General features: G+C 37.0%; 2 protein-coding genes and 1 pseudogene across 4 annotated transcripts; 1 reads left to right on the plus strand and 2 right to left on the minus strand.

Annotated features, from left to right (window-relative positions):
• Positions 1–5,415: 5,415 nt before the first annotated feature.
• Positions 5,416–42,493, plus strand: GTF2B (general transcription factor IIB). The gene is made up of 7 exons (XM_074221748.1): positions 5,416–5,498; positions 8,609–8,715; positions 32,908–33,041; positions 38,464–38,610; positions 38,747–38,876; positions 39,543–39,824; positions 41,961–42,493. Exons 1-7 carry the CDS (start codon positions 5,482–5,484, stop codon positions 42,092–42,094), a joined length of 951 nt encoding a protein of 316 aa, XP_074077849.1. The 5' UTR covers positions 5,416–5,481; the 3' UTR covers positions 42,095–42,493.
• Positions 42,494–61,355: 18,862 nt separating this feature from the next.
• On the minus strand, positions 61,356–221,892 carry PKN2 (protein kinase N2). Of its 3 annotated transcripts, none has more exons than XM_074221750.1 (22): positions 221,741–221,892; positions 145,478–145,778; positions 135,401–135,555; positions 130,744–130,861; positions 130,052–130,197; positions 129,748–129,961; positions 115,930–116,115; positions 112,198–112,307; positions 100,434–100,577; positions 99,890–99,965; positions 99,417–99,591; positions 99,049–99,175; positions 98,193–98,323; positions 98,021–98,096; positions 97,820–97,911; positions 82,249–82,425; positions 80,472–80,534; positions 79,433–79,509; positions 74,616–74,758; positions 65,942–66,049; positions 65,533–65,613; positions 61,356–65,438 (listed from the first exon to the last, which is right to left on the minus strand). In XM_074221750.1, the coding sequence occupies exons 1-22, from the start codon at positions 221,786–221,788 to the stop codon at positions 65,235–65,237; spliced, it is 2,952 nt and encodes a 983-aa protein (XP_074077851.1). In that variant the 5' UTR covers positions 221,789–221,892; the 3' UTR covers positions 61,356–65,234. The 3 variants fall into 3 exon arrangements, with proteins under 3 accessions (XP_074077851.1, XP_074077850.1, XP_074077852.1); XM_074221749.1 differs by lacking the exon at positions 221,741–221,892 and adding an exon at positions 219,289–221,364; XM_074221751.1 differs by lacking the exon at positions 221,741–221,892 and adding an exon at positions 147,445–147,535.
• On the minus strand, positions 150,146–153,701 carry LOC141512650 (E3 ubiquitin-protein ligase RNF115 pseudogene; annotated as a pseudogene).
• Positions 221,893–288,358: the final 66,466 nt, after the last annotated feature.

Genomic DNA, 288,358 nt, shown 5'->3' on the forward strand with positions numbered 1-288,358 from the left:
ACCATCCTAGTTCCCACCATAAATGAATCTGACTAGGGATCTAGTGGCATTATTCCCATGACCAAAGTGTTTAGATTTAAGGGGAGGATGACTGTAGAGATGAGAGGAAAAAATGAACTAATGATTAGGCTATTACAAGACAGCTTTGGGTATATTGTACTGTCACCAATTTGTGGCCAGAAAATCACCTACTGGTGTTTTACCCAGCATTGCTGGAGCACGGTGGTGCCTCATTGACATGGAAGAGAACCATATCCAAAGGGTCAAGGACTCTCACAGCATCCCAGACCATCACTAGAACAAATCAGGGTGAAAACAGTTCTAGAAAAGGCAGAGAGAAGGATGCCTATGCACAACACCTCCCTATTTAAAAAAATTCCTGTTTTAGTCATTCTATCATTCATTTGATGCCATCGTCTTCTTTGATTATGACAAGATAGCTAGATGGATAGATAGATACTTAGATACATAGATAGATAGATAGATACATGGATACATAGCTACATAAATAGAGATCTCTTGATCTATTTATATATATATGTGTAATATGCATTTTGATGAGACTATATATGTCTATAGCTATATCTAGCTATATATATATGTATGTATATATATATATATATATGCATATTATATAGTTTGATATGCCCAAGGTCATAGAACAAGTAAGTGTCAAGTGTCTGAGTTCACATTTGAATTCGAGTCCTCCTGCCTCCAGGGCAGGGCTCTATCACTACACCCACCTATTTTCTCTTATCAGTTATATTGTGGGAAGATTATCATCATAAAAATTTTGTAACAATGAGAAACTAACTACACTGGTTAATAATTATGACATCTTTTTTGGCTTCCCTTTTTCCACCTATAATTTTTCTCCCCAAGAGTTTAGAACTGATCTCTTGCATCCTGAAAATTGTGTCAGCTACAAAAATAACCTCTGTTCAGATTTTAGGTCTAGTTCAGTTATACTTTCTGTCTTAGGATTTTGTGGTTTGTTTTTTTGTTTTGTTTTGTTTTGGGGGGTATTTTTGCTGCTGTTTTTATTTCTTATATAGAAGAGAAGACTGTGATGTAAGAATCTGTATGCCATTATTAGAGAAAATATTGTTCAAGAAATTCTTAAGGATCTTTCTTATTTTTCTTCTGTTCTCTATCCTTCCAGTTTTTTTCTTCTAGTTTTTTTAATGCTTTTGGGTCTCTTGTGTGTTTTCTGCAAAATAGTTTTTCATTCCATTGTTTCTCAGGATTCTAGAAAATGATAACTACTTACAATCTGACACCAAGATACCATGACTTAACAAAAATGTTATTCAAATTCATGAGTTTCAATATACATTAAACTATATTTTTATACATGTGTTTTATGTCATATGTTTCTAACGGATATGAAACCAAACATTTTCTGTTTGAGGTACTTTTTAAATCTTTTGATCATTTTTTATGGGATCAATTTACTTTGGTTAAATTTCCTTACTAATAGGGATATCATATGTCTATGTCTGAGTTTAATCCATCTCCTATTATTGGCATCAATAGTTGGCTGAAATAAGTCAGGTTGGAGTTATCTCAGTTGTGTCCATTGTATTTCTAATTTTAATTTTATGTTAATTTGTGTATTTTAAGAACTTTGTGTTCTAGTTGCATAAAGATAATGGATTCAGAAATGGTTCCCACATTGGTAGCCAATCATTTTCTTTCTATTAAAATATAATCCCTTTCATTGTTGGTGATATCATTTGAAATATCCTTTCTTTTTTTGAAGAATATATCCATAATATAGAGACCTGAGCATTCTAGATATCCTGGAAGCCTTTGGGTTTTCTCATTTTTTACCACTGATTCTTTGTTTCTCTCTCTCTCTCTCTCTCTCTCTCTCTCTCTCTCTCTCTCTTTGTGTGTATGCTTCTGTCCTCTGTATGTGTATGTGTGTGTGCTTCTATCCTCTCTCTCTGAAACAATACTTAAATATAAGAAATATTTTTAAAAACTATATATATGTATGTATATGTGTGTGTGTGTGTAAGGAGAGATCTATATTTGTACAGATTTATTATATATAACTCTAAATCACCAAGTATTAATATATATATATGCTGATTTAATTGAGGGATGGCTTTTCAAGGTCTTCATAGAATTTTTCTTCCTTTCACTCTCTGCATTGGTATTGATGTAAAGTTGACATGATTTTCAAGGTGAACCTTTTGGAAGTTGCATAATATAAGTATTGTATTACATGATGACCGCATTTACCATGAATTACTAGGGCACTTAGGTGACTGTGAATAGAGTGCTGAGCATGGAGTCAGAAATACTTACTATCTGTGTGACCTTGGATAAGTCACTTAACCCTGATTATCATCTTCATCTAATACCCCCAACTGATAGTACCTTCCTCAAACTACCTTATTTTTAATTACTTTGTATATATTTGCATTTATTCAGTGTGTGTGTGTGTGTGTGTGTGTGTGTGTGTGTGTGTGAATGTTTAGTTGTAAATGTGTATATGTGTGTGTATATATACATAGAATACTGGGCCTGGAGTAAGGAAGACTCCTTAAATTTAAATCTGCCCACTTACTAGCTGGGCAAATCACTTAACACTGTTTGCTTCAGTTTCCTCATCTATGAAATGAGCTGGAGAAGAAATGACAAACCATCCCAATATCTTTGCTAAGCAAATCCCAAACAGGTTCATGAAGAGTTAGGCAAGATTAAAATGACTGAACAGTAACAGCATCCACAAAAATCAAGTAGAACTTTGCCAGTTCATTATGCAAACTGTTGCATTGGTATTTTCTATTTTTCCACCAGTACCAAAATAGTTTTGCCTGGGTTTTTTGTTTTGGTTTGGTTTGTTTTGCTTGTTTTGGAACCAATAGATTAAATGATTTGTCCAGGATCGCCCAACTAGTAAATGTTTGAGATCAAATTTGAACTCAGGTCCTCATGACTCTAGGGCCAATGCCAAAACAATTTTGATGATTATTGATTTGTCTTATAATCTGAGGTCTGGACATGTCATTCTCCATGCATTCCTACCATTTAAAAAAAATTTCCCATGAAATATCAGATCTATTCTAGACCTTTTGTTTCTCCAAATGAATTATTTTATTTTGTCTTGGTATATAAAGTACAACCTTGGCAATCTGACTGGTAGCTTCACTGTTTTTTTACCAACACACAATTGACTAAAAGAGATGGAAAATCCTAAAGACCTTTCAGGGCTCATTGTTTTCTGACTATTTTTTTTTTTTAAATTTGATTTGAAGAAGTAAACTCCTGCCTAAAGGTTATCTTTTTCTTGGAAAAGGCAGGACTCTAAGCCTTCTAGTTTTTCATCTAAGGTTATTTCCACTACTTCATTCATATTTTTATCTAATTCAGAAGACAATTGCTATTAAGGGCAAACAAAATTTTAATAAATTTAATAATGTTTATTATTGAATAACAAAAATAACCATATTGTATTGACACTAATGAACAGAATTAACTGACGGGCAATAAACTCTGTATAAGCTAAACCTGTTTGTTCATTAGGCAGTTTCTACAGAATCTGTATTAAATGTTGCATTGAGATTAGATTGTTTCATGTTGTCCTCCATTGCAACTGGGGACATGGAGACATGACCTAGAGAAAAGGCTGCTGTATTTGGAGTCAAAGATCCTAAATTTGGATCCCAGTTCTTTACTGCCTGTGTGAACTCTGACAAATCTCTACATCTCCCAGGGTCTTAGTTCCTTCATTTGTAACTTGTTGAGTTTTGACAAGCTGGCTTCCAGTGCTAAGTATAAGCTACAACACCGGACATGTTAAGAGGGCTTCTGGACATATCTTTTTTGAGCTGCCATATTTTTCAGAAACACTGGACCTAGAGTGTGAAGGAGGCTCTGACTGTGTTAAGGATGACTATACCTTCACCCTTCCAGTCCCCAAGTCTCCCATGTTACCCTCCTTTCCCCCTGATATAAGTTATTGTTTACATCCCAAGCTGGTCTCCTGATGTTAAGAGTCATGGGCAAGAGCTGGTCAATGGGCATTAGACTGGGCAATGGTTTTTGTAGCTGGGATCTTTGTAGATGAGCAAACCATCCTATTATGTAGTCTTGATGTTCTCAAGGAAAAAGAAGGCTTTTGCCATCACCTTGCTCCTCTCCTTCAAGAAGGATTTTGCCCTTTTCCACCTTTACAATACTTGCCTTTAGTTGATGATTTGTAGTTTCTCTTCTTATGTCCCACTGTTATAAATGAGCAAACTTCTAAAATGTAAAAATTTTTATGAATGCAAGCAAGGTACAAACTTTCATCTTAAGGCTTCCAAAGTGCTCACAGGTTGCAGAAGCAGAAATGAGAACGCAGTTGTCTTATTAAATCAGACATTATGGAGATTCGCCAACATACCCTAAACTGCCGTTTGTCTCTCTACATTTTTTTTGTTTTGGAAAATAGTTGTTTTTTGTAAAATTATGCTTTCACAGGAAGCCTTTTCCAATTTGTCTTAATGCTAGCACCTTCCCTCTATTCTCTTTATAGTTTGCTTTTCAGATAACTGTTGGCGTGTTGTTTCCCCCCTTAGATTGCACCTCCTAGAGGACAGGGACCATCCTTTGCCTCTTGATATTCAGTTTTTAGCACAGGACATAGCTGATGCTTATTGATTATATACTAATATTATACATCACAGTATTGGATGAGATTTTCTTGGTCAAAATTCTGGAGTTGTCATTCATTTCTCTCTCCCCATTTTGCAGTTGAGAAACTGAGGCAGATAGGAGTTGGAGTGAATTGGCCAGGGTCACCTAGCTAGTTTGAGCCCAGATCTTCCTGAATCTGGGCATGGGTTCTGTCCCCTGGACACACACACACACACACACACACACACAGAGTAAATTAATATATGATGATTATATTAACATATAATTATAGAGCGATTGATGCTAGCATGGAATGGGTTTGTTTATATTTTATATAATTTCATTTTTCACTTATTTTGTTTTATTTTCAGAATTAATTTAAGCACATTTCAAGTGTATTACCAGTTTAAATTTCTAGAGGAGCGACTACGGATAGGCCAAACCCACAAGAACCCAGGCGCCTTGGGGGTACTGGATAATAAAGGGGTGCAGAGTCCAAAGCCAGGCGCTGGCGCCTGCGCGGGGCGACGGAAGAGAATGCCGGAAGCCGCGGCCGAAGCTCTTCCGGCGCGTCACTTCCGGCCTCCAATCATTACCGGCTTTTCCTCCAGTCGAGTCATCCGATTCCCGGGGGCGGGGGAGGGGGCGGTGTTAATTACCCCGGAAGCGCGCGGGCGGAAGGCGAACGAGGTGCCCGGAGCCCCTTGGCCCCTCCCCCGACCCGTACTCCCGCGACCTACCGCGGCTGCGCGCCGCCCGCCTATAAAAGCCGCGGCGCCGCCGGCGGCGCCCCCGAGTCGGGTTTCGCTGGTGCCGGAGCCGCCCGTCGCGTCCGCGGCCGCCGCCAAGATGGCGTCCACCAGCCGGTAAGTCAGTCCGGACGGGAGCGATCGCGGAGGGGCGGGGGCGAGGCCGAGGAGGCGGCTCCGGGCGCCCCCGGGGCTTGCTCCGCGGGGAGGTTCCGCCTCGGCGTCCCGGGGCAAGTCTCAGCCCAGGCCCGTTGAGGCCGTTCGGCCCGATCGCCCCCGGCCCCGGCGGCCCCCGGAGCTGCGATGGGGCCTCCGGCCTGAGCCCGTGACAGCCGGCCTCTCCTCTCCGCCTTTAGTAGCGCCCCCGGGGCGGGCCCGGGCCCTGGCCGCGACCCCCGGGGGACCACAAAGCAGGAAACACACTTCGTGGTCTTGGGTCGTGGGGGAAAATTGTGTTGAAAACACCGGCATACGCCTGGGATTTCCCTGCTAGTTCACCCTTTGGGGTCGGGTGTGCGCGGTGTGTGTGTACGTGCATGTATGAGAGTGTGTGTGTGTGTGTGTGTGTGTGTGTGTGTGGATGAGGACTTGCTCTTTTCTTCCAGCAGAGCCTTTGCACAGAGAGGAGCCACGGGGAAAGACTGGGCACCTTGCTTCTCTTGAGATCACTTCTCTAAGCTGTTTATTTTTTAAGAGTTCCGCTCCGGGAAGGAGCTGTGGAGCCCCGGCCTCCCCTTGGGGCCTTCGGACCCGAGCCGGGCAGACCGTGGCTTTGGTCAGTCTCAGATGCCTCCCTTCCATCTTTGCATGATGGTGTATTCGCTGGGCTTTTTGTTTTATTTTTATGCTTTCAGGTTGTGATGGTGAGAGAAAAGAATGGAATAGAACACTTAATAGTACAGTCTGCATCACCTTTTTATGTTAATATTGAGGCCACGTTGGAATGTTGTGCAGAGAGCTGTGATCTGGGAGTCTTAGCCTTAGTTTCCTCCTCTGTAAGCGAAGCTGCCTGACTCCACGATTTCTGGTGCTCCTAGAAAATTGGAAATTGAACTGCTTCTCTGTTAAGCTTCAGCCTAAGTACGTTCTTTGACAATGTAAATCCTAAAACTGGCCCTGTAACAATCAAGATACTGTTGCCTAGTAAAAGTTTCTAGTTACCTCAAGTAACATACTTGGAGGAACCAGAATACTTAGATTAAGAGGGTTTGTAAATTCAGTGGAATACTCACAGTTGAGAAAACTTTTTTTATTTCTGTCCTAAAGTGCATTTATGAATGGAATAGAAATAATAACCAAGACAAGATTATTTGGATCTTGAGGGGGTGGAGAAGGCAGCCTTTAAAATATGATGAATGCTTAAACTTTTCTGATTTAACCGATTCCTGTAGTCTTTAACAGTCTTAAATTGACATAGTTGGATTTTTCCAGTTTTGGTTTTGCTTTTTGACAAGAGTATCAACCAGTTGGCAGAAAATAAAACCAGATTACTTGGAAAACTCATATGCTGGGTAACAGCGCCTGAATTAATTCAGCTTGGTTGTTTAAATATAATTGCACAATTTGCAATTTCTTTTTGTAGTTATGATTAAGAAATATCACAACCTTTAGGAACTTCTAAATATAGTGATATTTGCACTCTGGACCACTGGTCTCCAATCTTTTTTGATCACTTCTATCAGCAAAAATAATTTGAGCATGTTCCCTCAATATTTGTTTATGGATTATGTTTACTACTGTATTAGTATGCTATGTATATTATAAGTCACTCAGAATACACATTATAATGAAATAAACTGTATTTTACATTTTAATGATATAAAACTTTCTGTTAGTAGTCAGTATTTTTTAATGAAAGCAATGTAAATTTTTGTATATGTTCTAACAGTGAATTTAACAACATTCAGTGGGCAGAATGTTGTTCCATTGATATTTTATTAGGTTCAATGCAGAAACTAGTAAAAGGTCTGATTTCAACTCAACAGAATGTTATTTACATCTGTTCTTTGATTGATGGATGGTATCACATCATAGCTTCCTCTTTGTTCATGTTCATATAGTTTAGTTAGATTTGTATATCAATGTGAGGATCAGGGAAAAGGCCTGTTAAACCAAATTGTAGAATGTAGGGAGGGGAGAGTAAAGGGTAATAGGACTGGAAAGAGGAGTTGGTAGAGAGGTGAGAACTTTTAACTGTCAAAATAGATGGGCTTGTACTTGATCTTAGCCAACCAGTCAGTAGAGGAAGGAAGGGAAAAAAATATCCTGTTACTAAGTGCCTAGTCTAAGCTACATATTATGCTGAGTGCTTTGCCTTACCTGGTTTGATTTTCCCAGTTCTGCTGTTCTTAGCCCCTTTTTTACAGATGAGACTCCAGACTTAGCTCAGTAGCTGTTGTATGATGGAGCTGCCTGCCTTTGGGGAGGGGGGGTGGGAGCCCAGTTGTGTTGATGTGGTCAGACCTGAATTTCAGGAAAGCACTTAGGCAGATGCTTGGAAGATGAATTAGAAGGAGGTGATAGATTTGAGGCTGGGATGCCCAATTAATAGGCCTTTGCTAGGGAAGGGCTGAGTATGCTGGGGGAAAGGAGAAAAGAGGAAATGAATTGGAGGAGTATGATGTACAGAGGGTAGGCATGTGATTAACTTATCAAGGAGGTTATGGATATGACACTTCACCACCATACCATTGGTTGTTGATTTTATCCACATTAGAGTTTGTTCTGACTTTTATGATCCTACTGGGGAGACCACTGATCCAGACCAGGGGTACCAGTCAAGTCGAAATAGGGGCCATTAAACCATACATATGCATCCTTGATGATTGCATGTATTGTAATATCAATTTTTTATTGTATTTTTATATTCCTGAATTGTATTTTACATTGGGTGCCTTGTGCCTTTGAGACTTTTGATCTAAGCAGTAACCTACATTATAAAATTGATGTGATTTTTTTAAAACTATTTTAAGAATTTGGGATTATTGTTGGCTCTAGGAGAAAATACAATTTGAATTCTACTTGTAAGTTTAAAAGAACATAAAAAAATGTGATATGGTTAGTGTTTTTGGAATAATAAATTAGAAGGTAAATTTAAGTTATAAAGTAAACTGTTTATGGTAGTGGATGGGTATTTAAAGGCCTCCCATTTAAATACTTTATTCTTTCTTGAAAAAAGTACCATTGATTGGTTGAAAATAAAAATGACATTTTTCTTTTCAATTTAGATTGGATGTACTTCCAAGAGTTACATGTCCAAACCATCCAGATGCTATTTTGGTGGAGGACTACAGAGCTGGGGACATGATCTGTCCTGAATGTGGACTGGTTGTTGGTGAGTGTTTCCTGGGGTTCTCCTTAAGACTGAGAGTGCTTAAAAAATAACCATTCCTGTATTGTACAGGAGAGGTGACCAAGAGAAGCTCAGACTAGATTACAATGTAATTGAGAAATATTTAACTAAATAAAAATATAATGCAATCTAGATTGGTAGTTTTCCAGCTCACTGCAACCAGCAGGATCCTTTTCTATCTGAGTTGGCACCACTAAGATAAAAGAAAAAGAATGAACATTTTCTTCATGTCAGCATTTCATTGTGTTCAGTAGGGATACTTGAAACAGAATGGAGCAAATGTATTTTATTGATCATAAGGAGTACTGGGTAACCATCTCAGCCTTGGAATTCACATTAAAAGATACAAGTAAAGAGACTTAGCAGCCAAGTACAGGTTCTGTAGTTTACTGGAATTAAGAGTCAAGTAATGTGTTTAAAAAAAACCCAAAGCAAATATGAAATGGAATGATTCTTGAACTCTTATCTCATTGGGACCCAGGAGGAGTCTTATGGAGTAAAATCAGTGCTGCCTGGAGAAACTTGACATGTTCCAAATTTGCTTTGTTGGTGTTTTGACACCAACTGCTTTTATGGCCACTGGGCTCCCTGGTGGAGACAGCTGTAAGCTGGACAACAGGTTGCTTCTTTCAAATTTTAAAGTTTTAACCCTAGTTTTTCTTGCATTTTACTTTCTTCATCAACTCCAAGGGGAATTTTCATTTAATTTTCAATTCTGACTTTTAGTAAGGTTAAAAGTGTTTTTAAAAAAAAAAAACCCTCATTTGATTCAGCCATCATTGCTCCTTGGGCCCCATGGCCATTTCTTTGCCCTTTCTCATCTCAGTTATTGAGAAAGCCTCCCACACCGCATTCCCTCCACTTCCTCTTCTTCCAGTTCTAAACCCTCTGCTAGATCCTCTAGGGCTATCACCTCTCTTCACGCCACCTTTTCTCTCTCTCTCTCTCTTTTTTAGGTTTTTGCAAGGCAAATGGGGTTAAGTGGCTTGCCCAAGGCCACACAGCTGGGTAATTATTAAGTGTCTGAGGCCCGATTTGAACCCAGGTACTCCTGACTCCAGGGCCGGTGCTTTATCCACTGAGCCACTTAGCCGCCCCATGCCTTCTTCTCTTTAGGGCTTTTGTGGCATGAGTCTTTTCTGCTCTTCCTCAGTGATACTTTATTTTTATCCAAGTCCTTTATCTTGAGCCTGGGTGTCCCCAGACCCTCTCCTGGATCTTCTTTACTGAGTGGGTTGCTGGGGCTCCATTTTCATCTCTCTGCAGGTGACTCCCAGATCTATAAATCTAGCCCTCTTCTGTCTCCTCACATCTTGGATTTCATCTGCAGATTCAGGACATCTAAAGCAGACCTCCTCCTCTCTAGTTCCCCCAGCTCCCTGCTATTGTTGGGCTCCTTTTTATTCCTCTGATATGTCTAATCTGATGTTGGATCTTTTTGGTTTTGATCTTCTGCAGCTTCCCACATTCATCCACACAGCCCCATCCATAGCACACCCCTCTCCTCTTGCCTGTCCTCCAGACTCTTACCACAGGAATCTCCAGGGGTGTCCTCGCATCTCCAGAGCAAAGATAAAAGTCCTCTCCATCCCACACAGCCTGGGATTCCCTTAGAGTCACTTCCCGCCAAGCTTACCTTCTGTGTACACTCACTTTAATCACATGGGCAGCATGTGTGTATGCATGTGTCCTGTGTAGGACGGGACAGGGCTCTGTATATATGACGTTATTCTACTGTATCTTGCAAGACAGATCTATCTAGTAAGTATATGCTTATGTTCATGTTACCTTCCTTAACATATAGTAGGTCCTAATCAGTGCTTTATGTAAGAGGTCCAAGAGTCCAAAGGGGCTCTTTCATTGTTCCACTTGAAAGCATTTTTTCCCAATTCATAGTTGTCTTTATATGATGCTTCTTATGATAAAAATATAAAATGTAACTTTAATTTTAAAATGTTATGAAAGTATTCAGCAGATGTTGTAAATTCACTTGCACAGCAAAATCCCTGTTCAAACAGGGATGGGCAGGAAAATCTGGCTGTGTTTGAATTGTACCTTGCTAATTAAGAAAATCCTAAGAATTCTTTGAGAGACTCTTAACATTCCAAGTCTAAAATTTAGACTCTTCTGGAAGTCTAAACAATACAAATTTTGTTTTTAGATTTCTTTTAAGAAGCAACAAAACAAACCCAGGTAGCAGCCTTTGTCAGTAAAAAAGGGTTTCACTAATACCACTTGTCAAATTTGACTTTTTGTTACTTGGTTCTTGCCATGTGCTTTCTGTAACCAGTTTGATTCATGTTCTGCCTGTGAGAATAAATTCAAACTGGACAAATACTCTAAACCTCTGAGTATTTACCATTTACAGTCTTTTTTTTTTAAGGTTTTTTTTTTGTAAGGCAAACGGGGTTAAGTGGCTTGCCCAAGGCCACACAGCTAGGTAATTAATTATTAAGTGTCTGAGACCGGATTGGAACCCAGGTACTCCTGAGTCCAGGGCCGGGGCTTTACCCACTATGCCATCTAGCCGCCCCACATTTATAGTCTTAAATTGGAATTGTTTATGTTTATTCTGATATCTGGATTCAATATCTCTGAACTTTTTTTTTCCCTGATGAACAGTTTGAAGAAAAATCCCCGACACCATTTTTTAAAAATTATTTGTGGGGCGGCTAGGTGGCATAGTGGATAAAGCACCGGCCCTGGAGTCAGGAGTACCTGGGTTCCAATCCGGTCTCAGACACTTAATAATTACCTAGCTGTGTGGCCTTGGGCAAGCCACTTAACCCCGTTTGCCTTGCAAAAACCTAAAAAAAAAAATTATTGGTGAGGGGCAGCTAGCTGGCACAGTGGATAGAGCACTGGCCCTGGAGTCAGGAGTACCTGAGTTCAAATCAAGCCTCAGGCACTTAATAATCACCTAACTGTGTGGCCTTGGGCAAGCCACTTAACCCCATTTGCCTTTCAAAAAGAAACCTAAAAAAGTTATTTGTGAAATTAGAATTTCTGATTTTAAATTGAATGTGAGTGCTGAATCAATTCAGAAAATGTGGTTTGGACATTTTATGGGGTATCAAAATTTTGAATAACTGCAGATCTTTACTACTCTTTAATAGTGTGCTTGTTTACATGAATAATCTTACCCTAGGTCATCAATTTAATTTGTTCACTATTAATATTCAGTTTTTGTTGAAATCATCTGAAATTTGGGGTTAAGTCTAGGGCCTGAAGTTTGAGTTTCAAGTTGATCTCCAGCTTTCCTAGATTTCAATCCTTCAGTCTAAAGCCTTGAAATCAGTGGCAATTACTTTGGAGTTGTGCCCTAAGTGAGTGACTATGAGCAAGTCACTAACCCTCCTCTTCATGGGAATTGGTGAGACTCAATTGAGATCATCTTTTCGAATTTTAATGTGATCTGTAAGGACTAGTCATTGTGATTATTTCCTCTTTATTTCAATATTTATCACTTATCTTGGTACTCGTTGGTTTGGTGGAAATCTGCTAGATCAAAGAGACCCAAGGTTCCCGTAGCTTAGGGAAAAAAAACAAATCTTGCCTGCCCTTCTAAGGTAGTTTGTATATTTTGAAATATGGACCCATTTTTCTCCCCTTCCTCCAGTTACTTTGAATAACCTCTAGGATAACAATCATACACAGATAACTACATTTTCAAAAATGGTTAGGATGACCTGCTGATAATAAATCCACTTACTGCTTGGACTACAGGCATTCCACGTTGCTGGCATTAGGTGGGGACAGCACTCCTGCAATCTAGAAAAGCCATGTAAAATTTATGGCTCCTCTTTTTGTACCAAGGAAGAAGTCTTCTGGCTGTGTAGATTGCTTTCTCTTTTTTCTTGATATTATGCAATACTCTACACATATTTTATACATTTGGTGTGTCCTCTGGTTTCCATAAAATTCCCCCAAAATTGTCATTTAATTTCTTATGCTTGGGCAAGCCACTTAACCCTATTTGCCTTGCAAAAGCAAAAAAAAAAATTCTTATGCTAACCTACAATATATCAAAACCTTCCACAAAGTGGAGGGGATAACTATTAATTATTCAAGACCAGAATGTCACTTATTTATTTTATATGACAGTGGGATTAAGTGACTTGTCCAAGGTCACACAACTAAGTTTTAAGTGTCTGAGTTCAGATTTGAACTCAGGTACTCCTGACTGTAAAATTAGTGCTTTCTCCACTGCAACACCTAGCTGCCCCCAAGAATGTGGCGTTTTTAAACTGGGGATTGAGAACTAACACATACAGGTTTTTTATATCTCATTTTATAGCAAATTCTAGTAGAGAGGAGAGAGAGACAGAGACAGAGAACTTCCTCCTGGATGGAACAAGGGTGGTGCTTGAATAGTTCTACACTCTTTGAACTCCTGTGAACTCAGTTAACCCTATACAAATGATTTCTTGATCTCAATATCTAGTCCTAGAGTCCTCCATCACCAAAATCTTTTAGATATCTTGACCTTGGTGTTCTGTAGACATCTGAAACACAGTATTTAAAAATAAAACATCATATTTCTCCACTTCTCCCCAGCTTCCTTATTAAACCTCTATCCTCCCAGTTACCAAAGCTGACAACTTGTGTCATCCTGAGCTCTTTGCTATCAGCCCACATGTCCAGTTTTTGGCTATATTGTGTCCTTTTTACCTTCCCAATTTTTCTCTTATCTAGACCCTTCCTCTTCTTTCCCTTCATACAGCCCCATTACCATAACCATGACCAGCATGGCCTCTTAATTTATCTCCTTGCCACAGATCTCTTCCCATTCCACTCCATCCTCCCTCAGGTGCTAGGATGATACTAGGATGATAAAGGTACTGCTTGGCAGTACCTGGGGTGGACCTGTCCCTCACTCCCACCTAGAATGTTCTGCCCCTCACATCCTACTCTGGGTTTTCTGGATTTCTCAGCACAGATTCTTTCTGATGTTGGGTCTTTCCCAGATGGCCTCCCATTTGCATCCTCTCTCATAAATCTAGGGTAGACAGATTTACCTTTGAGATATATATATATATATATATAGATAGATATAGATATAGATATAGATATAGATATATAGATATATAGATATATCTGTGCCTTTTGGCAAGTCACTTAACATTTGTAACCTTATCCTTAGTTTCCTCTTTTGTAAAATAAAGGATTTGAACTAGATGGTCTCTTAAGTTCTCATCTGTGATGCTTTATTTGGGTGGAAAGATGGTGATGCTGTCAACAGGAGCAGAGTTGCTTTTGCAACTGGATTCAGTTTTTATTTATTTTCCCATTTACATGCAAAGATAGTTGTCAACCATTTTTTTGTAAGGTTTTGAGTTTCATTTTTTTCTCCTTCCCTCTCCCCTTCCCATGACAGAAAGCAATCTAATGTAGGTTATCCATTTATAACTGTTGAAACATACTGGGTTTAGGGTGGCTAGGTGGCGCAGTGGATAGTGCACCGGCCCTGGAGTCAGGAGTACCTGAGTTCAAATTCGGCCTCAGACATTTAATAATTACCTAGCTGTGTGGCCTTGGGCAAACCACTTAACCCCATTGCCTTGTAATAAAAAAAAACTTTAAAAAAATTATTAAAAAAATATTGGGTTTAGTTTTGCCTATATTTAAAGTGTCAAATGGACACTGGGGGGAAATAACTGGTCTCCAGTTAAAATTCTTAATCTTTAAGTCTTTCATGATTCCCCAATAACACTGAAAATTCTTACCTACTTTACCTGTAAAACTCCCCTGGGCTCACCTGGTCCTGGCCTTTCTTTAAAAACCTTCTCTTTCTCCCCTCAGGTCTCCCACCCTTCAGTCTTGGCACTGGGTTTGCCTTTGGTCAGGCCTGTCTGTTGTTGACAGCCTTGTTGTCCCAGCCCAAAATGCTTTCCCTGAAGACTCAGCCTGAAGACTGGCTCTTCTGACTTCTCCCTTGCCAGACAGGATTCCTTGTGAAACTCTGTGCTCATTGATTCTTACATGGTTTTATCATCCATTCCCTCCTTCAAGCAGTTGAAAGTACATTAAGACAAAAGCTTTTATTCATATTTGTATGGTACCTTGAATAGTTGCCTAATATAGGTATTTTGGGATGCATAAAATTAAGATTTTTGCATCTTTATTTGTATAAGTTGTATCCTTCTGACTGTGCAATAGGAGTTTAGCAATCATAATAGGTGGTACATAGGAAAAAACTCAATAAAAAGTTGGGATTTGATATTTATTGAAAAAATAGTAAGCCAAATATAGAAAATTATATTGTGGAGCTAGCTAGGTGGCACAGTGGATAGAGCACTGGCCCTGGACTCAGGAGGACCTGATTTCAAATCCAGCCTCAGACACTTAATACTTAACTGTGTGACCCTGGACAAGTCACTTAACCCCATTACTTTGCAAAAACAACAAAAACTCAAACTATTTAATGGAAGTGGACATCTTAAGGACAATAGCTTAAACAAAAATAGAATTTCAAAAGCAATGTGTATATGAGGAGCAGAGAAAGGCACATGTGTAGAATTCCATTTTGTGTGGAAAGAAGATTTGCTCCTGAAGCCAGTGGAAGGAGGTCTCAAAAGCTGGACCGGGAAGGATGGTTGTGGACAGGCCATTAAAGAGATCCATCTTTGTGGACTTTTGAGTTGGCTAAAATCCCAAGACTTTATGTATGGCAAAGACATTTTTCCCTGAGCTGAGAGCTTTGCATTTACTGTCCTCTGAACTTGGAGAATTCCCTGAGTGTCCATGAACTTCAGTTCCTTAGATGTAAAGTGACAGTTTGGGGTTAGGTGGCTTCTGATGTTTCTTTCTTTGCTAGTCTAGCTCTGTGATCCTGACTGAATGAGAGAGGAAGAAATGAGAAATAGGAAGATGAGCCAGACACTAATCATTGGACCAAACTAAATCACTTTGTATTCCATCTCATTCATTTATTATGTTAAAGCTATTTGGACACAGCTCTGGTCAGGATGAGATTTTAAACTCCTGAAGAGTATTTTGTCTTATATCTCTGATGATTCACACCTAGCCCTATGTCTTGTATCTTGGAGCTAAATGAGTGGGTAAATGTCCAGTGAGGTTGAATGGCTTAGATGAATCAAATTTGATGACCTTTTTAGGTCAGCTTACAAGCAAAGGGACAAAGCTGAATGTGCAGGAGGAAAGAGCAGAATTCAGGGACTGATTGGTTAGGAGGGAGGAAAGTGAAGGACGCTAATTGTGAAAGCCAAGGCAGAGGGACCTAGTGGACATCTAGTCCAGCGCCCTGTTCAATCTAGGACTCTCTTGTTTTATCTGTCAGGTGGTCTGCTTGAAGACTTCCATTGATGGGGCATTCAGAGCATATCCAGAGTGCTTGGGTCACCGCTGAGCAGTTCTCACTGTGAGGAGGCTTTTTTACTGAGCAGAAATCTACCTTTTTGAATTGAGTTCCACTTTTTGATACTAGCTCCACCCAATACAGTCCCATCCCCATTTTAGGGATAGAACTTACTGATATGAGAATTGTCTCTTCCCTGTTTACTTACTCTTTGTTTATATTTACTCATCCTTCTCTTTTGTAGATTGTGTTTTGTTTAAGTTAATAATTTTTACAATCTATGCTACTGACCAAAGTCTAATTCTCAATCTGTGTAACTAAGGAATATGAGTTTGAAATTTCTCTCATATTTGTTAATTGTCCTAACAGTCACAGGAAGACAGGTAATTAGAAATTAGGAAACCTGGCTAATTATCTTTGTGAGAACCACATAGATTTCTGGTATTTGTTAAATATTAAATCAAGTAAGATTTTCTTCTCTTTGCAATGTAAAGATGACGTATTTGTGTGAACAAATGCATTCACTAACCACCAGAAAGTTTTAAAGATCTACTTGTCCTCCAAAGTTCCTCTTTTTGGGTGGTTATTTCCACAATGGCCTCCACCTTTTTCTAGAGTATAGACTACATGTCTAACTTATGTTTTCTGTCATTTTAATCCCAAATTTTGAGATTTATTTTCTTAAATTTGAGGTGGCAAAACAACCAAGTGAAGATATCATGGGCACCTGTAGAAAACAAGGTTAGACTGAAGGTACAATTTTTGAATCATTAGCAGAAAGGCACCTCATGGAAGCCCTGGGAGCTTTATCTTTCACTGAAACTGTTGCCATTTACTTTCTGCATGGCTCCAGCTCCTCCCCTCACTGCCTTCACGCAGAAGCCTAAAGTCGAACCTTGTCTGCCGGGATTTCTGTGACTCCTTTTAAGCTTATATATGTATCTGTCATAGCTTTGGCATCTAAAGTCTTCTACAGTCACCTGGCTCCACCTGCCTCTTCAAACTGATGACACATCACTCCCTTAGGCTCTTGACTTTTTTATAACCACATGGGCCAGGCTAACCCCAGCACTTGGAATGTTCTCCTTTCTTAACTCTCTTCTCTTGTTTTTATTTTGTAACTATTTCTCTGCTACATCTTGACTCTATTATACACCCACCCCAGTCCTCTGTACCCCCTGTGCAAGTTCCTTTGAAGTAAGAGGTCATGTGTGGGTTTTGAAGATTGTCTTTACATCATCCCCAGTGCTTGGCATAAATAGGCATTTAATTAGGCATCTGGAGTCAGGAAGACCCAAATTCAAATCCAGCTTCAGATACTTTCAAGTGTCTGGGTAGTCACTTCACCTCAGTCTGCTTCAGTTTTTCACTTGTAAGAAGCTAAAAATAAGAGAATGTTTGGCACATGGAAGGCACTTCATAAATTTGCTTCTTTCCCTTCCTTTCCCTTATTAATTCTGATTAAAGAGCAATGATGAACATTGATGAATTATGGGTCAGAAAAATCCATTCTTCCTTGGGTACAACCCACACTAACTTCAATGCTGAGAAATGGGAAGCTGTAGAAAGGAGATACTTTTATCATTTCTCCTCCTTTATTTTAATATAGGTCAACAAGGTAAATGCCTTAGTTCAGAGCTTTGCTGGGAACAGAGATCAAAATGTCACTTCTTAAGTCTAGTTCAAACCACAAGCAGGCTCATCAAAGCAGATGCAGATTTAAAACACTTAAGGGTTGCAGGGAAGGATTTTGCTCAATTCTCTTTGACAACTCTCATCAATATATAAACTTCTCATTGTCAGGAACTTTTTCATTTTCTTGTATTTCTTATTCTGACCTCAGTAGAGATATTTTCTCAATCTATAAAATAGCTTTTAAAGACTTACTATTGAAGTTTTCCCCCCTTGCTTTCTCTAAGTGTTCCTAAAGAAATTAATCTGTTCCTCTTGTCCTTTTCATATGGGTCATGTACTCTGAGCCTTGTTCACTTTTATTTGTATTCAGAACTTGGCATTAATGCTTGTTTTAATTATACAGTATCTGGCAGTTTTTAGAATTGGATATATTGAGGTTTTTAATTGTGTAGTTTGTCAATAATTGGTTGACAGTTCTGTGTGTTTGTGTGTGTGATTTTTAAAGAACTTAGCTTTATAATCCAGTGGCTATATACATTGTTAGAATTGAGATTTGATTTTTGTTTTAAATGTTGAGCACATTAAAATTGATCACTAGATGGCAGCATATTCATGCTTTAACTTGGCATATTTTGAAATATGTGTTTTATAGATTTTATAAACTTGTGATCAAATGACTTCTGAAATTGTAACATTTTTTTCCCCACTATTCATCTGTAGGCTTATGGCATTGCTTTCATTATTTGTTCTTTTCCTGTAATTGCCTTGCCCTACTAAGGACAGTCACAGTCGTCTTATGTTTTGTTCCCCAAAGCACATTAGCCTGTGATATCCTACACATAGGGAAATACACAATCATTTGTTAGTTTAGATGTTCAATAAATATTGAAAATGAAAACAGCAACATTTCTTTGCATTGGCTACTGCTTTTTATTTGATCTTTTATTACTACTCTTAGTAATAATTTGCATGTAACAGTGCTTTGAGATGATAGAGAGTTCATGCTTAGACCGTTTTGAGGCTTATAAAATATTTTTCCTCCCAACATCCTTGTTAACATTTGAGGAAATGCTGATTTAGATGTTTTGATTTGCCCAAGGTCACTTTTAAATATCAGAGCAGGCCTTTAAACCAGGTTTCCTTGCTTCAAATTCAGTATTTTTTTCCTTTATACTTCATTATATTTTTGATAAAAAGAAAAAATAAAACTTTTTTCTGCATCTAATTAAAAGTTATAAATCTGTATGTTTTCTGTGTGCAAAAATGTCCATTTGTCATGTCAAGGCCTACTCTTCTCCATAATCTGTTGACATAACCAGTATCAGTACGATTTGGTCAGCTTTATAATAACATCAATAAATTTCTTCACAGGGGTCAAGAAATCACAAGATAATCATTTTGGATGAGGAGAGAGAAACTTTTTGTCTATTTGTAAACATTTCTTCTCCATCCTAAGTGCAATTCTTATCAACAAGAATTTGAAGCAAATATAACTTAAGAGGATCATAATGTATAACTATATCTTTCATATGAAACCTCATTGGTTACGTAGCTTAGTTTTATAATTGTCGTTTCTCTATGACTGTGCCCCCAAAACTTTGTATCAGGCTTGATATCTTTAATGTTATCTTCCACTTAAAGGTTTCTAGGTCAAATCTCAAAAGAATAAAACTTCCAAGAATAAAAACTATCTTCATTTTTAGCCTAAAATAATTAAGATTGACAGTAATTGTACCTCATTTCTGGAAGGAGGTTTGAAAAGGGTCAGACTCTCCTCTCCCCTCCCAGTCATGCCATGGAAAATGGGGAATCAGGTAAATTATTGCCTGAAGAATGAACTTTTAAATTTTTTTGAAGTTGAAATATTCTCCAGGATTTTATCTCTGGTTACTAAAATTTTTGCCCTCCATGAGAATTTCGTCTGGTTTAAGGCCTCTTAAAAAACTCACAACTAAGTGCACACCAGAGCTTTTTCTGGAAGTCAATTTTTGAAAGAAGAAAGTCTAACTTCTCTTTAAACTTTACTCTGGTGGGCCTGTGATGCTACTTTCATTGTGATATATCTCTCTGTGTTTTGATTGGCTGTTTCCAGCCTGTTATATTTTTTCCTGTGTCCTGATTTGTTGATTTAGCTTTCTGGTTTTCCGAGTGCCTCCCCATATGCACTCCTAGTTGGAGCTGTGTGAGTGTGAGAAAAACAGAAAGAAAAAGTGTTTTTTTTTTTTTAAGGTAAGTATGCTGTGGTAATTTGCTAGTATATTTTCTATTTCTGTATTTTAAATCTTGGGAAATGTTTTGTTTGCTAGGTTTGTGAATAGTTTAAAGAGTTAAAAACACATTTAAGAGAATTTGGTTCATATTTTCATCTTTTAAGGGATATCTAAGTTGTAACAAAGTTTTTAAAAATTACATATGAGAACTATAAATCAAAAGTTATGTATTCTATTATAATAAAATCCAGATTTGAATTGAATTAGTTTATGCTCAGATATGAGATGTTCCTAAGTGTTCCAACATTAGAAATATCAAGATGGTGGAGAGAAGATAGGCACTGTGCTAAAGTCTCCTGATCTTCCCTCATAAATAATATGAAACAAACCTCTTAATAGAAATTCAATTGACAAAACCCAGAAAAAGAACCTAAGAGAGGAACATCTATCTCAAGGTCTGTCTTCAGAGATCATGGGTGAGCTGGGCACAGAGATCAGAGAGCTGCCAGGTGGGGTACGACCTGGACTAACCTAAGATCAGCTGCAGAGGCCTTTGACTGTGGGAGCCAAGATCCAATTGGGGTCTGGAAGGCCTGGAGGCTTTGGCTGTGGGACTCTTGATCTGGGGTGCTCTGACAGGGCTGGGTTGCAGACATCTGCAAGGACCTCAAGACTCCATACATTCATTTCAGTTGAACCCTCTTCCCAGAACAAACACAGTAATGGCCCACTCTCCCAAGGGTTCAGGCAGGAGCAACAGAGCTCCCCCAACTGTGAATAGGGAGAGTAATTACTTTGCCCCAGGGCATAGCCCACAATGATCAAAGATAAAAGTATCCAACAGCACCACCCACACCCTCCAGGCCAAGAGAATGGACCTTAAATCAAGGTCATAGACACCAGAGAAAGGAACCAGCCCCCTCTACTGGCCGGTCCACTTGGAGCTACTAAGCCAAGTGAGCAAAGCCTTTAGGGATCCCAATACCAAATCTCTGGGAACCAGCCCCTCCCCCAACACAAGACCTTAGGAAAATGAACAAAGGTCAGCTGAAAGGGGGATCCATAGAAAAAGTATCTAGAACCTCTGAGAAGATGATTTGGTTTCCAGCCCAGAAAGACTTCCTTGAAGAAGTAAGGAAGGAGTTTAAAAATCAATAAGAAAATTTGGGAGAGAGAGGAAATTAATGCAAATCCTTAGAAAATATAATTAGACAAATGCAAAAAGAAAATAATTCTCTCAAAACCTCATTTGGTCAGATGGAAATTGATCCATTGGAAAAGGAATTGCAAAAGGTAAATGAAGAAAATTCTTCTCTAAAAAAAAAGAATGGAGTCTGTGGAAACTAATGTCTTCATGAGACAACAAGAATCTGATAAACAAAACCAAAAATTTGAAAAAATCCAAGAAAATGTGTAATACCTCATCAGCAAAACTACTGACCTAGAGAATAGAACTAGGAGAGACAACTTAAGAATCATTGGTCTCCCTGAAAATATTGAAGAGAAAAATGTCTGGACTTAATATTATAGGATTTAGTGATGGAAAATTGCCCTGACATCATGGAACCAGAGGGCAAAACAGTTATTTATTTATTTGGGCAAGGCAGTGGTGTTAAGTGAGTTGCCCAAGGTTACACAGTTAACTAATTATTGTCTGAGATTGGATTCAAGCTCAGGTCCTCCTTACTCCAGAGCCAGCACTCTATGCACTGCACCACCTGGCTGCTTCCAAAATAGTTATTGAAAGAATAAATCAATCCCTTCCATAAAGGGATCCCAAAATGAAAACACCAAGGAATATTGTGACCAAATTCCAGAACTATGAGATGAAAGAGAAAATCTTGCAAGCAACCAGAAAGAAAGAATTTAGATACCAAGGAACCACAGTAAGGACTACACAGGACATGGCTGCATCAACATTAAGGGATCGAAGGGCCTGGAATGTGATATTCCAAAAAGCAAGGGAGCATGAAATGTAGCCAAGGATTCACTATCCGGCAAAACTGAGCTTTCTCTTTCATAGCAAGAGATGGACATTTAATGAAATAGGAGACTTCCAAGTTTTCCTGATGAAAAGATCACAGCTAAATAGAAAATTTGGACTTCAAACAGGAGACTCAAGACACGTGAGAAGGTTTAAAAAAAAAGACTGCTACCCAATAATATGAAACTGGCTATATCCCTATCTGGGAGAAAGACTTTAATAAATCTAGAGAACTATAACTGTTACAGACAATGTACTTAGCCAGAAGTGATGGACTTTTCTGTGAGATAGAATGATTTAAAAACAATACTTCATTAAAAGGGGGGACAGTAAAGAGAAGGGAGTATAGAAGAGATTGAATGGGGTAAATCTCATTACATTAAGAGGTACCAAGTTCCTTTTGCAATAGAGGGGAAGAAGGGAGGAAGTGAGAACCACCTGAATCTTAGTCTCATCAGATTTGGCTTAAAGTTAACATATATATACACTCAGTTAAGAAACTTATCTTACCTTTCAAGTATTAAAATGGGAGAGGGGAGGAAAAGGGGAACTAACAAAAGGAAGGGAAGGAAGAAAGGGTAAAAGGAAAGAAACAGGAGGTTGTTGGATATAGGGGAGCAAACATTGCTGAAAAATACTGGGGAATATAAAGTGAAAAAGGGGGATCAAATACAGAGGGAAGATAGTATGGAGGGCAAATGGTTAGTAATTATAACTTTGAATGTTAATGAGATGAACTAACTAACTCTCCCTTAAAATGTAAGCAAATAGCAGAGTGGATTAAAAACCGGAATCCTACAATATGCTGCTTACAAGAAACTCATTTGAAGCAGAGTGATACATATAAAGGTAAAAGGTTGGAGCAAAATATACTTCAGCTGTATTGAAAAAAAGCAGGGATAGCAATCCTTATCAAAGGATTAACTTAATTAATCCTTAACAAAGGAGCTGCAAAAATAGATTTCATTGGGGCAGCTAGGTGGTGCAGTGGATAAAGCACTGGCCCTGGAGTCAGGAGTACCTGGGTTCAAATCTGGTCTCAGACACTTAATAATTACCTAGCTGTGTGGCCTTGGGCAAGCCACTTAACCCTGTTTGCCTTGCAAAAACCTAAAAAAATAGATCTCATTAAAAGAGATGAGCAAGGAAATTATATCCTTCTAAAAGGTACCATAGACAAAGTAATTTCAATACTGAATATATATGCACCAAATGGTATAGCATCCAAATTCTTAGAAGACAAATTGAAGGAGTTACAGGAAGACATAAACAGCAAAACTCTGCTGGGGGGGACTTCAACCTCCTGCTCTCAGATTTAAGTAAATCTAACCAGAAAATAAACAAGAAGGAAGTTAAGGAGGTAAATAGATTGTTAGAAAACCTAGACATGATAGACCTATGGAGGAAATTGAATGGGGATAGAAAGGAATAGCCACTTTTTTCTGCAGTACATGGCACTTACACAAAAATTGACCACATATTAGGGCATAAAAACCTAAAGATGAACTGCAGAAAAGCATATGAAACAGTGAATACATCTTTCTCAGTTCATAATGCAATAAAAATCACATGCAGTATTGAAGCAGGGAGATATAGACCCAAAACTAATTGGAAATTAAATAACCTCATTTTAAAGAATGAATGGATCAAACGACAAATTACAGAAAGATTATTTCATCCTAGACAATGACAATAATGAAACAACATACCAAAACTTATGGAATACAACCAAGGCAGCTGTCAGGAAATATATCTTTAAATCCTTACATGAATAAATTAGAGGAAGAAGAAGGAAATCAATGAACTAAACATGCAACTAAAAAATTAGAGAAAGAACAAATTAAAAACCCCCAATTAAATACCAAATTAGAAATTCTAAAAACTAAAGGAGAAATTAATAAAATGGAAAGCAAGAAAACTAATAAATACCAAGAGCTGGTCTTATGAAAAAAACAATAAAATTGATAAACTTCTGCTTAATTTGATTTAAAAAAAGAAAAAAATTGCTGTATCTTAAATGAAAAGGGTGAACTCACCACCAGTGAGGAGGAAATCAAAGTAATAATTCAGAATGATTTTACCCAACTCCATGCCAAAAAATTTGATAATCTAAGTGTGAGTGAATGAATATTTATAAAAATATACATTGCCCAGGTTAAATGAAGAGGAAATTAAATACCTAATTAATTCAACAAGTCATTATAGAACTCCCTAAGAAAAAATCTCCAGGGCCAGGTGGATTTACAAGTAAATTATATCAAACATTTAAGGAACAAGTTGGTTCCAATTCTACATAAACTCTTTGGGAAAATAGGTGAATATAGAACTCTGCCTAACTCTTTCTATGACAACAATATGGTACTGATACCTAAACTAGGAAGACTTAAAACAGAAAAAGAAAATTATAGACCTATCTCCCTGACGAATATAGATGCAAAAATCTTTTTGTAATTTATTTTTATTAAAGATATTATTTGAGTTTTACAATTTTCCCCCCAATCTTACTTCCCCCATTCCCCCACGGAAATCAATCTGCCAGTCTTTACTTTGTTTCCATGTTGTACCTTGATCCAAATTGGGTGTGATGAGAGAGAAATCATATCCTTAAAGAAGAGGCAAGAAGTCTAAGAGGTAACAAGATCAGACAATAAGATATCTGTTTTTTTCTAAATTAAAGAGAATAGGGGCAGCTAGGTGGTGCAATGGATAAAGCCCCGGCCCTGGAGTCAGGAGTACCTGAGTTCATATCCGGTCTCAGACACTTAATATTATTACCTAGCTGTGTGGCCTTGGGCAAGCTACTTAACCCCATTTGCCTTGCAAAAAAACCCTAAAAATAAAAAATAAATTAAAGGGAATAGTCCTTGAATTTTGTTCAAACTCCACAGCTCCCTATCTGGATACAGATGGCACTCTACTTTGCAGACAGCCCAAAATTGTTCCCGATTGTTGCACTGATGGAATGAGTGAGTCCTCCAAGGTTGATCATCACCCCCATGTTGCTGTTAGGGTGTACAGTGTGTTTCTAGTTCTGCTCATCTCACTCAGCATCAGTTCATGAAAATCCTTCCAGGCTTCCCTGAAATCCTGTCCCTCCTGGTTTCTAATAGAACAATAGTGTTCCATGACATGCACAGTTTGCTAAGCCATTCCCCAATTGAAGGACATTTACTTGATTTCCAATTCTTTGCCACCACAAACAGGGCTGCTTTAAATATTTTTGTACAAGTAATGTTTTTAACCCTTTTTCATCATCTCTTCAGGATATAGACCCAGTAGTGGTATTGCTGGGTCAAAGGGTATGCACATTTTTGTTGCCCTTTGGGCATAGTTCCGAATAGCTCTCCAGAAGGGTTGGATGAGTTCAAAGCTCCACCAACAGTGTAATAGTGTCCCAGATTTCCCACAACCCTTCCAATAATGATCATTATCCTTTCTGGTCATATCGGCCAATCTGAGAGGTGTGAGGTGGTACCTCGGAGAAGCTTTAATTTGGATTTCTCTAATAATTAATGATTTAGAGCATTTTTTTCATATGGCTATGGATTGCTTTGATCTCCTCATCTGTAAATTGCCTTTGCATATCCTTTGACCATTTGTCAATTGGGGAATGGCTTTTTGTTTTAAAAATATGACTCAGTTCTCTGTATATTTTAGAAATGAGTCCTTTGTCAGAATCATTAGTTGTAAAGATTGTTTCCCAATTTACTACATTTCTTTTGATCTTGGTTACAGTGGTTTTATCTGTGCAAAAGCTTTTTAATTTAATGTAATCAAAATCATCTAATTGGTTTTTGGTGGTGTTCTCCAACTCTTCCTTAGTCATAAACTGCTCCTCTTTCCATAGATCTGACAGGTAAACTAGTCCTTGATCTTATAATTTGCTTATATTGCTTTTTTATATCTAAGTCCTGTAACCATTTTGATCTTATCTTGGTAAAAGGTGTGAGGTGTTGGTCTAATCAAAGTTTCCTCCATACAAACTTCCAATTATCCCAGCAGTTTTTATCAAAGAGGGAGTTTTTATCCCAATGTCTGGACTCTTTGGGTTTATCAAACAGCAGATTACTATAATCATCTCTTGCTTTTACACCTAGTCTATTCCATTGGTCCACCACTTTATTTCTTAGCCAATACCAAACAGTTTTGATGACTGATGCTTTATAATTTTAGATCAGGTAGGGCTAGGCCACCTTCTTTTGCCCTTTTTTTTCATCAAGCTCCTGGCAGTTCTTGACTTTTTATTTCTCCATATGAATTTACTTATAATTTTTTCTAACTCATTAAAGTAATTTTTTGGAATTTTAATTGGTAGGGCACTAAACAGATAGTTTAGTTTTGGTAGAATTGTCATTTTTATTATATTAGCTCTGCCTATCCATGAGCAGTTGATATTTGCCCAGTTATTTAAGTCTGACTTAATTTGTGTGAGAAGTGTTTTATATTTGTTTTCAAAAAGATTCTGAGTGTCTTGGCAAATAGACTCCCAAGTATTTTATATTGTCTGAGGTGATGCAAAAATCTTAAATAAAATCTTAGCAAAATGATTCCAACAAGTTATCAGTAGGATAATATATTATGATCAAGTAGGATTTATCCCAGGAATGCAGTTGGTTCAGTATTAGGAAAAATGATTGTATCAATAGATGCTGAAAAAGCTTTTAACAAAATATTGCACCCATTCCTACTAAAAACACTGGAGAATGTAGGAATAAATGTATTGTTCCTCAGACTAACAAGCAGATCAATGTTGGAAGTAGTGTGAGAAATCTGGGATACTAATACATTGTTGGTAGAGCTGTGAACTCATCCAACCTTTCTGGGGAGAAATTTAATATTGTGCCCACCAGGGGGCAACAAAAATGTGCATACCCTTTGATCCAGCAATACCACTACTGTGTGTTTACCCTCAAGAGATGATGAAAAAGGGTAAAAACTTCACTTGTACAAAAATACTCATAGCAGCCTTGTTTGTCATGGTCAAGAATTGGAAATTGAATGAATGTCCATCAATCGAGGAATGGCTTAATAAACTGTGGTGTATATGTGTGTTGAAACATTTTTCTATTAGAAACTAGGAGGGATGGGAATTCAGGGAAGCCTGGAAGGATTTGCATGGCTGAGGTCAGTTTTGATTACACAAGAAAAAACTTGCTGCCAATGAGAGCCATGCAGAAGAGGAATGAACTGGTGCTACTGGGGGTTTCCAGGTGGGGGTTAGAAGAGCTCTCTTCAGGCAGTGCAGATGTCCTCTTGATGAGGACACTATTGTACCACAGGCTTCCTTTTCTGCCAAGTTGAAGTAGGTGGTCACTAAGATTCTGATTTGTGACAGGCTTCCCTTCTAAATGAATGGAAAAGCACTTATTAAGCTCTTGCTGTATGCACAGTCGAGAAGAAAAGTAATCCCAAGTCTCTGGGCTAGCACATCTAGGAGATTTCAGCTGGGTCAGTGAGTTACCCCCAAGGCAAATGGCCACGAATCTCATTTATCACCACAAACAGCTATGTCACTTTTTGATCTTGAACAAGTCTTTGATAGTGTTAGGGATACTGGTATTGAGAGCCTCAGATTTTAGTTCTCCACCTGTGGGGGATGAAAGAGAACTGACCCACCTTCATTGACAGTTGCCAGGTCACTGCTTGGAATGACAACGACTATGATTGTCCTCCCTATCCATCCTTGGCAATGGGTACAGTTGGCACCCCTCTATAGGAGCCTCTGCGTGGTAGCTCTGGTGGAGAGGAGGAGAAGCAAAGTTTGAGACTGAGACTCTTGAGTTTAAGCATTGGGGGTAGGAGGGGGGGACCTTTTCAAGGTTGCTGCAACTTGCTGCAGAAGTGATATTGGATCATGTCGTATATCCTACCCCCCCCCCCCCAGTAGCCTTTATTAGGTCTCCTTTATATGCAGTATTATCCTTTCTTTACAGATGGAGGAGCTAATATAGTTTAGTAGAATTCAGAAATTTGTCCATAACTAGTAAGAGGCAGAGCCAGATTCAGACCCAAGTAACCGGTATCCAGGTTGTTTTCCCACTACCCCATAGAAAGATATCTGTCTGCACTGTTTAAGCTCTATTACCTGAGTAGATGAAAGCTTTGCTGCTTTTTAAAATGAGTACCTTTCTAGATGGAAAACTCTTTAAAGATATTAGTGTCCAAAGATCATAGTGGGGTTGAGAAGGTAAACTGATAAAACTTGACATTTAGTTTTCTGTTTTTAGAATTTTAAAGCATACAGAATGTACTTGTTGGTAGCTTGACAGATCTGTTCTTCATCAAAGAGTATCATGCCAAGGATAAATAGCAGTTTATTATAGTAAGTAAAACTTTGAGAAAATTCTGGTTTGTGTGTGTGTGTGTGTGTGTGTGTGTGTGTGTGTGTGTGTGTGTGTGTGTGTCTCCCATATGATTTTCTGTTCCCATTACTGATAAATTTACCTTCTTGGAGTGATGGTTTTAAAGAATGCATTTTTTATCTAGATATTTGAGATTTGATTGAGTTCTTATAAATGGCAATGTCCTGAACAATTATACATACATACATACATACATGTACACATGTAATATACACATGCACACACTAAAAATCGTTAATGAGGGACTGGTTTGTAATACAAGCCACAGAAACTGGAATGAGTCATTTTGGTTATTTCTTGCATGTGGAAAAATTACATCATCACCCAGGACTGAGTGTTCTATTTATGTCATGCCAGATTTTCTTTCAGAGTTCATTTTGCTTTCTGTTAGGTAGGGCAAGCAGTAAAAGGGCTTGTCCTATATCAGAAGAGGGAATAAACTCTGTATCCAGACCTAAGCATCCACATAGTGAAGATGCCTGTAGAAAGATGTCACGTTTGGAAGGCAAAACTATAAAAATACATGCATAGATAGAGGTCTATGTCCACATGAAAATGGGGGGGGGGACTTCTCCCATATCTTTTCTGTTCCCTGTTGTTCACCCAATTTAAATTCCCTTAGGTCTGTACTCTTCAGTTCACTTCCCCATCACAGGGGTCTTTTGCAAATGTTGTTGACTCCTCCAGTCCTGGTTAGAACTGTGCTATAGCAGCATTTGCTTTGATAGTCAGTGAATGCCTTTCCAGTGAGTAGTTAACCGTTCCTACCTTTCCAGTTTTTATATATTTTTCCCTTTACATGCACTGGGGTGCAGCCAAGCTTACTGCCACCGACATGTAATGTGATGTCTTAGCCTCTCCAAATCCCTAGTCTCCTGCAAATCTCAACTAAGGCATCTCTGCCTCAATGGGGCTTTTCCTTTTCCCCCATTAACTTGTACTTTTGTACACGTGTGTTTTCCTGTGTATCTTTGTGGTTTTTGTCTCTGCTGATGAAGTGAGAGTAGGGACTGTTTCATTTTTGCAATCAAGGAAGGAGAAGAACTGAGAGACAGAGGGGGAGGTTGGGGGCACGCCTCATACCCGGACCAAGCCTGCCTGAGAGCTTGAGCCAGAAGCTAAACAGAAGGGTCCATAAGTTATCCTACAGGCATGGGGAGCCCCCAGAGTTGGCTAAGGAAGGTCAGACTTGAGAGGTGACCAGGGGCAGGCTGATTTATGCAGTCATATTTTTGAATGTTTGAGTACTTAGACCATGAGGACAAGGGACTGATATTCCACAGTTTCTGAATCGTGATTTGTGTTTGCCTCTTCCTGTAAAAGTTCGTGTCTTTGGGGTCTTCCTCCATCCCGTTTTCTCTGTTTTCTGGACGACAGGTTTTATATCATTTTATGAATGTTGTCATTAGTTAATGTTTCAGTCTCCTTGCCCCCCCCCCCCCCAAATCTTTGGATTTGATTCCTTGAGGATTGTTGGAATTTGATTTTTAGGGGTTTAGATCATGGCTATTGGTTTCTTCAAGTTTAACAAATATTGAGACCCCACAAATCCAAGATACTGGGCTCCAGCCTGAGTGGAAGAGAAGCTTATTTCCTAAGAGGTGATAAAGCTGCACATGAGTGCATGCAGCAGGAGGTCTCATCCAGGGCAGTCTTTACCAAGATGGCATTACTAGAATCATTATAGTTAATCTCCCACTATAATATTCAATCAGTTACTTTTGCAGAGTTCTCACATGTATCCTCTCTATCCCTCATGCAGGCTCAGACTGTCTCCTCAAGTCTATCTACTATCTGTTAGTCTACCTCTCACTGTCTCCAGGCTCCTTCTCTTCCTAAAGGCCTTTCCATATCCTAAAAACTTTTCCTTTAAGTCTTTTCTCATTTACTGCTAAATTTGTAGGGAAAGTACTTTAAATGACTGCTTCCCTTTGCTCCCCACTTAACAAATGCTTCCTGAACTTCTGGTAGTTTGGGTCCAACCTTGCTGCCATCATTGAAAGTCCTTACCAAGGTCACCAGAGACTCCTACCACCATCTCCTCCTTCAAGTCTGTCTTAGATGAAGAGACAGACAACCCTTCTCCTGACCGAGGTCAACCCTCTGCATGGGCATGGGATCCAATTCCTTCCCATTTCTTCCAGCAGACTGTCTCTCTGTCCTTCCCATTCTCTCACTGATCTTCAGTCTCTTCCTGTCGGCTGTTGGTTGCTTCTCCACCACCTGTCACTGCCTGGAGCTTCCCTTCCACACTTCTCTCCTTTCTCCCTTGCTAGTATCAACAGTTGGTACATTCTCCTTAACTATGTAATATGACTTTTGGCCTCATCATTCAACTCAAAAAACCTGTAGTTATTCAAATTGCTCAATTTCAGGCTTTTTTCTCAATGCTTAAATTTGTTGACCTTTGTGCAACCTTTGCCACCATCAGTCACCCTCTGCTCCCAGAGGCTCTGTATATTTGTGGCACTCTCCTCAACCTCCTCTTCAGCCTCCTTTGTGGAATCTTCTTCCAGCTCCCCTCTTGGGGACCCCCTCAAGGCCCTGTCTGGGACCCTCTTCTCTCTCTGAGCCCTTTCATGGGAGAGCTTGTCACCTTCCATGGACTCCATGTTACCTGTGCTGATGATTCATTCTCCTGCTTACTTCCGTATCTGACCTTCAGCATTGGATCTCCATGTCCCGTGGACATATTCAAAACCAGACTTTTTAGGGCAGCTAGGTGGCTCAGTGGATAAAGCACCGGCCCTGGAGTCAGGAGTGCCTGGGTTCAAATCTGAGACATTTAATAATTACCTAGCTGTGTGGCCTTGGGCAAGTCACTTAACCCTATTCCCTTGCAAAAACCTAAAATTTCTTTTTTTAACAACAGACTTTTTAGATTTAACTCCAGACCCTTTCCACTTGTAGCCCTTGGTGACTGCCAAGGACCCCCACTACCTTCCCCTCCCTGGGCTTGCAGCCTGCCCATCATTCCTGATTCCTCCCTGCTGTAGCCAGGCTGCTGCCCAGGCCTGTGGATCTTACCTATGAACTAGGCCCTCTACAAAAGCTCTTTCTTTGCAATTATTCTCATTATTGTTCCTCTTTTATAGATTAAGGAAACTGAGGCAAACAGATAAAGTGACCTGCCTCAGGTTCACACAGCTAGTAAGTATCTAGCAGGATTTGAACTCAGATCTTCCTGACTCCAGGGCCAGAGCTCTAGCTGCCTGTATCTTCATCACCTTATATCAGGGCTCTTGCAGCAGGCTGGTGGTGGGTTCCAGGATCAGAGAATCCTCTCTTTAGCATTCTACTCTTCTTATACCTCCTATTCCCCCACATTCTCTTGTGATCCAGTGGCCCTGGTCCTTTTGCTCTTGTACACGCAAGCACATGCAAGTCACTTATCTCTCCTGACCCATCTCATTCCTCAGCTGGGTCTGGAACCACTTCCAGCCCTTCTTCATTCTAGGGCCTTCCCTTTGGCAGTGTCTCTCCATTGGACTGAGCTTAAAGTATATAGGAAGCACTTGATCAATGTTTATCAGCTATCAATAGCTCAGCTGAGCTCCTGGTTGCACCCCAGCCTGATACAGGACTCTGCTGCCCCCAAGGAGAGCCCCCAGAGCCTATCCTCTCATCCACCTCCATCTGGGCAAATACTCCCCCTTGAAAACTCCAGCTTCACTTGGAGCTTTCTCTGATGCTCCCAAAGCCATCTCTCCCCCATCCATGTTAGGTTGCTCTGTGATTTGCATGTTTGTTATTGGCATGTCCTTTCTCCCTTTAGATGATAAAGTTCTTGGAGTCAGGCTGTGATTTTTCATCTTTGTATCCCCCACTCTATTGTACAGATCAGTGACTTAATAAATGGTTCTATTGAATTGTTCTTAGGACAAGAATTCCCCATTAAGCTGTATATAGGGTCCCATTTTTTTTTTGTAGAACCATTTAATAACATTAGGCAGATGTAAATAAGAATTATCATAAACAATATAAGGTGGAGTGAAAGTTAGCCTGAGGTTTAGAAAGAGGATGTCGTCAGAACAAATGACAGTTGTGGGTGTTGGGGTGTAAATCATTTAGCTCAGCTCCTTGCTTAACAGAGGATCTTGAGGTCCAGACAAGTAATCAAGATCTCACCACTAATCTTTCACAGCCTTCATTTTTTTTTTTGCCCCACCTTTAATTTTTACTTTTTTAAAAAGGACACTAAAGGTAATTATAATTTTGAATAGTGCTACATGCTAAACATTTCAGGGGAATATGTTGTTCATACTTATTTTAAGAGTGTGTGTGTGTGTGTGTGTGTGTGTGTGTATACAAGTACAAGTACACACACACACATGCATCTATATGGAGTGTGGCATAATATCTTTAAAACAAGCCCCTAGAGAAGAAAGCTTGACATGTAAGCTGCATCCATAAAGAAAAGTATAGACTTATAACCTTAACTATTTATATGGTGTTTAGATCACAGATTTTGAGAGGTGGGGTGGGACAAGGTAAGCAGGTTTCAGTGACATACCTAGAGTCACATATAGCTAATAAGTGTCTAATGTCTGAGGCTGAACTTAAACTCATGTCCTCCTGACTCCAAGGCTGATGCTCTGTCTGCTGTGCCACCAAACTCCCCCAGAAAACAAATTAAATTGAGAATTGTGCATATTGCTTTCCCAGGTGATCGTGTTATAGATGTGGGATCTGAATGGAGAACGTTCAGCAATGACAAAGCAACCAAAGACCCATCTCGGGTTGGAGACTCTCAGAATCCTCTCTTGAGTGATGGAGACTTGACTACAATGATTGGCAAGGTAGGTTTTGGAACCCTGTTCCCTTTTGTGCTTCATTTCCCATTGGCAGAAGGATTTTTTCAGCCATTTTTCAAGCATAAGAAGAAAAGTGAACTAAATCAGACACTCTTAACATCACAGGGTTCGTTTTTCCAAGAGATCTGGTTCTCTTAAAAATGGAAGTGTGATAGAAAAGAGAAGAAATGGAGTCTAAAGTTGGAGGATCAAGGTAACCTTTGGGAAGGGCTTAATGAGTTTTTTTTTCTTTACCCCTTCAAAGTTGTGCACTTTGTATGTGTGAAAATTAATTTTGTAAACTTCATTTATGCTTAATAAATGTATTGTCATCGAAGCAAGGTAAGGGAATATTGTTCAAAAAATAGTCTATATGTCTTGTGCTGGTCAGGCATAGGGACCTTGGAATGTGTTCCCTTTAAGTCAGGACTAGGGGTGGGGGAAGAATGGTTTTGGCAGTTGCCCTGTTGTTTCTGTTTTTGTTTTTTTTTTTAACTAACCCTTCATTCCTTAAATATAGTTTCTGTATGTTTCAAAAATTGTTAGAAACTTATAATATCAATAAAGACAGCTAAACTTGCTTTAAATTATTTAATTTAATTATTTAAATTAATTTCAGGATTGAAAGTAACACATTGTGGGGCGGCTAGGTGGTGCAGTGGATAGAGCACCGGCCCTGGAGTCAGGAGGACCTGAATTCATTTCTGGCCTCAGACACTTAATAATTGCATAGCTGTGTAGCCTTGGGCAAGTCATTTAACCCCATTGCCTTGCAAAAATCTAAAAAAAGAAAGTAACACATTACTTTGTATTCCTCACAGTTGTCCATTTTAATTTTTATTTTACATCCCCTTATTGTTGGACTTTGCTTCTAGGTTTGAAGGAGAGTTTTTGTTGCTAGTTTTTTGTTTTCAGTTATATATAATGCTGTCCTAAAAATCTCTGGATAGTTAGTTTTTTTTGCTAACACTTTCAGGGTATATCACCAGTGTTGGAATGATGTGTCCAAGGGATATGATACCAAGGGACATACTACGGTGTTAGTGTGCAAATAGAAGATTGATTTTTATATTTGTTACTCTCCAACCTGTCTACAGGTTAAATTTTTTGTCAGTTTTAAGTGGGAGACATTAGCTAAGAGTTAATTTTATTTGTAGATTTTTGATTTTAATGAGAAAATTTTCTCGTTTGAAAATTCTATTCATATCCTTCAGCCAAATTTCCTTCATGATTTTTTAAATCAGTTTTATCATTTATTTTTTGTTTTGTTTGTTTGATTTTAGGATTTTTCAAGGCAAATGGGGTTAAGTGGCTTGCCCAAGGCAAGTACTCAGGTATTCCTGACTCTAGGGCAGGTGATCCATCCACTGCGCCACCTAGCCGCCCCATCATTTATTTTTGCTGTAAATATTTTTCCAAGTCTATTTCTTTTTTGTTGGACAGCAATTATTTTTATATAGGCAAAAATATCTATTTTGTCTAAACCTCCCTCAATAGCCATGGAAAAATACTCGGTTACTCTGTTTTTCTTCAATCTTTTTATAGATTTTTTAATGTATCATAAGCAGAAATTATTGATATATAATATGATTCCAAATCCCTTTTTTTGCCAAATTGCAAATGATTTTTCCCAGGAACAATTACAAAGTGAATGCTTTCTCTAGTTTTTATTTTCTAAAAGTCTGTTAAAAACGAATCTTTTATATATATATATATAAAAATAATTGGATGATTGGTATATTTATTCTGTTCCTTTGGAGTTTTTTTTGTTTATGTAGTATAAGATTAATTTATATGGTAATTACTTTGCAATGCATTTTAAAGTGCAAGATCCCCTTCAAAAGTTTTTATTTTTTAATATATCCCTTAACTTTCATCCTCATTTGTTCTTTGTGTATATAATTTCATTAAGATTTTTGTCTGATTCAGTAAAGAAGGCATTCAGTAGTTAACCATTTTTCACTAAATACATTATTTTGGGAATACTGCAGCTTTTACTATAAGTTGAAGCCAATGATCATTGATGTTTCTCTTGATTATTTTTGCTTTTCTTTATTTTGTTTACAATTTTTATGTAAATTAAGTTTATTCATCTTTATTACAAGTAAAAGGACCACGGGTGATTTTTGTGGGTTAGTCTTGTATCCTATTATTTGAACTCAGTTTCTCCATTAGTTTTTGTAGTTTAAAGTAGTGGACTTTTTCTTGCTAAAGCCCCCTCCCCCCATCTGATCTTCAAATGAGATTTTTAACCCTTTTCCAGTGTTAATTGCTCTGTTATCTACTTGTTGTATTAAAATAGTTAGCATTTGCAATAACCCAAAAGAGGCTTCCTGCCTTTTTAGTGGAAAATTTTCTAATGCTTCTCCATTGAATATGAGTTTGCCTTTAATTGTGTTGAAGATCTCTAACCATTTCTTTTAGCATTTGTATCATAAATTAATACTGGATTTTATCAGACTTTTTCTACTTTGGTTGATAGAATTGTACCTTTTAAGATTTGTATTTTTTACATTATTTATTATACTTTCAGATACTGAATTAGCCTAGCACGAACTGGGCTTGGTCATGATGAATAATTTTCCTAATGTATTGCAATATTTTGGTTGACTGCTATTTTTTTAGCTTTTTTGTATCTATTCATTAGCAAAATCGGTCTGTACTTTTTCTTTTTAGCATTTAACTGGTTTTAAAGTCAACACCATATTTCCCTCAAAAAGTACTTATTATTATTCATATTGCTCTGTTTTATGAGTAATCTACAGATTTATGAGTAATAACGGATTCTTTGATCTTGGAGAGTTTGAAAGAATTCTACTATGAAATTGGATCAGGTGCTTGATTTTTTTTGTTTTCGATGGGGATTGATAGTTTGTTTTGTATATTGAGATGGATTGAAATTACATACTTATATTCTTTGGTTTTTGGATTTGGATTTAGATTTAGATTTTCTATTCATTCGCTTTTTACATTTAAGTGACACAGTAATCTGCAAATAACTCACTCAGCTATTTAAACTGAAAATGTTAGTGGCGAGTGAATACTATGTCAAAGCACATATGTTGTTCTATATTAGTAGGTATGTAGAATAATTTACTCTATTTTTGGATTCTGATTAGCAAATCAAGAAAAGAATTGAATTTGAAACTGAATTTCTCTGTACATGTAACTTTCAAAGTGGTCCTGCTTATCTTTGATTCTTTCTGACTTTTTTTCCTTTTGACTATTCTATCTCTATCTTCTCTTTCCCTTTTACTCTCCTACACTTGGGACCTGAGGGGGAGGGGAGGAGGGGAGGGATTTGAAAGGAAAAAAGGGAAACAATTCTTAGAATAAATTCTCCTAGGCAAGAAAACTAAACCTACACATTGTCCTATTACTCAAACAGTCCTCTTCCTCTCTAATCCATAAATTCTCTGGGAAGAATAGAATAGCATGCTTCCTCTTTTGTTCTTCTGGATTCATTGGTCAGATTGATCAGAGTTCTAAAATAAGTTTTTTTGTTACCATGTTATTTTTCTCTAGATTGTTCTGATTCTTCTCATTTCACATAATCATTTCATACAGGTCTTTCCAAGTTTCACTTTTTCCCTTTCATTATTACAAATACAAGAGTATTCCATTGTATTTATATACTATAATTTGTTCAGTCATTTCCCAATTGATGACCCACTCTATGATTTTATGGGTCTTTTCTATGAATGATTTTGTATTTATGAGTTCTTTTTATTAAAATCCCTTGAGGGTTTACACATAACACCCATATAAATACACATATATACATATACATACACACACATATACAGAAAGAGGCTGATTTATATTGCTGGGTAAAAGGACATGTGCAATTTAAAAGGCTTAAGGGACATAGTCCCAAATTGCCTTCTGGAATGACTAGACCAGCTCACCTGGTGGCATTGCATTAGTATGCCTGGTTTCTCAACTTTTAACTGTCTTTTATACTTTTTTGTCAACTTTGCCATTCTGATAGATGTGAGATAAAACCTAAGAGATACTTAAGTTGTATCTCTAATTGCTAGTGATGTGGGACATTTTTTAATATGGCTGTTAATAGTTTGCATTTTGTCCTTTTAAAAACTATGTTTTTGCATCAACTTATTTGAAGAATGGTTCTTGATCTTATAAATTTATCTGTTATTTTTCTATCCAGAGAAGGTTATTGAAAAGATTTTTTTTTCTTTTCCCATTTTAACTATATTGGGTTTGAGTAAAATGTGTATTTGTGTGTGTGTGTGTGTGTGTGTGTGTGTGTGTGTGTACATATATATATATGTGTGTGTGTGTGTATATATATATATAATAAATTATGTATGAATATATAATTATAACAGATTTTCTAATTTACATAATTATAAAATATATATGATAAATTTAAATTTTTTCTATGGTAAAAATCTTCTGTTTTATCTTTCATAACCCTCTCTGTCCCTTGTTTAGGTTGAATTCTTTCCCTATTCACAGTTGCAGTTCCCTTCTTTACTCTTCTCATATATGATCTTTTATATCTAGGTCATATATCTATCTATTTGGAGCTTATCTCAGTATTAGTCAATTCCTCATTTCTGCCAAATTACTTCTTACTTTCCCAGCAGTTTTTATTGAATGATGTACCCTTAACCAAGTAGTTGGGATTTGGGGTTTTTTGAGTACTATATTACTAGCGTTCATTTGCTTATTTTTGTTGTATGCCTGATCTATTGTACTTATCAACTTCTCAATTTTTTAGTCATCCCCAAATTTTTTTGATATGTTTTGTAGCATTTTTTGAGATAGAGTACTATCTAAGATTGTCCTGTCCCTCTCTTTTACCCCCTTTCCCCTCTTTATTTCCCCTTGAGATTTCTTCCCACTGAATTTTGTTAATATTTTTTGTAATTCTATAAAGTGATATTTTGATAGTTTAGTATGGCATTGCATATATAAGTTAAATAAATTAACTGTTTTTATAAATTATGTCTAAAGGAATTCTGTAAATTATTTTGCTATTCATAACATTTAGTTAAAAATCACTACTCTCATTGAAAAGAACCTTATTTTCTATATATACAATTTTAATTAGTCATATACCTGGATATCTCTAGTGATCTTCAAATGGTCTTTTTTTTTTGTTTTAATTTGTCACAAAACTGATTGGAGAAATTTTATGGGTTTTTTTCTTTAGTATTAGATTCTTTTATTTAAATCTTAATAGTATTTTATTTTTTCCCCAAGGTGCATTTAAAGATAGTTTTAAGCATTCAATTTTATAAGTTTTTGATTTCCAAATTTTTCTCCTTCCCTACCTTTCCCTCTCCCCAAGACAGCAAGCAATCTGATATAGGTACAATCATGTTAAACATATTTTGGAGAATCGTGAGACCATAGTTATAAATTTAAATATCTAAACATACAAACTCTTATTTTTTAGGGTACAGGAGCAGCAAGCTTTGACGAATTTGGAAATTCAAAGTATCAGAATCGCAGAACTATGAGCAGTTCTGATCGTGCAATGATGAATGCTTTCAAAGAAATTACTACCATGGCAGACAGAATCAATCTTCCTCGAAATATAGTTGTAAGTTCTTGTCTACTTCTCTTAAACTGTGCTGGCATTGACTTAGTTAGCATAATATAATGAGCATATGAATTTTTGATATTGTGGCTAATTAAATGGCCTAGAGTTAATTAAACTTAGTTTCTTTGCTTTGAAGGATCGAACAAATAATTTATTCAAGCAAGTATATGAACAAAAGAGCCTGAAGGGAAGAGCTAATGATGCCATAGCTTCTGCTTGTCTCTATATTGCCTGTAGACAAGAGGGTGTTCCTAGAACATTTAAAGGTATGTTACCTACATTAAATTTATTATCCAAAAAAATCCTGATTTCATAGATGCTGATTAAAAATAGGTCACAGGTGAATTATCTCTTTTCAGCCGTATCTTAAATAATTTCTTTACAAATTTCTTATTTTGGGGTAGTCTTTTTCACAATGCCATTTGACCTACTTGAGTTTTCTTTTGTTACCTTGATTATAGAAAATTTCCTACCTTCTTCTTGATTTCTTTTAACCATTTTATTTAGTCCTTTACTTAGATATTTTGTTAGCTTAATTTTTTTTCACAGTAAGCATGCTAATCAAAACAATATTTTGATGTATTAGTTGGTGGCATTATTTTTTGATTGAAGCCTGGTGACACAGGAGAGGCTTTTTTGGAGTGAGAGCTCAAGCACCTTAAGTTTTTATCATTTAGTCAGAGAATCACATAAATCAATCCATGGAGATATAATAGTAATTATTGTTTTAATAATGTTTAAGATTTGCCAAATATTTGTAAAAAATAACACTGAGTTAGATAGTTTGACTATGATTATCTCCGTTTTATAGATGAGGAAACAGGAAATACTGATTAATGTTAAATGATCAAAGTGTTAAAATTTGCATATATAGTAGGATGTAAATTATGCTGTAGCTGAAGCTTCTTTGTATGTCTTGTTTCTGTCTTCAGAAATATGTGCTGTGTCACGGATTTCCAAGAAAGAAATAGGGCGGTGTTTTAAGCTAATTTTGAAGGCTCTAGAAACCAGTGTGGATTTGATCACAACAGGGGATTTCATGTCAAGATTTTGTTCAAACCTTGGTCTTCCTAAGCAAGTACAGATGGCAGCTACACACATTGCCCGCAAGGCTGTGGAGCTGGATCTGGTGCCAGGCAGGAGCCCCATTTCTGTGGCTGCCGCTGCGATTTACATGGCTTCCCAGGCCTCAGCAGAGAAAAGGACCCAGAAAGGTGAGTGCTGCATTTCGGCCAGCCCCAGCCAGAGGATTTGGGGTGGATTCGGGGGGGGGGGGTTGATGGGCTCAGCCCGTGTGTGTGTGTGTGTGTGTGTGTGTGTGTGTCCAGGCCAAGCTTCCAGACAGGAGTTCTTCAGATGCTGCTTTTTGTCTACTGGAGAATTATAAACCACTATAAATGTTTGGAATCTTTTCTTTCTTTAAACTTGTAACTTTTTTAATTGCTGAATTCTTTGTTGCCATTTTTTTCCTTTTTTAAAGACTAGCAGGGCATCTAGGTGGCACAGTGGATAAAGCACTGGCCCCGGAGTCAAGAGGACCTGAGTTCAAATGTGGCCTCGGACACTTAATAATTACCTAGCTGTGTGATCTGAGGCAAGTCATTTAATCCCATTGCCTTACAGAAAAAAAAAAATAAAACAAAAAAGCTAGCACTACAGATTTTACAATCTGAGCTGGTGCTGTCAGAGTAAATTTGGTTAAAATGGCATGAAATGTTTATGGCTTAACCTGACAGCGCTGATGATTATCCACTCATATTATTTATTAAAAAAAAATCATTACTTGGTCTTCTCTGTATATACCTCAAAAGAGAGCAGCAAAGAGTTAGGGTGACCTGAGAAGAAGACTTGAGCCAGTATCACTGCACTTGTACCAGCAGTTGCAGATTAGGTGCCTGACTGCACAGGGAAATTACAGATCTCCTGCCATGCTTCTAACTTCTTCTCAAGGGCTCAAAAGGAAAGGAATGCTTATGGAAGTTCTCTTTTCATGCTACCCTCAATTATACTTCCACATATTAATATGGGCTGAAGTTTAGAATCATATTCTATAATATTATTTAGGTATAAGTAATTTGGCACTCAGAAGTTCAGCTTGTTGTACTTTGAAGGATAGAAAGTTATTTAAGAGAATGAATGTTTGTGGCTAAGGTTTTCTATCTTGGTACATTGCTCAAAATTGCTGTCATGAGATCAGGATCTCCCTGTATGTCTTAGATTTAGTTTTATCAGCTTAAAAGGTCCCTTTATACCCACCTATGCTGATAACAGTTTTGTAAAGAAGTGATCAGAAAGCACAGGGAATAGTTTCCAAAAATCGAAGTACTGGTCTCTGTCCCCTTTTTCCTCCCCTGCTTCATACCCCGCCATCTTGTGGACTTAGTGGTGAAACTGATAATGTTCTATTAGCTATTTACTTTACTTAGCACATTTTAATAACTAACATGAAAATCTCATCTATATCTTTACTAAGTTCAGAATTTTTAGTATCTTGATATTTTTGTTGTAATATAAAAGAGTAGAATATAAATATAATGTAATATAAATGTAATATAAAAAATAGAATTTTTTAAAATGGGAACTTAATTTTTTTATTGGTTTAAAAAGGCACTTTATTAAAGTTAGAGCTAATTTGAACACATTTGTAGGTAACAAGGAAGGAGGAACAACTGTTTATGAGATGTTGAGTATAAGAAAAAGGAGAGGATGACTGACCAAAGTCATGTAGACTGGCAGGAAAGGGAATAAGGGCAATAGTAGAAGGTCTACCCTGGGAAAGGAGGAATAAGAGGATGGGAGGTGATGATGAAGTATAGAATGAAGAGGAGAGAGCTCAGTGGCAGAGAATTGGAGATAACTGTGTTGAGATATAGATACTGAGGAGGGTGATGGTGAGTCCACAAAAGAAGAGTAAAAGATGGTGTGCAGCAGCAAGAGCCTACTGAATAGTGTAGAACACATCTGATGTATGGTCCTGTCAGAACAGCAGAGGGACTGCCCAGAGGCAAAGGGGCCATCTAGTCTGGGCATGTGGGAAGGGGTCAGACTCTAGTGTGTGGAGACCAGCTTAAAGCTAAACTGGTTAACTTATAGTAAATCATTATTTTTAAAAGGTAGATGAAAAGGAGACTGGAGCGTATAGGTGATAGACTGGCAACACTGAGTGATTGGTGAAGTGCTTACCAGATTTGGTTTATAAAAATGTGATTCCTCCAGACACTGCTCTGTAGAGACTTGTTGTGCCATCCAGGGGGCCTAGACATCTTGTGGACCCTGCCATTTTAACATCAGTGTGAGAAGAAAAATTATTGAGTCTGTGATTTGTTTTTTATTTTGTTTTGGACTCTTAGAAATTGGAGACATTGCTGGAGTGGCAGATGTGACAATCCGTCAGTCCTACAGACTCATCTACCCTCGAGCCCCAGATCTGTTTCCTGCAGACTTCAAATTTGACACCCCGGTGGACAAACTGCCCCAACTGTAAACTGCTTTATGTATGTTAAACTTTCATGAACATTGAACTTGCCTCTTGTAAGAACTGTATAACGTGCTGAGATTGAGCCTTATAAAATGAGGTTGGAAAAACAGATGGGAAGATGCAGCAGTATGGAACACAATGCACATTCCAAGGCTAAGCAAAATAACTGTGGCATTTTGTATGTATATATTAGTTAAAGTAAATATTTAATGATGACAGTTAAGATTAATTTCTTATTGTATTTCATTTCTTTTGTAGCATTCTAGTAAATTGTATTTTGGAAGATATTTGAAATTATGTAATTCCTGAATAAATTGTTTTCCAAAAATAACTTGTTCCACAAATTATGTATTTCATTGTGAATAATAAAGCGAGTCTGAAACAGGATCATTTCATAATCTTGACAATGTTTTCCTATCTAGCATGGCAGACAGATAAAGCCAAAGGCTTTACTTATGACCAGTTAATGAAGATACACAATAGGAGGGAGATCCTCAGTATACCAGATAATATGTTCCTGAAATGTGAACAAAGCCAAAATTGTCCTGAACATTTTGTCTTGATACTCAGAAGATAACTTGATAATGCTCTATTATTCAGGGCTTTTTCTCATTTTTATGATTTTTTTTTTTTGTTCTTAAGTGACCTTGATTTTTAAATATCTCTCCCTTCTCCCCTCCCTAAACAAAGAATGAAAGAGAGGAACAGTTCGGCAAATCTTGCCAGCCAGAGCATCCCTGATGGTCTACTTTATCACACCTCCTCCCTCACTTTTGTGTAAATGTTTTGTTTTGTTTTTCCAACTCTTATCTGGAACTAAGTTTGGACAATTAGAATTATGCATGAAGTTTTAACCATGACTTTTGACACCCCTTTCTTGTTTCTCATAGATTTGCAAAGAAAAATGCATGAAGTGGTCAGAGATGTACTCAGATGTCAGGGAAACAATATACTTAATGGTGTTAAGGTTTTAAGATTCTCAATGTTGTATTAATTACTACCACAACACTACAGCAATAAGAATGAAAAAGGAAACCAGCTATCTGTCCTTAAATTGAGTTGGAAATTTTTGAGTGTTTGTCTTGTGGGATTACCAAAATGTATGAGACTGTACCCTCTCTTGGAATTTACAGCCTAGTGGGATAGGTCCTAGTTAGTACATGAATGTGTGTCTGAAGAAGGGTTGTGAGTGATATAATATCACTGGAATATAGGAGTGGAATGAATTCTAATGAATGTTCCAAAAATGCTCCGTGGAGCATTGATAGCATGGTCAAAGTCTTTAGAAAGGCTTAGGATTTTGAGTGATAAAGCAGGTAATCCTGGTTGGAAGTATAGGAGAAAAGGGTATATTTAGATAATAAACCCAATTTGTATGGCATTTTTAGGATGCTTGTTAAGGGAATGGAACAGTAATTTTAGAGCAGCAAAGGACTTTTGAGGATATTTCATCCAACAGTGGTTTTAGAAAAAAAAAAGACAGATTTTTATCTGGGACATATTAGAGTTAATGATGAGAAAAGCAGTTTAGAAGAGACATAGCTAGAAGTAAAGAGTCGTATTATGGAGTCTTCAGAAGAGGTGGATGTTGATGCCATAAAGTCACTGAAAGAGGAGAAGTAAGATATAGAACTATTTTTAGGGGGAGAGAAAATGAAAAGGAGATGGGAGAACATGTAATGACACAAACAAAGCAGATTGGTTTTTAAAAGGGGTTAGCTTGAAGGAGAGTTGGCAATTCAGTTTCTCAGTGAGGTCAGGGTTGATGGGGGAAGATTACTGAGAAAGATGGGGCAGTTTAGTCATTTGATATCAGGTGAGGAATTTCAGTTCAATGTAGAACCAAAATCTAGATTGCAAAGAGAAGGAGTGAATTAAACAGATAGTTCAAGGAAGGAGACTGGTAAGGTAATAATGATAAGCTTTAGAGTAGAAAGACCTAAGCAAGTTTATAAACAGAGAAGGAAGGTTCCAGATGACAAATTCAGAAATTAGGGCATGGACTCAAGAGCACTTAGTCACATACAAGCAGGAGGGTAGACAGATACCTTCCTTCCTCAAAAGAATCTGAGATGAGGCAGAGCCAAAAGGGTGAAGAAAAAGCAGTTACTCAATTGAGCTTTCCCCAAAACCTTTTCAACACCATTAAATAATTTCTGGAGCAGCAAAAACCACAAAAGGATAGGGTGAAATAATTTTTCCAGCCAAAGACAACTTCGAAATTCAACAGGAAAGGTATTTTACACTTGGTTGAGAGTGGAGCATGGACTGTACCAGCTTAGACCCAGCCCAAGAACCCAGGAGCTGGCCTTGGGAGCCATTGAACCAGCAGTGGCCAGCAGCTGCTTCTGGAGCTCTCAGCCCAAAGATGGTAAGAGGGTGGAATGACTGGTCAGAAGAATACCTTCATTGTCACTGAGGCAGGACCCAGTTACTTTGCCCCATACTCTGATCCAGATGGCAGTCCTGAGTAGCAAGTGAGGAGAAGCACTAGCAGAGCTTGTGGCCTTGGGGGAAAACGGACCCTCCTCACAGTTCCAGGGCAAAAAAAGATTGCTGGTGGTTGATCTGACAGAGCACATTTCTCCTTACTCCTTGGAAGAACTGAAAATTTTATAGCTCCTTAGAAGTATCTCTGTTAAGAGCTGCACAAAATGCCTAAAGCTTGGGACAGTGTGTGCCCCCCACCCTGAAAGCAGAAACAAGACTGGAAAATTAAGCAAACAATAGAAAAAATTGAGAAGAAAAAATGAATTGGTTTTGAAAATCAAATAAGATAGGTAGAGGAAGAATTGGAAGAGAAATGAGTGTGATGCAAGAAAATCATGAAAAAGGAGTCAGGAGCTTAATAAAGGAGACACCAAAAAAATACAGGAGAGAATAATACCTTAAAAACAGATTAGGAGGGGGCAGCTAGGTGGTGCAGTGGATAGAGCAACGGCCCTGGAGTCAGGGGTACCTGGGTTCAAATCTGGTCCCAGACACTTAATAATTACCTAGTTGTCTGGCCTTGGGCAAGCCACTTAACCCCATTGCCTTGTAAAAAAAAAAAAAAAAACAAACTTAAAAACAGATTAGGCCAAATGGTTAAAAAAAAAAAGTACCCCCCCCAAAAAAATCCCATTGAGAATGCATTGAGAAACCGAAATGACCAGATGGGGGAAAAATGACACAAAAACTTACTTTAGGAAAAAAGTCCTTAAAAAATAGAATTGGCCAAATGGAAAAGGAGATACCAAGTCTCACTGGAAAATATAATTTCTTAAAAATTAGAACTGAGCAAATATGAGTTAATGACTGAGCAATAATAAAACAAAAACCAAAAGATTGGAAAAAATAGAAGATAATGTGAAATGTTGGAAAAACAACTGGCCCAAAAATTATAGACCCAGGAGAAATAATTTTAAAATTATTTAAAATTACCTGAAAGACCTGATCAAAAAAAGAACCTAGACATTATCTTTCAAGAAATTATCCAGGAAAACTACACTAATACTCTAGAACCAGAGAACAAAGCAGAAATTGAAAGAATCTACTGATTACCTCTTCAAAGAGATTCCAAAATAAAAGGTTTAGCAGCCTCTCCATTAAAGAATTGGAGGACTGATATTTTCAGAAGGCAAAAGAGCTTGGATTACAAGCAAGAATCAAGTACCCAGCAAAATTGAGCATAATCTTTTTCGGGAAAAAGATGGACATTCAATGAAACTGGGGACTTACAAACTTTCCTGATGAAAAGACCAGACCTGAACAGAAAATTTGATCTTCAAATGCAAGACAAAAGAGAACCATTAAAAAAGGAAACTGTTTACATTTCTTCATGGAAAGATAATACTGGTAACTCATAAGAATTTTCTCATTATTGTGACAGTTAAGATGTGTGTGAGTTAAATATGAAGGGATGATATCTACCAAAAATAAAGGTGTGAGAGGAATATATTAGGAGAAAAGACAGAATGGGGTAAATTATCTCAAAAAGAGACAAGGAAAAGCTTGGAGAGAAAAGGAGGAGGAAAGGGAGAATGAATGAACCTTACTCATCAGAACTGACTTGAGAGTCAAGCATGCACACTCAATTGGGTATAGAAATCTGTCTTACCCCACATGAAAATGGGGTGGGGGGAGTGATAAAAAGAAGGGCAGATTAGGGGAGGAAATCAAGGAAAACACTTGAGGGAGGGTTAGAGTGAAAGAATAAACTTGGGGGGGTAGAAATAGGATGGAGGGAGATAATTAGCAAAAGTAATTGAAAATTTTTTGAAATATGTTTCTCTTCTAAAGGCCTCATTTTTCAAAGACATAGAATACTGAATCAGATTTATAAGAATAAGCCATTCCCCAATTGATAAATGGTCAAAGGATATGAGCAGACATTTTTCAGAAATAATCAGTTATCTATAGCCACATTAAAAAAAATACTCTGTTGATTGTAGAAAGGCAAATAAACAATTCTGAGGTCCTACCACACACCTGTTAGATTGACTAATAGGAGAGAAATGGAAAACAAAAAATGGGACATTAATGCAGTGTTGATGGAGTTGTGAACCATTCTATAGAACAATTTGAAACAATGTCCAAAGGTCTAAAAAATCCTTTGACCTGGCAATACCAGAACTAGGTTTGTATCAGAAGGGAAAAGACCTATATGTACAAAAATATGGCAAACTCTTTTCTTTTGACAAAGAATTGGAAATTAACCAGATGGTCATCAATTGGAGAATGGCGAAACAAATTGTGGTATGTGATTATGATAGGATAATATTTTGCTATATGAAACGAGCAGGATGCTCTCGGAAAAACTTGGAAAGATTTATATGAGGGTGAAGTTAAATGAAAGGTACTGTGTACAAAGTAATAGCAGTATTTCAAGATGATCCGCTTTGAATGACTTAGCTATTCCCAGCAATACATGGTCCAAGACAACTCTGAAGGACTCAGATGAAAAATGCTATCCATCCCCAAAGAACTCATGGTTTCTGAATATAGATTGAAGCATATTTTTTTTTACTTTATATTTCTTGAGGTCACTGGGTTTTGTATTATTTTGTTTTTTGGTCTCTATTTTTCAACTTATCTAAGATGGAAATGTTTTGCATGTCTACACATGTATATAACCTATAATCAGATTGTTTCCTTAATGAGGGGTTTAGGAAGGGAGGAAAAGAGAGAATTTGGAACTCACAATTTTAAAAACGGAAGTGGAAAACTTTTTGCATGCAACTGGGGAAAATAAAATGCTAAATAAATTCAGAAAAGTTTGAGGAGTTTTGCAAATACTGTGATTTGGCATAGAGATATGAGAGGACAGGGTTGAGTCAAGTGATGGAGTGCGTTAAATTTCAGACAAAGAAATTGAAGCTACAAAAACTACAGGGGATGGTTTAAAAGTTAGAGGTGGGGGTGTCTAGGTGGCGCAGTGGATAAAGCACCAGCCCTAGAGTCAGGAGTACCTGGGTTCAAATCTGGTCTCAGACACTTCATAATGACCTAGCTGTGTGGCCTTGGGAAAGCCACTTAACCCCATTGCCTTGCAAAAAAAAAAAAAAAAACCCTAAAAAAAATAAAATAAAAAGTTAGAGGTGATAAACAGGGAGGGGTACCTAGGTCAGGTCCTGTGTTTGCTTTCAAAGATCTTATGTCATAATGGAAGTTGGGTAGAGAATGGGTAACAACTTATGTAGAAATAGCTATAAAATAATTACAAGGTAATACTGGGTAGAGAAAGGCCCTAGGGAGCACCAGGAAAAGCTTCATACCATCTTCATGCAGGTGGTGCTTAAGGGGGAAGTTGGAAATAATACCCCCAATCCGGGAATAGGGAAAAGCCAGGGCACCAAGACAGGAGATGGAATATTATGTGTCAGAAAAAGTAAGAAGGCCTCGGGGTACCTGAACTACAGAATCCATAGAGAGGTGAAGGGAGGGAGAAAAAAAGAAAATGGGAATGATAGGAACATTTAGAGGTTACTAGAGGGCACAGTGGCTGCCAGAATCAGGAAAACTAGTTCAAATGGTCTGTGACCCAAGGCAAGTCATTTTAATTAATGGAGATAATAATAATAGTAATAATAATAGCACTTAAACCCAGTGGTGGTTGATAAAATGATACATTTGTAAAACATTTTGTAACCCTTAAAAGCGCTATATAAATATAAGCTATCATTTTGAACACATCAAAGGAAAACCAGTTTCTGGGTAATTATTGATTAGGCTAGTTAATGATAGTTTCTCTTGATAATGATAATAGTGATTTCTCTTGATAAAAGATAAAAGGCATGGAGAACTTGAAAGCTTTAAATCCTTGAAAAAGAAGAGATTCTCTTGCAACTGAAAATCAACTTTAATTGATGGATTTTTAAGCATACACACACTAGTAACTAGGGCTAGAAGTCTTCGGCTCCTGCTGAGAATTTGGTTCGATCATGAGACTCCGCCACCACCAGCAATCTGGGCAGAGGAATCTTATCATCCAGATCACTTTGGTTGGTTTTCTCCAATAGTTGTCACCCTAAACTCTGATGAAGAGGTACAAAGATAGGATCTCTTTTCCATGGAGCAAGAATTAATCCAGACAGAACTCTGTTTACCCTCTTAACAGAAGTAAGGTCTCCTAGTTGGGTAGAGTCTGGTTCAAGATGGGACGAGCAGGTTCCCCAAGGGTTAGGGGGTAAATTGTCAGCCATGTCCTTCAGAGCTGACCTTCCACAGAAGCTTGGCCACAATGAAGAAATAAAGGAGACAAAATTTGGCTCTTAATAATTGGTTATTCATAGAATAAAAATAATGGTTATTCATAGAATAAAAAAATTTCAAACATGAACTGAGGTGGTCCCACCGGAAAGGGAAAATGGTATGTGGAAGGAAGTAAAGGTTGAGGGTAAAAGGTAGATTTGACTTTGCACATGTTTTGCTTGAATTTCTGTTAAGACATTCAAGTAGAAATGTCCTATGGGTCCAGAGCTCTAAAAGGAGAGAAGAGTCAAGACTAAAGGGATTTGGGAGTCATCTGCAGAGTTATGGTAGTTGGAGCCCATGGAGAAATTGCCTTGAAAGAGAAGAACCTTGGGAAATAGCCACTTTTAAAGAGCAGGATAAAGATAGGAGTCAGTGAGGTAAACCAATTATATCTCAGAGTAAAGCTCATGTGCCCAGAAGAGGAAGAAGAGTTAGAACCATATACTACAGGGGGGTTGCAAACCAGACCAACAAGCTTGGTTTTGACTCCTGGGAAAATGGTAGACTATTTTATTAAAGAGATAGTTAATGAGCAATCCAGAAAGGAAAATAGTGATTACAAAGAGTCAGTATGGCTTCCACAAGAATAAACCATATCATGAGCAAGCCATTTCCTTTTTGACAGGGTTATTAGACTAATATAGATCAGGGAAATTGTCGTTTACTGAAATATAGGCAGTTTTCTCATGCTCTTTTGTGGACAACACATGGAAAAGCATAAGCTAGATACAAGTGCAATTAGATGACTCAGAGCTGCTTGATCTTTATAGACTCAAGGAATGATGTCGATCTTGGCAATATCAACCTGGCATTAGTCCCCAGTGAAATGTCTCAGGGATCTATGCTTAGCCCTGGGTTATTTAATATTTTTAGCCATTCAGTTCAACAGATGTCTTAGATTTTTAGAATGCGGTTATCTAGTTCAATCCATACTGCAGAGAAAGACTCTCTTTAGTGACAGGCAGGATTATTTCAGAAAAACCTGGAAGACTTACATGAACTGATACAACGTGAAATGAGCAGATCCAAGAGAACATTGTACACAATGACAGCAATGTACTTTTCAACAGCTACTCTGAGCAGTGCAGTGATCTGTGACAGTGCCAAAGGATTCAGGATGAATAATGCTATCTACCACCAGAGAACTGTTGAATTCTAAGTACAGATTAGGGCATATTTTTTTCACTTTCTTTTTTATTTTTTAGCAACATAACTAATATGGAAATGTGTTTACATGAATTTACATGTATAATTGATATATTTCATACCTTTTCAATGGGTGGAGAAAGGACAGGAGAGAAAATTTGTAAATAAAAACAATTGTAACTAATGTCAAAAAAAGATTAAAAAAAGAAAAAGACTCCCTATAAAATACTCTGTGTAGTACTATCTTTTATAGCATCACCAACAAGAGATGATCCATTTTTTTCCTTCAAGACTTCCAATGAAGGAGAAACATTTCTTGGGAGCTCTTTCCACTTTGAGATCACTCTAATTTTTAGGAAATCCTTCCTTTCTTAAGGCCTAAATTTACATTTTTTTTGCAATTTTTACCCATTGTTCCTAATTTTTCCTTTTGGGGGCCTAGAGGAATAAGTAGTTCTTTCGCATGCCTGGGGTTCTAGTATTTGAAAACAGTCAAATTGTCTCTTCTTGTACTACCTCCCCCCTCCCCCCATCCTTCCCCTCAGACTTCTCTTCTTCAGACTGAATATCTCTAGTGCTTTCAAGCCTCCTCATGATATGGACTCATATCTTTGTTCTCCTTCTCCAGAGGAAGATGAACTTCTTAGCTATGTCTTCCTATCTTATAATTATGACATTGATTCTGTGAAATCAAGTGTAAGATTTTATACCTTTTAATATTTCATTTCCATCCCAATTACATGTAAAAATATTTTCAAGATTTTTTAATTGTTGTGTTCCAAATTCTCTTTTTCCTTCCCTTGCCCACTCATTGAAATGGCAAGCAATTTTATATGGGTTATATGTATGTAGTCATGTAAAACATTTCCATATTAATCATGTTAAAAAAATCTGAGATCAAAAACCCAATAACAATAGTTTTTAAAAGTATCTTCCAATCTGTATTAAGATGTCATCAGTTCTTTGTCCGGAGGTGGATAGCATTGTTTTCAACCATTAGTCTTTTGGATTTGCCTTGTGATAGTAGCTAAGCTATTCACAGTTGATCATCATACAATATTGTTACTATATATAATATTCTGATTCTGCTCATTTCACTTTGCTTCAATTCATGTTAAGTCTTCCTAGGTTTTTTTCCTGAGTGTCCTATTCATCATTTCTTTTCATTTTCCCCCATTTCTTAATTTTTTTTCACAATCAACATTTATTTCAACATTCATTTTTGTAAAATTTTCTCCCCATGACAACAAGCAATTTCATAAGCTACACATGCACGATCATTGCTAAACATATTTCCATATTAAGTCAAGTTGTTAAAGGAGAATCAGAACGAAAGGGACTATGAGAAAGAAAAAACAAAAAACTTTAAAAAGTGAAAATAGCATGCTTTGGTCCACATTCAGAATCCATAGTTCTTTAGATATGAATGACATTTCCATGAGAAGTCCTTTAGAATTGTCTTTGATCACTGTATCACTGGGAAGGGCTAAGTCTATCACTGTTGATCACCATACAATATTGCTGTTATTGGGTACAATATTTTGCTGATTCTGCTCACTTCACTAAGCCTCAGTTCATTTAAGTCTTTCTAGATTTTTCTGAAATTACCTGTGCTCATCATTTCTTCTAGAACAATTGCATTCCATTACATTCTAATACCAAAACTTTTTCAGCCATTGATGGGTATCCCCACAATTTACAATTTTTGGCCACCACAAAAAGCTGCTTATGAATATTTTTGTACATATAGATATTTTTCCTTTTTGTTTTTTTATCTATTTATAGTACAAACATAAGTACTGGCATTTGCTGGGTCAAAGAGTATGCAGAGTTTTGTGGTTCTTTTGGCATGGTTCCAGATTGTTCTCCATCATGTTTGGATTACTGTTTGAATTACCTCCTATTTTTTTCACATTCCCTCTAACATTTATCATTTTTCTTTTTGGTCAAATTAACCAATCTGATAGTTATAGAAGTATTTCAGAGTTAATTTTCCTTTCACCAATCAATAGTGATTTAGAGCATTTTTTCATATGACTATAGTTTTGATTACTTCATCTGAAAACTGCCTTTTATATCCTTCGATCATTTATCAATTAGGGAATGCCTTTATTCTTATAAATTTTATTCCATTTTCTATATTTTAGAGAAATAGGATCTTTAGCATGAGAAACATGCTCTAAAATTTTTTCCTACCTGAGAAGCTACACATTTCCCTCTACCCTATTTCCCCCATCTCCATTTATCCTGCTCTCCTTTCACTCTGCCCATCCACAAGCATGTTTTGCTTCTGACCACTGCCTCCACCAATCTGCCCCATTTATCTATTAGCTCCACCCCTGCCTTTATTCCCTTCCCCTCCTGCTTTCCTGTAGGGTAAGATAGATTGCTATGCCCAACTGAGTGTGTATATTATTCTCTCTGAGCTAATTCTGATGAGAGTAAGATTCATGTACCTCCCTTGCTTTCTCATCTTCCGTTTTATTGTAAAAGCTGTAATGAACCATTTAATTTGCCATATTCTACCTTTCCAATCTCCCTTCTCCCAGAGCATTCCTCTTTCTTGCCCCTTAGTTTTAGTTTATTAGATATAATTCCATCATACTCAAAGTCTTCTGCAAAGTCCTCCTCTTGAATCTTGTATTTGAAAGTCAGATTTTCTATTCCTATTTAGGTTTTTCATTTGATGCTTGAGAGGCCTCTTATTTCATAAAACATTCATGTTTTACCCTCTGGAGAATCATATTCCAAGTTATTCAATCCTTTAATTACAAAGTTGCTAAATCTTGTTTTATCTTGAATTTGACTCCAACATATTTGAATTGGTTATTTCTAACTGCTGGCAGTATTTTCTCCTTGACCTGGGGTGCTCTGGTACTTGGCTGTAATATTCCTTGGGAGTTTTCCTTTCAGGATCTATCAGGATTCTTTTAGTAGATTCTTTCAATTTGTATTTTATCCTCTGGTTCTAGAATATCAAAACAGTTTTCCTTGATAATAGCTTAAAAATAATGTCTTAAGCTTTTTTGATTAGGATTTTCAGGTGATTCAGTAATCTTAAATTATCTTGATTTGTTTTCTAGATCAGTTGTTTTTCCAATAAGCTATTTTCACACTTCTATTTTTTTTTTGTTCTTTTGACTTCGTTTCATTGTTTCTTGATGCCCCATGGAATCATTAGCTTTTATTTGCCCATTCTAATTTTTAAGAAACATCTTCTACAGAGCTTTTCTGCCTCCTTTTCTTTCCATTTGACTAATTCTACTTTTTAGGACTTTTAAACTAAGTCCACTTTTTGTGCCTCTTTTATCATTTGGCCTATTCTGTCTTTTAAATCATTATTTTCTTTAGTATTTTTTTGTGCCTCCTTTGCCTAATTATAACTATTTTTTCACGCTTTTCTTGCATCACTCTCATTTCTCTTCCCCCATCACCACTTTATTTCCCCTCTGCCTAACTTATTTGATTTTTATTCTTTGTAATGTAGTGTAATATTAAAATTCTTTGTAAGGTAATGTAATAAATTCTTTCAGGAATTTGTTTTTGAGGCCTGAGATTGTTCACATTTTCCTTTCAGGCTTTGGATATAGTGGTTTTGATTTTGTTATTTTCTTCCAAGTTTGTATTTTGATTTCCCATACTACTCTAGAATTTACTATGGTCAGGTTCTTTTTTGGTTACTTTTTCAGTTTATTTCTTGACTGTTAACTTTATGTTAAAATTGATCTCTGCTCCAGGGGTGGAGGGAGCACTGGCTCAAACATCACTTTTTTTGTGCAGCTGTTTTCAATGTTAGTTCTGGGGGTCTGTAAGTTTTCAGTTTTTCCTGGCCTGTGCTGTGGTCGCCACTATTTCTAGCCCTGAATTGTGAGTTGTTCCCCTTGAGCCACTTCTCTGTGTGCTGGTGCTCCTCCTCATCCTGGGATTGTGACCTCAGATGGCAACTGGGATCCATATATGATCAGTGCCTGCAAAGGGACTCCTCTCCTCTCCTGACCATTTGTCTGACCTTATTTTTTGTGAATTGAGAGATCTGGAAGCCACTGACACCAGTTTAGTTGTCCTCGGATCTGCTGACTTTCTAAGTTATATTGGACTGAAAAATTGTTTCTCCCCATTCTTTTAATGAGTTCTACCATCCAGAATTAATTTTGAGGTGTTATTTTGAGAGAGATTTGGGAGACAGTTCAGTTTTGTCTTGTTCTCTGCTCTCTTGGCTCTTACTCCCCACTCCCCACCAACTCTTTAATCTCATCGGATTCAGTCCAATTTTATTGCCTATTGATATTTATTTTTTGGTTCCTGACTTTATCTGATGTACTAATTACATCTCACAGTTTTGGATCATCTTTAAATTTGATAAGAATATTATTGCTTAAGGGAAAAAAAAACAGATTCAAGCCCAGATTCCCTGGGGTACTTAAGGTTTATTCAGCTGCTCTCCTTTTATCTAATTTATATGCCAATTTTCAGCATGATAGTTCTTACTGTGTACTTTACCTTAAATTTAGGCAAACTAAATCCAAAACATTCCCCTAATCCATCAGTTTAGGAACTGGAAAGTGGGGAAAATGATTAAAGTGATGTTACCTTTTCTTGTTGACTCATTTCTACATGTTCATGGAAGCATCACTTATATAGATTCCAGAATCTTCCCAGGAATCAAAATAAGTCTCACTGCTATACAGTTTGTGGATTCATTGACATTTCCCCTTCTCTGATTCTATAGGATAGAATCATTGAACCCTTAAGAATTCTAGGGACCTGGGATCTTTACAGGTTGATTCATTAGGCTAAATCTAGTAAGATGAAATTTAGCAAATATAAATTTATATTTAATATAACAAATGAAAACCTTCTCTCCCCAAACCCACATCACAAAGACAAAATAGGAGTGGTATAGTTAGAAAGTAGTTTGACTGCATATGATTTGGAAGTCTTTAATGGACTGCAAGCTCAATATGATGTCAACAGTGTGCTAGAGCTGCCAAAAAAAAGAAATGTGAGCTTGGGTTGCCTTAAGAAGGACAGCTTCCAGGAATAAGGAGGTGACTCTATTCTGGCTCTGCAGCCTGTGTCTGGAGTATTGAGCTCAGTTGTGGGTGCCAAAGCTTAAGAAAGACTTCTATAAATGAGAGAGTAGCCAAAACTGAGCAAATAGTCTGTTTGACAATCCCTAACTCATGCCATATAAGGAATTTGGGAATGTGTACCTTGGCATCATCTATAGAGGGGAAATATGAAGCTTTCAGAGTGTAGGTGATCACCAAGAGAAAGAATATAGAGATAGGGAGGAGAAAAGGTACAGAATAGAGCCTAAGAAAATCCTCATTGAAGAGACAGGAGATGGATTATTGGACAAAGACGACTGAAGGTCGGTGGAGAATCGGGACACAGCAAAATGACATGGAAACCAAGGTAGGAGACTCCCAAAAGGAGAGGAAAAAGAGAATAGTCAAAAGTCAAAGTTTTTTATCTTAGGAGATGATTCCCAAGTCTTCCCCTAGTACTGATTCCTCTTGAATTCCAGACCTAGAGGACATCTCTACTCGAATGACTTGGGAAGGCATTGAGAGCTTAAAGAGACAAAGTTATTTCAAACTTCCACTGAGAGGAGTGAGATAGTTAAAAAATTAAAGTTTGGCCCTGTAGTCATGGTCAAGATTAAATTGGATGATTGTGTGGCCTGCCTGGTTGGCAGGGAGGTGACTTCCTCCCATGGCCTTTAGCAGCTTGTGAGTACAAGACAAGAGGTGATATCAAGGGGGTTCTAGGGTTGAGGGGATAGGTTCTAGAATAAGGATGACAGTATGGGGAGAAATAGAATTGGAGGAAGATTTTCTTCCCAGGAGGGAGCAGTACTGAACCTCTGTAACAAGGGGAATAGGAAGGAAGACTTAGTCAACCATAGTCCTGGGGAAGTAGTGGCTTTCTGGGGATTCTATTTAAGGCCACAGGATGAGGGAGACATTGTCATGGTCAACTAGCAGATAGGAATTTCCCACTCTGTGCCAACCACCATGCTAAAGTGATGACATTGAAAGAAAAACAAAAGATGTCTCTCAAGGGACTCCTAGTCTAATGTGGGAGGTTTCCCCTCTCTGAGCAGCCAGGAAGAGGAGATGGAAGACCCATGATGGTGGTGGGGTGGCTGAGGAACCCCCAGAAGATAAACCCCCTATGGAGGATACCCTCAGCTCTGGGTGAGGTCTGATGTCTCAGGTCCTGATTGGGGCAGCCCTAGTCCTTTGTCTTTGCTTCCAGCCCTGACTAAGGTTTCATTACCACCAGAAACTTGTATAAATAGAGCACTTATCAGCTTTGCACATGACACAAAGCTGGAAGGGATGGCTAACATTGGATCATAAGATCATAGATGTTGGGCTAGAAGGGACCTTTAGAGGTCAAATGCTTTACTTTTCCAGATGAAGATACTGAGAACTCAGAGAAATTCAGTCACTAGCTGGGAGATAGCAGAGCTCTTCCCATGACCTTCATTTGCCTCCTTTATTGGATGACATGATCCAAAGAAAATTTTTACATATGTGAACATTAGGTTAAGTCTAAAAAAATATAATTTGTGAGTTATTTTTTAAAAATCTATTTTCATTTAAGAATTTAGTTCTGAATCACATTTACATGTTTTGGAGGATTTTATACTAAATGAGTTCACAGAGTAATATGGCAGCCAAAAAGCCATGTGATTGATTCTAGACTTCACTGATGGGAGCGCTGTGTGGACACTTGCTCTATTCTGGGAACCCCATTTTAGGAAGGATATTAATAGGAGAATATCCAAAGTAGGGCAATATAGTAAAATAAGAAAACAAAATGGTCCCTGATCTCAAAAAGCTTACATTTTAATAGGGGAAGAAAAATCATGGGAGCCTTCAAGGGTAGGGTAGCTGGTGTAGAAATAGAATAGACTCAAGAGAGGGTTGAAAGTGAAGCAACCAGTAGATGAAGGGAAGGGCAGGAAGAGGGTTGGCACCTCTGTCGTAAGGAGGGTTTGATCTGTTTCCCCCCTGAAGAAACCAAGCTGCTGTGGGTAAAAATTTCAAAGCAAATTTAGGGCAGTTATAGAAGAAAAAACTTGCTAACAACTGGAGTTGTCCTAAAATGGAATGATCTTGGGGGCAGCTAGATGAATAGTGGATAGTCACAGTGGATAGAGCACCAGCCCTGGAGTCAGGAGGACCTGAGTTCCAATCTGGCCTCAGACACTTAATAATTACCTAGCTGTGTGGCCTTGGGCAAGTCACTTAACTCCATTGCCTTGCCAAAAAAAAAAATGGAATGATCTGTCTTGGGAGGCAGTTGGGGACTCTTATTGGAAGTATTCAAACAAAGGCTGAATAGTTCCATGGTTGTAATGAAGGTGAAATTCTTTGGGTATGAATCAGACTGAATGGCTTCTGACATCTGGTCATCGGGCCCACCCCAGTATTTTTGGTTAATGATAAGTGGCAGAGAGTTTGTTGCAAAGCACTTACTATTGTTGGCTCATTTGATCCCTCCAACAGTCCTCAGAGAGTCATCCCATATAGCAAAGAATATAATTTTTTTTAAAAAAAGGAAAAGCAGGGAAGGGGGAAGAAATTTTTTAAAAATTGTTACATCAAAATATCTGTCCACACTTGTGACCCTCCCACCTTTACACAGGGGCAGGGGAAAGGGGAGTGTCTCCTCGAAACCTTACCTCTGACCGTCTGTGCTGTTGGCAGCACCATTAAAATGGGCTTCTTACCCTTCTTGGCCAGACATGGCGGTTCCAATCACAACTTCTTTCTGATTATTAAAATAACCCATCTGTTCACTGTACCCGATGAGCCTTGTTAAGTCCTTTTCATGGGTTCCTTAAGTCAGTCTTATTTTCAGTCTGCCAGGGTGACAGTGAGTTAAAAGCCAAAAGTCAATCTCTTGCCCTTCCATCAAACTAATTGCTTTGTGTTCGACCCAGCCAGTGCTCTTTGCCTGCACTCTCCTCAGTTCCTGAGCGCATCTTGTATCACAGGTGCAAGAGTTACTTTAATTATCCCAACCAACAGCTCAGGGGGGCTAGCCTGCTACCCATCTGGTCCTAATCCAGCTCGAAATGTCAGTGGTCCTGGCTTTTACTGCGACTGGAGTTTTAATCTGCCGAGTGTGGGACCATTGTAATGCCATACCCCTAGACTCCTTGTCCAGGCCAGCCAGATGGACAGACAGCTGACCATCTCATGTGTGCGCATGTGCACACACATACAGACCACACACACACACACACACACACACACACCCACCACCTCTCTCTCATCAGGATTATTGCTCTGCCCTGGTTTGATGGTCTTCAGATGTTTTAGGTCTGCAGAAGCCAAGGTAACATGTTGGTACTTGTCATCCTTAAAACTACAGATCTATGGGCAATCAATTGTCTGGCCCCAAGCTCTTTGGGATCTTCAAGTTTGCTGGGGGTGAGGGGTGGGGGGTGGGCTGGGGAGGGCAGGACTCCAACAGTAGCATTACTGTAGTTTCAGAGCCTTCTCTCAGTCTCTTTCCCATTTTAAGCTGTTACTTTGGAAATAAGAATGGACATTACTATATTTTAAAGTTTGCACACTACTTCACATACCTTCTCTTTGAAGCATCTTGTGAAGTAGATGGCACTGGTGTTATCGTCCACATAGTAAGAAAAGGATTCAAAACCAGCTGACCCCTAGTCTAATATGGTACAAAGACCCTGGAACACAAAGCCTGGACTTGGAGCTGGCAGATGGCAGTCCAAATCCCAGCTTCAAGGCTGAATGACCCCAGGCAATGCACTTTAGTAGCTCTGGCCATTTTGCTGACCTCTCTGGGTAGTTATGAAGCAATATCAATTAGGGTGTAGAGTGTAGGAAAGCACTGGGTTCCCAACTCTCCTATTTAGTAATTGTCTGACTGAACCTCTCTGAGCCTCAGTTTCCTTCTCTGTAAAATAGAGATAATACCTTCCCATTGGGCAATTGTTGTGAAGATCTTAAAATTAACTTAGCAAATTATAGTGTTAGGCAAATATGAGGTGGTATTGTCAGAGGACCTAGGCTTTCCAGCTAATAATGATGGTTGGCATTGCTTAGCACTTAGCACAAAGTATTTTATAGATACCAACTGACCTGATGCAACAACCCTGAGTCCTTCATGTCTTTGTCAGAAGCTGGACAGTACATTTCATCTCATGCACCTTCTGGAATAATGGTTGGCCATTATGCTGATCAGAGTCGCTCGTTTTTTAAAAATTGTTTTTACAATATTGTTATCATTGAATAAATTGTTCTCCTGGTTCTATTTCCTTTACTCTGCATCAATTCATAAAAGTCTTCCCTGGTTTCTCTGAAGTCATTTCCTGAATAATTTTTTACAGCATAACTATTCCCTCACATTCATATTAACATATTTTAGATATTTCCCTATTGATGGGAACCACTCCTTCAGTTGCCATTTTTGCCATCACAGAGAGCTACTATGAATATGCTTCTGATTGTTTAGAATTTGTTAAAACCATATACAATCAACCCCCCTGCCCCGTATTTTTCCTTTTCTCCTTTCCCTTCCACTTCTCAATTTAGTGAGATGTATTTCTATACTAACTAAATGTGAGTATACTCCCCTCCTTTGACCAGTGTAGAGTATGGTCCACGTGTCACCCACTCCGCCCATCCCTTTTTATTATGTGCTATACACAGGGATAACCATACCCTTGGTCTTGCTATCACTCATAAATTCTCTTCTATGTTTATGAACTCTGAAATTCCTTTTGTGGTTGTCATTTTTCAGTTGTGCCCAACTCTATGGGACCCCCATTTCTTGATATTTTAGTTTGCATTCTCCAGCTCATTTTACATGAGGAAACTGAGGCAAATAAGAGACTTGCCCAGGGTCATCCAGTTAGTAATATGAAGTCAAATTTGAAGAGAAGTCTTCCTGACTCCAGGCCTGGCACTCTCCATGAGTTCCCTCATCTGATCACCGCATCTTCTCCCTTTGCCTTTGCACTTCACCTCTGTCCTTCAGAACTCCCCATAACTTTCAATCACTGACCTAATTCTTTCTTGGGCAATCACCCCAGCACCCTCTACTCTTCTCCCTTCCCCATCTTGACCACTCCACAGCACCCTCTCCTTTGAATCTCTTACCCCTTATCCTATCATTGATCCTGGCCTACCACACCCAGGCTGTAGGTGACTTCCACCATCTTTGCCCACACTCCTATAAATTATACTGCCAAATAAAACTGCAGATATATACAAAACTATGCTGTTTAGATCTACTACAAATTTATTTTACAAAACTTCGACTGGGCCCTCTCTGCAACAATATTTTTAAACTGATTTCCAAACTTAGTGATGAACAAAGCAGTATATTTGTAAAACTGAATAATTTTTAAAATTGGAAGCCAATCCACTGGAATGTCCCTAAATCAGAGGATTTATCCCGTTGATGTATGTTTATTTTTATTTCAGCAAAGTTAGCTCTTGAGGAAAGGGAGTCTTCCTCACTTGGCAGGCAAGGGCTTTTATGCAGTCACAGCAAAATCCACTTTTTCTAGCACCTTTTCTGAGTTCAGCTTGAGAAGATGCAATGGAAACATAAATCATTTTTTTTTTTAGGTTTTTGCAAGGCAATGGGGTTAAGTGACTTGCCCAAGGCCACACAGCTAGGTAATTATTAAGTGTCTGAGTCCAGATTTGAACCCAGGTACTCCTGACTCCAAGGCCGGTGCTCTATCCACTATGCCACCTAGCCACCCAACATAAATCACTCTTAAAAGAAGCGACCAAGGATTATAAGATCATGAAAACACCTCTAGGGCCAATAAAGCCAAGAGTCATTTTAATATTCAACACTCGGACCATATCTCTTGCTTTTGTCACTGAAAGTGGGATTCTTGGTGCAGCTTAGGGCAAAACAGTTTAGATCTAGTTTTCTTTCATGAAAAATCTTTCAATTATTTTAATTCTTCAATTACCCTCTGCTCTATTACTCTAAGCAGCCAATTTTTCCTTTAGCAGAAAACCATAAATGGTAATATACTTTGAATATTGTTTTAAATCTGAGAGGATTAATACAAAAATCAATAAATCTCTTACATCCCTGAATAAGGTAAGTATTGTGGCTTTATCTTTATTTGTGTGAGACTTCATCCATTTTTCAAGGACCCACACAGAGCTAGAACAGAAGAAAACATATAGTCCTATGTCTTAATTTTACAGATAATATAACTCAGACCAAGAGATCTCAATGAACCTTACCCTGAAGGGTGTATCTGGGGCAGCTAGGTGGCATAGTGGATAGAGCACCGGCCCTGGAGTCAGGAGTATCTGAGTTCAAATCCAGCTTCAGACACTTAATAATTACTTAGCTGTGTGGCCTTGGGCAAGTCACCTAACCCCACTGCCTTGCAAAAAAAAAAGGGGGGGGCCCATATCTAATACTAGAGCCCAGGTCTCTTGAATCCTAGTCAAGTGGGTTATGCATTCATAGGTGAATGGGTTCCAATAGAGTTGGCAGGTGGGAAGGAGTTGATATAGTGGATAATTAAAAATACAGATAATCCAAAAATCTCATTTTCAGTCAACATATCTATTCTTTTTCATAAAACGTTCTTTGGTATCCTAATCACCTTTAGTTAAAATTTCAGAATCATTAAAGTGCCATCAGCAAACTGGAGAGGCAAGGGGCCTGAAAAATTCTTAAATTGGACAACCGGTTGCTTTTCAAAGTTTATTACCATACAAAAAACTCTAAAATCACTTTTCAAATAATCACTGCAGCTTTGAAGCAAGAACTATGAATTAGTTGAAATTAAAACTGCCCCAGATGTTCTCCGGGAGACCCTTAGCAATCACAAATACCAGCACTGACCTCCCAGAGGTGCTGTGAGGCTACAATGAGATATTTGCAAAGTGCTTTGCAAACCCTAAAGAGCTATCTATATAAAGGCTACCAATATCATCTGTATTCAGCTGTTAATAAAGGAAACAAAACAATCTGCCCCCAAAAGTGTAATGAATGTAACTGAGAGGGAAGGGGAGATATTTTTATAAACCAGAATCCATTTGTTCCTGTTAATATGGCATCCAGAGTCTGCAAGTCTAGAAAGAGAACAAAAACATCCCCCTGGTCACCTTCTGTCCCCTGACTTAATCTTTTTTTTACTTGAAATAGAGGACCACATTATATATTCTGCCTGCTTTGAATAGTATTCCCTGGTTTTAAAATTAATTCTTTCTTTGAGAAGATACAAGATTTTCCTTTATCAGATTCCATATGAGGGATTTTAATTTCATTTTTGTCTCAAGAAAAGGCTCATTAGCAGCACATTCAGTCCAGGGTCTTCCAGGGACTAGCTTAGGAATCACTATGAATTCTCATTATTTCATCCCCAGTACTAATGATCATATAAGGATTTGGTTTACATTTTTGGAGATTATGGAAACCTCAAGGAACCTTTTGTACTTACCAACCTATCACTGAGGTTCAAATTTAGCTCTTATGATGAAGCACAGCAAGGGAAAGGATCATCTATAATAACTGTGGTGGATCGTGATACTGCTCTGTCCATTACTAGTCAAAGGGTCACTGCTTTATCATCGGAGTGACATCAACTTTGTTGTGGTGGCGTTACTTTTTATTCTCCAATATTGGGAGTGGTCTGCACCACCCAAGATGCCCTCCCACCTCCCCTGTGACCAAGAGTGTGTGCTTGCAATATGGCTGCATGGGGTCAAGGGAAGTAGTTCATTCATAGTCTTGAGTCAGAAAGTGATCCCCAAATAAACTAAATCTGCCACATGGCCTCAGTGTCATTTTCTAAAAGCCATAGGAAATCTCTTTAAAAGAATCATACTTAATACCAAAGTTACAAAGTACAATCTATTTAAACTTTAATTTGTGCATTTGTGATAATTAATGACTGCAAAACACTCAAGTTTTTTAGAATGACATTGTTAAAAGGCACGTCTCATTTTAATGAATGCATAGTGTACCATTCTAAAATATCCTAATTTCCTTACAAAGTGCTCTGAGCAGCCACTTACAGATACAGTATAGCAAAATATATTTACAATCTAGAGTTTAAAATTTTAAATCTGACTAAAAATAAACTTTTAAAAAAACTACAGAGAAAATTAGTGCTTTCTTTAGCTTAATTGTGTGAACATACCCTGCCCTCTAATTTTTTTAGTGATTTACTTCAATTAAAAAAAGATTCTGTACAATATGTAGTTACAAAAGGCTACTTCAGTGTTTAATGCTAAAAGCCTTTTCAGACGTGGCTCTCCAGGTGTAGCTGAGAACCAGAAAGGGTAAGCAGACTGTACCTCAAAAACATTTTGTGTCTCATATTGCAGAACACAGTTTTGCTAAAACCCAGAGCCCTGAGCTAAACTCCTCCTCCATCCCCTGCCAAAGATGATGGCTGGCATTGTACAATGATGTCAGAAAGTGAGACTGCGCTTGGCATTCTGAGGCTCTATCCCCACTTGCTGGGCCACCCTGCCCCCAGACCTGGCCAGCCTCCTCTTCCTAGGGCATCCTGTGCCTCAGGCATGACTACAAGTGTCAGTGGTCTTGGGGGGAGCAGCACCACTCTGAAGAGGACAGACCCATGGGTAGGGAGAGCTGGAAGGTCCCATTCCCACAGATAGCTTGGGCTCACTACTCCCTACTTCAGATGCTTTCATTTATCCCCCACAGGATTTAATATGAATTCTATGTTGGAGGGGAGGCTCACTTAGTGAGATTTTTGTGGTTAAATCAACAGGGATCAGCCTGGCTGCTGATGAGGTATGAAGATCCCCCATGACTAAGCCAGGATCATGAGATATCTGTATGGACATATAGACAAATCTATGTTCTTATCCTAATTGAGGGAAAAAATGTCAAGAGTCACAGACAAGGATAAAGGCTTTGGGCTAGTAGAAACTCTTAGTTGGCAAAGTGACTTTCTTGCAGCAATACTAAGATGACCCAAACCAAGCCCTCTCAAGTGTTATAAAAATATTTGGTCAAATTACTTTATGAGACTTTTGAGGTACAGTTTTTTAGTGTTATAATAGGTTTATAAAATATACATACACTGTTTTATCAAAAATATTTATACATTCTGTTACAACATATTGCTTTTTACCCTCAGTAACTGCCAATATAAAATCTGGACTCAGTGGCCTAAAAGGAATACAAATGTTCTGCCCATCCTCGCCAGGGTTGCAGGTGTGTCTGCCAGTCCCCAGGCCAAAGTAACAAAGTGGTACAATTAAATTAACAAGCCTAGCATGTCAACTAGCTTACAGCTGCACAGGTACACATATGAACTGGCAATCCCCCAGGTGTGAGAATGATTCGTTCACCTTCATACAGCAGACAGGAGAGAGCTAGGATGCTACATGAGGGGGGTCACTTGCTAAGATAACTCATCTGTTCATTGATTCTGGAGCATCATCTAGGCTTTGGGAATGTGTACAGTGAATACAGTATCTCAATCCAGACTGACCAGAAGCACTCCTTTTTCCCCTTTCTTAATAAATGCTGATGTTCTATTTGCTTCAGCAATGCTTAACAAACCCAAAATTGTTTGGCAAGTAGCTTTGAGAACTTGTCCATATTTTATGGAAGCACTTACATGGTTGGTAAAGATAAGGCATTAAAAACATTTTCTCCTAATAAATATAGAAACTTTACAAAAGAAGGCATCAATTCATTCCGTTATTTTCAAACTCAACACCAAAATGTGCACAAGTTGCAAACGACACTTTGGATAATATTACAGTAATTCCTTTAAACAATAACAGCGTCTGCCTTATTCAGATAGACTCTTGTTAAGATTGACTATCACTAGCATCCCAATCTTGTATTCTTAAAACACAGTGGAATGAAGTCATCTGGTTATCCTTTCTCGATCCCAAGCTGTCTTCATTCCATTTAAGGTAAGCATATGACAAAGGGACTGCTCCACTGTAGAAGAGAAGGAAAAAAGACCACACTGATTCATGTGTGTCCACCTGGGAAGGATGTTTAGATGGCCTCTGCTCAGCTGAACCCCCACAGAACTGACTCCAGTGCACAGATTAAAAATGGAAATACATTGCAAGAGGCCACCCTTCACGAGAGATAGTAGACTGGTCCTTGAACAAATTTTCCTGTGATTTCCAAAGCTCTGTGGGGGCAGAGAGCCAGGGGGCTGCCGGGCGCCAAAGCAGGCTGGCTTCTAGCAAGTCTTTCCGCAGGTTTCACAGTGTCTGGGGACTTAACACCAATCGGCAATGTAGTCAAAATCTCGAAACATTTCTTGCTCCTCTTCTGAAAGTATCCTGGGTTCCCGAGGTGGGGTCAGAATAGGTGCTTCTGAGGTAAATTCATCATCAAAATTACTCACATCCTCCCGTCCTCTGATGGTGGGAACAAAAGGAGGCTTCACCTTCTTGGCCAGCAAAGCATTCCAATCAATTAACTGTTTCATAGACAAAGAACAATAGACACATTGAGTTTCCTATTGTGATTTGATAAATGGGATCAATGGTCCCCTTAAAAGATGTCCTACTTACCCGGAAAAATGGGTGTTTCTTGACGTCCTCTGCATCCTTCTCCCCAGCTCCCAGCCGCCGCTCTGGATTTCTTCTCAGTAGCTAACACCACAAACATGAGAATGTAATATTAAAGTCAGTGAACCTTACTGTAAAGATTCCCAGAGATTGGTTTAATCTGGACACAAGTCCCAGTCTGGTAACTTTTTCTTCACTACTGGAATTCAGTTAATCATAAGAACTGGTAGAAGTAGCTATAAAATAGACATATGCTGAATTTGGTCCAATATTGATGTATTCATTAATTGTAAGGATGTGTGGATGTGTGTGGGTTAAGGATAGAAAAAAAAAAAAGAGATCAAATGCTGCCATAGTATTCTTCAGAACAAATTCATTTTAATAGAATTACTAAATACTGTTTGGCTCTTACCCTTCTCATTATGGAAATGGCTTCTGTAGACAAGAATCGTGGATACCTTACTTCATCATTTACAATACTGTCGAAAACCTCTTCTTCATCATCACCAGGAAAGGGAGACTGGAAAAAAAAAAGAACCTTTCCTAAGTCAAAATGACTTCAAGTACTAGAAATTCTGCCATTACCTGGAGCATAAGATTAAAGGCTTCCTATGCAGCCAACAGAAATGTCAAAGATCTACCAATGTTTTCAGATCCAAAGCCTATTTCATCTTATTTTATAAAGAATTCTAATTAACTTGGTCATTTTGTTCCTAAGTTCATGTAGTTTAGAAATAACAAATTAGACAATATATAAATGACAGGAAAAACTGAAAAGCAGTCCTGGAAACCCAAGTCTCACAAGTGGCTGGTGATCTACTATGTTGGGGAGAAGAAACATGACAGATATTCTGTTGCAAGTTCATTTTAATCAATAAGTGCAACCTTCATTTCAATCCAAACTACCAAAACACATTCATGATTTTTTCCAATGACTGCTATGAAATAATAAAATAGGACAATTTAATTTTCCTCTTCAAATATTTTCCCTTAACTACCTTCTGCTTAGAGCTGTTAATAAGTAACAAAATGGAAAAAAAATCATTTCTTAAGCAATTAAGAGCTAGATATATACAACGACTTAAGAGGCATTTGTTTGGAGGAGTGACTTTTCAGGCTGGTGACTGGCAGATTAGACCCTGGGTCATTCTGGACTGGATGTTCGTCCTTCACTTTCAGGAGGACCAATGACACAACAGGGTGATGTCTTAACCTGCCTGTGAACTGGATTTAAGGTAAGGAGACAGTGTTGCCCTAGAGTTGGGCATCCTCACTCTCTCTTTCAGAGGCATGGAGTCAAGTGGCAACAAGAATCAGGATGAACTGGCCAGAGCGTCTGATGTCTGGCCCTCAAGCTCTGGGTGCTCCACAGGCTGACTGGGCTGCCTTGATGGCCACTGGAACAAACACTTCTCTTCCAACTGTTCTACCTGGAGAAGTCTTCCCATGCTTGGACTGGGTTGGACAAACCTTCTCCCATCAATAAATTTGAGGCCTGTTGGGTCACTCTTGTCCGGACCTAACTCCACTGCTGAGATGGCATTCTTAGGATGTGGTAACACTTATGCATGCCATAGGTGAAAGCTGGGTGGTGGATGCGCAGCCTGGAAGGGGGCTTGGCAAACCCAACCCTGCAGGTGCTAATCCTCCTTAAATATTCTACAGCTTCACCCACAGCATCTCAGAGGAAAGCACTTCTGTTGAAAGGTGGAATGAAAATGGAGCAAAATATATAATTCTTAAAAATGGTTGGAAGTTAGAGGCAGCTAGGTGGCACAGTGGACAGAGCACTGGCCCTTGAATCAGGAAGCTCTGAATTCAAATCCAGCCCCAGACACTTAATAATGGGCTAGCTGTGTGACCTTGGGCAAGTCATTTAACCCCATCACCCTGCAAAAACTAAAAAAAAAATTGTTGAAAGTTACTCTAAATGATTTAGAATACAAAACTTGTTTCTAAAATTGTGCAGGGACTAACTGAAGGTGTGAGTGTAATGAGAAATATCTCATAAACCAGCTAGAAGTAGTGGGAAAGATGTTTAAGTTTGTAAAAAGCTTGCTGAGAGACCCAAACATCATCTCAATGGGATCAAAAACAGGAGAGAGAGGGCAAGAAAGGGGCAAAACATTTATTAAGTGCGGCAGACAACAAATATTTTTTACAAATATTCCCTGGTGAGGCAACTGGGTGATACAGTGGATAGAGCATCTGCTACAAGTGGATAGCAGGGAGCCCGCACCTCTGACCCTGAGAACAGGAGAGATGGCTCCCTACAGGCTGCAGACCCCACAGGTGTGCTTGCTCAGACTCAAATCCAGGTCAAGAATTTATAAATGAGGGGCGGCTAGGTGGTGCAGTGGATAGAGCACTGGCCCTGGAGTCAGGAGTACCTGGGTTCAAATCTGACCTCTGACACTTAATAATTACCTAGCTGTGTGGCCTTGGGCAAGCCACTTAACCCCATTTGCCTTGCAAAAAAAACAAACAAACCCCAAAAAACCAAAAACAAACAAAAAAAAGAATTTATAAATGACACCAGAAGGACAGACATCAGATTTTGTCTTGAATCAGACCACTTTGGGAAGAAAATTGAAAACTTGCAGATCCCCAGCCTGAGCTGTCCCTGAGATCTTAGAATACCATAATAGTCAATATATAAGAAAGCAATATTAGGACAAGTCCACACATTCACTCAAGAGTGCAGAGGCTGGCCCTAACTTAAAACTGAACATTTGTTAGTGGGCTAGAAGAATGAATAAGAACAAAAGAAGCCCACCATAAAAAGTTATTAAGGTGACAGAGACTCTCAAGAAACAAATCTAGGGGGATTTAAAATAATTTAGAAAGAAAGCCTTGGGGTGGCTAGGTGGCAGTGGATAAAGCACCAGCCTTGGAGTCAGGAGTACCTGGGCTCAAATCCGGTCTCAGACACTTAATAATTACCTAGCTGTGTGGCCTTGGGCAAGCCACTTAACCCCATTTGCCTTGCAAAAAAAAAAAACAAAACAAAACAAAACCCTAAAAAAAAATAAAGAAAGCCTTAAAGGAAAGCACAGCATGGACACAAGCTGGACTAGAATTTCTAGAAAAGATGAAGAGTTAAAAAAAATATTATAAGGAAAAAATAAATAATTAGGAAGAGAAATAGCTTGGCAAAAGAAGTATAATGCCTGTGACCCAAGAAGCAAACTTTCTGAAAACTAGAATGTACCAAATAAAAATTATGATTCTTTGAAATAACAAAAAGTAGGAAAAAAGGTATTTTCACAAAAAAAATAACTGATCAAGGGGGGAAAAAAGAATCATTGAATTATCGGAACACCATAACCAAAAAAACCCTCAGACATCCTATTTCAAGAAATCTTAAAAGAGAACTGTCTAAGGGGCAGCTAGGTGGTGCAGTGGACAAAGTACCAGCCCTGGAGTCAGGAGGACCTGAGTTCAAATCCAACTTCAGACACATAATAATTAATTAGCTGTGTGGCCTTGGGCAAGCCACTTAATAATCCTATTGCCTAGCCCCTCCCCCCAAAAAAACCCAAAAGAAAACTGTCTAGATCTTAGAACTAAAGGACAAAGTAGAAACAGAAAGAATCCATCTGAAACTTGCTGAGACTCCAAAATGAAAACTCCTAGGAACATTATGATACAAATCCAGAGTTTCTAAGTTGGAGAAACAATAATGAAAACAACTAGAAAGGAAGAATTCATGTAATAAGGAGTTATAGGCAAGATTAGACAAAATATAGAACCCATCACAATAAAGAAGTGGTGAACTTAGAATATGTTAGTCTGCAAGACAAAGAATACAGGCTTTCAACCAAAAATAACTTAGCCAACAAAAATGGAATATAATCCTTTGGGGAAGAGAACTAACTTTTAATGAAAGCATTCCTGACAAAAAGGTCAGAGCTGCATTAGAAACTTTAAAGTGTAAACAAGAGTCACAAGAAACGTGAAAAGATAAGCACAAACGCACAATTATTATATGCTAAAGATAAACTTGGCATTTTAACATGGGGATATCACACACACATACACATCCCCACCTGCTACACAGCACCTAGTCCTCCCCCTCCCCCCACCAACTCTCTATCAGCATCAGGGAATCACAGAATCTACTTAAATGTAGTACTTGGAAGTGATTCTGTTCGGTTTGGATCATCTACAAAGAACTGAAGGGTGGGAGAAAGGATACACTGGGGAGTAAAAAGGGCGAGGAAGGATGGGAAAAATGATCTCACATAAGACAGGTTATAAGTCCACATAAAAAACAAAGAAGGGATAAAGATGGAGTGGATGACCCCTGAACCTCCCTCTCAATTGAACTGGTTAAAAGAAGAAAGAGGGAGGAAGGACTAATCCTATGCAAAAAAAAACAAACTATAATGAGGAATGTACAAAAATTTTCATAGAAGCTCTTTTTGTGCAAAGAATTGGAAAGGGGGCATGCCCCAACTGGGGGGAGGTTGGATTGCCAGTTTTGCAGAGAAGAAACCTGAGAATACTCATACGATCTGACAGACCAGAAGAAGCAACCAAGGACAACAAAACTGCAATGACAAACAAACTTCAAAGATTTAAGAACTCTGACCATGGGAATCCAGGACTCATGATGAAAGACTCTTATCCCTCAAATCCTGATAAAGACGTGATGAACTCAGAATGCAGACTGACAGACAGATTGGTGAGCCACCTCCCCCTGACATCTCCCAGTCCCGATTTTATTTTTCTTTCTTTCACAATGGGAGTAAGAAAAATATTTTTCATTTATTAAAAAAATTATTTAAAAAATTATCTCATTAAAAAAGTGACTGAGAAAATATAAAAAACTAATGAGTCACATATCTATACAATCTTTAGAATAATCTACAAACATATCCAGTGCACTTTTGATGAAAATTTAGGAACAGAGGCTTTTACAAACCATGTAAGCACATATATTTCTTTGTAGTCACAAAATTAACTTAAAAACTTAGGAAAATACAAGAATGGGGGTGGGGCCAAGATGGCAGTGTGAAAGCAGGAATTCCTGGAAACTCGTTACCTTAAAAAACTCCAAAAGTGGTCAAATTATGACTCTAGTCAAAATTTAGAGGGGCAGAATCCATAGAAAGACTGAGTGATACAATTTTCTGGTCAAAGAGAAACTTAGAAGATCTGAAGGAAAGGTCTGTTTCACTGGGACCAAGGTTGGAAGAGCTGCAGCCACAGCATAGTGCAGCCAGAGTTCAGCAGGACTGGGCACCTAGGTCTGTGGCAGAGGGGGCAGTTTATAGACCTCTTGGCCCAGGGATCACCAGGCACAGCCTGAAGGGGTGGTAAGAGAACTCTCCCTCATGAGAGTGAGTGTAGAGTAGAGCTCTGACATCAGAGCAGCCATGCGGTGAGAACCTGCGTGGGAGTTGGCAGAGCCACCCAGCCCACAGAAGGTAAGGGGGTTGGGGGAGACTGCAGAGATCTCTCTGCTCTCCCTGGGGCAGGATGCAGCTATTTGCTGACACTCTGATCCAGGTTGCAGTTTGGGTCCCCATACCACCATAGTGGAACAAGGACCCTCCTCACAGCTCCAGGGCAGAAGGCCTGAACACAGGCAAGAGAGAGCAGTCAGAACCTCTCATAAGACCCTGGAGGAATTGAGGTCCCTGTGGATTGTCCCCAAACCCTCCCAAAGCCTTGGAAGTGTAATAAATTGGTCATAGGTTGAGGAAATGAGCAAACAACAGAAAAAGAAGAATCTGACCATAGAAAATTACTTTGGTCCCATGAAGGATCAAGATATATATTCAGATGATGACAAAAATCGAAGCTTCTGTATCCAAAACATCCAAGAGAAATAGAAAATGGGCTCAGGCTATGGATGAGCTCAAAAAGGACTTTGAAAAGCAATTAAGGAAGGTAGAGGAAAAATCAGAAGGAGAAATGAGAGCTATGCACATGAAAGTCATTAAAGTCATGAAAACCAAATCAGCAGCTTGGTGAAAGAAATACAAAAAAATACAGAAGAAAATATGCTAAAAACCAGTTTAGGCCAAATGGAAAAAGCAACACAAAAGGCAAATGAGGAGAAAAATGCCTTAAAAAGCAGACATGGCCAGCTAGAAAAGGAGATAAAAAAGCTCTCTGAAGAAGATAACTCCTTCAAATGCAGAATGTAACTAAAGGAAGCCAATGACTTTGTGAGAAATCAGGAAGAAATAAAACTGTACCAACCCCCCCACTCCCAAATTAGAAGAAAATGTGAAATATCTCATTGGAGAAACAACCGACCTTAAAAATAGATCCAGGAAAGATAATTTAAAAATTAATTGGGCTACCTGAAAGTCACAACCAGGAAAAGAGCCTAGACTTCAATTTTCAATAAATAATACAGCAAAATTGCCCTGAGATCCTAGAAGCAGAGGGTAAAATAGAAACTGAGGGAATTCACTGTTCACCTCCTGAAAGAGATTTCAAAAGAAAAACTTCCAGGAATATTATTGCCAAACTCCAAAACACCCAAGTCAAAGAGAAAACACTAAAAGCTGCCAGAAACAAGCAACTCAGCTACTGTGGCTCTACAGTCAGGATTACACAGGATCTGGCAGCATCTACATTAAGGGCTTGAATGGCTTGGAATATGATATTCTGGAAGGCAAAAGATCTTGGTTTACAACTGATTATCAACTACCCAGCAATGCTGAACATCCTCTTTCAGGGGGAAAAGATGGACCTTCAATGAAATAGGGGACAGTCAGACTTTCCTACTGAAACGACCAGAGCTGAACAGAAAGTTTGATCTTCAAGTACAGGACTCTGGAGAACCATAGAGGGGAATGATGAGAAGGACTAACTATGAGGAACTTAATGATATTGAACTGTTTGTATTCCTACATGGGAAAAAGATTAACTCATATGAATTTTCTCATTCATAAGAGCAGTTTAAAGGAGCAGATATAGACAAGGCACAGGAAAGAGCTGAATATAATGGTATAATATAGTGAAAAGATGGAGTTAATGGGTGATAGTTAAGTACTGGGAGGAAGACAAAGGAGAGGAAGAAGGGGCTAAGATATTTCACATAAGAATCAAGAAAAATACTTTTCAAATACTTTGAACTGAATTTCCAGTAGATATTTCCCTAAAATCTTCCTCCACCCCCCAATATTCTCTATTTATGGCATCACTATCTTCCCAGCCCTTCAGTCTTGTAAGCTAGGAGTCATCCCCAACTCCTCACTATCTCTCACCCCCTTCTCCAAACCGCAATATCTCTTGAATACTTGAACACGTCTTCTCTTCTATGACAAGGCCACCCATCTGGTACAGGTCCTCATCAGCTCATTCCTGAATTACAGCACTAGAGTTTGCCTGCCTCCAGTTTCTCCCCACTCCAATCCATCCTCCAATCAACCTCTCAATTGAACTCCTAGAAGTTCATCAGTGATAGGCTACAGCTGACTCACAGCCACCCTTACCTTCCTGATTAGGGTCACTCTTCCTCCCTGCACTGGGTCCCCAAAATCATTTATAAAATGCTCTATTTGGGATTCAAAGCCCTTTGTCACCTGGTCCTCTCCTACCTGTTCATTCCTTGCATGTTCTTCACTCTACTCACACTGGCCTCCTTCTGGATATTTCTTGAACAAGACCTTCACTTTCCTACCTCTGGGCATTTTCCCTGACTATCCTCCAGACCTGAAATGTTCTCCCTCCTCTGTTCCTACTTCTGCCTTCCCTACTTTCCTTGAACCTCTACCTACAATCCAGTCTTTACAGGAAACCTTTTCCGATCCCCTTCAATTTCAGAGCCTTCTTCTTATAGGTTATTTCCTATTTAACTTAAAATAGAGCTTGTGTGTCTATATTTGTTGTCTGGACAGACTGTCTTTGTGCTTAGTATACTAAGTATACTTATGTTCTATAGAGCATAAGAAACCTTATTCTTGGACTAATTATCCAGTGAATGAAGAATGACTGTTGTTAGAGGTATGATAAGAAGGAGGCCTTACAGCCAGAAAGCTAATCTATTAGAAATAAGAATGGAAAAAGAATTGGGAAAGGCGTTAAACTGCATTTCAGGAATGGATCAGTTTTTCAAAATTATTCCACCTTTATCCTGAAATAAAGGCCTAATCCTTTTTTAATATCAATATATTTTCAGATAGCTGCAGGTCATAGCATAACATCATTTCCAAAGAATTTAAGATGTGGGTTATTCAAAGGAAAATGGAGGGATACAAGGTGGCTGTGAGTAAACTGCAACCTCCTACTGATGAACTACATAGGAGAAGAGGTTCAATGCAATGAGGTCAAATGCAAATAAGAAAGGGGGTTACTGATTTGTACACAAAGAAAACCACTTAGTAAAATTTTCTGTGTTTTACTATGTTTTTATTTATTTGGTTAACAATTTCTCAATTTATTTTAATCTGTTGTAGAAGGAGGCCTGAGGACCATGTGTTATTAAAGAAATTTCTGACCAGACTAAAAGGGGGAGAGAGAGAGAGCAAGGATACCTGCAGGACAGCTGGTCCCCTTGACTGTACGTACACGATGGGAGGAGAAATGGGAAATGACCCCCAGAAAGCTGGGCAGACCAATGGGGGAGAAGTCAGTGGAGATTATGGACTAGAAGCCATACAACCTGAGAAGGCATGATTGGACTGTGATCTTTAATGCTGGGTAGTGAAAAGATTATGGACTCAAAAAAGTGTCTAAGTAAATTCCCTTGAACCCAATACCACCTTAAACAGTTGGAAAGCCTGTTGGAATCTAGCCTTGTGCAATAATATACTCCTGGGTCCTGGAGGCAGCCTGTTCTGGGTAAGTCTAGAGAGGTCTAAATCTAGACCCAATCCAGATTACACTAACAGCATTAATTACAAACTCATCAAAGTCTGGGAGGATTCAAACAAAAACCAGGGCAGGCACCTATTTTTGAAGGACTGAAGCCCATACTCTACATTTACACACATCTGACTGTAGTCACTGTTGCTGAGTGACAGGCCCTTTGCAAGGTCCTGAAACTTCAGCTCCAGCTACTGGGAGGGGGAGACACCACTGCACCCCAGTACTAAACCACGGGATGGCCCCCGGGCACTTACCTCTCCAACCAGCATTTCATAAATGAGCACACCAAGCCCCCACCAGTCCACAGCTCTTGTATAGGACGTTTCAGTCAAGACTTCTGGAGCTAGAAATTCTGGAGTGCCACAGAATGTGCTTGTTCTGTCACCAAAGCCCATTCCTGGAAAAGAGAAAAATCAAATCACTCTTTAGGTACCTCATATACTCTTTCCCATCTAGGTGGCATTTTCCTAAATAAAAAATGCATGGGGAAATACAATCATACATAACTGGCACTTTAGGTAAATATGTAAGAGCCAACTCAATTCAAAATAAAATAAATTCTATCCAAAATAATTTTAGCTTATTAATTAAAATTATTTTCTATCCTCAGTATTCTTTTATACTAATTTCATAATGGACTATTATTACTTTTTCTTCCTTCTTCTGGGCAAGATGATATAATGTATAATGTGACTAGAAAACTGGACGGAAAAAATTCCAAAGAAGTTATTAAGAATAAAATTTAAGAATCTAGATAGCATGTTTCTGGATAATCACATGATGACTAAGATTATATATACAAATTTTCCATACAATATAAGAATATCACTTAGCCGAATTCATTTTCAATGTACTTATTCCTATGATTTATACATGTAATCATCAAATCTACATTTCCTAAGTTGGTGATATTATTAAGTCAACAAGAAGAATTTATTATATAATGGATATTTCTAAAAGGCTGAAAGCTTTTTATAATACTTAAAAAAGACAAAAAACTTCACAAATCTCTTAAATAGGACATTGGGGAATCTCTATACTTCACAAATAAATCAGGAAGAAAATCATTTAATAGAACGGGGGGGGGGCGGGGGGAATCAGGTCTCCTGCCTCTTATTCTGATGTCCTGTTCACTACTACTACAAATTTATAAGTGTGTGTGTGTGTGTGTGTGTGTGTGTGTGTGTGTGTATAACTTACTTTATTAAGTCTTTTGATTTAACTATTTTCATCAACAGTGAAATCTGTGCCTACACTTTTACACAGATGTGTTTTTTTTTTAATTTGGGGGCGAGGGGGAAGAAGGAAAAGGGTGGAAAGAACATGAACCTGTAGTTTTATCAGAATAATGTGGTCTAGTGAGGACATATACTCTTTCAGTACAGATCAGCCCCTGACTCAGCAACTTAGAATACTTGGAAAGCTTATGAGGGGACTTGATGAGGGCATCCCAGAGACAGGGTGTATCAGAGTCTGGCCAGCAACTCACATCTTCTCTTGGGCTGGTTCAAATTCCACTCTCCCACTGCTAGCTTTGCATATTTTGTCAGAGAGCATTTCTTGTGGACCACATCCAGGAGCTCAGAGACAGCTCATTGTCATGTACCTTGTTAGGCCACTGGATCCGCCCCAGAGGTGTGATTTCCATTAATTACATTCAAAGTAGATCTCTGACTCCAACTCTATGAAATAAAAGCTTGCCCTGCTATTTTTCCAGCAGGGGAGATGCTATCTGCACCAGGCTTTACAATCCCTGAAAAGCCATGTCAATGCTGGCTAGCACCATGAAACAAAAGCCATTAGGAGGCAGAATGGCCCAGGAGCACCCAGAAGATCTAGATTCCAGGCCTGCTTCGGACCCACTCTAAGAGACTCTGGACAAGTCTCTTGGCCTCTCAGGGCCTCAAGCAGCACTCTAAGGTTTGAAGTTGCTGAAAAAGTTTTAGACTTTTACTTGCAGAGGGAGCTCCCTTTTATAGTCACCAATGAAATCCTAGGTTCAACTCAAATTAAAAATCAAAGAAGTAAAAAGAAAAAAACCAAAACAAAATAAACTTCAGTGCTAGATAGGCCCTTTCCACTCTGAAAGGTCTGTGATGGAAAAGGAAGAAAGATTGAATTAACAAACGAATAGCTCTGGGACAATCTATCAATATTAACTTAAACCTAAGCCTTCATCTAAATGAATGGAGTTCTCTGGTCAGATGCCAATGAATTGAAGTCTTACTGGAACAACTAAATCAAATAAGCTGTTCCTCCTTTAGTAAAAAACAAAAACAGAAGAAAAAAAGAATCAGAAGCAAAAAGGAGGTATTTTCACAATTAGAAGCCATATCAAAGAGGAGGCAGAACTTCTTTCCTCAAAGATCCAGTGGAAAGAAAACCATTGGATAGATTTTCTGATCATGAATAAGATTATCATCATCATCAAGGTCATTATAGCCAGCATTTCTTGAAGAGGATAAAAAGATAGAAAAATTCTACTACACAAAGAATTCGACAAGTTCAAGAAAGTAAACAATTTTGACCCTCAGCACTTTAATTATGGAGGTGGGCACAGGGGAAGAAGTGACAAATAAAATGGAAATTATGGAGGCCAAAAGACAGCAGATTGCTTATAAATCTCACCTGTCCAGCAACTTAGACTCTTAAGAGTTTTGGGAGCATCAAGAGGCTAAACTAACTTGTCCTGTTAACTAATGTTGTATACACCAAGCACCAAGAAAGGCAAAAAATGAAAGTGATAATATGTCAATAGAAACAAAGAATGTGGCTACTGATGTGGAAGTCCATGCATTCAGCTCTGCATTTGAAACATTAATTTTGAGGAAAAATAAAAAGCAGTATCAATTTAGAAAGTGAAGGATTAAAAATATATCAACAAATGTAACAGCTTCAACATGATCTATAAAATGAGCTATTAATGTTAAAAAAAAAAAAAAGGAAAAGAGAACACCTAAAATGCCTTAGTGAGCAAAGAACAAGATGTGGCAGCAAAAGAACTGGATTCCATTTCAACAGAACCAGGTGAGAGCCCCAGCTCTGGCTGTGTAGCCTGAGGCAAGAGGTGTCTTTAATACAGACTTCTATGGAGCAGCTGACTGGCCATCTTCTAAGCAGCCCCTGGGACCATCAGAACTCCACCTGAGTGGACGAGAACCACCTCCAAGTGAGAAGGACCATGCTGGGCAGTGGCACAAAGCTGAAAGCATGCAAAGCTCATATGATTTGCTCTCTTGGGGCAGCAAAGAATCCAGGATACAAAGGATTGTGGTCCATTGTTACTATTGCAAACTCTAGCAAACAAACAAACAAAATAAACCCTCCTTGCCTACCACTCTACAGAAAGATATCTTAAAGGTTTAAAATCAAACAGCTAAACTGAGGCATCATTCATGTATATGCTGAGATCCTCCCAGAGCCTTCATAAATAAAAAAAAATTAACTGATCACTGACACCAAACAAAGGAAGGTGTTCACTGCTGGAAGGTCTAAATAGACATGAGGCTGTTACAGTGCTTCTGTTTATGGATGAGATGAAGGGGGCTGCTTCAAGAACCAGAATATCAAGAGGGCCACTTTCAAGAAACTGCTTGAGCAATCCTCCATGGGAAAACTAAATGGATAAAAATACCTATGTCCAGATTAAGACCATTTCCCTGAGTAAACATATTGATACATACATGTCAACATATTTGACACACACATACATTTATATACATATGGGACAGACACTACACCTAACTAATGAACAGTACCCAGAATTAAACAAGAGGATGTATATGGCTGAATAATACTGAGAAAATTGCTTAGTAATAAAAACTAACATTTATGCAGAAAGCATTAAAGTTTACAGCAGACTTTACAAGGATGGTCTCCTTGGAGGCTAGGTCCTATGAAGGAACTTGTTCCTTGCATTGAAGACGTATTCCGGCCAGAGGATGCAGGCCTCCAAGATAACATTTCCCAGCCCAGTCCACAACATTCCTTCAGCTCTAAGTCGGCTCTTGTTGATGTCACATTTTCCTCAATGAGAAGTTTTCTAAAGGCAGAGACCATTATGTTTGCTTCCATTTGTACCCTTGGGGCTGCTGCCAGGCTGAGCACACAGGAAGCATTTCTCTTACTAGGGATTTCTCCATCTCCTCATTTTAACAACAGAAATGCTTCCCTGACAATGTAATTTGTGAATTTAGAAATACTCAATCATGGAAGAAAAATTTTGTGTAAAGCAAAGTCCCCAGGGTGATGCACAATGGAGTCAGCTAGGCTAGCATGTATTTCCAAAGATCACCAGAGATGTTCATAAAGAAAGGATAATATGGAGGAATGGGATGACAGGAGAAGGAGGTAGGCCAATCATGTGTTAAGAGAGAGAACAGATGAACGGCTATGTTTCTCTACCCATATCCATAAAATGAACATACAAAGATTTAAAGGAAGAATTCTAGCATGTTGAGTAGACAGACAACAAGTGGAGCAAACTGGAAAACAAACAAACTCACGCATGCAGGTGAAAGCAACATCTGCATTGATAAGATCAGAGATTTACTGGATCAGTGAAATAAGAAGAAATTGATTTTTATGTATCTCAAAGTAAGGTACTGAGTTTTCATAATTCTTTTTGTATGATGATTAATAGAGACGAGATCAATTAGCACTTGTTGATGCTTTTCTATAAAGACAATAATTATATGAAGAGAATGCTCCAGGAAACTCATGCCAATGTTAGATGTAAGGAGTCATTATGTAACTGAAGGAATCCTGAAATAGGAAAAAGAAACCCATCTTCTGGTTAAGGTGTTGGCCCTAGGACAGTCAACAAGTCATTCAACCTCTTTCCAGATCTTCTAATAGTCACGTGTGGAAACATGGAGCTGATTACCCTCAAATCCCTTTCATGTCTGAACTTCATAATAATACAATAAAAATATATGGACAACCCAGGGGATTTTTAATAGAGAAAAAAGTACTTGAAACGTACCTTCCCTTCCACAAGCAATAATTGTAACTACTAAAAGACAAAGCAACAACCAGGCTTTGAAAAATAACTTCAATAAAAATAAATTACCTTCTTTGCAAAGACCAAAATCAGCAATTTTCACAAAGCCCTCTGTATCTAGCAACAAGTTATCTAACTTCAAATCTCTATGTGGGGAAAAAAAGAAATGGAAAAGAAATTAAAATTAATGAAATGAAATGAATAAATCTGGTTTAAAAAATAAATTCCTATAGCAATAAATGGCCAAATATCCTTTTTACCAAGTATATACTTTCCAAGTTCTGATTTGGGGATTTAAATCCTCTATTGAAGATTTGGATTTTTTTCATCTCCTTTTGGCAATACTTACTGCTTTGCTTGCAAATATGATAAATGAAAATTCAGTTTTTCCTGTTATGGTAGGAAAAATGGAGCATACTCAAGGAAGGAGTGTTTTATCACTTAAGAACACAAAGTTAAATGAAGGAACCTCAATGCCATAAAACCTCATCAAATTCTGTCTTTATTTAGAGTTTGTGACTTTGACCTGAGCAAAGTTTAACTTTGCATTATAAAGGAAGGAAGAATTTGCCAAGTTAATAAGTAGTCTAAAGTAAAATGTGGAGAGCATCTTTACTCTACTTGAGAGAACCAATATTTTACAAGCATATTGTCACAGTCATTTTATTGATGTCAATAATATACTGATACTTTTCTACATCCAGACTCTTTACATAGAAATAACTCCTTGGCACTTACTTTGAATTTTGCATTTATTTGAAAGGAGTCAGATTTTTAATGTATGTGAGTTACTCCATAAATTTTAATGGCCTTTTTCCTACCTTGGTCTAGGCAAGTTTACTTTATTTGAAAGGGAAAATTCAAGCACAATATACAACGTGACAGTCTGGACTGAACTACCCTGAGCTCTTTTAACTAGGGAGGAAAAAAGATCAGGAAAAAATGTTATTTCTGAGGAAAATTTCATTTTGAAGTGCTCTATTTGCTACTTGGAAGGGCTAACACATACATTTTTTAAAAAAAATCACATACAAAATAACATCAAAAATATGAAAGGACTAACTAACTTGAATCCCAAACTCATCATGGGAGTTTATCATTTACTTACCTATAAACAATTTTGTGCTCATGTAAATATTGCAATCCAAGAACTACACATGCAGCATAAAATCTGTTAAAAAATTAAAGCAAATCATATTAATACAATTCATTGACTTTTGGTTTTGATTTATAATATTCTCCTTTGAAGATGCTAAATCTTTTAGCTTTCAGTGAAGAGCAAATGACAGGTAGAGACTGGAGAATTTCAAAATTATTTACTTATACTTTATAGTCAGACTAGATTTTTTATAGCCATTTGACAAAGCTATGAATGAACTGGCAGAAATTCAAGAAAACAGGAAACTCCAGAAGACAGATGAAGACATTCTAACTTGCCATCCAACTGTTTTAAAAAGACTTTTCCTAATATGATTTTAAAATGTCTTGACATTTTTCCTCCAGTTCTATGTAACCAAATTACCTTCAATTCAGTGACTAAATATGAAGTGCCTGTGTGCACAGCATTGTGCTAGAAGGTGGGGGAAATACCAAAAAGGATGCTGCTTTTATGGATTTTATAGCAAAATAACATCAGGGTCATCAGACATAATGGCAGCTGGGTGGTGAAGTGGACAGAGAGCCAGGCTGGGAATCAGGAGGACATGAATTCAAATCCAGCCTCAAGACCCTCAGATAACCACATGACCTGAGGAAGTTGCTTAGCTCTGTTTGTCTCAGTTTTCTCACCTGTAAAATGGACTGAAGAAAGAAATGGCAAACTACTATAGTATCTTTGCCAAGAAAACCCAAAACAGGATCATGAAGAGCCAGGCATGACTGAAAAATAACGAACAGCACCACTATGACCGTCAAGGACAAATGATTTTGTTGGTGTGGTTAACTCTTGCTATGGAAATGGAAACCCTCCTATGACTTATTTTTAGGGCTGACTGAGTCTGAGAGAAGCTGACTGACTCGCTCATAGTACTGAAGCTGGATTCAGGCAGTCAAGTTTAAATCTGCTTTCAGGCACTTACTCCTGTGTGACCTTAGGCCAGTCATTTCATCTCTTTTTCTCATCTGTAAAATGCACCTTCCTCCCAGGATTGTTGCGATTTCTTTGGACAATGATTATTACATTGGAAGTGGGATATGAACTGCTTCCTTCTGAATTTCCAGGCTACCACGCCACCATGTTACCACATGGTGATGGTTTCTGCCATCTCAATTGCCAGGGCTGCCCACTTTTCTTTGTGGTCAAGTGCCAAGCACATTGGAGGAACTTCATAAATCCCTCCTAATCTCAAGGGAAGGACTGGTACTTTTAACCCATTCAGGAGATAGCTTTTTCATTGCCATTATTGTCACTTCCATTGGAAAATAGGATTACAAATGACCAATCCTGGTAAAAATTGAGAGGAAGAAGGGATCTTTCATGGTGAGGGAAGATGGGGAAAAAAAACCAAACAGAAGTGGGTGGTGGAGGTTGATTCAGTGCTTTGATATCAGAATTCAAATCTAAATCTTATCACTCATAAACCAGCATGTTTTCCAACGGGCAGGCAGGAAATGAAACCCTGTAAAGCTGATTTATTTGAGCTACTTAACTCAATAAGCAAAATTAAGTCAAAATGGCATTTGGTATTTGGGGCAATTCATGCTTGAACCTTCTTATAACTAAGAATAAATGGACAGGAGGATATCAGCTTAATTATAAAGAGAACATTAGGACAATTTTTATTATTAACTATATAGATCTGTCCTTCAGGAAGAAATCAGTTTCAGGTTTTTGGAAAAAAACTACTTCCACATAGTACAGAAAATCTAAAAGCCCCCACACTTACACAGCTCTTGGTTCAGAAAAGACATCAGTATGAATGTGCATCATGAGGTCCCCACCGGCGGCATATTCCATTACAAAGCAAACATGTTCTTTGGTTTGGAAACAAGCAAAAAGGTTCACCAAAAAGGGATGCCTTACACTATTCACAGTTTCAAAAATTCGTTTTTCACACATGAGGCTGCAAAAGAGAATGGAAATGTCAATTCAGTCCCCAGACATTGAAATTACAAACACTATAGCACAAACTAGCAATGGAGCCGTGTCTAGCCCACGCAAAGCGAAAGGCAAAATGGCCTAAGCCACAGAAAGGCCCTGACCTCACCAAGGAGACATGCAAACAGAAAAGGATAAAAACAAAGGTCAGGGCAAATTATGAAGGGCTTTAACAGCCAAGTCAAAGTGTGTATTCTAGAGAAACACAAAATCAATAGTTTCAGAGTAGGGAAATGACTGTGGCTGAGAGGCTGCTGCAACAATCCCGGTGTGATAGAAACCTGAATGAAGATTGTATATAAAAGGTAACATATAGTATACAGGTATAAACAACAAGATTTGACAATCAAATGGAGGGGATGAAAGGTCATAAACCTGGGCGGCTGGAAGAGCAGTGGAGCTCTGGACAGAAATAGGGCAGTTTGGAAGAAAGGTGGGTTTGACAGTAAGGATGCTAAGTCAAACACTAGATGGTTTTAAAATGCCCCTACAGTATTCTCTTTGACATGTCCCAGAGGCAGCACTCAATGCTGCTATGGAATAAGGAGTTGCGTATATATGAATCATCTGTATAAAGATGGTAATTGGCTGAATAATAAACAATGTACAAGGGGATGACAAACACAGTGAAGGTTAAAGAAGGAGAAGCCTTTGGGTGTTTCCAGTGGCAGTAATTTGGAAGGAACCAATAAATATGGAAAGGCTAAATATTAGAGAGAGAAGGCATTATCGGGTAGGAAAAGATAATGCAACAGTTGGAAACTGCCACATTGGTATCAGAAACTGGAGAAAAAGTTGTCAGGGGATGCCAAGGGATTTTGAGAAGAGTTTGAAGATGGGTCAGACAAACTCATGTTTTTAATCATGAAGTTAGATGCCATAGTGCTAGAACAAGTTTCAGAGGAGGCATCCTTATGGGTTGGCAGCTGAAAGAAATGAAATATCCACACCCATTGCAAAAGATAGGATTTGGGATGCCTATCAATATGGGAGAATGGCTGAAAACTTGTGGCAAATGATTATGATGGACTATTACTGCACTATGAGAAATGACAAGTTGTATGATTTCTGAAAAACCTGGAAAGAATTACATGAACTGATGTAGAGTGAATAGAAACAGAACACTGTATTCATTAACAGCAATACTGTATGATCAACATCTGTGAATGACCCAGCTATTCTCAACAAAGATCTAAGACAATCTCAAAAGTTTCAGGATGAAAAATGCTATCTGCATCTAGAGAAAGAATACAGAGTGGAAATATACTATTTTTTTCACTTATTAAACATTTTTAATACAAGTTTCTTTCTAAAAAATAATCAAATATGTCAGATTGCTTAGGGAGGAGGGAAGCAGTAAAAATTTAAGAAAAAATTTTAAAAATTGTTTTTACATATAATTGGGGAATAAAATAAAATATTAAAAAAATGAGAAAGGATTTTCCTTTGAATACTTTCTACAGGGAGTGGTGAGATATGCAATGGAAAACCATGTTATCTTTCCTTCATGCAATGATTAAAGCTTCTGACTAAAGTTATTGTGGGGATACTTCTTCCATCAATGTAGTGCATTGTTAATTACTTTGTATAATTTTCCTTTTTATCTCCCTATAAATCCTTCAGAGATGGTCTATGCAATAGGAGTCTTTGAGGTCTTTTAACATTCCATTGATACCAATGCAAAACTCCGTCAGCATATCCTCTGATATATACATTTGATTAACCTCCCATCTAGATTTGCTTTATATCACTTGCACAAATCTCATTTTTGATAACATAAAGCAGTTTTTTTGGTTTTTTTTTTTTTTTGCCTTTTGCAAGGCAAAAGGGGTTAAGTGGCTTGCCCAAGGCCACACACAGCTAGGTAATTATTAAGTGTCTGAGGTAGGATTTGAACTCAGGTACTCCTGACTCCAGGGCCAGTGCTTTATCCATTACGCCACAATAAAGCAGCTTTTTAAAAGCTCTCATTCTTTTCTCACTAGCCCTTTGGATCCCATTACAACTTTAAAGTGTCCATGATTCTCACTCAAACAGTAGAATAAGAAAATTAATGTTAAGATGATACACATGTGTCAGGAGGAATGCTGATGAAATTAAAGTGTCAGTCAAATCTCTTGAATGCAAACTAGTCAGCTTTTCTAAATTATTGTCCATTTGTTGTACAAATGCAAAGTATACATATTGACAGACTAAAGGAATAAGTTTTCCATTTAGCTGGATGTCATCATCTAGTAAATATCTATTCTTTATCTATTTGGTTTTTCTTTTGAGGGATGCTAAGCAGATTATTTTTGAGTAGCTATATATATCTTATTGAGGATGACCAGAGTATTCTGGATTCTGCATAACTGGAACCATGTTAGTCCTTAATATCTACAGGAGAGATTTGGAACCTGGGATATGGATAGACTTCAAGAAGTTTGCTAATTTGGATGGGAAAAAAAATTTGCTTTCACTAAGCAGTGAATTAAATTTAGTACTTCCAACAACTAAGAATTCTGGAAGAAAATATTTTTCTGAGAAGTTCACAGTCTTTATTTACCAAACTGTCAGAAGTTCATGACAGTGAATACAATTTCCTTCTTCCATTCAAAATCACTATAACACATTTTCAATGCTGAATATACACCTATAGTGTGCCAAAAGTCTTAATGACACCCTGGCAATCATTTTTACATAGTTCATTTATCAGAGATAATTAAAGGATTATTCAACAAAATTCCTTCTGCAGCTACATTTATCAAGCCTCAATATTTTAGCATTACATGGGAGAAAACTTGATGGATAGGTTTTTTTGTCTTTTGTCAATTGTTTATTAGGAACTTTGGTGGATATTTAAGTGATTTTTGGCAGCACTAGGACATTGCCAAGTTCCTCATTCTTACTCCTGAATCAACTGACAAGTAAAAAAAAATTAAAATCCAAAGCTTCTTCATCCTTAGAGACCTTAAAAAATTTCATGTCTCTTAGAAGGGACCCAACCCACACATCAGATATGTCTCTCACAAAACTGCTATGTTGATCCACTGCTCACTGTGAAAGGTGTCATGTCCTCATCATGTTTTCTTGGATGTGTTATGGCATTTAAGCCACCTAAATGTCCAGGTATAAATGTTGACTTGCCCAAGGCCACACAGCTAGGTAATTATAGTGTCTGAGGCCAGATTTGAACTCAAGTACTCCTGAATCCAGGGCCAGTGCTCTATCCGTTGCTCTACCTAGCTGCAGCTGGTCAGATTCTTTATAAAAATTTCTACTACTAATATTTTTAATTACAGATAATTTAAGATCCCGATTTAGAAGCCTGGCCCTCAAAGTAAGTGCCAATCCTGAGATTTTAATAGAATTTTTAAATACTATTATTGGGGGTATAATAGAGTAGATACCAGATTCAAATAAATTCTGCCTCTAGTACATAATTTGTGCCTTTGGACCTTAAGACCTTGTTAGGCTCTGTTTCCTCATCATAAATGAAGCTGGACTAAATTGACCCTTGAGCTGTTCTAGAGCTCTAAATCTATGATTCTTTGCTCAAGAGTGACACTATTTTTGTAAAATTGCAGAAGACTGCATGGTGACAGTATGCTGATACTTTTCCCAACTGAAAACAATGACTGCTACATCTGACTATAACAGGCAGTGAGGACTTACACTTAGTGACATACTATTATATGACTTCATAATTTATATATATTTGATTATCAGTAGTGTTGATGTCTTTCTAGAGAACAAAAAAGTAATAAAATACTCAAGATATATTGAAAACAAGTTTATAGGATATTGACTCTAAACCACAATTTAGAAATAAAGTGTATTTGATATTCTCCAATCAATTAAGTTAATATTGTGCTTAATACAATTATAATACAGACTTTTTAATGGAAGGTAGTGTTATCATATATTTGCTGTTTTTTTTTTCAATGGCCAAGAAAGAATTGTTTTGATTTATCCACATTCATATTTGTGGCCACTAAATATACATTTAAGAAGGTTGGTATTGGGAAGCAAAGCTAGCTAGGAGAGATCTAATGTAAAACTGTTTTAAGTAAAAAGAGTTAATAAAATCAAGAATTTAAACTGAAGATTGAACTAAAAACTGAAACAAACTATAGTAATTTATAGAATTTGAAGAGAATCTTGGTTAATTTTTTAATTAAGCAAATTTTTATCTTTACATAAAATACTTATGTAGTCTATTAAATGTAGGAAGGAATCTATGTATTTTCTAAACCAGAACAAAATCAGTTCAAAATATTCTATGAATCTAAATTGACCATGACATTTTACTTTGACTTCCTGATAAAATATCTTTTAGAATTCTATAGTAATAACATATTTTATAGACATGTTCTCAATTAACAACTGGAATAAAACATATCTGCTCTTACTCGAATGCAAGTCAGCATACTTTCCTTTAAAAAAAAAGCAGTAGGGGCAGCTAGGTGGCGTAGTGGATAAAGGACTGGCCTTGGAGTCTGGAGTACCTGGGTTCAAATCCGGTCTCAGACACTTAATAATTACCTAGCTGTGTGGCCTTGGGCAAGCTACTTAACCCCATTTGTCTTACAAAAACCTAAAAAAAAAACAAAAACAAACCCACACACAAAAAACAACAACAAAAAAAACAGTGCTTGATAGACACTAAAAAGGGTTTTGGATGGATTTTTCAAAGCACTCTACAACCTGAAGCTCAATCACAATGTAGCAAGAAGTAGGCCCATCATCCTTAATCTCACTCTAAAGCATTTTGAATTTTAACATGAATTCATTTTGAAAAATGAAATTAACTGTAAAGATAAGTATTTATACAGGGACCTGGATCTCATGGCTAAGAGGTTTTTAAAAATTAAATTTAATTACAACAATATTTAAATATCTACGGCTGTGTTATAAAAGCAGCATGATATTTTAAATGCTATATTAATATAGTTGTCATTTAGAATATAGAAAACACCTGTTCATTTTTAAATAGTGACAATAAATATAGCTATTATGAGTTATTGCCTAGACTCCATTTAATAGTTTCACACTGCAGATGAAATCCCATCTCCTACTTATAACAATCTGTTTTTAATTATAAATACAAAATCTGAAGGCTAGTGTTTTTTAAACTTTAGGCTTATTTGTATATTTATTTATTTTAAAAGTTTAACAGAAACAATGCAGAAAATTAGTTTCACAGATCAAGATAAAAGAAAAAGAACATTTAAATCTTATTGAAATGAAGGTGTTTAAACTAAATAATTCCTAAGGCATCTTTCTAGCTCCAGATCTATGATCCTAAGGAATTTCAACAAGAATATTTAAACATTTAGCCAAACCATCCAATAAAGATTTAAAATAATGACTAGATTTTATAGTTAAGACTGTCTATAACCACCTAAAAACTGATTTTTCTGTTTTTTTTCCACATGATTTAACATCACTACATTTTGTTCATAGTTATAGTGACATCTTTGCTGTTCAACAAAAGATCATCAGCTCCAATGGTTCACTATTATCTCCAGAACCTAATGTGAGACATTCTCTGAAATTTAAACTTCGTTATAACTTGGTTCTTTCCAATTTTCCATTCTTTTTGCACTTTCTTTCCCTTCATGCTCTGTTAGAGTGATGTCAGCTTACTTATTGCTCCTTACTGTTCCCAACCCTACCTTCATTAAGGTTGCCAAGTGCTTCCATCATGCTCCCCCCGCCCCATGCCTGCCTCCAAGTCTACATGGATTCCTTTAATACTGAGTTCAAATTTCATCTTAGGCAGAAGTAAAGACTTTCTTAGTTACCCCATTCTCCCTTTCTGAGATTATCTTCTACTTACAGTGAGTGTGTGTGTGTGTGTGTGTGTGTGTGTGTGTGTGTGTGTATGTGTATGTGTGTGTGTGTGTGTGTGTATAAAATCTCTTGCTTATTTTTTAAATTAATTTATTTTAAAATTTTTATTCCAGCTATAGGAAAGGGGGTAGCCATGTGGCACAGTGGATAGAGCATTGGTTCTGGAGTCAGTGGGACCTGAGATCAAATCTGACCTCAGCCACTTAATAATTACCTAACTGTGTAACCTTGGGTAAGTCACTTAACCCCATTGCCTTGCAAAAAAACAAAAACCAAAACCACAAGATATCCAGCTATAAGAAAAAAAAAACCTTTAACATTTACTGCCAAAACTTTAAGTTTCAAATTGATTCCCTATAGGCCCCCACTGAGAATCAAGCAAGTTACTTGGTGTAGAAAAAATACGTAGCCATTGGGGCAGCAAGGTGGCACAGTGGATAGAGCACCTGCCCTAGAGTCAGGAGGATCTGAGTTTAAATCTCAAGATACTTAATATTTACTTAGCTTTGCAACCTTGGGCAAGTCACTTAACTCCATTGCCTTGAAAAAATAAAAAAAAAGTTTAGTTATGAAATACATCACTACAACAAGTCATACTGTGAAAGTAGACATAATCCCCTCCTCCCTCCAAAGAAAGAAAAATAAAGTTAGAGGAAAAGAAAAGTGTGCTTCAGTCTATCTTCAGATCCCATCAGCTCTTTATACTAAGTCCATCAGAGAAACTGCTTCATATTTTTGGCCCACAGTTGTTATTGCTAGCTGTATTTCCCTCCATTCTATTCCTCCCCACCCCCATTTATTCTATTCTCTCTCTTCTCCTTTCACCCTTCTCCTTCTCAAGTGTGTTGCATCCAACTACCCTCTCACACAATCTTCTCTCTTCTATCATCTACAGTCCCCCTTTCTCCTCTGCTTGGTCCCCTCTCCTCTCCTATTTTCCTCTAGGGTAAGATAAGATTTCTATACCCTATTAAGTGTGTATATTATGTGAAATAACTTGTCCTATTCTACCTCTCCTTTCCCTTTCTCCCATATTCCTTTCTCACCCATTGATTCCATCTTTATATTATACCTTCATATTCAGCTCCACTCCCTCCTGTACCCTGTGTATTAAAAGTTCCTTCTAACTGCTCTTATAAATGAGAAGGTTCATTTGAGGTATCATTATCTTCTTCCCATGCAGGAATATACGCAGTTCAACATCATTAAATCCCTCTGCCCTTCACATCCACCCCCCTATAGTTCACCTGAGTCCTGCGATCAAACTTCTGTTCAGCTCTGACCATTTTTCAAAAGGAAAGTTTGAAAGCACCCTGTTTCATTGAAAGTCCATCTTTCCCCCATAAGAGGATGTTCAGTTTTGCACTGTTTCTCGGCTGCAATCTAAGCTCTTTTGCCTTCTGGAATATCATATTCCAAGCCTTTAAAAGCCTTTCACATAGAAGCTGCTAATAAATCCTATGTAATCCTGACTGTAGCTCCACAATATTTTAATTGTTTCTTTCTGAATGCTTGGGATATTTTTTCCTTGACTTTGGAGTTCTGGAATTTGACTATAATACTTCTGGGAGTTTTCATTTTGAGATCTCTTTCAGAAGGTGACTGGTGGATTATCTCAATTCCTATTTTACCCTCTGTTTCTAGGCTATCAGGGCAATTTTCCTGGAGGATTTCTTGGAAAAGTGAATTCTAGATTCTTTTCCTGGTCATGACTTTCAGACAGTCCAATAATTTTTAAATTGTCTCTCCTGGATCTGTTTTCTAGGTCAGTTGTTTTTCCAATGAGATATTTCACATTTTCTTCTAGGTTTCTTTCTTTTTTGGTTCTGTTTTAATGTTTCTTGATTTCTCACAAAGTCATCAGCTTCCCATAGATTCAGCCTACATTTGAATTATTTTCTTCAGAGAGCTTTTGTATCTCCTTTTCCATCTGGTCAATTCTTTTTAAGGGCATTCATTTCCTCACTCACCTTTCGCACTGCTTTTCTCATTTGACCCAAACTGGTTTTTAACAGTTATTTTCTTCAGTACTTTTTGGTAATTCCTTTACCAAACTGCCAATTTGATTTTCATGATTTTCCCACATTGCTCTTTTTTTCTTCCCAATTTTTTCCTCTTCCTCGAAATCTTTTTTGAGCTATTCCACAGTCTCAGACAAATTCATATTTTTCTTGGAAGCTTTGTCTTTGTTATCTTTTGGTGTGTATTTTGATCCTCCATTGTTGGATTCTTTTACTTCTTGTTTATTCATTTCAGCAGCCCATGACTTGACTTTAACTCTCTTTAACTCTCTCTGCTTCCAGAGTGGAGGATGCATTGTCCCAAGTTTTTGAGACAACTCTCTCTAGGGATCTCTATTCCTTCAAGGTCTTATGAGAGGCTCTGACCACTCTCCTGGCCTGTGCTCTGGTCTGTGGATGACCACAAGAATAACTTTCAGCCCTGGATACTTGAGGAGAGTCCCTATTCCACTATAGCAGTAAAGGTCCTTTTCTTGAGAGCCCCAGACTGTCTTGGATCTGAGTAAGAGCAGAGCAACAGAGTCCTGTCCCTTGATTCAGTGCTCTGGAAGCAGCTGTTGGGTTGCTCCCCAGGTCTGTTCCTGGGCCCCTGGGGCTGAAGCTAGACTGGGCTCCTCTCTCTTTGGTGAGCAGAGTTTTCCTATTGAGTGTCCCAACTGTCCTTGGCAATTCTTGGGTCGAGAAGTCTGGAAACCACTCCCGCTGCCATGGACCCATGGCCGGCTGCATTTGTGGGCCCACAGACACTTCCCTCCAAGTTGTCTTGGGTTGGAAAATGGTTTCACTCAGTCTTTTTGTGGGTTCTGCCACTTGAGAAATTGGTTAGTCATTATTTAAAGGTATTTTGAGTGGTCTGGAGGAAAGCTTGTGGGAATTGCTGCCTTTGCTCTGCTATCTTGGTTCCACCCCCTCCCAGAATGAACTTCTTGATGGCAACTAACCTATTATGGTCTTGACATCTTTCTATTCCCAGCAATTAGCCCAGTACCTAGTGTAGAGGAAGTCCTTAAGAAATACTTGTTGACTATCAACCTAGGAAGTTTTACCAATGAAGGAGAAGCTCTTAGATATGTTGATCCTCAGAGGTTTATTTTATAATCATTAATATTTTTCTAATCAACAACTTTGAAACATTCAACAAAAAAAGAGTAAGATTATACATGATTTGTCCTTACTTTACCAAATTTTTCACTAATTCTCAATATTCTGCTTTAGTTAAGATGATCCTTACCCTCAAAGGTCATGTTAATTCTCAACTATATTCTCAGAAGAGAAACCACTTCTGCACCTTATTTGTTTTGAGATTTAGCTCAAATCACTTTCTTTATGTCCTTCTCTAAACTCTCCAAACCATGAAGTAGTTTTATTCCAAATTTTCATTATGTATAATTTATAGTACTTATTTTACTGCTACTGACTTAACTGAACTAGTCGATCTATATTCAACATAATAATTTCACTTATCTATGAATTTTTAGAGACCCATGGTCCTTTCCTTTACCTTACCAAAGGTATTTCCACTTGAGAGACTGATATGAGTGAACAGGAGCTGCCAAAGAAGTAAGAGCCCTACAGAAGGAAATGAGTGAATTGTTTCTTCTCTTCTGAGAGGAATGACCTCTCTATACATCACTGCCCCATGAGTTCAAAGTCTGGCTCCTCTAGAAGAGAATGGACATTGAGATTCAGGGGAGCTGGACTTATCAGGGCACTTCAGTTCTGATACTTTATATCACAAAGGACTAGATAGATACTGCTTTTGTGCATTTTCCAGTCCCAGTGGTTCACATAAACAGAACTTGACAGCAGGACTATCTAAGTGAGCCATTAATGGGTTTTTTTCTTTAAGCCTTCATGGACATCTTTTCTGCTAGCTTATTACCTAATAATTGAACGTACCTTTTATTTCTGTTTTCTATCCTCCATGGCAAGTGGATGTCACTTTACCCTAAGTGGAGCAATCTTCCTCATCCATGGGCTGAGAGGGAAAGTTGGGGAAACAGAGTACAATGAGCAGTCATAGCTCCTGCATGTCTTTGTCTTGAGCCTGCTTTTTCCCCCACAAAAATGCTTTCATGCACATCTGTCTGATCTCCCCAGCTTGGAGAAAGGCAGATGGGACCGTGCCTCTTAAGACAGTATGAGGAACACTGTAGCACTCAGTACCAGACTGTAATCATTATGTGTTTTCCTTTCAATTACACCATTATGTTTAAATCATGTACTGCTTCTGTAATATTTAATAATAACTATATTAATGTCATATTTTTGTAATTATGGTTGGTTTTAGTCATGTTTGACTCTTTGTGACCCCCATTTGGGATTTTCTTGGCTGAGATTCTGGTGTAATTTACCTTCTCCTTCTTCAGCTTGTTTTACAGATGAGGGAAACCGAGGCAAGCTGGGTGAGGTGACTTGCTTAGGGTCACCAAGCTACTCTTCCTGACCCCATGACTGACACCCTATTCATTATACTACCTAACTAAATGCTTCTTACTAAAGTAAAGAAACAGCTAAAGCTGAAGACAGACGATTATCAACCACAATTACTGGTTCTGAATTTATTTTCAATCGGAGGAATAAATAAGCTGTGTTGAAGTTCACCCTCATATTTTCTTTTTTATTGAATTATGAACAACATTTTGATTTTATCTAATTAAAAAGTGTGGCTTGAGTAATGTACTCTGTAGATAAAAGTTACTTAAAAAGAAAAGGATTAAAGAAGAAGATAACACTAGTTTTCCACACAATCATTTTATACAGATAGGACTTCTGCTTTGGAGGTTAGTTCTGTCTATTTTGTCAGGGTGACTCTCCACATTTACAAATAAAGAGACAAACAATATGATGGGAGAATTTAAATGGCTGAATTATCAAATGTTGCAAAGCAAGGCATGTGAGTAGCTTCCAGTCAATCCTGGAAATATATACACAAAAACTTCTATGTGATTTTAAGTATCAGGAAAGAAAAGAGTAGCAAAAGTGAACAAAGAAAACCTAAATGGATTAATTCAACCTGGACCACAGCATAAATAAACCAATTTCTTAAATATTTTCTCTTATTACTTCTTAAGTATGCTGGAAATGTATTTTTTAAAATTAACATTACATATTACATAATATTTTATAATTAAAACTGTTTTACATACATTCTCTTAATTTAGCAACCTTTGAAGGTAAGGGTTGGAAAGTTATCATTTACTATTTTTTAAGATGATAGTATCAGTAAAGTCAAATGACTTATCCAGTTCATGGCACATGTAGCAAACTACAGTATACCTATCTATACCCATCTGTCCATCCATCCATCCAATTCAGGAGGAAAAACAGGTCCTGGAGCCAGAAGACTTCAATTTCTACTGTATCACAAAGCTTTCCATTAATTTTAACAGATGTTACTCTAATAAGATGCATAATCCTTCCAAATAGTGAAAAGTGGCCTCCTGACCTCACATTTCTTAACATTTCTTAACCAGCAAATAAACTAAGACACTCTGTACTGCTGTTTAACTCTTTTACTTTCTATTTTTTTTTAGGTTTTTTGCAAGGCAAATGGGGTTAAGTGGCTTGCCCAAGGCCACACAGCTAGGTGATAATATTAAGTGTCTGAGACCGGATTTGAAGCCAGGTACTCCTGACTCCAAGGCTGGTGCTTTATCCACTACGCCACCTAGCCGCCCCTGCTTTCTATTTTTTTAGTCTGACCCCTTAAGTTCATTGTATTACAGCTGTCCTCCCAGTTCCTCTAGCTTGCAGCCTGAATTTTTCCCTCTCACCATTCATATCTAAACCAAGGCCAAGATCTGCAAGTTCCCCCTTTGCCACATCTCTCAAATATGCCTCATTCCCTCCTCTAAATCTACCCCCAACCTAGGGCAGACCCTCTTCACCTCACACAACTGTTGTAGAAACTGCCAATGGGTCTGCCCGCCTTAAGTCTCTCCCTACTTCAATCCAACCTCCAAACAGGAACTAAGTGGTTTTCGTTAAAGGGGAAAATCATGTCAGTCCCTCCTCTCACTAATCTCCAGTGCTTCCCTATTGTCTCCAGAATCAAACACTAAATGTTTTCTTTGGCATTCAACACCCCATGGTCACCTTTCCTGACCTTCTTACACTTCATTCCTTGCCACATACTCTTTGATTCAGTGACACTGGCCTCCAGGATGTTCCACAAACAACTTTTGGCTCTGGGGTTTTCTTTGGCTGTCCCCTAGGTCCTCCTCCACCCCAATTACTGATCCCTCTGGCATCCTTCAAATTTTAACTAACATTCCTTCTACAGGAACCTTGCCCAAACCCTCAATTCTAATGTCTTCCCTCTATTAATTATTTCAGTCTATTCTGTATATGTCTCCTTTATTGGGTTGTTTGAGGGCAGGGACTGTCTTTGGCCTGTTTTTGTATCCCTAGGTGTAGCATAGTGTCTTGGCACATAGAAAATGCTTAATATCAAGTAATTGAGTGGAACAGGAAACCTAACCCCTTCTGCCCCCCAACAGATTACCAACTGTTTTTTTTATAGTTTTTTTTTTTTTTGCAAGGCAATGGGGTTAAGTGGCTTGCCCCAAGGCCACACAGCTAGGTAATTATTAAGTGTCTGAGGTCAGTTTGAACCCAGGTACTCCTGACTCCAAGGCTGGTGCTCTATTCATTGCGCCACCTATCCGCCCTCCAACTGTTCTTGACTTAACATCTTAGCCAGTGCTTGGGGCCCTCAGAGGTTGAAAGACTTGGGAGCCCAAATCTTCCCTGGTTGGAGGTCATCCCTCTGCCCTCTGTTCACTAAAGCATACTGCCCAGCAGATGGGCTCTCCTGATTCTACTATTTGTCCACAGTCACTGCAGCTCAAAATAAGCAGGTAAAAATGTATTAACACCTATTTAGGCTTAATAAGCTCTTACAGGTACAACATACCTTAAACTATTTCAAGAAACCAAAGTACAGAAAAATAGTATTGGGGTGAGACAGGTCCATTGTATAAAGAGTCAAACAAGGGAGGTGGTATTGTCTGAGTTTAACCATTTGTTGCTTTTATAAAAACAGACAATTCATGTTCAGTGATAGCAACAATGACCATGCCAATACCTCTCTTGTGTTCATTAAATCACCCTTTTAATGGATCCAGTATAATGATGTCTTAAATGTTCCATGACTTCTCACCAAACAGTAGTGGCTCATTTATATAGTACTTTAGGATTTCAAAAATGCTTTCACAACTCAAAAAACTAATGGTAATTCCTCTTTACAGAGGTGGCTGAGGCTGAGAAAGAGTAAATGACTAAGAGAGAGTGTGAACTTAGATCTCAGGCTCAAAGATGAAGCTCCTTATTTGTAGTCAGGCATGGGGGTCAGGCTCTGTGGGGGAAAAAAAAAGAAAGAACAGGGCTCCTGCCTCAAGGAGCTCACATTCTCATGGGAGAATCAAACATGCAACTGGACAGAAACAGTGTCCTTGGAAGGTCACAGCCTCCAAGAAAAACAGGAGGTGGAAAGGCCTCTCAAAGAATGTGAGGTTGGAGCTGAGTCCTACAGGAACCAGAATAGTCATTACCAAAGAAGTCATTACCAACAGTGTTCTGTTGTAGAAACCTTCAGGAAGCCAGTGCACTGGACTATACATTGGGAAGGGCTTTAAATGCCTCAGTAGGTGCTACTTGATCCTGGAGATAACCAGAAGAATCTGGAATCTACTGTGGGGTATGGAGGATAGAGGCAGCAGCATCAGACCTATCCTCTAAGGAGATCATTTTGGTAGCTGAGTGGACAGAGATCTGAGACAAGGAGATGAACCAGAAGGCTGCTGGCAACAGCCCAGACATTATAGGGGGGAAAAAGTGTGCCAATCAGGGTGGTGGCTGAGAGGAAGGAAAAGGATGCTGACAAAAGATGTAGTCCATCAGTAGATTCATTACATGAGTTTCTTGAAGGCAGGGACTGTCTTTGGCTTCCTTTTGTAGTCCCAGGGCTTACCATACTGCCTGGCCCCTAGGAGATACTCAGTAACTGTTTGCTGACTGACTGATTGCCTGTGACAGACTGCAGCTGTGGAGTCAGTGTGGTGAGGTGGAACCAAGAAGATGGAGTGGCAGGAAGTGATATAGCTCAGCTCTTCCCCAAAGATCTATAACATAACAGATGAAATCCTGATGGAGAAAGCTAGGGAAAAAAAATCACAATAAGTCATAATTCTAACCAAAGGTGGCACAAGGAGATGGGGAAAGCAGTTTGTGGATTCTGGATCCAGTCAGGCTGGGGGGGGGGGGGGGGGGGGCACCTGGTGGATCATGATTGTCCAGAAACTGAAAGAGGACCAAGGCTGTGCATCAAGGCCAAAGAGAGCCCCCCCCCCCAAAGAAGAGCCTGAGGCAGTTTTGGGTCACAGATTAAAGATTTTTAGACTGGGGTGGTTGTGGTAGTGACCTGAGCTAGGAACCAGCCCAGAAACCAGCAGTGGTTGGGTGGCTGGCCCCAGGCACAACAAAAGGAGGCTCCCGTTGGCCCCAGGTTCCCTTCTAATCTGAAGCTGGTGGTATAATAGCCAGGGCGGGAATCCCAGCTCAAAGAGAGCCTGGCACTTGTGTCCCTCTGAACCAGCAGAGCTTCCTGGCTGTGTCCAGCACACACTACTGGCTTTTCCAACAGAAGGAACACGCAGAGCTTTTTAGGAGCACTGAAAAATTGCAGACTGATGACATTCTAGAACACCACACTCAATAGACCAAGAAAGCAGAAGATAGACCCAAGAGGTCATTTTCAACTCAGACATTCCCCACTGAAGTGAGCAAAGGGCCATAACATAAGCCCAAAATAAGAAAGTAGGTTAGAAAAATGATAAAATAATCCATCATAAATAGCTATTATAGAGACAGGAATGCTCAAGATGCAAGCCTAGAGAAAAAACAAGAAAGATGACGATTGAGAAAAGACAAATTATATTTGACAATTACTAATTTTTATTCTAAGAGAAGTCAGATAGTTTAGGAATGAGTGGAAGGAATAGAAATAAGGTCCTGAGTTTGGCTGGTTTTCTCAAGAATGTTGGTCTTGAAGAGGAGAGAAAAGTTATGATTGCTAGCTATTTGGGGGGGGGGGGTGGACTAAAGGAGTTTTTTTTTAAAGAAGGATACTGATTCTTATCTGCTATATTGATGTGTGACCATCAATTAAGTGACATTTGGGGAAAATGTGATGAGAGGGCACATCATAAAATTAGTTATGTATTTTTTCATAACAATCAGAGATCATCCTACTTCTTTATAACATCATTTTGAATGTAAACAGAAAAAAAAATTGTAGCTATTATTTCTGAATTTCATTATGCTGTACTGAATTCATTCTTCAGTTAAATTCTTCCAAAAAGATATACAAAATGAAAAATACTACAGCAAGGATGGAGAAAAATTCATACTTCAGCACATAAAATAACTCATTCCTTAAAATATCTTCTAACCCAGGGAAAAATGAACATTAAATTTTTAGTTTGCCTTCTTTGAACTAACCTGTCTACTTCATCCCGTGCAACAATATCTCCTTTCTTTAAGGCTTTTATGGCAAACATCTCATTTGTATTTTTGTATTCAGCTAAAAGCACCTGAAATAATATAGAAAAATTATTTTATTGCTGTTATTGATTTACACTGATAATTCATCTTTTCCCAAAATTTACTTTTAGAATTGTCAGGAAAAAATTAAAAGCATACCTTTCCAAAATGCCCCCTACCCAATACAGCACAACACCTAAAGTCTTGAAGATTAAACTGAAACCTCTGTGGAGATCTGAAAAAGGGTAATTATCAATCTAAATGTTAGAATTACAAATTTAAAATGGGAATCTATTCATCAAGTTTCTTATTTGTCATAAATTTATATTACCTTCTATCCTCAGATTCTTGAATACCACCATACTCCAGGCCTGACTGAAGAATAGGAGGCTCATATTCAGATTGTTTTTTTGAGGCAATGTTATTTCTTTCATTTTCAAAATTAAAAGTTGTTTCTGAATCCTAAGAAATATTAAGGGAAAAAATCAATTAACCTTCAAAAAATATAAGAACATAATTACAGTTAGGTAAGAATGAAGTTAAATAACTCTACAGACAACACAATTTTCTAAGCAAAATGTGAATGTAATCTAATGAGGTTGAAATAATAACCAAGTAGATGTGACCTAATGAAGTTGAACACTTTGTTCTTGTAAAGGAATGGTCACTTCGTGAAATATATTTAATTCTTTAAATATTTATTAGGTAGCAACTATGTGATGAGTTATTATACTATTCCGAGACAGACATAAAGCTTGTATAAAAGGTGGCAAAAATGAATTCATGGGGTTTACGCTCTAATGGGGAGGAGGGGGTGAAATAAGACAGATAACTAAAGGAGGCTACAATGAAAAACGATGCTAGTCAGATAGTAAAATGATCTGTGTCTTTCCAACAAGTTGACACATAACAGAAATTAATCTCTTTCTGCCTTTGGAAATTTTCATTTGAAATTGGTCACTGGAACATGAAATTGGTAATTTCAATAACTCTTAAATATTGAGATGTTATCTCTTATTTATTGTATCTTGTTGAGTTGGGATAATCTCAGGCACAATAAATATACATAATCTGTGAAATTCAATATTTAAATAAAACTTTAAATCACTTAGAAATATATATCATTAAATTTACCTTTGAAAATTTATAATTTTACAAAAAATAAATTTATTGTTAAAATGTCTTGCCTGTCCTGGTACATCCAAAACCCTTAGTTCTGAAGGGTCATGTATTTCTCCAAAGGAAGATGCACGTGGTGGGGCTGGTGGGGCTTCTGGTTCAAGTTCAAAATCCAATTTGGTTACTGTAGGGTCACTTATAGAAGAGAAAATCATTTATTAAAAAACAGTAAATTTGAAGGTACCTATTTTAAAATGTATTTAGATTTTTTTAATATCAGCTTGAGATTCTTTTAATGAATACAGAAAAATTAACTTCATATTCCTACTCAATGAAAGAATAGTCCTTTTAACTAATTCACTGCGATCAACATATATAAAAATTCCCTAATTATTGTTTTATATAAACCCTGTTTAAAAAACTAAGGCATATATACCTTGCTGGTGGTGATAATTCTGGAATACGCACATCAACCACAGGCACTGTCGCAGGCCCAGGAGCCTGAGGGCTAAAGGTGCCAGAATGATTTACTGTAGGAATTGCTCTTCTCACCAGCCTTCCCCAAGTGGCAATATTAATATTCATTTGAGGAGCTCTGAGAAATGTTTTGCCTGTAGATATTGTGAATAAAAAGACAGTACAAGTAATTTCTTTATACATTACCAAAAACCATAATTAAAAAAATCATATACATGTGTTCATAATTTATGAAGAACCAAGTGAAATTGCCACCTTTTTAGCAATACTAAACTATTCATTATTAGATACAGCTGCATCTTATCAATTGTAAACAGTTTCAAGATAAATACAACAAGCCTTGCTCTCACTTTTGAAGCCCATTTACATTTTATTATAAAGCACTTCAGTATCTTATCCTATAAAAACACTTCTTTTTTGGTAAATAATTACCTTGTTGTTTTGAAAAAATTTTCTTTTGTCTCTGAAGCTTTGGTCTTCTTTCAATAACTGGATTAAAAAAGGTAACCTACAATAAAGGAAGTACAGTAAATTAGAGAGTCCCCATGGTTTCTACTCCATAAAAAATTGGAATTTCCTATTTTGAGACCCGGATGGGGCCCTAGAGGGAAGCACAGAAAAGATAAGTAAGGTCCAAGTCAGTGGGAAAGTCAGATAGGACTAGACCACAAATCTCAAGACACTTGAGCAGTGTCAGGGTTCAGATTTTTTTCTTCCATACTACCATTATCTTAGTTTTTTAATTTTTTACTTAATTGGTTTACTCAATGGTTACATTTTTTTTATTTTTTAGGTTTTTGCAAGGCAAATGGGGTTAAGTGGCTTGCCCAAGGCCACACAGCTAGGTAATTATTAAGTGTCTGAGACTGGATTTGAACCCAGGTACTCCTGACTCCAGGGCCAGTGCTTTATCCACTGTGCCACCTAACCGCCCCTAATGGTTACATTTTTAAAAAGAAACATTCAAGTTTATTACCTCTGCAAATAAAGTACCCTGGGGTTCCAGATAGAGACACATGCCATGTCGTTGGTTGTCTAAAAAATCTTCTAACCTTAGGAATTTTACTGCACAGAGAGATCGCCAATCACGCCAATAAACTGAAATTTCCAGTTCACGTGACTAGGACAGTAAAAAACAAAACAAAAAACGAAAAACAAAACAAACATACATCATTGATACACCCTTGAATTAAACACAATAAAATCAAAATACTTAAATTCAAAAGACCAAAGTTTACAACAAAAGAGCATTAAAATATACAACTGAACAAAATCATATATTTCTTCAATACTTAACTCAAAAGGAGAATTTAGTTTATACTGAATCAGAAAATAATATAATGTGCTATATGTTTAAAAATCAATTCTAAGTACCAAATTCTTTTAATTATTTTGCTTTTCAGAATTTTGCAAAGTACCTACAAAAACAAATAAATGTTTTTCCCCTTTAGGTTCTGGAAGTAATTAATTACTCCAAAGTACATTTATCAGTTTTTGTAGGTACTTTGAAAAATTTTTAGAATATGAAGATGTGTGTGTATGTATCCATCCATAATTCTCAACCCCTAATTTGTAAATCCGTATTTCATACTACATAAAATCTATTTTGACCAGAAAAAAATAAGGGAACATCTAAACAACTGGATCAGAAACACACACACACACACACACACACACACACAGTCTCTCTCTCTCTCTCTCTCTCAAAGACCTCAAAACAAAAACAACAAAAAAGAGAAAAACACTTAGCTAAAAACGGAACAACTAGCATTTATACTGTTCTTTAAGATTTTTACAAAGCTTCTTACATGTTAATTTAATTTGCTGCTCACCAGTCTGTGAGGTAGGCACTTTAATATTACCACATGTCAACAAGGGTTATTCCAAAGTAGAATTTGAGCCCTCACTAATAAACATAACTAACTACTATTACTACAAGTATGAAAAGCAGGGGATGCAGTACTCAAGGTCATGCTGAAGGAGGCAAATTCAAATGCTTTATAATATCTACACACTCAAACACATTAATGGAATATCCTGGAAATGAAATTTCAGAAATATAATTATTCCTCAAAAGAACAGATGGAGGAAACTGTATTTCAAATATTCTATTCAGTTAAAAAAACATTTTGAAAATAAAAATCCAAAGTGAAGATTAAAAATCTCTCTAACTTAAGTGGAAAACTAACTTCATCATAATAAAAATATACTGATAACAACAGCCAAGGAACTATATAAAACCATGTGAATTGTTGTTTGACTCATTCACTTTATGCACTCAAAGATTAAAGAACTCACCTGAAAGCGTTATCAAGCCTTCTCATTTCCCACTAAAACCTAAATCCTAAAACCTCAACAGATATTAAAAAATCAACCACCTCATTTTCCTCCCCCAAACTGGCTATAATACATCCAGGCTTGAAATCTTGACTCCTCCCTCTCTTTGTCACTTGCTCTATACAATTCTAATAAGTCACCCAATCTTTTTTGTTCAAGATGCCCTGTCCAACCTCCCCCTGCCCAAGTTTTTCCACATTTCCACTCTTGCACACTACTGCTGAACTTATTAGGTAGTTAGATGTAAAAATAAAAACTGAGTTTAACTCTTTCCTAAAGCAGCTATTACATGATACTGGACAAGTCACTTAACTTCTGTCTTAATTTTCTCATCTCTGGGATGAGGATAATAGCACTTAGCTTTCAGGGTTGTTGGGAGGATCAAATGAGATAATGTTTGGTAAAGCACTCTGCAAATTTTATAGCACAAATCCTAGCTATTGTTATTGTTATCTTCCTTATGCAGAGATCTCCCTCACTTCTCTGCTCAAAGCCATTCAATGTCTCAAGTCAAACTCAATGCTTAGACTGCAAGCTTAAGGTCTTCCATAATTCAGTTGTCGCGCTCTCATTCTAACCTATTTTTATATGATTTCTTCTTCTGAACTCTGTATTTTAGCCAAGGTACTATTTACAGTGCCCCCAGACCCAAAAGTTCTATTATTTCTTCCATGCCAGATCCCTCTTTTTATTCTCTCACACCACCCAAAGATGATGACCTGCACACGTCTCCTGACCCAGTTCTCTTTTCTCCACCATGCTGGCAAGTAAGTATTTAAGTGCTACCATGTTCAGCCCCTCTGCTTCATGAAAGCCCCCACGATGTCTAAACTCTATCATCTGTGCCAGATGCTGAGATGAAGCTAGGCAATGCCAGAGCCCTTTGCTGACTAAGCCCTCCAGGTCCTTGCTATCAGTGTCTTTTATGTCTCACTCTTTAAGGGGCAGTTTGGTGGCACAGGAGAACAGTGTATTAGCTCTGGAGCCAAGAGGACTTGTGTTCAAACCTGACCCCAGACACTCGACCACTACTAGCTTAGATATCTGACTCTGGGCTCAAATCCAATTGACAGGCATGTGTCATGACATCGCTTCTCTGTGATGATCTTCTTTGAAAAAGAACAAAAACATCAGGACCCTCTAATTTAGCTAAACTGTTCTGCCTGTGCTCTCTCAAGTTGCTCTGAGCATCCCTCCTGTAGCACTGATCTCTGCACCAAGCTCAAGCCCTGGGCCTGGAGTAAAGAATTTACAATGCACTAACTATATGACCTTGGCAAGTCCCATACCCACTGGTCCTTACTCTTGTAGTACAAAATGATGGGGGCAAAACAAGGTGGTCTCTAAGTCCTCTTTAACACAAAAGGCAGGATCAAATGACATGAGTTATTATTTCTATTTATCCTTTTTTATAAATACACTCGTTCTTCAAAGTGTAAGCCTTTGGAAAGTAGAGTCAATACAATCAACTTCTTTTGCATTTCCAAAGATTTTCACAGTATCCTATTCCCTTGGGAATTAAGTTCTACTGATGATAATATTCTTATTTCAAAGTCATCAGACACCAGAAACATTTTGTCACCATGCCTATACTTGAGACATTTTCAGTGCGACAGACCCTGTATGAGTCGGCGCTTTAATTGCAATTGCTTTGTTAATCTAGATCACCTCGTACCACAAGGTACTTCAGAAAGACTTCAAGAAAGATCAAAACCAATAACAAAATCAACCATATTATACATAATGCACATGGGATGACTGGGAGAGGATCATGCCCTCTATTTTTTGCTTCCAACCAAGAGTACTAAACATTCATATTATGCTTTACACTTTTTTCAGAGCATTTAAATATTTCGTATCTCACATTATTTCCCACAAGAACCCGCCAGTTATCCTGCTGAATAATTACTGAAAAGCAAGAGGATGATCACAGTATGAAATCCTAGTGCTTTCTTGCTTCAATCCTTCTCCCTAGCTAGAGTAGTAACTAGAACAATTTCCCAGGATATAGACAGATAGGAAGGGGAATGTTTCCCCTCTATTAGGAGATGACTTCTTTAGGGTGAAGTATTATGAATACATTTTCTGCATGCAAAGGGAACCCCAGATAAAAAGGGAGATCATCACAAGTCTACTGGAACTCAATCACATACTACCAGTCAAATTCTACAGAATTTGTAAGAATTCTACAGAATCTTACAGTGGAAGATGAGAGGTAGTGTGGAAAGCACATGGGAAACCTACTATCATGCTTATGAATCCATCTATTTTATCACTGATCTCACACTCACTTTTATGCTAAATAAACACTCCATATCGAAATGGCCAACTCATGGCCACCCTATATATTGCTTTATGATATTCTGATTGGCAGCAGAGTAGAGTAGAAGGAGCTATGGGCTTGAATCAGGAGAAGAATCTACCTTGGATCATTTATAATAAAAATGATGATGATGATGTTTGACCTTCATTCTCCAAGAAGACTGACATAAGGGAGGTGATACTATGACAAACACATGAATTGGACTGGGGGATAGGGGAGTGAGTTGTGCTAAGTCACCAGCCTCCTCACTGTCTCCTCCAGTGTCATCTGGATCCAGTGGCCAGATATGGTTTAGGACGACTAGAGATGGCCCTGGGTGAGAGGCAATTGGGGTTAAGTGATTCGCCCAAGGATACATAGCTAGTAAGGTTCAAGTGTCTGATGCTGCATTTGAACTCCTGTCCTCCTGACCCCAAGGCCTATGCTCTATCCACTGCTCCCTCTAGCTGCCCTAAATTGGATCACTTATTAGCTATGTGACAATGAACTAGGAGCAAATTTTTCATATGTTAAATGGGGACAATAATATTTGTGGTGCCTTCTTCACACTGTTACTGTGAAGGTCCAGTCAGATAATATACGGAAAAGACATTAGAAATCCCAAAGTGTTAGATAAATGCTAGCTATGATGACTGCTGAATGACCTGTTATTTTGAAGACTGATCTGACAATTCTCTCAATCTCCTTCACTCAAGCTTTTAATTCCTTCTTGTCTTCTTGAAACTCCAGTGTTTTCTGCAAACTTGTCCAGGGTTTCCCCTCTCCTAAACAAATAAATCTTCAAAAATACTCTATGTTCAATAAATTTTCTGATCAATCATTTTATGATAACTATGCTCTCTTTGATAATCAAACTCCTAGAAATTCTTGCCTCTACTTTACTTTCTCTCTCTTCTCACCTTTCTGAAGTCTGATTTCCTAATTTTTTTTTGGCAATTAAGTTAAGTGACTCGTTCAAGATCAAACAGCTAGGTAATTATTAAGTGTCTGGGGCCGAATTTGAACTCAGGTCCTCCTGACTCCAAGACTGTGATCTATCCACTGCCACCACCAAGCTGCCCCTTTCTACCTCATTCTACTGACATTATTCTTTTCAAAGTAAATGTTCAAATGGCTTTTTTTCAACACATCCCTAACTGATTTCTCTTCGAGCTGTCCTTTCCTCTTGGATTACTCATGAAGTCTCTAAGATTCTCTTCTTTCTTAGCCTTCCTTCCACCAGGTTCATCTTTTTTTCAAGTCTGTCATGTGCTTCTCAGCTGCAGGAGCGCCTCATGGTTCCTCTTCTAGGTTTCTTTTCTGTTTTTCCTCATGAGTTCAGTGATCATTTCTGTGTTGGATGACTCCCCCAAATCTATAAATCTAACTCCAGACTCTCCTAAGCTCCAATGCCACATTATCAACCATCTACTGAACATCCCAAACTTGATGTTCCAAAAGCATCTCAACTTCAACAAGTCCAAAGCAGAATATGTTTCTATTTAATTTCTCTTGAACTTCTTTGTTTCTGTCAAAAAGACAACCATTCTGCAAGCTAATCCAGGTTTACAATCTTGGTTTCATGCTCTACTTTCTATTCCAATTAGTTGCCAAACTTTGTCAATTCATCTTCCAAAGCATTTTTCACATTTTGCCAAATTTTCTCCCTTTTCTTCATTTCCAATTCTACCACTTTAACCTAGGGCTGAGGCACTTACTCCTCATCCTCATTGCAGGAGTAGCTTCAGTTAATTTATATCCTGACTCTCCAGCAGGTAAGGAGAACACTTGGAGAATTCATCTAATCAATTCCCACCTGACTGCTTTCCTGGACTTCATTATGTCTACAAATTCAAAATTCTGCAAGATGAAATCAGTTTTAGAACTCAACACTTCCTAATCATTTCCCACTCTTGGCAGCAGACTTCCTTGTGGCCCCTTTAATTCTCTCATGCCCCCAAATCTTTTTTAGATTGTGAGCTCCCTGAGGGCAAAGACTGCCATTACTTTCTCTGTATCTCCAGCACTCTTCATCTAGAATATAAAGGCACTTAATATGAACTGATTATTGTCTCTAGTTTCTCTAATTCTGCAAATTACTTTATTATTTATTTGACATACATGTACATTTGACATACATATACATATGTACATGATATAATTATGGGAAGAATATCAGGTCTAACTGGAATGGAAGATAATTATAACTCTAGGAAGTAGATATTACTGTTATTCCCATTTTACAATAGAAGAAACTAAAGCAGTGGGCTAAGTGACTTACCTATAGCCATGAGGATAACAAGAGTTTGGGGATAATGAAAAGAAAAAAAGACTGGGTACCTAATATCAGCATTTGAAACATGAGGAAGAGACCACTATACTTAAATAGCCTGGATAAGGATGGTGGTAGTGAGAGGAGAAAGGGTCATATTTGAAAGACATCTCACATATAAGAGAACCTAGCAAAAAAAAAAGTTGGATAAAAATTGAAAAGAAAATGAGTCAAAAATTAGAATACTTTTCCCCTTTCTCCTAGGCCTCATCACTCCCCACTTTACATTATGCTTGCCTCCTGTGCATAAAATGCATCTTTTCCAACCCAATTAAAATGAGGGTAGGCATTATACTGCTAGTGTCTAACAGCAAATGCCTTATCAAAGTAGCCTCTTATGTCCAAGTTACTGAATTATTGGGAAAAAAGTAAAATTTGAGACATTTGTTTAAATTCCATATATTCCAATGGATCCATGACCTCACTGATGCAGATTATACCCCATCAACACATATCTCTTCTTTGAGATTACTGTCCATTCTTTACAAAAAGGTTGCAACATGGGATCTACCCAAAATGCTAGGGGCTTTCCCCAGTTATCAACTGACATTGTAAGAGGCTAACAAGCACATGGTCTGTCCAACACTTAATCCTTGCCTTTTTTTTGCTGTGTAAACAGTCCTGAGCCTTTTCAGAGATGTCAAACTTGTTACAGACCAAAGCAGATGAAAAAAATATTCATTCCATTTCTATTTGAATTTGACATCAATTCTCTTTTTTAATTGGAGTAGTTAAGGTGGTGTGAAAGATATAGTGTTGGGGCTGAAGTCAGGAAGACCTGAGTTCAAAATCTATCCAAAGACACATCTTAGCTCTAACATTGGACAAATAATTTAATCCTATTTGCTATAGCTGGAGAAGGAATAGCAAGCCATTCTAGTATCTCTGCCAAGAAAACCTCAAATGGGGTCATAAACAGGCAGACACAACCGATTCTTTCAACAACATGAATAACTGAAAAGGCACTGGTTATAGTGACTACAGCTGAGTCAGGAAGGTCTAGGTTCAAGTCTTTACTCAGGCACATGCAGAGTTTAAACTCCTGTTGCCAGAGCAATTCTCTAGGATAGGAAATCAAGTGCTAATCTGCATGAATGCAAGGAGTTTCTATGTGGGGAGTTCTCCTAAACTAAATACATTTGGACCAAAAAGAAAACAGAACATCAAAAACAAATATCTATAATGGGCTTCTGTTTCAGTGAGAAGTTTGACTTTGCACTTTGCCAAAAGGAATCTTGATCACCCCCCCCCAATTCAATTATGGGCTCACCTCCAATGCTTTCTTGCAATATCTGTCCAACAAATATTTGTTCTGCAGTCTAAACCATGGGTTCCCAATTCCCACATTGCCCAATTAAAATCTGTCAAGGGCTGCATATAGAATTTAATGTTTATTTATGGCTAAAATGTAGCCCATATTACCAAAGGATAATGGGTATCAAGTTGCATAAATGGGCTTTGAGGAAGGCATGTGACCCACAGGGTGGGCACCTGGTCTAAAAAAAATGGAAATTCTTCATATATTTGGTTTTTTCCTATTTGGATTACTGGTCCAAATTCCCAAGGATCTCATTTATGCGGTTCTAAAACATTCCAGGGCTTGATATTTTATGATTAGCAAAGTATCACTGACTAAAACAGAAGCATTTAGAGGACATCACTAGGAAATTCTCATTCAATTTGGTCTGTGTGCTAGATCCATGTTTTAGTCAGTATTTGAAATTAAGGATTAGAGAGTTGAATAAGGGTGATGTTTCTATCTCAGAGAATTTTACTTAAGCATTTGACATATGTGTGAGAAATATCTTGTTGAAAAAGAACATTTAAGGTCTTGTTTCCAAATCAAGTGCTTCTTTATCGTCAATAAACAACAAACAGGGTGTGAGATTTGTATTCTCTACATTTTTCAGTCAATTGTTTAATGGTTAAAAAAAATGTGAGCTGGGCTATTAGCTTATTAAAGACCTGTTTCCTTCTAACAGACTGTTTTTATAAAAATTCTAAAGATATGAAAAATAACAGTATAAGTTAATGAGAAGCTGGGTGGCGCAGTGGACAGAGCATTGTCCTTGGAGTCAGGATGAGTTCAAATCTGGACTCAGACACTTAATAATTACCTAGCTGTGTGATCTTGAGTAAATCACCTAACCCCATTGCCTAGCAAAAAAACAACAAAAAAAGAAATTAATGCATTCTCTTGATTAAGAAGGAAACAATTTGATATTTCTTTTTTTCCCCAAGCCTTTGAGATCTGCCCCATTTAGGCTGCTGGGGAAGAGATATTCCTTAAAGTCCTAAAAACTGTGACTCTCCTGAGGTTTACTACTCCAGTTCCTTTTCCCCATAATTCTCTTTAGTGTTATTTCTACATAATTGAAAGCACACCTGGAACTGTGATGTTACCAGTTCAAAAGTGGTCACTTTACTGGTGACAAACTTCTCAAAAACAGATGGGCAGATCTTTTCCATCTTTCTCCTCCCTTACGTTTTGCCATGATGATGACTATACTTTGCAGAATCTCTCATCAAGTTTGGTTTGAGCTTTATTCCCCAATGTTGCTTCTGGTTTCCAGAGGCCAATTTGCTCATTGGATCATCATCTCTCTAAAATTTTACATGAGTTTCTATTTCAGAAAAAGGTCACCACCTCTCTTCTCTTGAAATTACAACAATATTAATAAAATAGTACTATGTGCAAGCGACTACACTAAGAGCTTTCTAAGTATAAGTTCATTTGCTCCTCAGAACAAACCCTATGAATTAGTTATGTATAAGGTCAAATTTGAATTCAAATCTTTATGTTGGGCCCCTACTGTACCCACTGTGCCAGCTAGCTAAAAAAATAGGACAAGTGTTTGTTTAAATCACTTTTAGGCCAGAGACAACTTGGTTGAACTTCCTTATGAAATTGAACTTTTGTGTCAATGTTTCTTTTGGCCAAAATTTCTCATGTTTTAGTAACAACAATTTTTTTATATGTATTAGTTTACTCATGTCTAGCTTTGTATTAATTTTGTTCTCTGATTTAACAAACTGGGGGTCCAATTATACATAAAGAGCTGATTGAGTAATGACTACTGGTAAACCATTTCTTGTCCTAGAATATATCAAAATCAATTTTTTTGTGGAGTTATTTAGTACTAACTATATCCAGTACTTTTTTTTTAGGTTTTTTTTTTTGCAAGGCAAATGTGGTTAAGTGGCTTGCCCAAGGCCACACAGCTTGGTAATTATTAAGTGTCTGAGACCAAATTTGAACCCAGGTACTCCTGACTCCAAGGCTGGTGCTTTATCCACTACGCCACCTAGCCACCCCTATCCAGTACTTTTTTTAAAAAAAAATTTTTAGGTTTTTTTTTTTTTTGCAAGGCAACGGGGTTAAGTGGCTTACCCAAGGTCACAAAGCTAGGTAATTATTAAGTGTCTGAGGTCGGATTTGAACCCAGGTACTCCTAACTCCAGGGCCAGTGCTTTATCCACTGCGCCACCTAGCCACCCCATTATCTAGTACTTTTTGATTCTTTTTCTTGAAGAAAATATGTGTATTTACCTATTCCTTACTCCTAAGGCCATATTTTATATGTAATTTTCTTTGGAGAATCTTATCATGTTCTTTATGAAATTTCTCTACTTTGTCATCCTCTGTAACAAATGTTGGTACATAAGTTGCATTATTTATATGGTGGTCTTTTTAACCCCATGTAATCATCATGAGCACTATGAGATGATCTAATGCTTCATAAAATGATGTTTCTTATGCCTTTAGAAGCACAATAAAAACAAGCTTCTCTGCATCTGCAAGGTTAGCCTGTAAGAGGAAATTTCCTTTTGTTTTTAGTTTAAGTGCACAGCAAGAATGTCAAAATTAATGCTCACCAATTGCTCCAGTATTACATGCATTGGACAAGAAACTCACTTTAAAAGTGCCAACAATCAACCTAATAAAAGTTTAAAAATGATATGATTTTTTGCATGCTCTTTTTATCCTTTTCCTGCAACTTAATGAAAAGAAGAGGGTGAATAGAACTGAGAAGTCATTTTCATGGGTTGCCATAGCCAAAGAATTCATCACCAAGTGACCAGTCCACTGGTTCTGTGCTGAGTAAAGCTGATCTTTGGAAAGTTGTCACAGTATGTTGCTGAGACTGCCCTTCCTCAAAAGATTTCCAGAGTCTGCCAGAGTTTGTGATCTGCCTGGCACAGCCTTCACAAACTCAGGGATGTGGAGTAGGATTACATTTACTGAAAAAGCAGGGCTACATTTACTTAGAACTTCTTCGCTGCATTTCTTCCAATGTTTTCATGGGTTGTAGGGTGGGGGAGAGGTGGAGAGAGTGTAATTACTAGGATAGAATTAGTTGAGCAATTAGGTCTTAGATTCATTTGTCAGAGCTCCATTAATTTTTGGGACCCTCATCCCTATTTCCTAAAAAATATAGTGACTCATCATAATTACAGAGCAATCAAAGCTAAGTGACAAAGTTAATTGGAATCTATTTCTCTCCCAACATCTTTTCTGTCTGCCAGAAATTCCTCAGGTTTAGAGGAAAAAAAAAAAAAAAAAAAAAAAAATATATATATATATATATATATATATATATATATATATGTTTTTTAGGATTTTACAAGGCAAATGGGGTTAAGTGGCTTGCCCAAGGCCACACAGCTAGGTAATTATTAAGTGTCTGAGACCGGATTTGAACCCAGGTACTCCTGACTCCAAGGCCAGTGCTTTATCCACTACGCCAGAGAAAATATTTTAAACAAAATTGGCTCTATTATAACAGAAGGGCAATAGTAAAGTGGACACTGGAAAATATCTTTCAAATTTAAGATTTGGGGCTTAAACATCTATGGCTGAGAGGATAGACTAGGCAGTTTTAGAACCTTAAGCTTAAGAATGGATGCATACTATTGGGTGCAAAAAGAGAGATCTACAGTCAGAGATGGCCAAATCTTAACTGTTATAGGATAACTTGGGCTAACTTCTAGTTCTCTTCTTTTACATCTGCCAGTGACAAGAAACTAGCTACTTTGGTCAGAGAATTGTTTGTAAGGTGTTGTGATTTTTAAACTTGAATGAAATATGACTTATTACTATTACTAAAATGACTAAACTATAAGGCAATATGCAATCTCAAGCAATTTTATACAAAACTCTTATTTCTTATTAAAGCAACAGAGAAACAAAGTTTTTGTTAGAGTAATTTAATGGAATTAACTGTATTATGATCAAAGTCTTGAGTCAGATTTCTCGGTAGTTCAGTTATATGTTATTATTTCATGGCAAAGATGGTCCCCCTCAAATAGGTATGCCACTAAAAACAATAGGAAAGCATATGATAAACTGTGGTTGATAAACTTCAATCCATAAATGATTAGAAGAACTCAAAATACACATCCTACAGATCAGTAGCTTCATCTTTGGAAATGAACAATAAATTATTCATTTAACTATCTGATGTCACTTGGCAATCACACAATTTAATATAAATTACACTGCTGCAAAATGTTAACCAACTAGTTTAAGCTAAAGCAGTCACTAAATTGGTAATCGCTTATATTTTAATGTGTATTTATCCCTAATTTACCAGATATGTACATATAGTGCTGTACTCAAGTGAATGAAAACTGTCTTTACTCTGCTCCCATTGAAAACCAAAGTCTCAAAGTTATAACTATGTATAAGACTTGGGAATAGAACTAATATATAAAAAGGATGCAAAGATATAGTTAATACATGTGCCAGTAAAAATCCTATCATCTTACCCTATCTAGTTCCAGTGTAAACTTCTGGTCCCAAGATTGATTGGAAATGGGTTTCCAGCTAGTTTGACCAACCACAGTATTGTCCAGCTTCAAAACTGCACAGATGTCATCTGTAAATAAATTTCAAAAATTCAGTTTAAAAAAAGAAAAATGATTGATTCAGCAGTAAAGCAGAACTATTCTGCAGCTAAAAAACTATTACAGTCCTTTGAAAAGGCTATTTTTACCAGCAAGAAAGTAGTATTTGGAACTTAAAAGAGCACATTTTAAAACATTTACTCATTCCAAATAACAAATATGAAACCAAGTCCATTTTCCAGAGTTGTTCTTGTTAATATCTTGCATGTCCACAGTTAGAATTAATCTTTTCTTCCTCAAATTTTTCATCATGTCAAACTTTTATGTACTAAATTAATTTTTTTTAGGTTTTTATTTTTATTTATTTTTTTGCAAGGCAAATAGGGTTAAGTGTCTGAGGCCGAATTTGAACTCAGGTAGTCCTGACTCCAGGGCAGGTGCTCTATCCACTGTGCCACCTAGCCGCCCCCTGAATTAATTTTTAAAAATAATTTTTTGCATGTGTTTAACCAACCTGTTTACTTCAAGAATGGTAGCTTCTTCAAGAATTTTCTCTTCAGGATCTAGTAGTGTTTTTGCAAATAGCAGGTACTTGAATATTTGGTCAATTATATCCTAAGATCACAGCATTTAGAACCGGAAGGGACTTAGAAAAATCATCTAGTTCATCTATTTCATTTTTCAAGATTAAAATAACATGATTGAGAAAAAAAAAGATAATTAAGTGAACTTTCCTGAGCTCAAAAAAGGGAGGATGTACATAGCCAGGAGTCAAATCTAGGTCTTCAGTGATTGTTATCACTGTAATTTTAGTGCTATTTGAAAAATAAAGGAAAACTGGAAAAATTCTGCTAGACTGGAGAAAGGCAAAAGCTGTCCCAAGTTTGAAAAAAAGACATGAGAACAGAACCTGCAAATTATAGGTCAGCAACTCTGACTTTTGATTCCTGGAAAAAATTTTAGAGCAGATCATTAAATAAATAGGTGGTGAGCATATAGAACATGTAAAAATAGATGATGACCATGTAGAATGGGAAGTAATAATTTTCTGTAAAGAGTTAGCACTGAATATGCATGACAAAACTCATATCCATTTTCCCACAGTATTATTCAATAGATAAGGACAATGTTGTAGATATAAGTTTATTTAGATGTCAGCAAAGTTTTTGGGAAAGTTTCTCATAAAACTTTTATGAAGATGGAGATATGGATTAGAAAAGAAAGTATAGTTATTAGTGGCTTGATGTCAATATGACAGGAAGCCTTTATTGGAGTAGTCTAAGGTATCTTTGCTTGGCCCTTTGGTCTTTTAGTGTTTTACCAAAAATCTGAATAAAGACAAAGATGGTAAACTCACGAAGAATGAAAATAATGTAGTTTGGAGGGACAGTTAGCACTGTGGGTGAGAGTCAGGATCCAAAAGGATCTTGATAGACTGTAGCATTAAGTGGAATCTACTAAAATGAAATTCAAACAGGAACAAATGCCTACATTTATACTTAGCCTATATTTGTGTTTAAAAAAATCAATTTCTTAAGCACCTTGTGAAGGATGTGATCAGATAGATAATAACCAACAATTCTGGAAAAAGTTTTAAGATCATAGACCTACAGTTGGAAGGGATCTATGAGGTCATCCATCATGACCTCATTTTACAGATAAGGAAACTGGGGCCCAGGGAGATTAGGAGATTTGTTCAAGGTCATAAAGATCTCCTATATCCCAGGCAGGATTTATCCACACCCAGAGTCTCCAGTTGGTGCTCTTCTTCCTAGGCCACACTACCTTTCCCTCTGGGGGCTTGTCAGCCCTTGGTGCAATCTGGGGCTTCAATAGGAGAGGCATGGTTCCTAGGAAATGAGAGGTGACAGAGCCATTGGACTGAAGCCCATTATCACATCACCTGGAAAGCTATGCTCCTTTTCAAGAGAAAGCACTGAAGAAGATCCTGATAAGCCAGAGAAAATCTAACATAGTGAAAGGCTATGAGAACAGGTTTACAGGAGGAATCACTGAAGGAATTTGGGATGATTAACTTGGAGAAGAAAAGACTATATTCTCAGACACCTGACTCTTATTAGCTGTATGACTTTGGGCAAGTCACTTAATCCTTTTTTTTTTAAGGTTTTTGCAAGGCAAACAGGGTTAAGTGTCTTGCCCAAGGCCACACAGCTAGGTAATTATTAAGTGTCTGAGACCAGATTTGAACCCAGGTACCCCTGACTCCAGGGCCGGTGCTTTATCCACTACGCCACCTAGCCGCCCAAAGTCACTTAATCTTGATGGCCTCTTATCCAGGGCCATCTCCAGTGGCCATGATCCATATCTTTCCACTGGACCCAGATGATTCTGGAGGAGAAAGTGAGGCTGGTGACTTAGTACAGCCCCCTCACTCAAATTCAATTCTGGTGCTTGTCATAGCATCATCTCCTTGATGTCATGGTCTTCGAAAATGGAGGACAAAAAAATATTTAAGGGAAGGACTCCATAGTTCTTTTAAAATTCCAAGGACAGAATCAGAAGCAATGAGTGAAAGTTGCAAAATGGATAATTTAGGCTTCTGTAAATACTGAATGATAGATACTATGTGCATGGAACCATGTAGACTTGAGAATAGTCTCTCTTCCTCTGTGAAGATTAGTGAGGGAAATGTAAGAACACTGAATAACTGTGTACCCTTCTCAGTTCCTGGCTTTTAAAAATACTTGTACCATACAAATCACAGGATTACTCTGTTTAAATAACTGTGGAAAGCTCAAAATAGTAGAGTGATTTAAGTTATAAGGGCAAAGAATTACAATATAAGATACATTACAAAGGAGCAATGAAGAGATACTACAGTATTATAGGTATTAAGAGGAGGGAAATAGGTGGTGGTGGTAGTACTAAGGGAGGTTTCAAAAAAAGTGATGGCATTTAATAGATCTTGATAAAGTAGGAATTAGACAAGTGGCTTTTATGAGAAGTCATTTGAAGGACAAGGATCAAAGTATTGAAATGGAAAAGCATACCTCATATTTGTGAAAATTCCAGTTTAGCTGGAATATAGATTTTTTTTTGAGGAAAAAATGTCCTAAAGTGACTTAAAAAATCCTATTTAGGATCATAAAGCTCAGGATGCACCAAGAAGAGTCTGGAAAAGGTACTGAACACATTATCTTATAAGTATAGCATATTTTCTGGTTCTGAAGTAGTTTTGAAGAAAGTTTTATTAAAATATATTTTATATATAAAACCAATTTTTAAAATTAAAATTTGTGTTGAATTGTGTTTTGTGCATAGAGAAATCAAGACAACTTCACTGATTTCTTCTTCTCTGCTCTTTCCTCCCTTCTATGCAGCAACAGTAATTACTGTCAACTGTTCTTACACCAAGAAATTTGGAACTCAGTTAATGTGTCATTCTTCTTGATATTAGGAAGATGCTCACAGAGCAGGAAATGAATATTTGGAACCTAATCACCAGATTATCAACAGGCAGATTTTAATAAGGCTTACATTTTTTTTAATAATCAGCAAACATGTCACTTTTATACTTTAAATTTTTTTCACCTACAGAACCTTTGAATCTGCCCACTTCTTTTTATTCCTAAATTAAGTGCCTTGTTCAAGACTTTTAAATTTTTAGGAAATTAAGAAAATTAGTTACTGAACTGGACAAGTCATCTGTTTTTAGCAGGTTTCGACTACTGCCACTTTTACTTTTGCTTGTTCTACTCATGAAGGATGATCTTGTTTCACTTGGACTCCAGCCAGGTAGTGTAACTGATGTTGCTTTTGAACGTCCCGGGACATTCTCTAGTATATCTTGGCAGCCCATAAGCCGAACTTCCAAAGTACCTGTTAACATGAACATATATATTAGATAAGAACCTCAATTTGTCATGGAAATTAATAGGTAAGAACCTCAATTTGTCATGAGAAAAAGAAAACTATAATAAAAATACAAGCAATCAAAACAAGGAGTTTTATGAATCAACTTCATCTTCCTTCATAAGAATAATTTATTAAAGTGAATGCTATTGATAATTTAATGAAATAAAAGACGTAGAGGGTATGGGGTTTATATTCTTTACCTTGAATATCCCACCACACCTCAGTGACATCTATTCAAACAAGTTGACTTTATTAAACTTCTAGCATGTGCATATCATCTTTTCCCCAAAATCTTTCCCTTCTGCTAACTTTATTTCTACTGTCATCACCAAAAGTCCTAATCATTAAGACTTAAAACCTAAAACTCTGCTTTTTGCTTAGCATTTTTTTTCCATCAGCTGCCAAGATAAACTAATTTTCTGCTCTGGTTATCTCTCAAGTCTTTTGACTTATTTTGTCACTCACTGCCACTATTTTATTTAAGGTTTTTATCTCTTGGCCTAGAGTACTGTAATCAACTTCTTTACTTAGCTTTCTGCCTTTATTCTCAGTACTCTCCAGATCAATGTCTGTATAATCTACCTATTGCATGTGACTCCATTCAAAACATTTCAGTAGTTCCATATTTCATACTGAATAAACTCTAAAACTTTATTCTGGCATTCAAAGCCTCTCTATTAAATGTCTTAAATTTATTTTTCCCATCTTACTCCAGAAAACCTCACATTATTTTAATTCTGCTTTTCCCTGTATCTTTGCCTTTGCCCATATTATCTCTCCCAAAATGGACTAGATTTTCTGTTTAAAAATGTTTACCTCCATACTCTTTTCTTCTTCAGAACCTTGTCTATCATTTTATTTAGATATTAAAATATTAAATTCACTTATCTCAAGAAACTGGAGAGACCATGTAGTTTAGTCAAAACAAGCACAGAGTAATATTTTTAGGAAGGTAGCAGAAAGTACCTAATGTAGAAACTAAGGATTCTAGGAGACATAAACATTATTCCAGGCATGAGAGGCAGCTGGTGCAAAGGTATGAAGATGAGAAACTGTATCTGAGGAAGGGCTGAAGAACATGTGAATTAGTAGAACCTATAAGGGGTACAAAATTTGGTTGGGCCTGGGTTGTAAAAGGCTTTAAATGGCAAACAGAACAAAGGAGGAATCACTAGGGTTTACTGAGCAGGACAGTGGCTACATGGTTACATTGTTGGGCATTCATGTGGAAGATCCTTGAGGCAAGAAGAAGGACTGGGACTCTACTACAATATTCCAGGCAAGAGGTGACAGGGCCTCCATGAGGCCTACTCTATGGTGGAGAAATGGAGAGAGATATCATGAAGAGAGAATCCACAAGACTTATCCACTTGAGATGAGAGGTTGCAAAGCTTGTGATTAAAAGGATGATAGTTTTCTTGAGAAAGAAAAGGGAGAAGAGCAGAGAGGCAAGAAGAGTTTTAGATGTGAAAGTCTGAGACACCAGTGGGACACCTCGTCAGTGTTCACTAGGCAGTGAATGATACTGGGCTGGAATTTAGGAGACCAAGCAAGGTTAGAGATTCAAATATGGAAATAATGACCATAAAGATGGCAGAGGCAGCCAGGTGGCCCCAGTGGGCAGTCCTGAATTCTTTTTTTTTGCAAGGCAAATGGGGTTAAATGGCTTGCCCAAGGCCACACAGCTAGGTAATTATTAAATGTCTGAGACTGGTTGTAAACCCAGGTACTCCTGACTCCAGGGCCGGTGCTTTATCCACTGTGCCACCTAGCTGCCCCCCACAGTCCAGAATTCTGTGGGTGGTGGTAGATTGGGAAGTATTTTTCTAGAAGTTATCTAGGAAATGAAAAGAGTAGTTTTTGGCAGCCTAATTACCAAGAGAACATGCTTCATTTTGATCAAGGGATCATAGATTAAGACCTGAAAGGGACTTTAGAAGACACTCAGTCCAATCCTCTCACTTCACTGTATAGGAAAATGACTATAAAGAAATGACAAGTCCTAAGTAGAATTCTGATGCATTTTTCCTGGGAACATAAAATTGAATTAAGAGAAAATGAACATCTTGTATGGTTTCTTCTTTTGAGGGGTAAGGCGGGGGGTGGGGGATTGGAGGAGGGATAAGACTGGAAACTCAAATCATTTCCATGGCTAATACTCAGCTGATTACATAGAAGTCATCCTGGGGAAACAAACAAAAAAAAATCTGACATATTTCAAAGCTGAATTTAGTAAGGTCAATGTAACAGAACATAATAATGTTCAATACCCACTTTCACTTAAAAAATAATTAAGGAGCTTGAAGGTCCTCATTAAACATTCTAGAGCTTTTGAAATTTTCTTTTATGGAATGAGAATATTCCAATGGAGAAGTATCCCTACTTTACACCTTCAAATTTTACAACCTACATACTGATTATTAAAAACAATGAAACCTTAGGAATAAAGTTTAAGTGTCCTAAGTATCACTTACAAAGGTTACTACTATGAGGAAATGGGTGTGCTACTAAAACCTTTATTAGATCTGATGATATTAGATCCATCTTATATCCTTTTATTTTCTTTTTTAAAACATTTTGGTATGTTTCAGTGACAACACTTTTAACTTCCAAGAAAATTGTTTACTGTGTGCATTGCCCAACAAGGTCACCCAATGGAGACAGATTCACCTACTCTGATAGCTCTTAATTTTGGTGGTTACTACTATCTTGAAGAAGCCCAAATCTGCCTTTCTACTTATCTGTTCTGCTCTTGGTTTGGCTTAGTACATCCAAGCAAAACAACTCTAGTCTCCTTCTACATGTCAGTCACCCCATCCTTCCCTGGGTCTCTTTGCATTACCCCACCTCCCATGAAAGCTGTCTCCCAATCAAAGTTAAATTGCTTGTTCTACCTTGAGTTAGAAGGACCTCAGAAGCCTTCCTCACCGCCCCCCCCAAACTCTTATTTTATAGATGAAGACAAAGGCAAAGGAAGTCAATGGACTTGCCCAGGCATCAGGGAAGAAGTGACCAGGAAGGATTTAACTGATTTGAAAAAAAAAAAAAAGCTTTTGCCCTGTCTGCAGGCTCAAATCATGAGCCACTTCCTCCATGCCCTTCATGATACCTGTGTAGAAAAACGATCCCTCTTGATTTTCTCATTCCTTTCTGTTGGATGATTCCTATGTAATTATCACATTACATTTTCTTTATTTATAGGACTTCTGAGGGCAGAACCAAGATTGTGGTGTCAAGTTAGAAAGTTCCAAGAACTTTTACCAAAATGACTTTAAATGAAGCATCTAAACAGAACCTAAAGCTAGAGATTACACACACACACACACACACACACACAGTGAATCAAGTTCTAAACTCAAGATAATGTGAAAGAATTCCAGTAAAGGTTTGTCTCATGGAGGTAAAAAGGGAAGTATAATCTAGTAAAAGGTGGGAAAGCCATTGAGAGCTTCTTAGCCACAGTCAACTCAGGTCTGGGCTCAGCAAGCCAGCAGGCCAGCAGTGAGGGTCCCAATCCTAACTCAGAAGACAAAATTCACTGAATTGCTGGTGCAATAAGCACAGGACTGGGTTGGACTATTCTAACACAGGGAACCAATGACTAGCAAGCAATTAAGCCAGGGACCAGAATCCCCAGCCCTAGCACAAAAAGCTCAAGACTGTGCCCCCATGCCCCAGGGGTTCAACTATCAAAATGAGCAGAATTCCCCCCACCCCCAAATGCTAACCAGGAAAAGTTACTATTGGGATGGGGACGATAAAAATACTATCTCAGAAGAGGAAAACAGTGGCAAAATGTCTACATGTAAAGTCTCAGATTCCAAAAGACCTCTTGGAAGAATTCTAAAAGGATTTTAAAAACCAGAGAGGAAGAAGAAAAATGAAGAAAAGAAATTAGAATCATGCAGGAGAATTATGAAAAATTGAGAAGAAAACAGTAACTTTAAAACTAAATTTGATCAACTGGAAAAAGAAACAAAAGCTAACTGAAGAAAACAAAACCCTAAAAATTAGATTTCGACAAATAGAAACTAATGACTTTATGAGACTCCAAGATTCCACTTTCAGTCAAAAGGCTTAAAAAAAAAAGAAAAGAAAAGAAAATGTAAAGTTATATGACCAACCTGGAAAAATAGATCCCGGAAAGATAATTTACAAATTATTGGTCTACCTGAAAGCAACACTCTAAAAAGGCCTGGACAATCAGGTAAATTATCATGGAAAACTATTCTGATTTCCTAGATCAAGAAGATAAAATAGTCCTTAAGAGAATCCATCTATCATTCTCAGAAAAAGATCACAAAATAAAAACTCCAAGGAATATTGTAGCCAAATTTCAGAATTCTCTGCTAAAGGAGAAAATACTGCAAGCTACCAAAGAGAAGAAATTTAAATACCAGGAAATCACCACAGTCAAAATTACATGGGATTTACCAGCTTCAACAATATCAGCTATCAACAATAAAGGATCAGAGAGTCTGGAATATGATATTTCAGAGGACAAAAGAGCTAGGATTACAATCAAGGATCAATTATGCACCAAAATTCAACTTATTTTTTCAAAGGAAAATAAAGACTTCTAAATTTGCCTGATGAAAAGATCAGACTTGAACAGAAAATCTGATCTTCAAATACAAAACTCAAAAATTGCATAAAAAGGTAAATGGAAAGTAAAACAATTTTAGTGAAGACATTAGTTAGACATTACCTGTAACTCTTGAGAATTGTATTTCTCTTAGAACAGTTGAAAAGAACATAATTAGACTGAGGGGAGTAAGTATAAAATGATTATACTGTGATGATTTACTTTAGCCCATGAAGGTTGCATTTCTGATGGAACAGTCGGAGGGAAGGTACTTGGATAGAGTGTAGGTATATGATGATGATGATGATCATGATGTTTGTTCTTCTGTACTCAAAGAGGACCATGAATCAGGGAGGTGATGTCATGATAAGCACATGAACTAGATTTGAATGAAGGGTTGCTCTGCTAAGTCACAACCTTACTTTTTCCTCCAGAACCACCTGTGTGCAATGACCAGTTATGACTCAGGATGCCTGGAGATGGCCCTGGATGCAACACAATGAGGGTTAAGTGACTTGCCCAAGGTCACATAGCTAATAAATGTCAAGTGTCTGAGGCTGGAGTCAAACTCCTGTCTTCCTGACCCCAAGGTCAATGAGTGCTCTGACCATTGTGTCATCTAGCATTGATCATGAAGTGATAATACTTTAGCTCATTTAGTTTATTTCTATTGGGAAAGTTGAAGGGAGTAGACTTGAACAGAGGGTGGGGGTACAAGATAGGCATAAAACTATTAAGACATTTTAAAAAAAGGATTTTACTGGAAGAAGAAGGTGGAGACAGTAGAGGATAATTAACACCCAATAAATAAGCACAAATGCCCTATGATAGCAGAGGGCAAAGAAGGAAAAGTATGAATACTAAGTAAATCTTGCTCTCATCAGATATGACTCAAAGAAGGAATGATATACATTCCAATTGGGTTTAGCAATTTATCCTACAGGAAATTAGGAGGGAAAAGGGAAAGGACAATGTGAGGCAGCAATCAGAAGCAAAACATTAGTGAGGAGGGATAAGGGGAAAGGACAAAGTACAACTAGGGGAAGACAGGATGGAGGAAATAAAGTTTTTGATGTTATTTCTTTCTCTATCATGATCTTTCCCCCTCCCATTTAGTTCTAATTCCTCTATTACAACAAGTCTAAAATGGAAATATGTTAACATGATTGCATTATGTACAACCTATTGTTCACTGCTATGGGGAGGGGAGAGAGAAAGAAGGTGACTGAAAAATATGGAACTCAAAAGCTTGCAAAAGGATGAATCCTGAAACTTTTCTTTGCATGTAACTGGAAAAAAAAGCAATAAAAAGAAAAATGTGGAAAGGTTTAACATGAACTGATACAAGTGAAATGGACAAAACAGGAGAACCTTTGTACACAAGAATAGCAATACTATAAATAACAACTATTCTCAGCAATATTAATAATCCAAGAAAATTCTGAAGGACTTATGATGAAAAGGTGCTGTCTATCTCTAGAGAGAGAGAACTGATAGAGTCTGAATGCAGATACTTTACTTTTATTTTCTTGAGGTCATTTTTTTGTCTGTGTTTTCCTTCACAAAATGACTTACATGAAAATGTGCTTTTCACAACTACACATGTATAACCCTACATCATATTGCTTTCTTTCTCAATGGGAGAAAGGGAGGGAGAGAGAATTTGGGAATCAAAATTTGAAAAAAAAAAAGTTAAAATTGATTTTACATGTAATTTAGAAAAAAAATAAAGAACATCTTTTTTAAAACAACTGTTTGTTTTCATGTTTTATCCTTTTAGATTATAAGCTCTTGAGGGTAGAGTCACCTTCATATATTTACAAAATTATATATATATATATATATAACATATTCATACATTTGTGTTTACAGAATACTCAGCCTGTGCCTTGGGGGCAATGTGAAGCTAACCTAGGACATGTGGTTTCTGTTCTCTTGGAGGGAGGGAGTACAGTGAATAGAATGCTGGACATGGAGTTAGGAAGATTTGAATTCAAATCTGTTCACAAAGGCTGAATTAGTTTAAGTTCACATGACTTTTTGTCTGTTTCTTTATCTGTAAAATGGGTATTCTTTATCTTCAAGGATTACTGTGGGGATAACATGAATTGACATTTATAAAAATGCTTCACAAACATTATTAAGCTGTTATCATCATCATCATCATCATCATCATCATCATTAAAACCTTATTAAGGAAGTGGTATTAAAAAAGCACTGGTAGAGAGGAGAGACAAGAAGACAGGTGGCATAGTGGAAAGAGCACCAACCCTGGAGTCAGGAGGACTTGAATTCAAATCCGACCTCAAACACTTAATAAGTGCCTAGCTGTGTGATCTTGGGCAAGTCACTTAATCCCATTGATTTAAATAAATAAATAAAAATTTTAAATTAGAACAAACAAAAAGAAGAAATGAGAAGACTTCTCAGGTGAAATAGCCTAGATGATTGGTAAGAGGAATCTAGACTAGGGTGGGACTAGTGTTAAAATGGAATAGATTAGGGGTGGCTAGGTGGCGGTAGTGGATAAAGCACGGCCCTGGAGTCAGGAGTACCTGGGTTCAAATCCGGTCTCAAGACACTTAATAATTACCTAGCTGTGTGGCCTTGGGCAAGCCACTTAACCCTGTTTGCCTTACAAAAAAACCCCTAAAAAAACAAAAACAAAAACAATAAAATGGGATAGATTCATCAATGTTATGTAGATAGTACTGACAAGAACTGGATGTGGTAGATGGGAAAGAAGGATGGACCATTGTGAAGAGGGCTACACATATAGCCAGCACTTGACGACGTTTTTGTCCTTCATTCTGGAAGAAGACCAGGACATTAGGAGGTGATGTTAGGAGAAGTACATGAACTGAATTTGAGTGGGGATGATGGTGCTAAGTCACCAGCCTCACTTTTTCCTACAGTTGTCTAGGTCCAGTGGCCACATATGAATCAGAAAGACTGGAGATGACCCTGGATAAGAGGCAATCAGTGACATGCCCAAGGTCACACAGCCAGTGAGTATCAAGTGTCTGAGAACTCCCAACCTCCTTACTCCAAGGCCAGTATTCTATTCACTGTACCACTTAGTTACCCCAGAAAATAATAATTATTTGCTGAAAAGACAGAGTTAGAAGATCACACATAAGGCACCAGAAATGAAGTGAATGGTGTCACAGACGTCAATACTGAAGTCAGGAGGAGAAATGAGTGAGTTTAGGAGGGAAAATAACGAACTTGGTTTTAAGCATGTTGAGTTTGAAGCTCTGAAGAGAGGTCAAGACTGGAAATAAAGATCTGAGCAAAAACTATACAGGGATATACACAGGAATGCATAGGATTACAGATGGAGAACATAGGTAGAGAAAAGAAATATAATGGCAGGACTTTATAAGATGAGAAATCAGTTAAGGAATCAGAGGGAATGATTAGAGAAAAAAGAGAACTGTGAGATTATGGTATTCTTAAGATAAGAGAAGTGGGGGATAATGAGTAAAAAGGTGATCAATAGTATTATAAATGGCAGGGAGGCGGCTAGGTAGCACAGTGGATAAAGCACCATCCCTGCAGTCAGGAGTACCTGGGTTCAAATGAGGTCTCAGACACTTAATAATTACCTAGCTGTGTGGCCTTGGGCAAGCCACTTAACCCCATTTGCCTTGCAAAAAACCAACTCCCTCCCCAAAAAACCCAAAAAAGTGGCAGGGAAGTGACAGTTAATAGACAGAACACTGGCCCTGGAGTCAGGAGGACCTGAGTTCAAATCCAGCATCAGACACTTAATAACTACCTAGCTGTGTGACCCCAGGCAAGTCACTTAACCCTATTGTCTTACAAAAAAAAAAGTGGCAAGGAAATCAAAGAGGTTGAGGATTAGGGGGTGAAAAGGCAACTTCATTTGATGATTAAGGTTACCAAAAAGTTCCAGAGAAAGTAATTTCACTAGAGCAATAAAAGAAGATAAGATTACAGAAGGATGAAGGGGGGGGGGGGAGAGACTAGTAAAAATAGTGATTCAAAATAATGTCAACTTTTCAAGTTTAATAGTAGAGAAGAGGAACAGGATGGCAACTTTTCAAGTTTAAGAGTAGAGAAGACAGATAGGATGGTCTAACATGTCAAGAAAATCTTTTTGGATTAGAAGGAACCAGTAGCAGGATGTATGAAAGAAGCAACCTTGCAAAGAAAGTCCTAGGAGAGGGAGAAAATTTAAGTGACAACACAAAGAAAAGAATTACTACTAATTCTTTTGAGACCAACCTAAAGGAAGAGTGAAAAGCACAATGCTGTTGCTAAGTTTTGAGGAATGAATGAGGGCAATTAAGGGAATTCTCTTTGTAGGATTTATTAATCTGAGTCAAACAGAGAGGTCATCCGCTATAAGTGTGGGACACAGTGAGTGACCCATGCACAGTCAACATGCAATGTTGACTGTGGAAAACTAAGAATAAATTAGGGTTGGGTTATGAGGGTCCAGACACTTCTTAACATAAATTTTAGAGTATGAAATAAATTTACTGATTATGACTTTTCTCCACAAATAATCAGTACTCTTGTAGCATGGACGAACTTTATAAATGCTAAGAGTTATGTAGAAATTAAGATGTCCAGGATGAAAATGGTAGAAAGTGAGGGGAAAATAAAGGATTCTATGGCAGTAGATATTGAAGGAAATATTAAACATCAAACCACAGATCCAAATGAGGAATGAAAAAGTAAAGGCAATACAAAGTGGAATGAAAGGGGGGCAGCTAAGGTGGTGCAATGATTGGAGCACTGGCCTTGGAGTCAGGAGGACGAGTTCAAATCCAATTTCATGTCACTTAATAATTATCTAACTGTGTGACCTTGGGCAAGTCACTTAACCCCATTGCCTGGGGGGGGGCTAAATTAAAAAAAAGAGAAAGGGACAGATTAAGGAGGAAAAGGTCACAATAAGAAAAAAAAGCAAGTTTAATATAAAAGAGAAGAAAAGACATATGGCTAAGAAGGCATGACTAGATGACTAGAGTATCAAATTTCATTATTTTAGGCAGAATGGACGCAAAATCCAAGAGATAGTTAAGCCTAAGCAAGACAACATATAATATCTGAGGGCTGTAGACGTTGAAGAATTAGTCAGATGGATTGTGAAATGAATTATGGAACATCCAAGAATAAGAGATGAGTATAAGGTAGAGATTCTAAAGTCATTAAAAAAAAGTGAAGGGAATAAGCTAGGGACTTGTAGATAACAGAAACAGTAACAGGGAAGATTATGCAGATCTCAAAAGAAGAAAGGACAGAAGGATGGTGGTGAAGGAATGGTTCAATGAAGAAGAATAAATTATTCTGGATTCTATACATTCTATATACTCAGATATTCCATAACATATAGCCAAAGATGAAATTAGTTGGAGAGCTGGATACAGACTGATGTACTCATTACACTTCAAAGATTCTCAAAAAAAGATTGGTAGGATGGCATGAATACTTTCAAAGAAATAAACTAAAAAAAGACGATATAGAAGAGACAAAAATACCCAAGACACTGACGTGGGTACCTAAAAAAAAAAACACTGATCATCTTAAGACTTCAAAGATGTATACTGTCATATCATCTATTGAGATCCAGATGAATGTATGACAACATACATCATAAACAAATTAAAAGAGCAAAGAAAAGTTAGAACTATGCAAAGGAAAAGTCTCATGACCATTCATCATAAGACACAGCAAGGAACACACAGGGTAAAACAATTTTGACTGCACAAAATCCCCCAAATCAGTTAGAAGTTAAAAGAAAAGCAGGTAAAGGGTTTAAAAAAAAATCTTTACAGCACAACTCTGTGATTAAGGTCTATTTCTAAGATCCAAAGAGAGCTGATTCACATTTTTAAGAGTAAGAACCATTCTCCATTTGATAAAAGGTCAAATGCCATTAAGAAACCCAAGCTATGTATAGAGCAAAGAGAAATTCAAATTAAAACAATTCTAAGGACCATCTCATGCCCATCAGATTGGCAAAGCCAGAAAAAAAAGGGAAAATGAATGCTTGAGGGCCTGGGGAATCCAGTTACATTAATGCATTTTTAATGGTGCTGTGAACTAAATGGTGCTGTTCGACTCTTCTGGAAAGCAACTTGAGACTATGCCCCCAAATTCAGTAAACTATGCATACTATTTAACACAGTTAAACTGCTACTGGGTCTGTTCTCCTAAGAAATCAAGGTAACAGGAAAAGGATTACTTTGTTCAAAAATATTTTTACTATCTTTTTTGTGGTCTCAATAGAACTGGAAACTGAGAAGGTGCCTATAAATTGGAGAATGGTTGAGTAAGATATAGAGTATGAATATGATGGAATGCTATTGTGCTATAATAAATGAAAAGGGGATGGTCTGAAAGAAACTTGGAAAGATGTGTATGAATGAATTCAGAATAAATTTAGCAAAAGTGAGAGTTTAGGGCTATTTGGTCTTTCTTCTTAGTGGTCCCACCCAATCCCATGATCAACATACCTACAACAGAACTTATTATACTCCATCCCATCTTCCAGACTTCTTTCTATTGAAAGTACTGTCTTAGTCAGAGAAGGAGGAAAAGGACCCATACATGCAAAGATAATTTAGCATTGTTTAATGTGGTGGCAATGAACTGGAACTTGAGGATATACAAGGACAGAATAAATAATGTGTATCAATATGATGGAATACTATTGTGCTATAATTAATTATGCTTTCAGAGAAATCTGGGACTATTTGAACTGATGTAGAGAAGTAAGCAGAACCAGGAAGACAATTTTAATAATAATAATAATAATAATAATAATAATAATAATAATAATAATAATAATAATAGAAATAACAATAGTTATGATGATAATATTGTAAAGACAAACTATTTTTGAAGACTTTAGAACTCTGATCAATGCAGTGACCAGCTATGATTACAAAAGACCAATGATAAAATCTGTTACCTACCCTATTTTTGTCTACACATGTTGGTATCAAGGGCTTTAATTTAATTTTCTTTTTCAAATGGGGTGGGGTGGGTATATTTGGAGAGAAAGAAAACATGAATTTTTATTGATGGAAAATAAGTAATTTAAAACAAAAAATAAAACAATAACAACAAAAGACATGATTTAGAATTAGAAGAAATAACAGACAGCTGAAAAATGAATGATTAAGAGTACTGTGGCCATACAAGAAAAGTGAGAGGAGTGCTAAAGTTTGGAGAAATGCTGAGACATCAAGTGGGTTTTATAACTTTACTGCAAAGAAAGACTAAAAAGAGATGAATCAATGTTCAGGGTGAACAAAAAAAAAATAAGTTTGTCTAACTCTGCTGCTTCAGTTTTGGCTATCCAGGGTCACAGCTATTGAACTATGAAGGAAAATATGGCTCACAGGGGACTGCAAACACGAGGAATTAGAAGGTAAGAAGAGGAAGTCAAACTTTCCTCAATAACTCCAAGTCACCAGGCCAAGAAAACTTCATGTTAAGAGCACAAAAAAAGATGTATGGATGATTAACTATGAAGCAATGTGGAGATGAGCACACCAAAGGAGAAGAGAGTGACTGGTTCACAAACAGGTGATTCTTTTAAGTCACAGAGTGATAAGCATCACTTCCTGGAGAAACTCCAGAATTTTGTGAGCATTTAGCTAATGAAGACATCTATTTAGCTTACTCCAGAAGAACATGTTAAAGGCACGACCTATCTGGGTTTCAGCATGGCAGGTGTCAAAAATCCCTCAAACTTTTCTTGGGGACAAGATGGAAAGATCACATGAAGGACAAAAGCAGCCAGATAGTTTCAAATAACAGCTTCTCAAGGTTGGTCCCAAGATCTGTCCTTGGTCCTGATTTCTTCCACATTTTCATTGTTAAGTGAAGTTGCAGATATTTTTAAGTAATACAATTACAGGAGCAGCTAGGTGGCGCAGTGGATAAAGCACAGGCCCTGGAGTCAAGAGTACCTGGGTTCAAATCCTGTCTCAGACACTTAATAATTACCTAGCTGTGTGGCCTTAGGCAAGTTAACCCCATTTGCCTTGCAAAAACCTAAAAAACAAAACCAAACCAAAAACCAAAAACCAAAAACCAAGCAATACAACTACAACTCACTCAGAGAGAAGTAAAGTGAAGCCTAAAGAAGTTAACAGGTTTGTCTGGGGTCTCATACACACAGTGAAAGGCAGGGCCAGGACAGAGCTCAAGTCCTCCAGCTCCAAATGCAGGGCTCTGCCCTCTTCTGCACAGCTCCATCTCCCTCTGAATAGTTAGGAGGGACATACAATTTGATAGAAGGCCTTCCAGAATGAGGAAAGAGGAAGAGATAGCAAAAACAAATGCATAGGAAACACAAAATGCTTTCCTAATAAAGAATAAAGTTTCGTTTCTTGGTATAGTAAAATTTGCCTTCCATTGTTTACTCTGATTTCAGTCATGTCCAACTCTGATCTCATTTAGGATTTTCTTAGCAGAGATATTGGCAGGTTTGCCATTTCCTTCTCCAGCTCACTTTACAGATGAAGAAACCAAGGCAAACAGGGTGAAGTGACTTGTCCAGGGTCATACAACTAGTGTCTCAGGACAGACTTGAACTCACAAAGTCTTTCTGATTCCAAATCCAGTACTCTGTCCATTATGCACTAGTTGCCATTACTGATTTAGAGGCAGCTAAAAATCAGGATATTGGGTTCATCAAGTTTTCAATTGGAAACCTGGCATATGCTAAAATGAACAATGGCAGTTGTATGGCATGTTAAGGAACTTCTATACCTTATTTTTTGAACTTTAATAATTTGAATAATATTTTAAATAAGTATTCTAGTAATCACTCCTACTTTTGCTACATTTTTTGATGAAAAGAGGAGCAAAAGTTACTTCCAAGACTCTAATATTTGGAAATGGTTTATCACAGACAATTTTTGTAATCAAAACAAATACATAATTTAACAATTATTAAAATAGTATAAAAATAGATTTAAAAAAGAACAACACTCTCAAAGCAAGGCTAACCCACCACATACCTGTTAGTGCTGCTGGTTTGGATAGTGTACTATATTGGTTTTGTGTAGATATTACACTCTGCCTTGGACTTAGTGTTGGTGATGCAACAAGGGATAGTTCCTCAATAATAATACTGCTTTTGGGATGATTTTTTGGAAGTTCGTTCAATCTTTGTTCTAATGAATACTTTAAAAGATCCAACTTTTGACTGGATTCATTAAATCTCGCTTGGGCCTTGAACAGAAAAGAAGAGGTTGCTTTCATTTTAATAATTACTTTCTTTAAATACTGCATTAAGTTAAAACATTTAATTTGAAAATTTACTTCTGAAAGTGCTTTTCTGTCTGTTACTTTTCCTGATCCAAGTAATTTCATCACATTCTTTGCACCTTCTGCTACTGCAAACTCTATCCTAAAGTGATGCCGTAATTCTTCCATCCGAAGTTCAAGAGGACTTATCACAGGTTTTGCTGGGAGAAAAAAAAAGTTAAAGTAAACATAACAGAATCAACTATTTGGATTATCTAAGAGAACTTAGGAGAATTTTTAAAAGTATTCTAATGAGATTAAATCAGATATAATTATTTAAGTGGTGAGAAAAGTTATACTTAAAATAGGTATCAAGTTAAGATCTACATCTACATATCTGAGCTACAATGTACATTTAATTTAAACTATAAATCTGAAAAATTTGTAGAACTAAGGATAAGCCAGTATGTCCATATGCATATAACATTCCTAGATCACAATAATTTCCACCTATGCTTTTTTCCTCTGGCATGAAAAACAGGAAATAGTGTATTCACTCTCAGACTCTGATTGACTTGATTTTTTGAAAAATGAACTATACATATTATAATATTATTTATGTTATAATATATATTTTAAGTGAAAAGTTTAAAAAAGTTAAATAGCACTTAAATTTTTTTTTAATCACCCCATGTACATATTGGCATATCCCTAGTTAAGGTTTTGGCATTAGTAAGAAGATTAATAGTTCATCTCCACTCCATTACCATTATCAAAAGCCAGTTCATTGGTCTGGACTGCCTGAAGAATCTGCATCCTTATAACTTCTATTTTTGTCTTGCTGTCCTGAAGCAGCTGTTGAGCTGTGGCAAGGAGTTTTCGATCCTATTGAAAAGGAGTTTCAAAATGTAAACCAACAAAAGAATATTATCACCATCATCAATAACCAAATACTATGAGGCAGGCACTTTGCTAATCACTGGCAATACAAAAAAAAGGGGCACAAAGAAATTTAATTCTGCTAAAGAAATTCAAACATTAGCAGTAAAAAGACAGAATTAAAAATGAAATCATGAGAATCTTAATAGTACAATGCTACAGATCTAGTTACGAAAATAATAAAATTGTGGGAGATGGGTAAAGATTTCTACTTTAGTGAAAGTAAATAATCAGGAAAATTTAAGGAAAGCCAAGTGATTCTTAATGCTAAAAAGCCCCCAAAATTGTATCTATTTTCTCTACTGTACCAAGTTTTACAAATTACTTCATTCATAACAATTGTGTGAAATAGATAGTATAAGTAATATTTAATTTCCATCTAACAAAGGAAGAACTTTAGATTCAGATAGGCTAAGTTACTACTAGCTAAAACTCACACAGCTAGTAGTAAGGACTAGAACACAAACCCAAATGTATTCTTTTCAGTACCACACATCTTATCTCAACAATGCAAAGGTAAGTCTTCTAATAACGTTACTGTTACTTCCCCTGGCTTAAGTTCTATAAATCTATGCATTTTTCTTTTTCACAACCAAGATGGATCCGAAATTTAAAGATCAAATGCAATCATTTAAAGCAAAGGTGGGGTACCCTTTTTTCTGCCCAGAGTCACCATAAACCATACAAAATTATCAACTTAAAAATTAGCCTGGGGGGGGGGGCGCAGCTAGGTGGCGCAGTGAATAGAGTAAAGCCCTGGAGTAAGGAGCACTTGAGTTCAAATCTGGCCTTAGACACTTATAATTACCTAGCTCTGTGGCCTTGGCCAAGCTACTTAACCCCATTTGCCTTGCCAAAAAAAAAAAAAAAAAATTAGCCCGCTATATCTGGTTGAACATTTAATTAACTACCCCTAAAAAGCATCTAGATTCATTGAATTTTGAGCCCCATCCCAGTTACTGTGGCAATATCAGACCAAATGATTTTTGTCAGACTTATGTGGTCTACAAGTTGGATGTTCCCCATCCCTGATATATAGCAACAAGTGCTCCGAGCTCAAACTTTAGGTCAATTTAAAAAAAAAAATCCTTCTAAAAACGTCATCTGTGTTTTCTACTGGATCTCTTTTATAATAAACAATATAAAAGGGAAAGAAAAAAGCTTCACAAAACTAAATTATTTTTGAAGTCTGATATTACATCAAGTTTTCTACACCTATCTCTGCAAAGCATTAGGGGAGATGTTTTCTCCTATCCCTTCTTTGATTCCAATTTGGTCATTTAAGTTTGTAATATCCTGTGTGTTAATTGTTTTCGTATTGTCTTCACTTACATTCCATTAATGGACACATCTTTGCTACCACAAAAAGTGCTATTATGAATATTTTGGTGTATAAAGGGCCCCCTTCTTTTTTGTCATTATTCTTGAGGTTTATGCCTAACACTGGAATTACTTGATTAAATGGTGCTGATATTTTAAATTGCACAATTCCAATCTACAAGTGGAACTAATTCCTAATTTCACCAACCATTTGTGTGTCTGTCTTTCCAAAGTCCCCCCAACACTGTTTTAAAGTCACATTATGAAGAGTCACATTTGAAGAATAACTCAGAATATTGTTAAGAATATCTAGACATTTCTAGTTATTTCCCTTCATTTTTATTAAATCTATGGAAGATAACCATAAAATGTGACATTTAAAATTATAGGATGCTAAGAAAATCTTCGAAGGCAAAATTTATTTGTTGTTTAATAATGTCTGAATCTTTGTGATGTCTTTAGGATTTTCTTGGCAAAAATAGTGGAGTTATGTGCCAGTTCCTTCTCTAGCTCATTTTATAGAGGGGGAAACAGGTTAAACAGGGTTAAGTAACTTGCCTAGGCTCATACAACTATTAAGTGATTGAGGTCAAATCTGAACCCAGGACGATGATGAGTCTTCCTGAATTCAGATCTGGCATTCTATCCACTGAGACACCTAGCTGCCCCAAATTAAATAGGTTCATAAATTAAAGATCTTTTTTGCAAAACTTGCCTAAGTTATGCATTATACCATTCATTACTTTAAGATATCCTGAGAGGCCTTGAAGGTACAATATTAGGTGAGTCAATGAAAAGCAAAAATCTTATTCTGACATATCACAGAACAGGACTATCCAGGAAAGTCATAACAAACTGGAGAAAGTATACAAAACACTTGAAACAACAGTTTTCCAAACTAGAGAGCAAAATGAAAAGATACTGTCACTATGTACTTGATAGTAATAGATGACAAAGTTTACAAAAGAACAGAATTCTGGAAATTATAGGATTAAGACTTAGAAAAAACATGCCACAAGTTAGAATGAAAACCACAAGAACACATGCAGAAAGTCTGCTCTATTATTTCGAAGTTTAGGTGAAGCCATCCTGACAATAAACAGTATCTAATAAACCTATTTTCCAAAGTAAGACAAGGCAATTCAATGAATAGCTGTTGAATTAAAAAATCATATTAGATGATAGCCCTAAATCATTTTCAACAAATTCAGCCTACATCAACCTACTGTCACAATCAATCTTAGAAGTGGCAAGGAAAAAAATGTCATCAAAAATTACAATGAGTAAATACCAAACTGAATTAATGCCCATTGTATTCAGGAGCTGTTCAGTTATTTTTCATCTTTCCAGGTCATCTCAAACTCCTGCAGGCTTAATTATCAACTCTATTGAAGCAGATAAAATGAGAGGAAAATCTTGCAGCAAGACTCTCCGGAGATGACTCAACTAAAAGAATAAGAAACATTCTCCAATTGACAGAATGGTCAAAGGTAACAGATAGTAAGAAATTAAATCTATCAACAGTTTAAAAATGAAAAGATGCTCTAAATCACCAAGTATAAGAGAAATGTAAATTAAAATTAAACTGAAGATCTACACTATACCCATCAGATAGGCAAAGCTGACAAAAATGAAACATGATGGCTGCAGAAAACAGGTGTATTAAAACATTGTTGGTGGAGTTGTGAACTGGTTCAGCAATTCTGGGAAGCAATTTGGTACCACCCTCCCAAAGTTGGTAAACTGTGCATACCCTAACCCTAACCCTAACCCTAACCCTTTGACAATGATACTGCTACTGGACCTATTCCTCCAAGAAATCAAAGAAAGAGGAAAAGGACCAAAAATATTTACAGCATCTCTTTTTATGATGTCAAAGATTTGGAAATTGAGGAATGGCTGAACAAGTTATGTATGTGAATGTAATAGAATATGACTATATTGTTAAGAAATGATGAAGGGGATAGTATTAGAGACACCTAGGAAAACCTTTCTACCTGTAGGCCAACAGACAAGTATTACAATTGTGAGTAGCAACAGTTAACTTATCAGCTGTCTAAAAATTATAAGACCTCTTTTTCTGCCTGAAGAAGAGACACAGAAGGTATTATTTTGAATTTTTCTTTTTTTTCATGGCTTCCTGTGTCCAATAAATTCACCAAGAAACCTACTTGCTGCTGATGAGTTGTTCCATACCCCTAGGAAGGTCCCCATGAATCTAGAATTGGCCTGAAAACATATTTCATATTTTGAGACAGAAGTATAAGGATATAGATTGCCTCTCAATGTTTTACTCCATCAGAATTCCTATTGGAAAGTAATTAGAAGTTCTGAATCCCAATTTAAGAAATTAGAAACATATGTTTATTTTTATCTATTATATTAAGTAGAAGTCGATTTTATTTATGAAAGGAGGCACAGGTTAAAACTTGCCAATGAAACAAAATGAACTAAAAGCTAAGTTAAGAATTCATTTCCCAATTTCCAATTTATTTCTTTATTCATTGGAACATGTTATTTCTATAAGATCAGTAATTTTCTACAGACATTACTATTCTAATTAAGGTTTTCTGGTTACACTTGTTTCAATGCTTCGGAATTTTCAAATATACCATTTCTGATATGGGAATACTCTCTAAAGCTTATGCAGTAAAATTGTCTTAAGAATTTAAGAGGTTTCCCCTCCAACCCCCATTTCCCCCCTCTAGTAGCAGATATTTTATATAAGATTGGCCTTATTTGTTTGTATTGGCCTTATTTCCTTTTCTACTATTCTATCCCAACCTCCTTCCATGCGACCTAACATAAAGTCTTGTTCATCTTTTGGCTTGTACTCAAAAGCATCAAAAGGAACTGGTTGTTACTACTAAAGAATGCCACAATTCAATTCATAAAGTGAATGAAGCATGATCAAAGATACTTTATGTTCTAGATTTAAATAAATTGATCATAAAATATTGGTTGTACCATCTGAGTATGGAATTGAAAAGGTAAAATTTTATAAATACTTTTGGTTTACTTCAATTATAGAGAAAATGGTATTGTACAAAAATATTAATTACACTTTGTTGAAAATTTTATAGGATATTCAGATAAGCTGCTAGGTCTATTAGATCTATAGCTTAAAAGTAACAGGGTGCATTATATACTACTTAATAAACTTACCTTTGAAGAGCCATTTGAATACATCTGTATCATGTTCTCAGCTCCTTGCTTAACCTTCAGTTCTATGTCCAATTGTTTTTTTAAGGCCATCAATTTATTATTGCTAGTAGAACTACGAGGATCACTATTTGGTGTATCTGGGGTCCTTGGGCAATCTGCAAATTAAATGAAATATAAATATTGACTCAGAAACTAATGATCTTATGTTGTGAGATAACATTCTAAGGGTTACAGAATCATAGTTATTTAAATGTATCTCTTATACACAGTGTGAAGCAGATAATTCTTGGATGATTTATTAGATTTTACAAAAAGGATTGTTGTATTGACTGAAGGCTCAAATTCAATTCAATAAGCATTTATTAAACACCTACTATTTGCAAGCCCCTGCAATTCAACAAAAACAAAAGTTAGAAAGCCACTTTAATGCTGAGATTAATTTTAAGATTTTATGAAATAAATCATCCATGGCAAGTACGTAAAAAGTAGAGGTGGGGGAAAGATAGGAAAAAAAGAAAAAAAAGGTTCAGGAAATCTTTCTGATAATTCAAATAATCACTTTCAATCTCTTATGAACATTACTACCAGTTTTCAATTAAAATAATGTGATGAGTCTTCTGCTAATAACTGCTCAATAACATGCTCTGTATTGAATTCCATAGAGATCACAACTAAATTCTAGATAAACCAATGTTAATGTCACTTTGCAGAAGTTATTCAAGTTACTTAATTGTAAATAAAGTACTTAGAAGCAGCTTATATTTTAAGTATCCAAAGACTTTCTCATTTAATTTTTGTTGTTGAACAGTCTACCTAACAAAAATTTCTTTTGGGGCAAATGGCCTATTGTTGAGTAGAGTACCAATGTGGGAAAAAAGTTTTTTCTTGAAAAACTTTAGACAAATACAATCCTTTGGCTAAACAAATCCTTAACAATGTCAAATTTCAATCCCCCCCCACACCTTAGGAAACTAGGTGATGTAGTAGACAAAGATGTAGACTTGAAATAAGAAAGAGCTAAATTTAATCCAGCTTCAGACTCCTTCTAGCTGTGTGTTCCTGAGTAAGTCACTTAACAGAGGCTAAGTTTGCACAGTCTCATTCACAAGCAAGACATGATGTCACTATCCTTTAAGAGAATCAAGAACAATAAGAGATTCCTAATTGAGATTATATTTATCAAGTGCTTTGCAAAGGCTAAAGAGCTAAGTAAAAGCTATTGTTGTGGTTATTAGCTATTATTATTAAGCCTGAACCCAAGAATCAAGAGAAAGGAGTTCAAATCCTATTGTATCACTATGTGATCCTTAAAAAGCCATTACCTCCTTTACTTACTGTAAGAAGTGACTATGTCTAGATGATTTCTAAGGACCTTTACAGCCCTAAATTTTTATGAAATTTCAATATTTATTTAACATTATCCCAGTATAATTTGCTAGTGAAAATAGAATCTTACATTTACTACAAGTACAAAAGAGTTTTAGTTTAAGTCAGTATTACCCATATTAAAAAAAAACATTTAAAACAGAAAAGATTTCTTAAGAGGATAGCATAATTAATATTTATTTTTGGTATTTAAGATTTTCATATTATAGCTATTTGGGGGGAAAAAGCAAAAAAAAAGTTTACAGAAAATGGTAAAGGAACCTAGTCACACTATGTATATATATTTAATATGTAGGCTAAGAGTAGTCTATGTTCAACTACTTTTATCTCATATTTGTCATGTAAAATGTTTCTCTATAAAATACTTATTTTAATTTTGTAATACGAATCTTCTGGAATAAATGTATGGAAAAAATCTCCCAAGACCCTGTATTTTGTATTCAAACATTTATCTAAATTTTTAGTTTTCCTACATCTATGTTTTTAACAATATTAAAGATTTAAATATCATATTTGTAATCTTAAAGATTCACCAGTTAGGTTTGACTAATTTTGTCTTTAAAACTATTAAAATTATTCTCAAGACTTGGCTGGCTATGAGTTATAAGGAGAAGAACTATTGAAGTAGATTTCCGGGTAACCAGCATATTACCTTGGGTACAAAAAAACAACTCGGGTAAATGCTGATGGTTGATACCCAGGCCACTATGGACAAAACAGAGGGAGGGAAGCACTCAACTGAATCAACAAATATCCTTCTCCTATTATAACTAGTTAAGTTGATGCTTTTAATTGTCAAGACTTTCTAGCAATATTTGATTTGTTCCAATATCGAACCCAGACCAACAACAAGACACTAGAAAATATTACAAACCACTCAAATTTCTACAAGAATTAGTAGAACCTAAAAATATTCATCATGTAGAACCTTCAAAACAGCAAGACAGATTGTATGGGGAAAATGTTTATAATAGTAATTGAATTTTTAAAAGAAGTCACTAGTCTAGTTATGGCAAAGATCTTAAAGTTAGTTTTTAAAAAACTATATAATAACTAATAGTAGGTGAGATGACGTACAGAATTAATTTGGTGACTTCCAAACTCTTCATTACACATACGTTACTGATTTAAAAATAAAGCAAAAACTGAGTCTGTGCCCCAAAAATACCCCCTGAAAAATTTTTGCATATTTACTGATGTTTAAGTAATATGTATATATCTGCATATACCTACAACTATATTAATAATTATTAATTATTAATATTAATAATTACAAAAGTATTATATAAAAGGATAAAATAAAAATATATGATTGATTGCAGAATCAATAGCAGCCATCAGAATTTGTTGAGTTTGAGTAGGGAGTGACAGTCAGAAATGAATTTTAAGAAAAAAAAATCACTGTGGTAGCTGTGGTAGATGGATTAGAGTGGTAAGAAACTTGAGGCAAGGAAGAACAACTGGAAGGGGTAATGAGAGCCTAAATTAGGATGGTAAAAAGAAAGATCTTATTAGATAGAAAAGTGTCTTTTAAGATTACTTCTGGGTCTTTCCAGACAAAATGCCTCCCCACCTCTGCCCCAGGGTGGTAGTGAGGGAGCAGAAATCAATAAAAACAGTTCAGTCATGTATTTTCTTTTCCTTTTATTCAACCTGTAGGGCTCCAGAGAATCCTTTAAGAAAACCTGGTTGGTTTCCTTTGTTATATTTTAAAATGTAATCTTGATATAATCATAAATAAACTACACTTGAGATTCTGGAAATGAGAAAGAACTCATTTGGTTTGTTAGCTGTTTAACAATTACTTTATTGGGGCGGCTAGGTGGCGCAGTGGATAGAGCACCGGCCTCCTGGAGTCAGGAGTACCTGAGTTCACATCTGACCTCAGAGACTTCATAATGACCTAGCTGTGTGGCCTTGGGCAAGCCACTTAATCCCATTGCCTTGCAAAAACTAAAAACACTTTATTTTTAAGTAATCTCTATATCATAAGTTTCTAAGTACAAGGTATAGGGGGAAAAAACCATCAAAGAACAATACCACAAAGCTGATTCCATGTAGTTACAATGACCACACTTGGTCCCAGAGAATCATTGTGTTAGGTACAGTGGTTTGTGCTGGTTGGTTTGGCTGTACATTATCAGACAAAAATAGAAATTAAAAAGATTTGAAAAAAAAGATGAAAAAACCCACTTATATGTTAATTAACAGTACTTAGAATATTAGTATTTTTAAAAAGCAATGAGATTGACTTGTGTTTCATTGTTTTTTAATATTTTAGCTTAAAATTTTATGACAGATAGCCAAAGGTCTTAGGAGCAACTAGGAGGCACAGTGGATAGAGTACTAGACTTGGGAGTCAGGACATGGGTTCAAATTTAGCCTCAGATACTAGCTGTAACTGGGCAAGTCACTTAATCCTGTTTGCCTCAGTTTCTTTATCTATAAAATAAGCTGGTGAAATAAAAAGTAAACCACAAGAAAACCTCAATTGTGGTCATGAAGAATTGAACAAGACTGAAACAACTAAATAACATTCAAAGGTTTAGGTCTTAAGAGTAGTTTTCTCTGATACTTGTTTAAGAAAAGCTATCTCATCAAGATATTTAGATCCAAAAGAGGAAAGATGTAGTGTTGGCTGGGCTTACTAATTGATGATATTCATTTTTTCCTTCTTGAAAATCAATTATGTAAAGATTTCAGTTGAAAATTAGTTATTATTCCTGCAAATTAGTCAGAAGGCATTTTTATGTTTAACAAATGAGTCTCACATCCACTGAAATTTTTCATTAGATTTGTTAAAGAGTTGAGATAATTTTGGTTTTAACTTAAATGTGTAGCAAATTTTTATTTTTTTACTTTTAACTGTTAAAGATGGATTCTGGGGTGATATGAATATTGTTCCAAATTTCTGGGTTGATTAAGAGCATTGTCCTAAATTTCATAGTTTTTATGCTACTGTTTTTAGAGTTAGTTCTGGGACGTTGCTAAGTTTTTGGTTCTTCAAATGCAGCATGATCTAAAGGGAGACGAGTCACAGTTATCCTTGCTGTGCTCTGGTCTGTGAGTGACCACAAGCATTCTATTCTGTCCTACAACTGCGACAAGGGCCTCTGTATTTCTTTGGTCACAAGCTAGAGCTCCTCTTTGCTCTGGGATTGCGACTTGGGAGTGATTATGGGCAAATATAAGAGTCCTAAACCAAATACCAGCAAAGGATTTCTTGCAATTTGCTTTTATTCAGTTGTGTAACCTCCCCCGCCCACGCCTCAACCTCACAACTCTGGGTTAAGGCTATGGAAGATGCTTTCACTGATTCAACCACATATATGGCCTGCTGCCAGCTTGCCAGAACATGCCTTGAAATGCTGTGCTCCTCTCTCACCCCACAGAGATAGACCTTTCCAACCTTCTAAGTTATCTTGGGCTGGAAAATTGTTTCACCCCAACCTTTTGCTGGTTCTTAAAGAATTCATTTTTTTTTGTAAATGTACATATTATTGTAAAATTGTTTGGAAGGAAATCTGGGAGAGCTCAAGTGAATCCCTGCCTTTGCTCTGCCTTCTTGACTCTTGGGATAAACAAAGTTTCTTTCTTTTTCAGTGGGAATGCTAGCTTAAACAACAAAAGCAGTTATATACAAGCAATGTTTAAGAACTTATCACTGAGGTCAAGGAGTAACTAATATATATAGAATGGTAAATAGAAATGGTATCAGAGTCAGGAATGGATGGGTTTTTTAATAATACTAGCTATCTAATCCTGGACAAGTCACTTAAACTTCTCAATACTTCCAAGAAAGAGTATAAATTGCAGAACTAGATCTGCATTGATAATGGGAATAACTCCCCAGGAGCCTCTATATTAACAAAAACACAAGTCTTCCCCTCCAGTAAAATTTAGCATGGAAAGGATTCACCTTTATTTGAAACTGTGGTAAAGCTATATGGGAGAGCATCTTTAGGCCTTTTCAACAGACTTAGTAGAACAGAGGAAAACCCAGGTCTGATTATATACTGTGATTTCCATAGAATACTAAACATCCTCTAGTTATTCAATTACCAGGAAGCACCTTGGGATAAGTGAGTTTTGATCTTATTTTAAATTATGTATTTCTCTTGAGCTCTTCCCTATCATTGCTAATAAGAAGTACTAAGCCCAAAATAGGTTTTCTTGACTCTTGTTTCTAGCAATAGCTCATCCAACCTTCCAAGAAGACACAAGGACTTTATCCCTCAAACATAGCTCAACCAAACATCCAATTTAATTTTGGATAGCCCAGTATGAAATATGGAAACACAAGTCAATTCCTTTTTCTCCCATAGGAAAAGAAGTTTTCAGTTTTTAATAAAAACATTAGAAGCACCTACTCGCCAGAGGCAGAAGGCCTCCTCCTCCTGGTGAGTTAGTGGAAAACCCCTGAAGGGAAGCAGCAAGGCTAAGATCAAGTCAGTCTAGGACCATTCTCATTATGCTGCATTCTAGTTAATTATCTAAATCATGTCCAGTAGTTTATCTATCAGTTCAATAACAATGGACATTTCTATGATTTTAATTCTGAAGCCATAGGTAAAAAAAAAAAATGACCATTCTTAACTATGCAAGAAAAACTAATGAATAAGCTTACTATGAGGTATTGACAGAGAATATTGCTTCCAGATTGAAATATTTCAAGAGTTCATAAAAGAATTCAAGAATAAATAAAATAAGGTATAATCTTAAAAAAAGATTCATTCCCAACTAAAAAATAATCTCCCTGAATTAAAAGTTATACTTACTGAAGTAAAAAAGTACCTGTCCTTGTAGTTTTATGCTGTGCTGTTTCCTCTTTTTTAAAAGAAAGGAGGCCTATATTTTAAACAAAGTGAATACCCATAAACCATAAATGAGAGCAGACTATTGTAAGGTAAAGTCTGGAAGTAGAAAACTGGGTATGGATTGTTTGGCTGTGGCTTTTCAGACATGTTTCACATCATCAGCAAAAATCTGCACATTAGCAAGCAAGGGTAATAAGACCTACAAGTGTTTATTATTAGTCAGTATTGCATGAGAAGAAAGCCAAGCCAGGAAGCTTTGAAGATCATAATGTATCCAGACAAGCTTCAACTTATGGAATGAGGTAGTTTTCCAAAAGTAAATCTTTAAGTCATTTTGGATTCTAAACACACTTTCCCATGGAAATAATGTTATAACAGTAACTGAGGTTCCAAACCCAGTCAGCAAAAGCAATAAAACAGAATTCTTCAAAACACATTTTTAAGCAACAGTTTAACTACACTTCAATATTAAACGGCTGTGAATTCAATTTATACTGCTATAATAGGCAAAACATAGATAAAAGAGCAGAATACACAGTGAAGTAGACTTCAGTTCAACAAAAGAAGTATTTAACTGTCCTTTGCTATCCCCAAAATTTAAAAGGTTAATAAAAAAAATGTAAACTTCCTGTCATTGGAAATCTTTACTGGGAGGCTACCATGGATAAAACAGAAAAGGTCACTTTTCTATAATTCTATTTCTGTAATAGGATAGAAAATATTAGAGATAACTGCCTACACCCAGTTGTCCAAAGAGTTGGTCAGAGAACTGTTATTTGGACTTAAGGGCTAAACTACCTGGGCACTGGAAGGGAGTTGGGGCTATGGACCCTCAGTGTATATCCTAAATAGACTAATAAAACTCCAAGCTGTAGTGAAAAAATTACCAATCACACAGCTAAGGCCAATGGACTTACTGACTGATTAAGCCATGCTAACAAAAGAGGCAATTATTCAACATAGATTGGTATTGGACTACCTTTTGGCTGAAGGAGGAGCCTGTGGTAAACTGAACTTAACAAATTGTTGTCTGAAGATAGATGACAATGGGAAGGTGGTAAAGGAGATAGCCAAGGACATCAGAAAGCTGGCACATGTGCCAGTCCAAACCTAAACAAGCCTCTTTAGTACCTCCTTGGATAATGGGTTAACTTGTTTATGGTGAAAACAGTTACTGGGTATCTTACTATTGGCCCTAAGTGGGATAATCCTATTAGCCATGTGTCTCCTGTGTATGATCCAGTTAATAACTCAAATAGTACAAAATTCTATCAGCAAATCAGGACTGGTGTATGGTTCTAATAATGAAGAGGTAAAAATATTCATAGAAAAAGTCAGTAGTGCTATCAAAGATGAGCATTAGAATTAATTTGAGGAAGACATTGTCGGTGAAGTGTGAAGATCAAGTAATTAAAAAGAAAAAGGGGCAGTTGTGAAGAATGAAGGGCATTGTTGGCCTTCACAGGGTGGGGAGGTGGTGGTGGTGGGGGGCTTTGAAATCCATTACAAAAGGGGAATGGCCCCGTCAATCACAAAACTGGGAGTTTTAGAGGAAACTATTCCTCAACTGGTCAAGAAAGAGCAACCTAGTCTTGACCTTCTCCTTTGCACATGCTCAAAGAGATCTATCTGTTCTTGCTCATTAGTATAATCAGCAGGGTGGGGAAACATATAGAAACCAATATATATCAATTAGATTTGTGACCCCAGCCTATGACTGGCATGAATGGGGCAGGAACAAAGTCTTTCAAAGTGGAAAAAAGAGCTTGTATGTTGGGATTTCCCTGCCCCTCTCTCCCACCTAGAGAGAGGTGTGCCATTTTGTTAAGATATCTTAATAAAAACCATTTTAATCACTCTGAAAAAAAAAAGAAAATAGAAGAGATATTATAGGGTCTTTGCTCCTAAATAAACATAGCAATATATAACTTTTGTAATAGTATCACTGAAAAGTCTACATTTATAACAGTATTTCTAAGAGGAAAATATATTCTAGGATATCACAAACATGTATTTCCCTTTACACCTTGAAAACCTGGCTCCTTCCTATCTTTTTTAAGCCTTCTTCTTACACTTTCTCCCCTCCAAACACTCTATGAGCCGGTGGATCTCTTGTCCCTTGCACATCTCCCCATTCTATGCCTTTCAATAGCTGTCCCCGATGTCTGGCATCTTCTCCCTCCCCTTGGATTCAGCTTAATGCTACTTTCTGCACATAGCCTTTCCTAGAAACCTATCCCCTTGATCCTTTTCTCAGATCTGTCTAGATTATACAAATTTGTTTGCCTGCTTGTTAATATGGAAACCTCTTGAAGACAGGGACTCTACTTTTGTTCTTTCAGGCTCTTCCAACTCTGCAGTGTATGGCACACAATAAGTCCTTGTTGGTTGACTGAAGGAGGTGAACTCAACCCCTACTTGGAAGAAATGAGGCATTTTGTAAGATGCAATGAGGGAGAAGTGAATTCTAGACATGAGGAATCATTGGCACAAAGGCACAGAACCGGGGAATGGAATGCTATTTACAGCAGACTAACTTTTTAGCGAAGCATCCACTTTGGGGTATTATTCCAAGCTTCTGGGGCTACAATCTAATCATCCTAGAGACATCAGACTGCTGCTATTATTAAAGGACAGTGTAATTCAATATATCTAGTCCCAAAAGGCACTTTACTATTCAAAAATATATGTTAAGGTTTATGGGGAAAATGGGACTGGGGTACAATGCTCCAAAACTTCTTCATCAGTGACATAAAAAGGATAGGAGCTTAACAAGATGGTACAGTTTTATACATATTAAATGGTTAAGAAATACATAAAAGTTACAATAAATAGTAGCAGCCTTGAGATCTTCACCTGCAACTTGATCACATGGTCCTTGGAAAGACCATGGGGAAAGGTTGGAATCTGAACAGAAGATATCAATAAATATGACACTTTCCCATTAAAAAAAAGACCTGAAATTTACTTACAGAAATAGGCATCAGAAAGTTTGGAGTCTGTCAGTTATTGAAAAAAAAAGTGAGCTGATTAAACTATCTAAGGTTATCTGTAATTTGTTAGAACTAGCTTTTACACAATGTAAATTTCTATCTGTAATATCAGTTACTGAAAATGTAATGAAAACACTGGACTAGGAAACAAAAGGCTTGGTTTGTTTCTGGTTCAAGGTCTGCCACTAATGAGCAGTGTGATCTCTCTGAATCTCAGATAGCTCACCTGTAAAATGAAAACAGATGAAGTGATCTCAAAAGTCCAATAGAGGCTTAAAATTCTATTATTCTTACACAGTACAAATCCTAGACATAGCTTTCAAAATTTAAACACATGCAAAAAAATGCTGAAAACAAACTGTAAAAAGGACTCTAAATGCTAAAAGCCTTTTTTAGAAGCTGAGCTTTGTAATAGATTTGTTCTAAGCTTCAAACTATTTCACAGAAACTAAAAAGATTTATTAACTTATTGGCTCTTTCATAAAACCATGGCCCCTCGAAATGTGCACATGATATAGGAGGTCCTTTTAATGGAATAAACATATTTATGCAAACTCTCTAACCTCAGTTATGTATCAGGGGAAAAAACCTCACATTTACTCATTGTTCTTAAAAAAAAAGATTTAAACAATGAGATTATTATTAAATTGTACTTAATTGATGGCAAGAATGTATCTTGTTTAACTTTTTTTATCTTTAGCATATAGCATAGCTCCCTTAAACAGAGAAACCCTAAATATCTGTTGAATATACATAAGAAAATTTGCCTACCACAATTTCATTATTATACAGCTATAAATTACAAATTCATGATTACTAACTTTCTAAAGTAAAATTTAACTGATAGATATTTAGGAAATATTCCAAGTTATGTACAATACCTGAAAGATCTTCTGGATCTGTTACAACAATATGGGCATTTAATTCCTGTAGTTTATGATGCAATTCTTCTAATTTTTTATTTGATTTTTTCAAAATGTTGTCCACATATGCCAAGTTTTTTTTGTCCGTTGTGACCTTCCTGAGATTTTCAGCTCCTTCTTTTATTTTCAATTCTTTCCTTATTTCTCGTTTGATACGATCCTTGATATCATCCAATTTCTGTTGCACCATTGTATCTGAAAAGTCTAATTTTTGGCCAGTGCTAACATTCTCAGGAAGTACGAGGTTTCGAGTATCCCCCTACAGGAAAAACAAAACAAAAAACAGAAGTTTTAGTTAACTGTTCAGCATAACATGCAGCAAGAATCTGGGCTTTTTGCCCAGGCTGGTCCTAAATTAAATATAACATAAAATATTTACCTTTATTTGCCCATATTATGCCTAAGCAAAACCAAGATTCATGGAACTCATATCTACCAAAGAAATAACTCATTTGACAGTTTTAAAAATCAGTGACATTCTTTAACATTACTCTCATATTTAATTCACTTCCCTAAAACATTATTTGGGGAGAGTTAGTGAATTTTAGGTCATCTTATTACAAATCCCTGGGCTAAGGTACATGCATAATTTTCAAGGACTTAAAAAGTACAAAATACATCAGGTAAATACATGCACAGAAAGGTTTTAATGAATAATAAAGTCATCAAAACTCTCCACAGATTAAATGATCACCTCCTAGACAATTCCAAACAGGCCTATAGAGACCGGTCATCCTCCTAATCCTCTACTGCCTCTATCTCAAAGTCTGCATCTACAGCACTAGTCTCTGAAAAGAGTCTTTGGGACAGATCCCACCTAGAGCCAGACTCCCATTCTTCTGGTTATTTCCAACCATGGCACCTGACCTCAGTTCTTCAGCAATGATGCCCCTTTATCTGCTGTCTTCCCTCACAAGAAGTCCTCCAAGAACAGGGACTGACTTGCTTACTTTTATTTACAATTAGATCTTCAATAATTAGCACAGTTCTTGGCACACTGTACATACTGAATATTTTTTCATTCTTTCATTAAGATTTTTAAAAGTATACTGATGGTACAGCATAAGCAAGAACTTATAACAATCAAACAATAGGGCAGGGTTTGATAAATCTAAGAACAAGGGGGAAGGACTCTATTCAACAATGACAGAGGTAAACCACAATGAGTTCCAAAATGTATATGTGAAAAATAATTTTAAAAAACCAATTGGTAAGATAAACCTCCATGCAACTCTAGCTGGGAGAGGATTTTAACTCAAACCAAGGTACAGAAGTAATCATAAAGAGAAACAGAATTAAAAATCATTTACACAAACAAAATTGATAAAACCAGACTAAGAGATAGTTGCATGGGGGAAAATATTTGCAGAAATTATCACTAATAAAAGTCTAGTATTCAAGATATATCAGTAATGATAAAATTAATTTAGTGGGGAGTCTGTCTTATAAGCAGTCAGAGGATATAAACAAGTTTTCAAAAGAAAGACTGGCAAATTTTCCTAGCCACCACATGAAAGAATTAGGGTAGCTACTGAGTTTTACCTCATTTCCTCTCCCTAACCTGTCCCCCCAAAATAAAATATGACATAAGAGAAAAATCATCAATGTTAGATGCACTGTGGGAAAACAAGCATATTATTTATTGATAGTTAACTATTTTGAAAAGTATGTTAGAAATACACAAGAAAGGTCATAAAACTGAAGGGGGGAATAAATCTTTGACCCAGATATCATACTACTTGCTATATACCCTAATGAGTTTAAAGACAAAAAGAAAGACCCCAGGTACAATAAAATTTTGTGGCATTTTTGAGGTAGATTTTTATGTGGTAGCAAAAAAACTGGAAAAAAGTAGGCCTATCAACGTGAAATGGTTAAAAATCAAAATAATGTAAGAATATCATTGCATTGTAAAAGTTAATTACCGGGCGGCTAGGTGGTGTAGTGGATAAAGCACCGGCCCTGGAGTCAGGAGTACCTGGGTTCAAATCTGGTCTCAGACACTTAATAATTACCTAGCCGTGTGGCCTTGGGCAAGCCACTTAACCCCATTTGCCTTGCAAAATAAAAAAAAAAAGTAAATTACCAATTAGAAATTCAGAGAAATGCAGAAAAAGTTCTATGAATTGATTCAGTTATGCCACAATAACTACAATAGTACATAGGGAAAGAACACTGCAACAAAGTTGAACTCTTGGGTTATTGTGATGTATCAAGGGCTAGTGGTGCCAAGATGACATTTGTTCAAATTCTGCTTCAGACACTTATTAGTTGTACGATCCTAGTTAAGTCAATTTTCCTTCACTCAAGCCTCACTTTTTTTATCTGTAAAAGGGAGGATGATAATAATAATAATAATAATAGTAACTATCTTACAGGAAGATTGCTAAAATTAAAAAAGATAATGTATACAAGTATAGTATACATTACTGTTAAAATACTAACAGTGATGATTATGATGAAACCCACCTCACTCTGGTCAATAAAAAGATGGGTTCTGAAGATTAAAAATGTTATAAACATTATCAGATGGAACTGCTGTGTTGGGTATTTCAGTTTACTGTCTTTTTTTCTCTTTAAGAAAGATGCTCAATGAGAATTGGTAGGGTCTATATAAAAAAGATTTGTAAAACTAAAAGATCAATTAAAAATCTGACAATTGTTGACACTTCATTTAAAATATCTGCAATAATTTTTCTTGGCTTAAGAAAGACCATCTGTTAAAATAATAATATAATAATCATAATTATAATGCTTAGTAAACATCAGTATGTTTTATTACAGACTGGATTTTCTAACCCTGAATGGTTTCTAAAAATCACATCGCTAATAGTGTTATGAACTTAAAACTTTAATCTATTGTTACTTTGTTATGGCTCTGAGACAGAGAAGAGTGAAGCCTAAAGTCAACTTTTAAACATTTAACTAAGTTAACTACAAAGAAACTATATGATCAATCTTAAAAGAGTACCTAAATACATATCCCCATTCCCACTTACCCCATATAAAAGAGAACAATACATTTTGAATCAGATAGTCTCAGTTTGGTAGCTGTAGGCTGATGGACAAGCCTTAACCTCTCCAGGCCTCAGTTACAGGCTCATAAAATATAACAATTAGACTAAATAGATGGTCTTTAAGGTTCCTTCCAGTTCTAAAATGAGATTCTATAACCCCAAACTCATAATACATCATGTGCATAATCCCACAACTAACAGTTCACAAACCTCGTCTTAAACCAAGTTAATCTATTGCTTGCTGCTACACAACTCACAAATTCTTACAACTGCTACTTCATAGTAAATGGCAGTCAGGATTCAAACCCAGGTCTTTTTGATACTAGATTCAGCAGTCTATCTGCATGATGCACTGCTTCCTTTCTGCTTTAACAAATTTTATTTGCGTGTTGCAATTTCTGACTGCCAAATTCACATCTCACACTTCCTTGAAGACAACAATCAATCACTTACTTTTGATTATTATTATTAATCAATTACTTACTTTAATTAATAGTTCTAGGGAGCTCTTCTTGAAGGTGATTTTGGTTATTATTGTTAAAAATAATTCACATTTATGTAATACTTTAAAGTTTATAATCCAACAAGCCTGAAGCATGTAGTACAAGTACTGATCTTACTTAGAGATGAGAAAACTGAATTCTGATAAATTACTTGATCAGAGTTACTATATCTAGTAAGTATTAGAGAATGATTCAAAGGATTTCAGAGTAGGAAGGGATGTCTGAGTCTATAAAGTTCAATTTTTATTATAGACTGTATAGACTCAGATATTATTCTTTTCAGTGCTAAAGAGACCATGGGTCTAGGTTGGGAATATCTGTTCTAGTACAACAACCAGTTTCTCCACACAAGTGAAGGTATGTCAGTATCTGCAGCCTTCTAGAACCAGCATTGCAAACATCTGAAATACTGGTGATGGGGCAGAGAACTGAAAACAGAGAGGGCCTGGGAAAGGTCCCAAGGACACAGAACTGTGTGTGTGTGTGTGTGTGTATGCAATGGAGCTGGGACAGCATCCCACCAAACCTGAAGGAAAGAGTCAAAGCATCCACCTAGGGTCAGACCTGACAGCACAAAAATCACTTGTTTTGGTGAACTGTGAGTCACCCATCATGGGAGGAAGCTGAGACACTCTCATATTTAGCCCAAAAGGAAACCACAATTAGAAGGGAGGGAGTCAGAAAGAGAATGAAAGGGAAAATGGGGGGTTGGGTTTTCTTCAAAGACCTTGATATAAACAGATAAATCAAACAGGAAAGCAGCAACAATAGAAGGCAGTATGGCTTCCAGCTCTACTTACAGAGTTCAAGGAATACTACAAAACATAGAAAAATGATCACACACTTGGTAAGACATTTTGGAATTTTAAGAGAATAAAGAACTAGAGAACACCATTCCTGAAAGGTTTAAAAGAGAAATGAGAATTATGAGAGCAGTATTTATGTCCTATACAGGAGAAATGATTTGTAAAAATAAAAAACCTGAATTTCCAATGGTAAGCTTCACCAAAGAAAAAAAGAATAATAGATACAAATAAATACACAGAAGTGAAGGACTATCTGGAAGAAGAAAATCAGAAAACAAAAAGTTCCAAGAAAACATATGCATTCACTACGCAAGCAAAAACATACAGATCTCAAACCTAAGGTTCTTTTATAAGTCTCCCAGGAGAATACAACAGGACCTTAACACTTCAATGAAAGAAACAATAAAAGAGAACTTCTCAAAACTTCTAAACATAGAAAACGAAAATCCAATTGAAAGAATTCAAAGATAACCTCCAGAAAACAGAGAAAACTCCAGGACACACGTGGTTAAGCCTAACAATTCAATTCGGACACAAGAAGTTCCACAAGCCATCATGAGAAAGACCTTCAAATATAATAAAGAAACAGACTTTTGAATAATGTGAGACTATTTTTTGTTATCTTTTGTTACATGCATAAATTGGATGTAAGTGAGGCAGAGTTTCACAAAGTCATGCGCCTCACTCTCTCTTTTCAAATTCATCATGATCCAGCTTGGCAAAAACAAAGTCAAGATAACTGGTGACAGCTCTGGATGCAGCAGATGACCTTGGTGTCTTAATGTCCAACCAAGCTCCACAGCACCTGCGCTTCAGCTGACTTTATGAACATTAGAATGAAATGTCCTCTGACCATTCCACCAGTGGGAGACTTCACATGCTAGGGGTAGATACCCCCTACTACTCACAGATGAGTCTGAGACTCCCCTGGTTACCCGCAAATTGATTTAGCCTGCCTGCCAAACCAGTTTAACAGAGTGTGGTTGCTGTGCATGCTACAACTTCTTTAGAGCCACAGATGAGAGTTAGGTGGCTCAAGTTAGGTTGAGTTAGGTGACATCAAAGGTGGAAAGCTGCCCTGAAGAGGGCTCAGCAGCCCTCACACCAAGGTACTAGTCTTCCTTGATCACACCCTACACTATACCTGCACCCACTACAAAGCACAGGAAGAAATCTATTTGGAAGAACAATGGAGTTCAGGATGAGCATGACCTACCACCTTATGAATCTGAACTTAATCAGGAAAAAAAAGATGATTCAATAATAAAGATGATGGAAGCAGCTAGGTGGCACAGTGGATAGAGCATTGGCCCTGAAGTCAGAAAGACCTGAGTTAAAATGCAGTGGCATGACACTTGATACTTTTTAGCTTTGTGATCTTGGGCAAATCACTTAATCCTAATTACCCACAACTCCCCTCCCCCCCCAAATAATAAAGATGAATTTGAAAGAACTCCCAAAATGACAGAATTGCATCTTAGACATTCCAAAAAACAGAAATGCAAGAGGAATTACTAAATGCAGCATGCAAACAGCAGTCCAGTACCAAAAGACAAATCAGTAAGACTGTTCTTTCTAAATATACACAAGGAGACAGATAAAAGTAGAAATCTGGCAGAGAGGACAGTGAAGGGCAGATGGGTCATCATTATGGCCAAAAAATTGGTGGCACTGTCTACAAGTGAATCAAGGCTTTTTTTTTTTGTGAGATTCCATTACAACATGTAATGGTAAACAAAAGGAGTGGGGAAAGAGAGGAAATGTGCTGTGCACTGGGATAAAATCTTGGGCTAGCAATGACCTCTGAGCCTCAGAAAGAGCCCCCAAGACTTCTGGACAAGATGGTGGAGAGAAGACAGGCACACTGCAAAAGATCTCCTGATCTTCCTGATCTTCCCTCATATTTAATATGAAAAAACCTCTTCTTTTTAACCTTCTTCATTTATTCAACTTTAGAAAATGAGCACTCCACAGAGCTGTGTACATGTGTATAGAGATGCTTGTAGGTTAACAGTAGGACCTTGAGTCAGACACCTCCTTTAGTTGTGTGCTTTTGGGCCTGGCTACAAACGGTATGATGCCAACAGCAGCAAGAACCAGGCAGAACAGCAAAGGTTTAAGAGTGAAATATGTTTTTAAAAAAAGATTTAAAAAGAGACAACTTAAAAATCTGAATTCCTGAAGACCAATGAATTATCAGTACCAATGGACTAGACACTCAAAGCAGTTTAGGAAACATCCCACTCATTTCCCAAAGAGATGTCTTCAGGAGGTCCCCAAGACAACTGGCAGAAAACAAGGAACCAACTAGAAGTTGAGGACAATTATAGATCCTAAGCCTAAGAGTCATAGTCCTCTGTCCCTTGAGCTTTCATCCTGTTTTAACCAGACTACAAGAATATACCAAATTGTCTTCTTGGGGGAACTGCCTCCCCCTGAATTATCATTTTAAAAATAAAAATGAGCCAAATCAGAGACAGGCTAATATGCCACTTTCTCTTTCCCACTTTAACTGTCCTTCAGTTTGCTCTTGGAAGCTCCAGTCAATGCTCTGGCTTCCCTTCACCTGACTTCATGGCTAATCCAGTCAGAAGAAGCCACTTTCATCCAGTTAAGACAAATACTTTATGCCAAAAGGACCATGGGGTTTTGGTTCCACTGTGTTTACTTTAAAATACACTGATGGGAGAAATGGAGGCTGGGGGAGAAAGCAGAACCTCCATTGCAAGGCAGCATGACAGAAGACATAGCAGAACCCTAACTAGACCTTTAAGGAATTTATTTCATTCTGAAAGAAATACATAATTAAGTTTCACAAGCATAAAATCAAGTCATCACTCTGAATTCAGGAATAAGAGGCATTCAGCTGTAGATACAATTCCATCTGTAAATGCTACTTTAGATTTGGAGCGGGACAGCACTTGTTGAACTAATATTATGGGTTAGGATTTCAGGTGAGGTTTCTATATCCACATACTATTTTTTTTATACAATTTACATTTGTAGTAAGTCTACCATGGTCCCAGCTCAATGGGTACTGAGCTTCAGAAAATCCATGGCTCATGTAGTTGGCTGTCACTGCTATAGCCGCTGGTGTTTGCCGGGTTGAGTCCTCACCATTTACACTCTTCCTGCAAACAGGGCATGTACCATGCAGCTCCAACCACGGCACAATACAGCTGCTGTGAAAGAAGTGGTTGCAAGGCAATTGCCAGACTTGCTCTCCAAAGGTGTAGTCTTCTTTGCACACTGGACACTCTAAACCCGTGTCAACTTGTTCCTAAGTTACTGTCACTGTTGGAAGAGATGTAATCTTTTCTTTATCAGCTGGGGGAGGCTCAGTGTTTTCCAACTGTCCTAAGAGCTGGGTAACAATGGCATCAAACCCAGGATTGGAGTGCAGCATCCCACTCCATGAAAAGGGGGGTGGGGCAGGAATTGCTGAATTTGCAAAGAATCCTACAAAGATCTGTTGCATTATTCCTTCAATTGCTGGGGACCTATCAGGTCTAGAGGTCCCCCAGGATCTATCTCCTCGTTGTTGGCAGTCTACGGTGGCCTGCTGGGGCCCCAAAGATCTGTATTGTCTCAAATATCTTGATCCAGTGAACTGCTACTCAGAAATGGTCTAAAGTCTGGGGAAAACATTGTGTGGTGCCAAATTGCGTGGAAGTGCCGCCACCATTATCTAAAAAACTGGAATTATCAGTCACTTCTTCAACAAAGCCTGATTCACACTTCTGGGGCAAATATACTCTGGTAGCTTGGGGCTGACCTCGCCTTGCAGCAGTGGTAGAAGAAACGGTGTGGGGACGGCTGCGCCCGCACCCACTGCCAAGGTCTCTGCCATCTTCTCCCCTGCCTGGCCTCCCTCCCGCCGCCACAGTCTGGTCCTCCTCCTCCTCCTCCTCCTCCTCCTCCTCCCTGGCTGGTGCTGAAACAAACCTCTTAACAGAATTACACAGGACCTGGCTGCATCAACATTAAGGGATAGAAGGGCTTGGAATAAGATATTCCGAAGTGCAAGGGAACTTGGAATACAGCCAAGAATCCACTATCCAGCAAAATTGAGCCTTCTCTTCCAGGGGAAAAGATGGTCATTTAATGAAATGGGAGACATCCAACAATTCCTGATGAAAAAAACTGAGCTAAATAGAAAACTTGGACATCAAGCAAGAGGTTCAAGAGACACATGAAAAGGTTAAAAAAAAAGTGGGGTGTAAAGAGGGAAAAAAAAAACCCTGCTATCCAATAAGATGAAACTGACTGTATCCCAGCATGGGGAAAAGATTTTCATAACTCTTGAGAACTGTAAATATAATTAGAGAGAATATAACTCAGCCAGAAGTGATGGACACTCATGACTAGTCCATGAGACTGCTATCCAATGAGAAGAAACTGGTTGTATCCCTATTTGGGAGAAAGACTCCAATAACTCTTGAGAATTGTAACTCGATTAGAGAGAATATACTTAGCCAGAAGTGATGGATACCCATGATTTTCTGTGACTCAGAATGATTTTAAAACACTACCTCCTTAAAAAGGGAGACAGGAAAGAGACTGGAGGGGACTGAATGGGGTGACTCTCATTACATAAAAAGGTACAAAAGACCTGTTGTAAGAGAGGGGAAGAAGGGAGGAGATTTACCTCTCGAGTATTAAAAGGGGAAAAGGGGAGGGGGGATGGAGACAGGAAGGGGGGAGAAAAGGGGGAACTAACAGAAGAAAGGGAAGGGAAAGGGGTAAGAATGGGGAGGGGTGAATAAAGGAGGGCAAACACACTGAAGGTGGTGCTATTCAGAAACAAAATACTGGAAAATATGGATAATGTGTAAAAGGGGAGAAATACAATCAGAGGGAAGAGAGCATGGTGGGCATTAAAGAGTTAGTAATTATAACTTTGAATGGGAATGGTATGAACTTCCCCTTAAAACGTAAGCAAATAGCAGAGTAGATTAAAAACCAGAATCCTACAATATGATGCTTACAAGAAACTCATTTGAAGCAGAGAGATACATATAAAGTAAAATTAAGAGGTTGGAGCAAAATATATTTTGCTTCAGCTGAAGTGAAAAAAAAGCAGGAGTAGCAATCCTTATCTCAGCCAAAGCTGCAAAAATAGAAGGAATTAGAAGAGATAAGGAAGGAAACTATCCTCCTAAAAAGGTATCACAGACAATAAAGTGACCTTCAATACTGAATATGTATGCACCCAATGGAATAGCATCCAAGTTCTTAGAGGAGAAATTGAAAGAACTACAGGAAGACACAAAAAACAAAACTCTACTAGTGGGAGACCTTAACCTCCTGCTGATCTGATTTGAATACATCAAATCATAAAATAAATAATACAATAGACCTATGGAGGAAACTGAATGGGGATATAAGGTAATATACTTTTTTCCTGCAATACCATGTACTAAGACATAAAAACCTAATGATCAATTGTAGAAAGGCAGAAATAGTGAAAACATCTTTCTCATAATGCAATAAAAATCATATGTAATACTGGGCCAGGGAGATATAGACCCAGAACTAATTGGAAACTAAATAACCTCATTTTAGAGAATGAGTGGATCAAGCAACAAATTATAGAAAGAATTATTATTTCATCCTACATAATGACAATAATGAAACAACATACCAAAACCTATGGGATTCACTCAAAGCGACTGTCAGGGGATATATTATATCTTTAAATGCTTACATGAATAAATTAGAGAAAGAAGAGATCAATGAATTAAATATGCAGCTAAAAAAATTAGAAAGAGGGGCGGCTAGGTGGCGCAGTGGGTAGAGCACCAGCCCTGGAGTCAGGAGTACCTGAATTCAAATCCGATCTCAGATATTTAATAATTACCTAGCTGTATGCCCTTGGGCAAGACACAACCCCATTTGCCTTGCAAAAACCCTAAAAAAAAAAATTAGAAAGAACAAATTGAAAATCCCCAATTAAATATCAAATTAGAAGTTCTAAAAATTAAAGGAAAAATTAATAAAATTGAAAGCAAAAAAGCTATTGAATTAATAAATAAAACCAAGAGTGGGTTTCATGAAAAAACCAATAAAACTGATAAACTTCTGGACATTTTGAATAAAAAAAACCCAAATTTCTAGTATCATAAATGGAAAAGGTGAACTCACCACGAACGAGGAGGAAATAAAAGTAAATACTTTGGAGTTATTTTGCCCAACTCTATGCCAATAAATTTGACAATCTAAGTGAAATGGATGAATATTTACAAAAATATAATTTGCCCAGGTTAAATGAAGAGGAGATTAAATACCTAAACAACCCTATCTCAAAAAAAAAAAAAAAATCAACAAGCCATCATTGAACTTCTTAAGAAAAAATCTCCAGGGCCTGATGGTTTCGCAAGTGAATCCTATCAAACATTTAATTGGTTCTAATTCTATATAAACTCTTTGGAAAAAATAGGTGAAGATGGAATTCTGCCTGTTTCTATGATACCAATATGGTGTTAATACCTAAACCAGGAAGAGTTAAAACAGAGAAAGAAAATTATAGACCTATCTCCCTGATGAATATAGATGCAAAAATCTTAAATAAAATCTTAGCAGCAAAATGAGTACAAGTTATCACTAGTATAATACATTATGATCAAGTAGGATGCAGGGTTCAATATTAGGAAAACTGTAAGCATAATTAATTAGATCAATAACAAACCTATCAGAAATCATATAATTATATCAATAGATGCTGAAAAAGCTTTTGATAAAATACAGCACACATTCCTACTAAAAACACTAGAGAGTGTAGGAATAAATGTACTGTTCCTTAGAATAATAAGCAACATTAATCTGAAATCAGCAACAAGCATTATGTAAATGAGGAGAGGCTAGAGGCATTCCCAATAAGATCAGGGGTGAAAAAAGGATGCCCATCATCACTACTGCTATTCCATATCCTATTAGAGATGTTAGCTTCAGCAATAAGAGAAGAAAAAAAAATTGAAGGAATTAGAATTGGGGAAGGAAGAAGACAAAACTATCACTCTTTGCAGATGACATGATGGTATACCTAGAGAATCCCAAAAATATCATTTAAAAAACTCCTGGAAACAATTAGCAACTCCTCAACATTTCTATATATGACTAGTAAGATACAGCAGGAAGAGCTAGAAAGAGAAATCCCATTCAAAGTAACTGCAGACAATATAAAATACCTGGGGTCTATTTGCCAAGGCAGACTCAGAAACTTGTTGAAAACAATTACAAAACACTTCTCACACAAATAAAATAAGATTTAAATAACTGAGCAAACATCAACTGCTCATGGATAGGTCGAACTAATAGACAATTCTACCAAAAGTAAATTACCTGTTCAGTACCTTACCAATCAAAATTCCAAAAAACTACTTTAATGAGTTAGAAAAAGTCCTTATGTGAATTCATATGGAGAAATAAAAAGTCAAGAATTTCCAGGGATTCAATGAAAAAAAGTGCAAAAGAAGGTGGCTTAGGGCTACCAGATCTAAAATTATATTATAAAACACTAGTCATCAAAACTGTCTGGTATTGGCTAAGAAATACAGTGGTGGACAAGTGGAAAAGACTAGATGCAACAGCAATGAATGATTATAGTAATCTGCTGTTTGATAAACCCAAAGAGTCCAGCTATTGGGATAAAAACTTTTGATAAAAACTGCTAGGAAAATTGGAAGTTAGTATGGAAGAAACTTAGATTAGACCAATACCTCACAACCTATACCAAGATAAGATCCAAATGGATACAGGATTTAGACATGAAAAACAGTATCATAAGCAAACTAGAAGATCAAGGATTAGTCTACCTGTCAGATCTATGGAAAAGGAAGCAGTTTATGACCAAGGAAGAGATGGAGAACATCATTAAAACACATTAGATGATTTTGATTACATTAAATTAAAAAGTTTTTGCACAGAGGAAACCACTGTAACTAAGCTCAAAAGAAATGTAGTAAACTGGGAAACAATTTTACAACTACTATTTATGATAAAGGACTCATTTCTAAAAATATACAGAGAACTGAGTCAAAGTTTTAAAAAAAACAATCCATTCCCCAATTAACAAATGGTCAAAGGATATACAAAGGCAATTTACAAATGAGGAAATCAAAGTGATCCAGTCATATGAAAAATTACTTTAAATCATTACTTACTAGAGAAATGAATGCAAATTAAAGCTTCTGTCAGACGGGCCATTATGACCAGAAAGGACAATGATCAATGTTGGAAGGGATGTGGGAAATCTGGGACACTAATACATTCTTGATAGAGCTGTGAACTCATCCAACCTTTCTGGAAAGAAATTTGGAATTACACCCAAAGGGCAACAAAAATGTGCATATACCCTTTGATCCAGCAATACCACTACAGGGTCTATACCCTGAAGAGATGATGAAAAAGGGTAAAAACATCACTTGTACAAAAATATTCATAGCAGCCTTGTTTGTGGTGGCAAAGAATTGGAAATTGAGTGAATGTCCATCAATCGGGGAGTGGCTTAATAAACTGTGGTATATGTATGTGATGGAACACTAATATTCTATTAGAAACCAGGAGGAATGGGAATTCAGGGAAGCCTGGAGGGATTTGCATGAACTGATACTGAGCTAGATGAGCAGAACCAGAAAAACACTGTACACCCTAACACCAACATGGGGGTGATGATCAACCCTGATGGATTTGCTCATTCCATCAGTGTAACAATTTGGGACAATTTGGGGCTATCTGTGATGAAGAATACCATCTGTATCCAGAGTAAGAATTGTGGAGTTTGAACAGAGACCAAGTACTATTACCTTTAATTTGGGGGGAAAAAAACCCTGATACCTTATTATGTAATCTTGCTATCTCTTATCCTTTATTTTTCTTCCTTAAGGATATGATTTCTCTCTCATCACATTCAATTTGGATCAATGTATACCATGCAAACAATGCAAAGACTGACAAATTGTCTTTTTTGTCCGGGGGGGGGGGGGGGGGGGGGAGCGGGAAGCAAGACGGGAAAAATTGTAAAACTCAAAATAAATTAAAAGGAAAAAAAAGAGGCCCCAAGAAAGTGGCTAAGAAAAGGGAGGGGGAGGTAAAAAAGGAGGAGGTGGCTTTACTTAGAAAAGTGAAGGGGGTTTCTTATGGAGAAAGAGAGAACTCGAGTACTAGAAGGGCCAAGGTGATTTAGGTGTTTGAAAAGTCTACTTAGTCTTCATTGAAATGGCAGGAATTGGAATCCCGGGGGGGGGGGGGGGGTGACTAGTATTTGAAGAAGTAACAGAGAACAGATTGGGGAAATTTTGAGGCAAATGTTAAAAATAACAGTAAATAGGGAAGAGATAGACTAGTGGTGAACTAAATAATCAGGGACACTGTAGTGGAGGGGCTCTGCCATAGGCAAGAGTCTTCTGTGACAGCTGCACTAAATGGCACTGTTCTGGGGCAAGTCATGCAAAGAGCGGAGAGCTGTTTAGAATAGATACCTTAAAAGCTTTAACTGCATGAAGAATACAGAGAAAAGGGTGATGATTGAAAAAGTCAAGGTCTAGTGAAGACAGAGGGGATATAGATAAGGCAGGGAATGAGGGAAGTTCTTTTTTGGGAAAGGAACACAAAAAAAGTAAATGTTAAAAACTGATGAATAATTTCTAGTTGAAGGGATGGCGAAGGGGGTTGGGGACAGGAAGCTACTTAGTTAACTGAAAGGGAAAAAAAAGAGGGAAGAATATATATACCCCAGATAAAAACAGGAGAAAAATAGATGAAACTAATAACTCAAAAGGGAAAGGGTCAACAAATGCGAAGAGTACATGATATAGAGAGAAAAGAGTAGATACAGGAGTACCTCAAAAAGATTAAAGTAAATGAAGGAAAATAATGATAATTATAGCCAAAGGGGGGATCAATCCCAACTTTAAAAAAAAAACAAAACCTTCCAATTTTAGAGACAGATGGAGGAAATACAAATCTACTCTATATTACTCTAAATGTGAATGGATTAAATAATCCAATAACTGGATAAGAAAACAAAGTTCTACAAATTGTTGTTGCTTACTGAAAACACATTTAAAAAAACTGACATACAAAAACAAACAGAAAAGAAAAATAATACCTTTGAAAATATAAAATATCCAAACCATGAGAAGATAAAACAGAAATCTTAAGTAACTAATTCTCAGAAAAGGAATTAGATCTAGTTGTTCAGGAATTATGAAAGGATAAATCTTGGTCCTGGTGAATTTCCAGGAGAATTTTATCAAAATTTTAAAGAACAATTATTATCTACACTTCAAATTATTCTCTGAAATTGATAAAGAGAGCACCTTACAATAATTCTTTTCAGACAAATATAGTCCTACTCCCTAAGTCAGGTAAAGGAGAAGATTAAAAACAAGAGAGAAAATTATAGACCAATATCAATAATACTGAATGAATAATTTTAAACAAAATTCTATTACACAGACTATCACAATTTTTCCAAGAAATCATTATGATCAAGTGGAATTCCTGTCATGGATACAAGAATGGTAGATTCAGAAAAAGTACTCGACAAAGTATACAGAGGACTGTAACATAGAATGCATCTATCAAAACCAAAAACGAGTCATAAGGAATGGCAATATACTAGAACTTTTCCAATAAATATGAGTAAAGCAAGGATATCCATCCTTTCCACTATTATTTAAGAGATTCCACTATTATTTAAGAGATTAAAAATCATCTCTGCAGGGACAGCTAGGTGGCGCAGTGGATAGAGAACCGGCCCTGGAGTCAGGAGTACCTGAGTTCAAATCCAACCTCAGACCCTTAATAATTACCTAGCCCTGTGGCCTTGGGCAAGCCACTTAACCCCATTGCCTTGCAAAAACTAAAATCATCTCTGTTGATGAAATTTTACTTGGAAAATCTATCAGAACCAACAAAGAAAATAAAAAAAATACATTCTCAAAAATCAACAATAATTCTATAAAAATGAAACAAGAAACAGTAATAGAGAAATCCTATCACAAGTAATTACAAAGTACATAAAATATTTGGGAATCAATCTCCCAAAGCATGCAAAAGACTTGTATAAATTTAATTACAAAGATGGAGGAATATTCAGAGCTAGGTCATGCCAATATAATAAAAATAACAATACTATAAAATCAATTCATGCTTTTAATCTTGTACTAATCAAAACTACCAAAGGGATAAAATAATTCATTTAGAAAAACAAAAGAGCTAGAAGTTCAATGAAAATGATGAAAATAAGTAAGGATGAAGAATAAGCAGCACTTCCACTACATTATTTTTTTTTTACTTTTTGCAAGGCAAATGGGGTTAAGTGGCTTGCCCAAGGCCACAGGGCTAGCTAATTATTAAGTGTCTGAGACCGGATTTAAACCCAGGTACTCCTGACTCCAGGGCCGGTGCTTTATCCACTGCGCCACCTAGCCGCCCCCACTTCCACTACATTATAAAGCAAAAGACACCATCAAGTATGAGTTTTTAAAAATTGAGAGATACATAATGGAAGTGAATTAAAAAAGGGAAACTGAGAAACAAAAGAACTCAATAATTCAAATATTTGATAAAGTGGAAAACAAACTCCCTAGGGAAAAATTCCCCATTTGATAAAAACTTCTGGGAAAACTGGGAAGCAATCTTGAAGCAGGCTTAGAATAAAACCTTACAATATATTTCTAAACACATAAATGACCTGAGCATAATAAAAAAAAACTTAGAAAAATAAAACAAAACAGATCATATACTTCAGAATTATGGGGAGGAGAGATTTTCTTAACCAAATACTTTGTAGAGCCAATTATCAAAGATAAAATAGATAACCTTTAATAACTTGAAACTAAAAGTTTCTTCACATAAGGAAAAAAAGCATCTTCATATTAATATATCTAAGATAAATAAAACACATCTATTTAACCCCCCCACACACAACAGATATATATTCCTAGATAAATGAGCAAAGGATTAAGAACAAATTGCTCTCAAAGAACAACAAAGTAGTCACAACCTAGAAAAAATGCTATCAATCACTAACAATAAGAGAAATGCAAATCAAAACACCTTGAAGTTTCAACTTATACCCTGCAGATTGGCTAAAAATGACAAAAATTGGCAACAGTAAATATTGAAGAGATTGTGGAAGGAAAGTTAAGCTAATACAATGTTGGAGGAGCTATGATGTGGTAAAACCATTTTGGAAAGCAATTTGAAATTATATAAAAAAAGGATGTCCATGTCTTTTATATCATACTCTATTACTAGATTTTTTTCCCAAGGAAAGCCATTAATAAGGAAACAAATGTCCAGATATTTAAAATATATAAAGTACCATTTTTTTTGCTTCTGTAAAAAAAAAGGATGTTTTCAGATTTTTTTCAAATTGTTAATCACTTGTGTTGACTTTTTTCCTCTCTAAAAAATGCAATCTGTCATATGGGATGACTCAATGAAAGTGGTAAAAGGAACTAAACAAAAAAAAATAACTTATTAAAATTGCTATTACTGTCCCAGTTTGCTATCATTTCTAAGTTGTCATCTCATTTGCAAATCCAGCTTACTCTGCTATTCACAATTAGATGGGAATTTCTGTTTCTCCTCTCTGTTGCAATTTCATAAATCTGCAAGGTCCTGTTTGGATTGTGAACTCTTGTAATTGTGTAAAACATTTCAATATTTGTCATTTTGTATGAGACGACTTGAATAAAAGAAAAAAAATCAAAATTAAAACTAGCATGCTTCAGTCTGCATTCAAATATTCTTTCGTGGGAGGCAGGCAGAGCACTTCATCATGAGTCCTTTGTATTGAGACTAGCCAAGTCATTCACAATTCTTCATTGAATAACACTGCTATTACTGTGTACAGAGTTCTGATTCTGCATCAATTCATATAAATCTTTCCAGAATTTTCTAAAATCATTCTAGTTTTCATTTCTTATAGCACAGTAATATTCCAACACAATCATATACCACACCTTTAAACTTCTTTTTCATGTAAATTTTGTGAAGTTGTGACTGCTTGCTGACAAGAGTATGCATGTAAAAATGAATGAAAAATCATTTCTTAAATACTTAAGTTGGTTCAAAGTCCCTGTTCACTTTCTGAACAGAAAATCACAAAGTTTCTGATGAAAAGGTTAAAAGGGTCTTTAGAGTGCCCTCATACAATTCTATTTTAATGTCATTTTCATCAACAAAAATATTTGTCTCTGCTGGTGAGTCATCTGACAATGCCCAAGACTTTAATGGCTAAAACTTCTTTCCTTGGATCTTTAGGTGTTGTTGTTACAGACCTGCTGAAACAGTAGCCAGCCTGCATCTCCCCCACAGAATCGTGTCCCTGGACGATGGCTGGGATGAAAGCAGTATAAGGAGGAGGATAGATTTTGGTGTGGGGAAGAAAGGTAGGTCCCTTTCTCCAGTGTGATTATTCCTCACTCAATGATGGCTTCAGGGTTGGTATCCTACCTCTCTCCTTCAGGGTATTTTTCTGCTTCAAGTAGGTTGCCTTATTGCCTCATAGGTGGCAACTGGTTTGCAGATGGTTGGTTTGACTGGTTCTCTCTCTCTCTCTCCATGTTAAGTTGTATTGTTGATAACTGCTAGTGGTGGAGTGAAAGCAAGGCCAGTGATTTGGGGGTAACTGCTACTTTTAGGAGTTTTGTTCCTACTTTCTTATGTGGAAGTTGGTGTTGGTAAGAAAGATTGGCCCATCTTTCACCGTGACATGAGAGTTCAACTCGATTACATTTTGAGGGGTTGAGTTGGACAGAGGGGTGAGCGGGGCTATGGGACATTGCTTCTCCAATAAACTTACACATCTAGTCCCTTTACTTATATATTGCTATATTTAGATCTATATATATCCACATATATCACCCCTAAACACACATATTTTCCCCAAACCTCCATCTATAAAATTTCTATCAGAAATTGTGTTATTCCAGGATTTTCAGTTACAGAGCATTATCAGACGTCTTATGTCATCCTGAAGAAAATTGAAAACAGCAAAATTCAAAGCGTTTCATGATACATAGCAACAATATCAAACTCAAATAGAAAGACATCACTTTTGAAAACCACAAAAAATTATGTTGTACTATTATTTTTTTTATCATTTTATTATACAAATTTCAACTTCATTTTAATCTGGTACCCTCAGCACTGGGATATTTTGCAGTCATTCGAGGTCAGCAAGCCCCAATTTTGATAGCTCAACTTTCATTTAGACTCTGAACTAAACATTTTCCATAACAATGATAATGTTGGGGCGGCTAGGTGGCGCTGTGGATAAAGCACCAGCCCTGGAGTCAGGAGTACTTGGGTTCAAATATGGTCTCAGACACTTAAATAATGACCTAGCTGTGTGGCCTTGGGCAAGCCACTTAACCCCATTTGCCTTGCAAAAACCTAAAAAAACCCCCAACAATGATAATGTCTTTGGCAAGCAGAGGTCTATCCAGTCTATACTTTACTTGATATTAATAATTCAAAGGTTTGTAAACTGTAAAAGACTTGTGATGGAAAATGCCGTCCATATGCAGAGAATGAACTATGGAGTTTGAATGAAGACCAAAACTTATTATCTTCAATTTTTAAAAGTTATGTTATGTATCTCTTCCCCTCCCCCCCACCCAGTTTTCTTCTGCTTGGATCTGATTCTTCTCTCAAACATGTTCAATATTGATCTATATTTAGTAGGGTAATAAACAGAAAGCTTATATCAGATAGCTTTCTGTCAAGAGAAGGGGGAGAGGTGAGGGAGGGAGAAAAATTATAAAACTAAAAACTGTAAAAAAAAAATGATTAGTAACAATTACCATTGCATGTAGTTGGAAAAACAAACAAATAAAATATTTTTAAAAATAATTCAAAGATTTAACAAAATTCTGTTACCTCATTCAACGAACTGTGGATTATTTTTTTAATACATGTATTGGAGACACCTTGTTGGAATAAGATCTTAAAAATAAAACTAACCCATTCTGTTCTATTTAAACAAATATTTTTCTATAGTCAATAAATCCAGATTCATTTCATTAACTGCTTACTGGATACTTCAGAAGGGACACTCTGAAGTGTCAAGAAATATCAAGAACTCATATCCAGAAGAGAACTCATTAGTTTTCCTCAGTCCCTCCCATCTACCTTCCCTACTTTTGTTAAGGGTACCCCATTCTTCCAGTCACTCAGATCCACAACTTCAGTCAGCTATCTCAAAAACATGATAAATTTATACTGCTAAGTACAAGTCTGATCAAATATATGATTCCTCTGCTTGGGGAGCACCCTTCTTGACTCTTAAAATGTAAAACTCCTCTTTGGGGCATTTAAAGCCCTTGATAACAGTTCCAACTCACCTTTTTCCAGTTTTATACATTATTTCTCTCCATCATTCAATCACACTTGCCTTTGAATAAGGATATTTCCATGCTAGGAATGTGTTTCCTCTTCACCTCTGCCACTTAGAATCTTAAGTTTCTTTCAAGATTCAGCTCAAATGCAACCTGCTTTCATGGGTCTTTCCCTGCTACCCACCCCCCACACACAAACTCACTCGGCAGAGATATTACAGGTTCAGTTCCAGACCACAACAATAAATCAAACATCACAATAAAGCAGTCACGTGAATTTTTTGGTTTCCCAGAGCATATAAAAGTTGTTTATAGTATACTCTATTAAGTGTATGACACTATCATATCTTAAAAAAAAAAAGTACACATCTTGAATAAAAAAATACTTTATTGCTAAAAAATGCTAACCATTACCTGAGCCTTCAGAGTTATAATCTTTGTGCTGGCAGAGGGCCTTGCCTCGATGCTTATAGCTGTTGACCGTTTAGGGTAGTGGTTGCTGAAGATTGGGGGTGGCAGTGGCAATTTCTTAAAATAATCCAACAATGAAATTTGTCCCACAAATTGCCTCTTCCTTTCACTAGAGTACTTACTTACTTATTGAGGCCACAGGCAGAATTATTCACTGGCCTCATTTTAATATTTTTGGGTCTCAGGAACCAGAGAAGCCCTGAGGAGGATCTCTAGGGAAGCTGAGTTTTTCCTTTACATCCCTGGGGCCTAGATCATGATAGGGCTTAACACATGCCTGCTCAGAACAATGAGACCACTCTGGAGCCACTTCCTGCAGACTAACTAGAATTCTGTTTCTCTACATCCAGTATCAGTGTGCAATGACATCTCTCTCTTCAGCTCCCTGGGAGCAAGTACATTCATGAACAGGGTAAAATAAATCTTCTGATTATACTCTATTTGATTCAAACACATAACTGCTTTTCAGTAACCAAACAACAACATCCAAACTAAGAACAAATTCAAATTTTAAGCACTTCTCCTCCAAGAGAGCAGATTTACAACCCCCCCCCCCACTTCAGCAAGGGGCACAATGGGCAGAAGACTGGAAGTGGGGTTAAGAAAAATGAAGTTCGGGGGCGGCTAGGTGGCATAGTGGATAAAGCACCGGACTTGGGAGTCAGGAGTACCCGGGTTCAAATCTGGTCTCAGACACTTAATAATTACCTAGCTGTGTGGCCTTGGGCAAGCCACTTAACCCCATTGCCTTGTAAAAACCTAAAAAAAAAAAAAATGAAGTTCAAATATAGCCTCAGACCTTGATCTGCTGGATAATCCTGCTGCTGATTTTTAAAGATTTAGAGATTCAAGACAGAAGATTCATCAAGGCCTCAAAAAGCGAAGGAATTTGCAGCTTTCTGGGAAGTTAAAATTGAACAGGATTTTATTATAGTAAAATATTTTTACAAGGTACACTGACCAAAATTAGTAAGAAAAGTAGTAAGCACCCTGAGAACCCACCATGTGGGGAGATAGGGAGGGAGGGAGGAAGGGATGGGCAGGCAGCTATGGACTTGGCTTAGTAAGACCACATGGTGAGGCCCATGATGCTCCAGGTGGATTAAGCAAGTACAAGAGGAAAGCCCCACCCTTCTGAATGGGAGACTGGAAGGGGCAAGAAAGCTCAGAGGGGTGGCACTTCCTGTTAAATACCCCTCTGTGGTAGGCCAGACAGAGGTGGCTCTTGGGGGGTGGCCTTACACTTTGGACCAGTAGCTTTCCATGGCCATCTGCTTACTGATCCTTCTTGTCCCAAGGTGTTCAATCCCCCAAATTCAACATGTCACTTCCTGCTGCACCATCATCCAGGCCAAAGTCAAGTGAAGGGGAAAATGGGGACAAGATAGACAGGATACAATCAACAGGGGGTCAGTTTACATCTCAAGACTGGGGAACCTCCGCCCATTTAACAAGATTCAACAGCATTAAAGCTACATTCATTATTCTTTACATCATTTCCCTGCATCAATCCCAAGTTACAATACCAGCACCTCAGAGGGTTGTTAGGAGGCACCAAGCCCAAGCACATCACAGGCTCTACATTTTAGTTACTGTTTTATTTAAATAAATATAGAATACGGCCAATACGAAGTAGATGCTTTAAAAATTGCTTATTTCCTCCCCTTTCATTCTTCCAATTTACTATTTCCCTACATAAAAGATGATAGAAGTACATGAAACTGCTAAAAATGTGATCTCATTTCTAACTTGTCCAAAGCAGAAATTAAACTATCTTTAATGAATGTCACATGTTTTCTTGACTTCTAGCCTTCTCCACCTTCCTGACCTGATGAACTCCCATTATCCTAAACTGTCCCCAAAGTCATTTAGGAAATTAAATTCATCTCTGATTTACTCTATTTCTTTCCTAACAGGAAGAAAAAAAGAGCTAATGTTAATTAAAACAGTTACTCACCCTAACTTTACATCTAATTGAAAAAATAATACAATTTTTTAAAAAGTAAAAAAGTTACTCATGATGACATATAGAAAAATAGAAACCACAAAATCCATTTAAAAACAATAAATTAAGAGATTAAATTCGGTTATAATACAAAATGAATCATGTTATAGCAAATCATAATGCATTGCATTTTGTGTGCATAAATTTACTTCGAAGAAATTAAATGATAATTAATTTCCATGAGTTCCCCATTTGATTGTTTAAAATCACTAACTTTGGGGGAGGGGTAATTAAAGGACACAAAACAAACTATGTAACCCTTTCCATAAACTAATTCACTTACTTTAAAAGTTCAAGAACAATCTGAAAAACACTTTTGATGCACAGGGAGATTCATCATTTAGAGCTTCTTAATAAGAAAAGGCTGTTAAAGAGTATTGGATGTACTTGATCAAACAGTTGAAAATTCAAGGCTGAAGTTCAAGGTATATTAAAGGTTTGAAGATTCAGGTCTGGGAGTCCATGTGTATGGAGGTGATAACTGCAATCATGGAAGTGCAATGAGAAACAACCTATCTTATCAATGCCTCAGAATTTGTTTCTTGAAAAGGCCTATAATATCAGCTTAATTTTTCTATTACCAAGGCAGAGGTGGTGTGTTTAGATTTATAATTTCCTGGATAGTATAACCTAGGTGCCTATGGACAGACTTGAGTTCAGATGATTACTATCTGTGTAACCTTCAGCAATTCATTTAACCTTTGTCTAATTCAATTTTCTCCTTTGTAAAATGGGGATAATAGACAATACCTACCAGGATTGTTGTGAGGTTTAATGAGATATTTGTAAACCATTTTGCAAACCTTAAAGAGTTAAATAAATGATGCTATTATTATTTGTGATTCAAGAGCATTCTCTGCTAAATGGCTATTTTGGTGCTCCTTTAAAGTATCATCAATGAAAGGAAGAGTACAGCTAGGCAGTACAGCCCATAGACAGCTATGCCTGGAGTCAAGAAAAACTAAGTCCAAATCTGGCTTAAAATACTCCTTAGATATGTGTCCCTGAGCAAGTCACTGAACCCTATTTACCTCAAGTTTCTCACCTGTAAAATCAGCTAGAGAAGGAAATGGCAAACTATTCTGGTATTTTTGTATGAAAACCCCAATATGGTCATGAAAAGTTAAGACACAACTGAAAAATGACTAAGCAAAAAAAAAGGGGGGGTTCTTTCTATTCATATCCTTTACTAATAATTCAAAATGCTTCCAGTTTCTTCAAAACAAAAGGGCAATTTACATATTTCCCTTAACTAAGTTTCTTCATGGTAATTAATAGACCAATCTAAAACTAAGATGCATTAGGGGATATTTATTCTAAACTCTACAATTTAAAAAAAAATTAACATCTATTAGTATAAGAGATTACTGTTTTCTTTAAGATATGTATTAACATTTTAATGTATGCAAAATTCTAAGCATAGGAATTATTTTTTCACTGCTTTATTAAATCAGAAAGTCCTAAATAGTGCCTAATAAATTACTCTCTCATACAACATTAAGCATTTAATGAAATAGAGGATTTTCAAGTATTATTGCTGAAAAAGACAGCTGAATAGAAAATTTAGCATTCAAATAGAAGACTCAAGAAAAGCATAAAAAGGCAGCTAGGTCGCGTAGTGGATAGAGCACCAGCCCTGGAGTCAGGAGTACCCGAGTTCAAATCCAGCCTCAGACACTTAATAATTACCTAGCTGTGTGGACTTGGGCAAGCCACTTAACCCCATTGCCTTGCAAAAAAAAAAAGCACAAAAAGATAAATATGAATTTTTAAAGGGATTCAATACAGTTAAACTATTTACATTATTATATGGGAAGATGATATATGTAACCCTAAGAACTGTTCATTATAAAGGCAGTCCAAAGAAGTCTACATAGACAGAGGACGTGAATATGAACTGATTATGTTGGGATGATCTCCAAACAATAAAAACAAAACAAGGAGTAAGAAGGCTGGATGCACTAGGAGAAAAAGGGAAAGGAAGAATGGGGAAATTTTCTCACTCAAAAGAGCACACAAGGGGCAGCAAGGTGGCTCAGTGGATAGATAAGAGCACCAACTCTGGAGTCAGGAGAACCTGAGCTCAAATGTTTCAGATACTTAATACCTAGTTGTGTGATCTTGTGCAAATCACTTAACCCCACTGCCTTGCAAAAATCAAAAAAAGGCACACAAGAAAGAATTTTATACTGGAGGACAGTAGTGGTGATGGGATAGTGCACTGTGGCAGGAAATATTTAAATTTCACTGATATTGGCAATAGTTCAAAAACACTCAACTGGATATGGAGGAGGAGGGATCATAGAAGGAAGGGAGCAGGGGCAGCTAGGTGGCGCAGTGGATAGAGCACTGGCCCTGGAGTCAGGAGTACCTGAGTTCAAATCCCGCCTCAGACACTTAATAATAATTACCCAGCTGTGTGGCCTTGGGCAAGCCATTTAACCCCATTTTCCTTGCAAAAACCAAAAAAAGAGGGGAGCAATCAAAAGCATAACAAATTTTTATGGAGTGACTGGGAAAGGGGGAGGGGGAGCCAGAGAGAGAGAGAGAGAGAGAGAGAGAGAGAGAGAGAGAGAGAGAGAGAGAGAGAGAGAGAGAGAGGAGAGAGAGAAACACAGAGAGGGAAAGATGAACAGAAGAAAATAGGATAGAGGGCAATGCACAATTAGTAATCTTAACTGTGAATGGGATGAGTTCACTCATAACCAGAAGCAGAATGGATTAGAAACCAGAATCCAACAATATAAAAAGACACACACAGAAATTAAAGGGTTGGAGCAAAATCTAACAATCATCAGCTAAAGTGGAAAAAAAAAAAGGCAGGAGCAGCAATCATGAGCTCAGAGAAAGCAAAAGCAAAACTAGATCTAATTAAAAGAGATAATCAGAGGAACTTGATTTTGCTAAAACGGTATCATAGACAAAGAATCAACAAATTTATGGCAAGTTTTTATCAAAGTTTTCATTTCTTAAATGTATAAGGAACTAGATAAAATTTACAAAATTATGAGCCATTCCCCAACTGATTAATGGACAAAGAGTAAACAGGCAATTTTCAGAAGAAGCAATCAAAGCTATACAAAAATGCTCTAAATCACTATTAATCAAAGAAATAAAAATTAAATCAACTCTGAGGTATCACTTCACACACTATCAGAAATAACAAATGGTGATGGGCTGATAAGGAAAATTAGGCAAAAACTAATAAACTGATGGTGGAGCTATGAGCTGATCCCACCATACTGGAAAACAATTTGGAACTCCTCGAGTCAGGAGGACCTGAGCTCAAATCTGGCCTCAGACATTTAATAAACATCTAGCTGTGTGATCTTGGGCAAGTCACTTAACCTCATTGCCTTGCAAATAGGGTTATAAAACTGGGCATATTTTTGATCCAGCAATAATACTAATAGATCTAAACCTCAAAGAAAAAAGACCTATACAAAAAAGTATTTATAGCAGCTGTTTTTTGTGGTGGCAAAAAAAAAATCAGAAAATGAGGGGATGTTCATCAATTGAGGAATGACTGAAAAAGTTACAGCATATAACTGTAATGAAATAATATTGTGCTATAAGAAATGACAAATGGGGTGGTTTCAGAAAAACATGGTAAGACCAATATGAGCTGATGCTAAGTGAAGGTAAGAACCACAAGATCAATGTAACAGCCATGTTGTAATGATGATCAACTATGAAAGGTAGGGCTATCTAACCAATATGATTCAAGACAATTACAAAGGACTCACGATGAAAAATGCCATCTACCTCAAAGAGAAAGAACTGATGAACTTGGAGTGCAAACAATAACAGTTTTCTCACTTTCTTTTTTATACTAGTGAAATGACTAATAAAGTTTTGTATGATTTAACATGTATAATTGATATATTGCTCGTCTTCTCAGTGAGTTGAGAAGGAGAGAGTATTTGGAACTAAACATTTCAAAAGATATTACTATCAAATAAATTTTTGAAAAAAAAATCACTAGCAAACAACTAGAAAAAGAAATTATTGTGAAGCAGCATAGCTTTGTCAGATTAATCTCATTCCCATCCCACCCCTCCTCCCAAGATTAATAAGGAAAATGTATTGTTTGCTTAGATTTTTAACAAAACTTTAAAAAAAAGTCTTGGGGTGGCTAGGTGGCACAGTGAATAAAACACCAGCCCTGGAGTCAGGAGTACCTGGGTTCAAATCTGGTGTCAGACACTTAATAATTACCTAGCTGTGTGGCCTTGGGAAAGCCACTTAACCCCATTTGCCTTGCAAAAGTCTTTCATCCTATCTTCTTCAGAAAAAATGAGAGAAATACAGGCTGCTGTTTACGGTCATCTTACAAAAGAATATCTCCAGCAAAGTATCCCTGGCATTCTGTACATAATTTCTGTCAATGATCTGGATAAATAAATTTATACAGCAAAATTTGTAGATGACATAAAAAAATGGAAGAAACATTTGAGGTAACTGATGACAGTGATGATTCAAAAAGATCTTTAACTCAGAGAATTTTTTGTCAGATTTGGGAAAGAATTCGAAAAATTGACTTTCCAGAGCCTAGGATTCAGAATCAAATATACAGATAGTCAAAGAAAAAAAAAGATCCTCTCAAACTTTCTAGAGGATCCTTTAAGTCCTTTAAGCTTACAGTGTGTATTACTGGTGAAATGTGGAGCTCCAAGAGTCCTGAGTTTTCTCATGTTGCTACCTAGACTCCACTTCAATCTTATCCTGGACCTCCTTGAGTTCTCAGGACTTGTAGTATTAGAGATTGTCAACATCTGTGTTTGCTCTTTCATGTCATGGCTTTGTGCCACTTATTCTTCAGTTCTCTGACTTGCTTCTTTCAGAATCAGTTCACCCTCTTCCTGCTATTTCAGCATCTCCATATGGCACAAGACTTTTTTCCTCTGGGGCTTCAAAAATGCAGCATTGTAGACCTTCCTCCATTTCCACATTTAGTTTGGCATCTCCAATAGTTCCCCATCTGTCTCTGCTTTCCATGGTCTACTGTACCCTTCTTATTGGAAAGTACCTTATCTCTTATGTATATACTCTATTGCACAAATGGAAAGGAGCTTACCTGCTTCTTCCTCTTGGACTGGATTCACATAAAGACAAGGGGAAGGAATCCAATGCTAGGGTCTTACAGAAAATGAAGAGATGACTGCCCCAAATCCCTTCCTTAAAAAAAAAAAAAACAACTAGAGAGTTCCCAACGTCCACCCTTCACCAACTCTGATCAAAAGGAAGGAGGGGTCTGAAGAGCAAGGGGTACTAAGGAGAGTGAGTTTCAGAGTTGAGGTGATCTTGCAGGTATGAGTTTTTAGAGAAACTCTTCAAACTTGTAAAGTGTGAACAAAGACTTGGCTATATTTTCAATGAACACTACCCAGTACAGTTTGACTAGGGCACAAAAGACATCATAGCTAATATAAGAAAAGGTAGGGTAGGGGCGGCTAGGTGGCGCAATGGATAAAGCACTGGCCCTGGAGTCAGGAGTAACTGGGTTCAAATGTGGTCTCAGACACTTAATAATTACCTAGCTGTGTGGTCTTGGGCAAGCCACTTAACCCCACTGCCTTGCAAAAAACCTAAAAAAAAAAAAAAGGTAGGATAGTTAACAGATTGTGGAGTGTTTTGAACGTCGGGCAAAGGAGATTGAACTTTATTTAATATAATCAACAGGAAACTACAGAAGATTATCAGGAGTGATCATTATCAGATCGTAGTCAAAAGAATTATTATGGTAGTTGTATAAAGAATACAGACAAGGGATTTGTTTTGTTTTTACAATGGGGGATGGAGATGAGAAGGAAAGACAGTATTAATTGAAAGTAAAATAATTTTTTAAAAATGGAAAAAAAGAATAGATTGGAAGAAATAAAGAATGTAAGCTAAGAGACCTATTAGAAGCTCAAATGAGATAATGTAAAGGGCATTCCATACTTCAAAGAGCTATGAAAATGTCAAGTATTATCATTAGATTTCAGTGGGACCTATACTAGGATCATGAAGCTTTGGACCAAAAAAATAGAAGAATGTCAAAAAAGGTAGAACAGACCGGTATTGATTATATAAGAGCAGTTTGGGAGGGGAAAAAAAAAGTCAAGAAAGAAGCCTAAGGGACAAAACACAGGAAGCAAAGTAATACAGTGGTGCCACTGGCAGAAACAATTGAGTTAAGGTGAAGGTAAGTTTATGTGGGAAATCATAACTTCAGAAGATAAGTGAGGCAGGTCTCCCACCATTCTTCAGAGAAATGGTAAAAGGAGGGTGTGGAAATGAGGTAGATAATAAATGCATTGATTTGTTTTGCTGGATTAAATTTGTAAAAAGGGAAGTTTTTTGTATGGAAGAGGAAGAGGAATCAGTGAGATAAGAGAAAAAAAAGATTTTAAACACCAAAATGCTTTTAAAAAGAAAATCACAACAAAATATTTAGATGGGAAGTTTAGTTTCTTAGACTTGTAAGCTCTTAAAATTTCCCTTTTTAAAAATTTTTTAAACATTTTTAAAAATTGGGTCCATTTTCTCTAAAGCAAAGGTTACTAACCTGGGTTCCAGGGATCTGTGAACTTGCATAGGGTAAAATTACGATTATATTTTTACTACCCCTTGGTTTCCTCTATAAGCCTACGTATTTTATTCTTTGCATCTACAACAGTATTCAGAAAAGGGGGATAATAGGATTCATTCATGAGTTTCCTAAATGATTTATGTCACAAAAAAATGTTCAAGAATAACAACCTATCTCTAGAATTATAGATCATTTGACATTCCAAAACTATTCACTGACAAGGAAAAAAATAACAGAAAAATTATTAGCTTCATTTATATAAGATCTCATCATACTTTGAAATGACTGAGCTTTTTATGATGTGTATGTCACAATAGAATTAAATTCTGAGACCACACTAATGTCAAGCATACCTGTTAAGTAGATGGTTTTAAATTTGATAAAAACAGCACAGAAAGGGTAGCACTTGATTTTCTCAACTTAAGATCAGATTAATTTTCTAAGTTCCCCTAAGAGCAGGAAATCTTTTTACCTTTGAATCCTTAGTGCTTTGAATATTGTAAGTGTTTGTTAAATTCTGTACTTTGGAAATAAAAAGCAATATGCATTATTATCGAAAGTATATTAGAACTCTATTTTAATTTTGGTAAATTTTGGTAAAGCTTTAAAATAACATCAACTGTGCGCTACAATATTTTTGCTATTTAACTAACCTATTTTTTCCAAGCAAAAATCTACTGCAAGACATGAGAATACACATTCCACTCTAATTAAACTACTATGTTTTGCAGTCAAATATTTTGACTATATCAATGTGTTAATATGCATGTGATAAAACAATTTTATGAAACAGTCATTTAATTCCCAAGTGACACCTAATTTCTAGTACATTTTCTATCTAAGAGAATATAACTATACTATTGCTAGAATTTCACACAAATTCAGTTAAGAAAATATGACTGATAACAGATTAAAAAAAAAAGTCCAGACAATAGCTTGTTACTAAAGCCTCTATTCTTTACTTAGACACAGACAGAAAAAAATGTTTAATCCTCAAATGGCTATGATCCAGAACAACGAATAATAGGGTTGAGTTTCCCCTCCTTTACATTCTAAAACAGAAGACTAGATGTTTCTGCTTCACCTAGTAAATGCCAGGAAGTAATAGAGGAGGACTTACAAGCTGAGACCTCACAGGGGCCCAGACTACCCTCTCTTCAAAAAGTCCCCTTTATTGTGATGCCCATAAGATCGATCCCCTTAACTGAACCCAGAACACACTGATATATTACCAAATTACAGAAGGAAAAAAGAAATAGAAATAATAACAACATTTATATAACACTTATGTCAGACACAATAATCCTAAGGAATAGGTGCTATGATTATCTCTCTTTAAATATTGAGGAAAAGTAAAGCATTCAGATTTGCTGAGGATTACACAGAGAGTAAGCAGATAGTTAAGTTTGAGACCACATCTGAACTCAGATATTCTTGAATCCAGACTCAGTTCTCTATCCACAGTCCACTATGTTTATGTATATATGTATGCATGCATCCATATATAGGAATGTATGTTAGCAAATAAGTGACTTGATAACTTTGGGATTCAAAATTTTATAATAAAGGCAAGTGGGTATTCCACAACAGTATGCACATTCTATATCATTCTATATTAACAATAGAAGTAGTTTATTTCTTCCCATTTTCTTATGATTGAATATCCACAATGAGATTTAATCAGATAGCTTCTTAAATATTTTCTTACTCTGAATTTATCATAATATTCCATAAATCAAGGTTGTCAAATTTGAATAGAAACTAATTCCTGCTGGCCACTGACTGACTTAGAAAATCTCAAATTAACATTATCTATCATATGCTGCATTATTATTTATTTTGTTAAACACATTTCTCAATTACTTTTTAATCTGACTTGGGCAGCCTTAATGAGAATTACATTCCCATTAGTTTGATCCCTTGGTCCAATTTCCTATAAATGCCAAAAAGGATAAAGTCAACTCAAATCCTTTATTCTACTATTTAACCAATAAAATTGAATCCTGTGACACCTAGAGCTTACACTGTCTTCACTTTTCAGAGACAAAAGCAGTAAAATGGTTGAAACACAGGAAAGAGCCACCACTTTTAAGACACAGCCTGATTAGTGTAGAGCTTGATTTGCAGACAGGAAAACGGAGCTAGTAAGAGAATACCTAGCCTCCCTTAAAAGAATACAAGTCACCTGGGCCATTCTGATAAAGGAAAGAAGGCTGGACCAGAAATCAAGAAAACTGTACAAGCCCCAGTTCTGCTATTTGGTAGCTGTATATGGCCATTTTTCATCTATAAAACGAGACTGGCAATTCTAGTACTACTTACCTAACGAAGTTATTGAAGAAAGTGCTTTAGAAACCCTAAGACACTATAGAAAAATAGTAGTTCAAACACACAATGTGATAGATTATGCCAATAGCAACCAGTTATTCTCCATTGCCACAAGTATAGTTCAAGTAATTAATTCAGCGAATGTACTTCTGGAGAAATCAAGAATGTATATTTGATTTGAGTTGATGAAGGAAGCTGATGATCTCTTCAAAGTCACTTAAACACTAAAAAAAAATAATAATAATAATTTTTAAAAATGGGGCAGCTAGGTGGCGCAGTGTATAGAGCACCAGCCCTGGAATCAGGAGTACCTGAGTTCAAATCTGACCTTAGACACTAAATAATTACCCAGCTGTGTGGTCTTGGACAAGCCACTTAACCCCATTGCCTTACAAAAAACCAAAATAAATAAATAGATAGATAGATAGATAGATAGATAGATAGATAGATAGATGATAGATGGATGAATAAATGAATAAACAAAAATAAAAAAACAAAGTCACTTAAAACAACAAACAACTTTCATTTCCCAACATGTGTTTCAATATATTTTGGTTCCTCACTCCCCTGAAAGGCTCATATATATATATATATATAAACTATTCTTCTATAATTTGAAAATGCTGAGCTCAAAATTTATGATAGATTAAACAAAAGTATGAGAGTGAAAATACAACCCCATGACAAGGCTAAGTCCTACTCTCTACCTTTAGGCTGAAGACACTGAAAACATAATTCTAACTTTGGGAAAGGCTCAATATTCTGGGGAAAAAAAAGTGGTTAAAAAGCAGAGCTGTGGGGGGAGGGAAGTAAGATGGGGGGATTGTAAAACTCAAAATAAATAAATTCTTTTTTAAAAAAGCAGAGACTGATCAATGACACAAACTAAATAAGGGAGAATCAGAAGCAATAGAAGTCAATAATCCGATGTTTGATAAAGTAGAAAACACTATTTCATAAAAAGGTGGGAAAACTGGAAAGTAGTCTAGTAAAAACTGGGTTTATATTAAATTTTACACCATATTCTACAATATATTTAAAAGTGGATATACAACCTTAATATTAAAGATGAGGCAAATGAAAAAAAAACAGGAAAAGTAGATCAAATAACTCTCACACAGTAGATGAATTCTTAATTAAACAAAAGATAAGAGGCAATTACTAAAGATAAAATAGGTAACTGATTACATGAAACTGAAAACTTTTGCACACACAAAATCAAACTGTTAGATGTTAGAAGGACCAAGGAACACAGAAATAGTTTTGTTTTGTTTTTTAAAAGAGACTATATATGTGTCAAGGACGGATGGTTATTTTTCCAAGAACTTTTTGGTTTTCCAAGAAAAAGAAAGCTTTAGGAAGAGGCAAAAACTGTTTTCTTGAACTCTATATTTAACTAAACCAAGAATAAGAAGTAAACTTATAAAGGACATAAAAAGTATCACAAATTTGCAAAGAAATGAAAAATTTATAAATTTGTAAAAATTTTTCCCTGCCAACTTGACTTTTTACCTCATCAAAACTTCCAAATTTATATTTTTTCTATTATAAACTAGCATAATATTCTGTTTGTAATTGTTTTATAAAACCATATTTTACTAAAAAGTATTCCATAACAAAAAGAACTAAAATTATCATATTAAAATAAAAATTTCAGACAATAATCTTAATGTCTGCTTTTATCTTTAAAACTTCCTTGGTTCAAATTCAACAACATAACCAATTTCAATACATTTGTTAAATGCCAACTGTGAGCAGATCACTGTGTATATATAGCTAGGATGAAGTTTAGGTATTAAAGCTGCTCTCTTCTTTGATTCTGACTCCACAGCATCTTTTAGAAGTATTTTCTCTTCTCCCTACCCTAGTTATGACCTTATCACTAAGATTTTTGCAAAAGCTTACTCAGAGTTCATTTGTTTCAAGTCTCATCTCTCTTCAAACCATTTTAGTATGCAAGAAATTCTGTGAAGGTAAGAAATGACAAAATTTTAGCAACTGATTGACTGGACAAATGGGCTGAGTGATAATGAAGAATCAAGGCTGACACCAAATTTGCAGGCTTAGGTGACTGGAAGGATGAGGGTACCCATTTTAGCAATGAAGATTAGAAGAGAGTCAGAATCAAAATTAATAAACATTTAATAAAAAGGTCAGTCAATGTTCCAAGCACTGGGGGCAAAAAAAGTCATTAGATGTCCCCTGTCCTTAAGGAACTCCAATCTAAGGGGAAAGACAACACATAAAAAGGGGGTAAATGAGTTTAATCCAATTTAGGGAATAATGTCATATAACCTGAATGGGAAATAATCTGAGGAACTGAGTTTTTTGAATTGATTTCATCTTATAGAATGATGAATTTCTAGAAGTCCAGGAAAGAAGATGGGAAATGATCAGAGGAATTTCCTGGATGCTCTTCTTTAATAGATCTTTATCTGAGAGAAGCTCTCCAATGTCCATCCTTCACTCCCTCTATCAGAGAGGATCCAAAAGGCAGGAAGAGCTGAGAGGTAATGATGACTCTCTGGAGATGATGAAATCTAGGAAAATATTTGAGTTGGAAATAATGAGGGAACTACCAGGATGCCATCCTTAAACAGTGAAGGGTTCTTGCAAGAGCTCTCTAAAAGAAGAATTTGTGATGAAAGATGAGTTCTTTTTGTTGTTCAGTTTTTTTCAGTTGTGTCAACACTTTGTGACCCTATTTGGGATTTTCTTGGCAAAGATACTGGAGTGGTTTCTTTTCTCAGTCCATTTTATAGCTGAGAAACTGAGATAAACAGGGTCAAATGACTTGCCCAGGGTTACAGTGTCTGAGGCCAGATTTGAACTCAGGAAGATGAGTCTTCCTGACTCTAGGCTCACCACTCTTATCCACTGCGTCATCTAGCTGACCAATAAATTATAGTTTAAACACTGAATTTGACATGTCCAAGGGATATCCAATTCAAAATGTTCAAAAAGCCCCTGTTGAGATGAGACTGAAGCTCAGGGAAAAGGTTAGAACTGGATAGATCTAGGAATCATTTACATAGATAAAGTCAAGAGAACTGATGAGATCAAATAAGACAGCTTAGAGTAAAAAAGCGATTAGGAATGGGGTGGCTAGGTGGCATAGTGGATAAAGCACCGGCCTTGGAGTCAGGAGTACCTGGGTTCAAATCTGGTCTCAGACACTTAGCTGTGTGGCCTTGGGCAAGCCACTTAACCCCATTTGCCTTGCAAAAAAAAAAAAACCCTAAAAAAAAGTGATTAGGGTACAGGATAAAACCTTGGGGAATACCTATATTTAGTGGATGTGTTACAGATGAAGAACAAGTGAAGAAAACTTGAGAAGGATGGGTCAGACAGACAGAAGAACCAGAAGAGATTAGTGTCACAAAATATTTATGGTTAAGGCATGACCCCATGTAGGACTCTTTTGTCAAATATATTGGAGTGATTTGCCATTTCCTTTTCCAGTTAATTTTACAGGAAGTGTCTGAGGTCACATTTGAACTCAAGAAGATAAGTCTTCCTGACTTCATGCCCTCTATCCATTGTCACCGAGCTGCTCCTATAATATATTAGAAGAAAAAAATGGTGACTAATAGTTGAAGTGCGGGGTGGCTAGGTGGCGTAGTGGATAAAGCACCGGCCTTGGAGTCAGGAGCACCTGGGTTCAAATCCGGTCTCAGACACTTAATAATTACCTAGCTGTGTGGCCTTGGGCAAGCCACTTAACCCCATTTGCCTTGCAAACAAAACAAAACAAAAAACAACAAAAAAAAAATAGTTGAAGTGCTAAAGAAAAATTATATTTAGGGGGTTGTATTAAGAAAATATTGTGATGGGGTAGAGGGAGTAAGCTATACCTTTGAAATGGTTCTTCACTTGTCACCTATAAAATTTTGATTCCCTGAAGTTAGACTTAGTTCCTAGAGGAGAGAGATCAATTATATTCCTTGTTCTATTAAACCAGGGATGGGGAACCTTGGCCTGCAGGTCACATTGGTCTGACATTGCCAAAGCAACTCAAAATTCAATAAATTTAGTAACTTTTAGGGGATGAAATAATTAATGTTTGAGCAAATATAGTCCATGAATGATGTTATAAATATTCAAAAGGTCCATGAAAGTTAAAAGGTTTCCCACTCATGTCTTAAACTATTCCGTCACTACCCAACACCATATTGTACTATATATGTTCAATAGACATTTTCCCCAACATCTACTAAACTAATAGAGAAAATGGAGCACAAAGTGGGGGAGGTTAGGAAAAAAAAACACTGAAGAAGAAGCTGTTTATTTTAAAAAGTAACTTTGGTAACTATCCAATGATGATTTGGAGCTTCCAATCCATATTCTGGAAATTCACAATTCAAAGAATTGCCACAGTATATCATGATATATTGGTGCTCTCTACAACCCTTCCGTACACTACTCTGTATAAAGCTGTAAGCATCTCAAATAACAAGCACTCAGGTAAGTTTTGTGAAATGCCATATTGCTAGACAGATTACATTCCATCTGATCAGTATTACAGAACTGCTCTTTTTAGAGAAAGGCTGGGACAGAGGAATGTCAAATACAATCATTTAGAAATTAGTACAATAAATTTCAATATTTATATTTCTAAAAAAGGCAAATTGAACTATTTTACATAATGAAGGAACCATATCACAGATAAGTCAAGTGCATAAAATACTGAATTATGAAGTAATAATATCCATAGAGGCAAAAAGACCAAATAAATATATGTAAAATGTTTTGCAAATCTTAAAGCACAATATAAATGTTAATTATTTTTATATTTATTACTCTGGAACATTTGTGTAAGAACAAAGAGACAAACAACTAAATATAATGATGCATCAAGAAAAAAAGCTAAATTATTTAAGCAATGAAGAAGCAATATATATTTAAGGATTTCAACTTTTAAAATTTTTTAAAAGTTGATTGGTTCTTGTCCTTTGTTATCGAAGAAGACCAAACTGACATCACTATGTTTAAGGCAAATTACAGCGTGTCCTACAGTGGCTTATCAGACCAATTAGGAGTTTGGAAAGCTCTATGACAGATTGGGCACAAATAGTCCATGTGAACACCTGGGGTGGTCACTCTAAACTTAAGTATGTCAAGTTTCCTTTAAGTTTCCTTTAAGCTACTTCCATTCTGCTTTCCACATAGAAAGCAGACCCCTCTCTGATGAGGGCCATACTGAGCAGTCCTATGCCAATGTCTCCTAAGCTGCACAATCAATTCTGAAGTTCTTCAATGAGAACTTCAAGGTATCTCAGAACCCCCTTGTGGTTCTTATGGAGTTCTCATAGAGACTTTTTGACAAGCATACCTCTGGCATTCTAACAACAGGCCCAGCCCATTGTAATTGCACTCTCTATAGTAAGGTTGGAACGTGAGGCAGTTTAGCTTGAAAAAGGATCTTAGTGTCTGGTATCTTCTCTTGCCAGGAGATCTTCAGAATCTTCCTAAGTCAATTTAATGGAAGTGATTCAGTTTCCTGACATAGAGCTGTCCAGGTTTCACAGACACAGTGGCTCTGCAGACTTTCAAGTAAGCTAACCATCAACTATTTGGATAATTCATGGTCAAGGAAGTATCTTAATCCCCAAGAATTAATTCTGAATATTCAATAATAGAAAAATATAAGTTAAAAAACTTTGCATATGGATTTAAGAAAAGATAATTTTTACTGAAACATATCAGTTCATATAAACCATCCGATGTAAAAGAAAAATCTCAAAGCAATTCTAATAAAACATTCAGAAATTTAAAAATAGCAGTCTAAACAAAATGAAGTTTATAAAATGAAACATTCATTAGAAAGGACAGGGTTAAAAGAAAATCCCACCAAGAATGAGTACTAGGTACTGAAAAAGGTACCTTGTTTCTATTCATATAACAGCAATTCCTGGTTCTTCTGGTTCAACTAACTTAGAGGCTACCATGTACTGTGAGGCTGATGTTCAATACAGTATTACTAAGACATCTTTTATGAGAGGGGCAATTCATAAAAATAAAAACAATAAGATTTAATGCTATCTGCAATACTAAGGAGATTGTTAGTCATGCTATCCAATCTAACTTGACAACTCAGCACATGAAAAGGTGGAGGGGCAGTCAAGGAAGGGGTTCTAAGTAAGGTCTCTGGGTGGGGAAAGGGGAGGGTTATATCAGGAAATGACTAGTATATCATAAAAGTATCAGTAGAACTTAAAAAATAAAGTGTTCCTTTAAAAAAATAAGGGACTAACAGCAAACTCTTTCTTCATACACTAAGAAACTGATGAACATTAAACAAGCTTTTCTCTCCTACAAAGTGAAATAAAAAAAAGAAAGGAAAGAATAACAGTAACAGCAGAACCTGAGTGGTTAAATAACTAATGGAAGAGCCCTGAGTAGGGCTGGGAGAAGTCAAAGATGAAGAAGGAAGTTTTCCCACTCTTTCAAATTCTCAGTTTAAATAAATACAAACAAATGGATGAACCTCTATAGTCCATACATGGCAGGAAGGAAGTAGCCTTTATTAAGTGCCTCCTGAGTACCAGGCCCTATATTAAGAGTTTCACAAGTTATTTCCATTCTACAGTCTGTACAAACCAGTCAGAGCTGGGAGGAGCAGAAGGTAAATTTAAGCAGGTCAAGAACCTTAGCAACAGGGGAGAATATACAACAAAAGATTATGAGCCATGAAAATGGAGGAGGGAGTCACAGGTGTTAACCAAAGGGTGTAAGGAAGAAAGTGCAGATGTATGAGACGAGAAGGACTCCAGCACCCAGTCATCTAATGGCCATTACTAGGAATGCAGACTGACAAACATTGTAAAATAAGGTTAGAAACATGGATGAATGCCAGTTTAAGGAGTTCTCCCATAGGCCCTGCTGCCACCCATGCCAGGCTCTGGGGCAAGAGGCAAAGAGTGGCTGTTGGTCAGCCCCCAGCTGGCCTCCGGCTGCCCCCTGGCCTCCTGAGTCATCTTAGACCCAGGGCTCAATCTCTGTGAAATGAGTAACTCCAACTAGAGGCCCTGGACCATTCCTTCTAACATGAAATCTACTTGGCCTCTGATCAAGGAGAGAGGCACCTCTGGAGGATGGATTACAGAATAGGCTGGTTTAGCCATGGATACTTTAATCAGTCCATAAAGACAGGTCGAAAATGATTGTGAAAAGTTTAAATGTCAAATAAAAAAGTGTATAATTTATCCTAGTGTTAATACAAAATCAGTGAAACTTCTAGATCAAGGGCATGTGGAGAATAGATTGAAGAGAAGAAAGTCTTAAAGATAAAACAAAATAAGCTGCCACTGCAATAATCCAAGGGATAGGTAATGAGGTTCCTAATTAGGGAAGAGAGTATATGGAGGGAAAGGAAGGAACATAAAGGGCACTGTAGAGATAAAATGGACAAAACTTTAGAAACCAATCGGATAAGAGTAGGTGGGAGTGAGGGGCAGCTATAAAATGAAGAGTAGATGATGACTTTCTGGTAGAAAACCTAGGTCCCTAATTAGGACCTCATTACCTAACCTCTGGATTACTGCAGTGGCAGATGAAGTTGTGACAGTAGGTAATCGATAATTTGGGACAGTGTGTCATTGGTTTAGACTTAAGTGAATCCAGGATTATTGAATAAGATCACCAAGAAGAGGCCACTGAGAATAATGATTGGAGGAAGGGTTATATTTTCTTTGATGCCATAAATCCAGATGTAGAAACAGTGAATAGAATTGCAGAAGTAAATTTAGGGTCAAGAAGAAAAAACTTCCTTGCAATTGTTCCCCAGACACAGGCTGTTCTATCTGTTGTAAGCTTCTTCCCTTCTTTTCCTCTGTTTCCCAGAGGAACCCCAACACTTAACAACTCTTAACCCAACTTGCTGGAGATATTGTAGAAAGGAAACAAATTAAGTTATATGTTGGATGAGGCACCCTCTGAGTTTCCTTACAACTATGAGATTCTGTGGTTGTCATGATATTCTCAACTGCAAAGGTGTCAGATATTCAGGCCACAACTGATCAAAATAAAATATAATCTGGAAATATTTAACAAAATAAAAATAAATATATCAGAATAAGGATAATATTAGTCTGTGGTCTTCTTAGTCAATCTGTGGCCTCTGGGATCCTTATGTATGGCTTTAGTGGCCCTGTTTCTATTGGATTTTGACACCACTGCTCTACAGAGTGTACTGTGCCCTAAATTTTACCAGAAAGTTAAGTCCCACCTTACATACGACTTGCAGTCTTCCTCTAAAATGTTTCAAACAGAAAGCTTTAATAAATCAAAACAAACAAAAAATTCAAAAGACCACATTTCTTTACATAAATACTTAAAAGATTCAATCACTCAGCATGAGCATTGTACTATATTCCAATCATTAGGCAGAGGAAGAACAAAATAGTCCAAAGTACCTTTCATAATAACTGGACAAGACTTAAATTATCTCTTAAAATTGCTCTATAGAGACACTTTATTATTAAGAGTATTTTACTGAAAAAAACCATAGTGGAAATACCAATTTATCAGCACAGATGGCACTTCAAAATATTTTACCACAGGTATACTTGATATACTTTTTTAATTAGGCAAAATTCAATTGAGAAGTAGAATATGATCTATCAAAAACTTCATCTGATGAAATAACTAGTCTAGTTCAAGGAAAAAAATAGCATTTTCTCAGTTTAAGCTTAAAAGTCAATTCTCTCCTTATATCTCATGCCTCAAACTTCTATGACAATCATTACTATTTAAATGTATCTCTTGATTAATACCACAAACCTGGATTTCAAGTTATTAAAATCATGAAAATGCAGCAGTTCCCAGCACTTTCCCAGTTGGAAAAGATGAGCAAGAAATTAGGTAATACAATTATTGAAAAGTCTTTTATAAAAGTATAGCATGGATTTCTCTCAGGGTTTCAGATAATTATAAGACTTAAGCTATAGATGAACTGCTAAATATTTACCAAAGTTTCCATTCCTAGAGTTCAGTACATTGATAAAAACAACAGATCTGGACCAAAAAACTTTCTAACACTTAATTATACAGTTCATCTAGCAAAAGCTACACATAACATACTGTATTGAGAGCATTTCTTGCTAAATGATTTTATTATGAACTTTCCATTCACCATTTCAAAATCATGCTGCCTATACTCTGCTTATCATCCTAATATCTACCCTCACAAGAATCTTGAATTTTAACTTTAGCCCTGAGCTCTGACTGGTTTTATTTCCTGGAAGTAGGCTTTCACACATCACTTCCCAAATACCATTTTCAAGTCATGTGGGGCACTGTCCCCTTTTCATTCACTTTATTTTTTAATTGTATTTTTCATTTTGAACTAAAAACTTAAACAAAATTAATATTTTATATACTTTAGAGAATAGAAGAGGATTATACAGGAAACCAAAATTCTCTTTTGAAGAACGTCCTTGTATTTTTAAGTATATAATAACTGTAACATATATTTTTAAAAACTTAATCATGAAAAAATTCTTGGAACAAATATACACTGACAAGGAGAAAAACAAAACAAAAAACAAACCAAAATATCAACAACAATAAAGCCATACTGGTCATGTCCAAAAATGACTGCTTCATTCTGAATTGTAAGTCTACCATTTCTTTGTGGTGGGGGGGAGGGAGTGGAGAATAGAATTATGCTTCATCTTCAATATTCTAAAAATGTTAAGCATTTTACTGATCAGAGTTTTTGATTTTTTACTTTACATTACATTTACATTGTGATATAAGTTATTCTAGTTCTACTCACTTTTCTCTATCAGTTCATGCAAGTATCCCATTTGAACTCATGTGAATCTTTTTTTTCCCTCATACACAGCAGACATTTATTAAATACTTATTGAATGAACATATAAGTAGTACAGTAGTCAAAACATTACATGCCAGTGGTAAAAGGTTTACCTAAAACTTATGTAATCAACTTTAAAACAGTCAAAAAAAAAGGGCAAATCACAAGCCAAGTCATAAGACTGGACACCAAGTTACCACATACTTTCTCCTTTCCTATTCACGTGTTACTTAATTATTTCTGGAAGCAAAAAGCAACAAAAAATTCATGTGAATCTTTGAGACCATTACTTTCATTATTTCTTCAACACAATGATATTTTATTACATTAATATAGTATATTTATTTAGCTATTCCCTAATGGACAATCTATTAATACTCAGTTTCCTGTTCTTTGCCACTACAAAAGGAACTACTATGAATATATTTATACACCTAAGGTTGGTGTTCAAACTACCTCATAACTACCTCATTTTAGCTAGGATACCTTAACTAGGCAAGAACATTTTTGAATATATATATAAAATCAATGTTCAGGTGAACTTCATCTCTGTTTACAGAAACTTCCTTCAATATCAGTTCTGGAATTAACACCTCAGTTTCCCCTTCTCCAGGTCCCTTCCTCCCTATGAAAGGAGAGTGTAAAAGGTAAAACTGACAGGACAGCCATCTTTTCACTTACCAACAGTCTACATACAGGACCTCTTTAGGCTCCTCCCATGGCTTTGTTCAGTTTCTTTTTGTGTTGTCTTTCTTCAATTAGACTGTGAACTATCTTTGCATCCTCTGTGACTTAGTGTAGTTATCTTGCACATAGTAGGTGCTTAACAAATATTTACTAATAGGACTCTTTCCTCATTTCTTGCTGTCTTTGAGGTACAAGCCTAGCCATAATCTTGCTATATCAACAGTTAAATACAGTTCAATAACATCCTGAGCATTGTTCAAATTGCTTTCCAGAATCCATGGTCCAATTCCCATCCTTTCCCCTCTTTCTGTGTGAACTCTGCTGATCTGATGGGTGTGAGAAAGAATCTCAGAACTGATTTAATAACAGCATATTTTTATTAATGATTTAGAACATTTTTTCACATGGTTTTGAACAGTTTGGATTTCTTTGAGAAAAGCTTGCTAATTATATTTTTGGACCATTTGATTGTTGGGGAAGGGCTTTGTTCTCATACACATGGATTACTTCTTTATATATCTTGTATATAAGACCTTTGTCAGAGAAACAAGCTGCAAATATTTTTCCCTGTTAACTCTTTCCATTCTAATCTTTGTTGTACTTATTTTATGTAGAAACCTTTTCAATTTTATTTAATCAAAACTGTACATTTTCTATTCTGTGATCTTTTTTTATCTTGGTCAGGAAGTCTTTCTCTATCCACAGATTTGTTAAGTCATTTGTTCTATGCTCCTAATATCTTTATGACATGACTCTGTATTATGGCCTTGCCCTCGAGCTGGGGCCTTTGGGTTACTGAACTTAACATTAATAGATTTGACTTCTATTATACAACATGGACTTCATCTATGGTTTCACTGATCAACCTCTTAACTAGTACCAAATCATTTTGGCTGTATCTTTGTTGTATAGCTTGCCATCAAGTACTGCTTGACCTAGACCTCTTTCCTTATTACTCCCCTCCCCCCTTATTTCCATTGAGATAATTCTAACTTCTCTTGAACATTCCTTCTTCTCTGCTGACACTTGCCACAACTCTAGTGCAGATCCTCATTACCTGCTGGGGGATCTGTCTACTTTACTTCACTCTAATCCATCTTCCATTCTGCCACTCAAGTTTTCCTAAAGCACAGGTCTGATTGTGTCATCCTACCTAACTCACTAAACTCCAGTAACTACTTATAGCCTCTAGGAGCAAATACAAAATGTTTGTTTGACATTAAAAGCCCCCTATAACCTAGCCCTCTACAACTTTCCAGACACATATTCTGATTAAGTGCCACCGGCCATGAATAAGATATTCTCCACTCCATTTTCTCTGGAGATCTCCCATGCCTGGAATGCAATTCTTCCTCTGCTCCAATTACTGATCTCCCTGGCTTCCTCTAAATCCCAACAACTTCTTCTGTTACTGAAAGCCTTCCTCACCCACCCCTTCATTTTAGTGCCTTCCCTCTGTTAATTAATTCTATTTACCTTGTATATCTCTGGCTAGTTCCTTTAAGTTTAAATGATATGCCATTTGGTGGATATATGTTAACTCTTAACACCTAATTATACCTTTCAACATAATGTAGTCTCCCTGATTCTCTTTTGACCAAATCAATTTTTGTCATTCCATTGTTTGAGACCATAACTCTGCTTTTAAGCATACAGATTTTGCTGCAGGTCTTATTTTATATCTGACTGTTTTTTTCCTTTCCATTAGCAAGGATAGCAGGTTTGCAGCTCTGTAACTGCCCCCAAATATCTTCTTAAAATTCTTGCTTCATTTTTTCACCCATAACTTCTAATTGAATTTGGAGAATTGAGATGTTGGAGACTATTTCCCTTATTTCTGGGGTTTGTGTCTTGGGCACCCGGATTCTATAATCTTTATCATAAGTCGTTTTTGTTGTTGTTGGCTTACAATCTGAATTAGGATAGTGCCAGTTCTAGGGTCAAAACTCCTCTGGAGGAAGAATCAATCTATTTTTGGTCCTGACAGGCATTATCTGGAGTCCTGTTGATGGTTCAGGACAAGTACTTGTCAGTAGTTATGCCCAATGGCATCTCACATGACTCTTCCCTATTCACTCATAATGATATTCTCTAGCCTTGGGATGAGCAGCAGGGTGGCTTTCTTTCTGTATTGAAAGCCAATAGGAAAACTACTCTTAGGAAGATTTCAGATCATCACTATGTAGAGTGAAACCTGACTGCTACCCTCCTGGTCTGAGTTTGGAAAGCTTCAGATCCTGGTTTGGCTCTGGCAAATATCAGGTGCTTAAGAAATGTTTGTTCAATGATTTATAGGCAGGTTTTCTCTATGTTTAGGTCTGACTACATTGCTATATAGAAAAGAAAAATGCTCTTATAGATGATAACAACAGTGAAACCCTAAAATTTTCATTTGGTAACCTTTCACTTCAACTAAATGCTTTACTTACTCTGTGTTATGTACACTAATCAAACAATTACTAACACAATTTCATTTTATCAAATTGTTCAAATTTATCAAATGTTCAGCATTATGGAATTTTCAGGATCAAGATATTCTTGGAAAAACTTCTCATTCAAGTTCCATATCTTTCTGAATACAGGTCATATTCTGCCCTGGAAATCTGAAATGTGTAAAATCTCAGTCTGCACACATTTTGACTATAGCTTAATTTTTCCAAGTCTTCCCAACATTCACTTTCCAACTGGCTTTTCAATATAGAATTAAAGTCACCCTGCAGCTCATCCCAAGGCTAGGTACAGGAATACCTAGAGTCAAGGAAGTAAGAATTTGTACTTCTTAAGGTTTTCATTCTGCTGTGCCCCTAACATTTCCACAAAGGATGCTATTATTGTTCCTAAGTCTGTGGTAAGGGGATATGGGTGTGGTGGACTCCACAGAGAGGCAGGATTTACAGCTTTGCAGGTGAAGAATAATGAAGGGTTATCCCTGACGGGCAGTATGCTACAATGGAAATAGTGATGGATTTGCAGTCAGAAGACCACATTTCTACCTGGCTTATCATGTGATCAAGAGTGGGTCACATGACTTCTCTGAAGTCTGCTTCCTTATAAATAGAGAAGTTGGCAGGACTAGATAGGTGTATAAGGTTCCTTTCCAGGTTTAAATTTATTCTCCTTAGAACAAGAGGAGTAGAGAAACAAAATTTAAGTGACAGAGAACAACCTGGGCTTTGAGTCTTCCTTAGTTCTCCCAAACCCCAACTTCCTATGTGCAACATTCTCAATTCCCTTACATTCCTCCTGAATATCCTTAAACTCATTATTCCACATTTTTGTTTGGTGATGGGAGATACTTAAGTAACTGCATTAAAAAAAGTAAGATTTTTCCAAAATGAAAACAAGAGAAAAATGGATGGAATGGAAAAGTAGAATTCCTAAGATATTAAAAAGTCCATGGTGGTGCAGTGAATAGAGCACAGGCCCTGGAGTCAGGAGTACCTGGGTTCAAATCTGGCCTCAGTCATTTAATAATTACTTGGCTGTGTGGCCTTGGGCAAGCCACTTAACCCCACTTGCCTTGCAAAAAAAAAAAAACAAACACCAAAAAAAGGAGTCCAGAGGAAGGACTCCAGTATTTTGGGTGGGCCTCATAGCACATACCATTATTGAGCCTAGATGGTATAATCAAAAAAGTAATAGTCTGCGAGTTCAGAAACCTTGATTTAACCCCCACTCTCTGATTACTTTGTTGTCCAATCTTAGATATTCTGCTTTCCTTCCATGGAGTCTCAAGTTCCTTAGTAGTAAAATATGGAGGATGAAGAGGCAGCATAATCATATGAAAAACACTGCATTTTGATTTTGAGGACCTGTGCTGTTACTTAAGTCCTATTACTTATCTGGATCTCAGTTATATCATTGCCAAAATAAGGGGATTGGACAAGCAGAGTTCTTTATCCCATGTCTATAATCTCATGAATATTAAAGATATCATGGGAAAGGATTGCGAAGTGAAATGGAGGCAATGAGATCACTGGGCCATTCAAGTAAAAGCATACATGTTAAGGAACAAAACTGCCCTCTTCCTCTAGGAAAAAAAACTATATATAAAATAAGCCTCTAATTCTCGAACTGTTAAGACTTACAAAGTTGTTGGTAAAGAATTCTACCACAATTGTTTAATCATTAAAACACTTATGCATGTACTGCAGAGAATACAAAGAAATTTTAGTCCCTATTCTAATGGATCTCGATCTAGTAGAAAGCAATGAAATACCATTCTTGAACTCATATAACCTCATAAATAAAAAATAATATGCATCCATAATAATTATTAGGCATAAGGGTAAATATTTAATAAATTACAAAAACTTTTTAGACAATATCATTAGAAAATATCTCACAGGATAGAGCAACTATATTGCTTATCTGAAAGGGTGAGCTTAATGAGAGTGGTAGTAGCAGGAGAAATACAGCCAACTTCAGTTTTGCCTTTGAAACAGACACAATCTGTCTTTATTTCCATCTCCAAGGCTTAAGTCAGTGCCTGGCATGCAACAAGCACATATGAGCCTTCTCCACTCTGACCCTGGTACCTTGTCCAACAACCTGGTGATTGCTCTCCAGATCAAATCTCTCCCTGCTCTGGTACATGCTTAACTGCCAAAACTATTTTCCTAAAGTGCATATCTGAATTCTTTTTTATTTTTTTTAAGGCAATGGGGTTAAGTGACTTGCCTAAAGTACATGTCTGACCATTGTACTTACTCCCCCCACTTGAATTCCAGAACTCCTTTATCCTCTCTCTTTGGTATTCAAATCCCTTTATAATCTAACTTCCCTCCCCCAACTTTCTAGTCTTTTTATACCCCTATGTGTACTCCTCAACCCAAGAACATTAATTTCCTTGATAATCCTCAATCAAAACACTCCCATTTCCCAACTTCAGTTAGTTCCACTGACACCCATGCATGCATAAATCCCCTTCCCTTTTCATCTCCATTTCCTGGCTTCTCTGAAGAAATTCTTCCAGATCCACCTAAACTGCTACCATATACAGGAGCTCTTTCATAATCCTTAATTCTAATGCCTTCCCTCTCCTAATTCATACTATATATAGCTTGTTTGTACACAGTGGTTTGCATGTGGACTCCTTGGGTGCAGGGATCATCTTTAACCACTGTATCCACAATGCTTAGTGCACTTTAAGGGAGGGATCAGTACTAAACAAAACAAAATGTGGTGGTTTCAGAAGATATGTATGAACTGAAGCAGAGTTAAGTGAGCTGAAACTCTAGAGTTATTTATACAAAGGCAATATCATACAGTCCAAAAACTCTGACTTAGAAACTCTGATAAACAATTATCAACTGATGCTGCCTGCCTCCTAACAGAAAGGTAAAAGACTCAGGGTAAAACAAAAACAAATAAAAAAGAGTGGGCAAAAGAAGGATTTTTACTCACTGGAAAAGTATCTAGACACAATTCCTTTAAATCAGAAGTCATTATCAAAACAATTTAAAAACACTTTAAAAAAAAGTTAACATTCTGTAATGGTGCTATTAAAATTTCTTAAGATCCTTAAGACAACGCCTCAATTAATGGTGAATAAGAAGGAATGATGGGCACATCTGAATATCCTAATGGCATGAACTACACAGATTAAGAAGCAGATAGCTACTGTAAAGAGTGCTGGGGGCAGTGACAGGAAAATCTCCTCTAACACTTATCAGTTGTGTGAGCCTGGATAAGGATCTTCATCTTTAAGGCCTCATCATGAGATACACTGAGTAGCTATTAAATATTAACCACCTGGGAATACAGAAGAAAGAAGAAGAAGAAGAAGGAATAGGAGGAGGAGGAATAGGAGGAGGAGGAATAGGAGGAGGAATAGGAGGAGGAGGAGGAGGAAAGAGAAATGCTCAAGGAGCTCACTTTTTTTTTGCAAAGCAAATAGGGTTAAGTGGCTTTATCCACTGTGCCACCTAGCTGCCCCAAGAGGCCTTTTCTAATTGTCTGCTAGTGCCTTCCTTTGAGATGTACCTAATTGTTTACATGTTTTCTTCCTCTTTAGAATGTGAACTCCTGGGGTGGCTAGGTGTCACAGTGGATAAAGCAATGGCCCTGGAGTCAGGAGTACCTGGATTCAAATCCGGTCTCAAACACTTAATAATTATCTAGCTGTGTGGCCTTGGGCAAGCCACTTAACCCTATTTGCCTTGCAAAAACCTAAAAAAAAATAAAAAAATAAAAAAAATAAAAAAGGCCTCTTGCAGAAGACAGAATTTGAGTTCAGTCAGGAATGTACAAGCAAACCTTGGAGATTTTGTGGTTTCACAATAAAGCCAATCACATGAATTTTTTGATTTCCCAGTACCTATAAAAGCTATGCTTTTATATCTGATATATATATATATATACATATATATATATATATGAGATACTATTAAATGTTCAATAATATTAAGTCTCAAAGAATTTACATACTTTAAGAAATAATTTATGGATAAAAAATGTTGGAGGGGTCTTGCCTAGATGTTAATGGGGTATGGTGGTCACGGGTACAACTGGCAAAAATAAGATAATAAAGTCTGCCCCATCAACTGACTCTTCCTTTCACTTAAACACTCAATGTGTCACAGAAAAAGAAGATAAGAGGGAACGACCAGTTTGTAGAGATTCAGAATACACATTTACCAAGTTGGGTTCACTTTCAGTTGGTGCATGCCAAAACAATTATAATAGTAATATCAAAGATTATAGATCAAAATAAATGTAAGAAAAATGAAAAAGTGAATTCTTGTTAAGAATGACCACAATGTAGTCATTCACAGACCAGGAGGGAAGACAGAGCTTCAAACACCGAGATCCTTGTGGGGTGTGTGTGTGTGTGTGTGGGGGTGTCCCAATAATACTCAAAAGTTCAGGAAGCACCCCAAAACTGGGGAAATGAGTAAACATAGAAAAAAGAGAACACCAGGGTGGCTAGGTGGCTAGGTGGATAAAGCACTGGCCTTGGAGTCAGGAGTACCTGGGTTCAAATCCGGTCTCAGACACTTAATAATTACCTAGCTGTGTGGCCTTGGGCAAGCCACTTAACCCCATTTGCCTTGCAAAAGAAAAAAGAAAAAAAGAGAAAAAACCTAAAAAAAAGAAAAAAAAAGAAAAAAAAAAGAAAAAAAGGAACACCATTGAGAAATACATTGTCTATGATCCCAAGAAGGATCAAAATACTCAATCTGAAGATGAGGAAGTACAAGATCCTGCAAGAAAAACAGAAATGGGGCTCAGGCTATGACAGAGCTCAAAAGAGATTTTGAAAAATCAAATGAGGGAGACAGAAGAAAAATTGGGAAGAGAAATGAGAGAGATGCAGGAAATACATGAAAAATAAGTCAGCAGCTTAGTCAAGGAGATACAAAAAAAGCTGAAGAAAAGTCAAATGGATAAAACAATTCAAAAAGTTATTGAGGGGCCGGCTAGGTGGCACAGTGAATAGAGCACTGGCTCTGGAGTCAAGAGTACCTGAGTTCAAATTTGGCCTCAAGACACTTAATAATTACCTAGCTATATGGCCTTGGGCAAGCCACTTAACCCCACTGCCTTGCAAAAACCAACCAAACAAATAAATAAACAAACAAATAAAGTAAAGAAGTTATTGAGGAGAAGAATGCTTTAAAAAGCAGAATTGGCCAGATGGAAAAAGAGATAAGAAAGTTCTTTGAGGAAAACAAATCCTTCAGATGTAGAATGGAACCCAGAGAAGCTGCTGACTTTAAGAGAAATCAAGACACAATACTTCAAAACCAAAAGAATGAAAAATTAGAAGGAAATGTGAAACATCTCATTGAAAAACACAACTGATCTGGAAAACAGATTCAAGAATGATCATTTAAAAATTATGATCAGGAAAAGAGCCTTGACATCATTTCAAAAGAATTCCTACAGGAAAATTGTCCAGATATCCTAGAAGCAAGGGGCAAAATAGAAATTGAGAATCTACCGATCTCCCCCGGAAAGAGATCCAAAAGAAACAACCCCCAGGAATATTATAATCAAGTTCCAGAACCCCAAGTCAAAAAGAAAATATTACAAGTGGCCAGGAGGACACAATTCAAATGTCACGGAGCTGCAGTCAGGATCACACAGGACTTAGCAGCAACTACATTAAAAGCTCGTAGGGCTTGGAATATAATATTCCAGAAGGCAAAAGAGCTCAGAATGCAACTGAGAATCAACTACCCAGCAAAACTGAATGTCCTCTTCCAGGGAAAAAGATGGACTTTCAATGAACCAGGGGAATTCCAAATGTTTCTGTTAAAATGGCCAGAGCTGAATAGAAGGTTTGATCTTCAAATACATAATATATTGTAAAAATGGAGTCAATGGCTAAAAGGGAAATGTAATGGGAGTAAGAGAAAGGAGAGGTAGATTAGGCTAAGATATTTCATATAATAAGATTTTTTTCATTACAATGAGCTATTGCAATGATATGAAGGGGGGAGGTGAGGGGGAATGAGGGAACCTTCATTCTCATCAGAAGTGGTTAGGAGAGGAAACAGCATATATACTCAATGGGGTATAGACATCTGGAGTAAGAAGGAGAGAAGGGGGATGGGGGAAGGGGGGGATGTGAGTGATGGAGGAGAGGATGGACTGTTGGTGGAGAGTGGTCAGATATGACACATTTTCTTTTTTACTTCTTGCAAGGGGCTGGGATTGGGTGGCTTATCCGGGACTACAGGGCCAGGTAGTTGCTGGGCCTTAGGGGGGTGGTATGTAGGCTCAGGGCCTCTTGGCCCCAGGGCTAGTGATCAGTCTGCTGCTCCACTCAGCTACCCTACAGCCCATTTAAGAAGAGGGACAGAGTGAAAGGAGAGAGAAAATATAGTATATAGTAGTGGGGAAGTATGAATGGAGGGAGCTGCGATCAGTAATGGCAACAGTGGAGAAATACTGAAGTAGATTTTGTGATGGACTTATCATAAAGAATGTGATCCACCTGCAACAGAGCTGGTGGTGTTGAAGCACAGACTGAAGCACATTTTATTATTGGGGGGGGGGGGCATTTGCAGGGCAAGTGGGTGATTGAGGCCAGATTTGAACCCAGGTGCTCCTGACTCCAAGGCCGGTGCACTGTCCACTGTGCCACCTAGCCACTATTATTATTATTATTATTATTTTGGTTTTTGCGGGGCAATGGGGTTGGGGTGGCTTGCCCAGGGTCACACAGGGTGATTGTTGGGTGTCTGGGGCCAGATTTGAGCTCGGGTGCTCTTAACTACAGGGCCAGTGCTCTGTCCACTGTGCCACCTAGCTGCCCCATTATTATTTTTTTATTTTAATTTTTTTCTCTTTCCTTTACTTTATTGCTCATGAGGGTCTATATTTTTTTTGGGGGAGGGGGCATTATGTTTACTCTTAAGAATATTTTAGTAATGTATAAAAAAGCATCATTTGTACAAAAAGAAAAAAAAGAATGACCACAATGTGACCCAGAGACATGATGAGAACACACTGTTACTTTAACTCACAGTTAGGCAGTGGCTGGGAAAGGCAATAAAGTTAGGTGTACCTTCAACCAGGTGCTAGAGATCATCTTGTGAAAGTTGGGGCAGAGTTTTCATTGCTATCAAATGCACCCCCTTAAAGAAGCCACGTGGTGACTGCTACACAACCCAAACAAGGGTCTAGCCTGAAAGAGCCTGAGACCAGGTCGTTGTCTTCTCCTCCAGGCAGACATACCCACTTTTTCTAATGTTCTTAACTGGATGTAGAGTTCTCAAATGTCACTACCAAGTAATTCTGTTGTTCAGTGGTTCTTTTTTCAGCCATGTCTGACTCTCCGTCAGATGCTGGGGTTTTCTCAGCTGAGATCTTGGAGCTGTTTGCCATCCCCTTCTCCATCTCCTTGTACAGATGAGGAAATTAGGCATACAAGAGTACAGTGATTTGCCCAGTGACTCTCTCCACCAGCTGCTCAAAGGAAAAAAAAAATTGAGCTTGAAAAATAAATGATTCCTGAAATGTAAGTCATAAAGCCATCAGATTCTTCAAGTCCTGAGTTTGATGAACTTGTTCCCTGTTATCCCCTGGGAAAGCCATTTAACCTCTCTGGGCCTCAGTTTTCTCACTTCTAAAACATAATAATAGCACCTATTTCACAGGGTTGATGTAAGGATCAACTGAGAGACTATGTAAAGCATTGTGCAAAATTTTGGAGCATTTTATAATTGAGAGCTATTTTTATTATACATAATCTTCAATAAAATCACACCATATAACAAATGACTAAATGCTATTAATAATAGAATTATTTTCCAGATAGTAATTTCAGGCAGTTCCTTTGTTATAGCAGTAAGTTATTAGATATGACAATATTAAAAAAATAGACACTTAACAAATTTTCTAAAAGTCACAATACTGGACAATGTGGTAACTAGCTCATATAAAGGAAATGGCAACATAGCTGGCCTTGAGTATATTACAAATTGAGAAATTTGAAACAAGAAACAACAAATGCATTCAGCTGCAAGAAAAAGAGAAGGTTATCCAATCAAGGACTGATTCAAAGCATAGCTCTCAGGTCACTAAATAATAGAACAAATAATAAAGGAGAGTCCAAGAACACTAAAACGATCTAACACAAAAGACAATGATTCTTCACAAATTTGGAAATAAGATATATCAAGTTTTAATATCCTCAACAATTAAACAAAATGCAACTGAAAATTGTTATATTTTTTCTTTTATTTTAGGTTGTTGTTTTTTTTTTGCAAGGAAAATGGGGTTAAGTGGCTTGCCCAAGGCCACACAGCTAGGTAATTATTAAGTGGCTGAGGCTGGATTTGAACTCAGGTACTCCTGACTCCAGGGCCTGTGCTCTATCCACTTCGCCACCTAGCCGCCTGTGTTAAGATTTTTTAAAAAAGATATAGAACAAATCTTAAAAAGTTCAAACCACTAGATTCAGCATATATTGATAATACTTAAAAAAAAATGAAAGGGTAAAGCCATCACTCATGTTCTCTGGAGAGGTAAAGATTTCCCAGGGGTGGGGGGGTGGGGGAGAAGATGTTAAATTTTTAGGATTGGAAAATATTTAAAATAAATTTTATTCTGTTATTTTTGTTAAAGCTTTATCACTTTATTATCACAGAATTTGAGAAAAGAAAGGGTGGTCAGGGTTCATCTAATTCAAGCCAGACACAAAAAGAATACATACCTACACTGTAACATAGCTGAAAATTAGTCATTCAGACTTTATTTAAAAATTTCTAAGGAAGGAAAACCACCTCATAGTGTTTTGTTTAGATCATCAGTCTATTCTACTTTTGGCCAGCTCTAATGATTTGGAATTTTTTCCTGACCCAAAAGCTTTTTACAACTTCTACTCATAACTTCCTTGTTTCTGCTTTTTTGGAACAGAACAACCTAATCCCTCCTTCAGTTGACAGGCCTTGAAATATCTGAAGACAGTTATGTCTCCCTGAAGTCTTCTTTTCTCTAGGCTAAACATCCCCAGTTCCTTCAAGTGATCATCATATGATAACTCAAGAACAAAAATTATTGTGATTTGCTCCTTAACATACTTCTCTGATTTTAAAGACCTTCCACAACCTGAAATGAATCTTTCCAGCCCCAGTGTTCATTATTACCTCTGCTGCATTCTTGAATAGTCAGACAGAAGCCCTCCAGTAAAGGTAGATATTCATGATCTTTAATGAACCATTAATAGCTTTAAAAGTCTGGCCACTCAATCAATTCTGAAGTCATCTGACTAAATTCTAATCTACACATCTCCAAAAGCTTTGCCAAAATCAAGGCAAACTATCTTATAGCACTCTTCAGTTTCTCAAAATTCAGAACATTTCAACATCTTCATTCCTGTAGTACTTCCTCTGTTTCCCAAGATCTTTCAATATCTCTGACAACAGCCCAGCAATCCCATCTGCCAGTTCTTTCAGGACTATGAGATGCCACATTATTCCTTTTATCCAAGTGATTACCAGTTCTTTAAACATTTTGGATCAAAACTCTCTATTAGTACTATTTTTTCCTATCACTTCCAGAGTTTGTTTTTCTATTTGTTATCAGTTATTATCATCCCATACTGCACAAGCAAAGCTATTTTTGCTTAGAATTTCCTTTTTTACCATTATAAGTAACAAAACTCTCTTTATTGTCCATTCCTTTTTTGTTAGCCTCAGTTCATTCTGAATTTTAGTATTTCTGATGCTATTTTTTTTATAGGATCATGCCACACTTATCAGTCCATTCTCTTACCAGTCCTTGATTAATTTTCTATGCAACTTTTTTTTATCTAAGTTGCTGGTGAAATTCACTTTCACCTGAGACAATTTCTCTCTTTCCTTCCCCACTGCAATTGTTTCTTCAAAGTTTCATTCTTGAGCATCTCCCTAACTTACCATGAACCGTTACTTCATTGGTATCTTTTCTATCATCCCTTTGAATCCTTTAAATCTTCTTACTCAAAATCTAGGGTTCATTTTATACCGTTTGAATCTTTTTCTTTTTAGTCACAAACACTAGGAAAGTTTCCTACATACTTCCCTATTATTCAATTTATATTCAAAATAAAATTTCCCCATGTTATTACCTCTACCCCCAAATAACCAAAATACTTAAAATTCAATTTTTTTTAAAATTCAAAAGATTCAATCAATTAACTGAAGTGGGTACTCTTTTGTGCAGATACAGATTGTAACACTTTCATATCTTAGCTAAACAGCTTTATAAATTGCTATGGTCAGAAAAGTTTGTCACCTGATAACATTCTGGTAATGAGAAAATTGGAAATAAAAAGCTAGTTTTAGAATGATATTATATTTATTATAAGATCAGTGTTTTGGGGCAGCTAGGTGGTGCAGTGGATAAAGCACAGGCCCTGGAGTCAGGAGTACCTGGGTTCAAATCCGATCTCAGACACTTAATAATTACCTAGCTATGTGGCCTTGGGCAAGCCACTTAACCCAATTTGCCTTGCAAAAAAACCTAAAAAAAAAAGATCAATGTTTTAAACTCTACAACATAGTAAAACAGTCTCTATAACTAAGAATTAACTTTTGCATAGTATATAACATGTTGATGTGGATAATTCTCAATGGATTATAACACAACCAAAATCAGAAATATTAGCTATTGACATTCACACCAATTTCACACATTTTATTAATTTTAAGCCATTATAAACTTGATGTGAAGTTAGGAATACTACCTACAGAAATAACTTTATTAGTGTGCTATTTTTAACATGTCAGTTTTTAACAAAAGCACTAGAAAATTCCAATAGTATGTTCTATAACAAATGAGAGCATTCATCCAGAATGGCAATAAAATGACAGGGTCAGTTAAGTGTAGCAGTGGATAGAGCACTGGTCTTGAAATCAGGAGGACAGGAGTTCAAATCCAGCCTCAAACACCTGACATTTATTACCGGTGCAACCTTAGACAAGTCCCTTTGACTGCCTGGAATCCAGGGCCATATCCAGGCATCTTGATCCATATCTGGTCAATGAACCCAGATGGCTCTCAAGGACAAACTGAGGATAGTGACTTAGCATTGCACCCCCTCACTTAAATCCAATTCATATGCTTTGTCATGACATCACTTCCCTGATGTCATGATGTTCTTCAAGGACAAAGGCCAAACATCATCATCATCATCATCATCATCATCATCATCATCATCACCACCACCACCACCACCACCACCACCACCACCACCACCACCACCACCACCACCACCACCAAAGATTTTTACAGACAATAGTAAAAAGCAATCCTAAATAATTTTTCATTTAACCTTCACAAGGGGCGGCTAGGTGGCGCCAGCCCTGGAGTCAGGAGTACCTGAGTTCAAATCCTGCCTCAGACACTTAATAATTACCTAGCTGTGTGGTCTTGGGCAAGCCACTTATAACCCCATTTGCCTTGCAAAAAAAAATTGCTGTTTCAATCTTCACAACAACATTGTGAAAGATAGCATACATATTACCACTCTTTCTAGACTAAGAGAAAGACTTAAAGGTTAGGTGAGTTTTCAACCTTTTCAAAATTAGTTAGTAGAGTTAAAAGTGAAACCCAGGTCCCTTGATGTGAAAAAGACTGCCATCATAATTGCTTCATGTTGCAACAACCACTCCTTGGTGGCTAAAACAAAAGAAACAATTCCAGAGAAACCATTCTAGAGAATGATGCATGTGACTGCAACATTAGCTATGAAAGCAATTTTGCATTTGCTCTATTCAGTTCCAGATGACAAAACTAGGAATAATTTGTCAAAGTTTTAAGAGGGGAGCAGAGAGGCTTTAAATATAAGAAAAATCTCCTTAAATATTTGCTGAATTTTCCAAAGGGTAATGGGCTAAGTCAAGAGGTGATGGATTCGCCATCACTGCAGTTCTTTAAGCAGATGCTTTTTGATCATTTTAAAGAGACACCATAGTGGGTCATTCTTATTCAAGAAGGGTTGAAGTAGATGACTTCTGAAATTTCTTCCACCACATTCCATGGAATTGAAGGGTTTGAAGATTAAATTCTGTATGATAGTTCTAAATTCTATTATCATGGATTCACAAACAACAGTAATATCCAAGATCCACAAAGCATTATCTACTTTAGACAAAATACTGTACTTGACTAATCATTAAATATTTCACCAATATAAAGAAGATATAGGAATTATTGTTACAGTAAAGTAGAGGGAAGAAAATCATTAGATAGGATAGATTTTAATGAATTAGAGGTTAGGGAAACAAGATATGCATGAAAACCTTAAGAGTTAAGTCAAATGTATTTATATATTTAAAGAAAAGCAGGCTATCCAAATTACAAGTTGATTTTTAAAAAAAAAATCTTTCCTATATTCCCAAATTAAAAGAAAATATTCATAAAACATAAGGTAAGACTTGCCCCTCTACTCACTTTCTGCTAAAGCATGATTTCATCAATGTATAGACAGACTCTCCCTCTACCAATATATACTGAAACCCATCCACATCCAACCCCAAATGGTACCCTGAATAACAAAACAGTTTGAAATTGGTAGACAAAGGTTCTCCTGCAACACATATTTGTTAAAAAGCATAATATAGGTTTCTCTTGATAAAAGCTACAAAGAAATCACTTCATTCAATAAAGTGTTTGCTACAGACATAGAAAGTTCCACTTAAAATAAAACCACTGGATATTGGATGTTTTACACCTTTCATTAACCTTGTACCTGAGATATAGGCTGTTGTACAAAATTCACAAATGTCTGTCTTTTTTCTTCTTATATTTTTATTCGGGTTATTATATATGCATAGCTCATTGTAATGAAGATTTTGAGATGAGAAAGCAGGCATAAAAGTTGATAATTTATTAACAGAATCTCGATTTCTCTTTTGGGCAGGCAGTTAAAGGGTTACTCTTTTAGATAGCTCAAACATCAGTCATGATTCCAAAAGACCAATCAAGGAAGCATGTTAATATTTAGCTCCTGAAAGAAACAACTGAATCGGGAGGCTAGGTGACTTAGTGGATAGAGCACTGGCCTTGGAGTCAGTTCAAATCCGGCCTCAGACACTTAATAATTACCTAGCTGTGTGTCCTTGGGCAAGCCACTTACTTAACTCCATTTGCCTTGCAAAAACCTAAAAACAAACAAACAAAAAAAAAACCCCCAAAAACAAACAAAAAACCCCAATTGAATCATGGTGCAGAATGAGATAATACTCTTTGGGCATGGTCAATATGGAAGTATGTTTTGCTCAAAAAGAAAAACTCTACATTAAATTCATAGTTTCATGTATAATTCTCTCCTTATGATTCGCAATGTCTTTTTAAATACTCATTTTATTTTTTGTTCATTAAGTTCTGAGAAAAAAAGACAAAAAAAATCAATCCTATAATGCTTTCAAAATTTGTTCTGCCATCATCCTGGATTTTCTTTTACATATACATGGGTCCCCTCTTTAGCTGTTCCTCCTATGTTTCTTATTACAAAACACAAAAATATGCTTTATAAGTCAAGCTTGAAATAGTTTGAGAATTAGGGAAGAATAATTCCAAGTATAATGGTATACTGCTGTCAAATGCATTATGTATATATGCCATACATAAAAGTATGTATGTACATATTTATATATGCACACACAGAATATACAAAAAAATTAGCATAGCTATGTTTTTAAATATTCATTGAGAATGGCAGACTATTAAATTCTGAAAAATATAATTTTTAAAGTTTATCTTAACTTTTTCCTTCAAACATATCAACTTAAATCAACAATTTAATTATCACACAGTTCATATATTTTGTATATCTTCAGAAATTCAAAACAATACATCCTTATAAGCTTAGGCAGTTAGTTACAAGAGACATCAGGTGAATAGTTTAAAAAACATAATTGATAAGGAAGAAAAAATATATAATCGGATCCTGACTGGAAGCTGAATTGTTTCCAAAGAATGGAAAGCATGCCAAAAAAATTTTCATAAGGCTAACCTGAGCATCGACAACAATTCAATTTAACCCAAACAATAAAGGCCACTATGCCCTGCTTTCAATGAACAACCATAAGAAAATGACACTGTGTACACAAATTCCAATTGTATATTACAATTGTATACACACACACACACACACACACACACACACACACACACACACTATACAATTGTATATTACAATTACAATTAACTAGACAACAGTGAGGAATGACAAAAGGCCTCTACATAGGAGATGGTAAGGGCCTCTACATAGGAGATGGTAAGCCTAGAATTCTAGATTATAGAGTTAAGATGTCAATTTTAATCAGGGGTAAACCACTTGTACAAGATGAAAGTTGGCATTCTCACAGGTGGAAGGGAAAGAATAGAATTTTAAGTACAGGAAACTATCCAGCAGACCAGTGTAACTCAAATGGTGAATGAATGGCAACAAAGTAAAGTAATATAAAATACTATTAAAAACAATGAAAATCAAATTGTGAAGCATTTTTAACATCAGATTGCGGAGTTTGTACTTCATCCTGGAACAAGCAGGAATCACTGAAAAGATAAAAGAGAGCTCTTTACTTGGTCTGGCCTGTTCTTTAGGAATGTCAATTTGACAGTTGTGTGTAGAATGACTTGAAAAAGGAAGAGACTGGATACACGGAATCACCATCAGGAGGCTACTGACACAGTCCAGATAAGAAACAAAGAGGACCTGAACTAGGGAAGTTATGGATGAGTGAAGAAAAGACAGAGAACTTGAGATATTATGGAGGAAGGATCAACAAACCTTGGCAAGTGATTGGATATGGATACTGAGGGAAAGGGAGGAAAGTCAAAGAAGTCTCCAAGGTTTCAAACTTTTGATAGTGCTTCATAGTAGTATTTTCAGGCAGCTTTTTATTTATGCCCAAGTTACAAGTAGTCATAACATACCGATATGCTAGAAAATTTATTTTCCCATAAGAAATTGAAAACTATATTTACCATAATGAGGTAAAAACCAAAGACACCTGACTATTACACTAGTTCTTTTCTAAAAGTAACTAGTTCTGTCACCTTGTACAAATTCCTCTTTCTAGGTTTTTATAGGAGGATAAGGTGTCGTTTTTGTATCTTCCAGTTCTAAAATTAAATGACATGCTCCATACCACAGATTTTAAGAATGGAGTTTTTTGTTACAATGGAAAGATTACAATAAACTCTGCCACTTATTACCTATGTGACCATCATGCCACTTTCTGGCTGTCTCCTGGCCCTGACACAGTACCCTCTCTCAGTGGATTGGGATTCTGTACTTCACTCCTAGGTCCTCTGACTCAGCTGAGCTTTTTTGTCCTATCTTGCTTAGAGACTCTGGCCTCCAAACTACTTCCTTTCTCCTTGCCATCCCTGTTGCCCAGGTATTTCTCAATTCTCCCCTTCCCCAAGTGTTTTCTTTGCTCAATAGACTATAAATACTTGACGGAAAGGATGAGCTTGCTTCCTTGCATAGAACAGATTGGGATATAAAAATGTGCTTAATTCTTTATCCATCTATCACAATAATACAAAGTAGGGCATAATAGGAGTAAAGGGGAAAAAATATTAGCTCCCCATAGCTACCTCTTTCATCTTTTAATTCTTCCCCCCTCTGAATATTTATTATGTATTTAAGTGTATAATTCTATATGATATAATATATAACTAAAGATGGTTGTGGTTGGAAGTTTATTGATTTCAAATCCCAGCTCAGTTCCTTAGTACTTGGATTACAATGGGCTAGTAATAACAAAATGGGTGTCACTTAATCGGAACATATGCTCCTGGAGGACAGGGATCCCCCCCCCCAGCTTTTTTTTTTTGTATTTACAGCACTTAGCTTCACAAGATTAATGTAGAGCGCAGATATTCAATAAATGCTTGCTGACTGACTGAGGGAGACTACTCAGACTACCTGAAATTCACTTCCAAATATAAATCGATTCAACATTAAAAACTTAATACTATCTGCTATGTGCTGAGGATACAAAAACAAACATGAAATAGTGACCATGGAACATTAGACTTATTAGAGTGAAGGAGGTCTGGGTTCATATGGGGGGGGGGCTTTTTCTTGCTACTTAACATAAAACCAGGCAAGTGACTTAAGCTCTCTGGGTTTCATGTAAACTCATCTATAAAATCCCAGTTTTAAATCTAATAACCTAGGCAAGTAGTTTCAGCCCTCAAGATTTTATTCCACTAAAAAGGATAAAACATGTGTTTATATAACATTCTATAATCTCTATCATATACCACAGGAGGGAAGGACTGATATTCAAACCAGATGAGCTTGAGGTCAATCTTATTATGATGTCAATTCTAATTTCATGAATAAATGTGTGATACTTTGCTCCCTCTTTAATGGCAACAGTTAAGATTCCAGGCCAAGCAAGAATGATTTTTTTTTTGCAAGGCAATGGGGTTAAGTGACTTGCCCATGGTCACACAGCTAGGTAATTAATAAGTGTCTGAGGCCGGATTTGAACTCAGGGACTCCTGACTCCAGGGCCAGTGCTCTATCCACTGCGCCACCTAGCCGCCCTGGCAAGAATGATCCTTAATAAATAGCAAATGAGACTTGAATGTATTTATCATTTTTCATTAACATTTTCTCTTGAGATATAAACCAAGAAGCAGACCTCATATCTAGTAGTCCAAGGTATTAAAATGGTGATGATGAGGGGCGGCTAGGTAGTGCAGTAGAAAGAGCACTGGCCCTGAAGTCAGGAGCACCTGAGTTCAAATCCGGCCTCAGACACTTATTAATTACCTAGTTGTGTGGCCTTGGGCAAGCCACTTAACCCCATTTGCCTTGCAAAATCCTTTAAAAAAAAAGGATGATGAAGAAAATTCTACTGAAAGCTATCTGCTTTTCCATGAAATCCTGAATTATTTCTATTGTTAGCTTCTTCTATAATGTCTAAATTCCATTAAGGTATGTTGTTATATGAAATTAGATGGCAAATACAAATATAAAAGATTAAAATTACATATAACATTAATCCAAATAAAAGGTAAACTGTACCTCCTGCCCCATACTTTATCTGGCTGGAAAAAAATGAGGGTTTATTTTTTTTCTCCCCTTTCAAAGAGACCTCAGATTAAGGTTCTGTTATAATCTAATGTATTTCATCATATATAGTACAAAGTAGTTAAGGGCATTCTGGGAAAATTAAAAATTTATTACCAAACTTATCTTTTGTGTGTATTTTTTACACATATATGCAACTCTCTTAGCTGCAGACTTACAAAGTACAAAACAGCTTTTATATAACAGATAAAAACTGGTTCTACAGCTTCAACAAAATAGTAGTCTACATTCAAAATACAAATAACATACAATATAATGGTAAAATGATTTTTCTTCTGATTTTAATGAGAATTCACAGAAAGTTCCCAACACAACAAAATAGGTAATTTTTATTATATCAAAAAGGAGCAAAACAATTTGCGAATGATGTTCTAATCACCCAGCTCCCTTTTGCTACTTTTGTGTTACTTTCTCCACCCTAGCACTTGTATATTATCTTCCCCATTAGAATATAAGCTCCAACAGAATAAGATCTAATTTTTTTTTTGTTTCTGTACTCCCAGCGATTAGGAGAGGATCTTTCATATATTAAGGGCTTAATAAATACTCTGGTTTATTAATTCTCCAGAGGTGCATTCCCACAAATTTATTTCTCTAAAATGGAAATTCCTTTTCCATTTTGTCTTTTCAAGTTATATTCATTAACCAGTAAGTTTAAGTAAGGAGTCCAAAGGCCTCTAAGCTAAACTGAAAAATGATATTGGTCCAGACTTAAAATTTGAACAAAAAAATAGAGATTAAACCAAACACTGACAATGAAATCCGATTATAATGTAAATATTTTTATTATATCATATATACTATGTTGCAGGTATCATGACAAGAAAAATCTCACAACTCTAACATATTTTTAAAAAATCTATATAGGTCAATTTGCATTTCTTGGTCATGAACAACATGGAAATGTTAACCATTATTAACATATCCTGACACACACATGAACTTTTATAAAGATTTTACAGAAATAGAGGAATGCAATAGATGGAGGACTATAAATGATTAAGATGGGCCAATACAGTATTAAAGAGTTGTGGGTCATTTCATAGAACTCGATAAGACATAGAAAAATTGGACAAGATCATCAAAAGGCAGTGATTTCTGTGATGTTAGCATGGCTCAGTGTCCTAGCATTTAGCAATTAATAAATCCTTACTGACTGACTGATGTAAATGAATGTTTTCTCTCTAAAATAGATTGTTACCCACCCAAGCCTGCTCCCATCCTTCTGTGAGGATTGGGGCCTTCTTTGATTTTTCTGACACTGTAAAGATACCAGGGAAGTATATGAAACATTATTGCTGATTCTCACAATGTATATATTGATAACTTTCATTTTGATCACTTTTCCTGATAACTTTTACTCTCTAGTTCTTCAAAGTCCAGATTTATAATGTGTCTTAGTTCTTCAACACTGTAGTATTCTATGAATTATGGTCACAACAAAGCCCTATATTTAGCAAAGGTTTTTACTTAGGTTGCCAAGCAGAGAGAGATAAAAATCAAAGGCTGACACCATTAACTTTTTTTGTATAACTAAAGGATGATTAAAGATAATGAACATTCATGACTCATAAATCAAAGAGGTTACAATCAATTTTTTTAAAAGCTTGGGGGGGTGGAGGCTAGGTGGCTCAGTGGATAGAGCACTGACCCCGGAGGCAGGAGTACCTGAGTTCAAATTCAGCCTCTGACACTTCATAATTACCTAGCTGTGTGGCCTTGGGCAAGTCACTTAACCCCATTGCCTTGCCAAAAAAAAAAAAAGGCTTGGAAGGGGACTTAACCAAGCAAAGTCATCCTGTATAGGCATTTAAGGATGAATACTGAAGGACAAAAAGAATAATGGAAGAGATCTGCAAAGAATTTTCTAACACTTCTCCCTGTCAAGGAAAGGAGACTTCCTATACTTGAACTTACAGGACCAAGGGAATAATTTTCAACAAACTCAAAGGATGTGCAAATTGGATGGTAGTGTTAAAGGAAAAAAAAGTATGCTTTACACAACACTATTAGTTCCAGCTAGAACTACAACACTGATGGAGTGAGCAAGCAAATCCACTGGTTCTGCTCATCTCACTCAACATCTGTTCGTGCAAGTCCTTCCAGGCTTCTCTAAAAATCCCTTCTCTCTTGATTTCTTATAAAACAATAGTGTTCCATCACATACATATACCACAATTTGTTTAGCCGTTCCCCAATTGATGGACATCCCCTCGATTTCCAGTTCTTTGCCATTACAAACAGAGCTGCTATGAATATTTTTGATCAAGTAATGCTTTTACCCTTTTTCATGACCTCTGCAAGTTATAGACCCAGTAGTGGTATTGCTGGATCAAAAAAATGGATCACATTTTTATTGTTCTTTGGGCATAATTCCAAATTGTTCTCCAGAAAGGTGGGATCAGTTCACAGTTCCACCAACAATGCATTAATGTCCCAGATTTCCCACATCCCTTCCAACATTGATCATTGTCCTTTCTGGTCATTTTGGCCGGTTTGAGAGGTGTGAGGTGGTACCTCAGAGATGCTTTATATTATTGTCTCAATAGTGATGGAAGAAATTACCTCAATATTTAAAAAAAACCCCAACAACATAAGGCCTCAAAACATGCTGGGTAGATAGATCCTTTATAGAAAAAGTACAGAATAACACCAGATGAGATGACATCTGATGAGATCAAATCTGTCTGGGCCTACTGAAATGAAGGTGGAAGGATATTTATCAAAGAAAGAAAGATCAATTAAATAAAAAAATTTTAATTAAAAACAAAAATTTATAAGCAATTCAAAAAAGATTAGTGAAAATAGTAAATCTGACATCTAGGATAAAAGTAACAGATTTTTTATGAATAAAAAGCAGATGATATACAAAAGAACACAAATTGTAATTAACTGAAAAACTGTTTATCCTTTCTAATCATCAGATATGCCAACTATAAGACTGGATTAATAACATAACACACACAACCAAAATAAGAAAGATGACAAAAATCGGGGTTGGTCGAACTTCAGATAAACAGCTGGCAGGAATGATTGTCCTAGGCACTGGGAATAAACAGTTTCGTTTAAAAAAATCATATTCCTAAAAATTTTTTTAAAAAATCATATTCCCATTTCTTAAGAAGCTTTAAATTAAGAAAAATAAATTTGACATCTAATCTGGCAATAAGAGTGATAAAACTAATCATAATTGACCCAAGTAGCCCATTATTAAAAATATAAAAATCAGAATCACATTTAATGGAAAGGGACTTATAATAGATTCCTATATGTTTAGTTAACAGAACCTCAAGACGTCAAATAACCAAAACATATCTGAATAAAAATCTCTATAAAAAATCATAACAAAAGTCTCTACTTGAAGATCTCAAGCAACAGATATACCTCCTTGAAATGCAAATTAAAGCATCTCTGAGGTACCACCTCACACCTCTCAAACCGGCCAAAATGACCAGAAAGGACAATGATCAATGTTGGAAGGGATGTGGGAAATATGGGACACTAATGCATTGTTAGTGGAACTGTGAACTGATCCCACCTTTCTGGAGAACAATTTGGAATATGCCCAAAGAACAATAAAAATGACTCTTTGAGTCATTTGAGTCAATACCACTACTGGGATTATAACTTGAAGAGATCATGAAAAAGGGCAAACACATTACTTGAACAAAAATATTCATAGCAGCTCTGTTTGTAATGGCAAAGAACTGGAAATCGAGGGGATGTCCATCAATTGGGGTATGGCTGAACAAACTGTAGTATATGTATGTGATGGAACACTATTGTTCTATAAGAAATCAGGAGAGATGGGATTTTAGAGAAGCCTGGAAGGACTTGCATGAACCGATGTTAAGTGAGATGAGCAGAACCAGAAGAACAGTGTACACCCTAACAGCAACATAGGGGTGATGATCAACTTCAATGGACTTGCTCATTCCATCAGTGCAATAACTGGGGACAATGTTAGGGGAGAATACCATCTGTATCCAGAGAGAGAAATGTGGAGTTTAAACAAAGACCAAAAATTATTACCTTCAATTTTTAAAAAGTTGTCCTATGTACTTCATAATTTTGCTATTATTTTATTTCCTCCTCAAGGATATGTTTTTTTTCTCTCTCAACACATTCAATTTTGTTCAATGTATATCATGGAAAAAATGTAAAGATTCTCAGATTGCCCTCTGTGGGGAGGAGGGGAGAGAGGAGGAAAAGGAGGGTAGGAGAAAAATTGTAAAATTCTAAACCTTACCAAAAAAATTATTGGCAGAAACTACTATTGAATATAATTGGAAAACAAAATATTTATAAAATAAAAAAAAAACAGATATACCTGCTCAAGTATCATCTCATTCTACTTGTAGACAGCAACTAGGATATTTCCCATTAAATGTTAGCTACTTCCTCTGTCTTTGTTTCTCCTCTTGGCAAAGATTCTAGAATGGCTTTCCATTTTCTTTTCCAGTTTATTTTAAAAACTAGGAAACTGAGGCAGAGCTGAGTGACTTGCCCACAGGTACTGTCTGAGGACAAATTTGAACTCCTACCTTCTTAACTACAGGCTCAGCGTGCTAATTTACTATGCCACCTAGTTGCTCTATTAAAAATGATAAATGAATATAAATATGGAAAGACAATCAAAACAGAGAGAATAGAAGAGCAGTATCTACAGTATGGGTTTTTTTAAGACTACAATGGATGAAGAGGAGTGGAAAGCCATTTCTGATATTAGTTTATAATGACAATTATTGAATAGGGGATTGATGTGTTCCTGAGCGACATTCTTGTCATTCAGGAACATCAATTTGGCAGCTATGAGCAATGAGTTGGTAACAGGATGGAAGCAGAGAAGCCAAGTGGCTAGGTGCTTGGGAAAAAAAGCATGAATCAATAATATCAACTAAAATTTGGCAACAAATTCACCATAGGTAAGAGTCATGGTGTGAGAATGAAAAGCTTGTGGACCTGGTTGATTTTACTTATTATTTGTCAACTCTACAAACTTGTCCACCTTACTTACTTTTCTCAGGACACTCATCATCATTCCCATTGTACAAATGGGAAATAGAGGCTGAGGTCAGGTGACTTGTCCAAGATCACACGGATCATATAGCTAAACTGGGAATCAAATAAAAATCTCCTCACTTCAAATCAAGAACTCTTTCTGAGATACCACACTGCTGTTGCTTATTTTGGTATTAGACTGTGGAGCCTCCTTGGTACAAAAGGGACTGCTCTCTATGTGCTAGACAGTAAGTGCTCCTGAAGCAGAAGACATGCCCAGATAACTCAAAAATCAGCAGAGTCAAGAAAGGGGCTCTGAGGTTCCATACAAGTGTGGCAGCTGGGAGAACAGGGGAGGTGGGGGGGGGGAGAGAAGGACACCAATAGCACTTGGTAACCAATTGATTGAGAAATAGAAGGGAAAAATCCAAGTTGTTCTTGTCAAGGACACCACTATTAATTTTTGGGACTCTCAGCCAATCCAGCTGCTAGATTCCTCCTCTATGTACATAACTAGGCACTGTGCTAAGAATGGAGGAGGTCAAAGACATTCCCTACTCTCAAGGAGCTCATAGTCTAATGGGGAAGACAACATGCAAAAAACTATAGACAAATAAGCTAAATAAAAGATGAAGTGAAAATAATCATCAGAGGGAGGGCCACTAGAATAAAGAGGGATTGTGAAAGGGTTCCTATATATAACAGCAAACCATCATTGTGGCTAGGTGATTAAAGGAAATGAGTAACTTTAAATTAAGATGTTAACTATATGCTCCAAATCATATTTAAGAAATGCAAATTAAAACAGCTCCAAGGAGCAGCTAGGTGGCATAGTGGATAAAGCACGGGCCCTGGCGTCAGGAGTACCTGGGTTCAAATCCGGTCTCAGACACTTAATAATTACCTAGCTATGTGGCCTTGGAGCAAGGCACTTAACCCCGTTTGCCTTGCAAAAAAAAAAAAAGAAAAAGAAAAAACCCCTAAAAAAAACCCAGCTCCAACTTCATTCGGTTTTCACCTTACTACATGCAAAATGGCAAAAATGAAAAATAAATGAAAACAATCAGAATGAGAGGAGCTGTGGGAAGTCAGGCATACTGCTATACTATTGGTGGAGAAAGAAGGTAATTCAATTACTAGATTTCAATTTGAAATTATTAAAAAAAAAATCTGACTAACCACTGACCCAGCAATCCAGCTAAGCAAATTGAGTATAATGATGTTATATAGAAGCAAAGGTCCATTTTACCAATTCTCAAAGCAGCATTTTTTGTGGTAGCAAATATGTCTACTAATAAAGAATGACTGGAAAAAAACATATGATATGAATGTGACAGAATATTATTAAACTGGAAATAAAATAATGAATAGAAAATAAAAATATGAGGAATACAAAGAAACACAGCAAAGTTTATATGAATTATATAAAGAGTGAAATAAGAAGCCAGGAGAGTATAAGCAATTCTCAAAACAATGAACTCTAATGGGAAAACCAATGAATAGTCTAGATAAAAGGTAACAAAAAGAGGACTTTTTCACAGCAGAGAGATAGAATGGGTTACCAGGACAGACTATGACATGAAGTATGAGATGATTAAAATAATTATACAGTCCAAGTTTTGTGCAATTATTTTCTTTACTGTAAGAATATTGAAAATGGTTTGTGTGCACACGAAATTGATACAAAATCATTAAAAAATTTTTTAACAAAACAACAAAAATTAAAAAACCAGGAGGTAATGAAGATCTAAACTACAGTACTATTAAATATAAAGGAAGGGGAGAGTGAAGTAGAAGTGGAAGTAGAATCAACAAGATCTGGCAAACTGATTGTATTTGAGTTTTTAAGGGGCTGAATGAGAAGAGTCAAAGATGACTGATATTCTGAGGCTAAATATCTATTATTTAAAATAGGTCACTTAGAGGCAAAAATGGAAATCTTCTTTTCCTTTGGGAAGGATCATAATAAGTTTGATTTTTAGAAACAATTCAGTTAAGAGATAACAGCAAGAAATCTATCATGTAGCTGAAAACAGAGGACTAAATTTAGTCCTCAAGAGAAAATTTAGGGCTGAAAATAGAGATTCTGAATAGGATGAAAAAAAAAGTAAAAGTCTATAGATATGAAATCAAGGTAATAGTATGAACATATATGGAAAGGTCTATGGGGGGAAAATCTGAGAAATGTCTATTTTTAGGTAATAATTTGAAAAAAAGGTTAAATGAAGACAAAAATAGGAGATACAGCAGAGTACGGTGTCAACAGAAGTCAAAACAGAGGAAGGCGAGCTAAGAAATCTGGGTTCAAACCTCTGTTTTTCAATTTGTCATTTTTGTGATCTTGAGAAAATCTTAAATCTCCATTGGTCTGTTTCCTTAGCCTTAACTAGATGGCCCTTAAAAGTCCTTTCAGCTTTAAATCAATGATCTTAATTAAAAAGTTTAAGTTAATAGTGTCATATATTGCAATAGGTCCAAAAAAAAGTAGTAATGGAGAACTCTGACCATCAATGATTAGATCATTACAGAAGTGATCTTTGAAGGAAGTTTTCTCTTTCCATAGGTAATTTGCCAGGGAGTGACACTTTAAGAATGATTCATTTGTTTTCATATTGCAAAGTAACTACTAAGGGCCTACTCTGTACCAGATATGGTGATGAAAATACAACGATAAAGCAAAAATAGTTCCTGCCCTAAAGAAACTCTGAGAATCTTAGAGGGAAAAAAGCTAGTAGTCACAGGGATTGGAAAAGCCTACTGAAGAAAACACTATTCAGGTTAAGTCCTGTATCTCCCAAAAGAATGTTGTCAAAATTTGAAAATAATACTTTGATAACACTTTCTAGTCCATTTAGTTCTTTTAAAAGAAACAAGATTTTGACGAAACCAGATATTGAGCTTTTTAGCCAGATAATTTTAAAGTTATTTTTCTTAAAAATAGGAAGATACAAAAAAAAGATACAAACGATGGTATCTACTAGAATCTACTAAGTACTTTTCTGTTCAGAAACTCAACTGTTATAGTGGGGAAAGGTATATTCAACAAATACATTCTCAGGAGTCCTTGTTTATTACTCTCTTCAAAGATATTAAGCTATGAAATGCTTAATATATACTCTTGTACAAATTTACTTTTATGAGGGCTATAAAAACAATATGATAATTGAGTTAACTTCAAATGTTTCATTAGCTTCCAACTTTAGTGAGATGATGATAAACTAGATCTTTTAAAATACAAAAATGCACACATGCATTTCTGCTTTCAAAGCATTAGCATGACTTTCTTAATAGCATAATGTTTTCTCATATGAAAAAGTTTTTAAATTTTTTTAAAGAATGAATTTTACCAGTATTTACTGCCTTCTGATTTTGTTGCCAGGTTTACTGTTGTGTAATGAAAGTTAATTATATTAAGTATAATATGGTTCTGTTATACAGTAGTTGAATTAAAGATTTTTTTTGCAAAAGATCAGACATATGACAACAGATTGAGGCAATACATTTTACTAAAAATTGATGCAACATTAATTTTCTATAAACAAATGCCATTTATACTTCTAGCGACAATGTACTGTATGTGACACTGATCTTTACAATGATCTTAGTGCTTATATAATTTTTACAATTCATTGCATAAAAATCATCAAGAATATTAGAAGAGAAGAGAGGGAAGGCTTCACGAAATCATATGCAAAGTCTTGGAGCCCAGTAGCTTCTACCTGGTCCTATTCTCTGGACATGTGCCATCATGAATGAAAGGTACAGAGGGACTGAAATATTTGTAGTATTACAGAAAAAAAAGTTATTCCCATTTCAATTCAATTTTTTGGAAAATTGAGTCACAGACCCTAGGGCCAGGGATAAATTTCAGAGGTGTGTGTGGGGGGGGATTTTACATTTTTATTTTCAAGCATCCTTGAAAATTTTTCCGTTGTACTCACATATTTTATTCACTTAAATACATTATTTTGATAAGAGATATAAGGTATATATACTTCTCTAGACTGCCAAAGGAGATTTCAACACAAAAATGGTTAAGAACCACTGAGTTTAAATGTGCATAACAAGCACTCAAATACCTGATGTTTAATGATGCACTTTTGTTTGATAAAATAAAATGATTGATAAGATATTAAGCTATCTTAATGATCAACAGTATTTTAGAATAACACTATCAAGTGAAAAGATAACAAAGATTCACTGTTGTTAATACTACTGTCAATCAATCCAAAACATTATTTGTCAGAGGAATCAAGTACTGGAAAAGGTACAAAGGATGAGAGGAGTAAAGAAACAAATATCGTGTAATACAATGTGTATTAAAAAAGCTTAAGACAGGGCAGTTAGGTGGTGCAATGGATAGAGTACCAGCCCTGGAGTCAGGTGGACCTGAGTTCAAACCCAACCTCAGACACTTAATTACCTAGCTATGTGACCTTACCCCACTGCCTTAAATAAAAAATGAATTTAAAAAAAAGCATAAGACAAAGTTGGGAGTGGGGAAAGGAAAAGAAGATTTTTCCCAACCAGGCAGAATCCAGTAAAGTCTCCTGGAGCTACAGATACTGAGTTTTAAGCTCCTAAAGAGCAGAAAGCTTTGTTTTTATCTTTGTGTTCACCAAGCCTAAGCTTTTTAGGGCTTGAATTGAAATTTAGATTGGGGGGAAGACATTTAAGGCATAAAAACACAAACTTAATAAACAAGTGTGCTATAATCCATGGAGTCACAAAAAAAGTCAAGGGCATGGAGATATGGGAGCACAGAGTTGTCCAGTTAGTTGTAGTATAAATTATAGAGAGGAGTGTAATGAGAAAGGATGGATAGGGAAAGAGAAGGCAGGCTATGAAAAGCCTTGACTACTTAGTTTATAATTTGATACACTATAGTATTATTTTGTTTCTGACCATCTGAAACCATGGATCAAAAAAAAAGAGAAAGAAATCAAAAGAAAAGAAACACTGTACACAAGTCCTTTATGGAAAAGTCAAATGCTATAAAACAAAGATGTCAAACTACCCATCCACTATCACTGTGAAAGCTCACAGAAAAACTACTCAAGTGAAGCCAATAATTGGGAAATGTTTAACAAAATAAATAAAATAAAACAAAGATAATGTAAATGTGATATTTTTAAAGTCAAAATGGCCAAAGGCATCCTTTTTGTCTTAAGTTTTACTCCACTGATGTAAAGGAGACCACTTACCAAATATTACCTGAAGATCCGGTACATTCATGAATGAATAATCTTATTTTGGGAAGGAGAGGAGGGAGAGAAGATAGTGAAAGAGGGCTAGATTAAGACTAATGTTACTTAATTCTAAACTGCCAAAAACTCCTTTTCTACCATCACATTCCAAAACCCTTTTTTACAACTCCTATTTGCCATCCCAATAACGTCTAGTCAAAGATTCAAAATGCTAACATAGTTCTTTTATGATTGCAAACTCTGGAAAGCGTGATAAAAAGAATTGGGAGTGTAAAGGGGAAACTAGTGTAGACTGTAGATAGTGAAGCTCTTTTAAAGGGAGGAAAATAATGTCTTTGTCATTTTAATTACAATCTTAAAATAAGTTTAATGTAAAAGTGATCATCAAGCTCCAGAAATCAAGCAAACCTGCAATGGGAAGGATAGAAGAAGCCTATTTTTTGAAAAGACATAATACAAAATATTGCAATTCTTCAATACTGAATAAGCTCAAGATGTCTTGAGTGTTAACAAGTGTTTTTCTATGTAGAATGGAGACTGGTCTATAAAACTGTTTTAAAGAAACATCATATTTGTAAATGATTTAGCTAATGCTTTCAGAATTGATATTCTTCATCTTTCACTTTTAGGAATAACTCCAACATGGACAAGGACTGAAGAAAAATTAGATTGTATTAGATGTATGAAATTATTTCCTTGAGAAAAATTCACTCTAGCCAGAGCAGCAAATATACAGTTTCTTATTACAATAATCTACTGTGAACTTATTTCTGTCAAGGAATTACATTATGGTTTTTGTTTGTATGGTTTGTGCAGGGGGTTAAGTGACTTGCCCAAGGTTACACAGCTATGTAATTATTAAGTGTTTGAGGCCAAATTTGAATTCAGGTCCTCCTGACTCCAGGGCGGAGGTTCTATCCACTGCACCACCTAGCCACCCTGGAATTACATTATGTTTTAATGTGTATGCTAATTCAAAGTTAAATTCAAAGTTAAATTTTATCGGCCCACATATTTTGGAAAGCTTAAATAATCATCTCTCTAGTTCAAGAAAAGAAATAAATTACTGAATTGCCAAAGGACCTCAGTCTTCGTCTTTGATTTTTGCGTGAAACCTTGACCAAAGTAAATTGGAGTGGAACTTGATATTAGGAATAAAGGATAAAGGTTTAGGGCAGCTGGGAGGTGCAGTGGATAGGGTACTAAGACTAGAGTCAGTAAAGTTCTGAGTTCAAATCCAACTTCAGACTATATGCCTAGCTGTGTGACTTTGGGCCAAGCCACTTAAACCCCATTTACCTCAGTTCCAAATCTATAAAAAATGAACACAATAAAGAAGGAAATGACAAACCACTTCAATATCTTTGCCAAGAAAACCCCATGGACAAAGTCCACGAGGTCATGTAGAGTTGGACACAAGTGAATGACTGAACAACAAGACAAAGGCTCCATTAACCACGTGGATGGAAAACATAAAACTTATGGTGACCGAAACCTACAACTTTGCTAACAATTTAGTTTTCTTTGACTACAAAACTGAAAACAGCACACACTTTCATTTAATGATTGATTAATTTTAGTAATCCAATGTACCTAGAAATGGCCCTAAGTATCACTGATCTCACAAACAAGTGTCATGACCATACTTTAAATAGCCAGGAGCAATGTATAATAAGTACAATGAATTAGAAATGAATTTTATGGACGAAAAGTTTTGATTATGACCCTTTTTACTCAAGTAAAAGGTTCTGCCTCCAAGTCTGAATCATTAACCAATGAATTTGTTTCTTTAGTCCTGTTTCCTGGTCAGATGAGTAGGTTTCCAGTATTACAAGCAAAGTTAGATTTAGTCCTTTATACTGACTGGTAATGCAGGAAATACTACCATTACAGATTCTCAAGTCTTTCCTTTCTATAACCAATGCCAAGATATTCTTATGTTTTCTAACAAAATCAATTCAATGAACTCAGAGACTAAAGAATGATTAGGTTCCTACAGCTAAAAACTTATTATTTTAATCTTGAAAGCAATTAATGAGAAAAACTTACAATGTTTCCATATTCAAAACATGTTTACTTGAAATGAAGTAACAACACTTGCTGTTTCATATTTCTTATAAATGAATTCAAGAATACTTGAGATGGTATATGTCAAACTTCCTAATAATCACACTTCCTAATGAAGCAAAAAAGTTTTGTCTTTTAAAAAGTGCTTTTAAATTTGTCATTTAACTGAGTATTTAAAACTTACTTCTCAAGTGGCAAAGAAATGCAATAGCAATAGCAGCATTTGTATTAGAAAAAATCATAACTTGGAGTTTAATCCTGAGTTTTAATCATTTACTAGCTATCTGACCGTGGAGAAGTTGCAATTCTCTATGTGCCTCAGTTTCTATATCAATAAAATGAGACTAATACTAATAAGGCAATAATGAATCTTACACTAATAATGCAGTATCTTAAATCAGGGTTGCTTTGAACATCAGGTTGCCAAGAATGTACATAAATGTACATTTTCAAACTTTAAAGTGCAATTGTAGACATTCCCTATTACTGTCATGGCACAGTGGTCAGTGGGGCTGTTCTGGGTAAGATGATGAGCTTCACAGGGATCCAGGGCAGTTCTCCAGGCTGCAAAAAAGACACAAAGTTGCCTTGCAAAAAGGGACGTGCTTGATCTGGGGAGTTCCCTATACCAAAGAAATCCCAGGTCCAGTCCCATCTCCTATTTCATTTACCTTCACATTAATAACTGGTATCTAATACATAACTCTCCTTCAGTATTTTGTATCTGGGGTCCTCAAAAATCAAAGCTTTTCCAAGTGCAATTAAAATGAATCCAATAAAATAGAATAATTTGACACAGGACAAAACTGAGTAAATTTCTGATTATATTACAACTTGTGAACAAATAATAAAAAGTTAAATGTGAAAAGTCAAACAGTAAACATTATGACATCCTATTGCTACTCAATTTAGAGAGAACACAGAATCAGTGTTTCCACATTCTCAATGTAGTAGATTAGCAAAATATAATTCTGTCTTAAAGCAAAATATTCAATAAAAAGCTAACCTGGTACACCTGGACACAAGCAAGAAAATGATGTCATTCATCAATCTTATCTCTTAGAGACACTATTTAATTAGAAAGAACAGCATTACATTAAGTGCATGCCAATTTAAAAAACATACATACACACGTGTGTGTGACACTGTATAAAACTTCAAAACAAAATACTAGATTCTCCCTCTGGTTTCAGGTCTCAAATTTTTATGCTTATAAAAATTTTTTAGTAGTATGTGAATGTAAATTCATGACATTTCCCCATAAAATAAGAACATTTTAATCCTTTTGTTTGCAAAAGATATTCTTGTGATATTTTCATGTCTTTTTCGCTTAGACTGAAAAACTATAACATTTCTTAACTATAACTTTTCAACACTTTAAATATTAATGCTAAATCAGCTGATTTATTCTCTATCTGCCTCACTGCTTAATCTTCCTCTCATTTCTATCTCCAAAATTTCATTGCATATTTTATATGAAAGAATGTTTATCAGTTCAGTGAGGCCAAGGTATACTAGAGACCTCTTTTAAAAACTGGTTATTTACTATGCAGAAACATTATCAATGTTACAAAGTCTAAACTACAGCAATACACCTTACTCTAAAAGTATTGGGTTGCAATTCCTCTTTTAAGAGGGAAGAGAATCCAAGTAATAAATCAATACCTTTTCAATTTTCATCTTGAAACATACTGTATGGGAAATATGGCATAGAACACATTTGTTTATGATTCGTCAGATTTTACATCCACTTCTGTAGTTCTTAATTTTAAAAACATAAGATTCTGGCAGCGTCAAAATAGTTACTATTTCTCATTTGCTTCCAAAGTAGAGTTACTATTTCTCATTTGCTTCCAAAGTCACCCTTGCACACAAGGTTGCACCCAATTTCTCCCCTCCGCCTTCCTAATCCTCTGAACAACCTCAACTCAATTCAAATGAATAGTCATCTTTCAACAAAATGCAACATACTTTCGATCTAGATGCAAACAAGTTAAGGACCCGAGTTTTGTTTTGTTTGTTACCACTGGGGTGGTGAACTTGGATGGGGAAAAAAATTGCACCTTTACTGTCCCTGAGCTTTAGTTTCCCATACAATCCTCTAATTTATGTCGCCCTTTACAACGGTATCCTATCGTGGTGCTTATTTTTTCAGTGGGAGGGGGAAGACAGGCGGAAAGGCGAGAGTTTGGAATTCAGATTGTAAATGAACATTAAAAGTAATGAAATAATACAATTGTCCTGAGGAAGTAATTAATTCGTGCGGCTTTACCGGACTGCCAACGGTTTTCTCTGCCTTTACGACCTTCTATATTTAGTTTTAAGCCTTTTTAACCGTGCCATCCCGTGGCCTTTCCTTTGCAATGGGCTGGGGGAAGGACCGGGCGGCAGTGGGAGTCCGGCCTCGGGGTCCGAAGTGCGGATGTTGGAAGCAAATAAAGGAATGAATCGGATGCCCCGGGTCGGGGTCCCGGCGGGCCGGGCACCCAGGAGGTGCAGCCCCCGCGGCCCCGCTCGGGGGCACGCGACCCCCCGCCCCGCCGGGAGGGGGAAGGGGCCGCGGCGCCGCCCGCGTCCGAGCCCCGGCGCCCCGGGGCGGCCTCTCGGCCGGGCTGCGGCCCCCCGGCCCCGCGCGGACCCCGCGGGGAAAGCGAAAGTGGGCGCCGCGGCGGCCCGCGAGCTTCCGGGTGGGAGCGGGCGGGGGGGGGGAGGGGAGGGGCGGCCCTCGGGGCTCCCGCGCGGCCTCCCGCGGCCGGGGGGCAGGGACGAGCGGGGCCCGGGCGGGGCGCCCTTTGTGCCCGAGGCCCGCGGGCGCGGCCCCGCTTACCTGCAGCTCGGTGAGCAGGATCTCCCCCCGCTCCGTGTTGGACGCCATGGCTCGGGCCCGGGGCCCGGCCGCCGCCGCCGCCGCCGCCGCCGCCGGGAGGAGGGCGAGGAGAGGCGGCCGGCGGGCTAGGGCGCGGAAGGCTGCATGGAGGGCGGCCCCGGCCGGAGGCGCTCAGTTCGCCCGCCGCATCGGAGGGGCAGCGCCGGCCGGCCACGGCGAGCCCGGCGGCGGCGGCTGCGCCTGCTCGGGGGGAGGTCGGTCGGGTGGCGGCCGCCGCCGCGGCTCCTGCTGCTGCTCCCCAACTCCTCCTCCTCCTCCCCCCCTCCTCCCCTCCCCTCCTCCTCCTCCTCCTCACGGCGCAGGCAGGAGGCGCCTCGAGCCTCTCGGTGCGGGGCGCTGCGGCGGCGGCGGCCGCTCCTGTCGCACCATTTGGCTGTCAGCGCGTCGCAAAAGCGCCCTCGCTTGGCGGCCGCGGGGCACGTGACGGGCTGGCGGGGCGGGGCCCGGCAGGCGGGGCTTCCGGAGAGGGCCGGGAGGACACGCCCCTCGGCGCGGCGCTTAACGGCCTGCGGCGTGGCGGGCGGGAGCCGGCGCGGGGGCGGGGCCGGCGCGGGGGCGGGGCCGCGCGGGGGCGGGGCCCCGGCCGCAGGCCCCGCTTTGCTGCCCCCACGCCAGCCCCGCGCCCCCGGGACTGGAACGGCCACGCCCACGGCAGGCCCGGCGCAGCCTCCCCTCCCCTCCCCCCGCGCCGCCCCTCCCCCGCGCCTCCCGATCAGATACTTTGTATCGGTCCGCGCGCCCGGCCCCGAGTCCTGCAACACTGTTCAGTGGAGGTCAGGCAAGAGCCGGGGTCGGACCCGGCCGCGCCGCCGGCCCCAGTGCCCTCCTGCGTACAACGGGCAGCAGAAGGAAAGGGCAAAGCCCCCCAGTCTCTCTGGCGAGAGAACCCCAAGTGGGGTCCCGACGGATCGGACGCGATGAACAACAGCGATACTTGTATTCACGTCATGCGTGCGCGTGTAGGAGACTGCCTAGAGTCCATGCGTGACAATCCTACACATGTATATGGGCACACGTGTATGCGTGGGTTAGCAGTTTAGCTTGTTTACACGTATGGGGAAAGGTATTTCTATTCATGTATATGTATTCTATCCGGGCATAATGTGTGTGAATGCGTGGGATTGTTTTGTGTTTTTAACGAGTGCATGTACAAATGTGCCTGAAACATGGACTATGTATTTGAACTATATCATTTGCTCACTCCATATGTTGTATAGGTGTTATTACTTTTGTTGTTTTATACATAGATGTATATGGACACATACATAGTTATATGTATATGTGCATGTATGCCCATACATATGTAGAATCTGGTTTATGAAATTACATAGATGAGGGCATTTTATTCATTCTATAAATAGTACATGGGGCATTTATTTACTTTATATAGGTGGTATAAATAAGCTATAATTTATACTCATTTTGTATTTTATTTGCATTTGTATGCATGTGAAGTATTTTTCTTTAAAAGTAGAATGTGGGGTCGGCTAGGTGGCACAGTGGATGGAGCACCGGCCCTGGAGTCAGGAGGACCTGAATTCAAATTTGGCCACAGACACTTAATAACTACCTAGCTGTGTGGCCTTGGGCAAGTCACTTAAACCTGCAAAAAGACAAATTTAAAAAAAAGTAAAATGTGGCACATTTGACAGGACATTTGTTTTCATTATATTATATAAGAATTAGATAACATATTTGGGTATTTGTTTACTCTGCATATATAATTGTTGCATGCATTTTATGCATGAAACATGTATAAACATGCATGACACACATTTGGCTTCTAAATAAACATATGTATAATATTAAGTGTTTTATTCATGCATATATATTCAACAATGTGATTATGGGATATTTGTTCACCCTCTCAATAGTGTATATATATATATAGTATTCGTATCATGATATATACATGTTTACATATAACATGCATGTGCGTGTGCAACATGTTTATGTATGATATTGCACTGTGCGGTGTTTATATCATTATATGTGCATATATTTGAGTGTACCTGTAGTATTGGTTTCATTTGACATTTTATACATGCATATATGCACACATGATATTGTATTCCTATGAAACAGCATATTTTGTTCATAATATATTTGGTGTATATAAATGGTAAATATAACACTTTTTCTCTGTAAATCTCTGATATTTTGATTCATTTTGTATTTTATATATAAAACCCTTTTATGTATATAAAATGACACCTATAACATAGGGTATTTGTAGTCACACAAATATAATTTATTTATGTGCTTTATATAGAGTATTTGTTTAATTTATATGGTATATACAGGGTCTTCGTATTCACTTATATATTTCATATATATGTGATGTTTTTGTTTATATAGTATACATCTATATATACATGTGTAGAGAAGGCATTTATATTAATTTTAGTATATTTTAAATTCACAATATACATGTTATTTGTGTTCATTTTGAATTTATATTTGGTACACAGACACACACACACACACACACACACACACACACATAGTATTCTGAAGTTTTGATGCAGTTTGAAACTATTAAGACTTTTGAGACACTTCTATGAGCGCTCCAAATTAGAAAGAAGAGTTCAAATTCTGAGCAAATTCCATAACTACTCTTAGCTTCATCTGTAAAGTAGGGAGGAAAATAACACCTGCCTCATAGGGTGGTTGAAAGATTCAAATGAGATAAGCATGTAAAGGGCTTTGCAAACAAAGCTCTCTAAAAATAACTATTTTTGTAAGGTGATATCTCCCCATGATATCTCCCCATCAGAGAATGATGCTCCTCAAGGGCAAGGATGGATTCATTTTTGTCTTTGTTGGTACATAGTGCTTAATAATTGCTTATTGATTGATTGCCTTTGGTTTTTAAATTATAAAACGAATAAGATGTCAGAAGTGGCGAATAGCAGAGAAAAAACTTTGTACTGTAAACAGTTTTCTACTTAGCTTTTATTAAAAAGAAAATCAAATGTGATGAGTTCTTACATTAAAAAATGATAGGTTGTAGGGGCGGCTAGATGATGCAGTGGATAGAGCACCGGCCCTGGAGTCAGGAGTACCTGGGTTCAAATCCGGTCTCAGACACTTAATAATTATCTAGCTGTGTGGCCTTGGGCAAGCCACTTAACCCCATTTGCCTTGCAAAAAAAAAAAAATCTAAAAAAAAATGATAGGTTGCTTTCATAGAATCATAGATTTTGAACTAAGAGTTTTCTAGGCCTTTCAGTCAAATCTCCCTCATTTTATAAATGAGGATACAGTTACCTTAGAGGAACGAATTGACCCAAAGATGCACAGGGAGTAAATCTCAAATCCCCTAGGATTCAAATTCAGTCCTTTGGTTCCATGTATCTTAGAGATCATCTAATTCAGGGGTCAGTTTATATTTTATTCAAAAATATAAAAAACATTCTTGTCTTAAATGGGCCAAGTCTATTTGGCCTTTAGATAGAGTTTGCTGATCCCTGATTTACTATACTATTTTATATATGAGGAAATAGACCCATAGAGGTAAAGGAAGTTCCCCTGGTTCCTCCAGTAAATAATAGGCAAAACAGGAATTTTAACCCAGGTTCTCTGATGCTAAATCCACTACTCAATGTCGATCAGTCTTTAGTTAGTGCTTTTGTCTCAATTATATAATGTGAATAACAAGCATGTTAATTTATTAATTTTCTAATATGGGCCAGTCACTTTGCTTGACACCAAGAATAAAAGGACTAAGGGGTAGCTAGGTCACTCAGTAGATACAGCACCAGTCCTGGAGTCAGGAGGACCTGAGTTCAAATTCGGCCTCATTCACTTAATAATTACTTAACCGAGTCATTTAACCCCATTGCCTGGCAAAAGCCAAAAGAAAAAAAAAATAAAAGCTCTAAAGAGAAATGATCACTGTGCACAAAAAGCTTGCATCTTTTTTCCACCCTTAGAACCTATTTTTTTTCACTGGGAAGGAAACTCTTGATGGTTCTGTGAACTAGTTCAACCACAAAGAATCAATTTGGCATTATGCTAAGAAAATGACAAACATGCATACCCTTGGACCTTGAAATACTATGGTTAGGCACATACCCCAAGAAAAATAAAGATAAATGCATATACATAGGGATATATAATTATAGCTAAAATATACTTATAAGTAGAAATATTACTATGTAGTAGCAAAACAATGGAAACAGAAAATAGATATGCATCAATTAGGAAATGGTTCAACTATGGTGTGTGCTTTTATAGTGGATTAAAAATGTTTATAGAGAAGCATAGGAAGATATGAACTGATGAAAAATAAAACAGAACCAGAAATGCTATACTAATTGATATAACAATATAAAAAGGAAAACATAGGAGAACCAATATATAATTGTAATGAGGAAGCCTGACCCCAAAGAAGAGATAGAAGAGTGGGGATCCCTGCCTTCTTTGCAGAGATGGACAGTATGGATGTGGAACATTTTTTTGATTGTTTTTTGCAAGACAATAGGGTTAAGTGACTTGCCCAAGGTCACACAGCTAGGTAATAAGTGTCTGAGGCCACATTCAAACTCAGGTCCTCCTGACTCTAGGGACAATGCTCTATCCACTGTGCCACCTAGTTGCCCCATGAAACACTATTTTTGTAAAACTTGTCCCCACCCCACCCCTTTTAAAATTCTTTGTTATAAGGGAGCTGACTCTGGGTTGCAGAAGAAAATAGATATATTGAGAAAGGAAAGTGATTTAGGAAAAAAAGCAATAAAATCACAAAAAATATTTAAATATCCTCTACAAAGAATAACATCTTTGCTTTAGAGTTCTAGATTGTTTCCTGGACAATGAGAAATTAGTATTAATTAGGTATATGTTAGAGGAAGCACTCTAAATGTCTATCTACTACACCAGATGGCTTATGTGAAAGACTGGTGAGGTACAGAGGTAACTTTTGTTGTAATTCAGTCATTCAGATGTGTCCAGTTGGACACATGATCCCATGGGCTTTAGAATGCCAATATTGCTCATGGGGTTTTCTTGGCAAAGATGTGGTTTGCCATTTCCATCTCTAATGGATTAAGGCTAGCTGTTTACATGACTTGTCCAGGGTCATACAGCTAGTAAGTTTATTGTATGATAAATATAGTCATTTTTATTAGGTTAAAGTACAATGATAGTGTCTGATTTGTATGAAAATGTATTTGGGATGATGGTGGAGAATGCTAATAGAGTAGAGAATTGCTGAGAAAAATACATCTCTTCATGATAACTAAGAAGTTTAAGAATTTATCACTGGAAGGTAGAAACCCCATGATTGTGCAACTAATCAAATGAAATTATGAATATAAAGTGATTTGCAAGCCTTAAAATGTTATATAAATGTTAGTTATAAATAATGATGATGTTGATGATGATGATGATGATGATGATGATGATGATGATGATGATGATGATGTACTGTGATCCTGGGCAAGTTATTTAACTGTTTCAGTTTTCTTATCAGTGAAATAGGGACAATAATGTGTACTCTGCCTATATTACAAGGTTTTTGTGGTAATCAAATAAATAATTTATGTGAAAGCACCTAAATGTTATACAAATACAAATGTATTCTTCTACAAGGACTATTCAATGAGGGTTAATTCTGTAGAATAGGTATGGATTTGCACTTCTTGGTAGGGTATGTAGAGCATGTGTAGATATTTCCTGCCTGGATCCAATATGACAAATGGAACTTTGGGAGCTGATTTCCAGTCATGAGTGATTGAGGAGTTGCTAGGGTGTGATAAGGAAGTCTTCTAATTGACTCATGAGGTGCTTAGCTAAAATTGAGTTCTCATACAAAAGGGTTGATCTACTGATCTCTTAGTCTCTTTCTGGTCAGGAGTGAGTAAAGAATAGGTGTGTGCTGCATGATGATGGAAAAACTGGGCACTTCATCTCTTGCCCATCCATCATGTTCCTGTTTGTTTACTATTTTGTTTACTCTCTCCTGATCTAAGGAGAATGATCATCCTGAGATGAGACAGAAAACTTTTAAGCTTAGGAGATCCTAAAGTCCCATTAGGGAAATCAAAAGTCACAATGACAAATGGAAGCCTGCAGATGCTTCCTATTTCAGTCAGAATTGGGCTTCCGTAGAATCAGGAGAACCTCAGACAACTCTTTACACTTTTCAGAGTTAACAAAGTCAGTTGCCCTTAGCCCACTTCATCAGTGCACAGAAATTTTTACCTCACCACCATAAAAGAGAAGAATTTCCAGTGATGGAATTATCCAAAGACTTTCCATCACCACACCATTCCAATCTCTCAGATTCTGACTCTCTCAGAAACTGACTCCCAAAGTTCCATATGAATTGGAATCCAGGTAATATCTGGCCATACTCTGTAAAACCTACCACAAAGATCTAATTGGACCCCCATTATACAAGGAATATATTTGGTGAGATGCTATCTTTTAAAAAATAGATCTAAAGGGGGCAGCTAGGTGGCGCAGTGGATAAAGCACCAGCCCTGGAGTCCGGAGTACCTAGGTTCAAATCCAGTCCCAGACACTTAATAATTACCTAGCCGTGTGGCCTTGGGCAAGCCACTTAACCCCATTGCCTTGCAAAAAAAACTAAAAAAAATAGATCTAAAAATCTGAATTATATAGATTCTAGAATTGTAGTCAAATGAGCATTTGTTAAGTGCTATCTATGTACCAGTCAATAAAGAAAAATTAAGCATCTACTAGGTGCCACATACTATATCTTAGGAGATATAAAAAAAGTCAAAAGACAGTGACATCTCTCAAGGATTCATAGTCTAATGGAGACATGAGGAGAGACAAAGCGTAAGCAACTATGTACAAACAAAATGTTGATATAGATATATACATATTCATATATTCAGACACATATGTTTGCATGCATGTATAAATATATAAATAAGAAATGAGAGCTTAGCAGCAAAGGGTAGACATTAAGAGGGATTGGGAAAGACTTTCTTTCAGAAGCCAAGATTTTAGTTTCAACTTGAAGGAAATCAGGAAAGCCAGGAGATGAGATGAGGAGAGAGTTCCAGGCTCAGGGGATGGCCAGCAATTTCACCATTGGAAAGAAATTTAAGAATCATCCAAGCCAACCTCTTCATTTTAGAGAAGGAAAATGACACCAAGGAGGGTTAAACAAAAGCCAAGGACACATAGCTAATTAGAAATAGTGCCAAGATGTACTCCCTTGTTCACTTTCCCCACTACATCAGACTGCCTTATATCAATTTATAAAGCAATTTGTATTTAATTTGCATTCCAAACATAATAGTCCCTCCATATATCTTTGCCTACTATAAAACAAGACTACACAGCATAGTGGGAAAGTTTTTAGATTTGATCACAGGAAGTTTGAAACTGACCTTTGCCAAGTCAATTAATTCCTGTGATATCGTGGAAGATTATTTAGCCCTTCTGAGACTGTTAAATCTTCTGTAAAAATTAAAGGATTAGGCTACCTTATCTCTAAGGTCCTTTCTACCATTAAATTCCAACAAATTCTGTAACACTTTATTTTTAGCTTATATGCCATCACATAGAAACATAAATCATACATAAATATAAAAATAGTAGAGAACTTTTCAGGTTTTATACCTGTAAACATAATCTTGAATAAATAATTCTAATCATGCTGAATAAAGAAGCACTATCCAAAAGTCATATTAACAATCCAAGCAAAATAGAGGCTTACATAATAATTGCAAATATGGAATTTTAAAATGTTATTTTCTTTTTACCAATTACATTCAAAGATAGTTTTTAACATTTATCTTTTTGTTAAGTTTTTAAGCTCTACATTTTACCTTGTTTCCCTCTTCAAATGGCAGTGAGTAATCTGATATAGGTTAATACATGTACAATCATAGTTAACGTATTTCCAAAATATGGAATTTTTGAATATACGATCTAGTTAGTTTAGGTGAAAGCCACCACCCTGCTAATCATCTTTTTTTTGGGGGGGGGACCTGATAAGCAGAGGAGGGGCATAAGTCATGCTTATCAGTCTAAGGCATCCTTGTAGACTTTTTTAAGAAAACCCATATCATGTTCACTTAGATTAGTTATATTAAGCATCTACTTTGATGAAGCCACAATTTGAAACTTTTTTATATTTTTCTATTTGAGTAAAAAAAAAGTTACAAGATTTCTTCTAGGAGTCACTAAGAAGTTAAAGAATGAGGGCAAGTACTGTCTTTGACCTTCTCTGTATCTTTAATAGTTCAACAAAGTACCTGGCACATATTAGATGATTAATAAATTTTTATTAAGTGATTTATTGACTAAATACCTTGAAAAGTTTAGGCTGCATCTGCTTATTTTTCTGCCTATTGGGGAACCTTTAGAAGGAAGGAAAAATAAATAATAGAGCAATTACTTAGATTGTATTCAATAAGGAATGAAAGCTTTTATTTTTCTTTCTCTTACTAATACTAAAAGCCTCAGGAAAATATTAATGGGGCTTAACTTAGAGTTGAATTCTTAATAATTTGAAAAATGAAGGGGTGCAGATTCACAAAAAATATAAATACCCCTTCTTGTCTTTGATATGTATAGCATAATTTTGGATAGCAGATTAATACTGGAATGAGCTGGCAAATCCAGTACCAATATATTCCTAAGTGCCCTGAAAAGTGAGCCAGGAACTGCCTTAGGGGCAGGGTGAAAACCTCATCTGATTAATATTTGTGTAGGTAATCCACATTAACCCCACATTCAGGTAACTGAAAATGTAGTGATCAGGGCATTTTTTCCCCTCAATTTGATGAAGTTTCAATGAAATCACATAAACCATAATAATAGAACAGCTAAGACATTTCTACTTTAGAATGCTTGATTATTGAAAGATGTCTTTTTCCTGGAAATTACTCTATATATACCTCACATATGTTTTCTATGTACTTATCCATGTTTGTGGTATTTCCCCCATAATTGAATGTAGGATAATAAGTCTGTGGGCTATGTTTTGGTGATATTTCTTTCTGGAAAATATCCTAAGTAAATTAATAGCATTAAATAAGATTGCAAATGGAAAGCTTTAGCTTGATGAGAGGTCAATTTTTTTTCAAATGTTATCTCATTAGAGGTCAAAGTTTGGTCATCATAACATTATTGTAATCAAAAATTATTCTTGACAGTAATAATACCTTACACAAATAGCAACATCATTTGCATGCCACCTGTCAGAAGAAGGGACTCAAGTTTTTCCTGCTGGGCTGCTAGGACAGAATTAGTCAGAACCTGAATGCAGTCAATGCTTCAGAATGCTAAACAAAATGATCAAGCAAAGGAAATAATCCATAATCCAGGCCTAGTCACCAGCCTTGGGATAGGAACAATAAAATCAGGATAAGGCAGCAAGAATAGGGGAGAAAGACCAATAATACAAGAGCAGGCAGAGTTAGAATGCTAAACCCAACCCAGAAACACTTCTTCAATGTTTTAAGAATTCATGTGGTATGAAGGGGGAGAGTCATTACACCAATGTAAGCTCTCATAGCTTCCTAGTGAATCTAGGAGCTATTAAGGTCCATGTATTAATTAACATCTGTGTACTTAATTAACTAGGCTCATCCTCAGCCATCCCCCAAACTCACACCAGAGTCATTCCAGCTTCATAGGACCAATTAAAGCTCACATTCTATTGACAAAGCCTTGGATAACTTGGAATCATCTCTATGCCATAATGAGGCAGTTGAAGAAGACATCAATGAATGAAGCCAGCATCAGAAGTGCAAGAGATAAAATCAACCAGCCATCCCTAGGATATAGCAAATTGTACCTACTGTTCCATACCTAGGCTTTTATCTATTGAGCCAGTCAATAAGATAGAAAACAATGTCATGTTTCCCTTGCTAAAATAACACCCCTTCCTACCCATAACCACAATTTCTTGCCACCTTCTCCTACTCTATAAAAACAGTTCCTTTAATTACAATATATGAACATCTATTAAATGCCTACTGTATATAGGAGGAACACTGCTCAGTGCTGGGGTCATTAAAGTTCAGATGAGGAAAAAATTAGAAAAGAAGTGGGCCTGTAAATAAGATTTGGAACTCCCTGTATTTTCAAAATGGTACTGAGAATTCTGTTATGAAGTCAAACTCAGAAACATAATACATTAGAATTCCAAGTTGAAAGAGCTCTCAGAAACATTGATCTAGGCTCAGGAACATGCCTGGAACATGAACTCCATTTGTGATTATTTTCCCTTCCATTGGACAGGAATGTGGAAATCTTGGCTAGACAACAGTTTTCTTGGAAAAAAAAATCTAGGAGACTGAGTCTACTACAAGCTCAGCATGGAGTAATAGTGGGAAATGGCATATTGAAAGGCAATCTGACCTTGAACTATCAGAAAGGGACTATGATCAGAAGTTGAGGTGTGTCATAGCCTGTCTTGGTCAGGTCTGTGTTACATCCTGGGTGTCATATTTTAAGGAGGATGTTGACAAGCAAGAGCATTTGGAGAACAAGGTAACAAAGATGGTGAGAGATTGTGTACCATACCACGTAAAATGGAAAGAAATGAGAAAGTTTAGCCTTGATAGTAAGGGCAATATGAATGGGAACTATTAGAATGGGCTTTCTCAGGAGAGAGTAGATTCCTCTCTCTTGAAGGTCAACAAGTGAAAAACAGAGTAATAACTTGCACTTGTATATTATTCTGTGGTAGACACTTGTCAAATATTTATTTCATTTGATCCTCAAAATCAAGGGGCTATTATTACCATTTTATAGTTGATGATGATGATGTTTGTTCTTTGTTCTTGAAGAAGACATCTCAGAGATGATACTATGACATGCATCTGAATTGGATTTGGATTTGAGTGTGGGGACTCTGTACAGAGTCACCAGTCTTACTTTCTCCTCCAAAGCCATTTGGGTCCAATGGCCAGATGTGAATCAGTATGACTGGAGATGGTACTGGATTCAAAGCAATCAGGATTAAGACTTACCTAAGGTCACACAGCTAATAAGTGTCAAGTATCTGAAGTCAGATTTGAACTCTAGTCCCCCTGACTCCTGGGCTACTGCTCTATCTACCTACCTTCTGAGGCAAACAGAAAGTAGATGTCTTGCCCAAGTTCACATGCAAGTTGGACAACTTGTGTCAAGGATGTTATCTAAGGAACATAGATACAGATTGAACCAGATGGCCTCTAAAATCTCTTCCAAATTTGAGAATCTGTGACTCTGTGCTTAGCCCACAAAGTCCTAAATAACAAATATGTTGTATATAAACACAGGCCATTCTCTCCAACCTCCATCACTATCACCATCCTCCAATGAACTGCCACTGATGGACAAGTCAGCCCAAGATCCCTGGGAATAGCAGCACTTTCTGGACCATTGCCTCCACTCTCAGTCTGACCCCCATAGCTATAGTCTGGGGAAGCAACCATCTATGTAAACAAGACTTGGACACTGCCTCTGAAGATGCTGCAGTTTTTTGCACGCAAATCAATCAATATCTGAAATGACATGGTTTTATTTATGGAAACCACATTTTAAAAAATGTATTACCATTTGTTTTGTCCAGTAAAGATACCAGGGTCTTCTATATGACATTGCAGCTGAGACCTCCAGTTTCATTGTAAGAGTAAGTTCCTTTAGATCAGGGACTGTATTGCTTTTCTATTTGTATCTGCAGGACTCAGCATAAAACTCTGAATGATGTGGTAGGGTAGAGAGCTGGACTTGACTTGGAGTCTGGAAGACCTGAGTTCAAATCTTTTCTCAGACATTGTGTGACCCTGGACAAGTCATTAGCCTGTCTCAGCAATAGTTTTCTCATCTGTAAAATGAGTACAACAATAGTAATTATCTCCCAGGGTTATTGTGAGAATAAATGAATTAATACAGGCAGAATACTTTGCAAACTTTAAGATACCATAAAGCTCATGTTTCCAAATCAGGTCAATTGGCCTCATGGGACCCTCAAAGACCATACTTCATTATATTATTACACTTTATTGTGAAACCCATTGATAATATGGGTTGTTTCATGGGCATAAATAAACATTAAATTCTATATGCTTTTCTTGATAAGTTTTTATAAGGCCATTCAATCCAGAAGAACTCAAAGGTTGGACAGCCGGGCTATGAAGCATGTCCTGAAAGTTGTAGCACAGTTTTAAAGCATCAAAGTTATTTTTTAAAAAATAAACCATTAAAGCTTAAGACCACACAACACCTTTTGGGTTATCCAGTAGGCCATGGTAGTGGTGATAGTTGTAGTTGTTCATTCATTTCAGGTATATTTGACTCTTTACAACCCTGTTTCAGGAGTCCTTGACAAAGATACTGGAGTGTTTGCCCATGTTCTTCTCCAACTCAGTTTACAGGTAAGGAAACTGAAGCAACAGGGATAAGTGACTTGCTCAGGGTCATATAGCTAGTATATGCCTGAGACCAGATTTGAACTTAGTTCTCCAGATCTAGGACCAGCTTTTTACTTCACCACCTAGCTGTTGGTAATAGAAGAAGAAGAAGAAGAAGAAGAAGAAGAAGAAGAAGAAGAAGAAGAAGAAGAAGAAGAAGAAGAAGAAGAAGAAGAAGAAAGAAAAAGAAAGAAGAAAACTTAGTAGTGGTAGAAGACAAATAGTAGTAGAAGTAGTAAAAGAAGAAAAAGTAGTAGGAGTAGTAGAAGAAAAAGGAATAATAGTAGTAGTTATAATGTTTGTAGTAGTGTGGTGGGAGTGGTAATAGTAGTAGTAGTAGTAGGAGGAGGAGGAGGAGGAGGAGGAGGAGGAGGAGGAGGAGGAGGAGGAGAAGGAACAAGAGGAGGAGGAGGAACAGGAGAAAGAGGAGGAGGAAGAGTAGAAGGAGTAGGAATAGATGGTACTTAACAAATGCCTTTTCATTCATTCATGTTGTGGTTAAAGCTTATATTTGAAGTCTGACTCATGCCTCTTTGGACCCTGATCTTGAGTATTTGAAGGCTTTCTAGCAGAATACTAGGTTTGACAGGCATAAGAATTTGAAAAATTGAAGTATGGGTCTGTGATCTGGTAAATAATCATTGATATAGACTTTTAAAGATTTCTCAAGCATGGTCCTCATACTCCAATTCTTAGAGTTGAGAGGTACAAACACTATATTTTCCCTATTTTGTCAATGAGGAAATCAAGAGAGGTAAATGAATTGTCCAAGATGTCAAAAAAGGGAGTTATCCAGGTCTTCTTACTAAAGTCAATATTTTTTTCAAAAGTCTACATCATGGGGTAACTAGGTGGCACAGTGCATAGAGCACTGGCCCTGGAGTCAGGAATACCTGAGTTCAAATCCCATCTCAGACACTTAATGACCTAGCTGTGTGGCCTTGGGCAAGCCACTTAACTCCATTGCCTTGAAAAAACCTAAAAAAAAAAAGTCTACATCATGCTGCTATTGTGAGCTGAGAGAGCAGCCATAGAAGCCATCCAATGGTGAAATATTTTGGCCACTTGCAACTCAGGAATCTAACTATAAGAAGTGTGATTTGTCTTATGAAATTACAGATTTGTTGGATCATTTAGAAAAGTTAAGTCCAGTAGGAAACTGTGCTTGGCAGTGAATTCATTACATCTTTTATTCATTTAGAATAATCTTTGTTGAAGAAAGAAACATTTTCCATAATTCAGACTTTTCAGGAATTCATATTGTCCTGATTGTTTTGAATTAGTAAGATTTAATGACATATGAATAAGGGAAACTTGATTCCCAGGTTTCTGTATTTCTTCCCAGCTTTTTTAACATTTACCATTGGATCATAGATTTAGAGGAAGGAAAGAACCCTAGAGATCATCTGGTCCATCTTCATAATTTTACAAATAATGGAACTGAGGCTCAGACTAATAGTCATTCTCCGATAGATAAGGAATCATTGTTGTTTGTTCTTCCTTCTTGAAGAAGACTATAAAACATCAGAGAGACTATGCTATGGCTTGCAAGTTATTTGGATTTAAGTGAGAGGATGCTGTGCAAAGTCAATAGCCTCACTCTCTCCTCCTCCAGAGCCATCTGGGTCCAGTGGTCAGCTATAGATCAGGGTGACTGGAGATGACTCTGGATGCAGTGGAAGAAATCGACCTTTTTAAACTAGGGTCTTTAACAGGTCTCAGTCTGACTGAGATAAAAATCTGTTCAGTCTACATCATGGGGCAGCTGGGTATAAAAGATTCAGTCTTTTACCTACATCAGGGTTTCTGGACATAACAGAAACAATTGTTATTTATGACAAAGTCAAAATGATGGAACTGAAAATAATATGAATGGGAAAATTTAAATTAAAGATATCTTGGAGTTTATGGTCTAGATTTCTTTATAAAAAGCCACGCCTTAAACTCAAATCTCATATCACTCCAAGCCCTACTTGATCATTCATTGTTTGGACCCTAACTGGCTCAGAGTGAATATAAGTAAATAGCGAGTATCTCTGTTTTGGACAGAACCCCTGAAGGTCTTTCCATCCCAGATTGAATTTTTTCCCCTTTTTTACATAGGTAAAAGAGGTCATTCTTTGCTTCATTTCTTACATAGCCTGAATCACTAGTCAAAGTGAAATCTCTTCAAGATTTTAACTTAAAAAGACCAAGTTCTCCTATTAAATGCAGGACCAGGTGGAGCCAAGATGGCTACAAGAGAGGATCCTCTTTTAGGCGCTCTCTCATAAAACTTATAAAATAAGGACTCTAATTAAATTTTCAAGAGACAGACCCCACAGAGGGACCCAGTGAGGCAGTTCTCCTACTCAAGGTAACCTGGAAAAGAGCAGAAAGGCTCTGCTCCCTGGGGTTAGAGGGACGACCCCCCAGAGGGGTGGCCTGCCACAGCGAAAGAACTTCAGCCTCCCAGAGGCAGCCCCAGGGCGCTGGGAGCCAAGGCTCACAGCAGCAGAGGGAGTTTCCTGACCTACGCCCCAGGGAGCACTAGGCACAACTTGGGGGGGAACAGCGGGGGACCTTTGCCAGAGTGAGCACATGAAGCCCAGCCCCCATGGCACACAGGGAGCAGCGTGGCCAAAGCAGTCCAGATCCAGGAAACAGAAGCAGGCGGAGCCCCCAGGGCATGAGCCCACTGAACCTAAGGAGGGGAGTGAAGAGAGACTGCCGAGCTCTGCCCCTGGAACAGGACTTTGGGGTCCTGACCACATTCAGATCCTGATAGCAGTCTAGCCCCCCCCCATAGAACAGCAGTGCCCCCCCACCTCAGCCCTGTGGCAGAGGGGGGCACTTGTGGTCATTCACAGACCAGGAGGGAAGACAGAGCCTCACTCACTGAGATCCTTGTGGGAGTGTCCCAAAAGCTCAGGAAGCACCCCAAAACCAGGCTTAGGCTGGGAAAATGAGCAAGCAGAGAAAAAACAGGAACACCATTGAGAAATATTTTGCCTGTGAGCCCAAGAAAGATCAAAACACTCAGTCTGAAGATGAGGAAGCACAAGCTCCTACATCTAAAGACTCCAAGAAAAACAGAAATTGGGCTCAGGCTATGACAGAGCTCAAAAAAGACTTTGAAAATCAAGTGAGGGAGTTAGAAGAAAAACTGGGAAAAGAAATGAGAGAGATGTAGGAAAAACATGAAAATGAAGTCAGCAGCTTAGTCAAGGAGATCCAAAAAAAAAATGCTGAAGAAAATAGCATGCTAAAAACCAGCTTAGGTCAAATGGATAAAACAATTCAAAAAGTTATTGAGGAGAAGAATGCTTTAAAATGCAGAATTGGCCAGATGGAAAAAGAGATAAGAAAGCTCTCTGAGAAAAACAAATCCTTCAGACAAAGAATAGAACTCAGGGAGATTGCTGAATTTATGAGAAATCAGGACTCAATTCTTCAAAACCAAAAGAATGAAAAATTAGAAGAAAATGTGAAACATCTCATTGAAAAAACAACTGATCTGGAAAACAGATTTAGAAAAGATAATATAAAAATTATTGAAATACCTGAAAGTCATGATCAGGAAAAGAGCCTTGACATCATTTTCAAAGAATTACTACAGGAAAATTGCCCTGACATCCTAGAATCAGAGGGCAAAAGAGAAATGGAGAGAATCCACAGATCCCTCCGAGAAAGAGATGCAAAAAACCCACCCCTAGGAATATTATAGCCAAGTTCTAGAACTCCCAAGTCAAGAGAAAATATTACAAGCGGCCAGAAGGACACAGTTCAAATGTCACGGAGCTGCAGTCAGGATCACACAGGACTTAGCAGCAACTACATTAAAAGCTCATAGGACTTGGAATATAATATTCCAGAAGGCAAAAGAGCTCAGAATGCAACTGAGAATCAACTACCCAGCAAGGTTGAATGTCCTCTTCCAGGGAAAAAGATGGACTTTCAATGAACCAGGGGAATTTCAAATGTTCCTTTTGGAATGGCCAGAGCTGAACAGAAGGTTTGATCTTCAGATACAAGACTCAGATGAAGCACGGAGATTGGAGGAGAGGGGGGAAATATGAGGGACTTAATGATGATGAACTGCATGTATTCCTGCATAGAAAAATGACACTGATAATACTCATATGAACCTTCTCAGTTAATAGAGCAGGTATAGAGAGCTTTTATAGTTGAAGCACAGGAGAAAGCTGAATTTGAAGATAAAATATGGTGTAAAAATGGAGTCAATAGAAAAAAGGGAAATGTAATGGGTGAAAGAAAAAGGAGAAGGGGAATAGGCCAAGATATTTCATATAATAGGATTTCTCTTTATTACAACGAGCTGTTGCAATGATATGGAAGGGGGGAAGGCAAGGGGGAATGAGGGAATCTTCGCTCTCATCAGAGGTGGCTAGGAGAGGAAACAGCATATATACTCAATGGGGTATAGGCATCTGGAGTAAGAAGGGGGGGACAGGGGAAAGGGGTGGGGATATGAATGAAGGAGGAGAGGAGGGACCATGGGGGGAGAGTGGTCAGATATAACACATTTTTTTTTTTTTACTTCTTGCAAGGGGCTGGGATTGGATGACCACAGGACCAGGTAGATGCTAGGCCCAAGGGGTGGTATGGGGGCTCAGGGCCTCTTGGCCCCAGGGCAAGGGATCTGTCTGTTGCACCACTCAGCTACCCTACAGCAGAGTCAGAGTGAAAGGAGAGAGAAAATATAATACATAGTAGTGGAGAAATACGAAAGGAGGGAGTGTCATAAAGAGTGTCATCCACCTGCGATAGAGTTGGTGGTGTTGGAACACAGACTGAAGCACATTTTTATTATTATTATTTTGGAGGGGTGCCGGGCAAATAGGGCTGGGTGGCCTGCCTGGGGCTGCATAGCAGGGTAATCGTTGGGTGTCTGAGGCCGGATTTGGACCCAGATGCCCCTGGCTCAAGGGCCAGAGTTCTGTCTGCCACCCAGCCACCCCTACTATTATTACTATTTTATTTTATTTTGGGTCTTTCTTTTTTCTTTTTTTTGGTTTTTGCAGGGCAGTGGGGTTGGGGTGACTTGCATGTCACATGGCTGGGTGATTGTTGGGTGTACGGGACCAGATGTGGGCTTGGGTACTCCTGGCTCCAGGGCTGGTGCTCCATCCACTGTGCCACCTAGCCATACCTACAATTATTACTATTATTTTTTTTAATTTTAACTTTTTTCCTCTCCCCTTTACTTTATCGCTCAAGCGATCCTATTTTTTTGGGGGGGGTATTTTGTTTACTCTTAAACAAGAATATTTTATTAATGTGTAAAAAAAACATTATTTGTACAAAATGAGAATAAATAAATATTAAATTAAAAAAATAAATGCAGGACCATATCTATTCATCCTGATCTATATCTTGCCACTGGCCCCAGAGGACTTTGGAGGAGAGTGAAGTTGGTGACTTTGCATAGCCCTGACTCACTCAATCTAATTCACTTGCTTGTCTTGTCCCAGCTTTACCTCTCTAATGTCATGGTCCTCTTTGAGAAGGAAGGACCAATAACTACCTCTGTGAGGAGCAGTAGTAAAGGATATAGAGAAGATATTAATGTCATTTAGTACAATGACTTTTTAAATTTTTTTAGTTATTTCTAGATAATCTTTTTTTTTTAGTTCCTATTTCATTTTTCCTATTAAGATGTTATGTTATGAAGGGGCGGCTACATAGCACAGTGGATAGAGCACGGGCCCTGGAGTCAGGAGTACCTGAGTTCAAATGCAGCCTTAGCACTTAATAATTACTTAGCTGTGTGGCCTTGGGCAAGCCACTTAACCCCATTTGCCTTGCAAAATCCTAAGAAAAAAAGATTATGAAAGTTTTTCAACATTCATCCACATACATATTTTTATAAATTACAAAATTTTCTTCCACTTCCTCCCCACCCCCCTTGCCTCAGGGCTGAACAATCTAGTGAACTTTGTACATGTACATTTGTGTTTAACATGTTTACATTTAGTCATTTTTTTGAATGAGGAATTAGGACTAAGAGAAAAGAAAGAAAGCCATGGGATAGGAAGGAAAAACATGGGAAGTTTTTAAAAAGTGAACATAGTGTTTTGATTAATGTGTAGCATTGGAACTAATGTAACGACTATCAAACTGCCCTCTGTGGGGGATGGGGGGAGGAAGTGAAATTAGGGGGGGGAATTGTAAAATTCAAAAATAAATAAATTTTAAAAAGTGAACATAGTGTTCATTCAGATCTTGTTGGGGGGGGGGGTTTGTTTGTTTGTTTTGTTTCTTTTCTTCATCTGGATGTGGATGGTGTTGTCCATAACAGATCTCTCAGGGTTATCCTAAATTGTTGTCTAAACTGCTGAGAGGAGCTGTATCCATCAAGCTGATCAACTTACAATGTTGTTATTAATATGTACAATATTCTCTTGGTTCTGCTCCCTTTGCTCAGCATCAGTTCCTGTAATTCATTCTATGCTTCTTTAGAGTCTAACCATTCATTGTTTTATATAAAACAATAGTACTCCATAACTTTCATATTCCATAACTTGCTCAACTATTTTTCCAATTGATGGGCATCCTATCAATTTCTTTGCCACTACAAAAAAGAACTTCTATGAATATTCTGGGTCATGTGGAACTTTTGAAATCAGGTCTTCTTACTAAAGTCCTGACTCAACTTTCCACTTGCTACCTAGTACCTCTTTAGCTTAGAATTCCTACTATGTGATTTTGTTCTTAAATATATACTATCTTGTATCATTTGCTGATATTGTGTGTATAATTTTTGTTTTTCTAAGTAGGTTGTAATTTACTAGAGGTCCATGTATTGTATTTTGAAGATGTCACTAGGATGCTATAATTACATTCTATGTGAGACAAGTGATATTTGCTGAACATTCAGCAAGCATTAAAAATCTACTATTCTCAAAAGAGGCAGCTAGGTGACACAGAGAGCAGTGAGCTTTGAAGATTTGAGTTTAAAATCATCCTTAGATCTGTACTAGCTTTGCGACCCTAGACAAGTTGCTTAACCCTGTTTGCTTTAGTCTCTTATCTATAAAATGAACTGGAAAAGGAAATGGCAAACCACTCTAGTATCTATGCTAAGAAAATGCCAAATGAAGTTATAGACTTGAAGTCAGACATGACTGAAATACTTCAACAACAATAAAAATTCTCGAGGCTCTACCTAAGTCTCTAGCAAAAAAAGATGAAAAAATGGGGCAGCTAGGTGACGCAGTGGATAGAGCACCGGCCCTGGAGTCAGGAGTACCTGAGTTCAAATCTGACCTCAGGCACTTAATAATTCCCTAGCTGTGTGACCTTGGGCAAGCCACTTAACCCCATTTGCCTTGCAAAATCCTAAAAGAAAAAGAAAAATGAAAAATAACAGTACCTGTTCTCAAGAATCTACAGACTGATAAGGGAACAGATTATACATAAATATGTATCATAAAAATAGAATGAAATAAAGGTGATGAAGAGATCAAGATAAAGTGCTGTAGGAAAATTTAAAGAGGGGGAGATAACTTTCAGATAGTTAAAATTACAGAAGGCATAATGGAAGAGGTTGCATCTGAAAAGGGCCTCTTCCAAAGAAGGCAAGAGCTAAAAGCAAGAGCTAAAGATGATCTTAAAAATCAAATAAGACAAAGAATTGGAAATTGAGGGAATACCCATCAATTAGGGAAGAACTTAGCAAGCTGGGCTATATGAATACAGAAGTGAATAGTAATGGAATACTACTGTGCTATGAGAAATGATAAGCAGGCAGATTTCAGAAAAACCTGGAAAGACTTATGCACAGATGTAGAGGGAAGTGAATAGAACAGAACCAGGAACAGCAACATTGTGCAATGATCAATTATGATTGACTTAACTCTTCTCAGCAATTCAAAGATCCAATATTTTCAAAAATCTCATGATAACAAACGCCAACTACATTCAGAGAAAGAACTATGGAATTTGAATGCAGATCTAAACATACTAATTTTACTTTTTTGGTGGATTTTTTCCTTTTGTTATGTTTCCTCTTTCCCAGTGTGATTGTGCATATATAACCTATATCAGATTGCTTCCTGTCTTGGGAAGGGAAAAGGAGAAAGAGGGAGGAAGAGAGAAAAATTTGGAACTCAAAATCTTATTTTAAGAAATAAATGTTGAAATCTATCTTTACATGTAATTATAAAACCTAAAGAAAACTACTGAAAAGGATCTCTTCCTAAAGGAAGACAATGTTTTCAGTAACTAAAGATGTGGAACTAGCATATTTCAAGGCCTCCCTAGGTACAGGTGAGAGAATCATGGGCAAGATTATGTTTTATTTACACACACACACACACACACACACACACACATAAAATGGAGAAAGTGGGATCTAACTCATTCTCAGGATGCCTCAGATAGTGTCTCTTCCTGTGGAGAGGGTTGATGCCCAATTCCTGAAAGGTCTTAACAACATGTAAGATAAATGCTTTGGTGAGTCTATGAAGCAGATAAAACTGAAATTTTATAATTGGTTCTGACCACATGGTCTTGTGATCAAGGGGAAGCTCTCTGATTGGTTGTGGAGAGATTCAAAATTCCTGTTAACCTTAGCCTCGTTTTAGCTACTGCTACTTTGGTTATGCTCTGGACTTTTCCTGACACAGGTTCCAGTCCCATATTGTCAGTGTCTTAAGTCACCAAACCCTAAGCACTTAATGACCACTTATCATATTTTCCCATGCATAGGATGAACTTTTTTTTTGAAAAATTTGGGTTCTAAAAACTGTGAGTGTCTTATATAGTGGTTATAAATTTTTTTACTTGCATTTCCCACCTTTTCATGCTTGTTATCTTTGTGTTCATTGTTTTGCATTTGTTGCCAGTATATTAGGTGATGTTTTGCCAATGTTCTGCTCAGAAATGGCTCAGAAAAGATTTTTGTCCAGTGTTGAATTCAAATTCAAAGTGATCCAGTTTGCAAAAGTAAATGGAAATCGTGCCAATGACCATCAGTTTGAGAAATCGAGAAAACAATCCAAGCCTGGCTCCAGGAATAAGAAAACCGACTGGAAAACACCCCAGCAGAAGAAGGCCATGAGAGGCAAGGCAGTCAAATGGCTTGATTTCAAGAGGGAATTGAAGAGAAGGGCAAAATGCAAGTGGAATTCTATGTCCTCAAAGATTCAGCAGGAGGCCAAAAGAATTGCTGAGGAAAAAGAAGTGACTGATTTCCAAGGAAAACACCATTGGTGCTTCAGATTCATGAAATGGAATGGACTAAGCATGCATTCACGTATCAGACTTGCCCAGGGAATGTTTGTGACGATCCACAGACCAAAGCACAGGCAGAAGAGCAGGCAGAGCCTCTCCTAAGAGAGGCCAACATTTCATCATCAAACACAGATGAGGACAAGTTAATGGATGGGAGATTTGACAGTGATCAGGAGTTATATGAATTTGATGGTGAGTAAAACTTGAGTTCAATAACTTTATGTAATACATTTTTTTTTAAATTTCAGGCCCCAAAATTAAGTTGCTTATACATGGGAGCATCTTATATGTGAGAAAATATGGTATGTTTCTGGAAGAAGACAAGGAGGAATACATCCAATGAAACTAAGTACATATTCTTGCTATGTGAGGCAAAGTAAACTTCAGTTGTTAAGTGTTCAGTGATTTCCAGCTGCCTCATTTTTTTTCAATATTGAACCAAAAGGTGCTAGCTAGAGCCATGCTTACAACAGTTGGCAATCAGCAATTTGGGACAAGAAGGTCTCATGGCTCACATCTTGGTTACGTTAGGGGAAAAGTCCTGCAAATACAGAAGAGGAGGTTAACCTACTCTTATAGTGGGACACTGGCCATGTTGACAATGCTTTCCTAATCTTGTATGGGGAACTGTCTTTTAAAGAAGTGGCCTCTCTTTTGGGCAGATGGAATAGCTCTATGGGTGCCGGGGGAGGCTGCGCATGAGAATAAAAAATGAGCCAAGGCCAACATTTCTCAGCTGTTGTTGACTGTGCTGCATAAATTGGGCTGTCATCATAGTCAGACTGAAAGTAAACTGGGTCAGTATATTCAGCAGCCAGAGAGAGAGAGAGAGAGAGAGAGAGAGAGAGAGAGAGAGACAGAGACAGAGACAGAGACAGAGAGAGACAGAGAGAGACAGAGAGACAGAGACAGAGAGAGACAGAGAGAGACAGAGACAGAGACAGAGAGACAGAGAGCGAGAGCGAGAGAGAGAGAGAGAGAGAGAGCTCTCCTAGCTTTCAGGGATCATAAAATGAAAGCCAAAGAACAGTTAATGGTGCTGGTAACTACAAGTGATGAGATTGTCTTGTTGGGGATGAGGATTGAAGGAAGACAACCAGAAACCCACACTCTGATCTCTGACTCAGGTTCTAATTCCTGTTGAGAAAGGAGTCATGAGACTGGAAAAGAAGAGAAGAGTAGGGACACAGACTTGGAAACTCCCACTGGTGTGGGTTGAGCCCTAGACTTCTCCTACTACAGTTCACAGGAGGAAAGAGTGACTCCCTGCCCAGAGGGAGTAGGCTGTGGGTGGACACCTTCCATCAAGGAGCTGAGGTGGTTGCAGAAGTTCAAAAAGAAGCCAGAGCAGTCCCTGGAGCAATGACTTCTGAAGATTGGTTCAAGAGAACAATAGTGAGAACTTTTCTGCTTTGGACTTTCATACTCTGAGGGATTCTGAAGGTCAACTTTTCCAGATTCATCTAAATTTGTCAGTCTCCATAGTGGGTATGCTGTTTATTCATTTTTCAATTGAGATGGGGAGTAATTCATACCCGTCTTGTATTCCTCTAGAAATCAGCTTATAGATGGGATCTGTAAGAGAGGAGGTAAAGTTTCTAAAGAAAATAGGTTTAATAGCTTGGATTTGTGCATTCCCCTCCCCCTCTCTCAAGGTTTACCATAGGCTAAGCCCAGCCAGTTTGGGGAGCAACTTGATTACATATTCTGGATAGAGCCCCCATCTGAATAGCTCCGTAATTTACCTATGAGTGTGAAGTACCACATAACTACACAAGTGTGTACTGATCAATTGGTGAAATTTGAGCAATAGGCAAGAATAGTTATGGTTTGGGTAAAAACTGTTAGCGCAAATAAGATTTCTGGTAAGAGGGTCCCCAAAGAGTCTCCCCCGACCTGCTGGGTAGTCAGAGGGAGATGATAATATCAGAAAGGAATATCCCCAGAAAGGAAGTTTGGGTGAAGTTCTTAAAACCTGGAAATAAAAAGAAAGCAATTAATGATGGGCAGTCTATGGGATGCTGGTAAAACTGTACAGGGACATTAAGGACTAAGCAATAGTGGTCATCCAAATACCCCAGAGACTACAGAGAGCAGTCCATGGAGGGAAAGGGAGCTACATGTTCATTGGACAAATTCAAGACTTCTTACTGGAGAAAGGGTCAAATGGAAGTTCTTAGAGTTACTCGCACCATCTCCTGAAGTTAAATATCATACAATTTGGGGTCTCCTAAGGAATAAAATATACTTCTTCTCTACAGGTAAAAATGAAAGATGCTGGCATGCTTCATTCTATCAGATCCCTTTACAGCAACAGATAGTACCTGTAGTTTACCAGGAACTGAATAAAATTATCATACCAGTATCTACAACTGTTCCTAGTCTCATCAGCATTGTAGATCAAGTAGCCTTGGCCTAGGGTGTGTGGTATGGTAACCTTGTGAACTTAAAAAAAATGTTTTTATTGATGTCCTCTGGTTTTTACACATCAAAGTCATCCACAGTGTTTTCCCCCTCCCCTCTTCCCAGAGAGCCATCCCATATGATAAATAGCTTTGAAAAGAGAAAAAAAAATTGGCATGAGTGATCAGTACATTTAAAAAGGCAAAAACTATGAACATTATCTACTACCCACATATCTCCCATCTTCACAAAGGGGTGAGCTGTGATTAATTTCTTCTATCTCTTCATTCAAATAATGATTGATCTTTATAATTTTTCCACATTCAACATTTTTGCATGAGATTGTTCTTCCATTTACATTGTTATAATACTGTATATGCTGTTTTCTGGGTCTGCTTACTTTACTCTGCATCAATTCATATAGATCTTTTCATGCTTTTCAGTATTCATCACATCCATCATTTCTTAAAGTACAGTAATGTTCCATTGTATTCATATATCACAATTTGTTCAGCCATTCCTCCAAAGCTGTTGATCTGCTTTGTTTCCAATTCCTTGCTATCTCAAAAGGTGCTAATATAGATATTTTGGGAAATAAATATCAAGATGGGGGAATTTTTTTTTTTTAGCTTTGGCTTCCTTGGTACATAAGCCCAGGAATAAAGCTTCTGACTCAAAGGATATGAACTTTTTGATTACTTTCTTTGCATAATTCCAAATCATTTCACAGTTCCACCAACAATGTCTTAACATATCTATTATTTTCCCTCCAACATTAACTACTGCCATTTTTGTCACTTTTGCCAACTTTCAGGATATGAGGAGAAAACTCAGGGTTGTTTCAATTTCCGTTTCTCTTAATAACTTGAAGTATTTTTTCAAGTGATTCTGAATATTTTACAATTTTTTTCATTTACTTATTGAAGAATGGCTATGGCTAACAAATCATTATCACAGAAATTTGTTAACAGTTTTTTTTCACATTTGACCACTTTACTTCCTATCTTTGTTGCATTAATATTTTCTGTGAAGAAACATTTTAGTTTCAAGTAACCAAAGTTATCTATTTTGTCTTTTGTCACTACTTCTATCTCTTATTTGGTGGAGAATATCTACTACACATAGTTGTGAGAGAGATATAATCTGTTTTTTTCTAATTTTTTTTAGTGTGATCCTTAATATTAAGGTTGTAATTCATATATGGTATAAATTGTTGATCTAAGCCTAATTTCCTCCAGTTTTCTCAGAAGGTTTTGCCAAATAAAGAAATGTTTTTCCGAGTAATATGTTTTCTACTTTATCAAACACTGGATTATTGAGATCTAGTGTTTCTGATTTTCCACTGTCTAGGCTGTTCCATTGATCTATCCATGTTTTAGCAAGAATCAGATAGTTTTGATGATTAGTGCTTTATATTTAAAGTTAAGAAACACTATTCCCCTTTTACCTCTACTGCTTTTTCTTCATTTCCCTTGATATTCTAAGTCTTTGTGTTTATACAAATGTATTTTGTTATTATTTTACCAAATTCAATGAAGTAACCTCTTAGAAAATTGAATGATATAGCATTAAAAGTGTAAATTGGGGGGGGGGGAAGCTAGGTAGTGCAGTGGATGGAGCACTGGCCCTGGAGTCAGGAGAACTTGGGTTCAAATCCAGCCTCAGACACTTAATAATTACCTAGCTGTATGACCTTGGGCAAGTCACTTCATCCTATTGCCTTACCAAAAAAAGTGTAAATTAATTTTGATTGTATTGTTATTTTTATCATATTGATGCAACTTACTGGCTTCTATAAGGATGAAATTTTTCTCCAACTATTTAAATTATTTATTATTTCTTTAAGGAACACTTTATAATTGAAACTAAATAAATAAGTCTTTTTTGATTCCCAGATATTTTGTATATTTTGTAGCTATGTGCAATGGGATTTCCTTTTCTATTATTGCTTTTGGGATGTCCACTTTTCTCATTACTATTTGATATATTTCTGGAAATACTAGTAACAGATAAGAGAAAAATTAAAGGCACAAAGACAGGTTAAAAAAAAGAGAGAAAACTATCCCTAGGGAATCAGGAAGGATGGTAATTGAGAATTAATAGCTTCAGCAAAGTTATAGGCAACAAAATAAATAAAAAATCAACAGCATTTCTCTTTTCTAAAAGTTAATTGATATTAAGTTGTTGGTATTGGAGCACCAGTAACTAGTACCCAACAGTGGGTACTAATGGGAACCCAAAATCATGGCCAAAGAAAAAAGAAAATCTTTCAACCCCTTGGGATAGTCTTGAGGGACTAATGAATAGGTCTGGCTCTGGGAGACTGGGCCAGAGAACATAGGCTACATATAGTACTCAGGATTGGCTAGAATATGGAATGAATTAGATTGAAAGATCCTTGAGGTCAAGGACTGTTTTAGCCTTTCCTTGTATCATCAGTGCTTAACACAATATCTAAGTACAACCTTGTGATTGATACTGCTTTTAATTGTCTTCTTGTTGTTAAATGTAAGAGGGTAATGTGAAACCAGGTAGATTGGAGCTAGATTATGGAGGACTTAAAATGCCAACCTAAGGAATTACTATTTAGCCTACTGGCTATAGGGAACTCAGTGGAAACACCAACCCCAACACCTCTAGTCCTGCTTTCAGTCTGACTCCTGCAATCCTTATCTCAAGGAGCAGCTCTTGTGAAGATGTGACTTGGAGTCTACTTCTGTAGATTCTCTTCATCAGTTACAGCCAATGTAAGAGTTAAAGAGGAAGGTTTTTTACTATTAAAGCTCTTGGCCCTGTCACATTGGAAACTTAAGACTGTCAATAAAAATGACATTAAAGAAGATGGCCTTCCCTTCTGACTTTCATTTGAAACCTTTGCAGGAGTTAGAGCAAGGCCAGGCCTAATAAAATGATGTCACTCATATAAGAGGCTTTGAACTTGCTCCTAGAAGACTGCAGAATTGGTGTATATATATATATATATATACATATATATATATATATATACATATATATATATATATTTATATATATATGGCCATACTTTCTGGGTCTACTTTGTGTTTGGAAGCACACTTTTTCCATTATCTGCATAGCTAAAATTGAAGATATATGACCAAACATAGTAGCTCTCTTTTTTTTTACTTTTTTTTTTTAGGTTTTTGCAAGGCAAGCGGGGTTAAGTGGCTTGCCCAAGGCCACACGGCTAGGTAATTATTAAGTGTCTGAGACTAGATTTGAACCCAGGTAATCCTGACTCCAAGGCCGGTGCTTTATCCACTACGCTACCTAGCCGCCCCTTTATTAGTACTTTTTTAAGGGTGAAGGACTTATTCAAATATAGCAGGTAACATGAGATAAAAGGGAAGGACCTTACAGCCATTTACCCTACCCTTTAAGCCAAATGCCCCACTTATCCTCCCTCCATTGACATCCCAAGAAATAGGTTTGGAATTTTGGTTTTATTTTGTTTGCCCTTTCTAGTTCTAGGGGCAAGGAATGAAGAACCCAGCTTGGCATCTCAAGCCTTGGGCATCCTGGAGGCTAGGATTTTAGTTTGAATGTTGCAATGAGACCAGAAGGGAAGCTTTGAAAAGCAGAGATTGAAGCTGCCAGCTTAATGAGACTTTGGACTTGATCTTGATAGGAATTGAATTAAGTTATAAATCCAATTCCCTTCCATTCCCAGGGTCCTATGGGTGGGGAATGTGGATTATGCTGAGTAAATGTTTGTTAACTTCTCTCACAATTTAGAAGTAAAGCTAATCTGAAGTTAACTTATTAAATAGAACTTGTTTGCCTATCACTGTGCTTCTTAAAATTAAGAGGAGGGGAAAACACAATCAGTTGGGGTTCCAGTCAATGGCAGAGAGTGGAGGACTTCCCCCAATCTCCTCAGGGTATCAGTGAACCAGAGGGAGGTGGACCAGTAGGCACCAGAGAAGATCTATATCAATGTGTATTCCCTCATTATTAGAAAGTGAGTTCCTAGAGAGTCAGAACTATCTCACCTTTCTATTGTTTTTAACCTCAGTGACAACACAATGCACTTTTCACTTTTCATTCATTTGTTCAATTGGTTGGATCGGGTCAGACCTGGACATTAGGAACATGCATTTTGCAGTATCACAAATAGAGTTGAGAAGAGAGGCTCTAAAAAAAGCAGAAAGGTCAGTTTAAAGGCAATTAGGTACCTAAGTGACATAGTAAATAGAGCTTGGAATTTGAAGTCCAGAAGATCCAAGTTTAAATCCCAGCTTGGACACTTACTACCTATGTGACCCTGGGCAAAAAAAAAAAAAAAATCACAGGCTGCCTTAGTTTCCCTCTCTGTAAAATTTGGAATAGTAACACCTTCCTCCCAGAATTAAAAAGATCCAATGAGTTAAAAGTACAAAGTACTTTGCAAACCTTCAAGGGAATAGGTCAATTCTAGCTAACTATTAGATTAAGAGAAGTCATAAGAATCTGAAGCAGAGGGGCAGCTAGGTGGTGCAGTGGATAGAGCACAGGCCCTGGAGTCAGGAGTACCTGAGTTCAAATCCACTTAATAATTACCTAGTTATGTGGCCTTGGGCAAGCCACTTAACCCCATTTGCCTTGCAAAAAAAAAACCCTAAAAAAAAAAAGAGTGAAGCAGAATAATGACAGTGTGAGTGTGGAAATGGTTCAGATACAAGAGATATGGAAGGAGGCTTAGCAGGGATTTGGCAGTGGTTGAACCTTGCTGTTCATCCTTCATTTGTGAAGAGGACCAATTGCAACACAGGTGTTTTTGTCTTGTGTGTGAATTAGATTTAAGTAAGGCAGGATTGCACAAAGTTGTTGGCCTCATGCTCTCTTCCAGAGTCATTGAAGTCCAGGGGCAAGACAAAAGACAGAGGTCAAGGCAAGACAAGGCAATGGCTCAGGATGGAGCCTTTCTGAATATCCCTCATACCCAACCTAGACATAGTCTTCTTACCCCTTAGGAGCTTTCTGCTCTCTCATTATTACAAATCCATGGTACTTTTCTCAATCCTCATTCTAATTGACATTTTTTTTATGTTACATTTGATATTGTCAACCATTGCTTCCTTTTTTGATATTCTTTCCTCCTTGGGATTCTATAATAGTGATTTCTTTTCATTTTCTTTTCACTCCTTCTATGACATCATAGACTTTGTGACCTTGAACTTCTCTACCTCTCTGCTCCATTCCAAATATGGGGCAAACCTAAGGCTGAGTGCTTGGCTTTTTTCTATCTTTAACAATACTCTCCTTTGACAATCTGAAATCAGTACTAATGATTTCAATATTAGCTCTTGAAAAATGACTGTCAAATGTAATCTCTTCTCTGTTACATATGGGACTTTAAAATACATTCCAAGATTTTCACCATACTACAGCAACTCTTACATCCGCTCTTTTAAAATATATGAATTTTCTCCCCAGCTAGAATGTAAACTTTTTGAGTGCAGGAAATAGTTTATTTTTGCTTCAGTAACTGGCACATAGTAGACACTTAATAAATACTTAATGATTGACTAGGGGAAAAATACCCCAAACACACACCAAGAATTATAGAATAGGGGCCTAAACAATCACTTTATCAGAAACCTAGCTTAGATTATTTCATTATGGCCTGCAGCCATCATGGAAGGTAAAAAACTTGGGAGTCAACCTTTTTTTGCCCATTGCCCTAAAGTTCCCTATTATCTCTAAGATCAAATTCAAGCCCATGTATTTGATATTTAAATCACTTTACAACCTGTCTATAATCTGCTTAGGGCAATGAGATGATTCAGTGTTTAGAACACAGAGCCTGGAATCAGAAACTTGAACTCTAGTTCAAGTGCATTCAGTAACCTCCTTTGTCTCAGTTTCCTTATCTATAAAATGAGCTGGAGAAGGAAATGGCAACCACTCTAGTGGTTTTATCAAGAAACCCCCAAATATGGTTGTAAAGAGTCAGAAACTACTGAAAAATGACTAAATCAAACATAATCTATCTTTCTGATACAGAAGATGTTTAAGCAGAAGGGAAATTATATTCATAAAACAGTGGTCCTCTGGATGATTTTTTCTGCCTTAGAATGCTAGGAAAGATATACCCAGATATAACCATAATAGAGAGGTTTTCAGTGAAGTTAATGAAATGCAAGCCATGCCCTTTCTGAGACTTAGAAATCTGCTTGTGTCTCTGGCTTTGTCATTAACCAAATATATTAAGATTTTACTGTTGTGGCTAGTTAATTTTCCACTGCTTAAATCTCTCAGCTGCTTTTCATCTCTGTACCAGTAAAGACAAAGTAAAATTTAGACATATCTTATTCTATTGCTTTTCATAGATATGGTGTTGACCAAACTTAACTGTTTGATATTTCACGCTTCTCTAGCTGGGATATGGCTGATGGCCTTCCCTTATTACCTGATATTCTCTTAGAATCTCTGTCCTCTGGTGAAATTTGTTGAGAGGATTTCTGGATACCTCTGGCAAAAACTTCAAGTAGAATGCATACATTCTATGCTGTCTTCTGCGTCAATAAATTAAATTATATCATCTTTTTTCTTTAAGACCTTACTCAGGGTGGCTAGGTGGCACAGTGGATAGAGCACAGGCCCTGGAGTCAGGAGTACCTGAGGTCAAATCTGGCCTCAGACACTTAATGATTACCTGGCTGTGTGGCCTTGGGCAAGCCACTTAACCCCATTTGCCTTGCAAAAAAAAAAGACCTTACTCCTTTCAATCAAGGAAGTAACCTCTAAATGTCTCTGCTTCTATTAGCAGTCCATAATTACTCTTTCTTCTTTTTTTTTGTCTCTAAATCTTGGAGAGTTTCTATTATAACAACCAGAATCAAAGAATATATTGCTATGAAGTAGGAAACTCCCAGATCTATATAACCAGTCATATTCTCTTTCTGATCTCTAGACCATATTACCAACTGTCAATTGGGCATTTTGAAATGGATATCTCAAATGCATCTAAACAACATGTTCTGAACTTCCAAATTTCTATCAAGGGCACCATCATCTTCCCAATACCACTCAGTTTCATAATGTGTAATTATCTTAACCCATTCCCTCTGTAAAATTTCAGTCAATTGCCAAGTTTTGTGGACCTCCGCATTATCTTTTACAACTGTCTCCTTATTTCTGTTCACATGAACTCCACCTTGGTTCAGGTCCTTATCATCTCGTACTCAGACTATTGAAATAGTCTCCTATGTTGGTTTTCCCTACCTCAAATCTTTCTCCACACCCATCCATCTTCCACACAGCTGCCAAAGTGGTACTTCTAAAATATAGGTGTAACTACATTGCTGCTCTGTTCCATAAACTCAAGTGACTCTTTATCACCTCTAGGATCAAATATAGACTCTTTCAACCTAAGGACAATCTACCTTTTCAGTCTTCTTATATATTACTTTGTTTCACATACTCTATAGTTCAGCTATGTCATTGTTTCTCCAATAGAGTTGTCCATATCTTATCTCTGTGCCTTTACAATGACTGATCCCTTGTATCTACACCCCTTATTGCTACCTCAGAGAAGCCCTACTTTCCCAAATAGATCAACAAAAAAACTGGTCCCCAATGAGGCATTTTCTGACCATCTCAGCTGCTAGCTTCAACTCTGCCCAAATCCTGCTTATTTATCTTTCATTTATTTTATATATCCTTAGGAAGTGGGACTCATTCTTCCTTTGTACTCTGTCCAAAACATGCTCATTGTCTCTATTATTAGTTCTGGTCACCTGGAACTTTGGGGATGTCTTCAAATCATGTATGGCTCAGGAATCCAGGGTTCAATCTGAAATGATGAAGATTCTAGGACTAAGTTAGAGGAGCTAATCATGATAGTATTATCTATGTTTCTCTTTAAGTTTTGTGTTGTGATGTACATATCTTGTCTCATTAATCTTCACAACAAGCCCTTGAAGTAGGTGCTATTATAATTATTCTTATTTTATGAATTAGAAAAATAAAGGCTGAAAGATGTTAAATGACTTGACTTGGATCACACACTATTAATTTCTTATTCAGTATTTGAACTCAAACCCTTCTGATTCCAAGTCCTGATTCTTTTCCACTAATCTCAGTGGATATACAAAAGAGATCTGTCTATACTGCCATCATTTTCATCCTTTCTGGCTAGAAGTATGTAAGGACTGTTTTCCTGAGAGTCAGGTCAGGAAAGGAACAATAGATTGTTCATTTGTTCCACCAAGCCTACATGCAGCCTTGGGGACATGTCTTGTCTGGGCAGTCCTCAGCCTGGGTGTGGGTTGTTGGTTGCTTCTTTCATGTCTCATTTTCTGAGTAGGTGACTGAATAGCATCTTTGGGGTGGAGCTAGCCAGAGGATGACATTAAGAATTTGAAAGCTCCCAGAGGGACCTCAGTGGTATCTCTGAAGTGACTGAAATACTGGTTGAGGAGAGAAATAAAATGACAGCATAATACCTCCCTTGCTCAGCACAATGCATGTAGATATAAAATGCTTAAAAATATTAGTTGATTAACTTTGTTGTTCAGCCTCCTTTCAGGTAGGTCCCACATTTTGTGACCCTTTTTGGGGTTTTCTTGGAAAAGATACTGGAGTGGTTTTCTATTTTCTTCTCCAATTCATTTTATGGAGGTGGAAACTGAGACAAGCAAAACAAGATTAAATAACTTGCCTAGGGTCACCCAGCTAGTAAGCATCAGAGGTCAAATCTGAACTCAGTACTTCCTGACTCCAAACCTAGAGTCTATCCATTGTGCTATGCACATATTATCATTATATTAGTATATTCATTTTATTATTATGTTTTAATAATTATTATATTAGCTTAATAAATGCTAGTTTATTAAAAGACTGACTAAAATATAAAATGTTTAGAAGTTTTGCAAAAATTTCATTTTGTTTAAAAATTTCATTGGGTTTAAATATTAATGTCCCAATAGATTATAGCAGTAGTTATAAATCAAGTTCCTGAATCTTGTTTCATTAATATATGGTTTTAAAAGATATTCAGCCTTGTATATAAGAAAAAATTCCTTATCCTATTCCTATTTTTTAAAAAATTTAAATCCTTTTTTTCCCTTTTTTTTTTTTTTTACTGCTTCCTTTTGGAGGAAACCCTTATATGAAGCACAATCTAATTTACTAAAGTTGAGAAAAATCCCTAGGATTCTGGGGTGGTGGCGGGGGGTAGAGAACAAGTCAGTGAGCTTGAGAAAAGGTATTCCTCTCTTCTCCTATGAGAGCTAGACTCCCCAAAACTAAACCTGACCTAAACTACATGATTAGAAAAGGACAGAGGGTGAGTCCTAGGCACTGCTAATCCAGGTATTTCCTCAAGGTGACTTATTATCTCTTTCAACAGAATGTAAGCTTCTTAAGGGCAGGTACTGGTTCTTTTTTTGACCCTGTATCGCTAGAGTCTGACACAGGAGTCATGCAGGATGTTAAATTATATGCTCGTTGACTTATTGATGAAATGAAAGACTGATTAAATCTTCCAAGTCCAAGGTCATGTTACCAGATTCAGGTGCTGAGACAAAGTAAAAGCTGCAGGTGAGTTAGCTATCTTGAAAGGCTGTAACCAAATATTCAGAATGTTCCAACTGGGTTTGAACAGCTATCATTTCTTACAGACAATGCCTAAAGGCAGCTTCTCTTTATATCAGGGCTTTAATTGGAGTCTGATTACTAATGATCAAAGGCAGTTGAGCAAGTTAGCATCATATTTTTTAAAAAGACAGGAAGTCTTCTATAAATGAGATCTTACTTAAGAGTCATTAGCTACTGGGTTCCCAGTGGGATGAACAAATGAAGCAAGTAGGCAATTCGCCATGTTAATTACTCACCAGAGAACCAAGATGAATGAAAAAAGACAGAGAATCTTGCATCCAGCGAATATGGAGAATAAACAATATTTTGCAATGACCTAAAAAAGAATGTTCTAATTTTGTATTTTTGCCAGAGACAAATATTAATTATATATGTTTAAAATTTAGGTGGCTGTCTCTACTAAGTGAAAGATCTGGAAGAATGTGTCTCTCTCTAGGCTATCAGAGAGAATGAATAGTTCCTTGAAATGATGGAAGAAATGCTTCTGGAAAGACTGAAAGAAATCCAAACCAAACTCTGGAGATGGCAGAATGGAAGAATTTTAAAATAGAAAAGAGACAGGAAAAGGAGGACCATGGAATATTTGTAATTATAACCAATATATAACCTCTCCTACTGGGCAAGAATTCTTAACCATATTAGTGTCTTCAACCTTTTTTGGAATTCTGGTAAAGCCTATAGATCCCTTCATGGAATAATGTTTTTAAATGCATGAAATAAAAGATACAAAGAATACAAAGGAACTCAATTCTCTTGAAATCCAGTTATTAAAATGTATTAAATTTACTGACTCCAGTTTAGAACCATTGCCATAAAGGATTTAGTTGAACTCTTTAAGAAATAAGCAGCTTATAGTGTTCCAAGGAAGGGGCAAGAGAAATTAATAATAATAAAAATAATAACAGAAATAATATTCAAAATCTTAATCATTATAACTAAAATCGATATTGTGCTTAATATATGACCTGCTCTGTGTGAGCCACTTTACAGTTCTTATCTCATTTGGTCTTTATAGCTATCCTAAGAGTCAGGTGCTGCTGTTCAGAGTTGAGGAAACTCAAGCAAACTGATTAAGTCTTGTGTCCAAGGTCACTCATCTAGTAAGTGTCCTATTCTGGATTTGGACTTGGGTCTTTCTGCACTTTGCACCATGCCATCTACCTGTCCCATCAAAGTAAGTTCAGGAATAGTAAAAGAACTTCTAGTCATCCTAAATGAATTGAAGTTACTGGCCCAATGAAGTATACCTTCTTTCACTGAAAACCAGTAGATGTGCTCAATGTGCCCAATATCAGTGACATTTGATGGATCAGGGAAAAAATAGCAGGACCGCAAGGTTGGAGAAGGACAAATAATGTCCTGTTTCTTTTTTTAAGTTAAGAGAATAGATTCTTTTTAAAAAATAGACCAGGACAGATAGGTGGCACAGTGCATAAAGCACCGGCCCTGCCTGGAGTCAGGAGGACCTGAGTTCAAAGCTGGCCTCAGACACTTAAGAATTACCTAGCTGTGTGGCCTTGGGCAAGCCACTTAACCCCACTGCCTTGGGAAAAAACCCAAACAACTCAGTAATAAACAGTAGTATTTAAAAATAAATAAATGAATAAATGAATGAATGAATAAATAAATAAATAGACCATTGAAGTTGAATTTGATAAAAGTAAAAAAGTAAAGCAAATAAAGAAGATTAGAATTGAAGACTAACCCAAAGGGCCAACTGTGTCAATTCAAATAGTACATGTGGACATATTAGGAATTGAAGTATGAAGTTTTTTTATTTCAAATTGAAATTATAATATTTTGTTGTAATTAGTTGTATTTTAAATGTATTTGCATAGATTAGAATATTTGTAGTAACATTATTAAAATTATTTAAAATATATAAATTTTTTTACCATAATTAAATGTATTGAAGCACCTGATCCTTCTGGTTATGGTTGGTGATCATTTAGAAAGAGTAGCATTAATTATAAATAGCCAGAGTGAATTTATCCAGAATAGGAATACTCCAAAAGTAGAAATGGATTATAACTAATAAGAATAAGAAAATGTTTGGGTTCATTCTTGTAAATTTTGTAAAAGGACTTTAAATTAAAAAGAAGGGAGAAAGAAGGACAAATATTTATGAAACCATTTACAACAAAAACATGGAGAATCATTAATTTATGGGAGAAGATGATATCTAAGGAAAATCATAAATGAAACTCATGGCCTCAGTAATCTAAATATAAATGTTCAAATATGGGTACTAAAATGAGTTAGAAATGTTTTTTAATTAAATTTTAATTTTTAGCTTTTGTTTTCATATCATCTAAATTTCTCCATGTTCATCTTCCCTTTTTCCCCTCCCAGAAAGTCATCTAACATAACAAAATATTTTGTCAAAGAAAGAGAAAAAAGGAAAAGCAATAATAAAATTGATCAATGAATACAAAAGAAAATCTAAGAATATATGCAATATTCCATACTTATGAAAAAGGACTGCAAAGGATTCTGGAAAAGTGATATCACATATCTCTTCAGTTTATTTGTTTAAAATTTAATTTATTTAAGGCAATGGGGTTAAGTGGCTTGCCCAAGGCCACACAGCTAGGTAATTATTAAGTGTAAAAGGTCACATTTGAAATCAGGTCCTCCTGACTTCAGGGCCAGTGCTCTATCTACTGTGCCACCTAGATGCCCCCCACCATATCTCTTCTTTAGAGCCAAACTTATTCTTAATACTTTTTGCAATATTTTTGTTCTGGGTTTTTGTGACTGTACTTCCCTTTTACATTGTTGCAGTCATTATGTATTTTGTTTTCTTGGCTCTGTTTCTTCACTGCATCAGTTCATATAAATCTTTTGATGCTTCTCTGTGTTCATCATAATTATTTCTTGAAGCTCAATAATATTACTTTATATTCATGCACTCCAATTTACTTAGTCATTCCTGATGGGCATTCACTGTATTTCCATGAACTAGAGATCTTAGTGTATCACTAAAATTTAGAGGGTGGAGTGGTATTCATAATTGGAATATGAATTTGAAATTTATACTATATTATTTATTCATATTTGTAGGTACCATATTTAACAGAAGAAATAGACTAGATAGATTGTGGAATGCACTATGATTTTAAGAAAGCATACATAAATGAAGAAATCTTCAATTCAGAGGCATGAGTATGGTGTAAAGCATTTAGGTAGAGGTCAGTGGGGAGAGAATCAGAAGCAATCTATTCATGGAAGTATTTTGAGAAAATAGATGAAGAATTTGAGAAATAGATCCCAAATATATTGCTTAAGTGGACATTATGGGACCTTTGGAGGTAGTTATTCTTATAATTCATGATACAGAAGAAAAGGAAAACTTAGCACATATACTTTAGATTCTAAAGTGTCCAGAGAAGATTCTTAGGATGTCGATCAAAAGTTCCACAGGGCAAATTATCCAAGAGAGATTTGAAACTCCCAAAGAACTATTAAACTCTTATTTTAAATCTTTTTCTCTACCAAGAAGGATGATCTTCTGAGTCAAATAGATTTTTTTAAAAATCATTAATGGAGAGATAAAACCAAAAATAGATAAAAATAGAAAGTACCTTTTGGGGCAGCTGGATAGAGCACTGGCCTTGAAGTCAGGAGGACCTGGGTTCAAATATATTCTCAGACACTTAATAATTACCCAGCTTGGGTAAGTGATCTTGGCCAAGTCACTTAACCCCATTACCTTGCAAAAGCCACAAAAGAAAAAGAGAGAAAGAAAGTACCTATCCATCTTTATTAAATTTAAATCATAAGGCTTCAGGGTCCTGGAAGAATTGGTGAAAATATTTGTCAATATGATCTTTAAAAAAGATGAGCAAATGTCTCAGTTTCTGAAAGGAGAGGTAATACATTCTCCAAACTCTAAGCTAGTGAATCTAACTTTTATTCTTGGCAAAATTCTAGGTTGTAATCTTAAAAGCATGATTTGTGTATTTTGAAAGGAAAGTGGTGATCATTATATAAGTCAGGATAGCTTCACAAAGACATACCAAAATAATCAAGGTTGAGAGACTGATAGAACAAGAAATGTGTTTGACATACTTTGTCTAGATTTGAGCAAACCATTTAGCATTTCAACTAAATTCAAGAAATATTTTAAAAAGTTTCAATATTTTCTTTTTTAAAATTAAAGGTAAAAACAATTTTGTTTTCCAAATTCTCTTTTACCCTCTCCTCCTTTCACTTCATTGAGAAGCAAAGCAATTTGATAAAAATCATACACGTACAGTCAAGCAAAACATAGTTCCATATTAGTCAAGTTGTGAAAGAAAATACAGACAAAAAAACGCAAAGAAAAATAAAGTTAAAAAAATCCCCAGTATGCTTTGATATGTATTCAGATTTCATCAGTTTTTTCCTCTGGATGTGGATAGCATTTTTCATCCTAGGTCTTTCAGAGTTGTCATGCTGAGGGGCAGCTAGGTGGCTCAGTTGAGAATATTTAAATCATTCAAAGCTGATCATTGACACAATGTTTTTGTTACTATGTACAATGTTTTCCTGGTTCTTCTCACTTCCCTTTGTGTTAGTACATGTAAGTCTTTCCAGTTTTTTCTGAAAGCATCCTTCTTGTCATTTCTTATAGTACAATAGTATTCCATCACAATCTTATACTGCAAATTTTTGAGTCATTTCCCAATTGATGTGTATCCCCTCATTTACAACTCTTAGCCATCCCAAGAAGAGTTGCTATAAATATTTTGACTATATAGGTCCTTTAAAAAAAAGAAGAAGCCTCTTTGGTATACAAGGCTAGTAGATGAAAAATATTTTATTAAGGGTCTCCTATGTTTAAGGTACTTGTGCTAAGGTGCACAATGAATAATGTACCATTTATCCAAGAAGTAATATTTGAGTTTAGAAGTGACATGATCAGATCTGTGCCTTAAGAAGATTATTTTGGAAACTGTTTGAAGTATGAATTGGAGAGGGAGTGACTGTAGTCAGGAAAACCAACTAGTAGGCTTTTATAAGAGTTCAGATAAAATTAATTAGGGTGTGAATTTGGGAGAATGGGATAAGGCAAAGTTGGACTATAGTTTTCGACAAAGACCTATAGATTTTATGAATTGCAAACTTGATATGAACCAATGGTATGCTGCAACAGCAAAAACAGTCTTATGCTTCAGTAAGAAGACTTAGTATTCCAAATAAGGAAACTGATAGTCTTGCTGTGGTGGAAATATCATGATGAACTTCGAGTGCCACATATTATTGTAAGTGTTCAGTCATTTTTTAATCATGTCCAACTCTTCATGACCTCAATGGAGTTTTCTTGGCAAAGATTCTGCAGGGATTTATCATTTTCTTCTCCAGCTATTTTACAGATGGGGAAAATGAGGCAGACTTGCTCAGGGTCATATAACAAGTGTCTGAGGTTTAGATTTGAATTCAGAAAGATAAATGTTCCTAACTCCTGGCCCAGTACTCTATCAACTATATTACCTTCTTGTTCCATTTTAGCAAGGACTTGAAAAACTAGTGCATATCCAGGAAGGGATCATGCCAATTAAGTGTCTGTAAAAAGATTTGGAAACATTTAACTTCAAGAAGACTAAATTTAAGAAAAATATGATCACTGCTTTTAAGTATTTGAAGAGTTGTGTGAAATCAAAGTGATCCATAGTCATATGAAAAATTGCTCTAAATCACTACATAATAGAGAAATGCAAATTAAAGCATCGGAGGTACCACCTCACACCTCTCAGACAGGCCAATATGACCAGAAAGGTCAATGATCAATGTTGGAAGGGTTGTGGAAAATCTGGGACACTAATTCATTGTTGGTAGAGCTGTGAACTGATCCAACCTTTCTGGAGAACAATTTGAATTACTCCCAAAGAGTAACAAAAATGTGCATACCCTTTGATCCAGCAATACCACTACTGGGTCTATACCCTGAAGAGATGATGAAAAAGGGTAAAAACATCACTTGTACAAAAATATTCATTGCAGCCCTGTTTGTGGTGGCAAAGAATTGGAAATTAAGTGAATGCCCTTCAATTGGGGACAAACTGTGGTATATGTATGTCATGGAACACTATTGTTCTGTTAGAAACCAGGAGGGATGGGAATTCAGGGAAACCTGGAAGGATTTGCATGGATTGGTGCTGAGAGAGATGAGCAGAACCAGAAAAACATTGTACACCCTAACAGCAACATGGGGGTGATGATCAACCTTGATGGACTTGCTTGTTCCAGCAGTGCAACAACCAGGGACAATTTGGGACTATCTGCAATGGAGAATACTATCTGTATCCAGAGAAAGAATTGTGGAGTTTGAACAAAGACCAAAGACTATTACCTTTAATTTAGGGGGAAAATCGTTATCTTATTATGTAATTTTGTATCTCATACTTTCTTTTTCTTCCTTAAGGATATGATTTCTCTTTCATCACATTTAACTTAGATCAATATATACCATGGAAACACTGTAAAGACTAACAGACTTGGGGAGCCTAGGTGGAGCAGTGGATAGAGCACCTGAGTTTAAATCTGACCTCATACACTTAATAATTACCTAGCTGTGTGGCCTTGGGCAAGCCACTTAACCCCATTGTCTTGCAAAAAAAAATGACTAACAGACTGCCTTCTGTGGGGAGTGGGGAGAGAGAAGCAAGAATGGGGGAAAAATTGTAAAACTCAAAAGAAATAAAATCTTTTTCTAAAAAAAAGAAGTTGGAATAAAAATAAGAGTTGTGTGGAAGAAGGATTGTTTGCTTTAATTGTCTTTGTAGAGCAAAATTAAGAAGAATGGGTAGAAGTGGCAGTGAGAAAGGTGAGGAAATACTGTCATGTAATTTAGGATGTCCAAAAGTGAAAGAGGATGATTCAGAAGTTTTTTTTTTTTAATGTTTTCAAGAGGAGACTGAAGGACAGACAGTCTTTAAAGATATGGTAGAGTGGATTTTTGTTCAGTTCCTCTTCGTTTTGTAAATTTACAATTCATGATTCAGAAGAAAAGGCTTCTTCTTCCCTCTATTTGGACATTAGATAGGTCTCTGCCACACATATCAAGGGAAGTCAGGGAATTCTCCTCATCCTTTCCCACTGCTACTCTTCCTAGATCTCATCATCTCTAGCAACATCATCATCTTGCAAGCTGAAATCAACTCTGAAAATCTCACCTCTTCAGGTCATTTCAGTTGCAGGATGTCACCAAAGTCCTCTGCTCTTTAGCTCTCCTCTTGCTCTCTAGCTCCTTTTATCTGTTGCCTCCCCTATTCGATTGAGTTCCTTGTACTTTTCTTTGTTTGCTCAACATTTAATATAATACCTAGCACAAAGCACGGGCTTAATAAATATTTATTGTATTCATCAGGAAGAATGACTTAAAAGCACATGACGTTAGGGATAAGTTGTCTTGGGAAGAAAATTTCAAAGAGATCAGTTCTGACTGTTGATGTGATATCATGGCATGACCATGTTGAAGTTTTGGGGAAAAACTGGAAGGTGGAGACAAGAAGTTTGCCCTCATTCCCTCATGCCTAGACTATTGCCTTCTGGGTAGTCTCCCTGCCTCAAGTCTCTCCAGTTAGCTTTCAGATTGAACTCTGAACTCCACTCTGATCATGTCACTGTCCTCTTCAATAAACTCCAGTGACTCCCTATTACCTTTGGGATCAAATAATAAAATTCTGTGTTTGACTTTCAAAGCCTTTTGTAACCTAACCCCCTTCTACATTTCCATTTCTCTTCCACTTTACTCTCATCTCTATGTTCTTTGATCCAATGAGACTAGTCATAAGGCACTCCATCTTTAGATGGAGGACACTGGCTGTCCTCCAAAACCATAATGTTATTTCTAAACATCTCCACTTTCTGCCCTTCCTCTTGTTGCCATTTACTTCTCCAGTTCATTTTACAAATAAGGTACTGAGGCAAACAGGGCCCAGGGCTACATAGCTTGGATCTGAGGCTGCATTTGAACTCAGGAAGAAAGGTCTTCCTGACTCCAGACCTGTACCATCAACCCAACTCTCTGGCTTCCTTCAAGTATCAGACAAACCATAAGAAGTATTTACCAATCCTCTTTAATCTTGGTGCCTTATGTCTGAGATTATCTCCTGTTATTTTGTCTATATTTTGATTGTACATAGTTGTTTACATGTTGTCTCCCCCCCAATAGATCATGGACTGCTTGAGAGCGAGGTATGCTTTTTGCCTTTCTTTGTATTACCTCAAACTTAGCATAATGTCCAATTTAAGAAATGCTTGATGACCCAGGATGGGAGGTACTGAATTATTATCCTTATTCTATAGGTGAGAAATTGAGGCAGCCAGAGGTTAGGTGACTTGTCCAGTATTGTAGTTGGAAAGCATAGGAGACAGAATTTGAACTCAGATCTTTCTGACTCTCCTGTGCCATCTAGTTTCCTCTAGACACTTGGGAGTCATATTCTCTAGTTAAAAATACGCACCACTAGTTTTAAGTACTTATAAAATATAAAACTATCTAGTTAAAATCATGTTACTTTATAAAGAATCTTATGAAGGACTTCCTATTAATGTTACTATTTTGGAAGGGACTATTAACATTCATTTGCATTTTTATTTTTATTGCTGGTAATTCATATGATCTGTGTATTGCTTTCACAGTTTAAGTATGAGTTCCCACCAAATGAAATTTTATTTTTAAAGTCTCTTATCACAGCACTCACTGGCACATGTTCATACACACAAGCAAATGAGTGGTCAAAAATATCAGATCTGCATTTCAATTGCCTCATTTCTTTTCCCCTATCTCAAATAGAGCTCCTAAAGTCCTCTTTTATTAGAGCAAAATGTAGATGATTCAAATACTATGCTTTAGCTGCCTTCATCATTTGAATGAGATAAGCTCTCAGCAAGATATATTGAAGAAACTATGATTCAAACTGTGTTATCCTGGTATAGAGTGATCTGCTACACATTTCTGAAGCAATTTAGACAGCTGTGACTTAGTCCCAAACAATGTAGACACTTAATCTATTGACTTGAAATTGGTGGGAAGAAGCTATTCAAGAGTTTTCACATGATTTCACTTGTGGGAGAGAAAGATATTTTCCGTGTTAAGAATGGAAAGTTGTGAGCAATTTGAATTAAAGCTTTAAAAAAAATAAAATTATTAACATGATCATTTCTGAGTATTTCATAAACAGACCACATTATTGGCCTCTACAGATATAAGTGATGAATTAAGAACATCTTTTAAAACTTAATTCTAATGCTTTTGATTTGCTTTGCTTTAAAATTTTCCTCCCATATCTTTTTTGCTTCAAATACTATCTCCATAAATGTCACCAAACCTGTTTTCTCTATCAACTATTTCCTTTCTGTACATCTTATTTTCTCATTCTGGTACAGATTACATTTGAATTATTCACCTTGGAAATAAGCTTTCTTGATGTTTGGACCAGGGACACATTTATTAAAAAAAAAAAAAGAATTCTCTGCATTGAGTTTACTTATAAAGCCTTCTTGTAGTATATTATTCTTTTGATGTCTACTGTTATAATGTTGCTTGCTATCTACAAAAAACAAAATAAATTTATTATTCAGTGAACATTCATAGTTCCTAACAATCTAGAACTAACTAAATAAAAAATATATTTTAAGACATTGCAGAATCCACAAATCATATTCATTAAAAATAAGTGAGTTATTAAAAGAATTTTGTATGATTTTATACAATTATTTATTTGATTTTTTCCCTTTCTCCTTTAAAAATTATTAGTGTGTTCAAGGCTAAAAAAGTATAGGTGGATCTTGTGTAAGCAGTATTGTTTACACAATGAAAAAATGCTAGTGTATTTTTATGGTTAATCTGTGAGCTTGAGGTTTTTGGACATAATGGCATATGGTATAGACAGAGTATTAAACTCTCATTTTTCATTTTCCAACCTCTGGCCTTAGTGTCTCAGATGTAGCTTATTAATGTAATGAGCAAAATAATTTATTGTGCTCTTTTATGCATTTAATTGATTTTATATAGCATATTACTTCAATTTTCAACTTTTGATTAAACTTCAAAACATTTTTTCCCTTTCCTAATTGGTTGTTGATGAAGAGTAAAATTTTCTAGCACTGCATTTTTGAATGAATCATTTTCACTGAAGTGTTTTTTTTTCTCATGTGAAAAGTTGAGCACAATTTTGGCCTTCCTTTGTGACTCAAATGTTGAATAATTCTAGATGACTTGACAAATTTGTTTTTCTTTTCAAAGTGAAGAGACTAGAAGACATGAATATTTTTATTAAAAGCAAAGCCAGCTAAAGACATTAAGGATCTGATTTGTTATCCATATATACTTTGCATTATTGTAGGTAGCCTGAGAAACTATTAATGGAAGACAGACATTCCTACACAAAATTTGAAATGAACTCACCAAGATTTTCTACATAGTAATTCACCTTTCACTTGTTTTGTTCTCTTTGTCTGAGGTGGTAGTTTGGAGACAAACATTAGATGTAACAACAAGTTACAAGTATTTATTAAGAGCTTACTATGTGTTAGTTATGAGCAGCTAGGTGGTCCAGTGGATAGAGCACAGTGCTTGGAATTAGGAAGCCCTAAGTTCAAATGTAGACTCAGATACTTACTAGCTATGTGACCCTGGGCAATTTATTTAAAGAAAGCGACTAGTTAATCCAGACATTGTTTGAGACATTGTTCACATATCCTCAAATGGATTTATGATTTCATTGCTATGGTTATTTCCTATAGCCATGCAAAACACACCATCTAGATCTGTTTGTTTTGTGTGATTTTTGTTCATGTCCTCTCATAACCTCACCAAAGTAGCTTCCCCCAATATGCCAGAACCTTTCTTTGCTCTCTGATGAAGTTGAGAGTATCAATATAACCCACAGATTATCTATTCAATGGTTATCCTTTGCATTCATCATGGAACCAACCCCAATGTGTGATCAAAACACTTTTTACTCCATTTCTGCATATAATGTATCATAGCATAGTTATTCTTTCCCTGTACCTCTTCATTGTCCTCTGTGTGATTCTCAGTTCCATTTCTTCAGAGACCATAGTAGTCTATGTCTCATGGGTATATGTCATCCCTAAAATATTAGTGATATAAAGATGGGACTTTGTTTCAGAAAAAGGTTGAGGATTATTTAAAGAACTTGGCATTTGCCCAAAGGTAAAGGCAACCCAACTTGCTCTCCTCCTGGTCATAGTCAGGACAACTTTTGATCTGAACCTCTGACCTGAAGTAAAAACTATGCTTCTCTTTTGTAGAATGCCTCAGAACTGTCCTTGAACTGGTCTGTTCAATCTCTTCACCTTCTGCAAAAAGATGTGGGCATGGAAGCTCTACAAAGTATTCTCAATTTATACAGGGAAAAAACACTTTAATAAACCTAAAAAAATGTTCTTGTGCAATAGGTGTGACCAGAAAAAGAGATGGGTCAATTATTCAGTGAGAGCAACAAATAACAGATAGATGATTCGAGTATTGTCCCAATTACTGTAAATACTAAATGACCTAGAAAACCTCCAGCATGTGGAGTAGATCTTATATGGAAGAACATGGATAAAAATGTATTTATATGAGGAAGAAGAAATGGCACCAAAGAAAATGGAGATAGAAAGACCTAAAGGACTATGCAAATCATTAAAAAGAAATCTGTATTGGACATATCCCGCAGTCATAGAAATCTTTAGTAGGACAGGACCTCCATTTAATGCAATTATGAAGGAAAAAATGAAAGGATGAATTTTTCAAGATACCTAAATAAGAGCAAGATAGAAAATTATTGAGAAATAAGCAGCACAATATTATTTCTTCAAAAAAGGAGACAAAGGGGAGAAACCAATAACTTTTGACCCATAGGCCTATTTTCTTATCTCAAGTTTCATGAAAATGGATTACATTATTCTTAAAGAAACTATGAGAAGGGTTTAATCAGTGCTATTCAACAGACCTCAACTTCCTAAGTCTCCCAATTGCCTCAAAAGCATGGAGAATACAACATCTCTCTGTTTATTGTTTGATCATTATTTTTAAAATCTCATGTTTGCTTTCTATTGGGTAAATGTATGCTTGGAGGAGCATAATTAACCCAGTTATAGCCAAATTCTTGTAACATGGAACTATTTCTATAATGAAGTTTTAAAAAATTATAGTTATTTTTAGGAGAAAAATAAACCCACTCTGACTTTTTAATTCCTTTATTTTTCCTTGACAATAATTTTACTAGTAGGAACACAATGCTTGTGTCATTGGCATGTAAAGAATAAAGGATTTGATTTCATACCCTTTATTTGTCACTTTTGAGAAAGAGCTTATTATTAAACTTTTTCTAAGTATTCATTTCTAATTCCATTCCTAAGTCTTTATTAATAATAAATACTTCATTTCTTTTCCAGACAAGCATTTGCAGAAATTTTACATATAATTAAGCATTGCTACAGATGCTTTCAGTAGCTGTGAGGGTAGGTTTTCCCTGAATTTAGTTTCATGAACATATTGGGTAGGATATGACTTTCAGTATTCAATCTCAGTTTTCAAAATCTAGATTTAGACCCTGGCTCTGACATTCTCTATCTGTGTAACTTTCTGGGTCTCAGTTTCCTCATCAATATAATGAGGGGTTAGGAATATGTAAGGCATGCTCTTTGTTTATGGAAATTTAGCTTTTGAAAGGGGCAGGAAAGGACATATGAGGAATAACTGTTTGGAATGACTGAGGATGTGAGAGAAAAACTCCTCAGATAAATATACATAAAGGACCAATTTGAAAGCAGCTGAGAGGCAAAAGCATTGACTAAATGATTATGTTGCATTATTGACATTTTGTTTATCAACTTATCTGTTTTCAGAGTTTTGAAGGATATAACTGAGAAACTTTGAATAAAAAAGCAATTTGGAGACCATGGGAAAATTGCATAACTGTCTGTTGATGTTACCCTAGATAAAAGGGTTGAGATGGGTTTTTTTTTTCATTTAAGTTGGAGGTCCTGATTTGATGCCTTAGTAGCCAGGGGTATGACCCAGCTTTATGGGTAGGCTATTATGTTTTGAATTTTTAATTAATTTTTGTTTTTCTCTTTTAAGAATCAATTATTTGGGTCGGCTAGGTGGTGTAATGGATAAAGCACCGGCCTTGGAGTCAGGAGTACCTGGGTTCAAATCCGGCCTCAGACACTTAATAATTACCTAGCTGTGTGGCCTTGGGCAAGCCACTTAACCCCATTTGCCTTGCAAAAAAAAAACACCTAAAAAAAAAGAACCAATTATTTTTGCTTTTGTCTTCTTTTTGGTGTAAAAGCATCATGTTTGTGCACCAATAGTGTCATTGTGACTGATTTATATAAATAGGACACACTGGTTGGGGCCACAGGGTTAAGTAGCAAATCTTCTTCACCCTTTTCCTCAATCCCCAAATAGCAAGTTGTCTTTAGGACCCTCATTGTGAATTACAGACTGATTAGGCTCCACCTTTGGGAAAACTCTTCCAGATCTGCTAGTATGGGTGCTGGGGGTGGGGGTGGGCAACTGAGTGCCAGTTTGAGTATCCTGTAGTGCTAGAGTGCTAGCTACACTGAGTCCAAACCCATCTGAGGGTTGAGGAGGTAGATGAATTGGGAAGCCAGGGTTTTTGAGGGATATCATCCTTTATACTGAAGTAGGGATTAAGGAGAAGAAGATTGCAAATCACATACTTGGGAAAGGAAGAATGACCTGGGGGTCAATAGATTATTCTCTAGATAGGATAATATAGTTGGATGGAGGGAACTTTCAAGAAGGTGACATTGTTGAGTGATGATAGCAAGGGAAGGGTGTGACAAGATGGGTCAAGGAATGTCAGAACTCTTCCAGGCATGTTTGTGTGTGTGTGTGTGTGTGTGTGTGTGTGTGTGTGTGTGTGTGTATGGACTTGAAATAAGGTACATTGATTACTGAAAAGGAGAGCCAAGAAATGTAGTGTCATCAGCTTAAGGACCCAGGTTTCCATGATTACAAGAAGATAAGGAGATGACCTATAAAAAGAAAACCTAATCCAAAGTGCAATTTACAACAAATGACCAGGGTTACAGAAACATAATGGGAGGGGAGGAATAGAATAGGATACAGACTTGGGAGAAGAGCTCCCAAGCTCAAGTTTTCACCTAGCTAGATCTTTTTTTCTTTTTTCTTTTTTTCTTTTTTTGCAAGGCAATGGGGTTAAGTGACTTGCTTCTGTGTGACAATTATTAAGTGTCTGGGACCAGATTTGAACTCAGGTCCTCCTGACTCCAGGGCTAGTGCTCTATCTACTGTGCCACCTAACTGCCCCACACCTAGCTAGATCTTAACTCTGAACTGGTGGGATTGAAAGATGAGGAGACAATTTTCTAACCTTAGGACAGAAATATGCTATACCTTTCATAGTAGCAAAAAGTAGCTGTGCCTTTGACTCCAGCACATTTGTTTGATTTTCTCTCTAAGTAGTAGAATGGCAGGAATCTCTAGTTCGGGTGGCCAGTTGGTCTACTGCCAAGAGGCCTAGTGTCTGGACTCCAGTAGTTGCAAAGAACTGAGACACATCAAATTTACTTACTCAGATGTACCAATCTAATAAACATTTATTCAATGAAGACCATCTACCAAGAGTGTACTAAGTGCTGAGCATGTTGTTCAGTCATTTATCAGTTGTGTCTGATTCTTTGTTACCCCATTTGGCAAAGATAAAGGTATGGTTTGCCATTTCCTTCTCCACTTTATTTTACAGATGAAGAAATTGAGGTAAATAGGGTTAAGTGCACAGTAACTTTCTGAAACCAGATTCGTACACAGGAAGATGAGTTGGCTCCAGGACTTCAGGACAAGTAATCTATCCCCTGCACCATCTTGCTGCCCCTGATGATACAATTAATAATAATAAAAAGACAGTCACTACCCTCAAGGAGCTTACAATCTAATGGGAGGAGACAACACACCAGTGAGGGGCGGGAGGGGGGAGACCAGGTGGGATATAGTTTCATGGAATTGAAACCAGGCGGAGCAGCAGATACAGAGGGGAGTGAAGCCCCCCAAGAGTCTAGTTTTTACTCTCTCTAAAGAAATGCATTGGGAGTTGTTCAGTGCTCCACCCTCCAAGTTGTTTTGATTATCATCCCTTTGGGAGTGGCTAGATGGTAAGAGGCCAGATAGCATCTGATAACTCTGTGTGACTTTTAGATATACATAATATAGTATGACTTTTACCCTCCTGATTATATCCATGACCTCTCCTTAGCTTATCAATGTATTTTTTTACAATGTGGTATCCAGAACTAGAAACAATATTCCAGGTATGGTCTGACCAGGTCAGCCAATAGCAGCCTCTGTACCTGTAAAGCAGGGAGTCACTCAGCTTCATTACTCATCTCATTTTCCTCTGACCCTACCTGGCTAATGTCTCAGGTGATGACACTGTGGATCTACCTCATTCCTTGGAGGAAGGGAGCTACTTCCTCCTCCTCTGAGTATCTGGTTTCCTTCTAAAGGGGAAGAAACTCATATCTACTACTTAGCTTTAAGTGCTAAACTGTCCTTCCCTTTCTCTTCTCTATGATCATTTTATATGCTCCAGTCTTCTAAAACAGATTGGCCTTCCTTTCTGACTCCCACCATCTCCCTTCCTTCCTTTCTCCCTTTCTCTCTCTCTCTCTCTCTCTCTCTCTCTCTCCCTCCTCCTCTTTCTCCTTTCCCTCCAAATTTCTTCTTCTTCTTTTTTTTTTTAGGTTTTTGCAAGGCAAATGGAGTTAAGTGGCTTGCCCAAGGCCACTAATTATTAAGTGTATGAGGTTGAATTTGAACTCAGGTATACCTGACTCCAGGGCTGGTGCTCTATCTGCTGCGCCACCTAGCCACCCCAATCCCTCCTCATTTCTTGTTCTTGTTCTTGCTCTCCTCTTCTTCCTCTTCCTCTTCCTTCTCTCTCCCTCAATTAGGAAAATAGGCAAATATCAGTTATAAATTTTTTATTAATCACTTATTCCATGCTTAGTGCTAAACTTCCTTTGCTTTTCAGAATTCTATTTGGTAATGGTTAGCCTGGGTGCTACTTTTCTTTCTTTCTTTTTTTGTACAGTTTTCATTTTTCTTCCATAATAATAGCTAACATTTATACAGTGCTTTAAGATTGGCTAAACCTTATACCTGTTATCTTATTTCATCTTACATTTTGTCTAGATCTTGCCTTTGACCCCATTATACTCTGTTTTATACTTATTTTTTAAATTAATTTTTATTAAAGATATTATTTGAGTTTTACAATTTTTCCCCCAATCTTACTTCCCCCCCCCACAGAAAGCAATCTGTCAGTCTTTACTTTGTTTCCATGTTGTACCTTGATCCAAATTGGTTGTGATGAGAGAGAAATCATGTACTTAAAGAAGAGAAGAGAAGTCTAAGAGGTAACAAGATCACACAAAAAGATATGTTTTTTTTCTAAATCAAAGGGAATAGTCCTTGAACTTTGTTCAAACTCCACAGCTCCTTAACTGGATACAGATGGCAGTCTCCTTTGCAGACAGCGCAAAATTGTTCCCGATTGTTGCAATGATGAAATGAGCAAGTCCTTCAAGGTTGATCACCACCCCCATGTTGCTGTTAGGGTGTACGTATTTTTCTGGTTCTGTTCATCTCACTCAGCATCAGTTCATGCAAATCCCTCCAGGCTTCCCTGAAATCCCATCCCTCCTGGTCTCTAATAGAACAATAGTGTTCCATGACATACATATACCACAGTTTGCTAAGCCATTCCCCAATTGAAGGACATTTACTTGATTTCCAATTCTTTGCCACCACAAAGAGGGCTACTGTAAATATTTTTGTACAAGTAATGTTTTTACCCTTTTTCCTCATCTCTTCAGGGTATAGACTCAGTAGTGGTATTGCTGGATCAAAGGGTATGCACATTTTTGTTGCCCTTTGGGCATAGTTCCAAATAGTTCTCCAGAAGGGTTGGATGAGTTCACAGCTCCACCAACAGTGTAGTAGTGTCCCAGATTTCCCACAACCCTTCCAACAATGATCATCCTTTCTGGTTATATTGGTCAGTCTGAGAGGTGTGAGGTGGTACCTCCGAGAAGTTTTAATTTGCATTTCTCTAATAATTAATGATTTAGAGCATTTTTTCATATGGCTATGGATTGCTTTGATCTCCTCATCTGTAAATTGCCTCTGCATATCCTTTGACCATTTGTCAATTGGGGAATGGCTTTTTGTTTTAAAAAATATGACTCAGTTCTCTGTATATTTTAGAAATGAGTTCTTTGTCAGAATCATTAGTTGTAAAGATTGTTTCCCAATTTACTACATTTCTTTTGATCTTGGTTACAGTGGTTTTATCTGTGCAAAAGCTTTTTAATTTAATGTAATCGAAATCATCTAATTGGTTTTTGGTGGTGTTCTCCAACTCTTCCTTAGTCATAAACTGTTCCTCTTTCCATAGATCTGACAGGTAAACTAGTCCCTGATCTTCTAATTTGCTTATATTGTTTTTTATGTCTAAGTCCTGTAACCATTTGGATCTTATCTTGGTAAAGGGTGTGAGGTGTTGGTCTAATCTAAGTTTCTTCCATACAAACTTCCAATTATCCCAGCAGTTTTTATCAAAGAGGGAATTTTTATCCCAATGGCTGGACTCTTTGGGTTTATCAAACAGCAGATTACTATAATCATCTCCTGCTTTTACACCTAGTCTATTCCACTGGTCCACCACTATTTCTTAGCCAATACCAAACAGTTTTGATGACTGATGCTTTATAATATAATTTTAGATCAGGTAGGGCTAAGCCACCTTCTTTTGCCCTTTTTTTCATTAAGCTCCTGGCAATTCTTGACTTTTTATTTCTCCATATGAATTTACTTACAATTTTTTCTAGCTCATTAAAGTAATTTTTTGGAATTTTGATTGGTAGGACACTAAAGAGATAGTTTAGTTTTGGTAGAATTGTCATTTTTATTATATTAGCTCTACCTATCCATGAGCAGTTGATATTTGCCCAGTTATTTAAATCTGATTTAATTTGTGTGAGAAGTGTTTTATATTTGTTTTCAAAAAGATTCTGAGTCTGTCAAGTATTTTATATTGTCTGAGGTTACTTTGAATGGGATTTCTCTTTCTAGCTCTTCCTGCTGTATCTTGCTAGACATATATAGAAAGGTTGAGGGTTCATGAGGGTTTATTTTATAGACTGCAACTTTGCTAAAATTGCTAATTGTTTCCAGTAGTTTTTTAGATGATTTCTTGGGATTTTATACTTATTTTTATTTCATTTCTACCCCCAATAGAGTGCGTATTCTTCCTAATTTTGTTGCATTATCTGAAAATATGGTATACTTTTTGCCTCTTGAAATTGATATGAAAATTTTCTGTTTTTTTTTCTGTCCCAAGTGTAATGGTGTGAAGTTGAATTTGGGTTCTTGAAATTCTATTTCAGTGAAATGTAAACCATAAGGATTCTACCATGAAGGGAAGATTTCAAATATGGCCCTCAGAAACAGACCAAGGATGAACTTAACTAGGAAGAGATTCTTCACCAGAAAGCAGTCCTAGTGAGGAATGTTTGTTTTGGCCTTTCTTAGGCCTTTTGAGAGAGTAGTTATTGAACCTCCCAGGCTGAAGAGCTTAGATCAGTGGGAATGGACTGAGCCAAGTATCCTTTCATGCCCCTTCTTCATCCAGCTGGGAGATGGGAGAGGATGATTGGAGGTGATGTGGGAAGTAATGCACCAGGTCTGGATCCACCCCTAGTGTGAGAGAGCCCAGTCTTGAGGTTCCAGGGATAGCACCACATAGTACTAGACTAGACTAGTCTACAGACCACATGACAGCTGCAATTAAGACCTCCCCCTTCTCTCTGTTCTCTTGTTTTGCTTCTTGGTCTTTCTGATATGGCCTCTTCCATCATCATTCTTGGTGTGATGAGGAGGGCTTCAATGGTATAAAGGGGTTTTGGGAGAAGTTCATTCTCCTGACTTTCTTTCTGCTCAGTCATTTTGATCACCATTTTTAACCTTTATATCCTTAATTTAGCCCATTGTCTTATTGGTTGCTGCTGTTGTCTAGTTGATTAGTCTTGTCTGACTCTTCATGTCCCCATTTGGGACAAAGATTCTGGAGTGATTCCCACAGTAGGCATTTAATAAATATTTTCTAAATTGAAACATTGAGTTGCCTATGGAAACAAAATAAAATTTAAACTAACAACAAATTTTTGTCAAATGTCTGACATGTTTAGAGTTCTGTGCTTTGTAACTTTATTTTCTCATGGAGATAATTTTAATTTTAAAATTTGCATCACATTTATAAATACTAGAAATTTGTTTTTATCTAAATCCAATGTTCATTTTCATTTCAGCAGTGTGGATATTTATGTTCCAAATTTCATGATTCAAAGACCAACCAATTTTAGACTTAATTGAATACATCAAAATATCACATTTTTCTTCAACTGTAAAAAGTCATAGCTATTGTTAAGGTATCTGAACATGTTTTGAAAGATATTTAAGCTCAATAGTCTAAATCAGGAATTTTAGGGTAGTCCATTATCAGGGGAAAAGAATATCACAAAAAAATCAAAATATTCAGTAGATACTGCAGTCTTTACTTCTATTTTAGCATAACTTTAGAATCTAGTGAGATTGTATGATTTGGGATGTTTCCTTTGGTAGAGAAACCTTGAGGGTTTATCACTGGCAGGAATATTAAAGAAAAAAACACAACATTGATTCTGTTGTAGAGAGCACGAATAATAATGACATGAATTTAGAACAAAGGATGGAAGACAAGGGTACTCTTGTCACCATAAGCTTAAAAGGACTTAAGAGAAGCCTCTACAGACCTAGACCTATATAGCTGCTTAGCAATTTTGTTGGGTGAAGTCGATGAAATGCTTTGAGGGAATGCAGATTGAGAATCAAAGATTTGCCACTAATTAAAAGGAATTTTCTAACCTCAAGTTGTCTTTCTGCCAATTTGTACTTCATTAGGCCCAGAGTTACAATTGAACATTTCACTTGGCCTCAAGATTGCCTCAGGATGCTTCACTAGACTTGGGGTTGGTTGTTGAGTTTTTTCTTCTCCTAGTTTCTGGACTTTATCTCTTCAGGACTGTTATTTTAGCTCCCATCTGCTTTAAAGTTTCTGTACATAAGATCAGGTTGATTCTGTTTAATCCATAACAAAGGCTATGAGCTAGCTAAGGGCATCTGAACAAAAGTCAACCCAAAAGTCTCAAAGCTAAGACTTTACATTTTCTTTTACCTGCCTATGTTGGGTGTTGATTTAAAGTTTCTCATTCATGTCAACTATGTGATTTAGGCTTAGAAAATGTCTCCTAATTGATGTTGAACATCTATGGGAAGCCCATGTCCTGCATTTTGGGGGGCAGCTAGGTGGTGCAGTGGATAGATCACTGACCCTGGATTCAGGAGTACCTGAGTTCAAATCCAGCCTCAGACATTTAATAATTACCTAGCTGTGTGGCCTTGGACAAGTCACTTAACCCCACTGCCTTGCAAAAACCTAAAAAAACCCCAAGAAAAACAAAATCCCCATTTTGGGATCTCTCCCCAAAATACCCACTGGAGCTCAACTTTGCTCCCTAAATCCTCTCTGTTTGGCATAGAAATGGAGCTGAACAAGAAGAAAACCTAAGTGAAGAAATCAAGATCATTACACCTTAGATTTTTTGGTTCATAATTCTGCCTTTAACAAATATATCTGTTGGCAAGAAAAATCTTCTAGCTTTTGTTTCATTTTCTTTTAAATGCAAAACATCACTTCCTTCCTTCCCTACAAGTAAAACAAGGAAGTGGATTAAATGGTCTCTAATGTCTCTTCTAGCTATAAATCCTGTGACTGACCTTCAGGTTTCTGGCTAACCTCTCACTTGGAGATACCAAATCATGGAATGCCAATAAAAAAGAGAAAGGAAAAAGAAAATTCCAAGACACTGACCAATATAGGAAAATGAATTCATTTTTCTGATTTGGGCAAGTGGATGCTTGTGTGAATCTTTGAACCTCTTTCTTGGAGTTTTATAGTAGCTCTCGATTATTTTCCAAATCAAATTAAAATTCCCTGTTCTTCAAAATTAGCAAACAATTACTCTCCCACATCAACCTTACTTGCTTAAGAAAGCAAAGATCCTTTTCAAAAGTTGCTTCTATTTACCCCCCCCCCCTTAACTCATAGCTGGGGTTCTTAACATTGTATCCATGGATCCCCAAGAGGCTACTGCATAAATTTCAGTGTATCCATAAACTTGGATGGGAAAAATTATATTTGTATTTCAATATAATTGATTTCCTTTGTAATTCTCTGTATTTTATGCAGTTAAAAACATTATAATGAGAAAGGGTAGCTTTCCCTGACTTGACAAAGAGGTCCCTAACTTGAAGAAGATCAAGAACACTTGCCTTCCCATAATCATTTCTCCCACCTAACCCTCTAGATAATGGTCTACTGACTTATCCTTAGGACTAGGAGGGACTGGGGGTGTGCTAGACTAACCAGCTTTAACTGGGTTTGCTAATTGAGTGTTAAAATTTCCATGTGAACATTTACACCTCAGAAACCAGCAATTGCTACAAATTTGGGTTTCTTTTATTGTTTTGTCTACATGTAAGAGAGCTTTGTGCTTTTTTGCAAACTTTTTTTCTTCTTTGTGGAGAGCTTGGTTGTAAAACATTTTTACCACCACATCCCTACATTACTCTGTAAATATTGTTTGAATACAGCAACAGTGCAGCAGAAGGCTCAGAGAATGAAATCACAGATTGTAGGCTGATAAAAATGATGATAAATATCATCATCATCATTATTGCAAAGTTATTGCAATTATTTACATCCATTTACAATTACATGATTTACAATTGCATTATTTACATTCATTATCTCATTTGAATCTCACAAGACAAGAAACAATCAAAGGTATATAAACTTAAGATCCATACTTTATTTGTGGGATTAACTACCTATACCAGAGATTCAATCAATCAGGAAACATTTATTGAGTATCTACTATTGCTAGACATTATGTCAGGGACTGGGGATACAAATGCCAAGAATGAAATTATTCTGTCAAGGTACTGACATTCTCATTTCCTCTATACTGCTTCATTGGTGATCTCATCAGCTCCCATGGATGTAATGATTATCTCTATGCTAATGTTTCTCAGATCTAACTATCCTATCCTAATCTTTTTTTTGCTGAGCTCCAATTTCGTTTCTTTGTCTGCTTTTCAGCCATCTCAAACTGAATGTTCAGTAGACATCTCAAACTCACCACATCCTTATCTTTTCCCTTGAGCCCTCCCTCCCCTTTTCTCCCTATCCCCTTTTCCCATCCTACCTTCCTATTCCTGTCAAGGGCACTACCATTCTTCCAATCCCCTAGTTTGCCACCCAGGTGTGATCCTCAATCCCTCACTGTCTCTCCATCTGTTATCTATTCCCCTTCATTCTACTTTTGTAACAGCTGCTAAAGACTCCCCATTCTCTCTTCTGATTTATCGCCATACTCTGAAATCAATGAAATAGATCATTTCTGGTGGGACTGTTTGCCTCAGTTCTTTCCCCATTTCTTTCCCCATTTCAGTCTATCATCCATTCATCTGCTAAAGTGATTTGCAAAATAAAGGTCCAACCATGTCAAACCATGTTGCCCTTACTCAATAAACTCCATTGGCTCCCTAGCATCTCCAGGAGTTAATATATTCAAAGTCCTTTATAACCTGACCTCATTGTACCCTTTCCTGTGTTCTTGTACCTCACTCACAGCCATAGAACTTTGATTTCATGATCCTTGCTACTCCACAAACAAAACACTTCATCTCTTGGTCCTAGGCATTTTTAATGACTGTCTCCCATGTCTGGAAGGGTCACTTTCCTCATTTCTATCTCTTGGCTTCCCTGGCTTCATTCAAGCCCTAACTAAATTCTTATCTTCTAGATGTAGAGTCTACAGGAAACCTTTCTTAACTGCTCTTAATTCTAGAGCCTTCCCACTGTTAATTATTTCTTATTTATCCTTTATATAGTCTATTTATTTGCCTATCATCTCCCTCATGAGATTGTGAGCTTAGGGAAGGGACTGTCTTTTTGCTCTTTTTTGCATCCTTAGGACTTAGCACAATGTCTTATATATAGTAGGTGCTTAATTAATGCTTACTAATTGATTTTTATGAAGACTTCTGTATGACAGTGGTTGTACTGGTAGTGTCCATTGATCAAGAAAATATATATGATACTACATACAAATTTAATACTACTTTTAAATTAATTTGTATTTTATTAATCACAAAAGCATTTACACATATATGTCAATAGGAGGTTGGAGCTAAATAAAAACAAAATGACAGTGTTTTATGCTTGGACCCTTGACAAGAACTCCATGATCATCTTGGGGATGCCATGTTAGACCTTCAGTCATATTTGCTATGAAGAATTCAAGCCTTCTGTGCTGATGCAGAGCAAAAGCTGTTTAGGTGTCCATACTAAATCTGGCACTAATATGATGAACCCCTGGGCTGCCAAGGGAGAGTTAAAATAGCCCAGGTCAGAGAAACAGAGCAAATTAAAGCTTCTATACTGATCAGCAATGGAATTACAGTCAAGATATAATTAGCTACTATACTTTTTTTTTTTAGGTTTTTGCAAGGCAAATGGGGTTAAGTGGCTTGCCCAAGGTCACACAGCTAGCTAATTATTAAGTGTCTGAGGTCAGATTTGAACTCAGGTACTCTTGACTCCAGGGCTGGTGCTCTATCCACTGCTCCACCTAACCACCCTGCTACTATACTTCTAACCTAAGCCAGAGGAGGGAGGGAGACTATCCTCAAAACAAAATAAACAAATATCCCTTACAAATGAAATAGCTAAGTGGTACCTTAGATCGAGCATCAGCCCTGGAGTCAGCAGGACTTGAATTCAAATCTGGTCTTGGACACTGACACTTATGATCTTTGTGACCTTGGGCAAATCACTTTCACCCTGTGGTTGCCTCAAATCCAGGGTCATCTCCAATCATTCTGATTCATGTCTGGCCAGTAGACCCAGATGATTCCGGAGAAGAAAGTGAGGCTGGTGACCTAGCACAGCATCCCCTCAGTCAAATCCAGTTCACATGCTTATCTTGATATCACCTCTCTGATGGCATGGTCTTCTTCAAGGATGAAGAACAAACATCATTTTAAATGAAGCAACTCCATGGCCCTTGCTCAGGGGTTCTTGATAACAATCTGGAAAACATTTACTTGTAACTCTTTTTTGTGATTAAGTCCCTTAAACTTTCTGAATCTTGGCTTCCATTTCTATTTGACTATGAACTCCTTGACAGTGTTGTCATTTAGGTGTTTCAGTCTTCTGTGACCTTATCTGGGGTAGAGTGTTTTACCATTTCCTTCTGCAGATCATTTTTCAGATGAGGAAACTAAGATAAACAGGGTAAACTGACTTGCCCAGTCATTTGGATTTGAACTCAGGTCTTTCTGACTTCTGCACCATGACACTGTATCCACTGCATCATCTAGCTCACTCTACCTTGAAGGTAAGGACTGCTTTTTGACTCTGTATCCCTAGCAATTAGTACAGTACTAAGAATATAGTAGGCACTTAATAAAGTCGTATTGATTGACAGCTGTAATCTGGGTATCATACACCTGTTGTACCGACTTCTTAGAGCTGCTGTAAAAATTAAGTAAAATTCTTGATGTGCTGTTTTGTAAACTATCAAACACTATAGAATTTTGCATTATTATTATTTTTCCATCCCCCATCTGTGTTTTTGCCATTCCCTGCAGGGTTCAAGTGTATTTGAAAGCCCCTTCTATTATTCATTCTTATGTGAGAAGAATGGTTTTTGCTCAATGAATAATATTGGATTTGCCATCTGCTTTGGGGGCAAGGGTACATCTCTGACTCTGTCCTCAATGGAAATGGAGAACAGTTTGTCATCCTGTTACTATAGTAGCAATATAGAATTAGGTCAGCTCCTTCAATCCCTATCCAAATCATGAATCCCTTATTTTTTTACAATAAAATTTTAACAGTCATCTTGATCTATTTTTGATTTTAATGTTACCCAGATTTTCCTCTGTGTTTTATCACCACACCAATCCCACAGGGCTATCCCTTATAATAAAAAAATTTTTAAGTGAAAAGAGGAAAAAAAATCCTCAAAACTGACCAATACATTGAAAAGAAATCTGATGTTCTACAGAATTATCCATAGTTGTGGACCTCCCTACTTCCTCTATTCCACCTTTCACCTTCTTATATCTCTTCCTTGGGGTCAAACAACAAAGATCTTCAATTATTTTGTGCTGGCTGTTCTTTTCCATATTGGCTTCCTGGCTCTGCTTACTTTGCATGAGTTAATAGAAGTTTTTGTGAATCCCTTCTAATAGCTTCCCAACAAATGATTATCCATGCTACTTGACATTCTTTATGATGGCAAACTCAGCCTCCTAAGAGACAGCTGCTTTCATCTTGGGACATTGTGAATTTTTATAAAGTTTTTCCTTATTTTGAACCTAAATTGGTCTCTCTATAACATCCACCTATTCATTCTAGTTTTGCCCTCTGGTCTGTTGCAAAGTAAGTCTATTGCATTTGAAATAGTTTAAGGCATCCATGTGCTCTCTTTTCTAGGTAAAACAACCTTGATTCCTTCAAGTTATTTCATATGGTATAATTTTTAGCTCTTTTGCTATCTTTGTCAGCCTCTTTTGAATGTTTCATTCTGAATTTCTTTCTGAAATGTGGTACCCAGTATCCTCTGGATGTTCTCTGCCCATGTCTGACTACAAGAGATGACTATGAGTCAGGGAGGTCACCTTCATCCAGCTCTCACCCATGGCTCCAAGAAGCTGGAGCATGCACAGGTGGCCATACTCCAACCATTTCAGTAGATGAGTGAAACAAAGGTGAAGTAACTGATAGATCTCAAATTGGTTGGTGAATTTTTTTTTTAGATTTTTGCAAGGCAAATGGGGTTAAGTGACTTGCCTAAGGCCACACAGCTAGGTAATTATTAAGTGTCTGACACCTGATTTGAACTCAGGTACTCCTGACTCCAGGGCCAGTGCTCTTATCCACTATGCCACCTAGCCGCCCCCCCCATTGGTGACTATTAAGGGAATGTCTACCTTGAGAAAATGGGCAGATGAGAATAATTTGTCCTCATGGTCATGAAGGCAGCTAAAGCAGGCACTATGGAGCACTTAGAGCTTGGTCAGACATTGAAACTATCCAGGTCATATATGCAGACTGGATCATGTCCAATCATCCTAACTTGTCTTGCCACTGGACTTCCATGATACTGGAAGAGAGAGTAAGATTGAACACTTTGTGCAGTTCCCTCTCTCTTAAATGCAATTCATGAAAGAGACAAGACATTACCCTATGCAGTTACCGGTTCTCTTCAAAATCAAAGGACAAACAATATCTCCAGTAAGGTAGTCAAACCTTTGGGCAGCTAGGTCATGTTGAAGATTCCCTTTGAGCTTGCAGTTTACTACAACTCTTAGTTCTATTCTTTCTTCCAATACTTTTAGACATGTTTCCTCCAACCCGTACCCATACAGTTGATTTTTTGAACCGGAGAGAATGATTTACATTCATTCATTGAATTACAGTTCATCTTGCAATTTTCAGTCTACAATTCTAGACAAATGGGATTTCTTTCAATCTCAACTCTCTTATTCAGTAAGTCAGCCCTTCCCTCCTAACTCTGTGCTAACTGAATATTTAAAACACATGTCGTCCATGTTTTCATATAAGTTAGGCAGAACAGAATAGGATTTAAGACAGATCTCTGAGAAACTTGTTGGAGAGTACTCACTCCAGCTTAACACCAATTCATTAGTCAATACTCCTTGGCTTGCATTTGATAACTTTGTGTTAATACAACCTAACTGTATTATTTTAGAATTCACATTTATTTGTCTTGTCCATGAGGAATTTGCCCAAAGACTGTCAAATGTTACACTGAAATCTATCTGTTACCCACTAGTCTGGCGACCCTGTCTAAAAAGGAAAAAAGATTATAACTGATTCTTAACCAACCCATGCTGAGAGTATATCTCCACCTCTAGGCATTCTATATCTTTATCAGGAAATAAGGGTTAACTTCATTAAAGAAAATTGGGGACAGCTAGGTGGCACAGTGGATAGAGCACCGGCCCTGGAGTCAGGAGTACCTGAGTTCAAATCCGGCCTCAGACACTTAATTACCTAGCTATGTGGCCTTGGGCAAGTCACTTAACCCCATTGCCTTGCAAAAACCTAAAAAAAAAATTGAAATTGGGGGCAGTTAGGTGCTACAGTGGATAGGGCCACCAGCCCTGAAGACAGGAGGACCTGAATTCTAATCCAGCTTCAGACATTAAATAATTGCCTAGCTAGGTGACCTTGGGAAAGTCACTTAATCCCGTTGTCTAAAATAAATAAAACTAAAGAAAAAAATAAAATTGAAATTATTGCCATTTCTGATTCAATAGTACTTCTAGTTACCAAGACTCCTCAATTGTTGTTCAATATTCACAGCTAAAAATCTTTTTTATCAAGTTAGGATAGAACTCGACCTGGTGTGAACTTGCTGAGGGTATCTAGGTACTCTCACCAAATCCCAACTTTTTGTAGGATCTAGCTATCAGTTAATCATTTTTGGTTCTATGCTTTCTCCTCTGCAGATCACTATCCCTGGTACAGGAAACAAGGACAAATAAGATTTAACCTTTTTTCTTGTTCTCTTATCATTTTTTCATTTTCATTTCAACAATGATCTTAAATTTTTTAAATTGTGTTCTTTCTTCTTTTTTATTTTTCTTTATTCCAATAAAATTTAGAAAGCCCTTTGTATTATCTTCAACATTTGTTGCACCTAGACTGGTAGGTGAAACAGTGGATAAAGCAACTGGACTGGAGTCAGGAAGACTTGAGTTCAAATCTAGCCTAAACACTTATTAGCTTTGTGACCTGGGCAAGTCACTTAACCTCTGTCTGAGTTTCCTCAACTCGAAAATGGGAATAATAGCAGCACCTACCTTCCAGTTTTGTAGTAAGGATCAAAAATGAGTTAGTAACTTATAAATTTCTTGGCACCCAATAGATTTATATATATATATATGTATAAAATTGTTATAATTATTATCAAATGTTCTCCTGCTCAACTTTAGTCCACCTGAATCTATTCTTTTTTCTTTTAGTTTTTTTTTTGCAAGGCAAATGGGATTAAGTGACTTGCCCAAGACCACACAGCTAGGTAATTATTAAGTGTCTGAGGCTGCATTTGAACTCAGGTGCCCCTGACTCCAGGGTTGGTGCTCTATCCACTGTGCCACCTAGCCTCCCCCACCTGAATCTATTCTTACAGGATATTTTCATTTCTTTTTTCCCCCCATTCTTTCTTAGCTACCTGCTTGAATTTTGATCTCTTCCCTTTATTGTTTTCAAAGTTCAGCTGGTCACATCTTAGGCAGCCTGTGCTTTATTCCATCATCCAACTTCTCAATGAGGTTGTTCAACATTGGGCACAGAGCCAACCTTTGCAGGACTGCCACTTGTTCGATGCCCAGCCACTTGACATTAATCCATTGATAACCTCCCTAGGCTAGGACTCTTTAGTCAAGTAGATGTTCTTACACCTTTTTATATCAAAGAATGGTAGACCTCTTTTTGCTTGCCTACTATGAATACTACTAACTTGAAAGTTTTGTTAAGATAAAAAAAAAAGATTGCAGTATTACATCACTTGTTTTATTGGGCATTTAACTTTTTGCCATAGAAGTGTGTTACATTAGAATCTCTGAGTAATAAGACAAAACAGAAACCATATAGTTTAGAATGTATCTGTTGAATTTGTTCAACAACATAACCTCACAACTGATCATACAGCTTCTGCTTAAAGATCTGCTACTTAGAGCACCATGACAAAGTTGGTGAGAGTTTGGGGGAGCAAAGGGGAAACATGAGGTTCTAGAATATCTTTTTGTTTGTTTGTTTGTTTAGGTTTTTGCAATGCAATGGGGTTAAGCGGCTTGCCCAAGGCCACACAGGTAATCATTAAGTGTCTGAGGTCGGATTTGAACTCAAGTACTCCTGACTCCAGGGCCAGTGCTCTATTCACTGTGCCATCTAGCTGCCCCAAGTTTTAGGATATCTTTAGGGAGAGGAGAGGAACTGGAGGGAGAGGAACTCTTTGAGAAGAAAGACATGTAGAGGAACTGACACCTTGTCAGGTCCTAGTGATGAGTCCTAGAGACTTACAGGACCTTACCCTTGGGTGAGATGGGCTCTCTTTTGGTTGGGCTGAGATATTTGGCAACCAATGTTACTACTGAGTTCATTTACTCTGTACTATTTGGCATCCTGATCTGTTTACTCTTATTTCTAAATATATGTGAGGTTTTGTGTATATCTACATCTATATCTATAGATATAGATAGATAGAATATTTCTATAAGTGAGCTATAAGTGAGGTTATTTGCTATTTACTATTTGTGAGTCTTTGGGTAACTAGTATTTGGTGGGAAAAGCCTTTGGGTACAGGTTGGGGCATTCCTTTTCTATTAAATCATAAATTAAATTGAAAAGTGTCTTAAATTGAAAAAATCATTTCCCCTAGGCTGGCAATTTTTTTTGGGGGGGGGATTATAGATTTATTTATTTACAAGTCCCTGTGAGTCACATTTAGCCAATCCAGGTGGATATACATATAGCCGTTATAGGCAATTCATACCCTACAGTAGGTAAATACAAAATAAATACAGAAAAAATGAAAGGAATTTTGAGAGAGGATGGCTTTTTGGGGGATTGGGAAAAGTTTCCTGAAAAAGAAAGGATTTGAGATCTCAGTAGAGATTAATATTAGAAGAATATGACAGTCTCCTTTCAGTCCTAGTGCCTATTCTCCATATTCCTAAACTCTCCAGGGACATTATTCCAGAGACCCAAAATTTACTTTCATACTTCTTAGAAATGTGGGACAATCCCCCTTCTTTTCCTCCATTCACATGTACTGAATCCCACTCCCTCGGCTAATATTTGCTATTCACTTTGCTTCTGCTTAACCTTAGGCCTCTGAGAATCTTTGCCCTAAGTACTTTTCTCTCCACTAAGAGCAGCTACTAACCCTTCTATGACTTCTATAAGGTATACTGCTCTTTTCATATATGAATGGTTTGGTTGCTGAAAAGGCCAGAAAAGGAACATTTGTTTATGGAAAACTGATAAAATCTATTGATGAGAAAATAATCTCTCAGATAAACTATGAGGAGAGATAATTATGATTCTGAAGATTGGATAGAAAACTGTTCCTTATATGAATGTATTTAGAGAACCTGCCAAAAGGCAGAGCAATGACTGAAATAATGATAACTAATTTTATACATAAATACATACATATATATATATAAAACCAAAAGCCTTTTGGTTCATCAATTCATTTGCATTGGACTGTTTTTCAAGTTTTGAAGCTTAAAATTAAAAAAAATCAAATAGCCCTCAAGATTATGGGAAGACTCTATAAAGATTACTGGGTTCATATCTGATAGAAAAATGGTTTATTGAGTTTTATCTTATAAGGTAAAGATGAGTCATTGACTACAAGAGAGTTCTAATAAAAGCCAAAGAAGAAGTTTAAAGAAGAAATAGGAAGAAGAATCAGGAACATAAGCCTTGCTAGTTTGGAAAAAGACCTGAATAGTTCCTGGAAAACACTGGCTGAAAGCTGAAAACTACTGTTATATGAAGAGCTTTTGGGGGCCATTACTCCCCAGTGCCATCTACAGCTGAATAGGGGGAAACCTTCTCAAGGATGCTTGTGTTTTCTACTGGCTTGTCTGATTTTATAAGATGAAACAGAAGGCAAAGGTAGGCTTTGCATCTATTTTGCTGTAATCTGTGCTTTGCTGTGAAAAGTGAATTGGATCCAATTGGATAAAACATAATAAATGTTCTCTGAGTTAAGGGAAAGGGCATAACATATTCAACCAGAGTCCTCCTGTTAAAGGTGTCTATGAGTGGAAAGATCTTGTCATTCCTTTATCAGAAAAGAAGGAGAAGGGGAATGGTTTTTCCCAGGAGGAGAATGATAAAGACCATAAAGGAAGCATTTAGTGAGAAGCAATTTCATGTGGTACAGATTGTTTCTGAAGGGATGCCGTAGTGCAGAATTATAAGTTTCCTTGAGCTCTTGGGTGGTCACACTCATGTGTTTCTTTCTGCTTGATTTCTATAACTGTGGACTCATTCTCCCTCAGGAACAATGTATGCATTTGTGACCCAAGTTCATCATGTAATATTTGATTATTTTCCTTTTGCCTTTTATTCAATAAAAGTCACACTTATTTCTGATTTTTGACTTATAAGGAGTAAATGTAGCGATTATTTTTGCTTCTGCCCTGTTGTTTAGTAATGTTTTATGATTAAGATTTAATACTGTTATGGTGACCTATTTTATACAAATGGGAAACATCAGTGGGGGCTCAGGTGCTTCAGTGTCAAGAAGTATGGCTGTATTCTCATTGGACTTGCTCTTAGCACTATGAAAGAGAATAGTAGAAAAGATTGGTTTTATGTTTTGGTCCCTTTCTGGGAACCTCAGACTTGTCATTGTGAATATGGGATAGGGTGTGTAAGCTCAAAGAATGAGAATGAACATCCTACACTTTGATTCTAGGTACATTCAAATGATCTTTGAGAATTGCTATGGTTGAAAAATTCATCACCATTCAGTCCAATGACAACCAATCTCATTCTGTCATTTAGCACTTATAGGATGCTGTCATTCTTTTATTTTCATCCTTCATTACCTGCTCTTGTTTCTGTGCATGTATTTTAAAGATGTGATTTGGTTAATGAGTTCCTGCTAGATCTATCTAACAGAAGGAGGACCAGTGTGAGGGTTAGTTGAACCCTTTTCTGGATTGTTCATTGTACCTTTGAGGCACAGGCAATGGTCAAATCCTGAGAGAGCTTGGTTAGACATCTGACATTAAGGTCTTTTGTTGCATCCTGAACTATTGCCAGTCATCTTAACTTTTGTCTTGCTACTGGACTTGAATGACTGGCAGAGAGAATGAGGCTGACAACTTTGTGAAACTCTGTCTCACTTAAATTCAACTCATATACAAGCATTACCCCATTATCTCATTGTTTTTCCTTGAAAATGAAGGGTAAATAGCATCTCTTATTACAATTCTGGCTTTTTATTTCTCATTTGAAGTGTTTGCTTTGAGAACTCTTGAGCCAAATTTTCCTGTAGACTTGTAGGCCAATGAGATCCTATCTATCCTTTCTCTGAACCCTCAGATTCATGTGCCCATATAATTATAATTTGACTTTCTTCTCTAACATGTTTTATTTGTTGTTAGAGAATTAGTCTTTGGATTTTTTCCAATTATGTTTTTCTTACTAACTAGCTTTTCCTAAATGGTTAGAATTAAATCCAGAAGAACAGTTTACCTGACTACTTCCTCCACTATGTCCTTGTCACTTTGCAGGGTGAATGCATCATTAGGGCAAATCATGAATTTCTTAGGTGCTTTGCATTTGGCAGCAAGAGAGTTCCAACTCATGTCCTATAGTTGAAATCTCCTGGGACTACAATGACATACATCAGGCCCAGGCTTTTGATCTTTTTTTCTGAATTCCTCTTCTGATTCCTCCTTCTATCCATGGGGTTTGTACAATTTCTCAAAAGTCTAGTGCAGTTTTAGACTTTAATAGACTAAAACCAGATTTTTCAGACACCTTGTCCTTTGTTTCTTTGACAATGTGATCTCTGTCTCTCCCTTCCCTCTTTATTCATATGCTTTCCATCATGATTCTCTCTCAGACTCTCTATTTCCTCACATGAATATTTGATCTAAAAATCCAATGCTAATCCATTGCCCCATCTATCTTTTCTGCTCCTT

The sequence above is a fragment of the Macrotis lagotis genome, chromosome 2 (genome assembly GCF_037893015.1).
Source record: "Macrotis lagotis isolate mMagLag1 chromosome 2, bilby.v1.9.chrom.fasta, whole genome shotgun sequence".
Classification (NCBI taxonomy): Eukaryota; Metazoa; Chordata; class Mammalia; order Peramelemorphia; family Peramelidae; genus Macrotis; species Macrotis lagotis.

What these genes read in the sequence shown, in the direction of transcription:
- GTF2B (XM_074221748.1), top strand. An exon ending in TGTTCCTAGAACATTTAAAG is followed by an intron (nt 38,877 to 39,542) that starts GTATGTTACCTA and finishes TTCTGTCTTCAG; the next exon opens with AAATATGTGCTGTGTCACGG. An exon ending in AGAGAAAAGGACCCAGAAAG is followed by an intron (nt 39,825 to 41,960) that starts GTGAGTGCTGCA and finishes TTGGACTCTTAG; the next exon opens with AAATTGGAGACATTGCTGGA.
- PKN2 (XM_074221749.1), bottom strand. Translation starts at nt 219,360, where the DNA reads ATGTACATTTATGTACATTCTTGGCAACCTGATGTTCAAAGCAACCCT. An exon ending in GCACGGGATGAAGTAGACAG is followed by an intron (nt 82,426 to 97,819) that starts GTTAGTTCAAAG and finishes TCTCTTTTGCAG; the next exon opens with CCTCATGTGTGAAAAACGAA. An exon ending in TTTTCTGAACCAAGAGCTGT is followed by an intron (nt 80,535 to 82,248) that starts GTAAGTGTGGGG and finishes ATTTTTTAACAG; the next exon opens with ATTTTATGCTGCATGTGTAG.